The sequence below is a fragment of the Balaenoptera physalus genome, assembly GCF_965194825.1.
Source record: "Balaenoptera physalus genome assembly, chromosome: 10".
Lineage (NCBI taxonomy): Eukaryota > Metazoa > Chordata > Mammalia > Artiodactyla > Balaenopteridae > Balaenoptera > Balaenoptera physalus.
This window is the reverse complement of record NC_138889.1, coordinates 59,828,571-60,033,703: the sequence shown is the minus strand read 5'-3', so window position 1 is coordinate 60,033,703 and position 205,133 is coordinate 59,828,571. Positions and strand designations below refer to the sequence as shown.

Sequence of the window (205,133 nt, the reverse complement as noted above, 5' to 3'; positions counted from 1 at the left end):
ACCTGGGGTGGGGGAGTCATGGGGTAGGAACAGGGGTCGGGGTGGGAAAAGGATTAGGAGGTAGGCTAGGTGAGTTATCCGGGGGTAGTGGAGTCCCCAGGGATAGTGGAGCCCTCGGGACTGGTGGGACACACCCTCACAGTACCCTTCTCCTTCCCAGCTAATAGGGCTCAGCGCGAGGAGGCGAGCTTGGATGCAGTGAAATATTCGGGTTTCAGGAAGCAGTGAAAAACAAGTTTCTGAAGATAAAGAGCGGATCTTCCTTCAACATTTCGCCTTTCCCAGCGCCCATCCGCGGGGAGGTGCGTCGTTGTCAGTTTTAAAAATAAGAAGTTAAGAGCAGAGGTGTGTGAGGACCACACACACACACACACACACACACACACACACACACACACCATCAAGAGTACTGAGTTCTGCTCCGAGCTCCTGCCCCTCCCCTCTCCCCCCCCCCCCCCCCACCCCAGAGCCTTGGGGTTGGAGCTGTGTCTGATTTATCTCTGAGTCCCAAGCACCCAGCACAGGGCGGGGCACAGAGCTGGTCTTGGAGGGTTTTGATGTATGAATGAATGAGTGTTGAATGTCCTGCAGGGGCCATGTGAAAGCCACTAATTGGTCTGGGGAGCGAAAGAATGGAGGCCGCAGAGGACAGGTTATCTGTAAGCCTCACCACGAACCTTATGCAGTAGGTACTCCATTTCACTGATGAGGCCACCAAAGCAGAGAGAGGCCAAATGATGTTCCCAAGACCATATAGCTGGCACAGGATTCCATCTACTCATCACTATCACTATCTATAGGTCAGGGGACTTCCCTGGCGGTCCAGTGGTTAAGACTCCATGCTTCCGGGGGCTTCCCTGGTGGCACAGTGGTTAAGAATCCGCCTGCCAATGCAGGGGACACAGGTTCGAGCCCTAGTCCGGGAAGACCTCACATGCCGCAGAGCAACTAAGCCCGTGTGCCACAACTGAGCCTGCACTCTAGAGCCCGCGAGCCACAACTACTGAGCCCGTGTGCCACAACTACTGAAGCCCACGCGCCTAGAGCCCGTGCTCCACAACAAGAGAAGCCACTGCCATGAGAAACCCGTGCACCGCAACGAGGAGTAGCCCCCGCTCGCCGCAGCTAGAGAAAGCCCGCACGCAGCAACGAAGACCCAACACAGCCAAAAACAAATTCATTAATTAATTAAAAAAGACTCCGTGCTTCCAGTGCAGGGGGTGCAGGTTCCATCCCTGGTCGGGGAACTAAGATCCCACGTGCCATGCAGTGTGGCCAAGAAAACAACCACTAACATTCTAGGGCAAAGCTATGTGGCTTTGAACAGGTTACTCAACCCCTCTGAGCCTCTGTTTCCTCGTCTGTAAAAGGGAAATAAAGATGTTGCTACTTGGCAGGAACTGGGCAGGCACCAGGCTTCAGAGGGTGGAGGGAAGGGTCTTCCTGGCAGAGGAAATAGCATGTGCAAAAGCATGGAGTCTGAAAGAACACCTCTGGGGACCCCTGGCCTATTCTGGGGGGGATTAGGAGAGTCTTCCCTCAGGGCAGACTCAGGCCAGAAGTAGAGGTTAGTTAGCTTAGGAGGGAACCTCAGGGAATGGACAGTGCTCTGTCTGGGCAAAGGCCAGCCTGGGCAAAACCCTGGAGGTGGGGGAGAGCACTGCCCTGTTGAAGAATCCCCAACAAGTTCAGGGTAGCTGGAGCTCCCAGAGAAGGGACAGCAGAACAGATGGGAAGAGGCAGGCGGAGCCAAACAGGAGAGAGTTCAGACTTTTTTCTAAAGGCCAAGAACTCTGTTGGGGTCTTGCTCATGACCCTGAACCCAGTAGGGTTTTGCTGAGGCCACAGCCTGGAAGCCCCTGAGTCTTGACTCACTGGTTATCAGAGAGGCGCCCTGGGAAGTTTTTAAGCTAGGCGTTGTTATGGGAAAGATAGCACTTTGTAGGGAAACCAGGTAGCATGAAAACATTCAAAGCCCACAAGAGGCAAATAGTGTGGGGCAAATGGTGTGAAGGGTTGGAGTCCTCCATGAGGCCTGGACCCAGAGCTCTGCCCATCCCCTCTTTATTTTTTATTTTTATTTTTTAAATAAATTTATTTATTTATTTTTGGCTGCATTGGGTCTTCGTTGCTGCGCGCGGACTTTCTCTAGTTGTGGCGAGCAGGGGCTACTCTTCGTTGTGGTGTGCAGGCTTCTCATTGCGGTGGCTTCTCTTGCTGTGGAGCAGGGCTCTAGGCGCATGGGCTTCAGTAGTTGTGGCACGAGGGCTCAGCAGTTGTGGCGCACGGGCTTAGTTGCTCTGCGGCATGTGGGATCTTCCCGGACCAGGGCTCGAACCCGTGTCCCCTGCATTGGCAGGCGGATTCTTAACCACTGCGCCACCAGGGAATTCCCCCCATCCCCTCTTTAGAGTGCACCAGCCTTAGAGTCTGGTTGGGAGAAAAAGGAAGAGGGTGAGCTGGAGGCTGAAGTCCAAGCTGGGTGGGGGGAGGGGAGGGATGCCCTCTCCTGGCCAAGCCCAGGGGTGGGGGTGGGGAGATTGGCCCAGGAAGCTTGCACTGGTGGCTGTGCAAGCTGGAGGGCTTGCAAGCTATTTTGCTAAGAAGCCTTGTGACTTCTTCCTCTGCTCAGAACCTTCTGTGGCTCCCAGTTGCCAGCGTGATCAAGTCCTAGGTTCCTAGCCTGGTATTCCAGCCCCTCCATTGCTGCTCTCTGCCAACCCCATGCGCTTCGTCTCCCAATTGCTTCCCTTTCCCCTCACATCAAACTTCTCTCAACTCCACCCATAAGCAGGATACAGTCTCTCCCCTCCATGTGGTTGCTCTAGCTTGTCTGGGGGACCATGTTCCCCTTTTCTCCTGAGTTAATTCCTATTTCCCTGCTGGCCTGAAGGGAAGAAACTTTGGGGCAAATGCCCGTCTGTCCTCCTCTTTGCTGTATCCTCAGAGCCTAGCACAGTCTGGCACGTAGTAGGTGCTCAGTAAATAATTGTTGAATGAATGCTCCATCTCTCAAATCAAGTGTCTCCTTCTCTGAGAAGCCTTCCCGGACTCCCCCAGAAAGTCTGTCTTTGGTCTGGCATCTCTCGTCTTGAAGGCTCTGTAATCAGGCATTTCGTGTTTTGTTGGACTCACTGGGCCAGGAGCACCTCCGTGGCTATGCGTCCTGCACCCATCACCAGCAGAGAGCCTGGTGCCCTTGTGAGACCTCAGCACTGGGAGATGAATGAGGCTCTCACAGAGCCCCCAAAGCGGGTCAGATGAGCAGAATGCCTGCATGAAAAGGAGGCTTTCAGAACAGACCCTCCATGACCCATGAGGCCCTGGAGAGAGGTGCCCAAGGTTACCAGGAGGTGACCAGCACACAGTTCTCAGACGCCCACATTTGCCCTCTGACTACCCTTCCGGGGGAGAAAGTCTCCTGACGCTGGAGAATCAGGCCTTTTTGTGGCCAGAGAGGCTCACAAAGTGTGACAGAGGCATGGTCACGGTAGCTTGTCTGAGGGTGATTGAGGGCTCAGAGGCCGGCTCTGAACCTGGGCCTCGGGGCTGACAGGAAATGCTAGCCTTGTCAGCCTGGTGCTGGGCTCCAAGAACCTTCGCCCTCCTGACATTCTTCTGACCTTACTTTCTTCTGCAGCTTCAGCTCTGTTGCAAGCTCCTTCCCAATCTCAGTACAAATGAACATTCACTTTCATGCCTACATTTACATTAAAAATTTCACATTTTTTTTTCTTAAATAGGGCCACCAAATTGCGTAAGGCTTCACACCCTGTGAGATCTGCTTCCAACAGATCCTTACAATGCACCCACCACGTGTAGGCACTGTGCTTGGTGCAGGCAGATGTGGCCCTCCTGCAGCTCACTGTCTGGTGTGGGGTTGATAGGCTCAGCTGAACTTGTTGGCCCTCACAATACATCCTGCTTTCCTGCCTCTGCCTCTGCCAGCCCAGATTCCTTTCCCCAGCTCTCCTGCCTGCATGCGCCCCACTCGGCCACTGGACTTCTCTCCATCCTAAAGGCCCAGTACACAAATTGACCTCTCTGAGAAGCCTGCCTGACTCCCCCAGTGGGGGGCACGGCATCGTCCCACGGAGCTGGTGACGCGGCTCTTTGTGCCTCTCTTAGGGCTCTGATCTGCTTAGATGTTGGGCTCTTTCTGGGTTGGTGTTCCCACTGGAGTGTGAGCTTCTAGACAGCAAGGAATGCAGTCTTGTTTCTCTCTGTCCCCACCCCACCACCCTGCCCTGCTCATCCCACATTTACCAAGAATTCTTAGGCTGGATGCAGTCCCAGACCAAATATTGGGCATCCAGGGATGGGACAATCAGGGAGGAGCCGCCCTTGACATCAAGGAGCCCAGTGTTCCACAGCAAGAGAAGCCACCACAAGAAGCCCAGGGCTCTCTGCAGTGGCGGTGTACACAGAATGCGCAGCGAACACAGAGGAGGCTGCCTGATTCAGCAGGGGGAGGGTGGGGCAGGGTCGAGCCGGCTTCACTGGGAAGGTGGCACTTGAGGCAGAGGGAACGCTGAGCACAAAGGCATGAAAGTGGGAACTGGCAGGTGATGGGTGAGAAGTTCGGTGTGTTTGGGGGAATGGGAATGACACAGGAAGGAAGAAATGGAGGTCGCACTGGGAGTAGTTAGAGCACAGACTCTGGACCCACATGGCCTGGGCTTGAATCCCGGCTCTGCCATCACTAACTCTGTCATTGCTCTGTGCCTCGGTCTCCCCATCTGTAAAGTGAGAATAATACTAGTACCTACTTTGTAGTCTATTTATAAGGATAAAATGAGTTAATTTCTATAAAAGCTTAGGGCAGTGTTGGTACATGATAAGCCCCACTGTGAGTGTCTGATAAACAGGATGGAGCTGGAGGGGACTGCACAGGCCACGTTAGGTGGGGCTTTGAGTTTGGCCTTTATATCCAGAGGGTACCAGAGCGTTAACAAAGGGGGCGGGGTGAAGGGGAGGAGGCAGCTTGGCTTAGATCCAGCCTTGCTCCTCCCAGCCCATGAACACCCAGAGGGCCTCCTGCTGGCCCCCAGCCCTGCCCACCTCTCCCCTTCCCTGGCCTTCCGGTGCCCCCAGTAGCCCTGTGGCATCAATTGATGTATAGTGGGACTGTAGGGGCTGGGGCCACCCCTACCCCGGAACACCCGGGGAAACTTTATGGCCCGATTAATTGCCAAAGGAGGTCAAGGAGGGGCCCCAAGGAGGACCAAGGCACATGGGCAGGGCCTAGCATCCAGGCCCTGGCTGGGCTGAAAGGATGGTGGGATTGGATCCAAGTGTGTGTTCAGTGGGGAATGGATGGGGGGTGGGGGGAGAAAGTCAACTGCCAGCACTGAGGGTGAAGTTGGATATCGGACACTTGGGGCCTGATGCAGAGGGCTCGGGAGCCAGACGAGCATCCTGGCCCAGGCACCTCCCCTCTCTGCCTCGGCTTCTCCGTGAGTAAAATGGAGACGAGAAGCGTGGCCCCTTGAAGGTGGTGGGGACGGAAGGAGAGGCAGTGCTCCGTCACCAGGCCTGAGGTAGCATGGTGCGTGTGCCGACACCAAACTCAATTCCGCGGCACCGAGGCAGAAGGGCCAGGAGCATCTGTGGCTGGAGAGGTGGCAGGGGGACGTGTCACATGTCTTTGTCATTGAGTTTGGCTTCTTTGCTGAGGGCAGAGGGGACCCCTGGGAAGGTCTAAGCGGTGGTAACAAGGTCAGGTAACAGAGCTCAGCCTGATCACCGTCTGGAGAAGAGACAGGCACGGAGGCCGGCTGGCACCTGTTTTAAGAGTCCAGGTGACAAGGAGAGATGAGGGTCTGAACTGGGCCCTGGCCGTGGGGCAGGGGTGGGAGGTCAGGAACCTTTCGGAGTTGGGGGAGAGGCAGGCCGCTGATGGTGTCTCTGTGGGGTAAGGGGGAGAGAGAGTGAGTTGGGTGCGGAGCTCAGGAGAGGGACCAGGCCCGAGGCCACGGCCTGAGACAGGCTTTGGGATGAGAGGGTCAGCGGCCCCAGGGAGGGAGTGGGAAATCCACAGGGACGGGTGGGCAGGCGATGGGGCCCAGAAAGAGCCAGAGAAGGACTGGTCAGAGAAGGCGGAGAGAGGGGGGAATCAGACACTGAGCGAAGAGTGAGCAGCAAGGAGAGGTGAGCACGGCCAGGACGGAAGCATCCTGGGGTCAGTGGCTGGGACTGAGGGTGGCCCGGGGGAGGTGGAGGCAGGAGGAGGGGTGCACTTGGAGCTGGTGTGGGTGCCCTCCCCAGGGTAGCTGCAAAGGGTGCATGCTTGGGTGGCAGCTGGAGGAGGAGGCGGAGGTAGAGGCTTTTAAAGAGGACTTAAAACCGTGAGCACGGACGAGATAACGGGTAAGGTTAGAGAGGCAGCACCTCCACTTCAGGGGCTGGGGGGACCCTAGTGGGGGTGGGGCAGGTGAGGAAGATCAGGCCTGGGGTCTCAGCGAAGCAGGAGGCCAGAGGAGGGCCAGGTGGGGCAGCCGAGGCAGAGGCCTGAAGCTGGGAGCCTTGCTGTGGAAAGTGAAAGGGGAGGGAAAAAGTCCGACTGAGATGGAAATCTGTGGCAGCTCCTTTCCCCTGGTGGAGGGGCTGGGGGCGGCTTCGGGGAATGCTTGTGTCAATGATACCGGGCCCCCCTTCCCATTCTCCTGGATCCCTGCTCAGGCTCCAGTCTTGAAAGGGCAGGGAACTTCAGGGCTTCTCGGACCCCAAAGTCTGTGGGCTTCCTCCCTCCCACCAGGCCTTGCCACCAGCAGATGGGAATTTTCGTGATCCCAGTAACGCCAAGCTTACCTTTACCAGCACCTCCTGATGCTCACGAGAGGGGGTGTCTGGGCTGGCTCCACCACCGTCAATTGCCAGGGTCTGCTACCTGCTGGACCATGAACTCCTTGTCAGATTTACTTTTGTGTCTCCAGTACAGGGTATGAGGGATACCCAACAGGCAGGCGCCCAGTACCTTTCACTAAAGAAAGGCAAAGGGGATGCCTTCATCTGGCTGCCTCTGCTGCCCCCTGCTGTATGATCCTGATTGGTGCAGAATAATAATCCTAATTGCTAACACTAGAGCACTGGTTCTCAAACTTTTTGGTCTCAGGACTGTTTTTCACACCCTAAAAATTATTGAGGACCCCAAAGAACTCCTATTTATATGGCTTGTATCGGTATTTACAGTATTATAAATTTAAACTGAGACATTTAAAATATTTAAGTAATTAATTTAAAATAGTTATAACAATCTTAGTAAATGTTAACGTACCTTAATGAAAAACACCTACATTTTCCAAAACAACAAATTACAGGTGGGCTTCCCTGGTGGCGCAGTGATTAAGAATCCGCCTACCAATGCAAGGAACATGGGTTTGAGCCCTGGTCCGGGAAGATCCCACATGCTGAGGAGCAACTAAGCCGGTGCACCGCAACTACTGAGCCCGCGCTCTAGAGCCTGCGCGCCACAACTACTGAGCCTATGTGCCATAACTTCTGAAGCCTGTGAGCCTAGAGCCTGTGCTCTGCAACAAGAGAAGCCACTGCAATGAGAAGCCCGCGCACCACAACGAAGAGTAGCCCCCACTAACTGCAAGTAGAGAAAGCCCGTGCACAGCAAAGAAGTCCCAAGCAGCCAAAATTAATTAATTAATTAATTAAGAAAAAAATAAAGCATTCTTTAAAAAAAAAATTAGAGGCATTTTTTTTATATGTTTACAAAAAATGTTAATGGCTGGCCTAATAAATGACAGTTGGATTCTCATACCTGCTTCTGAATTCAGTCAGATGCAATATATTGTTTTGGTTAAAGTTTACAAAGAAAATACAGGCTTATACTGATATGAGTTAGAAAAGGGAGGAGTATTTTATGGGCCTTTTCAAATAATTGTGGCTATTATTTTATACTAACTTAATCTTGAAATATTTCTTGAAGTTTAGTTACTATTAAAATCTGAAACCATGGGACTTCCCTGGTGGCACAGTGGATAAGACACTGCGCTCCCAATGCAGGGGGCCTGGGTTCGGTCCCTGGTCAGGAAACTAGATCCCACAGGCATGCTGCAACTAAGAGTTTGCATGCCACAACTAAGGAGCCCTGGAGCCACAATTAAGGAGCCTGCCTGCCACAACTAAGGAGCCCACGTGCTGCAACTAAGGAGTGCACCTGCCGCAAATAAGACCCAGTGCAACCAAATAAAAAAAAAAAACTGAAACCATATCAATGAGATTTTCTTACTTAGTTACATTAAAATCCATTGGTCTCCTTTGCACTTTGTATCTTTTACCATGGATGATTTTGTAAAAGCATGCATTGGCCATTTGGGAGAAAAAGTGGTTCACCGAGTCATGCAGATCTTTCAAATATTGATAAATTTCAGTATATAATATTAAAAATCAAATTTGTTAATATAACCACCAATCTCATCAGAAAAGTCTTTTAAGTTTTTGGAAGCTATAAAGCTCACAGTGGTGAACACAAGTTTTCCAAAATTCTAATTTTCATTTGAAAGCTTGAGTTTTTTTTTAATTACTTAATTAATTAATTTTTTGGCTGCATTGGGTCTTCACTGCTGCACGCGGGCTTTCTCTATTTGCATCGAGCAGGGCCTATTCTTCGTTGCGGTGCGTGGGCTTCTTATTGTGGTGGCTTCTCTTGCTGTGGAACACGGGATCTAGGCATGCAGACTTCAGTAGTTGTGGCACGCAGGCTCAGTAGTTGTGGCTCACGAGCTCTAGAGCACAGGCTCAGTAGTTGTGGTGCACGGGATTAGTTGCTCCGCAGCATGTGGGATCTTCCCGGACCAGGGCTCAAATGCGTGTCCCCTGCATTGGCAGGCATATTCTTAACCACTGCACCACCAGGGAAGTCCCAGAAAGCTTGAGTTTTATCATTAGCAACAAATACTGTCAGTTTACTTTGAAATGGCAGACTGATTTTATTCATTTTTGAGAAAAATGTCTGCCAGATACTCAAGTCTGCATAACCATAATATCTGTCAATATTTCTTTCAAGTAAAAGTGGTGTTCCATTAAAAAAGTGGCTAGTTTAGCTCACAATTCAAATAATTGCACAAATGCTTTTCCTGGAGACAACCACTGTGCTTGAGTCTGCAGCAGAAGTGCTTTATGGTACTTACCATTTTGTTACACAGAATGTTAAAAAGATGTGCATTTAAATATCAATATAGAGTGAATTAAATGTTTTATCTCTTCATCAATGACTTTCCTTTTTTCTTTTCTTTTTTTTTGGCCGCACTGCACGCGGCATGCAGGATCTTAGTTCCCTGACCAGGGATCGAACCCAGGCCCTTGGCTGTGAAAGCACAGAGTCTTAACCACTGGATGGCCAGGGAATTCCCATCAATGACTTTCTCGAGTGATACTGGCAGTGATTTACTGTGAGGGCATGGTGGCAGAGGATACGATGACTTCTAGTACAGTTTGGAGCCGCTGCTCAGATTTGTCCTGAGGTGCCAGCAGTTTTACCACCATTGTATTTGCATCATCTGTGAAATGTCACCCCAGTGAAAAAGACAAAGGACACCTTAGTATCATTATGAAGAGAGTTTGGACCTCGAAGACCGCCACCTCCCCCAAAAGGTTCTGCTCTGGAGTGTGTATTGTGTACTAGGTATTGGTCCAAGCATTTACTCTTTAAAAAAACTATTGTTTTTTTCTCTTCCTGACTTACTTCACTCTGTATGAAAGAAAAAAAAAAAATGGTACTGATGAACCTAGTTGCAGGGCAGGAATAAAGAGGTAGACATAGAAAATGGACTTGAGGACATGGGGTGGGAGGGCGAAGTGAGAGTAGCATCGACATATATACACTACCTAATGTAATATAGTTGGCTGGAGGGAAGCAGCTGCATAGCACAGGGAGATCAGCTTGGTGCTTTGTGACCACCTAGAGGGGTGGGATAGGGAGGGTGGGAGGGAGACGCAAGAGGGAGGAGGTATGGGGATATATGTATATGTATAGCTAATTCACTTTGTTATACAGCAGAAACTAACACACCCTTGTAAAGCAATTATACTCCAATAAAGACGTTAAAAAAAATGACACACACACAAAAATGAAGATTAAAAAAAAAAACAACAAAACTCTTCCATGGCTCCCCATTCCTGGCCCCTGCTAGACCCTCTACATGGAATGCCTTTTTCCTTGGCCAAACTGGAAGACCCAGCTCCAGTGTCTCCTCCTCTAGGGAGCCTCCCTCAGACTGTGAGGTAGGTCTGCCGTCTGTGAATGGAGAGAGGGAAGGAAGAATTAAGTAGGAAAAGCCTCAGCGAATACAGGGCAGCTCTGAGAGAGTCCCATAAGCCCGGTGGGGAGCCCAGAGTACAAACTGCCTATTAGAGGAAACGCCCATTGGGCAGAAATGGCCAGGCCCTCGTTCTCCCGCTGCTCTGAGTCATTGGCTGGAGCAGCCCAGGAAGGACGTGACCTCATCCCGACCACTGCTGTAGATCCCAAACGGGCTGCAGCGGGAGGCTGTTGCTAAGAACACCCCGCCCTGCAAGCTCTCTCTTGAAGGGAGGGCTGAGCGATACACCTCCAAGGCTTGACTGATGCCTAAAGTTGGAAGGAGTTTAGAACAAGCTCTAGGCCAGCAGCTGCCACGTTTTACATATGAGGAAACTGAGACGTGGAGAGAGGATGTGATTTGCTCAAAGTCATCCAGCTGGTAAACCAATATGCAGACCCAGGTAGTTCTCCCTCCACATCTGTGCTCTTCAATCTCACTGCTGCCTCAAAGTCAAGTTGGACTTAGCCTATAGAGGGGCGGAGATTGGCAAGGTGTGGCTTCAGACAGGGCTCAGGTGTCACCACCTCATGGAAGCGCCTCTGGGCTCCCACAGGCCCCAAGGCTTCCCTCCATCCTCTCATTTACCAGCCGCTTCTGTGAATGTCAGCTTAGGTGTCTGCTTCCACCAGGCCACACCTGGCAGCTGGCACAGGGCCGGGTACATCGTGACACAATGGTGGTCATCACTGCCCCTGTTTTACTGCCCTCTCTGGGCAGCCCAACCCTCCTGGGCAGGGAGAGCAATTCCTTCACTTATTCATTGCTCCATCCCTTTCTTCACTCTTTAAATACATTTGTATTGAGTGTTTACTTTGTGCTCAGCATGGTTATAACATTCTAACACAGCAGCAAAAATCTCTGCCTTCATGAAATTTACTTTCCGGTAGAGGAAGGTAGACAATAAGGAAAAAAAAGAGAGAGAGAATGGTATATATTAGATAGGACACGCACTTTGGACAAAAGAAAGAACAGCATAGACAGAGGAAAGTAGGGAGTATCGGTGAGGGGGTTACCATTTTAAACAGAGTAGTCAGGGAAGGTGACATTTAAGTAAAAACCTGAAGCAGATGACAGGTGCAAAGGCCCTGAGGTGGGATGTGCCTGGTCTGTTCATGCCAGGAGGCCAACATGGCTGGAGTGGAGGCAGTGACAGGGCGGAAGGACGTAAAGGATGGTGTACAAGGTCACTGAGATCAGATCATGAAGGGCCTAGAGCCCATGGTGAGGAATTTGACTTTTACTCCAATTGAAATGGAAAGTCACTGCAGACTTCTAAGTCATTTGCCTTATGAGTCAGACCAAGGGGGAGAGGGTAGAAGCAGGGAGAGCAGAATGAGGCATCAGATGAGAGGTGATGGTGTCTCAGACCAGGGCAACAGCAGGCATGGTGAAGTAATCAGATGCTGGGGTGTCCTTGGGAGGTAGAACCACAGGATTTTCTGATGAACTGAACATAGGTTGTGAGAGAAAGAAAGGAGTCAAGTATGGCCCCAAGTTTTTGGCCTGAACACCTAGAAGGATGGTGCTGCCATGATCTGCCATTGAGGAAGGTGACAGCAGGAGCAGATTTGGGAAACGGAACAGAATTTGAGTTTGGACATGCTAATTCTCAGGTGTCTCTTAGACATCCAAGTGGAGATGTCAGGCATACAGTTGGGTTTAGAAGTCTGGAGGCTGGGAGAAGTCCAGAAACTCAGGAGCTGTTGCTTGTTCCTTCTCTTCTCCTGTTGTGAGAGCCCTGGAGCTCAGTCTTTGGGCTTCTCTTCTCCAGCAGAACCATTTGCTTGTCAGGCTCATCCAATTGCAAGGCTTTAAATGCCTTCTCTGTGCCTACAGCTCCCATAGATGTGATGGTTGGGGCTCTAGCCACCATCTTGGTCTTTGAAGACATAGGTCACGCCCTAGGGTTGGAGGAGCCATGAGCTGGAAGGAGCCTGAACACCCGAGGACTTGACAAAGCAGAGCCTCCATACCACCCTTGAACCATCTATTTCCAGACTTTTATGTGAGAGAGAAACAAACTCTCTTGTTGAAGCCAGAATGATTCTGTTATTTGCAGCTGAGCTTAATCCTGCAATGATACCTCCTGTTGGCTGCGTTATCTCGTGTTCATTCTGACAATGGCCCTGTCGAGTGGACGTTACCCGCCTCATTTTAGAGAAGAGGAAGGGGGGCTCAGGGATTTTCGGCAAGTGGCCAGTGCAAGGCTGAAGTGGGCTCAAGCCCTGGGCACTCCGACTCCTGGCCCTGCTCTCTCCACCAGCCCCTGGGGCCACACCCAGGCTGACCTCCCTGTGTGCACTAACGCCTTCTGGGTTTCCCAGCGTCCTTTATCCAGGGCCCAGAATCATCTAATGAGCAGGAGGAGCTGTCTTGGGGTCAGAGATGTTGCAGGGGGACACCTGCCCCGGTTTGCCCTGGACTGTCCCTCTTTTAGCACTAGGAGTCCTACATCCCTCGGTCATGGGCAAACCCGGACAGGTGGTGACCCTAGAGCTCTGGTCCAGCCAGGACCCATTGCTGGCCCTGTGGATACCCAGACCCTGAGCCATTACAACCTACCCACTTCCAGGCATTTGTTCCCTCCCCATCCCTGAGCCCTGGGAGCTTCCTGAGCTGGGGCCTTAGGTGGGAGGCCCTGAGGTCTGGTGAGGGGCTGGGGCAGGGGTTAAGGCAGCAGTCCTCAACCTTTTTGGTACCAGGGACCGGTTTCACGGAAGACAATTTTTTCCAAGGAAGAGGGGAAGGTTTCAGGATGATCAGGCATTAGATTCTCATAAGGAGCGTGCAACCTAGATCCCTCGCATGCGCAGTTCACAGTCGGGTTTGTGCTGCTATGAGAATCTAATGCTGCGGCTGATCTGACAGGAGGCGGGGCTCAGGCGGTAATGCGAGTGATGGGGAGTGGCTGTAAATACAGATGAAGCTTCGCTCCCTTGCCTGCCACTCACCTTCTGCTCACGAACCGGTACCGGTCCACGGCCCGGGGATTGGGGACCCCTTGGTTAAGGGATTAAGGAGATGGGGCTCGTCCATACTGGCAGGAAGTAACAGTCCAAATTCCATCTTGACTTGACCTTGCACTGGCCTCAGAAGTCAGCAGCCTCCATACCTGTCTTGACCTTTTATTTAATCCCCTGACTCTCCGCATATCCTGTAAACGACCCCCCTCCCACCCACCTCCCACCAAGAAAGCACAGAGTCCCAGCCTGCTGTGGTCTGAGGCAATCAGGCTGACCTGAGGGTGCCCACCCACTCCTGTTGCCCCCCAGGCACCCATCAAGCGTGGCTGGGCCCTGACTCAGAATAGCACAAGGGGCTCTGCACTCAGAAGGACTGAGTGAAATTCAGTAAAATTCTGGCTCTCCTACATTCTCCCCAAGTGAACTTGGCCAGTGATTTCACCTGTTGAGCCTCGGTTTTCTCATCTGTAAAACAGGGATAATAGTACCTACCACATTAGGCTGGGGCAGGGGTTAATGAGATGATGCCCCGTGAAGCTTGACACATGGGTAACACCCATAAAGCTGTTGTTGCGTTACCACTCCTCTGTGCCAGGGAGCCTTTGTGCTGGATGCCAGGGCCCCAGTGATAAACCAGAAGACATCCAGGGACTCCCCAGGGAAATCACAATCTGATAGGGACACAGGACACAAGACAGTTATCAAAAATAAAATAACTGTTCTAATGGAGGCGTGAACAAGGCGTGGTGGGAGCACCAGGGAGGAGGAGAGTCTCAACGGGGCCCATGGGGCACGGAGGAAGTCCGTCCTGGAGGGGGCAGAGCATGAGTGGAGCCTTGCAGAGGAGCAGATTTTTGCCAGGCAGATCCAGGCGATGAAGGAGCCTCTTGCGACTCACTGTGTCTGGGGTTCTCCTGTCCTGTAATAAGGGTGGGGTGGGAACCAGGCTCGTGCTGCTGGCTGGCGTCTCTGCAGAGGCTCCAGAAGCTTCAGACAAGAGGGCCCCAGCACCCCTCCCCCACCCCGTCCTAAATGGAGGGTCAGGCCATCCTGTAGGACCAGACCATCCTGTAGGACCAGCAGGAGGTGTGTTCCCAGACCTGTCCTGCCGGCCTCCGCCCATCACCCATCCGTGTTAAATCAGTTTTTTTTAAGGGAGAATTGTCAGTCTGCTCTGCTTCCCCTCCCTCCTGTAAGTGAGGAGGACTGCCAGAGAACTGGTGGGAGAGCATGATATGGGCACCTAGAATCTGGGGGACACGGGGACCGGAACTCCTCTCACACACTGCAGAGTCTAACAGCACGGTTTGTGTGGGGAGGCGGAATGGGGTTCGGGAGGCCAGGGCTACCCTGGGAAGGGCTCGCTGCCGGCTAGACCACACAAAGGATGCCTGACTTGCCTGTTGGCCAGATGAGGGCCTGCCTGCCTAATGCCGTGGCCAGCTGCTTGAGGACCCCTTTGGGGGAGGTGAGGAGATCTCATGAGTTAAAGATCAACTTTAGACATCAACCATGTCCAGAGGGTCCCCAGCCAGATTACAACTGTGTCAGGCAAGGAGGGCTTTTTCTGCCCTCTCTCCCATTCTGCACTCCACCCTGAAGCGGCCGCAAGTAGAAGCCAGAGATGGTCATAGAGGGAGAGAAGGGACTTGTTGGCACGCTCTCCAGGTTTCTGGTTTCTGAGGTAAGCCCAGCCTGAAAGAAGGGTCTCATTCTAGACTAGAAAGATTTTGGAAGTTTGATATTACTTTGAACTGTATTTTTAAAAAAGAAATGTGTGGATGATTTCAAACATATATGAAATTAGAGAGATTAGTATAATGAATCTCCTATGTACCCATCCTTCAGCTTCAACATTAGTCAGGTCAGGTCAATCTTGTTCAATCTGTGTCCTCGGCCCACTCCCTCTAATGTAATTTTGAATCAAATCTGCAAGAAAGAATAAAACAACCTCCTGCTTGCCTTTGAAAAATTAAAAATAAAAAAAAGTCAGCATCCTCCCCTGTTTGATTAGGGCACTAGTCTAGGGCATAAACCTGAGATCAACGTGGGCAGGACCCACTAAGTCATTCCACTGAAGGCAGGGTTTATACCTGCTTCTTGCATCATGTGTTCCCACCACTCAGAACAGCGCCGGGCACATAGTAGGTGCTTAATAAATCATTCTGGAGCCTCTCCTCCTCCTGCTCCTCTGTTGCATCCCAGACAGCAGCTCTTCTTTGGGCATCAGCTGGAGCTGATACTCAGCCCTCCATCCAAGGCTGCGGTCAGGTCCTGCTCATAGCACCCCACCCTGGGGCATATGCCAGAGGCAGGATTACTGCGCAGAACACAGGAGCTGATGAAATCAAGAGCCTAACTCAGTGCTCCATATGGCAGATGGCTGTTATCGTAAAAGCAGTGGTAAGGAGACACCCAGAGGAAAGCTTTGAGTGGAGGGTGACAAGGGCAGACATTTTGGGGACTTCATTTCACTCTGCGGAAGCGGGTACAGAAGGGGTGAGAACGAAGCAGCAAGACAGTGAGGAGACAGGTAATGGAATCTGGGGAGAAGGGATGAAGGTTTGACTCCTTCTGGGAAGGAAGCAATGGGGGGTGTGAAAGATGGGGGAGCTGGAAAACTTAGAGGCACAGCTCAGCTGCTGTGCCCTGACCCCTCCCACCTTTAAGCTCTGAGTCCTTCCTAGGACTAACTACCTGTGCAAAGTGAAAACTACCGTGTTCCATGTCCAAAAATTATTAAGAATTTCAAGATAAAAATTGCAAATATTGCACCAAATATATTTATACTAAAAAATTATTCGTTGTTCATCCGAAATTCAGCTTTAACTGGGAGTCCTGTACGTTAGCTGGCAACTCTACTAGGTGCATCCTGGTGTCTCCTCCATTACCTGGGGCTTCTAGGAGAAGGACACTCAAACTTCAGCCTGCATCAGAATCACCTGGAGGGCTTGTTAAAACAGATTGCTGGGCTCCATCCCCAGAGTTTCTGACTCATAGGTCTGGGTGGAGCCCAAGAATTTCATTTCTAACAAGTTCCAAGGTGATGCTGATGCTTTTGGTCCTGGGGCCACATTCTGAGAACCAAGGTTCAAGGGTCCATTACCATAGTGAAGCCCATGACTAGGACCCAGAAAAGTGCAGTGACCCAAAACGACCACCAGAGGGCAGAGGCGCCCACTAGTCAGGCCTCACAGGGAGCGCACTGTCTTGGGGCGGGGCTTACACCTCTGCTGAGCAATTGCTCAGTGCCTGACCAAGTCCAGGGCCCCGGCTGTGATGAAAACATGGGTCAGACTCATGCCTTCTCTTGAGGAGTTCAGGGTCTGGTTAGGGAGACACAGGTGTTAACTGGCAATTATAATTGGTGCTGAGGTGCTTGGAAGCACAGAGTAGAGTGGGTGGGGATTCCGTGGGAACCCAGAGAAGGCTGGGGGTAGTCAGGCAGGCTTCCTGGAGGAGCTTGTGGCCTGAACCATGAGTAGGAGTCACCCAGGTGGGGAGAAGAGGAGGAAGGGCATTCTGCACAAGCACAAGGGCATGCAGGCTGGGAAATGTCAGGTGTTACCAAGGACTAGCACAGAGGCAGGGGAGAGAATTGGTGGGTGAATACCTGGCAAGGCTGGTGGGGGCTTGATTGGATCCTAAAGGTCTCAGGGAGCCCCAGGAGGGTTTTAACTGATGGTGTGTTAGAATGATCCCCAGGCAACAGTGTGGAGGAGGAAAGACCAGAGGCAGGGAAGCTAGTGAGGAGGCTGGCACAGTGGTCCAGGGAAGGGGTGACCAGACAAAGCAAGAATGGCAACAGTCTCATTCATTCATCCATCCACTCATTACACACATTTATGGAACAACTTCTCTGATCTAAGCCCTGGGCTGGATGCTGGGATTTGGTGGCGTTCTCAGAGAGCTTACAATCTAACAGGAAAGGCCACCAACCAACAGCCCATGGCACAGTTAGCCAGCCAGTGATATCTGTGGTCCCTGAGGGATCAATACAAGGGATGCTAAGGAAGCCAAATGGCAGGGTCTGGGCAGAGGTGGGGGTGGGAGGCATCTCCCAGGAGAACCCCTGACCTGGGCATCCTGACCTAGCAAGCACAGATGCCTCATTCAGCCAGACCTTGGCGCCCTCCCCACTGCAGCCCAGAGCTAACAATATGGCCATTGAAGTTTGCTGCCACTGCTCGAGGTCCAGCCTTTCCTGCTCCCATCCTCCCTCAGCCACACAATCCTGGCCTTCAGCAGGGAAGAAAGAGCAGAATTATATGCAGGTACCAGGGGCTGGGGCCACTCCTCGACCACAGTCAATCTGGCCCCCAGATCCAGGTGGGCACCTGGGCTGGCACCTTCCTCAAACACGCAGGGCTCTCGTTCTAAGCATGTGAAGGGTTGGCCAGCTAGAAGCAGGGGGAGAGAGGAGATGACCTTACGTGCCAAGAGAATGCTCTCTAAAGGCTGTCCTGGCTGCTCAGGGTTCCTGGAACACACTACATTCATCTACAGGGGTGAGATTGGCCCCATGGATGAAGTGAATTAAAATCAAATTAACTAGAGCACTATTCTCTAGAAGGGTGGCCTTTTGCTATTCTGAGAACATGCTTAGTTTTTTCCAGCCTTGGGACCCTTGCATATATAGTTCCCTCTGTTTGGGTTGCTCTCCTCCACTCTAAAGTTTTCAGAAGAGTGGCTCCCAAAGACATCCAGGTCCTAATCCCTGCATATGTTAGCTTACATGGTAAAGGGGACTTTGCAGATGTGATTAAATATTTATTTATTTATTTGGCTGTGCCGGGTCTTAGTCACAGCACATGGGATTTTCATTGCCGTGTGCAGGATCTTTAGCTGTGGTGTGTGGGATTTTTTTTTTTTTTTTTTTTAGTTGCGGCATGAGGGTAAGGGATCTTTAGTTGCGGCATGTGAACTCTTAGTCATGGCACGTGGGATCTAGTTCCCTGACCAGGGATCGAACCTGGGCCCCCTGCATTGGGAGTGAGGAGTCTTAGCCACTGGACCACCAGGGAAGTCTCCTACAGATGTGCTTAAATTATGGATCTTGAGATAGAGAGATTACCTGGTGGCCCTATGTAACAACAAGGTTCCTTATATGAGGGAGGAGGGGAGGGGGGTCAGAGAAAGAGATGTGATGACAGAAGCAGAGGTCAGAGAGAGGGGCAGCTATGAAGATGCTACACTGCTGGCATTGAGGATGGAGGAAGGGGTCATGAGTCAAAGAGTGCAGGCAGCCCCCTAGAACCTGGAAAGGGCAAGGAAACAGACTTGCCCCAGAGCTTCCAGAAGGAACGCAGCCCTGCTGACCCACTCTAGTCTTCTGACATCCAGAACTATAGGAGGATAAACTTGTATTGTTTTAAGCAACTAAGTTTATGGTAATTTGTTGCAGCAGCAATAGGAAAACAGTACAGCTTCTCATCATTCAGTTCTCAGGTTATACCCCCTGTAAGGTACTCATCCCCCCACCTCCAACCACCGGCTTTTGTTTCTTCGTAGCGCTTACCATTACCTGGAATTATCAGATCTGTTTCTTAGTGTATAGCCTGTCTCCTCCAGACGCATGTGAGGCTCCTTGAGAGCGAAGGCCCTGTTTGTTCCCTCCTGTGTTCTTTGCACCCAGAATAGCGCCTGGTACATAGTGAGTCCTTGATGAATGTTGGTTGCATAAAAGAAGGAATAAATAGAATAAATAAAGGGCTTAGTATGATCTCTCCCTCCTGTGCGCACTGAAGGCAAGGGAAGGGAGAAGCTGTGGCTGGCTGTGGGAGCCTCCCAGGCTATGAGAGGGCAGAAGGGGTCTTCGGAGCTTGGAGGTCGGAAGGAGAGAGACATGGAGGCTGGAGGAGCCGACCTCTGCATGCCTGTGGGAGCTACAGCGGCACCTAACACAGAACTGGTGCACAGACTTCCTAGCATACAGGCCTCTCCGGTTTCAAACTCAGCACCTTTTATTTTTCTTTTGTCTCTCAACCTGGAAGACAGGCTGTTGAAAGGAACCATTGTTCTCACTTTGCAGATGGAGCACTGAGGCACTCAGTGAGAGTGGGAAGATATCCAGGTGCATCTCCGGCAAGGGCTCATGGGATCTGGGAAGTGCCTGAGGCTGCCCTGTCCCCCGAGACTTCCCCAGGCCCCGCAGGCTTCCAGCTGCTGGACAGCCCTTCTGTCCGTCTGCCTGGGATGCCCTTCCACACCTCGCCTTCTCTCAGGGCTGGGACTAGGGTGAGGAGAGTGAGACATTCACCCTGGGTGCAAATTACAAGGGGCACCCCAAACCTCAGTAATCAAAAGAAATAACCTTTCCATGCAATATTTTTTAAAAATCAAAGTTAATGCCAAAAAAATCCATGATGAACAAAATATCAGTTTTAAATAAACACTTTTTTTTCTCATTTGGCTCAGGCTCCAACATGGCTTGACACAGTACTATTTTATTGTTCTTGTCCAGGACTGGCTACGTGATGTGTGAGGCCCCTCCTTCAAAAATTACTCCAAATTTCAAGATGGCAACAGCAGAACATGCAACCAAGTGTGGCACCCTGTCAGACTGCACAGGTTGCATTCCCAGGAAGTTGGCCCTGATCCTGTCTTTACTTAAAACGTTGATATTTTGTTCATCATCTATTTTTTTAGCATTGATTTTCATTTTTTAAAATATTGCATGAAAATATTACTTATCTTCATTACTGTGGGTTTTGGTGTTCCCATCGATTGTGCACCCGTGGAGCCACCTCCCTTTTCTCATGCTCCCCAAGCCTTCTCTGCTTGAGGTGAGCTCCTTCTCCACCCCAGGCAGCCTCCTCCAGGAAGTCTTCCCTGCTCCCATCCCTGCATGGGCTCTGGCAGCCCTCTGCCTTCTCCCCTCTGTCACAGCCTTGAGCACCCTGTGTGAGCTCCGTTGCTTAAGGACAGGGAGCGGATCTGGTTTGTTTCTGTGTTCCCAGGACGGGGCCTGGCTCAAAACAGTTGCTCAGGAAAAGTTGGTTTCGAGTGAAAATGAGTGGCCTGCCAGCATCTGGAATTCTGTGTCAACATGATGCCTTTGTCAAGTCCTTCTGTCTCGAGAAGGACCTTGGTAAAACCCCCTGGAAATGCCCAGTGGTGGCAGAGCCAGCTCTGTGGGCACTGGGCCTGCTTGTCCCCCACACCCCTCCCCCAGGACACTGTGGGAGACCCAGTCCCACTCCAGGTGGCAGGACAGACCTCCAGCAGGACGCGGGGACGGGCCAGTGCTGTGGGTGTGGATGAAGGCAGAGAGGGCCCCCTGTCAGGACTTTGGTATCAAGGCAGCCTCATCTCTGCGCTGTGCTGCCCCCGCCTGTGGCCTGTCACTGACCCATCGCTCACTGTACACGCTGCACTGAGCTGCTGGGTGGCTCCTAGCCTCAGGGACTCAGTCTTGCTCCCATGACGGGGCTACCTGTCTTGTTCCCGGGACCAGGCTTGTCTAGATCTGCAGCTGAGACCCTTTCTCACACTCAGCCCCACTCCTGCCGGTCTTCCAGGGCTGGGTCCCTCTGTCAGGAGCTTGAGGGAGTGCCCGCAGGTCTCTGAGCTTCAGCCTACACTGATCCCTTGAGATCGCCCCCTTTAGATCCTGGGACTCTGTCAGACCTGGCCACCACTTGTCCAGATCCCTCTTCTTTGTAGCCCTGACACTGGGGCCTGGGCAGGGTTAACGAAGAAGAGACTTGTAGGCAGTGCCCAAGATTTGGACAACTCTGGGTCCTGGGCATCAGTGATGCTAGTGTGAGACTCCCCAGTTGGCTGCAGCGGACAGAACCCCGGACCCCAAGCAGGGAAACCTGGCTTCAAATCCAGGCTCTATCATTCCTGGGCTTTTTGAGGCTCAGTTTCTTGATCTGCAAATTGGGAATTAAAATGCCTGCCTCACAGCAGGGATATGGGAGTTAACAGAGAATGAAAGCGCTCCCTGTACAAAGCGGGCATCAATAAATGCTCGTTCCCTTTCCCCTGTGTCTACTTTGGGTGCCCAGACTGGTCAGCTGTGCCCCTGGTAATCCCCTTCCCCCTCCAGCTCCCAAGCCTTGAGTTCTTTTTCACAACTCTCTGTCTTAGCGAAAGAGATGGGGAAACTGAGGCTCAGAGGGATCAGGGACTTGCCCGAAGTCACATACAGAGTCAGAGGCTGAGCACAGGCTGGTACCCAGGACCCGACGCTCGCCCTGGGCTCTGCAGGCACCAGGCTGCTCCGCTGCCGTCTCCCCATCTGGCCTTGAGAATGCTGAGCCTGAGGAGGACGGCTGGGCCTCAGCATCCACTGCGGCCCCTCCCCCGCCTCACACACATGCACAGAGCAGAGGGCTCCGGGTGCTTCCATGAAAGGCGTGTTTCCCTCCTGAGTCAGAGCACACCCACAGCAGACAGCTCCAGCCTGCCCTAAGAGCCGGTCCCCCCTCCCCACTGGAACCTCTGGGCAGCGGCCAGCACAGCTGCATCCCCTCAGCAGGGCCTGCAACGATAGGCCCACGTTGCATCAGCTCGGCCTGTCCCTGCGCTGGCTCCTGCCCGCCAGCCAATGGGGCCCGGCCGAGTGTACAGATCCTGGCTCTGACCCACCCCACCAGCCACGGAATCACCACGCGGCAGCCTGGTCCTCCCTCGGCATTCTCAGCGAGGGAGGAGGGGACAGAGGGCATCGTGGCTCCATCGCATCCAGCATGGCCTTCCTCCCTCTGCCCGCCCACCCCACTAGCGGCCCAGCCAGCTCCTCCTTGATTCTTCCTCCTGGAGGTGGCAGACGATATTCCCCCCTCCGCCTGGCATGGGCCTGTTTCTCCCCAGCCTCTGTTCTTCTCAGCCTCTGTGCCTGCTCGCACCCACACCGACCATCCCATGGCATCCATTACTCTCCTGTGCCACAGTCCCAAATCCCAGCCTGGCCTCTCCTGAGTGCCAGACTCACGGATGCTACAGCCTCTTGGATGCCTCCTATCTACAGACAACGGAGCTCACTACCTTCCCCCTATAGTCTCCATCTCAGAGAGGGGACCGTTTGCCACCTGTTTACCCAGGCCAGACCCCCGAGAGTCCTCCTTCCTCCTTCTCCCTGGCCCTCCAAGCCCCAGTCCACTGCTGGACCCTCTTAGCCCCATGGCCCCTGCCCAGGTCCGGGCACCAGCATCCTGCTCTGGGTTCTTGTGACATTCTCCTCTCTGGCCTCCCTCTGTCACTCTCCACTCAGCAGACACAGAACTCCTTTAAAAACTCCAACAAGACCTTGTCATTTCCCTGCTAAACTGCCTTCAGGAGGGGCTCCCAAGTTCCTGCTAGACCAAGACTGGCCTGGCCATCTTCCGCAGCTCTGCCACACATGCTCCTGTCCCCTCACATGGTGACCTTTGGCAGGACTCTTCTGTCCCCGCTGGCTGCTGCCCATGAAATCCTGCCACAATCAAGCTCATTTTAGCCTGAGGCCATGGGGGTGGAAAATGCTGGGCCTGGCCAGACGGTCTCCAGCTCCAGCCTCCCAGGCTCCCCAGAGCTGCAGTGAGGGGCCCCGAGCCCCAGGCCCCATCACGGCCCGTGCTTCCCCAGCACCTACTCAGACATGGCCTTCAGGCCTGGTCTGATCTCTCACTGGATGTTGCTTTTCTATTTACTTTATTGATTGTCAAAAACTGATTATAAAAGTAATATATGCTATTGAAAAAATTCAGAGAAGCAGAGAGTTGAAAATAGAGATAATGTGTATGTCCATCTCCAAAGACAGTATTAAACCATTTAAGAGTATTTCCTTCTGGCCTTTTTCTATGAATATTATGCATATCTCTCTATATTTTTGAATACACATTCATTGAGAAAAAAAGCTTGAAATAGTTTAAAAATTAGGTGGAGGGACTTCCCTGGTGGTGCAGTGGTTGAGAATCTGCGTGTCAATGCAGGGGACACGGGTTTGATCCCTGGTCCGGGAAGATCCCACATGCCGCGGAGCAACTAAGCCCGTGCGCCACAACTACTGAAACCCGCGCGCCTAGAGCCCATGTTCCGCAACAAGAGAAGCCACCACAATGAGAAGCCCGCGCACCGCAACGAAGAGTAAATCCCGCTCGCTGCAACTAAAGAAAGCCTGCATGCAGCAATGAAGACCCAATGCAGCCATAAATAAATAAATTTATTAAAAAAAAAAAAATTAGGTGGAAATCACCTAGTAACAAGAATTGACTTTTTGGTGAAATGTAAACATCCTTCCACACATCTGTGCCTCTGCATATGGAATTTTCGTAAACATGCTGTTTTATAAGCTGCTGCATTTTTTATCCACCAATCCATTAAGCTCTCCGAGGATTAAAATGGCTTCCACCTTTATGGTGGCTGCCAATAGCCCTTGCCTTACTGACACTGTCTTTAATTTTTGGCTCTTACAAATGAGTCTATAATGAACATCCTTGTACGTGTATCTATGCTCATATTTTTATTTTTAAATTTTTTTAACATCCTTATTGGAGTATAATTGCTTTAGAATGTTGTGTTAGTTTCTGCTGTATAACAAAGTGAATCAGCTATATGCATACATATATCCCCATATCCCTTCCCTCTTGCGTCTTCCTCCCACCCTCCCTCTCCCACCCCTCTAGGTGGTCACAAAGCACCGAGCTGATCTCCCTGTGCTATGCGGCTGCTTCCCACTAGCTATCTATTTTACATTTGGTAGTGTATATATGTCCATGCCACTCTCTCACTTTATCCCTGCTTACCCTTCCCCCTCCCCGTGTCCTCAAGTCCATTCTCTACGTCTGCGTCTTTATTCCTGTCCTGTCCCTAGTTTCTTCAGAACCATTAAAAAAATTTTTTCTTAAAAGAACAAATAATTTAAAAATTTAAAAATGTGTGAATAGGTAATGCATTCATATAGCCTCCAAATTCATACGGGATGAAAGATAAGTCTCACTCCTCCCCCTCTCCCTCTCACATCCAGTCCTTCCCCTGCCAGCAAGGAATGTTACCAGTTTCTACCCACCTGCTGGGACAATCTGTGCAGATCTAAGCAACACCCTCCTTCACTTCAGCTCTGAGATGGAATCAATATCAAGACATAAAGAACTTCCTTGCTTTTTGTTTTTCCCAACTTCCTGGTATCCCCACCCCGCTACTGATGGACAGTTAGGTTGTTTCCAAGTTTTGCAATTACAAACAATGTTGCCGGGAAATATTCAGTACAATCTTTAAAGCTCCCAGTGCAAACTGCCTTCTAGAAAGGGTGTGTCCATTTCTTCTCTTGCCAACAGTGGGGACGAAACTAAACTTTCCCGTTTAAAATGAAATCCCTCAGATCCTTCCAGATCCTCCTCATTTCTCCACGTCACAGATGAGGAAACGGAGGCCCAGAGAGGTGCAGTGACTTTCCAAGGTCACTCGCTGAATGGTGGCACCCAGCCTTCCTGACTCCTGGGCTGGATTCTCTTTGCTTTGCCAGGATGCCACCCTTGGCCTGTGCCTCTTCTGAAAGGCCCCACTCCAGCCCTTTGCTACCCTCCTGTGTATGTGCAAGGCGAGGTGTGAGTGGAACTGACAGGATGGTGATCAGAGCAGGAATGGTCAGAAGTGGCTTCTTAAGGTTAGGAAGGATGTGACCAGGTGATGAAGAGGCGGGCAGTGTGCAGCAGAGATCTTAATGCCATGCAGAGTTCGCAACGTGCTCTCCAATCCATTGTTTCATCTGTGCTTCTCATCATCCTCCAGATCATCACTCCTATTTGACAGAGGTGGGGAGCTAGACCAGCTAAAACACAGCAGAGCTGGGCCAGGATCCCAGGTCTCCTGACCCCCATGCCAGGGCTTCTTGAATCCCATAACACTGGGGTGGCTGCACTGGGCTGAAGCGGATTAGGGCTGGGAGTGGGGTGGTCAGAGCTCAGGGGCCCTTTTCTGAGTGTCAGAGACCCTAAGATAGGGAGGGCAGCCCTGCGGCTGATCTGGGCATCACTATTATTACAGCTGTCAGCGTCACCTGGGGGAGAAAAGAAGAGCTGGGTGCTGGGTAAGGGGGTGGGTAGAGAGGCAACAGGGGAAGGGAAAAGGCAAGGTGGTACTTAAAAGCCATCTGACCACCCCAAGGGCTCTCCAGGCAGCTGGAGCTATTTCCATGAGTTGCCGAAGGAGGCCTGGGACAGGGAGACTGGCAGAAGGAAGGGAGCTCCAGTCCCAGAGCTGAGCTTTCTTAAGAGCATCCTCCCTTGCTGTGGCCCTAAGAAGGCGGAGAGTCTCTGCCCAGGAGCACCGAGGACCTGCACTTGCAAACTGGCTTTCTGCAAAGGGCCACCAAGGGGCTTGGACTTTCTCGAGGGGCTGTTGGGAGCCACAGAAGGGTTTTGAGCTGGTGCAATGGACTGAGCCCTGGGCTGGGGTCAGGAGCCCTGTCCCTGTGTTCTGCACCTGGCTCACTCCCCGCACATGGTAGATGCTCAAGAAATGTCTGCAGGTTTTGGGGATGAAGGCAGGGGAGAATGTCAACCGGCAGGGAGCGGGGTGGCGAGGAGAAGTCACACCCTCTCATTTTACAACTGGACACTGAAGGCCAGAGAGGGGAAGTGACTTCCCCAAGGCTTCACAGCTAATAAGGGGTGAAGAGAGTGGAATCCCGACTGTGGGCTGTCCTCCCCGCCTCCCCTTGAGCCTGAGCCTGTGTACAGGTACCTGTTAGGCATGTGTGCCACATGTGGTGCATTTGTATTGCTAGAGAGTTATGCAGACATGTGTATATGTGGATTGCATGAAGGGGCCGCAGTGGGTGGGTGGACACGTGTGTCTGCAGTGTCATGTGTCAGTGGACGTGTGTCTCTGGGGTGTCCTGTCAGGGTGTCAGGCGTGTGGGTGAAGGCCCTGGAGTTGCCTCAGCACCAGGAGGATGGTAGGAGGGTGGGGCTTGCTCTGGGAGGAGGAGGGAGGAGTCATGCGTCCGCCCACCCCTCACCAGCCTCCCACCCTCCAACGTGGCAGCTCACAGGACAGCCCTTTGGGTCAGAAGGCCCCAAACTCCACGAGAGAGAATCAGAGATTGCAGAAGCTGCGTTTCCCTGACTCATGCCTGGGGCTGCGAGCACATTCTTGGCTCCTGGACAGCATCTCAAAGAAGAACTGCCAGTGGCAGCCCTGGTTTCCCAGGGAGAGGGCCCACCATGGGCTGGCTATCCAAGCCTTTCTTGGCCACAGTTTTATCCTCTGTTAAAAGAAGAAAGGAATGACACCTCCTCCCAATTAACGTCCAATAATTAAAAGTGAGATATTGTTTAGGGTGCCTGGCCACAGCAAAGGGCCCCATGAATGTCACTTCCTTGTCCTCTCCCTGTCCCAACTCCCCATCTTCCACAGACAAACAGTTCAAATCTCAGTTCTGACTGCAATTTACTGTAAGGTCTTGAACTTAGCCTCCCTGAACCTCAGTTTCCTTGTGTTTAAAATGGAGACATTCTTACTTAACCTGAGAGTATTAAATATAATAATATGAACGTGCTGGGCACTTAACATGTTAGTTTTTGTCCTAGGATTCTGTAGGGTGAGGACTGCCTGAATCTAGCCACTGGGGCTAGAGAGCCGTTTCTGCAATATCTGCCAGAACTGGGCCTGCCTACCTGGAAGGCCCAGTTAGAAGATGGTGTGGGAGAAAGAGGGCTGGGGCCCAGGGCATGGGCTCTGGCCCAGTTCCACCTCTGACTTGCTGTGTGACTTTGGGCAAGTTCCTGCCCCTCTCTGGGCCTCAGTTTTCCTCTCTGTATGGTGTGATGCAGTTGGATTCCACGGTTTTCTATTTCCTGCTGCCCACACCTCTTGGGACCTGGGATTTCCAGCTGAGCCCCTGTCGGGGGTGGGGGTGGGCAGGAACCGCTCCTGCTGGGAGCAGAGGCACTGGACGAAGCCAGACCTGAAATGCTGGAGAGTTTCTCTGTATTTCAGACTCTTTCCTCCCTCCAAAAAGAGTGCTTTTTCCAGAAAGTGCAGCTTGGGAGTGTGGGGGAAGGGCTGCAGTCAGCAGGGCCTGGGCTGGGCTCAGAGCTAAGAATAATGTGGCAAAGGCTCTCGAAACTTTTTTTGCTGATCTTGGAAATTTAAAGGAGCCGTTGCCTTTCTTTCTTCAGGGAGGTTGCAGGGAGGCTGTGCTTGGAGTCCAGTCGACTCAGGCAGACACTTCCCATCACTCACTCACTGGCCACGCTCATCATGTGCCTTTTCTGGGCATGCCGTGTGCTGGGAACTGGAGACTCAGAGTGAGAAGAAATCTCTGCCCATCCAAAATCTCCAGTGACATTCAGTGACCATACAGGGTGATGACACAGAGATAACACAGCACAGTGCCATAGAGGAGGCTTCTGACTCAGTCTGAGCTACAGTATCGGTCTAGTGAGGCTGGTAGAGGGTCTCCAGACCCAGCCCCCTCCCTAGGCCTCAGCTTCCCTATCGGTATATGGTGGGCATTGGTCCTTTCTACTCTGACCTAGGATTCTGGGTTTATCTAACAGCGTGAGCCTCAGTTTACCCTTCCCCCTCAGGGCCGTCACTGAGAGTCGTAGCACTCAGCTTTCCCCTAAACTTCTGGTGAGGCTTCGGAGAGCTAAGAGATGAAAGGGTGTGGAGGAAAGGAAATCTCTGCAGGATTTTGACATCTGGACCTGCTGGAAATCAAGGCAAACCTCTCCTTCATTACACCAGCTTTGATGGACCCTTAGCTGACTGGCCAATTACCACCTGAGGGCCAAGCTGGGGGTGGGGTAGAGGGTGGAGTTGGGCCTGGGACCCAGGCGATTTTCTCAGTTTCCTTGAATAGCAAGGACTTATTCTTAAAAGCAATACACAGATGAGGCAGAGGGAAGTACATGAAAACCTGGACAGCTGCACCAAAGAGATGGACACCGCCCTGAGGCTAAGAGATTTTGTCAACGATCAGACCTGTCCTAAGAAAAGGATACTGGGCTGCCTCCGAGGGAGGTGAGCTCCCTGTTCCTGGAGGAACCTGGGCGCTTGCCTTTTTGGGGTACTTCAGAGAGGACTTCCGCCAGGGGCTACAGACAGGATTCCATGACCTCTGAGATGCCTTGCAGCCCAGAGTCCTCAGTACTTTTATTCTAAGATTCTTTGACTCTGAGAGTTAACATTCTAAGATTCCTTGGATGAGTTCAAAGATTTCATGGGGATATCATATTCTGTGATGACTACCTTAAGGTTCAAGTGGTCTCTGATTCTTTGACCCTGATTCGAAGAGTCTGAAGCTCTTGGGATCTAAGATTGCCCACAATCCTTGTAATCAGACTTTGAACATCAGCAGCCTAAGCCAGACTGAGAAGTTAGTCACTACCACCAGGCTGGGGTGGCCAGAAAGTGCCCTCCCCTCACCTCTGCTGCCAGGGACCTGGATGATTCATCTTTTGAGTGCTGGGCTTCATTTGCTCCCCAAGATGCAGAGATGCACCTGGAAGCAAGAAGATGTTCAGCACAGTTTGTTGATTGAATGAATGAATGAGTGAGTGAAGTGTCTGTCCCTTCTTCTCCATACTGGGGCCCATGGGTTATCTATGATTTACCCATTAAAGATTTGGGGGAGGGAGGGGGATGTCCTAAATAATCTTCTACCTTCTCAAGTTCCCTACTAAGGTGTGCATACTCCCCTCAGAATGTTCATCCTAAGGGCAGGGACTTTGTCCTGTTCTTGGCTGTGTCTTCCGCACCTGGAACGGAAATGAATACCCCAGCTTAGCTCAGAGCTCAAGAGGCTATCAACTGGGAAAGGGTGGGGCAAGAGGAGTTGATAGTGAGACCTGTGGGAGAGGACCCAGACAGGGAGGGTGCAGGGACGACCAAGGACAGAGAGACAGAGACAGACAGAGACAGACAAGGAAAGGAAGCAAGGAATGACATTTCACAAAGGAACTGAGGCCCAGAAAGGAGAGTAACTTCTTTAGGGTCACACAGCATATTACTTGGTGGACAGCCAGGGTTTTCTTCCTGTGCACCCCCCCAGGCCCAGGCAGACCACGTGGTGTTTCCCAGTTGTTTCCAATACTTTCCTGGGTGAGGGTCAGGTACTGGGACTGGCCCGACCACTCTTCCTGTCGGGGTGGCCACTGAGGTTGAGCTCCAAGGTGCTCAGGATAAACTGCACATGGAGAAGGGTGCTGCCTCCCAACCTCTGACCACCTCCTCTGAGAGGAAGGAGAGGGGCCCTGACTGAGGAACCCAATTAAGTTTTAGCTCAAAAATGGGGGACTGGCATGTACCAAAATGTTCATTGCAGCTCTATTTACAATAGCCAGGACATGGAAGCAACCTAAATGTCCATCGACAGATGAATGGATAAAGAAGATGTGGCACATATATACAATGGAATATTACTCAGCCATAAAAAGAAATGAAATGGAGGTATTTGTAATGAGGTGGATGGAGTTAGAGTCTGTCATACAGAGTGAAGTAAGTCAGAAAGAGAAAAACAAATACAGTATGCTAACACATATATACGGAATCTAAGGGAAAAAAAAAAAAAAAAAAAAAGGCCATGAAGAACCTAGTGGCAAGACGGGAATAAAGACACAGACCTACTAGAGAATGGACTTGAGGATATGGGGAGGGGGTGGGGTGAGATGTGACAGGGTGAGTGAGTGGCATGGACACATATACACTACCAAATGTAAAATAGATAGCTAGTGGGAAGCAGCCGCATAGCACAGGGAGATCAGCTCGGTGCTTTGTGACCACCTAGAGGGGTGGGATGGGGAGGGTGGGAGGGAGGGAGACGCAAGAGGGAAGAGAAATGGGAACATATGTATGTGTATAACTGATTCACTTTGTTGTAAAGCAGAAGCTAACACACCATTGTAAGGCAATTATACTCCAATAAAGAAGTTAACAAAAAAAGGGGGACTGGATCCACTTGGAGGCGCAGGGAAGGGGTGCTGGAAGGAACGCGCAATCGGGGGAGCTGGCTCGTGCGAAGAGCCTTGGGGTGTTAGGGGACTCCTCTCCGGGGAGCTGGACCCTGGAGACCCATGTGCCCTCCAGCTAAGCGTTCCGAGCTCCCACTAAGGTGCAGAGTCTCAGCTGAATCGAAGGATGCCCGCTCGCTCTGCAGTCGTGCGAACCCCGGGCACCCAGCCTCAAGGCAGGGGCTCCCCGGGTGCCGCGACCCCGTCCGATGAGGGGGGCAGTAGGACCCAGGGGCCGGGTGACTGCCCGCAGGGGGAGGGGTGGGAGCCGGGGCGGTTTGGGGGAGGGCTTTGGCTTTTTTTGGCGGAGCCGGGGCGCCCTCCGGAAGCTTTTCTAACTTTCCAGAAGTTTCTCGGGACGGGCGGGAGGTGGGGTGGGGGAACGCCATATATAGATCTGGAGAGCGGGGGCGCGGCGGAGAGTGGAATCCGTTCGCGGCTCTAGTGCGGCACTGTGACTGCGGTCCCCGCGCCAGCCCAGCCCGGCCAGGTGAGGGGCAGGGGCGGGGGCGGCCGGGGGGAGCGGCGGGAGCTTTGGGGGTGCTCAAGAAAACGAGAGGGGAGAGCGACCCGCGGGAGGGTTTAGGGGCCACCCCAGAGCCCGCAAACTGGAGTCCCTGGCACTTTGGGGACAGCTGGAGGGTTCGGCATGGAGAACCCGGGGCTGGGTGGTGATGGCAGAGCGAGCCCGAGGGCCAGAGCAGATATCAGAGCCGGGATGGAGAGTCGGGGCACTCAGAGGGCCCTGAAAAAGTGCAGGGTTCCGCATAACTGTGGGGCAGGGGTGCTGGTGGCAGAGAGGAAACAGTGGCGCTGGGAGCCGGTATGCTGAGGCTCGTCCCTCTGCAGGACCAAGGAGGGAGGAGATGGGGTCTGGAACGCCTTCCAGCAGGGACAGGGAGGCCAGGCTGGCTTTGCATGTCGGGGTGCCTCCAGTTGTGGGGTTGAGGCCCAAGGGCCAGTGGACCAACCTCCTCACAGGCTTGCTGGGGGGCATCTGCGCCTCCTGAGGTAGGGTGGTAGGAAAAGGAGGTGAAATAGTCTTGACTTCTACTTGGCTCTTGGGGTCCCCATGGTTTGGGAGGACCGCGGCTCCATTTCTGATCAGCAGCCTGCACGTGTAGGTCATGGCAGCCAGCACCAGTCTCCCCCACCTCCCTCCAAAAAGCGGTGAGGAGGTGACCAGGTCTGCATGTCCCCGCGGAAGGGAGAACGGGGAGCTCCCTCGAAGGCTTTGAGTCACCCGCTGTAATTCTGTCCACCGCCACCTGGTTCCTGGAGTAACTGCAGGGTTAAGGCTACTTAAGAGGCCGGGGTTCCCTGCCCCCAGCTTAGGGACATTCCTGAGGCGGCTGGAGTGGTGGAAGAAGAATGAAACCGCTTCCAGCATGGCCAGAACGCCCGGCCCCTCCTCTTCCCGGGCTTCCGGCTGGTCCCTCTGGTCTGCAGGGCCCGGATGGAGGCCGGATGGAGGCCGGAGGAAAATCAGGGGGCTTTGGTTCCCTGGAAGTCTCTGGCTGGGACCACACCCTTCTGTCCTCAGGCAGTTCATCTGCCCATCCCCCCTTCCTGAGGCCTCCGGCTCCCCTCCTTTTGTCTCTGGTCACCAGGATTCCCAGCAGAAATGTTTTTTCACGGGCTGTGTAACAGGACACCACATCCAGCCCTCCGGAGGGGCTCTGTGGGTGCTTCTGGGAGGAAGGAGCCCTGTGCTAGGAAGCCGGACCCCCACTGATCCCTGGTGGACTGGAGGTGGCTCCCTGCCCCCTCTCTGGCCTCAGTTTCTCCCGCTGTTTGGTGAAGTGAATGACCTCCAAGGTCCCTGTAGGTCTGGGACTGGTTACGTCTTCCTTCTGCCAGGGGCAGTGTAGACAGGGTTCCGTACGGGGGCTGGGCCTACCAGGCCCCCTCCTCACCACCATGCCAGCTCTGCCCTATCCCATCCTCCTCACTCTTCTGTTTTCTTTCAGAATGAAAAAGGCAGGCATTGACCTCCCCCTGAGGCAGTTTCAAGGTACTTTAGCCCTCCTCAAGTGTTTGAGAGCCCTTCTGGTGGTCCCCCCCTAGCATCTGCTTCCCTTCCCTCTACTTACAAAAATCTGGAACCCAGTCTCAACTTGGCCTGGCTAGCTGTGGGCACAGCCCTTGGTTCTGGGATCGTGTATTTTTCTCTGTGGGAGTATAAATCTTCTAACCTTGGCCTAAGGGCTAGGATTTCTCTGTGGCAACAGGGGCTGGGCTGTGGGAGGCTGGCTTGCTTGCAGTGACTTGCCTTCCTCCGTTCCTGCTGCTGGGTTAACAGGGCAGCCCTTCTCCATAGCTGCACATCTCCCTACGGAGAGTGACGTTGTGGGCTCGAAGCTAGGGCCAGGGAGGCTCCGTGGCACCCCCTGGGACCTGAACCCAGGCCTCCTGCTTCCCGGGTTGGAAGCCCCCCTCTGCAGGCGGGTGGAGATAATTCAATTTCCAGCATGCCACGTCACCCGGAGCAGGAGCAGGAACAGGAGCGCAGCTGTGTGGCTGCCTGAGGAATCCCAAACTAGTCATTTGGAGCTTTCTTAAAAAACCCCTCCCAGCCCTTTAAGGTTCTGGTTGGCTGGGGGTGGGGCTGTCAAGATAGTGCCTGACACGTGGCAAGGCTGTGAACTAGACTCCGAGACTGCCTCTCAAGGGGATGCTGGTGGCCTCTGCAGAGGTCCAAGCTCTGGCATCAGCTGTCTGGACTAAAGGCAGCCTTTGAATAGGATGACCATATGCCTGTTGTCCTGGCCTAATAATTAGTAGTGTCCCATTTTACTCTCTTTAAGTGTCCTTGTTTGTACAATAATTATATGGCCGCTCTGCCTTTGAGGTTCCAGGCCTGGTGGGGCAGTAGCTAGGGCTGGGAGGAAGGCAGCCTGGGCCCTGAGATATTCCCTTCCCAATCCGTTCTTTAGGGTGAAACTCTGTCTTACCTCCGCAATCCATACTCTAGGCTACAGATCTCTTTGATACCTTCTCCCAGGCAGCTGTGGGGCTCAGTGGCCTTCCCTCCTCCCACCACCTCTCCCCATGTACCCTTTGCTTCTCCTCTGCACTGCACCTCCGAGGAGGTGGCAGCCCAAGGAGTGGGGACTTGGCTTGGTTCACAGGATGGCTGCAGCAGTAGAGTCTTCGCAGAAAGCCAGTGCTCCCGAGGCAGGCTCAAGGCCTGAGGGTCGTCCACCAGGATTCTGAGTTTTCCATCTTCTTGAGGACCACGAGATGGGATCTGCCAGAGCCGTGGGATCACCGCGGTTCCTTCCAAACCTTCCCTTTGCCATGTCATCTCCTCTTCTGTTGTGCTGCCTGGAGAAGCGGAAATGACCTCAAAGTGGAGGAGTGTGGAAATAAGTCCATGTGGAGAGACTGTCCTGATGGGAGGACCCAGAGAGGGGAGAGGGGCTTGTCCTAGGGGCCACTGCTACTGCTGTGGTTTGAGGAGGGGACCTGAGGGCAATCTTGAAGCCACAGAGTAGATGGGCATGTGTGGTGATGACTGTCAGATGGGAGGGCAGAATGGAATCTGAGGTGGCCCAGCTTCCTGGGAGAATGAACACACATATGGCCACCAGCCTCTGGTGAAGGGGTGTCGGTGTCATTGTTCCTTTGAGCTGTGACTTACCCTCTCCCTTAGTATCCTTCCTCTCAGGAAACCTCCCCTGCCTCCCCCCCAGCTTTTGTCCTGGGGATTTCGCACATCCGCTCCAGGGGCTGTGGGCAGACAGGCAGGCAAGTCCCTGCGGAGACAGAAGCCTGGGCGTGGAGACCTAGACCCGTACAACTTGGAAAATGGACCTGAGGCTCAGAGAGGGGTGGGCACACACACATGCACACATGCGAACTCAAGGTCACCCTTGGGGCAGCAGAGTAGGGCATCTGGACTCTCTCATTTAATGAGTGAACCAACTGGTGACTCATTAACATCCCAGGGCAGAAGGAAAGGCATTCGGGGAGGAGCAGGCCTACACCTCCGCCCCACATGACATCCTTTGTCCAGGCCCCTGAGTTTCATGCAGACCCTGAGCCCATCTACCACTTTTTCTTTTTTTCCCACTGGAAAAGGGCCCCAGGGTTGTATGAGATCAGAGCTAATAACTGAAGACCCCAGGTTTGGGCAAGTGGCCCTGGTTTCTGTTCATTCAGGAACAGCTGAGGCCTGTTGTGTGCCAGGCACTGGGGGTATAGAGGGAAACCAGACTGGCTAGGTTTCCAACCCTCCTGGAGGTCAGACTAATTAGGGATGGAAACAGTACATAACAAACATAAGTCTAAATGTTAAGTTCAGTGCAAGAAATCAATAGGGCTGAGGTGGGGACTTGCCTGCTTTGGCTAGGGAGTCAAAGAAGGCCTCTGAGAGAGTGGGCAGACGGAGACCCCCAATCTGGGCAACCCGGAGTTAGGTCCGGGCTCCCTAGAGCTCTGGACCCTCTTGCTCCCATCTCCAAGGGACTTGGTGACAGCCAGAAGGCTAGGGATGGTTGTTGGGGAGGAACGACTAGGGCTTCAGGGCCGCCCTCTCTCTGCCACCCTCACAGGTCCTCCGTGGTGCTCACAACCCACCTCCCAGCCATGCGTGCCCTCATGCTCATCAGCACCTTCTGCCTACTGGCCAGAGCCCTGGCCGCCGAGGTGAAGAAACCCGCGGCCACAGCAGCTCCCGGCCCGGCGGAGAAGCTGAGCCCCAAGGCGGCCACGTTGGCTGAGCGCAGCGCCGGCCTGGCCTTCAGCCTGTACCAGGCCATGGCCAAGGACCAGGCGGTGGAGAACATCCTGCTGTCGCCCGTGGTGGTGGCCTCGTCCCTGGGGCTAGTGTCGCTGGGCGGCAAGGCGGCCACGGCGTCGCAGGCCAAGGCGGTGCTGAGCGCCGAGCAGCTGCGCGACGAGGAGGTGCACGCGGGCCTGGGCGAGCTGCTGCGCTCGCTCAGCAACAGCACGGCGCGCAACGTGACCTGGAAGCTGGGCAGCCGCCTGTATGGGCCCAGCTCGGTGAGCTTCGCAGACGACTTCGTGCGCAGCAGCAAGCAGCACTACAACTGCGAGCACTCCAAGATCAACTTCCGCGACAAGCGCAGCGCCCTGCAGTCCATCAACGAGTGGGCGGCGCAGACCACCGACGGCAAGCTGCCCGAGGTCACCAAGGACGTGGAGCGCACAGATGGCGCGCTGCTGGTCAATGCTATGTTCTTCAAGCGTGAGTCCGGACGGGCGGGGCAGGGCGCGGTGGGGCGGGGCCTCCTCTCCTCGGAGCCCCGCCCCTGGCAAATCAGATCAGTGTTCCCGTGCTGAGCACCAAGGCTGGGGCTCCTTCAGTCCTCATTAACAACCCGTGGACCCAGAGGGAGGCACTGTTATTGAACTCTTGTTACATACGAGAAACTAGATTCAGAGAGGTGTAGTGTTGTGTCTAAAAGAATGGGACAGAGATGCAAGCCCCACCGAAGGACTCCATATGTGCTCCTACCGTGTTTCATCACATCAGACTGTTGTTGCTTGTCTTGGAATCAAATTTAGTAATCAATTCTATCTCAGTAATGAGCTGGAGAAAGGCTCCACATCTGTGATCATTACTAACCCTCAAAGCAACTTTGGGGGCAGGTGGTGTTACCTCCATTTCATAGGTGAGGAAACTGAGGCTCAGCTAGGAGGAGAGAGCCCGGACTCAGGTCCAGGTGCATCTTGAATTGAAGATTCGATTTGGGCTTAATGTGTATTTTTGAGTACCTGTATGGATAGCACTGTTCCTCTCACGGCATGCTGTGAGGATGAGGTGACCCCTCTTTTACAAATGAAGAGATCAAGATAGGGGTGAAAGGTCTTGCAGCCAGTTGGTGACTGAGACTGAATTTGAATACAGGTCTGTATGTGACATAGGGCAGGTCTCATGCCTCTGTCACATATTCATGGTTTTTTGGGTCATTTTTGGGGGCCCAGAGACAGGGCTGGCAGACAAGAATTAAGGGTGGTCTTGGGGCATCCCCTGCCCAGGGCACAGACCTCAGTTAGCAGGTGGGGTGGGAAGTCTAGCTCAGTGCATGTTGCGCAAATGCCTGACAGTTGTCAGGGCGGAGGTGAACATGGTGGTAGCTGCGCAAGGGTCCTCCTTCTGAAGGCACCCCCTGTCATGCGGAAACAGGTAGGCCCTAAATATAGAGAGCCATATCTTCAGGCAGCATGTCCTGGGGCCAAGACCCACAACCCCAAAGCAGGGAACATGTACTCTGTGGGCTGGATGCTCGGGGGGAGGTGGGCTGCAGTTGAGCCCTGAAGACTTGAACAAAGGCCTTGAGCAGGGAAAAATCCAGGGTGTGCAGTTGAGGGGAGTGTCTTGACAAGATGGGGGCATCTATTTCTGACCTTGTGTTCTACTTCCCACTACAGCACACTGGGATGAGAGATTCCACCACAAGATGGTAGACAACCGAGGCTTCATGGTGACCCGTTCCTATACCGTGGGTGTCACCATGATGCACCGGACAGGTAGGTGCCTTGCAGGGCAGGGTTGGGGGGGCAAAGTGGGGGCTTGAGGGTGCTTGGGGCCTGGCCCGCCCCCGCCCCACAGTGTGCCTAGCGCCCTTTCTGCTCTTCTCCCAGGTCTCTACAACTACTATGATGACGAGAAGGAGAAGCTGCAAATTGTGGAGATGCCCCTGGCGCACAAGCTCTCCAGCCTCATCATCATCATGCCCCACCACGTGGAGCCCCTGGAGCGCCTTGAGAAGCTGCTGACCAAAGAGCAGCTGAAGATCTGGATGGGGAAGATGCAGAAGAAGGCTGTTGCCATCTCCCTGCCCAAGGGTGTGGTGGAGGTGACCCACGACCTGCAGGTGAGGGATGGCCCAACTCAAGGGCCTGCAGGGCTTGGAGAGGGGCATGGCGCATGGGGCACCCATTCACCAGCTCAGCAGGTCTGTCCTGAGCCCCTCTGGGTGTCCAGGCAGTACTGGGCTGTGCTGGGGGAGGAGGCATGGTCCCTGCCCTTGGGAAGATGGTGATAACATCAATAGCTAAATATTGGGTTGGCCAAAAAGTTCGTTCAGGTTTTTCTGTAACATCGTACGAAAAACCCAAACGAACTTTTTGGCCAACCCTATATAATTGAGCACGTGCTGTATGCTAGGCACTCTTCCTAAGCACTTTGTATGTATTAAACTCTTAATTCTCAAAACAACTTTATTAGGTAGGACTATCAACCTTATCTTACAGATGAGGAAAGGGAGGCTCAGAAAAGTTAAATAACATATCCAAATTCACATTGTCAATAACTCAGACATCTAACACCAAGCCATGCCCTTAATCTTAGGCTGTGCTGCCTCTCAGAGTCTGAAGTGCCCCAAAGTGCAGGCATGCCTCGTTTTATTGTGCTTCGCTTTACTGCGTTTTTTTACAAACTGAAGACTTATGGCAATCCTGCATCAAACAAGTCTATTGGCTCCACTTTTCCAACAGCATTTGCTCGCTTCGTGTCACGTTTCAGTAATTCTCGCAGTATTTCAAACCCTCCACCAGCAAAAAGATTGACTCCCTGAAGGCTCAGATGATGGTTAGCATTTTTTAGCAATAAAGTATTTTTAATTAAGGTATGTACATTGATTTTTTAAGACATAATACTATTGCAGAGTTAATAGACTACAGTATAGTATAAACATAACTTTTATATGCACCGGGAAACCAAAAAATTCATGTGACTCACTTTATTGCAATATTCACTTTACTGTGGTGGTCTAGAACCGAACCCGTGATATCTCTGGGGTATGCGTGTATAGATTGTTCAAGCTGGAGGATTGTCCCCCATGCAGTAATAAGACTAATAATGGCTTTCAGCTCTGAGTCACTTGGCTGGAAACTTAACCAAACCCGCTCAACATCATTTCTCCCTCATGACCACTCTGGGTGGTGGGGCAGCAGCTCGGCGAGAAGCAGTGACTCGCTAAGGTCACCCTAGCTAGTGAGCAGTGGAGCTGCAGTTAGTTCTCAAGATGAAAACTCAGGGTGGCCTTTTTGTCAATCAGGAGAGAAAGATTTTTTCCTCTACTCAAAAGGGAAAACTTTCATCTCATTCCTCCCTTGGATTCCAGAAATGATTCCTTGGCAGGTCTCTCACCTACAGAATTGTTTCAGACTTGCTGCTGAGAGAGCGTGGAGAGAGAAAGCTTGAGATGAGATGGGGCTTAGGCTTCAAACCAGAGACTAGTGGAGCTTGTGTGGTCTGTACTGTAGACGGCACTGAGGGTTTCCGGAGAGGAGCCACCCGTCTCCTTCTTGTGCTTATCCCGACTCTACCCCAGCCCCTTCTCCTGCAGTTGCTGTCATCTGACTTCCCTTCTTTCTCCCGTGTTTTTCTGGCACCCTGGGTGGACACACTACCCGCTACCCTGCAATAGATTGAGTTGGGAAATTCCAAGAGGGTGATGCAAAGTCATGGGGACTGGAATAGCTGGGCCTAGAATGCCTGTCTCAGGACACCCCGACTCTCAGATCCCTAGGTCTCGTGCCCGTTTGGCCATGCTGGGGAAGTGCACTGTCCCGCAGAAGCCTGGGCCCTGAAGGCTGCTGTTCACTCAGCCGACAGTCCTTTACTGCCACCTCTTCTGCACTGAGAGCCAGGGAGAGCCCTGAATATGGGCCCTGCCTTGAGGGAGCTCTGAGCCAGGTGCGAGAGACAGACAGGACCACACACACTGATAGACAGAGGGAGGCCAGGGGTGCTGCGGCCCAGAGAGGCGCGGCTCCAGTCTTGTGGGATAGGAAAGCCTTCCCAGAAGACATGGAGTCTAAAGGGCCCTACAGAGACAGGGTAGACACTGAGATGCCATCGAGGATGCAGTTTCAGGGAGGCTGTTGAGTGGAGAGCAGAGTGGGACATGCTGAGGGTTAAGGCTGCAATGCAAGCACAGTTCACCGGAAAGAGCTTGTCCTTGGCTTCCAGGGGTTGTGCAGAGCCTTGGAAGAGGGCGCGTGTGTGTGTGTGTGTGTGTGTGTGTGTGTGTGTGTGTGTGTGTGTGCGTTTTAACTTTTTACTATGGAAATGTATAAAAATATATTAAAAATAGAGAGATTAGTATCAGGAACCCTCATGTATCCATCAACCATCGTCAACTCATGACCAATAAGGATTCATTTATACACACCCATTCCTCCCCCATCAGATTATTATTATTTTTTTAATTAATTAATTTATTTATTTTTGGCTGTGTTGGGTCGTCATTTCTGTGCGAGGGCTTTCTCTAGTTGCGGCGAGCGGGGGCCACTCTTCATCGCGGTGCGCGGGCCTCTCACTATCGCGGCCTCTCTTGTTGCGGAGCGCAGGCTCAGTAGTTGTGGCTCACGGGCCCAGTTGCTCCGCGGCATGTGGGATCTTTCCAGACCAGGGCTCGAACCCGTGTCCCCTGCATTGGCAGGCGGATTCTCAACCACTGCGCCACCAGGGAAGCCCCCCCATCAGATTATTTTGAAGCAAATCCCAGACATCATATCACTCTGGAAAGGTTTTAAGCCCCAGAGTGATGTGGTCATAGCTGTCCTTAGGACAGTCTTTCTCAAACTTGAGCGTGTCAAGAATTACCTGGAGAGTTGGTTCAGAAAGGTTCCCAGCCCCACCCCCAGAGATTGTGATTCAGTGGCTCTGGGCTGGAGTCAGGGAACGTGCGCTTCATGTAAGCCCCTGGGGCATGCTGATGCTGGCGGTCCACCACCCACAGTTTGAGAAGCACAGGTCAAGGTGGCTCGGCGGGGCCAGGCATAAATTCTGCCTTTTCCCCCTGAGCCTTAGTTTCCTCATCTGTGAAGTGGTGATTGGCAGCTCTTGCAGGGTTTTCATGAGAATTAGGAAAGCAGTGCTTGGCAGTGCCCACGCCATGTCTGGCACACAGAAGGTGGCAGGGAGTGGTAATCTCTGCTCTGAGGAAGAGACGGGAGGAGACAGCAGACGGTGTGGGTGGAGGGTGAGGGTCTAGGAGCCTTACCCACCGTGGCCTCACCGGCACTCCTCTGGTCCTGCAGAAACACCTGGCTGGGCTGGGTCTGACTGAGGCCATCGACAAGAACAAGGCAGACCTGTCTCGCATGTCCGGCAAGAAGGACCTGTACCTGGCCAGTGTGTTCCACGCCACCGCCTTCGAGTGGGACACAGACGGCAACCCCTTCGACCAGGACATCTATGGGCGTGAGGAGCTGCGCAGCCCCAAGCTCTTCTACGCCGACCACCCCTTCATCTTCCTGGTTCGAGACACCCAGAGCGGCTCCCTGCTGTTCATTGGGCGCCTGGTCCGGCCCAAGGGCGACAAGATGCGAGACGAGTTATAGGGCCCCAGGGTGGGTGTGGGATGGCAGGGGGCAGCGGGAGGCTCCTGAGACACATGGGTGCTATGGGGGTGGGGAGCTGAGGTACTGACCTTGGATAGTCCACGGGGTGGGGGGGTGGGAAAACAGGATGACTGGCTGTGTCTGAGCAGACCTTCCCAGCCAGGATTCAATCTGCCTGGACACGGGCCCCCAGATGTCAGGATGCTGAGCCCAGAGACCCCACATCCTGTGGGAGCTGGGCAGTAGTCGTGGAGCCCTGCCCTCAGCCCTGGGATCCAGCCTGCCTCCGTCAGTGTTCATATTTATAGCCGTGTGCTTTCTCATCTGTGAGACGGAATCGAGCTGGGGGTTCAGCCAAGCCCTCATGGAATGGGGGCCCTCTTCCTGATACTACCACCACCTCAGCCCCTCCCCAGCTCCCTCCCAATCTTCTAACTTCCCTCAACTATAAAACTAGGTGCTGCAGCCCCTGGGACACGTACCCACCCCCCTCCATGGGTCTCACCCCAGTGAGGGGGTCGGGTATAGCTTATGGGGGGGCAGGGGGAGCTCTTGGGCAGACTCCAGTCAGGCATCATGGGGATGAACTTTTTTTTTTCCTTTTACAGATTTTCAAAGATGGGGAGGAAAGGGGGGAAATGAGCCTTTGTTGCTGTCAAACAAAGAACTTATTTGTACAATTGATTTTTTCAATAAAATTTTCCAGTGAAATTTTGTCAGAGCATGGAAGAGGATTGGATCAGAGATTCCCATCTCATTCTTCCCCGGGGATAAGGGCTCCTTCTGTTAAGCCACGTTTGCTACTAATAGCCCTTGTCAGGCCCTGAAATCCTGGCAGATAACTGCAGATAATACCGTGTGGCAGGCCCACTATGTGCTGAATCGGAAATTGTTTTGGCGGTGGCTGCAGAGCCGGAATGACAGCGCTGGACCTGGAGCCCAGAGCTTTGCTGTCCTGCTGTGCAGGGCCCCAGGGTCCCAGTCTTCAGCCCCCTAGGCTTTCACTTAAAGCTGACCTCATCCACATCCAGGGCCAGAGGGCACAAGCTCAGGCTGCCCAGCTGGGCAGGACTTTGTGAAGAAGGAGCTCGTGGGAACCTTGCTCTGTGTTTGGGTTTGCAGCAGGAGACGAGGGACCTGATACAGCCCTCACATTGGTTACCTTTCATGGTCCTTGGGGCTCCTGACATCACAGCTCAGGGAGGGAGAGGGCAAGTGGGATGCACGGGACAGAAGACCAGTGGCCAGGGAGGCAGAGGAACAGAGGAAACTGGATTCATGACCCATCTCTGCTGTTTGCTGGCTGTGTGACTTTGGGCAGGTCACTACCTCTCTCTGGGCACCTCTCCAGCTTCCGTTTGCCAACAACTCTGCCCTGGGGGTTGTTGGTCCAAGGAGGGAGTCCCTGCTTGGCTGGGCAACCTAGTTGGAGTCCTCCAAGATGTGAATGGGGCTGCAGAAGGGCCAGCTGATTCACTCCCATTATTACCATAATGCAACACAGCTGTTCAGAACTCCAGGTCTGTTCTGTGCTGTGAACCCAATAAATTAGATCTCTGCGCTCAAGAGGCTTCACCTAGAAGTGGAGACGTAGGGACAGTGACAAGTATGCTCGGTACTCACTGTGTTCCAGTCCCCTGGATCATTCTGTTCCCAGACCGGCCACACTTACTCTCCTGCCTCAGGGCCTTTGCACTAGCTGTTCTTTCTGGCAAGTGGTTCTTCTAGATCTTTGCAAGACTGCTTTTTTGTCGTCCAGAACTCAGCCTAAATGTCATCTACTCCACAAGGCCTTCCCTAACCACCCAGTATAAGCAGCTCCTCCACAACATCAGTTTCTTTACTATGTTTTCTTGTTTTACTGACTCAGTGCTCCTAAATTATCCACCTATTGGCACATTTGGTTTGTCCCCACTACTAGAATGGAAGCTCCACGAGAATAGGGACGATGACTTTTTAAAAAAAAAATTATTTATTTTTGGCCGCGTGCGGGCTTTCTCTAGTTGCGACGAGCGGGGGCTACTCTTAGTTGCGGTGCGCGGGCTTCTCATTGCGGTGGCTTCTCGTTGCGGAGCACGGGCTCTAGGTGTGCCGGCTTCAGTAGTTGTGGCATGTGGGCTCAGTAGTTGTAGGTCACGGGCTCTAGAGCGCAGGCTCAGTAATTGTGGCACATGGGCTTAGTTGCCCCGCGGCATGTGGGATCTTCCCGGACCAGGGATCGAACCCATGTCCCCTGAATTGGCAGGCAGATTCTTAACCACTGCGCCACCAAGGAAGTCCCCATGTCTTGTTCATCACTGTATGTCCTGCACTCAAATTCAGTGTCATACACACATAAGGCACTCAAAACATATTTTATTAAGTGAAAGAGCTGTGTTAGAAGGGCACCAGGGCTTCGGGAATCCAGAAGGGTGCCATGGGTGGGTGCCATGACTGCCATGGGGAGATCAAGGAAGACTCCCAGGAGGAAGTGACATGTGGGCTGCCTTGAAGAGTAAGTAGGCATTTCTTGATCAGAATAATGATTTTAATAATACCAGCTGGTCCTTCCTTTGTATTTTGCTTCTACTATGTGCCGAACACCATGTCGGTCACTTGATATATATAAATTTTATCCCAGCCTCCTAACAGCTTGGCTAGGTAGGGATTATTCCCATTTTACAGGTGAGATAACCAAGGCTGAGAGAGGTTAAATGACCTGCCTGAGGCTCCACAGCCAGTGGGGCTGAGCTGGGAAATGCTCCTAGCCAGCTGGAGCGTTGTTCTAACTCCATGACACACAGAAAGGGCAGGAGAGGAACTGGCCAGATTTTAATAGGAAAGGTGCATAACCTCACAGTCTATATACGTTGTTCCACTTAATCCCCACAATAGCCCAGTTAGGTGGGAAGTCTTCCTACTCACAGGTATAGTTCAGAGATGGGGAGACTGGACTAGAAGTTGGGACTCCCGGACCCAAAGCTCAGCCTGCAACAGCTTCCCCACCAGGTGGGCGTGGGCAGTGAAGGAAGGCAGGGCTGAGTGTGGGGCTGCCCAGATGACACAAAGGGGGCGCTGAGGCCACCTGACTCCATCCGGGCACAGGCGGGAGGGTGGTGGGAGGTCTGTGCTCCCACCTCACAGTGAGGGGTGGGGTTGCTGGTGTGAAGGGCAGGTGGTGGAGGTGGATAGGTCAAGGTTGGGCTGGGGCTGGACCAGCCATGTCAGTGCCCTTGATGGCCCATCACAGCTCTGTGTGGAGCTTTCTTGCCACCTGGAGGCCACTGAAGGGACCTCCTTGTTATTTCCACCACTGCTTGCTAAAAGTCTCAGAGCGATGATGACCTGCTGCACTGTGTGCGTCCTGGATGTGAGTGCCAGTGTGGGGAGATGGGGATTAACTTTTACTGAGCACTGACTATGTGCCCTGCACTGCCGGGTACCCCTGAGGGAAGCTCTTAATTCTTAGAGCTTCCCTCAGGGGTAGCTATTACCATCCCAAGTTATAGATGAGAAAACTGGGGTTTAGAGAATAACGTGACCAGCCCAAGGCTACCTAGCAGGTCAGTGACAGAGCCTGGCACGTATGGGAGCGCAGGTCAGCTGGCTGTGGAGGAGAGAGGTGGTCGATACGCGTGAGCTCCGTGCTCCACGGTTTATAGGAGGCGGTCAGTAACCAATGGGATTCTATATAATCTTTACTCCAGTCCCCGCAGCTAAAACCTCCTTGAGAGTAGCCCTTGTCTGCCCACGCCCTGGCCACATCCCCAAACCCAGCACAATGCCTGGCACATAGGAGGTGCCTAATAAATGCTCATTCAAAGGAAGTGGTCCAGTGCGTGCTTTGGTGCTTCGCAGCAGAGGCATTGGAGCCTGGCAGACCAGACTGGAATCCCCGTTCTGCCACTCCTAGCTGTGTGGCCTTGGGCCAGATACTTAACCTCCCTGAGCTTCAGTTTCCTCACTAGTAAGATGGGAATGATAATAGTAAGTACCTCATAGAGCTGTGGTGAGAATGAAATGAGGTAACCCATGGTACCTGGCAAATAATATGTGGCCGAGAAATATTAACTATTAATAAGAGAAGGTAAATAAATCAAGATCATACTGCAGAGCTGGGATTTGAACCCAGATCTCCACAACTTTAAAGCCTGATTCTTTCCATCATGCCATACAACCTGGGGGTCAGGCAGAGCTGAAGTGGTCAGGGAAGACTTCCTGGAAGAAGAAGTGCTAGAGGTTGGTAGGAAAGAGGGGAAGAGGCATGCTGGAAGAGAGGCCCAGCGTGAACAGAGGTGCGGCCGCTGGAAGGGCCACGGGAGCTTGGGACACAGCGAGGGGCCTGGGGGAGGGTGGGGGTGAGATAGAGGGAGGCCTGGCTGCCAGGTGCTGGGCTGAACTGCTCTGAGAGAGGCTGGGAGGAGGCGGCTGACGGGGAGGCCCCGAGGTCAGTGAACGTTTCTGCAGGAGCAGAGCAGTTGGTTTTGCCACTCCCACCGCTCCAATTTCCCTCCTTTTCCCACAGCCCCGGCTTGACTTATCCCCTCCCCTGGACTTTCCTCCCTCTCCTTTTGCTCATGTGGCCTCTTCTGCTGGTATCATGTCTCCCCCCACCTCTGCCAGTGGAGCCCTCCTCATCCTTCAAAGCCTATCTCAAAGGTTACCGACTCTCCAGAGACCCTTCCTGGGCCCCTGTCAGAGGCGCAGCTGCCTCTGTGCTCCCAGAGCTCTGGGGAAGCATCTCTGGGCAGCACACACCGCACTTCCCCTCCAGGTGCTCTTGGGGGGACTTGGTCCTTCCATACCTCTTGCTGTCACCTTTCTTCCTCTCTCTCTGTGACATGGACATGTCTGCTCAGCTCCCCTACACGCCTACCACGAGTGTTTCATTTGTGGGGGGAGCACGGAGTCCACATGTCCGGGCACGAGCTGATCCACCTGGCTGTTCCAGCAAGAATTAGAAAGTGTTCTGACACTTCAAATACACCTACTGAGAAGCGGTCAGCTCTCAGACTTCCTTTTTTTTTCATGTCATTCTTCTGTCTTGGTGTAAACCAGAGATGACAAACTCAAGAGGGGAGGCGAGAGGAGGCCCAACGGGAGGGGAGAGCTAAGCTATGTTATATAACTTATCAAGACAGGAGTTTGATGCTGCAGTCAACAAATTACATTGTCAGTTTGTCAGCTGAATTCACAGTGCTGCTAGATCTCAGGTGAAATTTAGGGCACTGATCTCAGGGAGGGAATTAGAGGCCATATGGCAGGATTTGCATGATTTAGAGCACCCCTAGCTCCAGTAAACCCCCGTGCAGCACAAGCTGCCTTGCCTGAAGACCTTGAAGTGACCTTGTCTTGGAAGTTACCCTGCAAAGTGTTTTAGTTGCTTATTGCAGAGAAACAAGCCACTCCACACTTAGTGGCTTAAAATGACAATTCATTCTTTTTCACAGTTCTGCGGGTTGGCTGGGCAGTCCTTCTACTCGTCTTGTGTGGGTTCGCTCGGGTGACTGCATCCACTGGATGCTGGGCTCAGCTGGGATGGCTGGGCGCTGAGCCACTCTCTTATGTGGGCCTGCATCCCCGTCTTCTTCCTGGCACAGTGGTGGCCTCAGGATTCTGAGAGGATAAAGGCAGGAGCTAAGCCTCTGAGGCCTGGGCTCTGCAGCTTATATCATGTCGCTTCCATCACATCCTGTTGGTCAAAGCAAGTCACGAGGCCAGCCCAGATTCAAGGGGTGAAAAAGAGACTTCACGTCTGGATGGAAAGAGCAGCAATATATCATGGGCACGATTTCAATCTACCCCACAGGGGGAGGCCAAGCCTCTTCGCGCAGCAATCCCATTGTCTCCAGTCCCAAACTGGAATTAGACACTTTCCTGTCTCAGAAGACTAGTTCCAGAGTCAGATGGGGGAGGAAGAAGCAGCCCCATCAAAAGAATTGCAAGATTTTGCTAATTTATATCACCAAAAAGTCTGGATAATACATGTGGAAATGTTTTCTGTGGGTGCTAGTACATGGAGGGAGGAGCACAATTTTCACTGGGCTGGATTTATTAATATGGGTTCATTTACCTAAGATTCTAGAGTCAGTGTGCCAGTTTGAGCAGCTAGGAGTGGTTTGCATTGTTTGCTTAGCTGGTTGACTGAAACCTGGATTCAACTGAGGCCTATGCTTAATTGATATTGAAATGCCAGAATTCCTTGCTTTAACATAGAGGAAGGAATCCAGTGCTAAGGCAGGGAGCAATGCTGATGTGGATTTACCCTGTGTGACCCACTCACATACTCCCAAGCCAAGTTCCACACTCCCGACTTCCTCTTATGGAGCCTGGAGGAAGTTCCCTTCACCAAGGCATGGAGAAACATGTGAGCGAGGGGAGCATCTCTGAAAGATGATGTAGTACTTGTTCTCTGCAGGCTAGGGATACTAGCGAAAGACACTGCCGCAGAAATGGGCTCCATGATTTTAGTGGAAATGATGGGATCCCAGGGGAGCAGAGCACAGGCAGCAGCACTTGGCCATCTGGGACGTCAGATGCCAAGTGGTACTCAGAATGGTCTAACCCACAGATATCTTTAGCAAAGACTAATTGTTTAAGGGTCAAATAGGACCAAAGGGACCAAATAGATAGGCAGCCTCTAAGTCCTCCTTAATGTATAACAGAAACAACAAAGCAAAACAACAAACAAAACCCTCCAGGCCTGGTAGCAGAAGCCTGATTTGACCCACTATGAAAGAGAACTTTGGTCCCTCACCCAAAGCCCCTTGAATGGAAGAGAGGTCAGTACCCTTCAGAGCGGCCCCTTCAATAGCACACCAGATACATACTGTAAATCTTCCTTTTAGCAGCCTACCTTTCACAAAGGGCCCTAGGCCATTTGCCAGAGAACTGTGCTCTGTGAAAGGAAAATACACAGGCTTTTCAGGGATTAGCAGACCTTGAGTTTATCTAATGCTAATTCCTGAGGACACAGAAAGCCACTGTGTAGAGGCTCAGGTGGGTCAGGTGACAATTGGAGTTTTGACTCAAGTCCAGGCATGGTGCGTGGACTCATCCTACAATTGTATTTTCTGTTTCAGGGTGTACAATTGAAATTTACAGCACACATGAGCCTCTAGACCTGCGGAATAAGGGCCATTATGGTAGAAAGGGCCAAGTGGAAGCTTCTGGAACTTTTTCTTCTTACCAATCAATAAACTGGTACAGATCTGGGAGAATCACAGAAATTTGTGTCCTCATCAAAACTTGAGAGATGTAGGTTGGTTTCTATTACATCCCACTTAATTTACTTCTTTGGTCTGTGAAGAAGGCACAGGTCTTGAAGAATGACAGCGAATTATCATAAGCTTGCTCAGATGATTCCAGCAGCTGCTATTCTAGGTATAGTCTTTTTATGGGAGCAAATATACATATATTTTGTTACTTAATATGAAACTATTTATCTGAAAAAGAATTTTTTTTTAAACTTCCTCTAGGGAAAATACCAGAAGCAGCTTTCTTTTTCTTGGCAGGGACAGCAAAACAGCTTTCTCATCTTGTCTTGAAACTCCCAAGTCTCTGATTCTCTGTTACAATGTAACCTGTGGGGATTTTGATCATCCTCCCATAACACACAACATCATACTTGTCTACTACACTGATTACATCATGTTCCTAGGATACAGAGAGTGGAAAGTAGCAGGTACTTTAGATGCGTTGATAAGATACAAATGTGCTGAGAATGGGAGATGAATCCCATAAGAACATAGGGCCCTGCGCCCTGAGTGAAGTTTCTGGGTGTTCAGTGGTCTGGACCATGCCAGGAAAGATGTATTAGTCAGGGTTCTCCAGAGAAACAGAATCAATAGAAGATACAGCTATAGATACATGTATATAGAGATAGACACAAAGAGATGTATTATAAGGAATAGACTCACAGGATTATGGAGGCTGAGAAGTCCCGTGATCTTCTGTTTGTAAGCTGGAGACCCAGGAGAGCCAGTGGTATAGTTCAGTCCAAGTTTGAAGGCCTGAAAAGCAGGAGAGCGGACGGTGTTTAGTTCCAGTCTGAAGGCAGGGGAAGACCAGTGTCCTGGCTTGAAGACAGCCAGGCAGAGAGCAAATTCTCCCTTACTCAGTCTTTTGTTCTATTTCAACAAATTAGATGAGGCCCACCCCCACTGGGGAGGGCAATCTGCTTTACTCAGTCTACAGATCCAATGTTAATCTCATTCCTTACAAACGCACCTGGAATAATGTTTGACCAAATATCTTGGCACCCAATGGCCCAGTCAAGTTGACACATAAAATTGTCACATCCTGAAAAGTGAAAGGAATTTGCTGTTTTCTGCCCCTAGTAGTAGTAAGAAAGAAGCACGCTTGTTGGGCTTCTGTGTATTTTGGTGGCAATGTATGTCACATTTTGGTGTTCCGCTCTGATTTATGGAGTAACTAGTAAGGCTGCCAGCTTTGAGTGGAGCCCAGAGCAAGAGAAGGCTTCCAGGTGTCCAGGCGGAAGGGCAGGCAGCGCTTGCTCATCGCCCTGATGACCCAGCAGATCCAAAGGTGATTCAGGTATCTGCAGCAGATGGGGATGATGTTTGAGCCTGTGGCAAACCCCGAGAAAAGAACCGCAATGGAGTACCTAGGAGTTAGCAGCAAAGCCAGGCACCCTTTGGCAAGCAATTTTCCTCCTTTTGAGGAAGAGCTCTTGGCTGGCTGCTGGGCCTGCTGAGAATGGTCCTTGTGTGGGAGGCATCAGCAACTATGAAAAATTAATGCCTGTCACACACAATCTTCTCTTTTCTCAGGAATACTTGGGGTATATGTGCCCAGTGATTGCTTCCTGGAATATTAGTGAATCATGCGTCAGGTATGATAATACATGATTTCTCCCCTTTTAAAGTCCCCCATTTACTGGAATTGGGTTTCTGTTCCCTCCACTCCAGAGACTCTGCAAATGCCAAGTTCACCAGTGATCTCCTCATTGTTAGTGCAATGGATACTTTAAAAAATTATTTTGGAAATGTGGAAAATTTCAAATGTGCATGAAAGTTGAGAGAATAGTGTAATGAACTTCCACGTACCCATCACAAAACTTCAATATGTATTGACATTTTACCCATTTTGTTCAGTGGACATTTTTAATAATCCATCTCATAGGGAAGCACTCATATCTCTGATCCTGTTGACCCGTTCCTCCTTGATGCTTTCTCCAAGGTGGCAATCTTTTCCAGTTCTCTTCTGACCTCTCTGCTGCGCTGTGGCAGGCTCCACTCAGGGCCTCCTTCCTCTCCTGTCCCTTAAATGTTGGTGTTTCCCAAAGCTCTGTCTTGGATCCTTCTCTCACTTTCCACACTCTCCTTGGGTAAATGAACCCTTTCTTATGGCCTCAAATAACTTCCCAGGGCTAGTGAGGCCCACATTTTAATGAGGTCCCCATCTCTACCTTCATCCTAGACCCTGTCCCAGGTTGAGGCCACTATATCCAGAAGTCTCCTAGATACAAAGCATCTCCCACTCAACATGTACCAAACTGAGTTCATCCTCCTGCCCAAACCTTCCATTTCCTGTTTTCCTATTCATCCACTCAACACATAGTTATTACATATCTATTGGGTGTGTAGGCAAGAATGGAAGATTCTGTAATAGGCAAAGAAATCACTGCTATAATAAAAATGATGGACAAGAACAAGTGTTGACAAGAATGTGGAGAAACTAGAATGTTCATATGTTGCTGGTGAGAATATAAGATGGTGCAGCCCTTGCCCCCCAAGAATCAGGTCTAAGCTCACAGAGGATGTTAAACTGGATGGGTTGAGATGGAGAGGGGGCAAAAGTGTAGGTGCTTTGATGGATGAGGGGGTAGAGTGGCCTGACTTGGGAATGGGGGTGTGTAGAAAGGGCAGGGAGCTGGGGGTCTGGATTATGGGGCCTCTGAGGGATGGGCTCAGATGTGGATGGCTACAGGAGTATCTGGGGAATGGCATTAACACCACACAACCTGGGCAGGCTTTGGGAGCTCCGCAGCCAAACGTGGTGCAGGGGGTGTGGGGTAGCCATAGTGACAACCTATGTGTCTTCTCAGGATGGCCTAAGCCTCCTGGACCTAGTGACAGGGTGAGGCTCCAGGAAAATGACTAATATTAGAGTTCCTGCACACCCTGGCAGTGAGAGGAGGGGCTCCAACTTGATTTAATTTGATTTATCAGAATAAAGAAATGCCTCATTTCTTACACCCTGAGTGCCACCATGTAATTCACATACAGAATTACAAACTGTGATATGTGTGACGTAAGAGGGGGTGGCCACAGAGATAGAGAAAAGAAGGCAGATTCACCATGTATTTAGCCGGTAGAGGGCGCAGGTCTTAGTGACGGATTGGAAGTGGAGGGCTGGAAATTGTTGCAAAAAATTATTTCCAGGTTTCGGACTGAGAATGGCGTGCATTCCCCATCCCCTTCCTCTAGATGATCCATCCTCGCCGCGACAAAGACAAAGACTACGGAAGGTGCCGCTGCAGTACGACTTGGCCCCATGGTCTATCCTGAAACCGCACGCACCGCCTCCTCACTACACAAAAATGCCAAAAAGTGCCCAGGCAGTGCGGGGGTGCCCCCAGCAGGTGTTCAGGGCGGGGATCACAGCGCGAGAGGAGTAAAATCGCAGTCTTTCCCTGGATCCGCCACCAGGGGCTCCAGCGAGGCCTCAGCCCAGCTCCAAGAGGGCCCCCCAGACCCGCCTTCGGGTGGCGCGCGCCCGCGGGTCCCCAGGCTTCTCTAGCCAGCCCGCTCCGGGCCCTGGTCCGACCCCGCGCCGAGAAGCTCCGGCAACTGGGCCCGGAGCCCAGACGGGGAAACTGACCTGGCCGCACGGGCAAGACGGTGTGCGCGTGCGCGGACGGCCGCGGCTGGGGACTGGGGCTCAGCGCCGCCCGCCCGGGGGCCATGTCGGATCCCCAGCTGTCAGATTCAGAGCCGGGAGCCTGGTTAAGGGCTCTTGGGTGGAGCCTGGGCATCTTCGGGATCCGAGTTTCGGATGCCGGCGCGCTTCCGAGGCCGCTCCGCTGGGAAGGGGCGCCGCCCTCCCCTCCTTCCCTCAGGCAGCCGCGTCTGGGCGGGTGGGGTTACTAGCCGCGGCCCGCCGGAGTCCTTTATCTGGATTCGCCAGGCCGCCGAGGGGAGGGATTGAGAGGGGTGGAGACGATGCGTGCTGGGGAGGGGCTGGGAAATGGCTGCAGCTGGGAAGAACCAGGCCAAGGATGAAGTCTTCATCTGAGAAGGGCCAAGAGCATCTAGTTCATTTCCCGCCTTTCGCCGCCCCATCCCCGGGCGGGGGCCTGAGCCGACCACCTCCGTCACTGGGCCTTCTTCCAATGCAGTAGAGAGCTGGGCGTGATGCAGTGGCCTGCAGCTCAATCCTGAGCTGGAGGTTTTCTGCCTCAGGATCACCTCTTATCATCAGAGCCACTTTATCATCTGGAGGAAATTGAGGTGGCTGGCGCTGGGCTGGAGGCCGATCTGCTTCCACCACCGCCGCCTCTCGGTCATCTGCACTCTCTCCCTCAGCTTTGGACGCTGGGCATCGCTCTCCTTATTGAATCGCTCGTGGCACCGCAGGCCCTGGTCTCTCCTTACAGCTTTGGGCGAGCCCTTCCTCAGCTTCCTTTGTGCCCTTCTCTTCCTACCTTTAAAAAGTCACCAGAGCCTTGGGCTGGGCCCACTTCTCTTTCCATTCTGACACTGTCCTTGAGGGAGCTCAGCCTCCCTATGTGGGGCTGACCCCCGCACCTTGTTTCCAGGCAGCTCTCTCTTCAGAGGGGATGCCCTGGTAGCCAATGGCTTTCTGGACATTTGCCCCTGGATGTTGCCCATCTCAGAGAGAGCACCATCTGCCTGGCCCGTGGGAATGTGTGTGCCATAGGACCAGGTGTGTGGGTCAGAGGGAGAACTGAAAGTAGGGGCGCGGTGTCCATACACAATACTTCTTTAGCCTCAGCGTGGTCTTTTCTTATCTGCAGGGCCCCATTAGAATTCATATGGCAGCAAACTCTGTGTTGGGTGGGCCAGGAAGAAGCCTCATAGTGTGTGTGTGTGTGTCTGTGTGTGTGTTTATAGAGGTGGCTTGTGGGGCAGAAAACACTGGTGCTATTGGGAGTGGGGTGAGGAAGCAGAACTGGGGCCTGTTGCTCAGAAAACTGCACCATTTGGAAGCCATCAGTACTTCCTGTGATTTCTCTGTTAGAACCAAGCTGAGCTTCTTTAAAAAGAGACGTTTAAAAAAGAGACCTTTAAAAAGGGTTAGTGTTCATAATGGGTCTCAAAGGTCTTAAAGGGGTAGGAGTGTTCCTTGGGAGCCAGCTTTGGTGGGGTCAACAGGTGGAGCTCTCCCCACACCCCCAGGCCCCTGAGGGCTCTGGGTTTTAAAGGGGAGGCTACTGTGACCCACACCAGTGGGATCCTAGCAGACCCATCTCTGAGCAAGGCTGAGCCTTAGCCCCCAGCCTTCTTCCCAGTAACACGCTCACAGCCTACAGGACTGACCCCCTGACTCCCTCCCTGAGGTCCTGGGGTTCAGAACACTGGTCACCCCTCCCTGGTCTCTGTTGTCTGCCCCAGAGGCCTGCTACACCCCTTGGTCAGGCCCTCATGAAAATCAGGTTTCTTTCATTCAAGGACATCCAGAGGGGGCTTACCCTGGCCCTCCCAGCCACATCCATGATACCCCTTCCTACCCCCGCTGCCTGGGCTGTCTGTACTTCATAGCCACTTTCTCTGAGAAGCCTTCCTGGATGCCCCTACTAGATTTTCTTTCTTCACTGTCCTCTCAAAGCCAGGCCTTTAGTTGTCCTAGGGCCTCATCCCACACCACTTTTATTGTCATAAGACTGGGACTTCTGTACCACAGTGACCTCATGCCCAGCACTGAGCGAGGCACAAAGTGAGTGCTAAGGACAAGTCAACTGCAGGCATGAATGAGTGGGGGACTTCAGGCATTGTTTTAAAAGCCCCGGCTGAGCTGTCCTGGATACTGAATGAGGACCAGCAAATGTTAGGTTCTGCCCTCATGAGTGTCCTGGGACTCTTCTGATCAGAGGCCTGGTTTACTCAAGAAGCATGACCTCTGGATGATCTTTAGGACTGAGCCCTTGGCAAACAACTGTCATCCAGGATTATCCTGGGCCAGCTGGGTCCCTGCTCCTGCTTCCTCTGCAGGTTTCAACTCTGAACAGTCCAGGGCTCAGCTTGCTGCAGTTTGGTACCTGTTTGGTACCTAGGCTTTCATGGAAACTGACCTGTGAAATAATAGAGCTCTTAAAACCCTTGAAATTTCCTGGGTTCTAGCAGTGTCTTTTGTTTTAATGAGGGGACTCTTGGTGGTTTCTGGATCACTTCAGGATGGGGGCTGGTCACCAGAAAGACCAAGTCACGATTAGAAGCTTGGAATTTTCAGCCCCACCTTCCATCCTCTGGGAAGGGGAGAGGGGCTGGAGATTGAGTTAATGATTGATTATGCCAGCATGATGAAACCTTCATAAAAATCCCCAAAGTTTGAGGTTCGGAGAGCTTCTGGGTTGCTGGAGGCACTGACAGGGTGGTGTGCTTGGCATGGGCAGGGAAGCTCCGTGCCCCTTCCCCTATTCCTTACCCTACGCATCTCTTCCATCTGGATGTATTCTTTATCCTTTGAGGATAAATAAGTAAACATAAGTATGTGTTTCCCAGAGTTCTGTGAGCCATTCTAGCAAATTACTGAACCCAAGCAGCGGGTTGTGGGAATGCTGGTTTATAGCAAGTCAGTCAGAAGTACAAGTGATAGCCTGGGACTTGCAATTGGCATCTGAAGTTGGGGGGGGCGGGGAGACAGTCCTGTGGGACTGAGCCCTTCACCTGTGGGAGCTGACGCTGTCTCTAGGTAGATAGCATCAGAATTTGTTTCAATGTAGGGCCCCCCAGTTGGTGTTAGATAATTGCTTGATGTGCGGGACCTCCTCCACCCCCGCCCCCCCACCACCACCTCTGGTGTCAGAAGTGAAGTGTGGTAACAGTGTGAGAGTAAAAGGGAAACACACGGTGTCCCGACCACACCCTCACGATGGGGTCCTGTCGTCAATCTCCAAGCAACTGCCACCCACTCCCATCTCATGCTGACAACTCACAGGAGCTGGGAATTTCTCAGATGGCCCGGAAGGATGAATGCAGAGCCCTGCATGCCCATCCTCAAATGTGCATGGCGCGCACACACACACACACACACACACACACTCTGTCTCAAATGAAGCCAGACAGGGAGAGAGACACTGCTGAGCAAGAGGGACAAGTTTTATTAGATTCCAGCAAGACTACACAATACGTGTTTCATGCAGATTAAATAAGTGTCTTCGCTGCCCCGAGAGGGAGCACTTTCATTGCCAGCTCCTTCTTTGGCATGTCAAGGGGTGAGTGTCAAGGAGAACTCTCAACATATTCTGCATAGGGGACAGTTGGGATCATGACTGGGGGTGGAGGTGATACAGTGGGCAGCTGAGGGCTCCTGAGACCTTGAATCTTCAGAGGCTCAGGGACCACAGGACCTTGGTCCTTTGCTGGTGGTGGCACCAGAGGACCTTCATCTTTCAGAGGCACTGGGGGTATAGGAACTTGATTCTTCACAGGCTCATGGACCACAGGACCTTGATTCTTAGGAGGCTCTGGGACCACGGGGCCTTGATCCTTGACTAGTTCTGGACCTTGATTCTTTACAGGTGCTGCAATTACAGAATCGTGATCCTTTAGAAGCTCTGGGGCCCCTCCACCTTGATCTTTGACTGGCTCTGGGACCACTAAACCTTGATTCTTTACAGACTCAGAGAGCACAGAACTTTCACTCTTCACAGGTGCTATGACCATGGCACTTTGATCCTGTGGTTGCTCTGGGACCATAGGACCTTGATCCTTGACAAGTGCTGGGACCATGGGGCCTTTATCCACAGATTCAGGGACCATGGGGTCTTGATCCTTGACAGGTGCTGGGGCCACGGGGCCTTGATCCTTCAGAAGCTCTGGTACCACAGGACCTTGATCTTTAACTCTTGCTGGAACCATAGGACTTTGATTCTCTAGAGGCACTGGGGCCAAGGAATCTTGGTCCTTGACTGGTGCTGAGATCACAGAACCTTCATTCTTTAAAGGCTCAGGGACCACGTGATCTTGATCCTTAACTGATGCAGGGACTATGGGACCTAGATCCTTCAGAGACCCCGGGACCACAGAAGCTTGATCCTTCAGAGGCTCTGGGACTGTGGGGTCTTCACCCTTTGAAGGCTTTTGGATCACAGGACCTTGATCTTTCAGAGGCCCAGGGCCCACGGGACCTTGATCTTTGTCTGGCTCTGTGGTTACAGGACCTTGACTCTTACGTGAATCACTGGTGGGTTCGACCTGGTTCCTGCAGAGGAGAGAGAGGTGGTCACTGTGAGGGCCAGCGCTCAGGCCAGGGACAGGGCAGAGCACAGATTGCCCGATAAGTCTTGGCCTAGTGGGGCCTGGGCAGGGCAGCTCTTGCTGGAGAGTCAGGAGGAGAACCTGATCTCCACGTCCTTAGTACAGAATGTGGGGTGGGGTGAGGAGCGGGCTTGGGAACTGGTCATTCAATGTGCTTGCCAATTGATTATAACCTGCGCGTGGCACGGAGGGCAGCCCCCAGGTGACAGTGGCAGGACCGTAGCGGGACTCAGGGTCCTCCAGTGAGCGTCCTAGCAGCCTGTCCACCCCACACTCCACCCAGGCCACGCTGCCTTCCTCCAGAATATCTGGGCCCATCCTGGGGGCCCATCTTAGCTATCCTCTCAGCGGACCCTACAGGCTACGGTGCTCCTGTTCTCAGGGCCTTCCCAGGCTCCTTCCCTCCACAACCCCCTAGTTAGGTGCTGAGTGGGGAGGGGCAAAGGGTCCAAGGCATGCATGAAAGAAAGAGGGAATGTTCCTCTTCCCCACCTCCCTTAAAAGGGAAAACGTAAAAACGTATTTTATCACTGACATTGTTTACAACAGCCAGCTGGCCGGGGTGACAATAAAAAGCAGACCAGCCTTTAATTGGTTTTATTATTGCTTTTCAATTCTCTATAAACAATGCTCCCCATTGTTGCCTGTATCACATTTGGTAGGTGACTGGCTGGGACTCCCCATTCAGGCAGTGAAGAGGCCCTGCTCCCCTCGCTCCGTCCCCACTCTGGCTCCCTCTACTCTCCCTGGGCCCTTGCCCTCACTCAACTCCGAGGCTCTGGGGCTGATTTCCCAGCAACCAAGAGTCCAGGCCTCTCATCAGAACCCTCACAGGCTTCTCCACCTGCCTCACCGTGGACACCCGCCCCACCTCTCGGCCCACGCACATCGTGGAGAGCAAGTGACATCACTGACACCAAGGGCAAACGTTGCCACACTCAGACCACCCCAGTCAAGATGAGAGTGCACCCTCCTGCCCTGCAGGCTGGGCTCAGCCAGTGTCACAAGCCTATGCACACTTACAGCACATTCTACTTTCCAAATCACTTCTTTCCAAAGCTCATTTCAGCAACCCAGCAACCCTGTGAAGCTCGAAGGGAGGATTTATTACCCTTACTTGTATGATATACAGATGAAGAAACTGAGGTCGAGTGGGCAAGTGACATGGGAAGTGAGGGGACCTGCATGGACTGTAAAGTCTGGGTCTTTCCACTCCTGGGGCCTGTGCTCCTTCCCTTATAGCACCTGCCACATAGTAGGTGCTCAATATTGGTTGCTATTATTACCCTTTTACACATTGCAATCAAGTCTTTATGCTTAAAATCACTTCAGTATTTTAACAGTTCTTATAGTTTAAAGCTGGTCCAGTAAGACTTCTACTTGGTAACACTTTCTTAGCTCATTATGGTTTCGTCTCTCTGGGCCCCAAGTGTGTCATCTATTCCATTGGGTAAAATGATATTTACTCAGAAATTTATGATGATTAGAAATTATGTACATAGAGCACCTTGTACCATATTACTTTGTAATATTATAATGATTTTTCTATTTAATTAGAATTAAGTTACACACATCTGGACTATTTTTATTCTGACATGTCATCCTGATCCAGAAGCTTTTTACTATATTTAGCATCTTGAGCCCCGAGGAACTGGCATCTCTCAGCAGAGCACACGGTGCCACAGGCAGCCTGTCCGTCCAGTCCCTCTTGATGTCTCTGAGCATCACAGTGGACAGAGAGGGGCCGGGGTGGCCCGCTGGTTCAGCACAACACAGAGCACAGCTGCCCTGGCCACAGGAACCCAGCTGGCTGCCATCAGTAGGACCTTAGTGTTTGTGGAGGGAGCCAGGCAAGGCCACGAAAAACATGCAGAATCCAAGGATGGCATTAAAATACCTCGAATACCTGGTGGTTGGCCAGAAAGGAAAAATAAAAACCTAATTCAGAATAGAATCCAGCAGGACACTGATTAGATGAATCCTATCTGGGTGTGAACAACTTGGGCAGAGTCATCCTGAAAGGGGTGAGGAAGCTGAGACAGGAGACAAAAGAGGTGACCAGGGCTTAACTTGACCTCAGGAGCTTGGGTTGCAAAACCTATTCCATTGGCAGGACATGGACTCAGTGTCCCATTGGCAGGACATGGATTTAGTGTCCCCTGCTGGCATGGAGATTTAAAAGAGGGCCAGACCCACAGCATGGGGTGCAAAGTATATTTTCCCGGGTGTTTGTGGCACTGGCTCCCACGCCCTGCCTCATTTTTCTGCTTAATGAGCATTCTCAGCCAGCTGTGAACTAACCTTAAATTTGCTCAGATATACACCCCTATGTTGCTCTGGTTAGTAAACTTGTTTCCTTAGTAAGTAAGTGCCTTTAATCATGGAAAGTTTTAGAAGAAAGATTAGAAATGATAAATTAAATCAAATCTATATATTACCTTTTTTGGGTATTAAATTTAGGAAAAATCTGTGTAGATTTAGTTTGAAAGTATTTGTAATGTTTAAAATAATTTGGCATATTATATCTAACAGATTAGCTTTGTGATTCCAATATAAAAGGTGTAATTTAATAATTAATTTAGACTTGATTTTAAGTTGAAAGATATAAGTTAACTGTCCTGAAGCTCTCATACTGTAAAGAAGCCAAGTCTGGACTTTTGGAAAAGCCACTTGGAAAGGCCATGTGGAGAGAGCAAGAGGTACCCAGCCAGCTCCCAGCTGCTCTAACCCCCAGCCGTTCAACTCACCCCAGTTGATACACTGGAAATTTAGGCAAGGCCGTGTGGCTGACAGGGTCTTGGTGCTCCGGCCGGGTGTCAGGCCTGTGCCTCTGAGGTGGGGGAGCCGAGTTCAGGACATTGGTTCACCAGAGACCTCCCAGCTCCATGTAACATCAAACGGCAAAAGCTCTCCCAGAGATTTCCATCTCAACGCTGAGACCCAGCTCCACTCAATGACCAGCAAGCTACAGTGCTGGACACCCCATGCCAAACAACTAGCAAGACAGGAACACAACCCCACCCATTAGCAGAGAGGCTGCCTAAAATCAGAATAAGGTCACAGACATCACAAAACACACCACCGGACATAGTCCTGCTCACCAGAAAGATCCAGCCTCATCCACCAGAACACAGGCACCAGTCCCCTCCACCAGGAAGCCTACACAACCCACTGAACCAACCTTAGCTGCTGGGGGCAGACACCAAAAATAAACAGGAACTACGAACCTGCAGCCTGCGAAAAGGAGACCCCAAACACAGTAAGTTAAGCAAAATGAGAAGACAAAGAAACACACAGCAGATGAAGGAGCAAGGTAAAAACTCATCAGACCAAACAAATGAAGAGGAAATAGGCAGTCTACCTAAAAAAGAATTCAGAGTAATGATAGTAAAGATGATCCAAAATCTTGGAAATAGAATGGAGAAATATAAGAAACATTTAACAAGGACCTAGAAGAACTAAAGAGCAAACAAACAATGATGAACAACACAATAAATGAAATTAAAAATTCTCTAGAAGGAATCAATAGCAGAATAACTGAGGCAGAAGAATGGATAAGTGACCTGGAAGATAAAATAGTGGAAATAACTACTGCAGAGCAGAATAAAGAAAAAAGAATGAAAAGAATTGAGGAGAGTCTCAAAGATTTCTGGGACAACATTAAACTCACTGACATTCAAATTATAGGGGTCCCAGAAGAAGAAGAGAATAGAAAAGGACTGAGAAAATATTTGAAGAGATTATAGTTGAAAACTTCCCTAATATGGAAAAGGAAATAGTCAATGAAGTCCAAGAAGCACAGAGAGTCCTACACAGGATAAATCCAAAGAGAAACACGCCAAGACACATATTAATCAAACTATCAACAATTAAACACAAAGACAAAATATTAAAAGCAGCAAGGGAAAAACAACAAATAACATACAAGGGAATCCCCATAAGGTTAACAGCTGATCTTTTAGCAGAAACTCTGCAAGCCAGAAGGGATTGGCAGGACATATTTAAACTGATGAAAGGGAAAAACCTACAGCAAATATTACTCTACCCAGCAAAGATCTCATTCAGATTCAACGGAGAAATTAAAACTTTACAGACAAGCAAAAGCTAAGAGAATTCAGCACCACCAAACCAGCTTTACAACAAATGCTAAAGGAACTTCTCTAGGCAGGAAATACAAGAAAAGGAAAAGACCTACAATAACAAACCCAAAACAATTAAGAAAATGGTAACAGGAACATACATATAGATAATTACCTTAAATGTAAATGGATTAAATGCTCCCACCAAAAGACATAGACTGGCTGAATGGATACAAAAACAAGACCTACATATACACTGTCTACAAGAGACCCACATCAGACCTAGGGACACATACAGACTGAAAGTGGGGGGAAAAAGATATTCCATGTAAATGGAAATCCAAAGAAAGCTGGCATAGCAAGTCTCATATCAGACAAAGTAGACTTTAAAATAAAGACTATTACAAGAGACAAAGAAGGACACTACATAATGATCAAGGGATCAATCGAAGAAGAAGATATAACAATTGTAAATATTTATTCACCCAACATAGGAGCACCTCAATACATCAGGCAAATGCTAACAGCTGTCGACATTAACACAATCATAGTAGGGGACTTTAACACCCCACTTTCACCAATGGACAGATCATCTAAAATGAAAATAAATAAGGAAACACAAGCTTTAAATGATACATTAAACAAGATGGACTTAATTGATATTTATAGGACATTCCATCCAAAAACAGCAGAATACACTTTCTTAAATGCTCATGGAACATTCTCCAGGATAGATCATATCTTGGGTCACATATCAAGCCTTGGTAAATTTAAGAAAATTGAAATTGTATCAAGTATCTTTTCTGACCACAACGCTATGAGACTAGATATCAATTACAGGAAAAAAACTGTAAAAAAGACAAACACATGGAGGCTATACAATACGCTACTAAATAACCAAGAGATCACTGAAGAAATCAAAGTGGAAATCAAAAAATACCTAGAAACAAATGACAATGAAAACACGACCACCCAATCCTATGGGATGCAGCAAAAGCAGTTCTAAGAGGGAAGTTTATAGCAATACAATCCTACCTCAAGAAATAAGAAACATCTCAAATAAACAACCTAACCTTACACCTAAAGCAATTAGAGAAAGAAGAACAAAAAAACTCCAAAGTTAGCAGAAGGAAAGAAATCATAAAGATCAGATCAGAAATGAATGAAAAAGAAATGAAGGAAACAATAGCAAAGATCAATAAAACTAAAAGCTGGTTCTTTGAGAAGATAAACAAAATTGATACACCATTAGCCAGACTCATCAAGAAAAAAAGGGAAAAGACTCAAATCAATAGAATTAGAAATGAAAAAGGAGAAGTAACAACTGACACTGCAGAAATACAAAGGATTATGAGAGATTATTACAAGCAACTATATGCCAATAAAATGGACAACCTGGAAGAAATGGACAAATTCTTAGAAAAGCACAACCTTCTGAGACTGAACCAGGGAGAAATAGAAAATATAAACAAACCAATCACAAGCATTGAAATTGAGACTGTGATTAAAAATCTTCCAACAAACAAAAGCCCAGGACCAGATGGCTTCACAGGCGAATTCTATCAAACATTTAGAGAAGAGCTAACACTTATCCTTCTCAAACTCTTCCAAAATATAGCAGAGGGAGGAACACTCCCAAACTCATTCTACGAGGTCACCATCACCCTGATACCAAAACCAGACAAAGATGTCACAAAGAAAGAAAACTACAGGCCAATATCATTGATGAACATAGATGCAAAAAACCTCAACAAAATGCGAGCAAACAGAATCCAACAGCACATTAAAAGGATCATACACCATGATCAAGTGGGGTTTATCCCAGGAATGCAATGATTCTTCAGTATACACAAATCAATCAATGTGATAAACCATATTAACAAATTGAAGAATAAAAACCATATGATCATCTCAATAGTTGCAGAAAAAGCTTTTGACAAAATTCAACACCCATTTATGAGAAAAAAAAAAACTCTCCAGAAAATAAGCATAGAGGGAACTTACCTGAACCTAATAAAGGCCATATATGACAAACCCACAGCCAACATCGTCCTCAATGGTGAAAAACTGAAACCATTTCTACTAAGATCAGGAACAAGACAAGGTTTTCCACTCTCACCACTATTTTTTTAAAAAATTTATTTATTTACGGCTGTGTTGGGTCTTCGTTTCTGTGCAAGGGCTTTCTCTAGTTGTGGCAAGCGGGGGCCACTCTTCATCACGGTGGGTGGGCCTCTCACTATCGTGGCCTCTCTTGTTGCGGAGCACAGGCTCCAGACGCGCAGGCTCAGTAATTGTGGCTCACGGGCCCAGTTGCTCCGCGGCATGTGGGATCTTCCCAGACCAGGGCTCAAACCCATGTCCCCTGCATTGGCAGGCAGATTCTCAAACACTGCGCCACCAGGGAAGCCCTCACCACTATTATTCAACATAGTTTTGGAAGCTTTAGCTTTAGCAATCAGAGAAGAAAAAGAAATAAAAGGAATCCAAATCGGAAAAGAAGAAGTAAAGCTGTCACTGTTTGCAGATGACATGATACTATACATAGAGAATCCTAAAGATGCTACCAGAAAACTACTAGAGCTAATCAATGAATTTGGAAAAGTAGCAGGATACAAAATCAATGCACAGAAATCTCTTGCATTCCTATACACTAATGATGAAAAATCTGAAAGAGAAATTAAGGAAACACTCCCATTTACCACTGCAACAAAAAGAATAAAATACCTAGGAATAAACCTACTTAAGGAGACAAAAGACCTGTATGCAGAAAAATATAAGACACTGATGAAAGAAATTAAAGATGATACAAACAGATGGAGAGATATACCATGTTCTTGGATTGGAAGAATCAACATTGTGAAAATGACTCTACTACCAAAAGCAATCTACAGATTCAATGCAATCCCTATCAAACTACCACTGGCATTTTTCACAGAACTAGAACAAAAAATTTCACAGTTTGTATGGAAACACAAAAGACCCCGAATTGCCAAAGCAATCTTGAGAAAGAAAAACGGAGCTGGAGGAATCAGGCTCCCTGACTTCAGACTATACTACAAAGCTACAGTAATCAAGACAGTATGGTACTGGCACAAAAACAGAAATATAGATCAATGGAACAGGATAGAAAGCCCAGAGATAAACCCACGCACATATGGTCACCTTATTTTTGATAAAGGACGCAAGACTATACAATGGAGAAATGACAGCCTCTTCAATAAGTGGTGCTTGGGAAAAGTGGACAGCTACATGTAAAAGAATGAAATTAGAACACTCCCTAACACCATACAGAAAAATAAACTCAAAATGGATCAAAGACCTAAATGTAAGGCCAGACACTATAAAATTCTAAGAGGAAAACATAGGCATTAACACTCTATGACATAAATCACAGCAAGATCCTTTTTGACCCACCTCCTAGAGAAATGGAAATAAAAACAAAAATAAACAAATGGGACCTAATGAAACTTAAAAGCTTTTGCACAGCAAAGGAAACCATAAACAAGGCGAAAAGACTACCCTCAGAATGGGAGAAAATATTTGCAAATGAAGCAACTGACAAAGGATTAATCTCCAAAATTTACAAGCAGCTCATGCAGCTCAATATCAAAAAAAACAAACAACCCAATCCAAACATGGGCAGAAGACCTAAATAGACATTTCCCCAAAGAAGATATACAGATTGCCAACAAACACATGAAAGGATGCTCAACATCACTAATCATTAGAGAAATGCAAATCAAAACTACAATGAGGTATGAGCTCCCACCAGTCAGGATGCCCATGTCAAAAAATCTACAAACAATAAATGCTGGAGAGGGTGTGGAGAAAAGGGAACCCTCTTGCACTGTTGGTGGGAATGTAAATTGATACAGCCGCTATGGAGAACAGTATGGAGGTTCCTTTAAAAACTAAAAATAGAACTACCATACGACCCAGCAATCCCACTACTGGGCAAATACCCTGAGAAAACCATAATTCAAAAAGAGTCATGTACCACAATGTTCATTGCAGCTCTATTTACAATAGCCAGGACATGAAAGCAACCTAAGTGTCCATCGACAGATGAATGGATAAAGAAGATGTGGCACATATATAGTCTGTAAAATGTCCCACCACTCACAGTGCCATCTGTGTGAATAAGACAGAGCCACTCCCCCAGGGTGGAAGCCGATGCGTGGTGGGTGAGTGGGGATGGGCTGGGTTCAGCCCCACTCAGCTCACAGGCCAGCTGCCCAGGGGCCCAGCCCAACCTGCACAACTGAGTCTGAGTCTGGTGCCTTGAGCCAGCTGCAGATCTTCTCAAGACAGCATATGAGACAGGCTCCTTTCACCTCTCAGCCTGTGTACCCTCTCAGAAACTAAAACGACCGCTGGCTTTATCTTGGTTTCTGTGCTAATTGCCTGCCAGGCCTTGGGCAATTACTCAACCACAATAGACCTCAGTTTCCTCATCTGTAAAATGGGGATAGCAATACAAATGTCAGGGACAATTATGACAGAGGATCAGATGATCCTGTTGGGCAGGGATCTGAAATGATAATTTGTGACATTTGTAGAGTGCTTTTGTGCCTTACATGAATAAGTCCATAACCATAATAACTGTGTAAGAGTTTATCAGATGATCACGCGCTCATTACTTTAGCTCACTGGAGCCTCCTGGCAGCCCTGGAAGAAGGCAGGGAAGGTGGTAGACAGCCCTGCAGCCTCACCCTACTGCACTGTCCTCTGGCCACCCCATGCTGCTGTTTTGTTTCTTTTTGTTTCTGCTGCCTGGATTGCCCTCTTTAACCCACTTTTCCTGTCTGTCCCTGATGGCTTGGCTCGGATCCCACCTTCTTACAAGGTCTTCCTGGAGGCACCTCTCCAAATTAGTTTTGTCTGTACCTCCCTTGCAGCACCATTTTACAGTCTCTCCCCACATTCATAGATACCCTAATCGCATGTCAGTTTTCCCCCATTCGATTGTGAACTCCCTGAAAGCAGGGGCCATCCACCTGGCCTGCAGCCCCAATGCTCAGCACAGTATCTGGAACAAAGAAGGTCAAACAGAAAAATTTACAAATTGTTGTTGCTGAAACCTGGTTCATCATCTATCCTATGGCCCCAGCCAGAAACTCAGAGTCATTCTAGATACTTTCGACTCCCTCAAAACCTTCACCCAGTCCATCAGGAACCATCTGTTCCGGACCCCTAACATTTATTTCCTGAATATTCACATTTCTTTCCCTCCCTCCCTTCCCCCACCAGCTGTGCCATCATCTCTGTGGACCACTGTCACAGTCCCCTAACTGGTATCCCTGGCCCCTCCTCCAATCCATTCTTCACACAGAAATCAGGATGACCTTTCAAAAAAGCAAATCCTTCCCCTGCTGAGGACGCTTCAAGGTTTCTCCTTGCGCTGAGAATGAAGAGGTTTTACCCTGTTCCATGGCCTCACCTCGCTGACCAGCCTGCTCCCACCGTCTTCCAGCTCTCTATCCTCAGCCTCCCATGCCCTGCTCCTTTCCATTTACAGCTTTTGCACATGCTGTTGTCTCCTCCTGGGACCTTCTCTTGCTCCCTCTTCTCCTGTTAATACTACTCATCCTCCATCTCTCAGCTCACCTTCTCAGGGAAGCAGATGTGACCAGGCCCCTGCTACAGGCTCTCCCAGTCCCTGACACTTTCTTTCATATCCCTTATCACAGCTAAATACTTGCATTCTTTTCCATTAATGTTTCTCCTACTAGACTGAAGCTTCAAAGGGCAGGACCATGTCAATTTTGTAAATCATTGTACCTAAAACAGTACCTGACCCAGGGAAAGCCCTGACTAAATACTTGTCGAATGAATGAATAAATGAGAGACTTTTCTGTGCCAGGCTCTGTCCTATTTGCAAAATGTAGCGTTCCAAGGTTACATGAGACAACCAAAGTCTTAGAAACTTAATTTTCTTCCCTCCTTCCTGTTTCCATGGTGACAGGCAATGCCTCCTGGGTACACACATGCTGACCTTGGATCCAAGCTTTATTAGAGCCTGTAAGCAGGATTACCAAGCACTGCCCGAGACTATCTGGAGAAAGGCCGATTCTTGCCATTGCACACAATTCTAATCCTATAATCCACCTGGTTTTTTTTCTTCTCAGACTCTCCTGATGCACCATCACAGCAGCCCGGAGCTGGGGCAGTGCTCCTGGTGTAGGGCCCTGTTCAGAAATCAGGGACCTATAGACCCTGTCCTTGAACCCCCTGCTTCCACAGCTTAGAAAAGCCCTGAGAAAGAAAGAAACATATTTCCTGAGCAATAACCATGTGCCAGGCTCGGTGCTGGGTATTTTAACCTAGGTCATTTCTTGGACGGTATAGAGCAGGCTGCTGGAGGAGCAGTGCTGGAGGAGAAAGTGCACTGACGGAGCTCGAGGCCAGAAGAGCTGGGTTCGAAGGCTGACTCAACTCCATCCTAGCCATGGGTGCCATCATGGGCATCCAGGCTGCAACGTTTCAGTTTCCTTAATCTATAAAATGGGGATTACAGTGCCTACCTTCCAGGGAGGGTTCATTTATGGAGACACTCATGGCATGACCCCTGGAATACAGGTGGTATTTAGTATTAACTAAATGTTAGTCCCAGAAAGGGACTCGGTGATCTGGTCCAATGTCTCACTCTACAGATGGGAAACTAGGTCCAGAGTGGGCAAGCAGCTCTCCCAAAGCCACACAGCTAGAAATAGCAGGTCCAGGACTAAATAGAGGCCTCTCAAAATCTCACTGGGTGGGTAGAAGGGATGGAGCAAACTCACTTGAAACAAAGATGGGCAGGAGGGGCTGAGAGGGGCCAGGCCGCTTGCGCCTCAGGGGCCCTGCAGGAGGAGGGGGGACAGTGGGCTGGGCGATTTCACGGCTTTGTCTCCTCCTGTCTGCCTCCAAGGGTCCTGGACAGGCGCCCACGTTTCCTAGACACAGACAAAGCTCCCAACACATCATAAGAGATGCAGTTACCCGAGGGGGGGTGTCAAGGAAACCGTCTTTGAAAAGCTTGTTATTCTTATGAAGAATTGCAGGAGACAAGGCCTTCTCAAAACAAGAACTCTCGCCCCGCCCCTCTCTCCCACGGGACTCTGTGGCCTCTATTTTAGCAATTATCGTGGTGTTTGGTAATTACCTGCCTCTCCCCCTAGCTCGTGGGCTGTGTTTTGTTCATCTCTGCATCGTGAGTACCTAGTGTCTGGCTCATGGTACCTGGCAGCTATTTGTGGGAGTACTGGGTGGCTGGCATACAGCTTTTTCTCTTTATTCTATTTGATGTTTTTTCTCCTTTATCCATTCATTGGACAAAGTCTGCTGAGCCTGCGCTCTGGGTTAGGCCCTCTGCTGGGGGAACAGGCGGGAATGAGCCCGGGGCCCTGACTTGCGGAGTCCCCCGTGTGGGGTGCACACCACGAACACTGTAAAGTTAACAGTGCACCAGGACCACCAGCCCTGGCCCCAAGCCCTCACCTGCCTGAGTTTCTCCAACCGGAGAGGCCTGAAAGTCCCTTCAGTGTTGAGACGTCACTTTGCTCGAGAAGTCCTTTCTCTCTGGTCCCTGAAAGCACAACTCCGCAGAGTCACTTCAAAGGCGCCCAGGCTGAAAGGACAGACCTGGGGGTCATCGGGTCTCCTGAACTTGTGCTGCTGTCTCCCGCTGGCTGGCCCCAGCCTCTGCCCGCGCTGCCCCGGCGGGGGGGTCAGGGCCACACAGCCAGGTGAGGCAGCCCACCCTCTGTAGCCCGGACCCTGAGCAGAGCCTGTATTTCTGTCAGCTCCACTCCCTGTATCCCTGCCCTGATCCGGGTTCTGTGCTCTGGCGCCACCCTTCCAGAGAATGCCATGTTGCCTGACCCAGGACTGATATCTGAAGATATTCCTGGCTTCTCTGGGCAACGCATGTCCCCCGACAGCTCAGAGCCCTCACCGTCCCGACTGCTCTCCTCACTGCACATCTCCGTTGGCTTCCCTCCCTTGGAAAGTGTGCCCCCGGCACTGAAAGTGATGTCGCAGTTACAGTCTCCAAGAAGCAGCACCTGCCGCCTCTGCCCTGGCACCTCTACTGATACGGCCCTCGGCTGCTCTCTCTAAGGCACGTCAGTGCTGTTGCCCAGCACCGCCGCCCGTCTGCCTAGTAACGCCCTCAGCAACTAAAGGTTCAGGTCCGGGGTTACTCCCTCAGGGAGATCACCCTGACCCTCCACCTCCAGGGGTCGAGTACTCCTTCTCCTGTGTCCCCGCAGGCCCCCTCTGTCCCCATCCCCTCGCCCCATCACAGCAGCCTCCATCAGATGAGCTGCCAACCGTTCTGTAGCTGCCTCTCCAGACTGGGGCTCTTTAGGGCAGAGACCATGTCTGCTTCATTTTCTTTCCTCTCTCTTTCCCTCCCTCCCTCTCTCCTTCCCCACCCTTCGCTCTCCCCTCCTCTTTACTCCCTCCATGTTTCCACAAACATTTAATAAATGCCTACTCAGTGCCAGGCTACTGACGAGAGTGGAGAGCCAGAGCACCCTGGCATAGGGCTGGCACATACAGGCGGCCTCCACCCCAAATGGGAAGCTTAAAAAAAAAAACTCACACAAGATCAAATTCTAACAACTGCATTTACAAGACACACAAATGCTTTCCTATTCTTAACTGCCTTAGCACCTTTTTTGTCCTCCCAAACTGTAACCTCTCTTTATGGTTTTCTAAGAGGACTTTACATTCAATGTGGCACATTGTATTCTCACAGCAGCCCATCACCCAGGCAGACAGGGGTCACTCGTGTCCCCATTTTCCAGAGGTAGAAGCGGGGCTCCGAAGGGTCACATAGTGAGTCGGTGGCAATGTCAAGACCTTAACTGAGGATGACAGACTTTCGGTCAAGCTCTTTCCTTTCTACAACAGTATCCCTCAGGGGTGTGACTTCAACCATAGAGATTCCAAATTTGTCTGCAGAGGTCTGAACTGGGTCTGGCTTGACATGACTCTGACTGGTTCTGCCTGGTCCAGGAGGCTGGAGCCATTGACCTCTGCAGGTCCCCAGCTCCGAGCTCCCAACTGTTTCTCCTGAGAGTTGCCCCTCTGGGACTCCAACAACCAGTGCCCCTTTGCCTCAGCCCTTCCCGCATCTACTACACAAGGACCTCCCTGGTTTACCTCCTGGTGTTCAGCAGACCCTGGCAAAGAAGACTGTCTCAGAAAACAGGGGCATCCTGGTCTAAGAGTGCCCATCTGCACCCACACCTGTAAACCCTACCTGTATGGCTGCCAGTGTACCAGCCCGGGGCTACACAGGGAGTCCACCCAGATGTGGCTCATCAGCACAGGAAGAGCAGCTAGGACCATGGCTAGAAACATGGCTGCCACCACAAGCCTTAATTCTGGGTGGGGTGGGTAGGAGGTAGTAACTGTGCTGATCAAACTCAGCATCTGTGACCTTCATCTGACTCACTTTCCAAAGATGATGAGAATACTTAGGGTCACTGAAGGTTTTGGAGCAAGGAAGAGAGAGGATGAAGAGACTGCCCTTTCAGGAATTCTTTACAGTAGGAATCCTAGAGATGGTCCCAAGTACTGGACAAGGAATGGGTTTCAGTCACCCAAACCAGGCTCCAAATCCTGGCTCACCACTTACAAGTTGTGTGACTTTGTTATTTAATCACCTAGACTTGACTTCTTTATCTGTGAATGGGGATGATGCCTACAACAGACTCTCTAGCCCTATTGTGAGGATTAAATGGGAACAAGTGTGTAAAGGTCAAATAAATGCTCCTTCCCTTCCCCTAGGTTGTGCCACCTCTGCATTTTACAAAAGTGGCACCAGACAGCTGGGGCAGATTCCTAGTTTGGATTTTTCTCCACCACTCCAGGTTCCCTGTGGGAAGATGTGTTCTCCTAAGCACAGGGAGATGGTTGCAGTACGTAGCTAGATAGTTTTGTTTTCTGCCATGTGTTGTTGTTGCTTTTTCTTTCTTTCTTTAAAAATTTTTAACTTTATTTATTTATTTTTTGGCCACACCATGCGTGGCATGTGGGATCTTAGTTCCCTGACCAGGGATCGAACCCATGCCCCCTGCAGTGGAAGCACGGAGTCTTAACCACTGGACCACCAGGGAAGTCCCTGCTTTTTCCTTTTTCATTTTTGCTGGTAAATACCTTTTCTAGATATAATCTGCTAAGAACTAAATAAATTCCCATTTGTATAATAAATATTTTAAAAGCTTCCTTGGTTGTTTTAATACCAAGAAGGCAAAGTCAGGGGCATAGTTGACTGTCTCGATGAGCTGCCATGAATCTGATAATCCTGCTAATGACGCTTTTAAAAATGTGAAGTGCTGCATTAAAAGGATCATACACCATGATCAAGTGGGGTTTATCCCAGGAATGCAAGGATTCTTCAATATACACAAATCAATCAATGTAATACACCATATTAACAAACTGAAGGAGAAAAACCATATGATCATCTCAATAGATGCAGAAAAAGCTTTCGACAAAATTCAACACCCATTTATGATGAAAAACCCTCCAGAAAGTAGGCACAGAGGGAACTTACCTCAACATAATAAAGGCCATATATGACAAATCCACAGCCAACAGCATTCGCAATGGTGAAAAACTGAAATCATTTCCTCTAAGATCAGGAACAAGACAAGGTTGTCCACTCTCACCACTATTATTCAACATAGTTTTGGAAGCTTTAGCCACAGCAATCGGAGAAGGAAAAGAAATAAACGGAATCCAAATCGGAAAAGAAGAAGTAAAGCTGTCACTGTTTGCAGATGACATGATACTATACATAGAGAATCCTAAAGATGCTACCAGAAAACTACTAGAACTAATCAATGGATTTGGTAAAGTAGCAGGATACAAAATTAATGCACAGAAATCTCTTGCATTCCTATACACTAATGATGAAAAATCTGAAAGAGAAATTAAGGAAACACTCCCATTTACCACTGCAACAAAAAGAATAAAATATCTAGGAATAAACCTACTTAAGGAGACAAAAGACCTGTATGCACAAAACTATAAGACACTGATGAAAGAAATTAAAGATGATACAAACAGATGGAGAGATATACCATGCCCTTGAATTGGAAGAATCAACATTGTGAAAATGACTATACTACCCAAAGCAATCTACAGATTCAATGCAATCCCTATCAAACTACCACTGGCATTTTTCACAGAACTAGAACAAAAAATTTCACAGTTTGTATGGAAACACAAAAGACCCCAAATAGCCAAAGCAATCTTCAGAAAGAAAAACAGAGCTGGAGGAATCAGACTCCTGGACTTCAGACTATACTACAAAGCTACAGTAATCAAGACAGTATGGTACTGGCACAAAAACAGAACTATAGATCAATGGAACAGGATAGAAAGCCCAGAGATAAACCCACCCACATATGGTCACCTTATTTTTGTAAAGGAGGCAGGAATATACAATGGAGAAATGACAGCCTCTTCAATAAGTGGTGCTTGGGAAAAGTGGACAGCTACATGTAAAAGAATGAAATTAGAACACTCCCTAACACCATATACAAAAAAAAAACTTAAAATGGATCAAAGACCTAAATGTAAGGCCAGACACTATAAAACTCTAAGAGGAAAATATAGGCATAACACTCTATGACATAAATCACAGCAAGATGTTTTTTGACCCACTTCCTAGAGAAATGGAAATAAAAACAAAAATAAACAAATGGGACCTAATGAAACTTAAAAGCTTTTGCACAGCAAAGGAAACCATAAACAAGATGAAAAGACAACCCTCAGAATGGGAGAAAATATTTGCAAATGAAGCAACTGACAAAGGATTAATCTCCAAAATTTACAAGCAGCTCATGCAGCTCAATATCAAAAAAACAAACAACCCAATCCAAAAATGGGCAGAAGACCTAAATAGACATTTCTCCAAAGAAGATATACGGATTGCTAACAAACACATGAAAGATTGCTCAACATCACTAATCATTAGAGAAATGCAAATCAAAACTACAATGAGGTATCACCTCACACCAGTCAGAATGGCCATGATCAAAAAATCTACAAACAATAAATGCTGGAGAGGGTGTGGAGAAAAGGGAACCCTCTTGCACTGTTGGTGGGAATGTAAATTGATACAGCCACTATGGAGAACAGTATGGAGGTTCCTTAAAAACTAAAAATAGAACTACCATACGACCCAGCAATCCCACTACTGGGCATATACCCTGAGAAAACCATAATTCAAAAAGAGTCATGTACCACAATGTTCACTGCAGCTCTATTTACAATAGCCAGGACATGGAATCAACCTAAGTGTCCATCGACAGATGAATGGATAAAGATGTGGCACACATATACAATGGAATATTACTCAGCCATAAAAAGAAACGAAACTGAGTTATTTGTAGTGAGGTGGATGGTCCTAGAGTTTGTCATACAGAGTGAAGTAAGTCAGAAAGAGAAAAGCAAATACCGTATGCTAACACATATATATATGGAATCTAAAAAAAAAAAAAAAGGTCATGAAGAACCTAGGGACAGGATGGGAATAAAGACGCAGACCTACTAGAGAATGGACTTGAAGACATGGGGAGGGGGAAGGGTAAGCTGGCATGAAGTGAGAGAGTGGCATGTACATATATACACTACCAAATGTAAAACCGATAGTTAGTGGGAAGCAGCCGCATAGCACAGGGAGATCAGCTCAGTGCTTTGTGACCATCTAGAGGGGTGGGATAGGGAGGGTGGGAGGGAGGGAGACGCAAGAGGGGGAAGATATGGGGATATATATATATATATATGTATAGCTAATTCACTTTGTTATAAAGCAGATACTAACACACCATTGTAAAGCAATTATACTCCCATAAAGATGTTAAAAAAAAATAAAGTGAAGTGCTGGATTAAGGCCGCCAGACAGTAATGGCTCAGTTCTTGTCTACCTGGGAACTTGCAAATCAATCTTTGTCCTTCCCCCCACCCCATCTAAAGCAAAGGATGGGATCTTGAGCCATTAATCAGAAATTGGTTTGGTGTGTCCAGAGGGGATCAATGAAAATGACCGTGTAATTGCAGAAATGGAATCTGCACCAGGAGGTTGATTGATAAGGTGCTCAGGGAGGAGGGGCTGGGGAAGGGCTGGGAAGGCGAGGGGGCAGCGAGAGCCAGTACTAGAGGGGCATCATCTCAAGCTGTTGCGTGGCTGAGAGAGTGGCTTTGCCATGTGTAGCTCCAGCCACCACCACTCCGTTGGGACTAAGGGTAGTAAGTAACTGGGAAGTGGTGGCCAGCAAACTACCCATAAAGTGAACTGTGACAAGGGCGTTCCACTCACAGTTCACAGAGGCCTTCGTATGCATCCTCACGGGGCCCTCATAATAGTCCTCTGAATCACAAACAGGATTTTCTGTGATCAGACCTCTTACCACCTGCTACCCACACGCTGGAACCAAACAGATTCGGGTCACACTATATTCCTTGCTGACCAAACTCCTACCTTCTGAATTTGGGAGTCATATAGATCTGGGTACTGGTTGATACTTGTATTTTTGTTATTTCTTTGAGGCTCAAAGAAAGTAAGAAACTCAGCCAAGGTTACACAGCTAGTAACTAGTAGAGCTTGGATTTAGAACCAGGCCTGCTGGCTCTAATTCCCAGCCCTTGTTGCTAAGACATGCCCCTGGAGGTGCCTCTGCCATCATGGAGTTAGCAGCTCTGCACTGGGCAGGGGCTGGGCTCAGCCAGCCTCTTAAGATTACCCTCTAACCACGAGTCTATGATTTTATGAAGTCAGGACTGTTGAGAAAAAGTGGCCACATGACGTAAAAAGGAGGCTGGCCCAGAGGCTGGCCATTATAAAAGCAGCAGTTGACTCCTCTGTGCTCAGCCGTTGCCATGACCTTTCTTGAAACCACCCCTGTCTCGTGAGCAGAGCCAGTTACTAGGCAGAATAAAGCCTTGCGGAGGCTCGGTGGTCTCTATGGAGACAGATGGTGAATATCATCATTCATTCATTCGCTCACTGTTCATTCAGCAAACACTTTAGAAGACATTATCTGTGGAAGACAATGGGCTGGAAGCTAGGGCTACAAAGATGAGCAGAAGGACAGGGTCCTCACCCTGGGGGAGCATAGTCTAGTGGGGGACACACACACACACACATATGAGCAGATGACACAGTACGTGTGCTAAGTTCCACGATGAAGAACACACAGGGAGCATCTTACCCAGCCTGGGAGGTGCGGGAAAGGCTTCCTGGAGCTGTCCCCTGAGCGGAGTCTTGAAGGATGAGTTAGCCAGGTGGAGAAGCAGGAGAAGGGCAATCTGAGCAGGTGGGGCAGCGTGGGTAAAGCATGGAGGTGAGAAGCAGCATGGTGCGCTGAGCAGACATAAGCTTCTGCAGGCCGAGAGAGGAACCCACGGATGGTTTAAAGCAGGGCGTGACATGGTCAGAGCTGCGTGTTCTAAAGATCCCTCTGGCAGCTTAAACCAGTACCAGTGGCAGTAATTTGTGTATCTCAGCATCTGAAGCTCCCTTGGCCCCAGGTAAGATGTCCGGGTTGAAATAGATATATACAATACCAAATTAACAAGAGACTGAGGGCCACTTATATGAGGACAAGGGACAGAGAGTTAAGCTCGGTTCCACTGTTTGAAATAAAATGCACAAGATGGCGGTCTCTGATCCAACACCTCCAGTGTCAGGTTTGGGCACCTGTTTTATCTTGGTATCTCTAGGACCAAGTATATTTCTTATGAATGAAAACAGTTGGATCATTCTATATTCAATAACCCAGTCAGTTAATTTAGCACCCAAAGGAGAAAACCTATATATTTGGCTGAGACAATCGGTCAATTCATTCAGGATGTTTGAGCTAGTTGTGTGTGAAAACCTGACCCAACTCTTACTTCCCCTCATTTGTATCTGATTCCCAAGATTTAAAGGGGATCCTAGGTTAGCCTGCAGTTTGCCCAAGCAGACAGGGCACCTCGAGGTGAGGATATAGCTTAGGAGTCCAACTCGTCTGAAACCTGACTCCCTTCAGGCCGGCCCCCTCCCTTGGGTGAAGGGGAGAAGCAGCCCAGGTGGAGCTGGCAGACACCCTCCTCTCTGAGCTTCCCTCTCCTGTCTGTCACCTGGTGCAAACACCTGTTCCACTACATCAGAAGGGCTCAGTGGGACTGCACAGAAAGAAAGGCTTTGTAAGCAATCAGTAGTTATAAATTCTTAGAATATTATTGCTTAGGTTTGTGGACTCAGGGTAATTCAGTAGCTGGGATTCTTTAAAAGTGTTCTTCTTGATCAGTGTTTGCCTCAATCAGCTTCATATATTGTCAGAGTAACTATCAGAAAGACAGAGAACACAGACCTTTCAAGTACTGTACAGGGAAGGCAGAGGGGCGTGCAATGAGCTCTATTTAGTGTCCACTATGGGTTCCCTATAGCCATCAAGTCACTTCATCCTCACTCCTCTCATATGAGGTGGGTATTAGTGTCCCCATTTTCAGAGGAGGACAGTCTGTGTTTAGTGAAAGACACAGACTGGCATAGCTGCCACCGACTTCCATCCACGAACCTGGTAAAGGCCTAAGGGCACCGCCACTGTTAACCCGTATTCACATGCTAAGGAAGAAAATATGTAAGGATGGCAGCTCTGTTATTACAGCTATTCTAGGGTGGTCTAGGTGTCATGAGGGTCGATGCATCAGTGGCAGTGGGATGGAGAGCTTTGGATCACGTGCCGGGTTCTGCACGAGGGGAAGCCAAGGAGGGTTGGTTCCATTGGCTTGAAACAGCTGCCTCTCCTGTCTCGGCTCAGCTGTCCCCGCCCTGTTGGCCTCAGGTGGGGCTGCTGTAGGGTCTCCCCTTAACTGTAGATGGTCCACGGTCTACATCCTGAAAGAAACTTTTTGTACCTGAGGTCCTGAAAATGTAAACTGCTCTAAGCATTTTAGCAGGGAGAGGGCCTTGAAACCACGACGACACCTAGAGGGAGTCCGCACGCAGAGGGCGTGCACTTGACACTCCCTGAATCTTTGGGAAGCAGGCTGTGCATTTTTAAACCCTAGTGGGAAAAAAAATATGAGGGAAGAACTTCACTAAGAACACAAACTTTAAGGAAGGATTAAACTACGCTTATAACGAATGTAGCAGTGGGGACCTATCTTAAAACTAGAGGCTGGTTTTAACTTCGTTTGCTGTTTCAGGGACGTGATGATAGTAATGGGTGGAGATTTGCCTCCTGGGCTTGGGCAGCATCAGGGAACACAGCGGACGCGAGGCTGAGGCTCCGGGTGAGCCTGACCACTGGGTGGTTCCCACCTTCCTGCTTCTCCGCTGCCCATTCTTGCCCTTCGATTCTGAGTGCGTCTCACCTTCTCCTCGGTTATTCTCAGTGCCTTCATACATGTGTGTTTTCTGTGTGTCTTCTCTCTTTGCCTCTCTTTCTACCTCTCCTGTCTTTTCATCTCTCTCAATCCCTAGTTTTGATCAAACAATTCTTAACTGATCAAAAGAGAGCTAAATAATATACTTTTATGTATGTTTTATTATTGGACAGTATTTTGCATTTTCTGCCTCATACAAAAGCAGGCAGGTGGGTGGAATGCTTTCTGTTCATCTGGAAAACAAATATATAGTGTTTTTTTCCACATACATGATCCTTGATTATTCCTACCACAGCTCCTACTCAAAGCCCAGATTTTGAGAACCAGCAACAGAATGAGTCCCAGCCTAGAGCTCCTAGCCTAGAGCGAGAGAGGACCTGTGGCTGGTGCCCGGCTTGAGGGTGAGGGTGAGAAGCACGATGGCAGGAGCATGCGCAGGTGGGGTACAGCTGGGGGTGTGAATGGAGACCCTGGTTAGTGACCCCCCCCCACCACCGACGGCACCAGGACGTCCACGGCACCCTGACCCTCCCAAGGACTGAGCTCACCTGGCATTGGGCTCCCACATCTCTGCTCCTGCAGCCCCTCTGCCTGGCATGACTGGCCGCCGCCCCCCGGCTCTGTTCACTTGGTCGCCACCTGCCCATCCACTGAGGTCCTCCCTGACCCACAGAATCTGCTAGAACAGACTCCTTCTTCATGTTTCACTGTGATTGGAGGTGGGGTCTCAGCCATCCTGGTTCTCTGCTCCAGGCACAATGCCTGGCACGTGAGAGGTATTCAATCAACACGCACTGGCAAAAGGAAGCGGGATCCCAAAGTATAGAATCTTTTGTCTCCCATTCCAGCAGAAGGATATCAAAGTGGGCACCCTTGGCCCTGGCTCTGAGGTGCCCACCCTTCTGCTCTCCTGCCTGTAGGCCTGCCCCTGCGTGCCCCACATACCCACATGCCACCCACTCTCCAAGGTTCCCCCCCGTGAAGACTACAGATTCCCCACTCCCGGTGGGAAGAATCCTGTCCTCCATCTGAGCTCCCAGCTCCCTGGCCTGTCGTTACCTTGTTTGGGCTCTCTTACGGCGGCTTCCACACCCCCGTGTTAGGCGCACACCCGACTGTCACGCCATCACCCACACAGTGAGCCAGCCCCTGAGCGTGGAGCCTCCACAGTGACCAGATTAAATAAGTGAAGGCATCTCTGCCATCTCTTGGGAGGAGAAAAACCAGAACAGACAGTCCTGCGGGTTGACGGGAAGAGGGTGGAGGTCGGGGGCTGGCCTCCCGCTGAGGCGAGGTGGTGCTGGCCACTCACCCCCAGCAACATGGGATCAGATCGTTACACTACCTTGTTGGCCACTGGGTCTCCTGGTCCATCGTCGCCTTTCCCAACACTTAGCTCTGACTGCTTGCAATTAGTATCTGAGAGGCAAGTATCTAAAAGAGTCAAGCTGCGTTATGGAGAACCCCAGAGAAACTGCAGGGCGCAGCTCAGCTCGTGGAGAGCGGCTCAGATGGCAAAAGTTGGTTCCTTCACCTACTCAGCTGGGCCTTACCAAGGAAATAAGATCAAGAAAGTGGTGTTCGTCTTTAGCATTTATTTATAATTGGAAAAACTGTTTGTTTGTTTTTCTGAGCAAGCACAGACCACAAGCACGTCACAATCAATTGGCTATACATGAATATTTTTGTCATTTTCTTACTAACAGCAGGAATGAAATAGCACCAAGAGAGGTGTGCGCTACACATACATAGACAATCTGTGGTACGCAACAAAACCCAGGCCACAAAATCGTAATTAGACGCTTCCGGTCTGCCTTGAGAGAGGCAAAGGCATAATGGGAGCACCAGCGGATAACAAAAAGCTTTAAGGACCCAACGCACAGCTTTAGGGATCATCTTTGCAGGTGAGTGAAGCAGAAGGTGAGAAAGCTTCAGTTCTAGCTCTTTTGTCAGGGGAGTTCAGGGAACCACAGGGAAGTGTACAAAAATGGGGCGAACAGGCATTTGAAGCTTGGCCACCTTCAGAAAGGCAACACTAAAACACTGCTTGTGAAACTGAAATCAGTTCCAGTCAGCGCGTTTGGGATGCAGAACGAGACCGGCTGAGTTTTATTTGTAAACAGTAGAAATCAAAGGAGGTTTCTTGCCAGTGAAGTGACACATTCAAGAGTCAAAGCGAACTACCAACAGGGTTTTCTCAGTTGGAGGCACTAAAAAGATGGGGAGACTAAAGGCCTGAAAAGACATCCTATAGGTCATATAAAGCGTCAGGTGGGGCAGGGAAGAAACTCAGTGCTTGGGGCCACAAGGTGGGTGGGAAACTCTACAATTTGGGCAACACAAACTTGAATCAGACACAGGGGTGAAGTCCTACGTATCCTGGTTGTGCTGTGGTGGAGACATTTATACACACTACCCACCACGGCTGGCCCCGTGTCGGGCACACAGGCATCCAATAAGCGAATGTTGAGTGAATGGTCCCCTGTGCGTCGTAAAGTTTGATTTACTTGATCTGCAAAAAATAGATGACTATTCCACGGAGAAATCCAAATCGTGGCTAACATCAACATGTCTGACGAATGCCAGATCTCAAGAGAACGAACATACGTTGGCAGAGTCTCTGGACAAAGTTAAGGTCATGCTGACCGAGCTCTCAGCATGAGATTATTGTTAAGATCAGCTAGCAAATACCTGAATCAGTACCGAGATCTACTCTAGCCCTTTCCAGCTAGGCATCAAAATCTGTGATTCATAAACACTGAAACTCACTAACGTTTTCTACCTTCCTCGGTACTTCTTCCTCACAGTTCCTTCCCTGGGACAGAAAGGAAGATGGCAGAAAGGCCTGGCCAAGCGCCTCATTTCTGCAGGTTCTGTCCTCTGAGGAAATAGGGCCTGCATAGCACAGGCTCAATTAATTTGCAAGAGACTTCTCAATCAGCCCAAAGGTGACAAATAAAATGGTGTAAATGGGGATTTTGCTGCCTGAACGGTCAGAAGATGAGAGAGCTTGTGGAGGCTCTATTTCCTCCAACTTGAAGGACCTAATGGGACTTTTGAGGTAGGGAACTGTGAGGACTTCACTCATCACCACTTTTATTACAAAAGAAAAGTACGCCTGAGCAGAGGCTGGTGTCACACAACAGCCCAGCGATTTCAGAATGCCGGCGACAGGAAGCACCCTGGGGACATGAGAAATAAAGAGTACTGAGCAACCTACACGCCGCCACGGGGTTTGCAAATGTAATTTTTCTGGTAGGTATGTGGGGTCTTTCCACAACTCCCTGACTAATGCCTACAACACAACTCTAGCACAACTAAGGTGGCACTGCCACTGGCAGCTTTGGCCACACAGACACGAGACACACAATACAGGGAGAGCTGCTTTTATTCAGAAATGAGGTCAAAAATGCTTGCTAATCACATAGCAGGGAACTTTCCTCGTCTTAGCCTAAGTCATAGAAATTTCCCATAACCTGAAATTCAGCATCTCCTGTCCTCTCCAAGGAACAGAGCAAGAAGAGTCCAGGCAGGAATAGTAAACATTGTCACAGTAGCCACTACATCTGCTTCCTGCTGTGTGTTTCTCAGAAGCCAGAAAGCCACATTCTAAATACACTATCCTTACACCTTGAACCTTCTTCCTGGTTCCTCTGTAACCAGTCACTTTGCAAAATCCGCAGCACTGGATAGGCGGAGAGTTAACAGGAAAACAATCTTCTCATTTTTGTCATCTTCCTATGATGTCTGGACTGTACCTACAGCACCTAACCTTTTTGCCCTGGCCTAGTTTTGGTCATCAGTGGCGCATCATTTACTTGGTATACAATTTAAAGCCCACTGATAGGAAACGAAATGCAGTCACGTGTTTCTAACAGAAGAGTCTATGAAAAAATTACTTAAACTTAACAGACACAACTCATTTTATTGACACGAAGGCCAGAATTTTTTTGTTTGCTTGTTAAGTATTTCCACAAATTTTGTCAATTGCCGAAGCCCAGGTCAAGCTTCTAGAGCGCATGAATTTTGGAAAAGAACACTTTTACCTAAAGTTCAAAATTGATAACTGGCACAGACCCTGGGGCGGAACAGGAGGAGGACGCCCTACGTTCATGTCTAAGCACCGCCAGGACGGTTCCCCTGTGGTCCCCGGGCCTCCCTCGGCGGGTATATTCTCCCCCGCCAGGAGGCACCGCCCTGCACACAGGCTCTGGCTGGTCCAGGGGCCCGTGGTGCAGACCTGGTCTAGAACTGCACGGGAGGCAGGCCGCCCAGTCTCTGAAACAGGATCCGTCTGTTCAAAGAAACCAAAGAGCTCCTAGGACACTCAGGACCCAGGCAGATGGGAAGCCTCTAATCAATTTTGTGGCCTTTTTTGTTGGTTAGTGAAAAAGAAAAAAGAAAAAGGAGAGAAGAAACAAGGGAAGTGCAGTGCATTACTCTTTAGCCTCAGCCAGCTTATTGTTCATCTCTGCGCTCTGCTCCTTGTCAGCAGGCGGGGCAGCGCTGGCGCCCTCCGCGCTCTTTTTCTTGGTGGCCCGGCCCAACACCACCTGCTTGTCTTTGGCCTTCCTCAGGGGCTTATGGCTCGCGGAGGTCTTTTTTGGTTTGGAACTCTGGAGACTAGGTTTCTCCACCTGCACGGAGAGACAGACAGACAGACGGCGAACAGAAACACAGAAGGGGAGGGAGTAGGAGGGCGAATTTAGAGAGAAGACGTGATTAGTGAAAGGATAACAGTTAACAGCACAGGACTCTGAGGAGCATGGCATGTAAAGCCTCTTCAGTGACGCTAGGCCATCCGGCGTCTCCCCTCTGAAGCCCCTGCTCAGCCGTTCCGGCCGCCCTCTCGCTGGCCACACTGGCCCCCGCTGCCAGCCCTCGCCCCGGGCCACGCCAGGTGGGCTGTGTTTTTTGAGGCGCTCCCTGCTGCCCCTCCCCGCGGGAGGGCTGTACCTCACCATCCTGCTCAACTCAGGCAGGCACGTGAGTGGCTTTAGGCAATGAAATGTGAGCAGAGGTGACGGGTCACCTCCAGACAGACGATCAAGAGTCACAGCCTGTGCTTCCCAATGTGCCCCTTTCCTCTGCCACAGAGAGGCTGCTCCTCACCCTGAATTCCAGACGGAAGAGGTGCCGACGAAGAGAGCTGCAGCCCACCCACGGTGGACCCATACTGGTAAGAAATAAACCTCTGCTGATGGAAGACACTGAGATTCTGGGCGGTTTACTACCACAGCAGGAGCCGGCCTTTCCTGCTTCTGAGCTCCTGTGGACAAACGTCCTCACTGAGAGGCTTGGGCGGGCAGTCTCGACCAGTGAGGCCTTCAGCACTGTCCAGCCATCCCCTCCTCCCCTCTGGTGGCTCCCCACACGGACTTCCCCAGAGCTGCTGTTCAAGCCCACTTCACTCTCCCCAAGCTACCTCCTGCTAGTTCTGCCCCCTCATTCCTGGAAGATGGTCTTTCCTTCTCTTTCTCAAGAACTCTGGGCCACTGGGTATGATCCCTCAATATGCCACCCTCCTCCCACCCACCTCTGGATTTACTTTCCCCAATCTTCCCTCCCTCCTCTACTTGAATCTTCTTTTGTCCAAAGTCAACCCCATGTCCTGGGTCCTACTTCATCTGTGGAAGGTGGGCAGAGATGATGTTGGGCCTCACAGGCTGGGTCATCCACTCAATGAAGTCTGGGGGTTTTCAGTCACCCCTGACCTGTAAATAAGGTAACCGATCGTCCTGGTTTGCCCAGGACTGCGGGCTTTCATGGAATATGGAATTTTCAATGCTTCATCTGGAGTAGTCCAGGCAAACTGGGTTGGGTAGTTGCCTTACCTGTAAACCAGTCCTGGGCCAAAGAGGAGACTCCACTTGACTGCAAGACTTTAAGGCAAAGCAGAGCAAAGGCTCTTAGGTTTTCAGACTTTTACTGCTATTATAGAGAGGAGAGCTGATATTTGCACAATTCCGTATGGCTTGACATCATAGAATAAGCTATGGCATGTATGATTCCTGCCGCAGCAGCAGAGTCTCCAACATGATTCTCCCTCTCATGGATGCATATTGCGATGCAAATAAGGCAAAGCTCTGTTGTCATTGGAAAATCCCTGAATCCATTGTAACTTACTTAGAAATGAAAATCATTCACAAACTGTTTATTATAGTACCAAATTACTTGGAACACATCTTGAAGCTGATGTGACAGGTGTATTGTGACAGACTGAGAATTGTTGCTGGCTGGAGGGAAAGGATAACAAAAGGCAGGTGATTTTTAGGGATTTGGGAGGTCAAGAAGTGTCCAGTGATTGGAGCTGAGGATGAGGCAGGGGCTGGGTGGGAAAGGAGTCAGGCAAGGAAACCTCCAAGGCTGGGTCAGCACTTCAGGGGCAAAAGCACAGTTATTTTATGACAAGGGGATTTAGGGCTCATGTGAGATTTTCTGCCATTTTTGGGGGGGTGGTTCTCAAAATCAGAAGCTAGCTCTCTGGAAACCTACCAGTCTTTAAGCTGTTTTCATTTTAGGTAATGTTCCTTTAAAAATTCACTTTGAATTTAGCAAAGGTCCCGGGTAAGAAGCCCCTCTGTCTCTGTGTGCTGTGAAGGAAAGGAGGGGCTTTAAAGAAGCCCTTGGGGGCGGGGCCAGAGTTGGCAGTACCCCCTTCCCCGCCCCCCAATCTCTGCTGCAGTTAACCCCTCCATGCCGGACAGTGCTGATGGGTCCCCAGAAGTTCAGTCTCACCTTTGGCGGTTCCTTGAAGGGCTCACTGTAGAGGCTGCGTATTCTTCTGCGATCAATGAACTTATTGTCAGCTGGGGTTGGCTTATTGGCCTCCCCTTTGAACTGGGAGCTGTAGCTGGTCTCATGAGCCATCTTATCATCTGGCGGCTTGTACTGGGGCTTGGCTTTTATGGGTTTCACAGGCTTGATGTCAGTCCATGCTCTGAATTCATTCCTGCAAATCAAAGAAAGCCTAAGTGATACAATACATCCTATATCCAGAAGCAGTGCTCTCGCACAGGGCGGCCAGCACAGCAGGTTCTCAGTTAGTGTTTGTCGTGCTGACTGATGTGTGGCTGAAGCGTGCACTCACTCTCTCCTCCTGCGTAAGGGTAAGTGTTCCTTCCTGCCTGGTCAAGGCAGGTTGTGACAACAGCAGGAGCACTTCAGAGAAAGAGCACGGGCTCCCAGCTCCCACTGTGTGACCATGGACAGGCAGTTCTCATCTTTAGGCCTCATTTTCACAATACCTAAAATGAGGCTGAAAAAACTCAACCCATTCAGTCATTTATGAGTTCAACACGTATGACCGAATGCTGCTGTGTGTGAGGTTAGAGAGCTGTGACTGTTAAATGAGACAATGTGTTGGACGTTGTGCCTGGTACGTTGTGGCCAGACGAAAAAGTGCCAGTTCTGATTGAGTTATTTGTAGTGAGGTGGATGGACCTAGAGACTGTCATACAGGGTGAAGTAAGTCAGAAAGAGAAAAACCAATACCGTATGCTAACACATATATATGGAATCTAAAAAAAAAAAAAAAAAAGGTTCTGAAGAACCTAGGGGCAGGACAGGAATAAAGACACAGACGTAGAGAATGGACTTGAGGACACGGGGAGGGGGAAGGGTAAGCTGGGACGAAGTGAGAGAGTAGCATGGACATATATACACTACCAAATGTAAAATAGATAGCTAGTGGGAAGCAGCTGCATAGCACAGGGAGATCAGCTCGGTGCTTTGTGACCACCTAGAGGGGTGGGATAGGGAGGGTGGGATAGGGAGGGTGGGAGGGAGACGCAAGAGGGAGGAGATATGGGGATATACGTATATGTATAACTGATTCACTTTGTTATACAGCAGAAACTAACACACCACTATAAAGCAAATATACTCCGATAAAGATGTTAAAAAAAAAAAAGAACTCTACAAAAATACACAACAACTAACCATCAAAAAAAAAAAAAAATGCCAGTTCTGTTCCTTCCCTTGTCATGATGAAGATGCTTTATAACCCTGAATCTTTAAAGTTAATACTTCTCTTCAATAGCAGAGGGCTTGCTTCTTGTGCTACCTGAACCTTAACAATCTCAATCACTTTAGATGAAAATCCTTATGAAATGTCTAAATGCCTGCAGATCATAAATAAGCAAAATGTACTGAACACAACCGGATGTCACCATGGGGACTTGTGTTGGGATACATGATGTGTAAGAGAGTCTTGGTGGGTTTGGTGTGAATGGCTATTGGTCCTTACCCTAAATGATCCCTATTTGGTGTTTTTTGAGTCAGTGTGTCAGTTTGCTTGTTCATAGCAATCTCTCTCCCGGTTTCTAATCAGCCATGTCTGATCTGTTACAGGACTGGAGAGTAGATGGTGACAGTGTTCAAAACAGGGTAAAATAAATGTCGCTGCTGATGTAGGCCACAGGGTCCATCCTGTTTGTTGAGTGCAAGACATTCAATACATAAGCTTTGTGGCTCTGAGGTTTTTATCAGGTCTTCCCTCATTTGGGGCCATGAGAAGCTGTGCTGTGGGAAAGGAAGAGCCAGTGTACAAATATCTGTGGAGTTAGGCTCTCCAGCACCCTCTCTCATCCTCATGGTAACTCCCAACTTCACGGCTCAGACATGAGTACCACAAACAACAGGCCATAGGGGACGGTAGAGAGAGCTCAGGCTGCCAAGGAGACACACGAATTCTAGCCCTAGCTCTGCCTCTAGGTAGATGCTAAGCAGGCCTCTCCCCTCTCTGAGCCTTAGTTTCCTCATCTGTCAAAAAAAGAATTGACCAGACAATGTCCTTATAATGTCCTTCAGGCTCTGAGGGTCTCTGAGTTGATAAAGCTGGTTTGGTAACACTAAACCATATCCTGGTCATTTGAGCTCCTGAGGGGCACTGGCTCATGTGTGAGCAGACTGACCACAGTTTCTTAAGAGATCCTCCCGAAGCTTTAGACTTGCCTTTCCAGTGCAGTTGGACCTCCTTCTAAATACCCCACCAACTCAAACTCAGCATCCCTAGAACCAAATCATCTTGTCTCCCCTGCCAAGTTGTCTTCTCTTCTTGGATACCCTCACTGCTCCATTGCACTCATTCATTCATTCATTTATTCATTCGTTTATAAAACATTTACTGAGTGCTTAAGGTCTGCCTGGCAGGATGAACTCAAGGCGTGGGAGAGGGAGGGACTGGAGTTTACTCCAGGACAGTAAGATAGGTTCCATGAAGGAGGAGGGAGTGGGGAGCACAGGGGAGGAGCTCCTGCACCAGCCCGGGAGTTGGGGGGTGGGTTCTGGAAGGAGTCACGGAGGTTGACAGGGAGCTGGCCGAACGTGGCGGGGCGGGTTTCCAGGCAGAATGGGGGGCATACAAAGAGGCTCACGAGAGGCCCGGCCCCCCAGGAGGACCTGCGGGCAGCTCGGGCGGCTGGGTTGAAGCTTGGTGGGGAAGGACAGGAGAGGCTGGGCAGGTCATGAAGGTGCTGCCAGCCACGCCAAGGGGATGGTCTGGAGCGTAACAAGGAGTTGCCATGGATGCATGGGGCCAGATTCTTCCTGGGGAAGAGAACTTTGGTAGCAGTGTGAATGGGGACAGAGGGGGAGGGGTGGAGTGGGAGGCCAGAGGGGATGTGCAGTGAGCCGGGAGGAAAGCGAAGGCCTGAACCAGGATCGTGGCAGTGGGGACGGAACACGGCACTGAGTCGAGGGAAATGGGCGGGACTCGAACATGGCTGAGCTGAGGGAGGCCAGGCTTGGAGAGATATTTGGGTTTGTGGGTGGGGACACTACCCCCTGAGCCGGGGAACCTGGGAAGAGAGGGGGTTTGGGAGGAGGGTTGAGACCCTCCTGATTCTGTTAATGGCAGCCACCCACTCGGCTTCAAGGTTGCTTTTTGATCCTCTCCTCCCCTCCTCCCCCCCCCACCCCGCCCCTGGCTTCGCCTCTGTAGCCTCAACCAGTTACCATGACCCGACTTCTGAGCCATTTTTGCTCTACACACAGACCCAGTGCTGGCCTGGGTTGCCTCTGGGGCTCGGGCCACATTACCTGCCTGAGGCGCCAGGACTCCCTTCCTTCCTCCCACCCTCAGGCCCTGATACTTGGCCTGTATCTCCCAGTAGCCAAAGCAATAACAACCTGCCTCCCAAAATACGATGGCAGAAACCTGGATTCTCTGCTCCCACCCCTGCCTGCCTGCCTGCTTGCAGAATGAGGGCTGAGATAGGTATACACTGGCCCTAAGCACTGATTCTGGGTCATTTCTCCCAGGCCAGCTTCTGCAGCTTTCTCTCTCTCTCTGCAGCGGCCCCTGTGGGCTGGCAAGTGTCTCTCTGTAAGCATTATCCATGGGACGTGTCCTTGTGGGGACAGCTTGGTCACCCTGGTCTTGAACAACTTTGGTACATCATCTTCACGTGGGATGTGTTAATGAGTCCCATAATAATTTCACTGTACTTAAAACAGGCTGTTAGGTTTAAACCCAAATTCTATTACCTAGAACTTTCTTTGAACTCTCCACAAAACCTTCCCCAGCCACATGGAACAATTAATCATATGTCATAAAAAAATTATGTACCATTCATTAGTCACCTCTTATAAGCTGGAAGGTTGTTTTTCTTTTGTATATTCTCTATAATCCTTACAACAACTTTGAAAGGAAGCAGTATTATTTCCCTTTTATGAAAGAGGGTCACCAAGGCTCAGAGAGGTTAAGCGGCTTGCATAAGGCCACGCAGCTGGCAAAGAGCAGAGCTGATTCTCAGCCCAGGTCAGTCAGGCTCCACAGCCCACATCCTTCCCACTGCACTCGGACAACATGCTGGAGCTGCAGCGTGCTGGCGGCCCTCACCGGAGGTGCTTGTGCAGGCTCTGGCCTGCTGTCTGCAATGCTGTGGAGGGTTTATACGACACAGACTGGACAGAGAATACCTGAACTCCCCCAGCCCTGAGATGCTCCTCCCAGAGCAGTATGGGCCACACTCTCAGGTCAGTCACGTCCAGTTCCTTTTGCCACGAGTTCATGGTCCCCTGTAACCATCAACTCCCCTTTCTGTGCAACCAGATTTCAGCTTGATCATTCATTCATTCATTTGTTTGGCATTTGCCAAAATCCAGCCATGGCCATGGCATGTGGCCCACAGAGGGGAGGAAGCCAAGGTTGAGGTCTCTACAGTTTAGTGAGTCAGGGTCTGTCCATGTGTGACCCTAAGAAAAGGCAGAATGAAGCAAATGGGACAGAGCTTAGAAGGATAGAGGGGAAAGGATGCTTTATTCTGTGGGGTGAAGTGGGGAAGGGGGCACTGAAGGATGCAGATAGAGAAGTGGGTGGCGGGAATCAGGCAGCAGTGAGGTATTTGGGGCAGGTTCACAGAGCAGCTAAACCGCAGCTCAGGGAGCTGGAGGGTGGGGCTCTTGGAGGGATGGCAAGGTGACCGGGTGGGCAGGAGCTAGGAGCAGGCTGTACAGAGCCTGGAATGCCATGCCTGGATGTTAGTGGGAGGGCTGGGGAGCCGCTGAACACTTCTGAGCGAGGCGGCTCTATTCCTATTCCTCCACTGACGGTGTCCTCCTCCTCTCAGACTGTCCCAATTTTAGTTATTCTTCAAGGCCCAGCTCAGGGCTCTCCTCTTCCAGGAAGCCCTCCTAGATTACTCAGCCCAAAGTCTCCCAGTTCTTGGCTCCTAGACCCTCTACTGTACTGTCCAACTTTGTGGTTACCTAGCAGTTTCACATTCTTTAATTCTTTCATGAGTCCATTTGTCTCTCTCAAGGGATAAGATATGTAACAGAAAATTCATGACAGGGGGCTTCCCTGGTGGCGCAGTGGTTGAGAATCTGCCTGCCAATGCAGGGGACACAGGTTTGAGCCCTGGTCTGGGAAGATCCCACATGCCACGGAGCAACTAGGCCCGTGAGCCACAACTACTGAGCCTGCGCGTCTGGAGCCTGTGCTCCTCAACAAGAGAGGCCGCGATAGTGAGAGGCCCGTGCACCGCGATGAAGAGTGGCCCCCGCTTGCCGCAACTAGAGAAAGCCCTCGCACAGAAACGAAGACCCGAGACAGCCAAAAATAAATAAATAAATAAATAAATAAATAAATATTTAAAAAAAAAAAAAAGGGAAGCATTTATTTACAGGGCCCATAAATATTCTTAAAAAAAAAAATTCATGACAGAACTCTCCTTCAAGTCCAATCTCATTTGCGTGGCTGCAGAGGGATATCCTTTAACTTACCCTGTGTCAGACTACAGGTTAGGGGCCTGGCTGGGCGAGGACCTCAGTCCCCACCTGCCCGCCAGGGCCCTTCCCTCCCCCTGGGCCATCATTCAGAGCCACACTCCATATTTTTCCTACATTCCTCTCAGGATTGAAGGGTTTGGCATTCAGTAGGCATTTACTAGAAACAGCTGTTATTTGATTTCCTTTCTGGTCAGCAACTGGCCCTCCTCCTCAGCCCTTCCTGCCTGCCCAGATGGTGCAGCGCTTGCTCCTTGGAGGCAAGAGAACATCTTATGCTTCTATCCGGTGCCCATCATGCTGAAATGATGATGGTCTCACAAACTTGTCTCCTGCCTTAGCCAGAGGCCCTTTTCACCAGGAACTGAGCTCCGTTTATCTGTGTTTCCCTGCTGCCCTGAATAGCATAGAGCAAAACATCCAAGAAACATTTGGAGAATCAAAGAAAATCAAGGGTCCTGTTCTACTACGGAGACTTGTGAAGGCTGCTCACACGTGGGGCTTCTATTATTGCTTAAACCACCCCCCTAAAACCCACAAGCCGCAAGTCAAGTCCCTGTCGGGAAGAGTTTCCCTTATGAAAGTAAACATGCCAAGTCACCCAAGCTTCCACAGAATCCATGCTCCCTAGATTGCCAGGAGGCACCTAGCGCCCCTTCTGAGTGAAGCTGCCTCAGGTGGGAAAGGGGCTGGCTGCGGGCAGCGGGAGCACGGAGAATCAGGACAGGGAAGGACAGGAAAACTTAACAAACACTTGCCCAGCACCTACTTGTTAAAAGGCTGAGCCCTTTAAGAATCTAACCCTACTTTAGCCTTTGAACACCCTGTGTGGTCACTGTTATTCACCCCATGCTGTGTGTGAGGAACTGAGCACGGAGAGGTGAAGGGACACCAAGCCAAGCCAGTACAAGCCAGTACGTGGTGAGGCAGTTACTGGACCGCAGTCTGCCTGACTCAAAGGCCTTGTTCTGTCCGCTTCTCCACACTTGGGGGTGGGTGTGGGTGTGTAACCCACCTCAAGCTCATAGCGACTCTGGATCCCGGCAGCGAACACAAAAAAGCACTGCCCTTCAGCCTGTCTGGTACACACCACAGTGAGGCTCCGGGCAAACTGGGAGGATCCGCAGGCTGCTGCGCTGGCCTCCCAGAGATGTTCCTCATGCCAGGCGTCTCCTGTATCGGGATGTAAGGAAGTCACGGGGATGGGACGATCCAACCACACTGCCAGGGCCCCCCTGTCCCCTAGATGGACCCCATCACTTGAGGCTTAGGGCATCACTGATGTCCTAATAATCCCTGCAGGGGCAGAGAACGGGTTTGGGACTATGATGTCCCTCTGTGGGTGAGTCAACTGCACAGAGAAGTGGCTCCACTGCTATGTTCAGGTCTGGGCATAAGGACTCCTTACAGGACTCCGCTGATGGCCCCTGTGTGCTGGGGAAACCTATGGAGGGGAGCCTGGGCCGGCCCCCGCGCCCCAGCCAGGGATGGCGGAGCCAGGCCCGGTGTGAGCCGTCTCGGTGTGTGGGGACTTGGTGGACAAGATGTTCCTGGGCTGCTCCCTCGGGACCTTCAAGTCACAGCATAGTCACGCTTAGAGCAGCTGCTGAAGTAGAGCTTTTGGATTGTGCTGACCAGGCAGAGTTTTTAAAGGAGTCAACAAATGCTCTACCTTCACCTCCTCCTGTCCAGCCCCTGTGCCCACCTCACCTGGGCCCTCAACACCTCCTCTCCCTGGACCACGGCATCAGGATCCTGGTCCCCATCTCCTCACTTGGACCCACCCAAGACATGCTGCAGGATAAATCTGCTCGGCTGTGAGCACACTCTCCCCTATGGGAACACCTTAGCAGTTCCCAGTGTCCTAAAGGACCAAGTCCCAGCGAAGGTCCCTCCTAGTTGTCACGTGTCACGATTCCTTAGGATGATAGGCAGAGCCCTGTGACTTGGCCCCAAGTGACCATTCCAGCCTCATTTCTCTGTCTTTATCAGTCGTCCACATCATCACTGAGTGAGCGTTTTCTGCGTGCCAGGCTCTCTGACTGCGTTGTCTTATGCTGTCCTCACAACGACACTGTGCCACGGGTACCGTCACCGACTCTGCCCAGGAGGACTCCACGCTGCCCTTCCCCAGACACAGGCTGCACTTTCCTGCTGTGCTGTTCCCCTTCCTGGCACGCTATTCCCTCCACGCCTCCAGTTGCTGAAGCATTACATGACCTTCCGTGCCAGGATCCAGTGCTCTCCCCTCCAGCGAGTCCCCAGGCCCACTGCTGAATCAGGCCTTCCTCCTCTGACCTTCATCTCTTGGTAGCACTCACTGTCCTCCAGCTTGTCCTAGGCCACCTGTGTAAATATCTTCCTTCCCTCCCAGGCTGTGCCCTTGTTGAAGGTCAGGACTGGCTTTCTGCATCTGTGTACTCCTCACTGTGCCCTGGAGAGGGATTCAGAATGCAGCCTCCGCCTCACTCCTGTGAACAGCTAAACAGGAAGTCCCGGGGCTGCCCAGCCAGGGAGGGGGCATCAAGTTGCTACACGAGCATCTCATGGCATATATACCACTTCTCACAGTATGTCCACAAATTCCTTGACATTCTTCCCTTAGGTGGAGTTTAATTCCCCGCCCCTTGAATGTGATTGGACTCAGTGACTTGCTTCCAACAAACAGAATATGGTGGAAGTGATGGTATGTAGCTCCCGAGACTGCACCACAAAGCCACTGTAGCCTCCTCCTTGCTCTCCCTCTCTTAGATCACTCAGCCTGGGGACAGCATGCTGTCACGTCACGAGGACACTCAAATAGCCCCTATGGAGAGGACCATGTGGCAAGGAACCGAGCCTCCTGCTAAAAGCCATATGAGTGAGCCGTCCTGGAAGTGGACCCTCAGCCCCAAGCAAGTGTTCAGGGGACCTCACGAGAGACCCTGAGCTAGAACTCCCCAGCTAAGCTGTTCCTGGATTTCTGACCCTCAGAAGCTGTCTGAGATCATTAACGTTTGTTGGCTTAAGCTGCTAAATTTTGGAGTAATCTGTTACATAGCAATAAATTCTAATACAGACCCCAATCAGAAATTATTCTTCCCATCGAAAGGAGTTTTAAAAACCCAGGGTTCAGGTCAGCAAGGCAGAGAGCACTGGTGTGAGCAGAGCCCAGGAAGTTCAAGTTCCCAGCAGAGCTGTGGCATCAAGTGAATAGAGACGGTCATCCCCGGGTTGTAAGGACCTGAGCGGGAACATTTTGCAGCCTTCACTAGAGGTAGCAAAGCCTCCTATGCAGCAAAGCTGGTTAAGAAATACGTGCCTGGGGGCCTGGTCACAAGCAGAAACAAAGAAACTCAGGCCCTCACAGGAGAAAATGATGCCTCAGCGCACACAGCACATGCCAGGGCTCAGGGAAGCACAGGCCGAGGGCAGGGAGGTGGGAACAAGCATAGAACCTGGGCCAGAAGAGAGACGGTGGTTCCCTGGCAAGAACACAGGCTCTGGAATAAAATAAACCTGGGTGCCATCTTGGCTCTAACCCTCCAGTCAGTCCCTCACTTGCTCTGAACTTCAGTGAGCTCATTTGGAAAGGATTTGCTCAAGGCCTGTTTCACAGGATTGACGTGGGGCTAAATGAGAATGTATTAGTTGCAGAAGACCTGAACATCAGAATTACCAAGTCTATGGTGGATAACTGTATCATAATGTGTTTGGTTTTCATTACAGAGTCACGTGCTCAAGAAGAATGACTGAACGTCTTCTTCATTGCAGTCACGAAGCTGGAAATGCAGTGTGAAAGCCAGATGCTGCTCCAGCCTCACTGACCTTGCAGTTAGTGGGAAGGTCTAAACAATTACACAGACATCAAATATCTGTCCAGCTATTGTTTTTTCTGACCACTGCAGTCAACAGTTTGGTGCCCAATGTGGACAAAATTTGGACAGAAGCTTCCAGTGGCAGGTTCATTTCTGAATGCATTTCACGTTAGACTTGAACAAAGTAGTGTTCAATGAATGCCTGATTAATTGAATCTCCAATACTGAGGGCCCACTATAAGCAGATGTTCACTCCTTAAGGCCTTGTCCTACTTAAGCACATTTTCTTGCAGTGACTCAAGGGGAGATATTGAAAGAGCAGTTACAGAGGGAGAGACTGAAGACAGGCGAGAGCTGGGTGATTGATGAAGCCAGGTCCCAGAAGAGGAAGGGGGGAGGCATCAGGAGAATGCAGAGAGGGTTTGGCCTTGGAGAGACGGTGTTGTAAAAGAAGAGAATAGAGGCTGGTCCTTCATTTCTCATTTGGAAAAGCCTGACATTTACAAGAAACAATGAAACAGAAGTATAGAAGGACAATTTTACTGCTGTGAAGAATATCTACATGTGTTAATTAGTACAAATCACCTCTTGACAGAAGTGGAGTCTTAGAATAATAGATTATTGCCAACTACAATCATATATAAATTCTACTTCTCTGCCCATAAGCCCCAGATATATTTATTATGTGTCTAAGTCCTTGGGAAAGATACTTCTTTCCCAATTCTCTTGACAACGAAATTTTCAACAACATTCCTCAACTGCTTTATGAAGGAAGAAAACCACACTTTTAAATCTTAATGGTTTAAAACCTTCCTGTAGATTTTCATCAGTAATTTATGTTGCCATGGAAACATTGTCTTTGTTCAAAAATCGTGTCCACACTTGTTATATTAAAGTGTTCTAGAAGACGGGAAGCAGGCTCCTTCTTGAACTCAGGTGGAAGCAGTCAGTGAATGCTGTCGGTTGCCAAGCTATTGTCAGGAGTTGGTTAAAGGAAGTAGGATTTGTAGATTGAAAAGAAAAGAACATCCCTGAGCCTGGTGGGGTGCAGGGGGCTTAGAGAGGCTTCTCCCTCCTTCTAGGGGGAGTGGATGATTGCTTCTTCCCGCCAGAGATGACTGGGTCAAGAAAGGAGCTTTATGATCTATGCATGTGTATGTACTGCACGCATCTTTCAGCTTCTTTTGTGTGAAAGGGAATCTTATAGAGAATGCCAACATTCTAATCATTTAGGATTGCTCTTCTTATCCATTAAAACCCAATAAACACATGCACACCATGTGTGAGATTTTTCTGAAATGAGGAAAGCACACAGTGGGCAAAAAAATTGTCAGTATATAAAGTTCGAAGCTTATCTAATGTGAACGGAGAATGAGAGGAAAAGAATCCTCCTTTCCCTTCCATGGAAAGATCTAGCATGGGCACCAGTTGGCAATGACAAGTGTCGGGACGTGGGTTCCCCTCATTAGGTAAATGGCTCATTCTGCAGGTAACTGCTGTCTCAGTCTGTCACGGGCTGCATGGGGCTCACAGGCCCCCGTGCACCTGGGAAACAGTGCCTCACACAGAGAAAGCCATGTGCACGATATATATGAGTATGATATATATGAATTATGAGTACAGATAGTTAAAAATGAAAACTGCTCAAAGTAGGAGTCAGTTTGATTCTACACAAATTAATTTAGGTTTCAGTATCTAGCAGACACTACGCTAGGAACTGTCGGGAAGAAAAAGGGTCCAAAATAAGAAACGTACAGTTGGCAGAGGTGGAGGATAAGAGTGGGGGAACGTGGTAGTTAAAGTAAGTACACATACAAATACACCTCACGTAGAAACGAGTAAGAGCTAGATGAGAGGTTATAAGAAAGTTACAGTTCCCCTTCCTTGCTTGCCAACCCCCACTTTCGCATTATTGTCTGCGTTTGTTATTCGCAGGAATGCAGGGGTTGTTGCGCTACAAGGCCATAGTTATCTGGTTGAGGCTGCTCTCTTCTGGATGGTTGGGTCCCCAAGGACCTGTGTCCATTACTTGCAGAAGGATGGTTCCTAAGACAGGAAATGGGAACCTTGAGAGTTGCCCTGAAAGGGGGGAAAGAGTGCTGCCTCCTGGGTAAACCTAGAATTCTGGGAGGACACTCCTATGAGATGATCTATAAAAAGTGCCAAGGACATTGTATGATACATCCAGTGAAGTGCTCAATACATCCAGGTTTCCTCATTCTTTGCTCTGTGTATAGGAGGGACTTGATAAATATTTTTTTAACAAATAAAGCTGGTGCTGAAGATAATATCATTTTATGACTTCTTGAGACCTATGCTAATTTACTCTTTAAAGTGTAGCTCCATTACAAGGAAATACTAGGAACAACTTCATGTCATTAAACTTGACAATATAGATGAAATGGACAAATTCTTAGAAAGATGCAAATCACAAAAGCTGACTCAAAAAAGAAATAGGAAATCTGAATAAATGTATATCAAGTAAAGAAACTGAATTAGTCATTTGAAATCTTTCCACAAAGAAAATCCAGCCCCTGGTGATCTTCTATCAAGCATTAGAATTAAAATTCACATTGTTGAATTCTATCAAACATTAAGGAAAAAATAAACACCCAGCCTAACAATCTCTTTTCAAAATAGAGGACGAGAGAACACTTCCTAACTCATTTTAAGATGGGTAAAATCACGTATTACCCTGATACCAAGCCAGTCAAACACATTTTAAGAAAACTACAGGCCAATATTATTCATGAATATAGATATTAAAACCTTTAACAAAAGATTAGCAAATCAAATCCAGCAACATATAAGAAGGTTTAACAAGTGATGTTTATCCTAGGAATGCAAGCTTGGTTTAAGATACAAAAAAAAAAAAAAAATTAATGTAATATGCCATTTTCATAGAATAAAGAACAGAAACCATATGATCATCTTAACAGATACAGAAAAAATGTTGGACAAAATCTAACACCTTTTCATGATTAAAAAAACTCAGTAAACTACGAATAGAAGGGAACTTCCTCAACCTAATAGAGGACATCTACAAAAACCCTACAACTACCATCATACTCTATGGTGAAAGACTTAATGCTTTCCCCTTAAGATCAGGAATAAGGCAAGGATGTCCACTGTTATCACTTTTATTCAACATTGTAGTGGAGGCCATAGCCAGTATAATAAAGCAAGATAAATAAATTAAAGGCATACAGATTAGAAAAGGAGAGTAAAACTGTCATTATTTGCATATAACATGATCTTGCATTTAGAAAATCGTCAGGAATCTACAAAAAGTTCTAGAACAAATGAGTGAGTTTAGCAAGGTTACTGGATACACAATGAATATACAAAAATTAATTATATTTCTATAGACTAGTCTCAGACAACAAGAAAATAAAAAATTTAAAAATCCATTCACAACAGCATCAGAAAGAATAAAATGCTGTGGAATAAGTTTAACAAAAGAAGTGCAATGCCTGAACACTGAAAACTACATAATATTGCTGACAGAAATTGAAGATCTAAACAAATGAAGTCATATACAATGTTCATAAATTGGAGGATTTAATATTGCTAAGATGGCAAATCTAGAAATTGATCTATAAATTTCAAAGCAAATATTATCAAGATCTCAGCAGGACTTTTTGTAGAAAATGACAAGCTGATTTTAAAATTTATATAGAAATACAGGAGATCTAGAATTGATACAAATTTTTTGAGAAAGAGAAACAAAGTCTGAGTATTTATATTTCCTTATTTCAAAACTTGTTATGAAGCTATAGTAATCAAGTATGTTACTGGCATAAAAGTAGACACATAGATCTATGAACAAAATAGAGAGTTCAGAAATTGATCTTTGTATACAGTAGTGTGTTGAAGCTGGCCTATCCTGGCTTACAGAGCTGACTGTCAAATTTTCAGGAATTTGGTGAGCTGATTGTTAAACTATTGGTAGCTTGAAATGAGCCATGTAAGAGTATTCATACCAGGAAATTGGCCAACACTACAAATTAAGCCCCTTCTTTTTCCCAGAGAGTTAGTTGTTAAACATTTACCATCATACCATTGCTCACATATATGGTCAATTTATTTTTGACCAAGGTGCTAAGGTAATGGAGGAAAGGATAGTCTTTTCAACAAATGGTGCTGGGAAAACTGGATATCCATATGGAAAGAAAAGTAATCTCAACCATTACTCAACCATTACTTTACACTACACACAAAAATTAATTAGAAATGAACTATAGACCTAAACTAAATGTAAACCTGAAAATGATACAACTTCATAAAGAAGACATGGAAGAAAATCTTTGTGACCTTGGAGTAGGCCAAGATTTCTCAGATATGACACAGAAGGCAAAAACAATAAAATTTAAAAAATGATAAATTCAATCATCAAAAATAACATTTTTAGTCTTCAAAAGACACCATTAAGGCAAGGAAAAGACAAATCATAGTCTAAAAGAAAATATTTGCAAAACATATATCTGATTAAAAATTTGTATCCAGAATATATAAAGATCTCTTAAAACTCAATAATAAAAGACAATCAACCCAATTTTAAAATGGGAAAACTACTGATAGACACTTTACTAAAGAAGATATACAAATGGCAAATAAGTACATGAAAAGATGGTCAACACCACATTTTGAAGGGAAATACAAATTAAAACCACAGTGAAATACCACCACACTCACTAAAATGGCTAAAATAAAGATCACTGACTACACTAAATGTTGGCAAGAACGTGGAGCAACTGGATCTCTCATACATTGCTGATGGGAATGTAAAATGGTACAGCTACTTTGGAAAAAAAATTGTTTTTAAATTAACTGTACACTTACAACATGCCCCAGCAATTCTATTCCTAAGTACCAAGGAGAAATGAAAATATACATCTACAAACAATTGATACACAAATGTTAACAACAGTATTATTCATGGTAGCCAAAAAGCTAGAAACAACCCAAATATTCATCAACCAATAAATGAATAAAGAAAATGGTAAATCCACACAACAGAATAACACTCAGCAATAATAAGGAATGAACTAACATGGGTGAATCTCAAAAGTATCATGCTAAATGAAATAGCCAGACAGAAGATATGACATATATGATTTTGTTTATATGAAATTGATAGAAAAGGCAAATTATAGAAACAGAAAGATCAGCGGTTGCCTAGGCCCGGGAGTGGGAGGGAGGATTGATTGTAAATGAGCGAGACAGATGACAATATTCTAATACCATCTTTCAGGGATGGTTGCCCCGATGAATAAATGTACTAAATCTCGTCAAACTGTACTTAAAAGGGGTTAATTTTATGTTATGTAAACTATACCTCAATAAAGCTGTTAAAACATCCAGCTGTCTTGTCTTCTTTTCTGACATCCCTCTCCTTGCAGGGAGCTGATCCCTGCCTCCTTTAGTGCCCTGGAACTTCCCTGTACCAGCTTCTTTGTCTGGTTGCTCACACTGCATTCTTGGTTGTTTCCAAGCCCACCTGGGAGGCCCGGGACGACAGCCAGGGCTTCCAAGCCCTCTCTGTGTCCCAGGTGCCTGGTTTGGAGGCTGGAACGTTTGATCATTCGCCCAGTCAGTGTTGCTGAACACGTAGATAAACACCCTTGTCTTTACTTTTTTAATTGTAAAAGTAACACGTAGCAGTTACAATTAGTTGTCTACTATTCTTTTTCCTATTAATTGGTATGAATCTCTATAAGTATTAGAGATACAAATAAGACATAATATTTCTTTGCCACTGTGTTTCCCAGATTGTCTTTTGCCTACCTCTCTATGGCTCTATCTATGTCTATGCAAATCCTAGTTTACATAACAGTGACCTACCATGGCCCCCTGTTTGGACTAGAGCCCTGCTGCTCGGGGCCTCAGGGTGTTTGGACAAGTGCATGATGAGAGACCCCAGTGTTCCACAGCAGTCTCCTGAGAATCACTGGAAAGCTGTGTACATAAGGCCTGAGGAGGGACAAGAGTCAGCGTGACTTCCTCACTTGTGGCTACATCCACATATAAGCTTTAAATTTGCACATGGCCTATTCTAGCAATCTTTTCCTTTATCCTTTTACTCTTGAGGTTAAAAACCTTTAAAAACCCTTCTCTATGCCATAATCATATAAATGTTTACCTATAGTTTCTTCTTTATGTATTTATTTTTTACCTTTAAATCTTAAGCCATTGGGAATATATTACTATTTTCATGTAGACTGTCAAAACAGAGAAAGAATCAGAGTACCCACTATTGTCAAGGACATGGGGAAAGTGTAGCCTGGCCCAGTGCAGCGGGGCACTACAGTAACTGCAGGGCCCAGCAGAGGGTCTGGAACATCATAAGTATTTGTTGAATTTGTGAATTAGTGAATGAGGCCTTTAAAATTGCTATCCTTTGATCTAGCAATTCCATTTCTAGAACTTGCCATAAAGAGACAACTGGACAAGAAAATATTTTTTTCAAGTATCACAAACTCTGGATTATCATATGTGAAGGCTGCAAATCACTCCTCTGTTTGGAAATACAAATGCATTCCAAGTCTGACAGTGCTGGAGCACAGCTAAATCTCAGAAATTATTAAATAATATTTAGCCTAACAAAATTAAATAAGTGATCTCCATGATGCCATTTTTCGTGCATTTAATGTCAGTGTGTTTCTCGTTGCTAATGATTCGTTGGAAGCGGTACCCCTTAAATTCTGCCTTTGACTGCCTACGCTCCATCTTGTCTGAGGTCAGGGGAACTCTGGGATGTATCAGGGAAAGAGCAGCCTGGCAGGAAAGGGGTGGGCAGTCGGGTGAGTGAATTAAGGACTTCATTTACCCAGGCAGACTAAACTTTATGGCTTCAATATCATTCTTTCTTTTTACACGGTAAATTTACTTGCAGGAGTCTTTCAGCAGCCTGCTAGGTTCGAGGAAGCAAGAGACATCTCAGAGGCATCAGAGTCTGAGAAAACGTGAGCCTGTTTCAGGCCACACAATCTGGAGGGGCTTCCTCAACACTGGGGTCGAGAATTGCTTCATGAAGCTGCAGTGTAGAACTCAAGTCTTGTTTGTCGCTTGCCTGGGTCAGGGACCAGCGTGACAGTGATTTGGTGTGGCAGGCGCCTTCAGAGGCTGGTTGCTAAGGGGCCAGAGAAGGGCTAGGGCTGCATTACATCCTTCTTCCTCTCTGTTCCAGGGGCAGGAGGAATTTACACGTTCGCTCTTCAACCATCAGTGCAGCCCTTAAGGCTGGAGGTTCCCTGAGTCTCAGATTGGGGCAACAATTTACTTGGGGTGTGCCTGTCAGTCAGGGCCAGATTTGAGCCCAGGTCTGTTCAGCTCCACATTTCAACTCCATAAGCTGCCCCGTGAAACCTGAAACACTCCCATTACTCTGTGTGTTACGCAGGCCTGTCCTTACCTGGAATTTTTTTCTTCCCCGTTTTGACTGGGGAAACCGCTGTGTCAAGATGCAACTCAAATACAGGCCCCAAAAGAGGTCAGGAAAAGGTCTGCATTCCTGAGACGGGCACGTGTTGGGCTGGGACTAGATCCTGCCTGACCTCTGGCCACATCCTGGTCAGCAAACGTGATTGAACCCAGCACCTCGCACACAGCAGGCCCCCAAACAATATTTCAAGTCCTGTTTCATGCCTCTGAGCCTCTGCTAGCTCTCTGTTCAATAGGCACGCATGAAGCATCCCTGAGTAAGGTGAAGTATGAACTTGCCTTTCAGGAACTTTCTGCCCCATGGGGCAGAAGCCCCACCAACACAAGAAAGCAAAGGTGAATGGCAGGGCCTGAGGAGGGCAAGTGCTCTGGAGCTGAAGGTCCCACAGAAGAATCTGAGGGGGTTCAGAAGGTGAGTAGGGGTTTTCAGAGAAGGGGAGGCACTGACATTTCTGGAAGAAGCAATGAAATTCCTGCAATCCTTTCCCCCTCTGAGCTTTCCAGGGCTGTTGATAGGAAGGAGATCCTGTCCATAAACTCATGAACATTGTCTATGCACAGAGCCGTCTTAGCAGCACCCTCCCCCAGCAGCCTGGAAGGGTAGGTTCTAGCTGGTAAGGTCACGAGCTTCCAGCTGGGCAAGCAAAGCCCTTCAGAACACCTAGTCTTTGGGGGAAGCAATTAATATTTCATAGGCAGCCTCCTTCAGATCAGTGCCCTGCCTTCTCTATCTGACACACTGAGCAGGTTATCAGGCCGGCGACTGAGGGGGAGAGAAGAGAAGGGATGTGTCAGGCCCACAGTGAGCCACGTGCTTCACAAAAACACGCTCTCACCTAAATCCCCAGGCAAGCAGAGGACTCCCACCCCAGCCCCACAGCACATCCTCTCTGCTGCCTTCGTCTCTCGACAAGCCTGCATCCTCCTCTAACTGGAGGTTCTTGAGGGAAGGAGCTGTGTCCCCAGAGCTGAGCCCAGGACCAGGCACAGAGCAGACACTCAGAAAAGGCTTGTTGGGTGAACACAACTGCATGAGAATCACAGAGCAGCAGAGCCAGACAGGCACCTGGAGACTCTCACCTTATTTTACAGCAGAGGATTACATGAGGGGCAGTGGAGGCAAAGAAGGTGGAGAGGTGAGGTGGGAACACGTACTGGACTTGGACTTGACTCTGGAGGCAGCAGGAGTCACTAGAGACTTGGGAGCCGGGGAGTGATGTGATGATGTGGCCTGGGAGGTACTTTGGTGGGGTGACTCAAGCCACCTGAGGACAATGAGGGGTTGGGGATATGGAGGGACTGAAGCTGTAGATTCAGGTACGTTTTAGTTAATGATGACAGCATTACAAACTTAGTGTCAACTCTGCTAACAAATTATTGAATTTCCCACTTAGTGCCTACAGCAGTTATAAGATGGTTTTCCTCTGTTGACGGCCTGCGGTGTGCCAGATGCTTTGTACTCATTTAATCCTCAGAACTACCTTTTCAGATGGACGTGATTACCTTCCATTTTAAGGGTGAGGACAGGACGCTCAGAGAGGTAAAGAGTGTCTAAGGCCTCAGAGAGCCTGGGGGCCAGGCACCGTGTCAGCCCCTGGGGAGAGAGAATAAGGCGCTCCCCGTCGAGTGAGGGTGGAGGAGAAAGATAAGCAGCCTTGAGACCTGTGGTATGAGAGGTGCTGTAACCAAGAAACACAGGGGCTGGGAGGCCACAGCAGGGCTCTAATCACTCTTAGGGGGTGACGGATGAAGTCTTATTGTGATGGGTGACAGGAGAAATGCATCACAAGTTGGAAACAGGCCATCATCCTATTAGTACTTTTCTTTTTTTTGGAGCAAAACCAGGCTATGCAAAACCTAAAAAGAAACAACTAAAAGCAGAAGGAAAAGTATGCAGAGCATCACTGCATGAGATTCAAAAATCATCTTCACGCTCATAATCATTTAACACAGAGGCTCCTGCGTGTGATTTCCCAGCAATGGGATGAGCCCTGTCTTTCTGCTGCAGGAAACTCCGGGGCCATTAGCGGAGTCCCAGGGATCGTGGGAGAGAGATGGTTGACAATCCAGCAGCGGATGGCCTCGCACAGGCCCACCACTTAATTAGTGAGGGACAGTGTAAGAGAGACACAAGTCAGGGGTGGTGGGGGACAGGGCACCTAGGGTGCTTCTGCAGGAGAGCCAGCATCAAAGGGGGTCAGGAACTGAGACACCGCAAACAGCCACTACTCTGCACATGTGGCCATGCCTGCATGTCCCATTTGTGTTCCTATGTGTGTGTGTGTGTGTGTGTGTGTGTGTGTGTGTGTGTGTGTGTGTGTGTACGGTCCAGCCAAACAGTAAGAGGAGGGAGGGTTGGCCACAAAAGGACATGAAAATGGGGAATTTTCCCACTTAGAGATTGATTTGCTTTGAGATTGATCATGATAATGGTGATGGCAGTGCAGGCAGCTCACATCACAGAGAAGCTTCTCAGTGCCAGGGACTGTAGGAAGCTCATTTTGTGCGTTCTCTCATAGGTCACAGAGGACCTATGGGGCTAGCGCTCTTCTTATCGTTCTCGTTTCACAGATGAGGAAACAGGAGTTGAGGGTGTTAAGTGTCACGACCTTGGCTAGCAATAAGTGGAGCTGCTGGAGGTCCTTTATCAAGGGACCTGCAGGCTGGCATCCGCGCGATGAGTGGGGGCCTCCAGAGAACCCCGCACGGCGCCCCCAGGAGAGAGTCCACCCCACAACACCTGCCGGTCCAGACAGCACCGGTCACCATGACTGCGTCAGTCCAGGCTAGAACCCTCCTGCTCCCCTCCCTGGGCTCTTGCTCCCTGAACACCAACCTGGGCAGGTGGAATGCTGAAGGAGGGGAGCCAGACAGGTGGGACATAAGCCCCACCACAGACTTCCGCTCTGGAGCAGGCAGAGCTGCAGGAGGGGAAAAGCCTCAACTTGAAATAGACTGACCCTTTTCCTACAACATGGGACTGGACTTCTTAATGACTGAAGGACTTTCATTCACTGAAATCTGATGTACAAGTGATGGGACTTGCCCAAAATTTCATGCCAGGGTACGGGAAGAACTTGTCCCAGAATAAATTTGAAGGGATAGTGGAGGCAAAAATAAAGTCGCCTTACTATTCTGTCCTACCCTATGAGTTACAATTAGTGAAAGCCTACTGTGTGCCAGAAGCTTTCATAGTTGATTCACACCCTTGATCTAATTTAATCTCAAACCAATCCTTCAAAATAGAAGTTACTATTCCTATTTTACACATTAGAACATGGAGGCTCAGAGAAGAAAAGTGCCCCATCTAAAGTCACAGAGCTGGCAGGTGGCAGTGCCGGGGCCCAGACTCACAGGGACTCCACCCCAGGATCTTTCTCCCGTGTCTTTGCTCCGGACGCCGGCAGCTCAACCTGAGCCAAAGAAAGTCGGGATGGGAGCTTCTTTGACATTCTGAATCACAAGTACATTTATTCTGCATTAGTTCTGCTCTCACTCAATAAAGACTTCACTACAAAGGATAAAAGGCTTTGGTCTAAATACTAAGTGACTCAAGTGTATTTTAAAATTCTGAGACCAAAGGGATTGGAAAGGAAACAGTTTATTCTGAAGACGCCATCACCTGACTGGCTGTCAAAGGATTACCATAAACGGCAGGAGTCATAAAAAAGTAAAACAATGAGAGAGGCTGGATCTGCATCTGCATTCAAGTTGTGAAACAAGGCTGGAGCTATACTGGCAGGGGTGTGCTTGGGTTCTATGGAGCGAGCTCTTATTATAGGACAGGAGAGAATAGGAGGGAAACGACGGCTGAGGGGAGAGAAGAGGAGTCAGGGAGAGTAAATCTCGCTGACACAGGAGCAAGAGTCCCGATTCTTGCTCATAAGATAAATATTTAATTTTAATATCTTCTGTTAATACATTATAATTATCCACAGAAAGGAGCTATCTAGAGAAAGGCAAAGACCAGGATCTACCTTAGAGAAGATGCCTCACAAAAACACATGGCTGAATTTCGGTCTGTGTGTGTGAGTGTGCCCGCCCTGTTGTAATTATAATCACTACCACCATCTTGTCATTGTTTTCATCACAGCTGATCTTTCTGTCTCACCCGCTCCCTGAAATCTGCCTGCCAGAGTCAGAGAACGAGCAGGTGACTCGGGCTCACACCTCCCACCTTTGCAGGTGCATTTATGCCTTTGTCTGGTTTTGGTAACAGGTAACACTGGCTTTATAGAATGAGTTGTGAAGCGCTCTTTCCTCTACTATTTTTTGGACGAGTTTGTGAAGGATTGGTATTAATTCTTTTTGAACATTTGGTAGAATTCACCAGCTTATGTATTTAGTTATTTTTGGTAACCCATTGCACCTGGCACAGAATTGATGTTCATTAAAGGATATTGAAAAACAAAGAAAAAACTAGTGGAGAGACAGAAGAGGGAGGGGCAAAATAGGGACAAGGGATTAAGAGGTACAAGCTACTATGTATAAAATAAACAAGCTACAAGGGTATATTGTACAGCACAAGGAATACAGCCAATATTTCATAATAACTATGAATGGAGTACAGTCTTTAAAAATTGAGAATAACTATGTTGTACACCTGAAACATATAATATTGTACATCAACTATACCTCTATAAAAACTTTTTAACTTAAAAAAGGGATATTGAAGAAATGAATCTGTTTCTATAATTTTGCATCTTATAAAATTTATAAGATTTTACTTAAATATGTAAGAGGTTACTTGATACATCATAGAATATTACACAAGTCCAGAATGGAGGCCATTTTCCAAACTATTTATACCAGGACTTGAATTTTATAGTTGTGACCTACAATCAGTCCTAAAAATAAACTCCCTCAAATTCCTCTGACTGCCCAGAAATATTCACTTGCCTCAGCCTGTAATGAGTTCCAGCTTCCTCCTTTCTCTTTCCTACACTCACTCACTGTTCACTAGAAGAACCTATAACTGCACTTCAAATACAAAATGCTTAGCTCAGAAAGCCTTCAAAAAAAGCAGTGATTTTCAGTGTTGCATTAATCACAAGAATTTATTACCTTTTAAAAACAACTGTCCTCCAACTTTGAGTGGCAAACATTACCAGAGAATTTGTTAATAGTGAAAATTCCACTGTTCTCACCCCTGGGATAAAGTCCTGGAATCTGTATTTTAACAGGCTCCTTGGGTGATTCTAATACAGCTGGTCAGAGGAACTCATTTTGGGAAACATCACTTTAAAGTTACCATGACCGTGTGGATGGAAGGTGATGAATAAAGAAACCGTGTCTGGAAAGGGCCAGGCATAGCCCCAGGCTCAAGGCACATGCTGAGGGGCCAGTGTGACTAGTTTAAGTGCCAGCTGAATTACCTCCAAGAGGGTTGCACCTGGGTAAAAAGTTAATTGTTGGCAGGCTTGTAGGCCATATCCAAGTATTTGGGGTCACTCTTTCACAATCTCCATTCATTCCCAACAAAGCCTGGCCTATCAGAAAGAGCTTGGGTTTGAATCCCAAACATGCCATTGACCAGCTGTGTAACCGAGAAAGTCACCTGCCCTTTCTAAGCCTCAGTTTCCTCATCTGTAAAATGGTGGTAATGTCATCTACCTTGCTCTGATAGTGTGATGATTTAATGAAATACAGTAAAAGTATTTTCTTACCTGACCTTTGCCCTTTGCTAACCCCCTCCCCTGTCCCTCCTCCAGATGAGACCATTTAACACAGAGCCAGCAGGACACGGCACAGATGCACCTTCACAACTCTGACTATGGATGACTGTCAGGTGGCTGGCTCCCTGAGCTAACAAAACTCAAACATGAAAAGGGGGAAAAAGAGGCAGACTCAAAGGCTGGTGACCAGAAGATCACAGGCTTGCTTCTGAACACAAACCTCAGCATGAGAGCAGTGAAACTCAGCTGAAGGAGAAAACGCTTATATCCTTGGTGCTTTGATATATTTAGGGGGAGACAGGAAGGAATACCAAGGTCAGATCTGAAAGCAGATCAATGTAAAGTGATCATTTCTGCTGTCCCAGGAGATAGGCACTGAGTATCCGATTATGTTACTTAGATGGGATCATACAATTCCATCCAGCAAATACCACCTGCCAAGGCATTTCTGGCATATTTTGCTGCAATGGACACCAAGTGTGTGAGTGAGTAAATCTCTAGCGATGGTGAAATTACCTCGGCGGGCACCATATAGATATTTCTTACTTTAAATCTGTTAATCAACAGATTGTCTAAAACTATGAGTCTCTTTTGATTCCTTTTATATCCACTTCCTACGAGAGCTCTGGGGTCCAAATGATTAGTTCTGTGACCTTGGAGGCATGTTACTTTACTTCACTGAGCCTTTTTATTGAATTCTCACTTCAACCCTATTAACTCTATTCTATTTCCAAGAAAATGAGGTGTAGGGGGTGCCTTACCCAAGGTCACCTAGAAAGTGAGTGGCGGACTGAAACTGGGCAGGCTCCTCTGTGTTCTCATCCACTCCAACTCTGGGCATTTGCCCAAGGACACCAAGTTAGGTGGGCAAGATCTCCTTCACATGTTCTTCTGGGTCTTTCCATATCCAGCTATCTGAGATTATAATTTGCCAGAGGGAAGAGTCAATGTGTAATTCTCTGTAATTCTTGTGCAAAAGTGTATAAAGAAATGACTCTCAAAAACAGACAGTAACAAGTAAAGCAGGCCCCATGAACTTTATCTTCTCCCCCAATTCTTGGAAGTAAGTCAGTATATTTATCCCTCTTCTTCCTTCCTTTCTCACAGAATAAATATGCTTCAGTAACCATCACTTCTGCTTTTTACTATTCTATAATCTACTGTTTTCTAACTGTCTACTAGTCAAAAAAGACATAAGGACCTCAGGGGTATACATAAAAAATTTTCAGGTAAAGAATAGGGATCTTCTGGACTAGGAAAGAGTAGAAAGAAGAAACTAGAACCAACCAGGAGAGTTAATACTGGGGAAATGTGGTGGAATTTTAGAGCTGGTAGATTCTGGAGATGATTTAATCCAGTATATTAATCTTACAAATTGGGAAAATGAAGTAGAGAGAGGGAAAGTAACTCCATGGAGTCACATAAAAACTAGTGGCAGAGAGGGAACCAGCGCTCAAGTCTCTCAAGTCCTAGTCCGTTTTTTTTTTTTTCCCCCACCAGAATAGACTGATTGTTTTAAAGTTGCTAATATATGTTGTCATTAAAAACAACAAGAGATACCATCTGCGCAAAACCTAACAGTTTGCAACGTACCTTTATGTAAGTATTTCACTTGAGTTACCATTTAGAGGGCATTAGAAATCATCCCATTGTGTTCTTCAAGTTCCTTGGTGTTTGCTCATAAATCCCTATCCCGCAGGACTTGTGAAGGCAAATGATCTTTCCAACAGGTCCACCTGCCTATTGTTCTTTAGGTTAATCCTCATATGACTTGAAATTAAATCTCCCTCCTTGGGCAGATAACCTGAGCACACAGGATTTTTCCATCAGTAACTACTGAGGGATCGCTGAGTGATGCTCAGTAATTCACTCATTCATTTATTCAACATATATTAACCTAGATTCTGTGGACAGGAGATTGGGATACAACAGAGGCCACAAGAGACCAAGTCCCTGCTGCCTTGGAGAGAGTGACATACATTCCGGTGAGGGGAGATGGGCAATAAACCAATAAGCAGTTATATAATAAGTCAGGTGGTGGTACATTCTAACAAGACTAATAAAGGTGAACAGAGAGTCACATGTGCCTGTGTCAGTTTGTGCTGTGTTACCTAGGGTCACGGACAACCTCTCTGATGAAGGGACATTTGGCAGAGACCTGATGAGGTGAGCCTTGTGAATGTGTGGGGAAGAGTGCTCCAGCACGATGCTAAGATGCTGAGGCAAGAGGTGTGTGAGGGACCAAGGTCAAGGGAGACGGGAGCAGAAAAGGACAGGCAGATGGGTAGGCCTTGCACATCCGAGCGAGGGGTATGATTTTATCCTGTGTGAGTCAGGAGTCACCGCAGGATGTGAGGAGACCCCATCCAGTGCTGAGCACCACGATTCACTGGTCATTTTAGGAGGTTAAGAACAGCCACTACTTATGCAAGGAGGAAGCAGGGAGGCCAGGGAGAGGCTACTTCAACAGTCCCCGTGAGAGATTACAGGTGAGTGGGCTGCAGTAGCTGTGTCCCCATCCCCAGGCCAGGCAGATGACACTCTGAGTAGAGATAGGTGCTGAGTGAATGCGTAATCTCATACAGGAAGTATGTAAAAAGTGCAAGGGCAAATAAATGAGAAGATTTATTCCACTTTATGGGAGAGGGGGCAGAAATGTCAAAGAAGTCACAGTGGAAGCTTGATGATTAAGAATTCACCAAAGATGCAGAACATAGGGCTTTTCAAGGTCAAAATGGTGAAAGCAAATTCACAAAGACCCCCGTGGTCAGAGTCCTGAGGGCAGGGAGCACGGGGGCGCGTGGCAATCAATGACCACACGGTGGGGAGCCACTGTGCCGAGAGCCCACTCACATCCCTCCACTCCTCAGGCCAAAAGCCACGCCGGGTAGGCCCAGGCAGGACAAAGGCTTGGCCTCCAGGGGCTTCCGACCTGGTTTCAGCAGAATGGACTTTGAGGGGCTGGCGCTGGAGACCAATGGCCAGGATACTAGTTCCCTTGTCGGGTGTGTCTCTCTCAGCTTTACGAGGGGCAGTGGGGCACGGGAGGCTGATCATCATTGTTGCTGCTGCTCTTCTTTTCTAGAACTTTCAGAGGGCCTTCACTCACTCAGGAATGGGCTCTTCGGAGCACAACGGAAACTTAGAGAAACATGTATTGAGTTAGAGTCTGTCATACAGAGTGAAGTAAGTCAGAAGGAGAAAACAAATACAGTATGCTAACACATATATACGGACTCTAAGGAAAACAAACAAAAAAAAAGGTCATGAAGAACCTAGTGGCAAGACGGGAATAAAGACACAGACCTACTAGAGAATGGACTTGAGGATATGGGGAGGGGGAAGGGTAAGCTGGGACAAAGTGAGACAGTGGCATGGACATATATACACCACCAAATGTAAAATAGCTAGTGGGAAGCAGCCGCATAGCACAGGGAGATCAGCCCGGTGCTTTGTGACCACCTAGAGGGTGAGAGGGAGATGCAAGAGGGAGGGGATATGGGGATATATGTATACGTATAACTGATTCACTTTGTTATAAAGCAGAAACTAACACACCATTGTACAGCAATTATACTCCAATAAAGATGTTAAAAAAGAAAAAAGAAAAAGAGATATGCTGACACTTTTCAAAACACTGTGCAGGAAAAATTCTCCCTTTTCTTTTAGTAAGGGTTTAAGGGCTATGAAAACTGCAATTGTCATTTGTAATCTTTTCGCTATAAAGAGACGCCCCTTTTATTATTCTTTCCCAGAGCTTTCTCACACCAAATTACTGATGAGGTAATTACCAACACGATAATTACTGCATGATTACTCGGGGAGTGGAAGGAAAACGCAGAACAAAAGCAGCAGCCAGGGTTTGGGTTGTTCTGTCAGAGACCCGATAAGCATGGTTTCTGTGAAAGGCAGTAACTGAAAGTTTTTCAGTTCATAAAGTGAGAGCTACATCACCAGGGTTTTATAAAGTAATTAGTTAGAAGCATGCCTTTTAACCCCAGCCCCCGGGGTTCCAGTATCTTCTTGAGGCAGCCTGGCTGGGAAAGCAAGGGGCGTCTGTAATCGAACAGCTGCCTGGAATCCCCTCCACCCCTTCTTTCCATGAATCCTGCACAAGCACCTGAATCCGCCCGAGCCTCGCTGTACTAGAGACACAGGGGGAAATGCACCTTGGAGGTCTTCCGGGAGGATTAACACAGCGACCCCAAGGCCAAACTAGCGCGGCTTACTACGCCTTCCTCTCAACCTTCCCAGTCACCACCGGTTGCCACAGCACCATCTGCCGAGACCCCAGTTAGGCAAGGCCAGAGGACTCAGCATTATTCATAATTCTTGCCCACGTATTTTCCCTTGAAAGTGCCCACATCACTTTCAGTTAGTCTGTCAGTTCATATTTTTTTAAAAAATCTGAGCTAAAAATAGAAATACCAGGGATAAACATGGAATTTGAAAGATCACACAGCTGCACTGGAGGCCAAGCTGGGCGTGGAGCCTGCTGGCCTTCTGAGGGGACTTGGTTCCCTGGCTGTGTTCCCTCCTGAGGCCATCAGAACATCTGTAGCATCAGCCTTCCCCAGCAGCCAGCCTCAGACAGCCAGCGCAGAGGAGGCAGGGCCGGGGCTCTATCTCTGTCGTCCTGTGTTTTTTAACACCTAGCTCAGCAGATGCTACATGAGGCAGGCAACCCAAACATAATTCTTGTTTAAGAGCTGACATGTAGAAGATACTGAAGCACAGTGAAGGTCATGGTTGGAATAAGTACCTAAGATTTCCTTACATATGTATAGTATTTTACTCTTTAGATTCTAGAATGCACCTAGCTTGTTTTCCCTAGGCTGGTCTCCAACTTCAGTGTTCCTGAGGATCAGCTAGGGTGGGAATGAGGGGCTTTTTAACATGCAGACTCCTGGGCGCCATCCTCATAGTCTGATTCTGAGTCCCAGGAAGCTGCATTTTAAACAGACCTTCCATGCAGTTCTTTCTTTTTTTAATTTTTTTTTTTTTTTGGCTGTGTTGGGTCTTCGCTGCTGCGCGTGGGCTTTCTCTAGTTGCAGTGAGCGGGGGGCTACTCTTTGTTGCCGTGCGTGGGCTTCTCATTGCGGTGGCTTCTCTTGTTGCAGAGCACGGGCTCTAGGTGCACGGGCTTCAGCAGTTGTGGCTCGTGGGCTCTAGAGCGCAGGCTCAGTAGTTGTGGCACACGGGCTTAGTTGCTCCGCGGCATGTGGGATCTTCTTGGACCAGGGCTCGAACCCGTGTCCCCTGCATTGGCAGGCGGATTCTTAACCACTGCGCCACCAGGGAAGCCCACCATGCAGTTCTGATGCAGGTCACAGGGAGAGAAACAACTGAGGTATTCACTTGTTCTGCACAACTTTGATATAAACAGAATATACACAGATACACACAAGATATAAACAGAATAAACTTCGGTCAGAGGGTTTAAGTGATTTGCCCAGGGTGGGCAACTGGCCAATGAATGCAGAGCTGGGATTCCCTCCCCTCACCCTGCCCTGCTGAAAACCAATTTCTTCCATTAGCCTTTGTCAGAACAAGTATTCTTGAAATAATCTTTTCCTCTTAACACCGCAAGTGTGCTTCTTTTTTTTTACTACTTATAGCTTTCCTCCTTGTACAATACAATGCTAGAATAGGCACCTGCCCTGTCTCTGTGTTAAGCATGTCTTTTTATTCTGGTGTTTTGGTATCTGGGGACTTGCTGACCCTGGGGAGACTGCTCCCACCTCCACCCCAGGGCTAGCTGTTCCTAGAGAGCAGACAGGCCTTTCACATGCAAACCACCCACATCCAGTGCTCACCTCCACCACCTCCTTTACTGGGCTCTCATTCCTGGGCCACTACCCTCCTGCCCTAACTACCCCAGGGCCAAGGCACCAGATAACCATGGACCACCTCTATGCCCCAGAGCCACTGGAATTATTGAAACTATCCAATCCTGACCCTGCTCAGCCTGCTTACTCTGCCTCACCCATTCCTTCTTGTGAAACCCACAACAAAGGCTCCTGCCCAAGCTTTCCCTCACGCCTTCTGCCTCCTGACCAACCCCTGTGCCTCCCCACATGGCCCTGCAGTGCATGTGTGGTCTGCCCCTCCTCTTGAGAACAAACTGTCCTTTCAATGGCAGTCCTCTCCTGATGTGTTGGCTTATCACACCTGAATAACAATAAAGCCTACATTTTCTAGCAGTGTCCCATAGTAAACTAGAAGCAACTGGAGGACAAATTCTGTCTCTCTCCGAACAGCTATTAGACTAACTCAGTGTCTTGTTCACTATAGGTGTGCAAAATATATTTGTTGAATTGATTCTAAAATTTAATTGAGAAGCTTAAATGAAGCTTCAGTGACTGTTCATTTCGGGGGTTAGAATTTGAAGTAAAATTTGACGCTGCTCCCAAACTTACATTGTTTCTCTCAAGCAGGAGTGTACAAGTGAACAACATATGGTCATATGATGGTTGGGTTATTGAAACTGTGGGTCAAATCCATTTCATCTGCCTTCACTAATCAAGGTCATTTTATTTATTATTTATTTATTTATTTATTTATGGCTGCATTGGGTCTTGTTGCTGTGCACGGGCTTTCTCTAGTTGTGGCGAGCAGGGGCTACTCTTTGTTGCGGTGCGTGGGCTTCTCATTGCCGTGGCTTCTCTGTTGCAGAGCACAGGCTCTAGGCACACGGGCTTCAGTAGTTGTGGCGCATAGGCTTAGGTGTTCCACAGCATGTGGGATCTTCCTGGACCAGGGCTCGAACCCGTGTCCCCTGCATTGGCAGGTGGATTGTTAACCACTGCACCACCAGGGAAGTCCTCCAAGCAGCACTTAGCCTAAACAATAAGATGTCTGCCTGAGTTGTTTTCCAGGAGCTTGGAGTCAGCTGTGTCTTTTTCGAGCTGAGTTGATCAAGGCTGGATAGGACCACTGACCATTCAACTGAGCATGCGTGAATGTCCACACTCCCCTCGGTAACATTTTGAATGTGCAGAGGGCTGAAGCTTAGTTTCGCCTGCGCAGAAGACAGTTGTCGCACCTTTTCCCAATCACCTTTCCTCTGCTCCCCAAGCCTCAGACCGCCCTGCTTCATTATTCTTTACCCCATAAATACCCTAAGCCCCTTGCCTTTGGGGAGGCAGATCTGAGACTTTTTCTCCCGTCTCTTCGTTTCTCTGCCTTGTGAATAAACCCTCTTTGCAGCAAACCTTGATGCCGCAGTGTTTTGGCTTGCTGAGCATAGGGGAAAAATGAACCTAGTTTGGTAACATTATCACAGGCTCCCTTCAGTCATGCAAGGACAGTATTTACTGACAGTGAGTTGAAAAAGACACATTTCCTGCTTTCTAGTTTGCCATGAAAACAGACAGTTTTGACTCATTAATAAACATGTAAAAGGACAGAAATATTTAAAAGGGCAGAAACATATCCAATAAAATAAACTCAGCTATTTTATAGAGTCTCCAGTGGGCTAAGTTGGGAGTACTTCTGTGCAATGGGATGAGAAATATGTGAGCGAGCAAAATAAAAAGATGGAGCTGCAGGTTGCTTGGTGAGAGAAAAGAGAGCACTGGACCAGGAGTCCAAAAAGACTTAGATTTGATTCCCTACTCTGAACCCATCTGTGTGTGTCACTGGGCGAATCACAAACCCAGATGTCAGCCTCAGCTGCCACATCTGTAAAATGGGAGTTCAGACAAATTACTTTTAAAACTACTTCCAGTCACCAAGCTGCCAGTGGATAAAAATTAAGGCCTTGAAATGTAGTTCTTCTGAAAGAAAGAAGAAAGGAAGGAAGGAAAGTAGGAAGGAAGGGAGGGAGGGAGGGATAGAAGAGGTGCAGCAGGAAAAATGACGTCCATCATGATGTTATGAATTAACAGCGGTAAAAAAGTGAAAGCAGGTGAAATGTGCAGTAATAGAAGAATGGCTAAATAAAAGGTACTATGCCCATGTGATGGAATAGTGTGCAATCATTTAAATGATGTAAATAAGGAGTTTAATGCTTCAGGAAAATTTGAGGATACTAAGGTAGCCCTTATTAGCCCTTATTTGATCACACTCTCCTCACTCATCCCCGATAGCCCTTATTACAGCTCTCGCGGTGGCTGCTATCACCCCTGTGGAGTGTCTTGCTCACGGTCACACAGAACTGAGTGAACCCATGAGAAAAGAGCTGGTGTCAACAACGAACCAATCTGAGAAACACTCTGTTTCAAATGGCATCTTGGTCTCACCAGCAGTTTGCAAATTTCAGTTGGTGATGCCACTTTCCCTCAAATATGACTGGTCACTTGAGGACGCAGCACCCGCCATGCAGTGCAAGTGCTCTTGGGGTAACAGGAATGATTGGGCTTGGTTGTATCAGGAAATTCAGGAGAAATGATCCAGATACACAGTTCTTACCCACTATGCCACATTCTATGTGCCATACAGCATTTAAATCTCAATGCTCTTTTCAAAAATATTTCAGCAAAACAGTCTCCATTCTCTTCTCCCTTTGGAAGTTGCTTTTCTTTATGCACAGGCTTTATCAAAGTTGCTTAAACACACAAGAAATACCCAATTCAAAAACTGGTGAAACGACTAAAATCGGCACCACTGGCTCAGATGGCACAAGAGCCATCACTTAGGAATATCCATTTTGCATCAATTTGTCCTTTTGGCCTCAGCCATTCATTTTCAACCAGGCAGATCTGCGATGCGAATGCAGAGGGACGTCTCACTACACATCCCATGTTTTTTTTTTTTTTTTCTTGAAGCTAAATGCCTGACTCAAAAGAACCTTTAAGAAAGCAGAATACAGAACTGAAAATGCATGATTTCAACCTTACAAAAATATGCATAGAGAAAAAGGCAAACTAACACCAAAATTAAGGCACCCGATTATGAGTGGTGGGATTTGAGGCAATTAAAAATTTCATGTTTTACTTTTCTACTAAGTTGTACTTTTTTTAAAAAAAAACTAAATTTCCTATTAAAGGAGGGAGGGAGAGAAGGAAGGAGAGAGGGAGGAAGAGAGAGGGAGAGAAATGCTAACATTCAAATTGCCTCAAGAGATCCTCCTGGGCGCAGCTGTGCAAGTCACAGTGCTGTCTGGAGGTTTCCTTCCTGGGCCAGATGCTGGGCTGGCTGTGCTCATGCCTCACCCTTGCTCTCACAGCTGACGGCCTCCCACTCCATTGAACACACATGAGTCTGTCGCTTTCAGTTCCACTTGATTTCCACTCTCCCCTCTGGCTGGTGGCCCTGAAGCCCTCCTGGCAACCTCCATACTGGTTCCCATGGATACCCTCAGCTCCCAGACAGGCGGCTGCTCAGAGCAGATGGTCGCCAGCTCTGGGTGGGGCACAGACTGGGGGACATGGGAGTTATCCAGCACCCTGCATCCTTCTGTTCCCCCCGCCAACGCACTGCACACGGACACACACACACACACACACACACACACACACACGTCTTTCCCTAGATCCTGCTTGGTTCTGGCCTTGGCAAGGAACTCATGATGTTTCAAGTATCACAAACACTACAACAACAATGCTAACATTTACTGAGCACCAACCACCTGCCAGTCATTGACCTACGAAGTGCTTTGCATACGAAGCAAAAGAAATAATTTACCAAAAACAGTTTAAGCAGTTCAGTTTTTCTGACCCAATTCAAACATGACTGTTTGGACCAAGTCTTTTGGGGATTAATGTGACTGTTGACGTGCCTAGGAATAATCTCAGAAGCATACTGAAATTTCAGGTTCCTGGGCCCAAACTTAGAAATTCAGATTCAGAAGGTCAGGCGTAGGACCCAGGAGTCTGGGAGGGGGCCCAAGTGATTCCAGTGCAGGTGGTCTGGACCACTTGAGAGAAAGCCTGCCCTAGCTCAGGGATGCTCAGACTTTAGAGTACCCGTGGGGTCTGTTAAAATGCAGTCTGACTCAGGATGTCCAAGGTGGTCCCTGAGTTTCTGCATTTCTGATTAGCTTCCAGGTGAGGCTGATGCTGCAAGTCATTGGAACACACTTTGAGTAACAAGAAACTAAACGGTCAGTCTTCCAGAGGCTGGTGCATGCAGCACTTACCTGCCAACAGCCCAATTAGGTAAACCATTGGACTTAGCAATTACTCAGTAGTATGGTTCAGAGAGAGTGCAGAACACTGACCCCACTTCCTGCCAGTGCAGACCAAGAGCAGGACTATATCCAACACATCCACTGGCACGAGAGTCCTCGGCACTGTGCCAACAGTGCCCAGGTTTCCAGTCACATCCCTGCTATTCCCCAGCAGGAAGTCTATGCCCAGCCTCCCATACTATCCCATTTCCTGTGCTTGGTTTCTCACGCCTCAAGCCTTTGCACATGCTGTTTGGGGTGCAATTCCCTTACTACGTGACCTCCATTACCTGGCACCTTGCTGACTGCGCCACAGCATCATGGCACACCCTGCATCCAGCCTTGGTCCTCTCCCAAACCTCTCACCACACAGCTCCCAGACAGGTCTCCTGAGAATGCAAATCCAGTCACTCACTCTCTTGTTTAATATTCTTCAATGGTTCCCTAGAATTCTGGGGATAAGGGGTCCACAAGACCCTTCATGAATTACCTCTGCCCTTCTTCTCTGGTCTTCTCCTACTTCCCACCCTGATCCTCAGAAGACTGGGAATGAGCTTCCCTCATTCTATTCCCTCTGCCTGAGATGCCTCCCTCTACCCAGCAGACTTCTATTCAACCCTCAGAACCCTGCTCAAACATCAGTCCTTCAGAAGCTTTCTCTGATTTCCATGTCTATTTCAGATGTCAGTGATGTGCTGCAGCCAGCTCATACTATCTGGAGAGAGCCAACTGCTAGATTTTCTGAGCTAGTTGTTAAGCACAGTCATTATAGAAATGTAATTATATAAACATATGATTAAATAAATTATATTAAAAATAAAGGTAAATGCTCAAAACGCACAACTTTCTAATTATTTTACCACATTTTACTGTTATCTATGCTCTGGGGATGATTTAGATCTACTGTATGCATTGGATGGAAAAGCTACATACCGGTGTGCTCCTGCCCACCCTGTAGCAGGTGATGTCAGGTGGGCAGCCTGAAATTAGCCGTGGTGGGATGTGGGGGGATGTTGACACCGTGGAAGTCAGCAAATGCTACAAATCAGCACTAGCTTTCTTGTTTTGCTGATTGTCCAGACTTAAGGAAGTGATAGGGTAAATGTTAACAAAGCAGATTAAACTTAAAAGTGTGCTATATCTGTGGCTGTTCCATTGTGAACAGCACAAAAAATTGAGGAAATATTTTTCCAGTATTCAAAACTATTATCTGAGCAAAGACGCTCACAGCACTGACTAATGAGTGAAGTTCTGACATGTCTTTGCATCTTCATTGCTTCCCTTTCACCTCCTCCTTAATATAAACAAGAGTAGCAACCAACGTTTGTCAGACCTACACTCGTGTGTCAGTAACACCAGTGCCTTCTTTGTAAAGTCAGATAGTGATGAAGCACATAGTCAGTCTGGTCTGTGACCTATTTGTTGGTGGTGGAATTGTAAAAACTGACGGTGGATTTTTGCTAAGAAATATAAAATCATACTGAAGTTATAGGTGTTTGGAGTTTTCAATAAGAATATTGTGTATTTTATTATTATTTGTCAAGTGTGTTCACATCCTTTATGTCAATAGTATAGAAAGTATTTTTTTCCTTGGGGACCTGGTTGTTAACCATTTTCTAGCACAACACTGCAGATGCCCCTGCTCTGTTTTCTTACAGCAGCCCAATCTTGCCTTTTTTAAAATACTTATGAGCCCACAGTCTATAAAATCCCTGATTTACATATTTGTTTCTTCACCCAGTATGAAGACTCCTTGACAGCAGGGACCTCGAACTTTCTATCTTCACAAACCCGCTGATTAATAAGGTTCTTGGCACAAAGGAGGACATTGGTAGGTGCTGAAGGCAAATCTGACTTCATCTATCAAGTCTTTCTTGAAACCCACACTTGACAGAACCAGCCAATTCTGTGCACCTACAGCAATTTCCACACGTCTCACACGTCCCTCCTGGCGGTCCTAGAGATGGAGCTCAGAGTAGGCCTTTGACTGTATGCAGAACCAAGTAATAATAATAAAACCTGACATTTCCTGCAGATGTTATGTGCCAAGTGCTTCTGTAAGTGCTTTACATGCATTAACTCATTTAATCCCCACCCCATGAGGTAGGTGCTGTTATGATTATTCTCATTTTATAGATGAAGAATGTGAGGTCTAGTGAAGTCAAAAAGCATGTCCAAGGTTAAGGAGCAGAGCCAGGATTAGAACCCAGGTCATCTGGCTTTAGGCATCCAGAAATGAGTGGATGGATGGATGGATGGATGGACGGACGGATGATTTGCAAAGCAGCTCCTCTCCTAGGTAGCTTCTGATTCTATATATTATAGTTTACGTTTTCAACACACTGGAAAACAGGAATTCTTATTCTTAGAGGCGCGTGGCTATAAGCTCATTTCTTTCTTTGAGGTTCCTCTCAAGAAGCCTGCCTGGCCCTGAGCTTTTCTCCCTGTTTGCTCTGGAAGTGCTGAGCAAGGTACCAGGACCCTTGTCAGCCAGTTTCCCACAGATGGCCTGGCGAGTACTCTGCCCAGGGCCTGATTCTGCAACTGTACAAACCACTACTCCAATGGGGGCAGGATGATCTAGGGAGGGGAAGATACAGCTTCAGAAGACCTGTTCTGGGGTGTAAATTATGCTTCCCATTATTAGCTATGAGACACTGGGGAAGGTATTCAACCTCTCTGAGTCTCAGATAACAAACCTCTACAACAGATTTGGGAAGACTAGCTATAATGTATACTAAACTTTTACTATTATTTCTACTACTACAACTACTACTGCTGATAGTTAATATTTATGATACTTGTATTATGTCAGGTACTAATCCAAGTGGTTTACGTATAGTAACTAGTTTAATTCTAAAAATAATTCTTCAAGGTAAATACCATTATTATCCCATTTTATAAATGAGAAAACTAGATTTAAATAAGTTAGCAACCCGCACAAAACCAGAGGTATTAAGTCACAGAGCTTGAATTCAATCTAGACTTGCTAGATACAAAAATTAACCACTATATTATACTTCCTCCGCCTCTATACTAGTCTATGGAGAAGCTTTGCAATGGTGTACTGGTGTTCCTAGACAGTGATATAAGATAAAACTGAATATATAAGAGGGAGAAAGATTGTGAAGACAGAGAAAATACTGTCATTAATTGCAGATAATATGATCATCCAAGAATGGAAATTTGGTTGAGTAAGCTAAGTTCTCCTCCCCCCCTTAAAACACATAGAAATGCTGGATAAATTATAATAAAATATAACAAAAATCTTTTTTACATTCAGAGGTGAGCTCAAAAGAAATAAATGGGAAAGCTCAGATGCCAAAAACAAAGGCATCCCCACATCAGAGCAGTAAGCCTGAGAAGTGACACCGCTATGGCCGAGGGGAACCCTTGGACCCCAGTATCAGCTCTAATGGTAAGGCAGTGGGAGGAGACCAGGTCTCTGGAGTCTGGGGAGTGGAAACTGAAACTCCAGAATGAAGCAGGGCCACAGAGGCACTCCTGCTGTGTAAGGGAGTTGCTGGCCTAGAGAAGTAGCAAGGAAGCCCCTTTCTGCTAAGGGTCTAGGTGGGGGTGATGGCAGGGGTGGGGAAGTCTGTCACAACCAATCAATCTGCTCAGCATGGGTGTGGAGTCCCTAATTGTGCATAATTGCTCTAGGAAGCCACTTTTACAACCCACAATAAAAACTTTAAAAGCATATGAGGAAATGGTTTGCCATGATGATTAGTGTCCTAAGAACTTGAAATAACATCATGACCTGAAAGAGACTATTTAATAAATGTTTAATGACACAAAGAAAAAGAAATGATAATGAGACAATAGGGCACTATGAAAAAAAGAATAGCATATTTGAAAAAATCAAATAGAACTTCTAGAATGAAATACCATAGAAATGAAAAACTCAGTGGATGAGGTAAAATCATATATGTGAAAATTAGTGACAAATTGAGAAAATTATCCAGAATTAAGCACAAAGAGATAAGACATATGAAAAGAAGAAGGACTTTCAAAGACAAGGAGGATATATGAGAAGAAACAGCATATGTAAGTTCTAGGCGAGAGAACAGAGAAAAAGGAGAGAGGCATTATTCAGAGATACAGCCTGAGAAATTCATGGAACTGAAGAAGTAATGCATCTTCAAACTCAGGAAAACAGTGAGTCTCAAGCATAAAAATAAATCCATGCCTAGATGCATTATAGTAAAGGGTAGAACAGCAAAGACAAAGAGAACAACGTTTAAATAAAAACAAGGAAGAAAGATCACACAGAAACGAATGACTGTTAGAGTTATGGCAGACTCCTCACAGGTAATGACAGAACCCAGCAGACAGTGGAATGAAGTCTTCAAAGAGCTAGAGAAAACTCTTGTCTACCTAGATTCTTCACTCTGCTAACTATCACTAAAGCATGAAGTGCGATAAAGATATTTCAGACAAAGGACATACTCCAGAAGGCAAGAGTGATAGTCAAAAAGCAATGGTGAGCAAGATATTGCTGAATATTAAGGCAAATCTAAATAAGAATTGAATATAAAAATGTATGATTAGGGCTTCCCTGGTGGTGCAGTGGTTAAGAATCCGCCTGCCAACGCAGGGGACACGGGTTCGAACCCTGGTCCGGGAAGATCCCACATGCCGCGGAGCAACTAAGCCCGTGCGCCACAACTATCGAACCTGCGCTCTAGAGCCCACGAGCCACAACTACTGAAGTCCATGCACTTAGAGCCTGTGCTCCGCAACAAGAGAAGCCACTGCAATGAGAAGCCCGCACGCCACAACGAAGAGTAGCCCCCACTCGCTGCAACTAGAGAACGCCCGCGCGCAGCAACAAAGACCCAACGCAGCCAAAAATAAATAAATAAAATAAATAAAATTTTAAAAATGTATTATTGATTATTTCTATATGAAATGTCTTATAAAGCAAAGATGAGCTAAAATATAAGACAACAAGAACATGCAGGTTGGGAGGGGTGATCAGAGGTAAAGTTTGACTAATTGGAAACTGAGATATACAGATTGAAAAAATAAGGATAGCCACCAAAAAACTACCCAACAACAATAAAAAACAGAAATAGAATGTATAACTTCTACACAGAAGGAAATACAGAAAAGTTTAATCAATTCAATAAAAGGCAGGAATGGATCAAAGCAGGAACAAAGGAAATCATGGCAAATAGAAAACCTAAGACAATCAGAAGAGAAAATATTAGAATTAATGGGAGAATACAGCAAGTTTATAGGCACAAGGTAAGTATACAGCAATCAAATTGTTCCTATGCATCACCAACAACCAATTAGAAAAGATAACGGGAAAAAAAATCTCATTCACTACAGCAACAAAATCTAGAAAACATCTAGGAAAAACAAAGAGAAAAGGAGCTTTTTGAAGTATATAAAAGAAAACCTGTGTAGATGTAATGACATACAGTCATCCCTCGGTATCCGCAGGGGATTGGTTCCAGGACCTCCACAAATACCAAAATCTGAGGACGCTCAAGTCCTTTAGATAAAATGGTGCAGTCCAGTCTGTCCTCCGTATGCCTAGGCTCTGCATCTGCAGAATCTTGTTTACACATAGAAGTATTCAGTATTATTCAAGATCAATTTTCAGATTAATCTATAACTTTAACTCAAGTCCAATCAAAATCTCAACAGTAACGTTTGTGGTGGCTGAAAACTGAGTCCAAAATAATTATGAAAGGGTAAATGCCTAAGAAAGATGAAGACAATTCTGAAAAAAACAAAAAACAACCAGAGGGAGACTTCCCTGTTAAAAATCAAAACACATTGCAAGGCTATAATAGTAAGTGTGGTGTTTGTGAGGAACAGAGAAGTAGGTCATTGAACAAAATAAAGAGCCCATAGCAGATCCACACCAATGAGGGAACTTGCTATGAGACAGAGGGAACTTTTTAAATCGGGAGGAAAATGACCCTTTAAACAAGTGGATTTGGATCACTGGCCTTCTACACAGAAGAATGTGAAACATATCCCTATCTCACACTATACAGAAAAACTAATTCCAGATGTATTACAACCCTCAATGTGTGAAAATAAACCTTGAAATTATCAGGAGAAAATATAAAAGAATGCATCTCTCTCTTTGGGATAGTGAAGTATTTCTTCACTTAGGAATAAAAACATAAACCATAAAGGCAAGGACTAAATACACTGAATACATTAAAATGAAAAATTTCTGTGTGACAAGAGACTCTGTAAATAAAGGTAAAAGACAAGACACAGGAAAAAAGGATAATAATCAGAACCAATGTAGATCAATTAAAAAAAAAGATAACCTCCTAATAGGACAACAGCCATAGGGTATGAATATTCAGTCCACAGAAGAGGAATGCACATGGCCAATAAACACATGAAAAGCTTCTTAATTTCACTGAAAATTAGGGAAATATGAAATAAACAATATACCATTTCCACACTATGAAATTGGCAAAAATTTTAAATTCTGACATTAGAAGAAAAAGGGGTATCTTTATACACTATTCATTGAAGTATAAATGAACCCAGTAATTTTCCAATATCTAGTAAAATGTGTACAACCCAAGATCCAACAGTTTCATGTTTAACTCATAAATATATTCACAGAGAGACATAAGAAAATTCATATTCATTCAATATTATTTGTGATAGTTAAAAATTAGGAAAAAAAATTAGGAAAACCTAAATATAAATAAAGATAAGTAATAATATGTAAATATATTCATATGCTGGTAGATTATACAGCCATTAAAAAGAAGGAACTATATGAGTGGATGTTTACATATGCATGTTTGTATTTTTTCAAGATATATAATGTTGAGTGAAAAAAACAAAGTCACAAAATGATACATAGCGTTGGAGGTCATTTAAGTAAACACACACACACATACAGCAATGCCTTACATAGTTTATGGATAAAGAGGTGTGTACACCAAAAGTGGTGACCTCCTGGGGAGCAGGGGGAGGAACAGAATGGGTCTTTTGGCCAGGTGGGCAAAAAGACCTTTACTATGAAAGACAAAATGTTTTAACACAAAAAAGACTGGAAGTAAATATAATAATTTTTAAAATTCTGGGTAGTAGCAATATGGGTGTTATACTATTCTTTGTAGAGTATTTTTTAAAGTTCTAAAAAAGAAAGAAAAGAGAAAGTGCTTTGAAGATTTCTCGGACAAGATAGCATCAGCTATTTAGCAGGGAATAAGAGCAGTATCAAATGCATGAAACCAAATCCTTAGCCACAAGCTCCCTCTTCAATGTCATTGGATTTTCCAGTCACGGTCGTGCTCCCTCCTCTACCCTGTGTTGTCTACTGCAAGCCAATGACAAGGGCTCTCTGGTACCATGCATTGGGGTCTTTGAGTCTGGTCCTTTAGCACTGGGAAGGACTTGAGAGGGGACTGGGCCAGACTTCTAGTGACAGGCGAGGAAAATGAAGCCAGAGGAGAGGCTTGTTCAGGGTCACACGGGAAGGCAGACGTCAAGGCTCATCTTCATCCTTCAGGGCTCGGCTCAAATGTTACTTCCTCAGATGACAGCTCCAACTCCTGGTCTAGGTTAGGCCTGTCAGCTCTCATTAAGTGCTCTGTTAGCACCTTGTACTTTCCTTGCCTAAAATTCCTCACAGCTGTGTTTAATATTAGTTATCAGAATGCATGCTTAACACCGTATCTATTGTTGTACTGCTCACCCACGATGAACCGCATCTGTCTTGCTCATAGCGGTAATCCAGGAACTTAAATGCAGAGTCTGATCCCTGAAGTGACTGCTCTCCTGGCCTCTAAAGTGCTGTGCATTTAGATTCCATGCTCATTTCTGAGTATAAATATTTAAAACTGCAGGACCTAATGGTTTACAAAACATGTTCACATCCACACAGCCTATGACATATAATACTGCCCATTTTCTGGAGGAGGAAATTGAAGCTCAGAGACTTGAAATAACTTCACCAAGTTTACATAAATAGTAAATGGAAAGGCTGGGATTTGAACTGAGGTTTATCTGATGCCAAGACATTTGGTTGATCCACTGCACCATGGCTACCAGATCAGTATCAGTGATTATTATTTTTTTAACATCTTTATTGGAGTATAATTGCTTTACAATGTTGTGTTAGTTTCTGCTGTATAACAAAGTGAATCAGCTATATGTATGCATAAATCCCCATATCCCCTCCCTCTTGCGTCTCCCTCTCCCCCTCCCTATCCCACCCCTCTAGGTGGTCACAAAGCACAGAGCTGATATCCCTGTGCTATGCAGCTGCTTCCCACTAGCTATCTATTTTACATTTGGTAGTGTATCTATGTCCATGCCACTCTCTCACTTTGTCCCAGCTTACCCTCCCCACTCCCTGTGTCCTCAAGTCCATTCTCTATGTCTGTGTCTTTATTCCTGTCCTGCCCCTAGGTTCTTCAGAACCATTTTTTTTCTTTTAGATTCCATATATATGTGTTAGCATACGGTGTTTGTTTTTCTCTTTCTGACTTACTTCACCCTGTATGACAGACTCTAGGTCCATCCACCTCACTACAAATAACTCAATTTCGTTTCTTTTTATGGCTGAGTAATATTCCATTGTACATATGTGCCACATCTTCTTTATCCATTCATCTATCAGTGATTATTAATCTCCCTTACGTTCCTCACAATTTTTTCAGAACTCTTCCCTCTTCTATTGCCCCCAGCCCTAAACACCCTTTTGGTTAAAAGCACTCATGCTTCTGCCAGTGCAAGATCTTCTGCCTTTTCCTCCTTTTCCATCATCATCATCACCATCTTCCTCCTCCTCATGTATCTCCCTGCTACTGAAGTAGGAACAGACACAGAGTAAATCAGGATGTCTCAAACTGTGGACCTCACAGTCATATCCCCAGAGCTGAGCTCAGTGTCTTATACATAGGAAGTACTCAACAAATAGGAATTGAATTAAACTGAACGAATGAATTGAATATGAATTGAATTGAATCCATTCATTCACAAAGTAATACTCTCTACCAAAATTCCTCCGTCTAGGTAGAGATTAAGGTAGCACTTATAAAGTGTCACCTTCTCACAAATGTTGTTTGAATTAGGACTATCAGGATGTGCTAAAAAGGCTCCCCAGAGAATGGTGTTAGATTAGATTCTTAGCAGCTAGAATCACCAAACCTCTCTCCAATTCATAGCCAGCCTTTGGCTGACTCTGGAGGCATGCTGGATCAGGGGCTTCTTTGAGAAGTCAGAACAAAACTCTCATGGTAGAGCTCTCTTCCATACTTTTCTTGGATGCTGAGTCCTAGGCAAGTGAATTATGTCCCTCTACAACTTTTAATACCACTATTTCCTTGTCTATTTCTTTTAAAGTCTGTTCCAGCACCTGGGGAAACCCTAAGTGGATGGTCATAGCAGCCAGAGACTAATAATATTTCACAATGGAGACTCCTGTACCTTGTATCCTTGGTTGCTATGAGAGATGGGTTGGTTACCCATTATATATAAAGACAAAGAGACTCTCACTCGTACATCAGTGCCCTGTTGCTTTTCAGTCGTAAGGAAACAAGAGAGTGACTATGTCACTTGGGAAGAATAAATGATGTGCTTAATAAGGCATGGTCAAACCAAGTATTCTCAGGCACTCTGTTCAGGAGGTGATTTGCTACTTAAATACAGAGTCTGAACCTTGGTAGCACAGTATTCCGTCCTCAGTGATATAGATCAGAGATTGGCAAACTATGGTCCACGGACCAAATTTGGCCCTCAACCTGCTTTTGTTCAGCCAGGAGCTAAGAATGTTTTTTGTAGATAAATATTTGCAATCAATATGATGAAAAAGATCACTAATTTTGAACCCGATTTCAGCAAATGTTATTCCCCTAAAAAATCCATTCTTCTCATTAGTAGACCCATATTGCCAAAGATTATATTCTATTATTATTATAATATTTTGAATTTCATCAATAAAACTTTTTTGGAAATTTGTTCTTTCTGGTTATATAAGGGCCAGCAAAGCCTAAGATATTTACTATCTATCCCTTTACAGAAAATTTTCCGATCACTGGTCTAGACCTTTTCAGACTTGCCTCCTGCTGTATCATTCCTCACACTGGGAACATTTGCCATATCTGAATAGCTGTGGTCTCCAAATGCACACCTAGCTCCATATGCTTCAGCTATCCCTTCTGCCTGCAGTGTGTCACCTCCCTGTCCACTGATCGTTTTGTCTACTGTAATCGGCTGATCCTTCAAAGTTCAGCTCAGATGATACCCTCCTCTCTGAGGTCTTCCCTGATCCTTCAAGTCAGACTAAAAACACTCACAGAAAATCTTTTATCTGAGCAGTTCATGGTTCTGTTCCCAGAAATACAGAATGTGTGCACACAGAAGGGCAAAATTACCTCTTCATATTAGCCAAGTGGTACTTGAACCCACTGGGGAGATGGATGATGAGGATAGTTGTTGTTTACTGAGCACTCACTATGGGCTAAGCATTATGCTAAGTACTGCACATACATCATTCATTCATTTGTTCAATTAAAATCTATTAAGCATCTCCTAAAGACCATGCACTAAGCTTGGTGCTCGGGGTGCAGTGGTAAATATGACAGGTAAGAGAGTCACAGACTTAATGAAATGTTAAGTCTTTCAACAACCTTGCAATGTAGGTGTCATTGTCAACCAGGAAACAAAATCAGAGAAGAGAGGTTAAGCAACTTGACCAAAGACATACAGTTAATAAATGGTAAGCAGGATTTGAACGCAAAGCTCCAAATAAAGCTAGATATCTGGGAGGGGCTGGAATTACTATTAAGTATTGTATTCTTAAAAGGCCTTCTTCATTCTTATCTCATTGGTAAAGACCTCTAGGAAGGAATGTACAGTTCCTAATCTTTGCCTTCCCAGTGGAACTAACTCCACGCTTTTGACACACTGCACAGGTCAACACCTCCTCAGGAAGTGGTCCCTGATTCAGAATGAATCAGAACCCCCTTTCCTCTATATTCCCTCAATACCTTGTGCATATTTCTATTATTGTACTTGCTACCATTACTATAATTTTCTTAATGTGTTTCTCTCACTAGACCAAGAACTCTTTTAGGACAGGTACTATGTAATTCATTTCTAAATCCCCAGGTTCTAGCATAGTGCCTGATACAAGATGTGGCAGATGTTAAGTGAATGAATCACTGAAAGACTTTTATTGGTAACCCACTGTGTTCTCTTCTCTCAGTGATAACAAAAGTGGGCAGCACTTACTGATGGGCATGCACTCATAAAAGCTTTATCTCCCTCCACCTCCATCATGACTCTGTGAATTCACTACTGTAATTATCTCCTTTTATTGATGAGAAATATAAAGGCTTTCTCAGGTCACACAGATTTTTAGTTAGAGAGAGATGATTCAAACCCAGTTTTAGTGGTTACCAAATCCTTTACTGGACACCAGGACACCGCCCAGGGCTCATACAACCATCTCTTCCATGAATCTTGCAACAGAATTAACCAGCCCTTGCTGTGGCCCTTGAGAACTCTGGCCCTGATTAAACCTCACCAGGCCCTGCCTGGTACTTATGATACTTGCATCCATGTTACCTCCCCCACCAGACGGCAAGCTACTGTATGGGGGAGCGTGTGCTCTGCACCTTGAATCCTCACAGCCCATAGCCCCAGCCGTTGCATGCTCTTAAGATGATGCATTGAACTTGAAATAAAAATGATATTAAGCCCACTACATTATTATTATGATATTATGATCAAATAAATCCAACCTAATTCCCTGCTTTTATAGTATAAGCCTCTTTCACAATGGACTAAAAGCCCTGAAGGATAGGAAGGATTTAGAAAGAAGATGGAAGGCGGGCAGGAGGGGAAATTGGGAGCAAAATCCAGCAATGGTTACGTGTGGAGCTTGTCAAGGCTCAGCTCAGCCTGTGATTTGGCTAGATCACCCGCTGGGGACCCTGAGATTTTAAGGTACAACCAGAACTGAGAATCTGCAGGAAAAAGCATCAGGTGTTGTGAAGGGAGCAGTGGGCAAAAATGCTGGATGCACCAGATAGGTCAGATCCTGGAAAGCCTTGACCGCAGGCTGAGCTGCCAAGGCCTTGCCCTGGAAGGGAAGGGGATCCACGGAGAGTTCAGGACAAGGAATAGTGAAACCAGCCATCCCTCTCCCCCTGCAGAACCAGGTGGTGAAGGAGGACGGCGTGGGCTTAGGAGAGTGGGAGTTGGGGGGCAGGTAGCAGCCCTCCCAGGAATGGCATGTTGAACTGCGGGGACATGGCAGGGGTCTGCCTGAGCCCACGAGTAAGACACAGCTGGAGGCCGGAATGAGGAGAACCAGGCTCCTGAGCCAGACCAGTCACTGACTGGTTGTGTGACCTCAGTCCCCAGACCTCCCTGACTCTATTCTTCATCTTTAAAGAGAGAGACGTTTACCTTAAAAGGTCATGATAAAGTCTAAATAAAAAAATACTTTAAAGCAATTGGCATTGTGCACTCAGCAAATGAGGTTGAAACTCAATTACGTCTCTGTTCTAACATTCTGCTCTTTTGCTTTCTGCCATTGTCTATCTTTCACCCATTATTACGGTTTAATAGAGAACGATTCTTAGGGGCCAAGAAGATTGCAAAAAGGCACTCTAGGATATGCCACAATGTGGGCCAGCTTTTTGAAGTCATTGCACAAAGTAGACAGTGACCACAAGCAACAGCACAGTGGAGGCACTTACGGTGGCTTTTGTGGTTTGGGGCTTGGGTCCTATTTTCCTACCGAAAGAGGTTCCATCAGGCTTGTTCCTGCAAAGCCTCTTCATTCAATTTGAAAAGGAACACACACTGACAATAGACTATGCCGGGATAGGGAGGACGGAGAAGACTACTATTAGGTTATACATGTGTGGGTAGCTTTTGTGGGATGATGGTGGGCCTATGCTCTCGCTCTCGGATGGGAACAGCACAGACACACGTGCTCCTTCCTTGCCTGACTCTTCTTCTGCTCATCCCTGATATGTTGGGGAGGCTGGGCTCTGGCCGCAGCATGTTCTTCTCACTCTCTTTCTTCCCACCCTCCCTGACCACTACGGGTTAGATCCTCACTGACAGCTCGATATCCAGATATTTCTTTTCCGTTCTGCCTTTTCTCCTGAGCATCAAACTTATATCTCCGTTTACTTAGTTTGTAATTTGTTTCTTACTTTTTGTTGAGTTATAACAAACAGAATAAAGCCCATAAATCTTAATGGTTCATATGTATAGACCCACATGACCACCATCCAGATCAAGATATAGAACATTTCCAACATCTTGGTCAATTACCCACCCCACCCCCAGAGATTATCACTATTCTGACAACCATCACCATCACTTAACCTTTGCCTGTTTTTGAAATTTCATATAAATGGAATCATTCAGTAAGTACACTTATATCTGGTTTCATTCACTCATCATTATGTCTGTAAGATCTATCCATATTAGTGAGTATTGTAGTAACTTTCTTTTTCTGCTATGTAACCGTGGATCTCAACCAGTGGCAATTTTGGCACACCCAGAGGGCTTTTGGCAATGTCTGGAAAGATTTTTGATTGTCACAACTTGGAGGGGGATAATGTGGGGAACGCTACTGGCAAGGCGTGGAAAGAGGCCAGGGATGATGCCAAACATCCTACAGTACACAAGACAGCTCCGCACAGCAAAGAATTATCTGGTCCAAAATGTCAGTAGTGCCGAGACTGAGAAACCCTGTGCATTCATTTGCTATAGCTGCTCTAACAAATTACCACAAACTGGCTGGCTTAAAACCACATGAATGTATTCCCTTATAGTTCTGTAGTTAAGAGTCAGAAATGGGTCTCACTGGCTAGAACCATGGTGTCAGCAGAAGCAAAGTGTTCCTTCTGAAGGCTCTAGGAAGAATCCATTTCCTTGCCTTTTCCAGCTTCTGAGAAGCTGGTGCATTCCTTGGTGCATGTCCCACTTCCATCTTCAAAGCCAACAATGGCTGGCCAAGTCTTTATCACACTGCATAACTGTGACACTGCCTCTTTCACTTATAAGGGTCCCTGTGATTACAATGGGCCCATCTGGATAACCCAGGATACTCATCCCACCTCAAGAGCCTTAACTTAATGACACCTGCAAAGTCCCTTTTGCTTTGTAACATAACATATTCACAGGTTCCAGGAATTAGGATGTGGACATTCTGGGGTGGGGGAAGGGGCCCATGATTCTTTCCACCACACCCTACCAGGTGCTGGTCCACTGTATGAATATACCACAGTGTATTTTTCCTATTGTGGATGGACATTTGGGTTGATTTTACTTTTTAGCTATTATTAATAAAGCTGCTAAACATTCTTGTACAAGGCTTCTGCACTCATTTTTGCTAGGTATATACTCAAGAGTGCAATTGCTGGGTCATAGAGTAAACATAGGTTTAACTTGAATAGATAATGCTGTAGAGTTTTATAAGGTGATTGTAGCAATTTACACCCTTTACCAGCAGTGTGGGTTTCTATTTTCATTTTCTATTGAACACCTCCATGTAGTCTTTCTAAAGACACCTCAAATTCAACTTATCCAAAACTATGCTGTCTAGCTCAGTGAATGACTGTTTCCCCAGACATCGAAAGCACCCAAAGGAAACATCCTAGCCTCTTCCCTCTCCCTTTCTGCAGACTTTCAATTAGCCTTATGTTATTCTGTACCATCAGTGCTTGTTTACATCCTTTCCTGGCTGGAGGTCTTCATCATCTCTCACCTAGACCACAGCTTCCTTTCTGGATTCCATGCCCCCAGTCTAATCCCCTCCAATCCATCCTTCCCACTGCTGCCAAAGTCACCTTTGCTAAAATCCAAAGCCTAATCCTCCTTCTTCATTTGCTCATAGGATAAAGGAGCTGGCCCAGCCTACCTACCTGGTACACCTCTCACCATTCTATCCTCATCCAATGAGGCCTCTAAGTTCTACCTGCTCAGAACTGCTGACAATTTCTCTTCTGTACTTTTACTCAGACTGATCCCTTCCCCATTTAATGCCCATTCATCTTTGAAGATTCAGCCTAGCAGTCCCTTCTCTACTGAACCCTTTCCCTGATAACCCTCAAATCAAGTAGACTTAACCTCTCTCTCCTCTGTGCCCCACCAAACCCTGCATAGACTTTTTGTTAGGGCACCTATAACTTTTCAGTTCACCTGTCTCTGCCTAATAAACGTAAGTCTTCCAAGAGCAAGGACTACTTTGTCTTCCTAGGAATTAGCCAGATATAGAGCAGACACTAATCAATATTCAGTGGATTGAAAATGGTTTGAGACAATACATGTTAATATGACGTGGAGGAAGTGCCCTGTGGAGAGAAAGATTAGTGTTTGTCGACAGAGTCTGTGCCTTCAATGGTTTTAAAACCTAAAGACAGACAAGAGGCCTTGTGGGTCCTCAGCTCTAACAGGGAAGTAACAGTACCACTTCTGCAGAGCTACTATAAAGATTAGAGGCAAAAATGCGTCTAAAGTTTCTAGCAGCCTGCCAGGCACATAGAAGCACTTGATTAACTACTACTATTGTTTCTAATGGTGAAAACTAGCATCCTTAGTGAACATCGAGAGAATTTTTAGTTTGCTGGTCGCAATCCATTTGCAGTTTTCATCATTTGGCGGAGAATTAGAAGCTCACCTGTTTAGATGTCTACAACTGACCTAATTTGAAAAGCCAAAGCTGCATTGATTACAGAGATGGCTCTTTAATCCTAGTGGACATTGCTGGATTATTTTAGTTTTATATCCTGGACACAGTGATTCTTTGTGATTATAGATTTAGAACTATCACTGGCTTGACTTTGTTTGAAAGTTCATAGATGCATTAGATGCCATTTTTTTCTAGGACAGCAACCAAGGATTAATTGTGCGTATCTTATCTCCTCTCCTCTTTGTGGGTTAGTTTCAGTAACATTATATCTAACTGCGCAAGGTCAACCAATGATCTAGAAAAATGCTTTGCACACAGTAATTCCTCAGTAAAAATTTCCAGGGCAGCATAAGGCTTTGCTGAGTTAGGTGCCCAATGTGGTTTCCATGATTAGTCTCTCTCCTGCTTTTCTTCCCTCCCTTCTGATCACTCTTTTGTCTTTTTCACGGTTATCCCTTCTGCTGTCAGTACCCCAAATACATGTATCCCTCAGGGCTCCATTCTCTGATGGCTAATTTTCTCTACTTCCTCTCGAGGGATGATTTCACCTCCTCCCATGGCTTTAATAATATCCACAGGATGTTTCAAATCACAGCCCGATCTCTCTCTACACTTCAGATCCATTTATTCAGCTGCCCCTTGAAACTTCTTGTCAGATATCTCATAGACAACTCAAATTCTAGATACTAAAAATAAGCTCAACTTCCACTCCTGACTTTTTTCTCCTCTACATTCATCATAGAATTCTAAATAAAAGTCTGTTCCTTTTTTTAAAAAATATCTTTATTGGAGTATAATTGCTTTACAACGTTGTGTTAGTTTCTGCTGTACAACAAAGTGAATCGGCTATATGTATACATATATCCCCATATCCCCTCCCTCTTGAGCCTCCCTCCCACCCTCCCTATCCCACCCCTCTGTTCCAATGACTAGGACCACTACCAGTTACCCAAGCCAGAAAAAAGTTATCCTGGATTTACCCTCTTCCTTGCATCTCAATTGGTCATTAAGATCTGTTTTTCAGTAACTGTATGTACTATGTTATAAATCTCCAGTCCCACAGCCTCAGTTCAGGCTTTATCATTGTCCCTGGATTATTCCAATAGGCTCGTTATTGAAAGGTCACCCTTTCTCTAACCTCCCCTGGTCACCAGTCAGTGGGACATTAATAAAATTTAAATCATATTAAACTATCATGTAGTTCCTCTACCTAGATTCCTTCAGTGACTCATTTCTTTAAAAAAAAAAAAAATCCAAACTCCTCAGCCAGGGATATAAAACTGTTCCTAACATGACCTATGCCTACCTCTCAGAGCATAAAAGGTAAAGGAATAGTAAAAATAAGAGCAGAACTTACTGAAAAGGGAGATGATCAACAAAACCAAAATTTGATTCTTTGAAAAGACTAAGCAAACCTCAATAAGAAAATTATGAAAAAAAAGAGAGAAGGCACCAATTAATATTAAGTATGAAAAAAGGGGATGTAACTGCAGATAAGTAGAGATGATTTTAAAATCCACAAGATAGTGCTATGGTGACTCTTATGTCAATAAATTTAAAAATTAAAAAATATTATAACATTTCCTAGAAAAATATAAATTACTAAAATTGGCTCAAGAAGAAATACAAAAGCTGAATAAATGAATAACTATTAAAGACATCAAACTGGTAGTAAAAAAATAGTCTATTCATGAAAAAGACACCAGGTACAGAGAGCTTTACAGGAGACTCTTATCAGATATTTGAGGAGGAGTACTTGTTATAAGAATTGTTCCAAATAACTGAAAAGGAGAAAAATCTAACTATCTAACTTTATAGACATAATCATGATTCCAATACTGTACCAGACTGATATAAAAAAGGAAAAGATTTTAGACTAATTTCACTTATGAATATATATGCAAACATTTCAAATAAAAAGTAGCAAAAGAATTCAGCATCACAAACTATATTTTTATTTAAGTAAGATTTATCCCAGGAATGGAAAGATGGTTCAGTATCAGAAAAATTTATTAGCAGATTAAAAATAAAAACCATAAGACTTTCTCAGTTGATGCCAAAAAAATCATTTAATAAAATTCAATACCAACTAATAAGAACCTGCTGTATAAAAAAAAAAATAAAATGGAATTCAAAAATTCAAAAAAAAATTCAATACCAATCCACATTTTTAGAAACCCCTAGTAAACTAGTATAAAGACAAGTTTCTTAACCTGATATGACGCTATATTATAATGACACAGAGCAATCCTCATACTTAATGATGAAACTTAAGAAGCATTCCCATGTCTCAAGACAAAAGCCTATTACCAAAACTATATGGAGGGACTTCCCTGGTGGTGCAGTGGTTAAGAATCTGCCTGCCAATGCAGGGAACACGGGTTCGAGCCCTGGTCCGGGAAGATCCCACATGCCGCGGAGCAACAAAGGCCGTGCAGGAAATGCAAATCAACACTACAAAGAGGTAGTGAGCCTGTGCTCTAGAGCCCGCGAGCCACAACTGCTGAGCCCGCATGCCACAACTACTGAACTAGAGCCCGTGCTCTGTAACAAGAGAAGCCACCACAATGAGAAGCCCACGCACCCCAATGAAGAGTAGCCCCCGCTCTCAGCAACTAGAGAAAGCCCGTGCAGCAACGAAGACCCAACGCAGCCAAAAAGAAAGAAAGAAAGAAAGAAAGAAAAAGCATTAAAAAAAAAGACTATATGGATATCCTCACCAGTGTAGCAATATACATACACACAAAAATATATGAATATCAGGATGAAGACAATAAACTGGTATTTGCTAAAAGTATACATTATCTCCACAGACAGTCCAAGAGAATCTACAAACAAAATTAGAGAGTGTGGTAAAGTTGTTGAATACAATAAAAACATATAAAAATTAATACATATGAGCAATAACAAATTAGAAAATGTAATAAGATATATGCTTGAAAATAGGAAAACTAATTTTAAATAGCTCAGAAAAAAAAGATGATAGTATGGCATTAGCTCAGATTAATGGAATACAACAGAGATCTCAGAAATATATTCAAGCATACGCAACCCTTATGTGATAGAAGAGATATCAGTGGGGATATTAATGGGGAAAAGTTGAACTGTTAAAAAGGTTATTGGGATAAATGGCTTTCCATATGGGAAAAAGGAAAATCAGATCCCTGTCTCATTCCATACATAAAGCTAAATCCAATTATATTATTAGAGGCTTAAATATAGAAAAATAAAACTTAAAAACTATTGTGTGTGTGTGTGTGTGTGTGTGTGTGTGTGTGTGTGTGTGTGTGTGTGTCTTTTGTGGAGAAAATTACAAAATGTAAGTGAAGGACAAAAAGACAAATAAATGGCAAGCAATACCACGTTTGTATATGGGAAAACTCAATACCTTAAACATAGCAAACCTTCCCAAGCGGTGTTTTCGCCAGTAAGTCTGAAGTTCACCTGCATAAAAATTACCTAGAGTGCTTCTTAAAATATAGATTCTTAGGCTCCATTTTAAAAGTACTGAATCAGCATGTCTGAGGATGAGGCCCGGGAATCTGCATTTTAGAAAGCTCTCCAGATGATTTTTTTGTGTACTAAATTTTGAGAACCTCTGTCTTAAGGGAAGAGGTCATAACCTGAATTGCACATGAGAATTATCTGGGGCAGTTTGAAAAGATTCACATGCGCAGGCTATACCCCAGACCAATTAAATCAGAATCTCTGGGCAAGGCAGCTATGTAACAGCATTTTTAAAGTTCTCCAGTGATTCTATTATACAGCCAAGGTTGGGGACCACTGCCCTGGGTGAAGGTGCACCTAGAGTCAGGTCTGTAAGGTTTGCTGCCCTTCCCCATTTGAACATTTACTTCTAGTGCTAACCAAGTAGGAATCCCCCTTTATTTTGATTAAGGAAAACACAATTTCTTTACATAGGGTTATCACTTTTTGGTATCTCCAGTATCCTGTCTGATACATTGCAGGGGCTTGGTGGTCATTTTCCAAAATTAATTCAGCTAAATGAAACTGAATGAAATGAATCAATATGTAGGCGAATAAATTTTTCATCTAACTTTAAAAATTTCACTGGATTCAACAAACCTATATGATAGTTAGGCACAATGTTACACTGTGAGAGATAGAGATGAACAAAATACAGCCTTTCCCTTCAAGTGTTCCTATCTGGTAGCGGAGGCAGATAGAGACAAAAGTATCTTACAATCAAGCAGACAATGAGAAGTGTACAGAATACGAAAAGGGAATAAGAGAAAAATTAGTCCTGCGTGGCAGGACCTGGAAGGCATTGTTGAAGACTAGTATCTGAGATTGGCCTTGAAGTATTGCTGGGATTTAGTCAGGAAGATCCTAGGGAAACGGGCAGTTGCCCTGTAGGCACAGGGCAGTTCTGTATAGCATAAGCCAAGTCAGATGGGCCTTTCTCTAACCTTTATGGAAGACTGCAGGGTAGATAGGAAAGGCTCTTTTTCTTTCTGATTTCCTTGTTACCGCTCTCATTTTTCAAGTACTATTTTGCCTCTGGTTTATTAATTCTACCTCCTGGTGCCCCAGCTGATTTCTTCCAGGAAAAGTTGCTCATTAGCATTTCTACGGGGAGCACCTGCTACCCCATCTATCACTCTTAACCGATGGCTGGGGCAATGGGGTTGGCTGAGAGAGGAATTTTAATCCCCTCCTATGACTCATCTATTTCCTAACTGAGAATGCTAGGTCTAAAGTCACAAATAGTTGTGCAAAAAAATCCATCCTGAACATTAAAAATAACGAAGACATGTTTCTCAATTTTATAATATCATTTATGTAATATGAATGTATTGAAAATCAACTTCATGATTGAGAATAATTCTAAAGATACCTCAGATACCACTTGAATGCAAAAAGTCTCAGGCTAGTGTGGATAGATTATGAATTAAATGAACTGTTGAACAGGGAAGGTTTCTCAAAACCATAGTGTCAAAGGACATTTGATGTTATCTACTGATCGTACATTGCAGGAGAAAACCAAATAGCATGTATATGACTCTGGATGCTGAATATATATTTTACATTATGTACCAATATATCAAGCTGATGGATTGTATATCCTTTCTCTATTTAAGCAAACTGCACACACTGATGTTACGTGACAGATGTCATTTGTAAAGCCCATGGGATGAACCAGTCACCATGGTGTAAACCACCATGATTTATGTAGAGTGGCAGAAGAAAAGGATTTGCCAATCAAATTATCAGTGAAATGTAGCCCAGCTTGGCTTCTAAGGTGATGTAAGGCTCATCTACAGAAGACATGGAACATACTTAAATTCAGGAGATATTTAGAATCCTAGCAAGGAAAAGGATGTGAGAGAACAGGGGGGGAAAAATCAATGTTCCAGATAAGCCTATAATTTCCAGGCATTTTTTTCTTTATAGTATACTTAATTAATTGATTATCTTATTTCTTCATATCTACTTTCACCCAAAGTGCATTTCCCTATTATTAGTTAATTTTTCTTCTGGAAGAAAAAATAATGTTAAATTTCACATCAAATTTGTCAAGTACTTAAATTGTCCATTAAAGAAATTGATGGGGCTTCCATGGTGGCGCAGTGGTTAAGAATCCGCCTGCCAATGCAGGGGACACGGGTTCGAGCCCTGGTCCGGGAAGATCCCACATGCTGCGGAGCAACTAACCCCGTGCGCCACAACTACTGAAGCCCACGTGCCTAGAGCCCGTGCTCCGTAACAAGAGAAGCCACAGCAATAAGCCCGTGCACCGCAACGAAGAGTAGCCCCTGCTCACCGCAACTAGAGAAAGCCCGTGTGCGGTGACAAAGACCCAGTGCAGCCAAAAATAAATACAAATAAATAAATAAATTTAAAAAAATGAAGTTTATTTAAAAAAAAAAAAAAAAAAGAAATTGATGTTTCTTAGCAATACTTATTCTCTTAATGCTTCAAAACCCTTCTGATGATACAGCAAAATGGAACTGCTGATCCCAAAGTCATATGCATAATTAAATTTTACAGAAGACTCAAATTAGAAAAAAATGCTTTTTGAGGTACACAGAGATTTTTCTTGACAGGTTGGTGAAATTCTGATAGCTATGAAAAATAATCATTCTTACCAGCTGCAAGAGCATAGCCTGCCCCTATTCAATCAAATCACTTGCAGAATGTGTGTAATTCTAACTGTAAAGCATGACATGCTTACTGCACAGTTAAGGTGTTGTTTGGGAGGGAAGAGGCTACACAGAACAAAGGTACAACCCAAAATATTTGGAGTGAGTTGTGTCTGAAGGGTGGTTTACTCCCTGACTGTCTGAACCATCATTTATGAACAAAGCAAGTCCTACCAGCCTGGAAACATAAACTGAGTAGGATCATCAAATGAGATTTGAGAATCTGGATCTCTCTTGATTGGCATTGACTATATTGAGGTGAGGAGAGGTAGATTCTGTCTGGTAGGTGGTAAGGTTCCACCTGCCGTAGGGTGGTAGACTGGGAGTAGGATGATGAAGAGGCCAGTCCAGAAATCTATGACGTTAGGCCAAACTTAGGGTTCTTAGGGAACAAAGGTAGGGCCTTGTAAACAACAAAGCCATGACAGAGTCATAAAATTGTATCTTGGCTTTGTTTTTTTATTCCCCTTGCTTATTTGTTTCCTTTCTTTTCTTTTTGATCCTCCTTGGGAACAGCATAAAGATTTTGTGAAAATTCCACCTTCTCATAGCTAGAACCAAGGAAAGGATCCATATCCTTGCCTGACCCAGAGCTTTAAAAGGAAGTGGTGTATTCCTGGGGGACCAGTGTGGTCATGATAACAAGACACCAAGAGACAAATGCCAGGTGGGAGGTGGAATTCGGGAAGAAGGAATAGGGGCCAATTGATTAACTGCCCCTTTTCATTGGGAAATGCTTTCTAGAGGTAATACCTGAGTGGGGGGCAGATTTTGTCTTAACAAGAGAGGATGTCTATCAATGCTATTCTTCCTCAGCATAAGAGGGAGTGTTTGTCATATTTAATGGAGAAGGACATCAGTCTGATGAGGCTACATATAAGGTCATGGCAAAAGACACTAACTCTGCAGTCCTCCTGTCCACACCCTCCTGCAGGAAGGAGGCAACTGGCTGTGGCATTGATGAAGGACCCCATAAGCCACAGTTTGAACACCTCTAGCTCAGTTACTCATCGTGTACATCCGCTTCCCCAGAGACCCCAAACCCAATGCCACATATTCAGAGTCAACAGTGATCTGTTAGCTAATTGTTTCCATTTGAAACATAAGGGCAGGACTGAAAGCTAAGCATTCAGAAATACATATTAAATGAATGAAGGGTGAGAAAGCAGACTGTAAGGACTGAGGCTGCAGCAGAGGGAGAATTCTAGAAAAAGAGAGAGAGAAAGAGAGAGAGAATGAATGAATAAATATGCTCTTGTTTGAAGGCATTCACTTAAAGGGAATTTAAATGTGCTGAAGAGGGGGTTCTTGGTGGTAACAGAATGAGAACCACATTTGGCAAACATGAAAGGAAAGGAGATGCATCAATAGGGGAGAAGGCTGGAAGTGTCTGGGAAGTGGAAATCAAAATAATGAGGCATCATGCAGAAGGCTGGAATGGAACCAAGATGTACTAATTACCTACCATGTGCCAGGCATAATTCTCCTCCTGAATCATCTCATTTAATCTTCAAAATGTCTAGCACAGTGCTTAGCATATAGTAGGTGCTCAAAAATATGCTGAGTATTTAACATTAAATCAATACATGAGCAAACAATCTAAGAGAAGAATCTATTATCCATCACGTCTTACAGATAAGAACCCTAGGCCAAGCAATGTTAAGAAACTTGCCCAGCGAGTCACAGCTAGAGGTGTAAGGAATCTGCCTTCAGCGTAAGTGGCTGAAAGAGGAAGGTGCTCTATAAGGGACCGGCAGGGAATCTAGAAAAGGGTGTGGTGCTTGGTCGTCTCCCAGGGATTGAGATAGAGGGGGTAAGAATGAAGGGCCCAGTGAACCGGGCTAGGGAGGAGAGGAAGGGGGAGAGATCACTCTTCTTTGGGGAGGATTGGCCCTGCAGGAAGGCACCGAGGCCCTTGGGCGGCAGCTGAGCCAGCAAGGGGCAGCAACCAGGCTAATGCAGCCGGTGAGTTGGGTGGGGCAGAATGGAAGCACAGCCAGTGAAGAAACTGCAAAGGTCTCTGTTGGGCAGGCAGGGACTCGGGGTGGGGCAGAGATGGGGAAAAGATGGCTGAAGTGGTTAAGTGAAAGACTTTGGCAAGATGGGATGGATAATACTAACAGCTTTCACCAAAGAAAGAGCCAAAGGGCAGTCGGCCAGGGCTGGGGAGGGGGAGGGGGGTGTGTTCTGGGCTGGAGGGGGAGGCTGACAGGGAGGTCTGCGATGCAGAGAATCTGTGGGAGAGGGTAAGGATGACCAGCCCCGTGGCCTGAGCTGCGGGCCGCGTCTCACCTGTAAGAGCTGCTCACCGCGCTCGCCACCTCCTCGCGGATTTGCCTGTTGAGGGCGTCGGCCGCCGCACGCCCCTTGCCCCCTTCGGGAGCCGTGGCCTGGGCTGCGGGCAGCAGCGTCTGCTCGTGCCCCTGGCCCTCGGCGCGACGCAACATCCAGGCGGGCCCAGGCTTCTTCCGTGTGTCGCGGTCTTCCTCACTGGTCGCCCTTCCAGCCGCAAGGCCACCTGCTCCTCCAGGGGCCGCCTCCTGCTCCTGGGCCTCGGCGGCGGCCTGCACCGGCCAGCGCTCCTGGCTCTGCGGCCGGCGCTGGGGCGCCCCGAGCACAGGCGCCGCCGCCTGGGAGGACGTGGGGATATGCATTGGCTTGGGAATCCACGGGTGGTCCCCGCGTCGCGGCAGCGGCCAGGCGCGGAAGTCCTTCTGGTACTGGGTCTCGCGCTCAAAGGGCGCGTCCGAAGGCTGGTACTCGCTGCGCGGCCGGCAGCTCGGCTCCGGCCGCTGCACCTTCCAGGCGCGGTAGTCCTGCCGCATCACCGAGTCCGCGGGGCCCGCGCTGGAGGTGGAGCCGGAGCCAGAGCCCGAGCCCGGGCCCGGGCCGCTCCGGCCAGAGGTGGCCCCAGCCTCGCGTTCGCCGCTAGGCCCCGGCGCCGGCCCTGTTGCCCGGGCAACCGCATCCCCTTCGCCTTGGGCCGGCTGCGTTTCTATGGCGACCGCGCGCGCCGAGGGGGGCGCGGGCGCCGGCTGCGCAGGCTGCGCCGGCTGCTGGGGCGGCGGCTGGGCGCCCGGGTGCTCGGTGGCCTCCGAGTACTTGGTGAAAACCAGCGGCACGGCGATGTCTGCCTTGTCCAGCTGGTTCCAGAAGCGGGCGATGCAGCAGGCGCGCGTGATGCACGGCCACGCCATGGTGCTCGCCGCAGAGCTAGTCCTCCCTCTTCTTGCTCGATTCTAAAGCAAGTCCCTAATCTTCCTCAGTCCCCTGGCCCTCGTCCGGCCAATCTGGTTCTCACCGTGTTTTCCTTGGTGGCCTGAGCTACCGCGCCCTCCTACCTCAGAGAGCACCCGGGAAGGTTGGGTGGGCAGAGCTATCACTGAGAAAGTCCGTAAAGTCCCTCGATGCCCGGCTGTAAACGCCTCCGGGAGCCGCCGCCCAGGTCTCCAGAGCGCGGTCTGCTGTGGGCACCGCAGCGTGAGACACCGCGTCCCGGGTCCCCGGGCGAGGGCGTCTGGGACGCGCCCCTCCCTGCGGCTGCTGCGGCGCTCAGACCCCTGCCAAGCAAGGCAACGCGAGGCAAGGTGGTTGCAGGCTTAAGCCATGGCGCAGAGGGACGGCCGGGCAGTGTGGCCGCAGGGGCCGCGGACAAAGCTCTATCTTCTCCTTCCCGCCGGCGTCCAGTCGCAGCCGGCCACCTAGCAGGGCTCAGAGGATATCACGTCTCGAGGAGACCGAGCATTGCTGCCGCCACCGCTGCTCCCAATGATGCTGCAGCCGCCGCCGCCGCTGCCGCCGCTGCTGTCTCTGCTGCGGGGAAGCGACCCCACCCTTTTCTGCCGGTCAGCAGAGGGGTGGGGGTGGGGGGGGATCCAGGAAAGATGCTGAGAGAAAGCGCGATGCAGAAAAAAAATCACCTGCTGTCGTCAGCGCGCGCTGCTGGGAACTCGCCCTCTCTCTTTTCCCTCCTCCCTCTGATCTGGCAGCTCCTCCCTCTTCAGTTCCTAGGCAACAACAGGATCTGGGGCCTAGGTAGGTTCAAGTACCAGGCTCCTTATGACTTGCTGTCCTTACACTGGTTGCTTCCCAACTGGGAGCCTCAGGCTCCTCTTCTGTGAAATAGGGTCAAACATGTGGGAAGGGTGGGGGGGATTCAATTTAAAAATACGGAGGAAACCCCTAGTGAAATGTCTGTCCCAGAATATAGGTTTTTTAAAAAGGAAGCTCCTGTTATTGGCCAAAGTCTCTGGCCTGGATTTGAACCCCTTTGGCTGGCTTCTGATCCAAGCACTTGTCAGTCTTATCCACAGACCTTGCTCAGATGTGGAAACAGGAACCTGCAGACTGATGGTACCTTAGCTGTTCCCTTCCTAGGGGACCCTTGGGGGAAGGAATGTCTTAGAGCTTCCCAAGAACCATCCAATCCCTGTTCAGCCCAGGGGCCACAGTGGAGGGGAGACAGTGAGAAGTAAATTCTTGAAAGGGGCCTAAGTGGGGAGGTCGGGAGGGCGGGAAACAGCGAGATCGTGTCCTGGGAAAGGGTAGGCCTGACATGCAGTGGCTTTCTGCCATATTCCTGACCCCTAGCCTTTGCTTTTCTTCTACCTGGGAGGCAGAAAAATTTTGGAGTCAGATGTTCCTGCTTTGGCTCTGATACTTCCTACCTGTGTCACTTGGACAAGTTGGGTCATCCCTGAACTTCAGTCTCCTCACCTATAGAATGGAGGAAATAATAGCTACCTCAAAGTGGTTTTGTGAAGATAGCTAAGGACTCAGAGCAGAAGCTGTGAGTCAAATCAGATCCCAGAGGATTCAAATCCTGGCTTTTACATGACTTAGCTCATGGCCATGGGCACATCACTGCAATTTTCTGACATTTAGTTTCATCTTTGAATGGGGGTGCCAGCTCTCAACTCACAAGGTTGTTCCGAGAATTAAAATGAGATAATCACTAAAAGTGCTTACCACAATATCTGGAATATACCAATGGCTCAATAAATGGTAGCTATTAGTATTCACAGGACCCACCCTGGGAAACCCATAGGTGGAGCTTCCCAAGCAGGCCAGGCACTTGGACACCTTCTCCAGGAAGACCTCTTGTTCTTCTGAGTATCTCCTTTTGGTATCTCCTTGCACTGTTTCCCACTCCCTACCCCTAGCTACATTCACTGGCCTACAGCTCTGTTTCTCTCCAATACAGACACAGTTTTCAGCCTCAGTTAAGCTGGGGGCATTGGTATCTATGAGGGAAAAAGTCATTTATGTGTTTAGATTGGGAATTGATTGCAAAATACAGCTTTTTTTTTAAACCTTAGAATCAAACAGGATGAGAAGACAGCTCTAATTAGTCAACTGTCTGCTGAACTTCCTCCTACTTGGGTCTTGGCCTCTTGGTGATTTGATTTGAGTTCCACAAATAAAATGATGCCTGGCACTGTTTTCAGTCATAAGGAGATATATTTCTATAAACAAAATAATCTGGTCTCACTCTTCCTCTCCCCAGTTCTGCAGAACTCCCTGGGATTTGGCTTCTGTCTTTCCAATAATTATTTCCAAAGGTAAAAAGATGGACTAGCAATTGGAGTTGGAGGTCATTAAGAGTCATTGAGACTTTACCCTTCCTTAATTTAGATGCCCACTCTGTGCCTTGGGCACTGTGGAACACAGATGAATTCTAGCTCTGGGGGAGCCCTCAATTACAGGGGTGCATTATGAAAGGACTGGGAGATAGATACATAAATAAATAATTAGCAAACAGTATGGTCAGTATAAGAGAGGTTCATTCACAAGGTGCTGAATGAATGACTAACGACAGATGAGTAGGAACTCTCCTAGCAGAAGTGTAAGAGTGCTCCAGGCAACTTCATCATCAATATCACCTCCCACATTCATTCATTTGGATTTTCTAAACATGTTCAATCATACAACTTTCCTGAACCATACAATGGCTCAGTGGGATAGTCAAGTCTAATGGTTGTCCGTTACGTGGCTTGCTTAGCATCAATTCTGAAGATAATAACACCTCCTTATTTGATTTTGGAGACTGCTCCTTTTCTAATTTCAGTCCATATGATTTGGGTGGGGTTAACCCTACTCAGTCCACTTCCAGATGTGACTATGTGACCCACACCTGTTTGCCAGTCACTGCATCATGCTGGCCAAAGTGAAAGTTTACTGATTGACATGTGATCCACATTGGACCAATTGGAGGAAATCCTAGACTTTAGCTGAAACTATCTGTAAAGAGCCACTCTCTTTTTTACTGAATTGCTACATGGGAGACCATGAGGCTACTGTTGTTAGTGACCATCTTTGACATCACTGGGGGAGGCTGCCTGCCTAAGGCTGGTGATGTCAATGTTCTGGATTATGGCCTTTCTAATAGGTGTGCAGTGGTATTTCATTGTCTTAATTTGCATTTCCCTAATGAGATATGATGTGGAACATCTTTCTATATGCTTATTTGCCATCTATACATCTGCTCTGGGGAGGTGTTTGCTCAGATCTTCTGCCTATTTTTTAATCAGGTCGTTCGTTTTCTTATTGTTGAGTGTTAAGAGTTCTTTGTACATTTTGGATAACAGTCCTTTTTCAGATATGCCTTTTGTAAATATTTTCTCCAGGTCTATGCCTTATCTTCTCATTCTCTTGACAGTGTCATTTGAAAAGCAGAAGTATTTAATTTAATGAAGTCCAGCGTATCAATTCTTTATTTCATGTCCTCCTATGCTATTTTCAAGGAGTTTTATGGTTTTGCATTTTACATGTAGGTCTATGATCCATTTTGAGTTAATTTTTGCGAAGGATGTAAAGTTTGTGTCTATATTCATTTTTGTGTGTGTAGATGTCCAGTTGTTCCAGCACCATTTGTTGAAAAGATGATCTTTTCTCCATTGTATTGCCTTTGTTCCTTTGTCAAAGATCAGTTAACTATACCTACATGGGCTATATTGGGGATCTCTATTGTGTTCCATTGATCTATTTGTCTCTTATTTTGCCAATACTACGCTGTCTTGATTACTGTAGCTTTACAATAAGTCTTGTAGTCAGGTAGTGTCAATCCTCCATCTTTGTTCTTCCTTTTTCAATATTGTGGCAGCTGTTCTGGGTCTTTGTCTTGCCATACAAACTTTAGAATCAGTTTATTGATATCCACAAAATAGTTTGCTGGGATTCTGACTGGGACTGTGTTGAAGTTTTAGGGTAATTTTTTATGCAGCAATACAACTAACCCACCCAGGAGAAGTAGAAAGTTTTCTTAGGAAAAAAATATATCTTACTAAAACTGATTTTAGAAGGAATAGAAAACTTGAATAGTTCAATAAGTTGAATCAGTAGTTAAAAATCTACCCACAAAGGAAAACAAAACAAGACAAAATAAAATACCTGATACACTGACCTTACAGGTGATTCTCACAAAACTTTCATAAAACAATCCTTATGCTATGTAAATTATTCCATAAAACAGAAAAACAAGGGAGAACTTCCCATCCCAGTTTAGAAAGCCAATATAATCGTTGTACCAAACTAGACAAGGATAATACGAGGAAGAAAAAATTATAGGCCAATCATAGCTGTAAAAATCCTAACTGAAATGACAGCAAACAATTCAAAATTCTACATAAAATTACTAAAATTTCAATATTAGTGTTTAATCCCAAGAATGAACACTGTTTTAATAACAGAAAATATGTAGATATAATGCTAAACGCTTCTAGATTAAAGAGAAACATCACACAACCATCTCAAATAGATGTAGTATTTTGAAAAACATGATAAAAGTTGACACCCACTAATTAATTTTTTAAAACCCTTAGCAAGCTAGAACGTTCTAATATGTCAAAGGATATCTACCAATAACCTACCAGAAATAGTACACGTTACAGTGAAATATTGGAAGCCTTCCCTCCGTCTTCAGGAACACAACCAGGGAGAGTTGATTCCAGTCGTTAGGGTTGGCTGAGAGAGTCTGGTGGTTTTGGATTTCCAGTTCTGAAGATAGGTAAGGACTGGAGTCAAATACCTCAGTGCTTTTGCTATGGCTGGTATGACCACAGAAACAGGAATTACACCAAAATCTTTGAATCCTGGAATCAGAATAAAAGAAGGATAGAATCTTAGAATCATAAAATATTTATTTAGAGTCCTAAATCTCATAATAATAGAATGATACAGTCCTAGAATCCTAGAAAAATGAATGTTAATTCCTAGAATCTGGGAATAATTGAATATTCTTCTAAACTATTTATTTATTATTTACTTGTTGCAGGCTAAGAAATTCTTCCTTTATTGAGCCAAAATAGGAATTCTTGCAATTTCTTTCTTTCCTTGAGACCACCCATGGCAGCATTTTAAAGTCATATTCAAAAACAACTGTTATATCCCCTCATCTTCTCTTCTCAGGGTACATATTCCTAATTCTTTCACTTATTATCATATCCAAATATTATATTAAAAGCCGGATACTTTGATACTCTATAGATCTCCTGTTACTCATCAAACTTTCATCCACTGTTTTAACAACTATTGATGGCTCTTGCCTGAAACAACTATTATTATGTTGTTTGCCAAATAGCGATTTTCTAACTCCATTATTCCTTATACGTTTATTAGTTGACATCATTGTTTATACCCGTATGGATTCGTGAACTCTTTTTTTTTTTTTCCAGTGGGTTTAGTTTATTACTATCACTTTTTATTTTGATGCTCAAACTACTCCAGATTTTCACAGCAGGAGCCCCTTGGTATGACTCTGCAGCTCCATTTGAATAAATGATACAGACACATCTTAAGTTCCATGGTGAACACACTCCCTGCCTTCCTTTCTCCAAAGTTACCTCCAAAAGAAGATGGTATAGATGCATGTTTTTGTACATGGATTACATACACATGTACCTACAATAAATGTGGTATTTTTTCCTGAGTGGTATCATACTTAATGAAGCCTTTTCAATGTGCCTTTTCCCTAATCAATAGGAATTTGAGAGTCATCCATGCTGATACAGCTAGATTTAGTTAGGCCGTTTCAACTGCTCTCTAGTAGTCTGTTGCATGATAAACAACTTAAAAAAATCTACATCTCCATTGATGAACAGTTAGGATGTTTCCATTTTTTAGTTGTTACAATTGGTACAGGGTATTTTTCCTTATGTCTGTCTCCATTGACGGTATGAGAGCATTTCTCCAGGGCTGACAATCCAGAAGTAAAATTTCTTGGTCATACTATATGCTTCTTTTAATACAGAAGGAACAACTTGCTCTCCAAAGTGGTTTTACCAATTTACACTCCCACCTGTGACATGTGAGAGTTCCTGTTTCTCAGTATCCTCACCAATATTTGGTATTACAAGACTTTTAAACTTTTGCCAGTGTGAAGGCTGTGAAATGTTATATTAGGGGGGTTTAAATTTGAATACTAGGGAGGTTAAGCATATTTTCATGTGCTTATTTCCTGTTGGAGTTTCTGTGCATTACCTGTTTGTCTACTAGGTTAACTTTAAAGAATTATTTTATGAGTTCTTTATACATCCTGCATATTAATTACTATGGCTTGTATGTATTGCAAATATCTTCTCCCAGTGTGTAGCTTATCTTTTAACCTTGTTTATAGTGTATTTTGGCATACAGAGGTTTAAATTTTTAACATAGTCAAATGTATCAGTGAAATCAAAGTTTATCCAACTTTGTGGGTTATAATTTTTGCATCTTTAAGAACTCTTAGCTACTCTGATGTTAAAGATAATCTCTTATATTGTCTTTAAAAGGTTTTGTCTTTATATTTTTAATCTATCCTCTGTGTGTGATGTGAGGGTGTGTGGCAGACACCCATTCTTCCTTGTTTACCATACTCCAACTTATTTCAGTTCCCAATAACAGTGTACTTCCTTCCCTTTCTGACTTCCTTACAGCCAGAAGTGGTCATGCGACCTGATTCTGCCCAATGAGGTATAAGCAGAAGACTGCTTACAAGAAGTTGCAAAAATACTGCACAGAGGACCCTGTACCCATCACCTATCATGACCTAACATCTCAAATAACTATAGTACATTACCAGAAGGAAATTGACATTAACACCATACAATTATTTTTTTTTTAACATCTTTATTGGAGAATAATTGCTTTAAAATGGTGTGTTAGTTTCTGCTTTATAACAAAGTGAATCAGCTATACCTATACATATATCCCCATATCTCTTCCCTCTTGCGTCTCTCTCCCTCCCACCCTCCCTATCCCACCCCTCTAGGTGGTCACAAAGCACCGGGCTGATCTCCCTGTGCTATGCGGCTGCTTCCCACTAGCTATCGATTTTACATTTGGTAGTGTATATATGTCCATGCCACTCTCTCACCTTGTCCCAGCTTACCCTTCCCCCTCTCTGTGTCCTCAAGTCCATTCTCTAGTAGGTCTGCGTCTTTATTCCCGTCCTGCCCCTAGGTTCTTCATAACCACTTTTTTTATGTTCCATATATATGTGTTGGCATATGGTATTTGTTTTCTCTTTCTGATACTTCACTTTGTATGACAGACTCTAGGTCCATCCACCTCACTACAAATAACTCAATTTCGTTTCTTTTTATGGCTGAGTAATATTCCATTGTATATGTGTGCCACTTCTTCTTTATCCATTCATCTGTCGATGGACACTTAGGTTGCTTCCATGTCCTGGCTATTGTAAATAGAGCTGCAATGAACAGTGTGGTACATGACTCTTTTTGAATTATGGTTTTCTCGGGGTATATGCCCAGTAGTGGGATTGCTGGGTTGTATGGTAGCTCTATTTTTAGTTTTTTAAGGAACCTCCATACTGTTCTCCATAGTGGCTGTATCAATTTACATTCCCACCAACAGTGCAAGAGGGTTCCCTTTTCTCCACACCCTCTCCAGCATTTATTGTTGGTAGATTTTTTGATGATGGCCATTCTGACTGGTGTGAGGTGATACCTCATTGTAGTTTTGATTTGCATTTCTCTAATGATTAGTGATGTTGAGCAATCTTTCATGTGTTTGTTAGCAATCTGTATATCTTCTTTGGAGAAATGTCTATTTAGGTCTTCTGCCCATTTTTGGATTGGGTTGTTTGTTTTTTGATATTGAGCTGCATGAGCTGCTCAATTTTGGAGATTAATCCTTTGTCAGTTGCTTCATTTGCAAATATTTTCTCCCATTCTGAGGGTAGTCTTTTCGCCTTGTTTATGGTTTCCTTTGCTGTGCAAAAGCTTTTAAGTTTCATTAGGTCCCATTTGTTTATTTTTGTTTTTATTTCTGTTTCTCTAGGAGGTGGGTCAAAAAGCATCTTGCTGTGGTTCATGTCATATAGTGTTATGCCTATGTTTTCCTCCTAGAGTTTTATAGTGTCTGGCCTTACATTTAGGTCTTTATCCATTTTGAGTTTATTTTTGTGTATGGAGTTAGGGAGTGTTCTAATTTCATTCTTTTACATGTAGCTGTCCACTTTTCCCAAGCACCACTTATTGAAGAGGCTGTCATTTCTCCATTGTATATTCCTGCCTCCTTTATCAAAAATAAGGTGACCATATGTGCATGGGTTTATCTCTGGGCTTTCTATCCTGTTCCATTGATCATATATGTGTTTTTGTGCCAGTACCATACTGTCTTGATTACTGTAGCTTTGTAGTACAGTCTGCAGTCAGGGAGCCTGATTCCTCCAGCTCCGTTTTTCTTTCTCAAGATTGCTTTGGCTATTTGGGGTCTTTTGTGTTTTCACACAAATTGTGAAATTTTTTGTTCTAGTTCTGTGAAAAATGTCAGTAGTAGTTTGATAGGGATTGCACTGAATCTGTAGATTGCTTTGGGTAGTAGAGTCATTTTCACAATGTTGATTCTTCCAATCCAAGAACATGGTATATCTCTCCATCTGTTTGTATCATCTTTAATTTCTTTCATCAGTGTCTTATAGTTTTCTGCATAGAGGTCTTTTGTCTCCCTAGGTAGGTTTATTCCTAGGTATTTTATTCTTTTTGTTGCAATGGTAAATGGAAGTGTTTCCTTAATTTTTCTTTCAGATTTTTCATCATTAGCGTATAGGAAGGCAAAAGATTTCTGTGCATTAATTTTGTATCCTGCTACTTTACCAGATTCATTGATTAGCTCTAGTAGTTTTCTGGTAGCATCTTTAGGATTCTCTATGTATAGTATTGTGTCATCAACAAACAGTGACAGCTTTACTTCTTCTTTTCCGATTTGGATTCCTTTTATTTCTTTTTTTTCTCTGATTGCTATGGCTAAAACTTCCAAAACAATGTTGAATAATAGTGGTGAGAGTGGGCAACCTTGTCTTGCTCCTGATCTTAGTGGAAATGGTTTCAGTTTTTCACCATTGAGGACAATGTTGGCTGTGGGTTTGTCATATATGGCCTTTATTATGTTGAGGTAAGTTCCCTCTATGCTTACTTTCTGGAGGGTTTTATCATAAATGGGTGTTGAATTTTGTTGAAAGCTTTTTCTGCATCTATTGAGATGATCATATGGTTTTTATTCTTCAATTTGTTAATATGGTGTATCACATTGATTGATTTGTGTATACTGAAGAATCCTTGCATTCCTGGGATAAACCCCATCTGATCGTGGTGTATGATCCTTTTCATGTGCTCTTGGATTCTGTTTGCTAGTATTTTGTTGAGGATTTTTGCAGCTATGTTTATCAGTGATATTGGCCTGTAGTTTTCTTTCTTTGTGACATCTTTGTCTGGTTTTGGTATCAGGGTGAGGGTGGCCTCGTAGAATGAGTTTGGGAGTGTTCCTCCCTCTCCTATATTTTGGAAGAGTTTGAGAAGGATAGCTGTTAGCTCTTCTCTAAATGTTTGATAGAATTCACCTGTGAAGCCATCTGGTCCTGGGCTTTTGTTTGTTGGAAGGTTTTTAATCACAGTTTCAATTTCAGTGCTTGTGATTGGTCTGTTTATATTTCCTATTTCTTCATGGTTCAGTCTTGGAAGGTTGTGCTTTTCTAAGAATTTGTCCATTTCTTCCAGGTTGTCCATTTTATTGGCATATAGTTGCTTGTAGTAATCTCTCATTGTCCTTTGTATTTCTGCAGTGTCAGTGGTTACTTCTCCTTTTTCATTTCTAATTCTATTGATTTGAGTCTTCTCTCTTTTTTACTTGATGAGTCTGGCTAATGGTGTATCAATTTTGTTTATCTTCTCAAAGAACCAGCTTTTAGTTTTATTGACCTTTGCTATTGTTTCCTTCATTTCTTTTTCACTCATTTCTGATCTGATCTTTATAATTTCTTTCCTTCTGCTAACTTTGGGGTTTTTTAATTCTTCTCTAATTGCTTTAGGTGTAAGGTTAGGTTGTTTATTTGAGATGTTTCTTGTTTCTTAAGGTAGGATTGCATTGCTATAAACTTCCCTCTTAGAACTGCTTTTGCTGCATCCCATAGGTTTTGGGTTGTCGTGTTTTCATTGTCATTTGTTTCTAGGTATTTTTTGATTTCCACTTTGATTTCTTCAGTGATCTCTTGGTTATTAAGTAGTGTATTGTTTAGCCTCCATGTATTTGTATTTTTTACAGTTTTTTTCCTGTAATTGATATCTAGTCTCATAGCGTTGTGGTTGGAAAAGATACTTGATACAATTTTAATTTTCTTAAATTTACCAAGGTTTGATTTGTGACCCAAGATACGATCTATCCTGGAGAATGTTCCATGAGCATTTGAGAAGAAAGTGTATTCTGTTGTTTTTGGATGGAATGTCCTATAAATATGAATTTAGTCCATCTTGTTTAATGTGTCATTTAAAGCTTGTGTTTCCCTATTTATTTCATTTTGGATGATCTGTCCGTTGGTGAAAGTGGGGTGTTAAAGTCCCCTACTATGATTGTGTTAATGTCGACAGCTGTTAGCATTTGCCTGATGTATTGAGGTGCTCCTATGTTGGGTGCATAGATATTTACAATTGTTATATCTTTTTCTTGGATTGATCCCTTGATCATTATGTAGTGTCCTTCTTTGTCTCTTGTAACAGTCTTTATTTTAAAGTCTATTTTGTCTGATATGAGAATTGCTACTCCAGCTTTCTTTTGATTTCCATTTGCATGGAATATCTTTTTCCATCCCCCCACTTTCAGTCTGTATGTGTCCCTAGGTCTGAAGTGGGTCTCTTGTAGACAGCATATATATGGGTCTTGTTTTTGTATCCATTCAGCCAGTCTATGTCTTTTGGTGGGAGCATTTAATCCATTTACATTTAAGGTAATTATCTATATGTATGTTCCTATTACCATTTTCTTAATTGTTTTGCGTTTGTTATTGTAGGTCTCTTCCTTCTCTTGTGTTTCCTGCCTAGAGAAGTTCCTTTAGCATTTGTTGTAAAGCTGGTTTGGTGGTGCTGAATTCTCTTAGCTTTTGCTTATCTGTAAAGGTTTTAATTTCTCCGTTGAATCTGAATGAGATCCTTGCTGGGTAGAGTAATATTTGTTGTAGGTTTTTCCCTTTCATCACTTTAAATATGTCCTGCCAGTCCCTTCTGGCTTGCAGAGTTTCTGCTGAAAGATCAGCTGTTAACCTTATGGGGATTCCTTTGTATGTTATTTGTTGTTTTTCCCTTGCTGCTTTTAATATTTTTTCTTTGTATTTAGTTGTTGTGATTAATATGTGTCTTGGTGTGTTTCTCCTTGGATTTATCCTGTATGGGACTCTCTGCACTTCCTGGACTTGATTAACTATTTCCTTTCCCATATTATGGAAGTTTTCAACTATAATTTCTTCAAATATTTTCTCAGTCCTTTTCTTTTTCTCTTCTTCTTCTGGAACCCCTATAATTCGAATGTTGGTGCGTTTAATGTTGTCCCAGAGGTCTCTGAGACTCTCCTCAATTCATTCTTTTTTCTTTATTCTGCTCTGCAGTAGTTATTTCCACTATTTTATCTTCCAGGTCACTTATCCGTTCTTCTGCCTCAGTTATTTTATTGATTCCTTCTAGAGAATTTTTAATTTCATTTATTGTGTGTTCATCATTGTTTGTTTGCTCTTTAGTTCTTCTAGGTGCTTGTTAAACGTTTCTTGTATTTTCTCCATTCTATTTCCAAGATTTTGGATCATCTTTACTATTATTACCCTGAGTTCTTTTTCAGGTAGACTGTCTATTTCCTCTTCATTTGTTTGGTGTGGTGGGTTTTTACCTTGCTCCTTCATCTGCTGTGTGTTTCTCTGCCTTCTCATTTTGCTTAACTTACTGTGTTTGGAGTCTCCTTTTCGCAGGCTGCAGGTTCGTAGTTCCCATTGTTTTTGGTGTCCTCCCCCAGTGGCTAAGGTTGGTTCAGTGGGTTGTGTAGGCTTCCTGGTGGAGCAGACTGGTGCCTGTGTTCTGGTGGATGAGGCTGGATCTTGTCTTTCTGGTGGGCAGGACCATGTCTGGTGTAACACCATACAATTAAATAGGCTACATATAGACCTCACTTGGATTTTAGCAGTTTTTGCATGTACTCATTTTTATTTATTTATTTATTTATTTATTTATTTATTTATTTATTTTTGGCGCATTGGGTCTTCACTGCTGAGCGCGGGCTTTCTCTAGTTGTGGCAAGTGGGGGTTTCTCTTCATTGTGGTGCACGGGCTTCTCATTGCATTGGCTTCTCTTGTTGCGGAGCACAGGCTCTCGGCACGCGAGCTTCAGTAGTTGTGGCACATGTAGTTGTGGCTCGCAGGCTGTAGAGCGTAGGCTCAGTAGTTGTGGCGCATGAGCTTAGTTGCTCCGCGGCATGTGGGATATTCCTGGACCAGGGCTCAAACCCATGTCTCCTGCAGTGGCATGTGGGTTCTTAACCACTGTGCCACCAGGGAAACCCCTGCATGCACTCATTTTTAAAAAATCTCTCTTGTGTATAGTCTATGACATTTTATCACATGTATAGATTTGTATAAACACAACCACAGTCAAGATACAGGACTGTTCTATCACCACAAAGCATCTCTCTCTCCTGCTACCTCTTCATAGTCACACCTTTCCCTGATTTTCCTGGTGGAAAATGCCCAGAGAGGAGGGGTGGCAACCACTGGTCTGTTCTCCATCTCTAAATTTTTGGTGCTTGAGAATGTTATCTAGATGTAATATGTAGCATATAATATTTTGAGACTGCTTTTTTCACTCAGCAGAGTTCCATGAAGATCCACCCAAGTTGTATATGTCATTAGTTTGTTCCTTTTTATTGCTGAGTATTATTCCTTTTGTTTAACCATTCACTCATGGAAGGACACTTGGGTTGTTTCCAGTTTGAGGAGATTACAAACAAAGCTGCTATGAACATGCTTGTACAAGTTTTTCTGTGAACATGTTTTCATTTCTTTAGGATAATTACTCAAGAGTGCATTTACAGGTTGTATGGTAAGTGTATGTTTAATTTTGTAAGAAACTACCATCTGTTTCCAGAGTGGCTGCACCATTTTTCATTCGCATCAGTGGTGGATGAGAGATTCAGTTTTGTCACTGTTTGGTGCTATCAGTGTTTTTCATTTTAGCCGTGGGTGTGTAGTGGTATCTCATCATTTTAATTTGCATTTCCCTAGAGGCTAGTGATGTTGAACATATTTTCATGGGCTTCTTTGAAATGACATATTTAAAATTACATCTTTCACTGTACTTATAAAAAAGATTATTGAATTTTGGCATATACTGATCTCTACTCAGCAGCCATACTAAATTCTTTAATCAGTTTTAATAGTTTCTAGATGATATTGAACTTATTGTTCACAAAAATGACTATTTTGCCTCCTTCCTTCTTACTTATACTTCTCTTCTTTCTCTTATCCAGTTGTCCCTAATGTACCCCTAGAATTATTATTCTCATCTTTAATGCAAATGTTTCCACTACCTCACCATTAAGCATGATGTTGATTTTTGGCACAAGATATTTAGAATCCATTCATCTACTCCAATTTTACTAAGAATTTTTTTAAAACATCAAGAATATATGGTGAATTTATCAAATGTCTTCACAGTCTCTTCAGAGAGGATCACATCTTTTCCACCTTTATCTTTCAACATATTTAATTATAATTTAGATTACTAATATTGCTGTATGGTGAGGCAAAAAAAAAAAAGAGAGAGAGAGAGAGAGAAAAGAAAAAGGAAGCAGTCCAAGCTTGTTTATAAGTTCTTTTTTTTTTTTGTCTGCACCACGTGGCACGCAGGATCTTCGTTCCCTGACCAGGGATCGAACCCAGGCCCCCTGCTATGGAAGTGCAGAGTTCTAACCACTGGACCACCAGGGAAGTCCCTGGACTGTTTTCTTTTTGCTGCACTTTTTTTGTCACAGTGGCCAACAGTGTTATGATAACTTTACAAAAAGCATTTGGATACTTTCCTTTTCTGTGCTAACAGTTTAAATGGAACTGGAGTTATCCCTTTCCTAAGGACTTGAGATAACTTACCTGTGAAGCATCTGCATCTGGGGCTTTTGGGGGGCAGCTCCTTGCCACCTGGCAGAGGGATCATGTCATTCCCTTATTTGAGACTCTTCAATGGCTTCCCAGTGCCCTTAGAATAAAATCTGACTCCTAGCCACGGCCTTCCAGCCTTGTAGGACTGGCCCAGATCTGTTAACAACCTCCTTTCATACAGTCTCCTGCTTGCTGTTCACTGCACTCCAGCTCCACTGGTCCCTTTTCTGATCCTGAAACACACCAGGCTCTTTCCAGCCCCGGAGGCTTTGCATTTGCTGGTTCCTCTGCCTGGAATGTTCTCCTTTTAGCACTTATATTGCATGGCTTATTCTCATCCTTCAGGTCTCGCTTAATATCACATCTCAGACAAGCCCTCCCTCACCATCTTATCTGCTGTGAGGTCCTTTACTTCTCTCTCATCATTCTGTTTATTTCCTTAATGTATCACTCATCATGCTCTGTTATTATCTTGCTAACTTTTTACTTGCTTATTGTTTGCTACAACACTGTCTATCCCACTGTCGACTATGAACCCCTTTGAGTTCCCTGGAAACTTGCCTGTCTTAGGTACTCTGTTTCCATTCTCTAGAACTCTGTTTGGCACATAGCAGACAGCCAAACAAATGAATAAAAAATATTGTTGACTGAATGAATTAATCAGAGGACCAGTGAAGGGACCACCGTTGTCAGAAAACAGGTAAGAAGGAATCACCTAGGGTGGAGCTCAGGTTTGTACAGGTTTAGGTGACAGTAAAAGAGCCAGGTGGAAAGTTCTGATAGGCATTTGGAGATGTAAGAATGTAGTGAATTGAAATGTCGATTTGAGAGTTATCCTTAACCATCTGTTAATGCACTTAATTACCTGCCTACTCATCCATTAATCCATCTGTCTCTTCATTCATCTGTCCATGCATTGATATATTCATTCATGGATTCAGGCCACAAACTTTTGAATAAACCGTGAGTAAACCATGAGCCAAGCCCTGGGCACCAGGGTTACATTGACCAATAGATAGTCTCTGCCCTCAAGGAGTATAAGTCTGAAAGGGATGGGAGAATAGGGGACATAAGTAATAACAGACTCTAGTAAGCACTGCTATGAGGTAGCTACAAGTGCATAATACAGAGAATAGTTGAAAATATACAGATAAAATAAAGAATTTAATCTTGAGGGCATGCCAGAAATTAGCGAGCAGTGGAGAGGAGGAGCTTATGAGAGCTGACAATCAAAGGAAGAGGTGGTTCATGGTGATAAAAGGAGACATGGGAGAGAAATTATATCACAGTAGAAAAAACTTGGGCTTTAGAGTCAGAACGACCACACTTTGAATCCTAGACCTGCTTCTTACCAGCTGGGTAAATTTGGAGAAGTGATTTATTCTCTCTGAGCCTCAGTTTTCTCCCTGGAAAATAGAGGTAATAGTGCTACCCTCATAGCAATGTTGTAGGGTATATCCTGCCTGATACATAGTAGATGCTCATGATGGTGGTTGGATGATGATGATAATAGTGGTGATGGTGACGATAGCAGTAATGGTGGTGATGATGACAGTGATGGTGGTGGTGATGGTAGTGATGGTGGTGGTGGTGATAGTGTTGAAGATGGTGATGATGGTAACTGGAAGACAATTTAGATCAGGGGTCCCCAACCCCGGAGCCTCAGACTGATAGCGCTCCACCGCCTGTTTGGAACTGGGCCGCATAGCAGGAGGTGAGCGGTGGGCAGGCGAGCGGAGCTTCCTCTGCCACTTCCCATCACTTGCATTACCGCCTGAACCATCCTCCCCCCTTCCCCCAACCCCGTCCGTGGAAAAAATTGTCTTCCACAAAACCGGTCCCTGGTGCCATAAAGGTTGGGGACCGCTGATTTAGAGACCTTACTTCTTGCTTGTTGAGCAGTATTTGACTTGGATTTCTTGAGGCGTTGCCCCTTGTTAGGAGAAAGCTGCATGAAGTTTTGGTGGACAGTAGAAGGGTGGGCCAAGTTTGTGCTGCCATCTTTTGCAGGATGACTGTACTTTTGGTGGAAGCTGGACACAGGCCATCCGCTTTCTGCAAGGAAAATGCATTAGCTACAATCCATTAAGCTGCTTTGCTGACTCAAAATTTTTTATGATGAGCGCTGAAATTAAGTGATTATATTTTTTTCTATTTTAAAAGATATGCCTTCCTGCTGGGCTTAGATAGTAGGGTCAAGTACGATGGTCAGGGGAACTGGTTTTTAGTTAGAATCAATTTTCTCTTGATGAATATGGGGGACTGTGGCTTGTAACTTTGCCAAGAGGATCCGCATTTTGCCTTCTGCAGCTCTGCAGAGTGGAGAAGCACCGGGGATACTGAGGGCGGGAAGGGGGAGCAGAGCCTGTTGGAAAAAGATAACTATTTCTGTCAGGCAGGCCTTAAAGGGTGATTGATAGTGTCACCTGCTTAAAGCACCCACCACTGTGCCCAGCACCCATCAGCTATGTGGCAAATAGACGTCTCAGGGACTTCCCTGGCGGTCCAGCGGTTAAGACTCCACGCTTCCACTGCAGGAGGAGTGGGTTCGATCCCTGGTCAGGGAACTAAGATCCCACATGCCACGCAGTGTGGTCAAAAATAACACAAAAACCAAATAGACCTCTCATCCCCTCCCTCACGTAGGCTTGGCATCCTGGTGCCCTATTGGCAAGGACCACCTAAAAAGGGCAGGAAGCCAGGACATGAGAGCCAAACTCAATGACTGGTGAGATTGTGGGTTCCGAAATGGCGGGAGGGAAGGAGACTGCTCTTTAGCAAGTGCCTTCAGACTGCCCAGCATTGTGCTAGGGGCTTCATGTTTGATCCTTACCATAGCCAGGAGTTAGTATTATCAACTCATTTTGCAAATGAGGAAATCAGGTCTCAGAGAAGGGAAGTGACTTGCTCCAAATCATCAAACTAATTCAAGGTTGAGCCAGCATGTGAGTCCAGGCCTTTCTGACCCCAAAGTCTCCACTCTTTCCATTATATACCCCTGTGAGGTTGGAATGCTGGGGACATGGGGTATTAAAAATGGGGCATCGGAAAGGAGTCTGAGGTGTGGGACAGCCAACAGCTCTGATCTCTCCCCACTTATCTCAGGGCGTTAAGTTCTTGGAGAAGCCAAACTTCAAGAGAGCTAGGTCTGAGCTGGCAGCACATGGGGGGAGGGAGCATGGGAAGCAGGAAGGTACGAGGGGAAGGTGGGAGGGGGTGCTCAGAATTTCCAGGATCTCCTCCTACCCAAAGCCTCTCTCCACCATTTCTCATCCCCAGATCCTCCAGGGCACAGTGCAGGCCGGGAGCCACCCTGCTCTGGTGTGAGTTCAGCCTTTGGGGAGCCAGGCCTCTGCAGAGACCCAGGGACAGTCTCGTGGCCTCATGGCTTGGGGCCCATGAGCTTTCCAGGATCTTACACAAATATTTAAGCCCTGAGAAGAAAACTATACTGGCTCTAAAACATGAGCAGATAAACAGCAACATCAAAATTAATAAATGTTTAACTAAATGACTACAAATGCAGTATTATGCCGACTAGTCACAGGCATCCCAAACTAATTCTTAGTTAGAATAAAGTTAAGTACAAGTTACAAAGCAAAATGAATAATTCACTCTTCACAAAACTCAAAATTATAAAAATCCTTTGCAAAACTTTTACTGAAGTAAATGGTATTTGATGCAGGATCCGTTTATAATGCTTGTCACAGCAAGTTTATTATGCTTGCCAGCCTATGAAGGCCTTAGAAGGCCTCTGCTGGTCTTGCAGGGTGGGGTCCCTTTGGTTCACAGCAGTGGCCACAGAGGAAGGAAGCTGCAGCTGGTTTCCTTGTAGAACTGGGTATCACAATTCAGTAGACAGGGACATAGCTGGAGGCCATCTGCCATCAGCAGTTGTGGTCTCCTAGGAAACACTGGAGGAGGACAAGGAGCGAGGCAGCTGATTGGCTACACATAGGAGACCAAAACACCCATCTGTCATCTGCTCTGTCTGGGCCAGGAGAGCAACATGCTCAGATGTGGGTTTTAGCAGCTCCCTCTGGCTGCTGCTGTGTGGAGAAGGGGCTGGTCGGAGCAGAAAAACCAGGGAGGAGACTGTAGCAGGGTCCAGTGAAGAGGTGATGGTGGTGTGGCCTGCAGGAGGGGCAGTGGAGACGGAGGAAAGAAGATGGGTTTGAGAGATGTGCATAAGATAGAAACAGCAGGACTTTCTAAATAACTGAATGTGGAGAGTGAGAGGAGGAAGAGGCCTGGATTGGAGGAGGGGATGCATGGTGGTGCTGACAGCAGCAGGGGATGCAGGAGAGCAGTGTTTGGTACATGCCGATGTCAGTTGGCATCATGCAAACCTAGTAGGCTTGAGGGGCTTATGGGATGTCCAAAGAAAACTGTCCAGGATGCAAACTGACGTACTGGCTTCACAAGGTGGGCCCAAGGTGCGGACACAGACGAGGGCACACACATGGGTCAGGCAGAGCATGTTGATTTCACTGAACGACCACAGGGCAGAGCCCTCTTCCACCCTGGGCTTTCACCTTATACACCATTCATTCGCTCCATCCACGAAACCTCTTCCGATGTTCACAGTCTGGTGGGGGACGAGACGTGAATGAGGGCAGCTGTGCTGCGAGGTGGACAGGGCCCCCCACTGTGAATGCTGTGGTCTCCGCTTTATCTGTTGGGTGTGGCGGGGTCATAGCAGGCCTCGTGGAGGAGGAGGTATTGAACTGGTTCTGGGAGGTTGGGTTGGGTACATACGAGAGAAAGTTACTCTGGGCAGAGAGAAGAGCAGGCTAGCTCATGGAGCACAGATTACTGGCTAAGGGTTTTGCCATGGCTGTTTGGGATTGGAAGAGAAAAGAAAAAGTTCTGAATTAAGACTTACTGAACCTCTACAAGGTGCTGTATTAGTTTCCTATCGCTACTGTAACAAATTACCACAAATTTAAAACAACACAAAGCTATTCTCTTACACTTCTAGAAGTCGGAAGTCTGAAATCAGTCTCACTGGGCTAAAGTCAGGGTATCAGCAAGGCCGATTCTTCCTGGAGGCTCTGAGGGGAGCATCTGTTCCTTTGTCTTTTTCAGCTTCTGTATTCCTTGGCTTGTGGCCCCTTCCTCCGTGTTCCAAGTTCGTCACTCCAGCCTCTGCTTCCATCATCACCTCGCCTTCTCCTGTGACTCTCACCCACCTGCATCTCTTTTATAAGGACTGTTGTGATTATATCAGGCCCACCTGGATAATACAGATTAATCCAGGATAATGGCACACTCCTTACTTTAATCACGTTGGCAACGTCCCTTTTGCTATGTAAGGTAGCATTCACAGTTTCTGGGGGTTAGGATGTGGTCATCTTTGGGGGCCATTACTCAGCCTACCATAGGTGCCCAGCACATTCATCATCCCCAGGGTATGGAGAGCACACTCAGGCCCTGAGGAGCCTGTCTGGTCCAAGGCCCAGCCTTTCAGTTTCTACTCCAGGCTGACTGCAGAAATTCTGTGTGGAATCTGGCCACTGCCCCTGAGCTCAGAGAGTGCCTACTTTCTAATTAAGTTGTACTGCAATATTTAGGTAAACGAGGTAGGTGGGGAACAGAGAAATGGAACAGGGCTAAACAGGCTCTTTACAACAGGACTTCAGCATACTGTGTACTTTGACTCTCAAAACTTAACTCATCATGAAACCTTTTTGAGATAGCAGCGCTCCACTGAACACAGTCTAGGCAGTGCTGCATAGACCAGGCTACTGCATTGACTCTTTAGCCTGAAGGGGAAAAAACCTCAGGGGAGGAGGTGTTTCCTTCAGCTCTGAGAAAGAGGAGAGTGGGAAGGGGAAAGCCTTAGTCCCACATTTCTTTACTCAATAAATGCACCTTCTAGGTGCTGGGTATATATTGGTGAGTTGTATAATCGTGTTTCTTGCCCTAAAGGAGCTTACAAACTATGTAATGGATAAAAGTAAAAATGATTGATTTCAACACTACCCCTTGAGATAAGGGCTGTGGAGGAAATGTCCAGGATGGAAGGAGAGGGAATAACATGGTGTTCAAAGGTGTCATTTAAACCAGAACCTGAAGGAGAAGGAGACAGCAATCCAAAGGCTGGAGCAAGAACACTCCAGGCAGAGAGGACAGCATGAGTAAAGGCCCTGAGGTGGGAGGGTGTGTACATATTTACGGAACTGAAAGGATGAAAGGAGGGCAGTGTGGCTACAGCACATGAACATGGGTGGAGAAGAGGAGAAGGTTGGCAGGAGAAACTACCAGAGAGGTCAGATCACATGGGCACTTGTGGGCCAAGGTGAAGAGTTTGGAAATTGTCGTGTAATTGTTAAGCAGGGAAGTTGCATAATTAAAAAAAAAACAAAACAATAACAACACAATGGCAACATTGTTTGGAGAATAGACTGTAAGAAGCCAGAGGGTAAGTCTTGCTCCTACTGTGTTCCCAGTGTCCAGAGCGGTGCCTGGCAAATAGGACGTGCTCATTTAACAACTATTGGTTGAGTGAATAAGTCAGTAAGAGAAGTAGGACCCTTAAAACAGAGGCTGTTGTGGTAGTCCCTGCAGGTGAAGGACAATGGATATGGGAAGATGTGGGGACATTCAAGATGTATTTTGGAACTAGAAGTGACAGGTGTTGCTGATGGGTTGAGGGTAAAGGAAGTGGTAAGGGAGGAATGTAGACTGTCTCCTGGGTTTCTGTCTCAAACTCCTGGGTAGATGATGGTGCCATTTTCTGTGAAGGGGAAGATTGGGAGAGGTTAAGGAATATTGGGAGTGGGAGTGAAAAAGAAAACCAAGAGTCCACTCTTGCACATGTTAGCCCTGAGATGCCTCTGAGATATCCAAGTGCAGATATCAAGATGGCAGTCTGGAGGAGAGGTAAAGTGTGGATTTATAAACGTGGAAGTCATCATACACAGATGGGTATTAAAACCATGTCATTTTTTTTCTTTTAGATTCCATATATATGTGTTAGCATATGGTATTTGTTTTTCTCTTTCTGACTTACTTCACTCTGTATGACAGTCTCTAGGTCCATCTACCTCAATACAAATAACTCAACTTCGTTTCTTTTTATGGCTGAGTAATATTCCATTGTATATAGGTGCCACATCTTCTTTATCCATTCATCTGTCAATGGACACTTAGGTTGCTTCCATGTCCTGGCTATTGTAAATAGAGCTGCAATGAACATTTTGGTACATGACTCTTTTTGAATTATGGTTTTCTCAGGGTATATGCCCAGTAGTGGGATTGCTGGGGCAGGACAGGAATAAAGACGCAGACGTAGAGAATGGACTTGAGGACACGGGGAGGGGGAAGGGGAAGCTGGGACAAAGTGAGAGAGTGGCATGGACATATATACACTACCAAACGTAAAATAGATAGCTAGTGGGAAGCAGCCGCATAGCACAGGGAGATCAGCTCGATGCTTTGTGACCACCTAGAGTGGTGGGATAGGGAGGGTGGGAGGGAGGGAGATGCAAGAGTGAAGAGATATGGGGACATATGTATATGTATAACTGATTCACTTTGTTATAAAGCAGAAACTGACACACCATTGTAAAGCAATTATACTCTAATAAAGATGTTAAAAAAAAAAAAAAAACCATGTCATGATCAAGATTGCCCAGGTTGAGAGTGGGACTGAAGGGAGAAGATGGCCAGGACTTAGGTGGATTCAAAATGGTGGTCTTAAGTTCAGACAACACTATAAAGCTACAGTAATCAAAACAGTGTGGTATTGGCACAAAAACAGATATATGGATCAATGGAACAGATTCGAGATCCCAGAAATGAACCCACACACCTACGGTCAATCAATCTTCAACAAAGGAGCCAAGAATATACAATGGAGAGAAGACAGTCTTTTCAGCAAGTGGTGCTGGGAAAGACAGACAGCTGCATGTAAATCAATGAAGTTAGAACACTCCCTTACACCATACACAGAAAGAAACTCAAAATGGCTTAAAGACTTAAATATAAGATATGACACCATAAAACTCCTAAAGGAGAACATAGGCAAAACATTCTCCAACATAAATCGTAGCAATGTTTCCTTAGGTTGGTCTCCCAAGGCAATAGAAACAAAAGCAAAAATAAACAAATGGGACCTAATCAAACTTATAAGCTTTTGCACAGCAAAGGAAACCATAATCAAAATGAAAAGACAACCTACTGAATGGGGGAAAATATTTGCAAATGATGTGACCAACAACGGCTTAATTTCCAAAACATACAAACAGCTCATGCAGTTCTATCTCAAAAAAAAAAAACCCAACAACAAAAACCCAATCAAAAAATGGGCAGAAGACCTAAACAGACATTTCTCCAAGGAAGACATACAGATGGCCAACAGGCACATGAAAAGATGCTCAACATCTCTAATTATTAGAGAAATGCAAATCAAAACAACAATGAGGTATCACCTCACACTAGTCAGAATGGCCATCATCAAAAAGTTGGCAAATAGTAAATGCTGGAGAGGGTGTGGAGAAAAGGGAACCCTCTTGCACTGTTGGTGGGAATGTAAATTGATGCAGCCACTATGGAGAACAGTATGGAGGTTCCTTAAAAAACTAAAAATAGAGTTACCATATGATCCAGCAATCCCACTCCTGGGCATATATACAAAAAAGATGAAAGCTCTAATTCAAAAAGATACATGCACCCCAATGTTCATAGCAGCATTTTTTACAATAGCCAAGACACGGAGGAAACCTAAGTGTCCATCAACAAATGAATGGATAAAGAAGATGTGGTACATATATACAATGGAATATTACTCAGCCATAAAAAGAATGAAATAATGCCATTTGCAGCAACATGAATGGACCTAGAGATTATCATACTAAGTGTAGTAAGTCAGACAGAGAAAGACAAATACCATATGATATCACTTACATGTGGGATCTAAATAAAAGATACAGATGAACTTATTTGTAAAACAGAAACAGACTCACAGACATAGAAAACAAACTTATGGTTACCAAAGGGGAAGGGGGGGAGGGATAAATTAGGAGTTTGGGATTAACAGATACACACTACTATATATAAAATAAACAACAAGGTCTTACTGTATAGCACAGGGAACTATATTCAATGTCTTGTAATAACTTATAATGGAAAGGAATCTGAAAAACAATATATATATGTACAACTGAATCACTTTGCTGTACACCTGAAATTAACACATTGTAAATCAACTCTATTTCAATAAAAACAAACAAAAAGGTAGTCTTAAAAACAAACAAAACAAAAAACAAGTAAACAAAAAGGTCATATTAGTGTGATGATCTGGAGAAATCTGTTTAACCCCTGTGAGTTTGCTTCTTCCTCTGTAAAATGAGAAGAATTCCTCCTCCTAGGACCATACTTCGAAGCACCAGACACACAAGTAGGGGCTCAAGAGGGGAGACAGCCCTAAGAGGGCTTAGAATTCCCCATCCTGACAAAGCTGGAAAAGGGACAGACTTAGCTCTTCTGCAGCCAAACGCAGCAGAAATAGACCACTTAGCCATCTCTGTGAGCAAGTTCCCCTCACAGCTTTGCCTGTTATCCAGGCTCCTCCCCGCTTGCCAGCCCTGCCCTTCAAAGGCAGTCCATCCTGCTTGCAGATTCTCAGAATGGCCACCAGAGGGAGCGCCTCCTCACAGCTGGCACAGGCTGGCTCTCTCCTCTTTCCCTCCACCCTAAAACTCTCCCAACCTCCTTGCCCTCCCTTTCCCTTTACTCGCTTTCCCCCTTTCGGCTTTGTTGTTGTTGTTGTTTTGTTTTAATTTCAGAAGTATCTGCGAGTTTTAATAAACACAAGAGTCCAAATAGAATTTGGACAGCTCCCAAATCTTCTGTATTGTTACTGCCTTTTATAGTCTAGTTGTAATTACTAATAATCCTGTTTGAAGACTTGTTAGAGCCTTGAGAAATTTTGACCATTTAGTCTGGGTCTTAGGAGCATCATTTCTTTGTCTTTAAGAAGATGGCTCCACTGAAGACTCCGTTCTAATCCAGAAATTTTAGGAATACAGGCTAAGTGGACAGACAGAGGGGCTGAGGCTGGAGCCCGCAGGGCTGCTTTCACAAACCGCTCTGAGCGAAGGTGGGATGTGAGAGGCGGGTGAGCCACAGGTTCTAGAAAGGGGTGGACGCGCCACGAGACTCGGCGTGGCGTATGCAACCTGTGGGCGGGCCCTGCAGCACCGAAGGCTGGACAGGAGCACAGTGCCCAGACCCTGGCCGGCAACCAGGCTGCTGGCCTAGGGACAGGGGCGGGGGCAGGGGTTGGGGGCAAAGGTTGAGGGGCGGCAGAAATGGGCATCGGGTCAAGGGCCAGGGGCTCGAGGTCAGGGTCAGGGTGGAGGGCAGGGGGGTCGGAGGCAGGGGTCCGGCGGGGTGGGCGCGGGCCCCACACTCACCAATTTGCCCGAGGAACTCGACCCTGATGCCCTGGTGTTCCAGCCGCTTCTTGGGGTTCTTGAGCGCCAGGCTCACCTTCGGGACACCGTCTTCCAGTCGCAGAAGAGGAAGTACTTGTCCTTCTTCCCATCTTCCGTCTTGTGCTCGGCCCGCTTCCTGCTGTTCGCATCTTTCAGGAGGAAGTCCACCTCCACGCTCTGCGTGAAGCCGCAGAAGCTCACGTCTCCGCCGAGCGCCCACCAGTGGAAGGGCGGGAGGGCTGCACGCGGCGCCGACGCCCGCGCTAACCCGGCAGCGTAGAGCCGGCGCGAGGCCCCACCCGCGGGTTCGTGCGGCGGGGACCCGCCAGCCAGCCGCCCGGCCAGGAGCAGCGCCCGCTGCTTTGACCGCTCCACCGGAAGCGCCGGCCTCTCTCTTTTCTGTATTTTTTTAATCAAAACTTTTCTCTCATCTTCTCTGTGCTAGACTCTGTCTCTCATACTGGGGACATAGGATTCCTGAGCTTGAAGATTTCATGGACTGTTCAAGAAAGGAAACCAGTCATAATCATGGAATGGAGAGTGTGATGTAGCGGAAAGAAGGCTCTGGAGCCAGAAAGACCCAAACGGAACCTCACTTCTGCCTCCTGTGAACTGAGAGCTCTCAGGTAGGTCACTGTGCCTCTCAGAGCTGTGATGGGACCAACAGCTACGTTGGAGAGTTGTTGTGAGGATTATGTGAGATGACAGTTTTCATGTGTGTAAATTAGTGACCTCAAGGTCATCTAGAGAATGAGAAGCAGAGCAGGGACCAGTCAATACCTTTCTTTTGTGCCCAGCATAAAGCCAGCAGCAAAGACAGAAATCCTGGGCTCTTAGGGTCAAACTGTCAAAGAGGGTTCCCTCCTTCTTTTGCTAAAGGCAGGAGGCCACCTGGATGGCAGAGCAGACAGGACCTTGCCCACATGCCTGGGGGCTCAGCACCCAGCAGCTGATGGAGTCCTCTGCACAGCACCCACCTGCTGCACTTGGCTTTGGACTCAGGTCCATTTGGTTATTTCTAGTTGGACAGTTCAGCCTGCTTGCTGGGAGCTCAAAGAAGTCAAGGCCTTTTACCAATTAGTTATAATTGAGTTCTTAATTCCATGCTTGTCTCCCTCCATTCTCCCAACACTTTATGCTCCAGATACTTTCATTCATTCATCCAATAAATATTTGAGTGTCTATTATGTGCCAGATCAGGGAGGTCTTGCCCGTTATAGGCTTGAAAGGACAAGGGGAGAAGCTATCACTGGAGCCTGGGAGGAATGGCGAGACGGAGAAGGTCACCTGACAGGATCTATGCAGCCAACCCTTGAGACCCAGAAGGGAGGTAGTGGTTGATGAGGAGCATAGGAGAACACAGGACCAAGGAAGTGCATGTCTCAAAGATAGGCAGCCTGCTGTGCTGAGAACCTAGTGTTAAAATTAGCAGAGAGCTGGAAATAATAAGAAAGAGTCCAATGGAAATACTAAAATTTTAAAAAACCAATGAAGAACTTCTCAGGGCTCACCAGTAGGCTCAACACATCCAAAGAAAGCATCACTGAACTTGAAGATAGGTCAATAAAAATTACCTACATTGAAACACAAAGAGAAAAAGGAAGGAAAACAAATAAACAGAATAGAGCCCTAAAGTGTTGTGGTGCAATATTGAACAGTCTAACATCCATGTAACTGAAATCCTAGAAGGAGAAGAGTTAACAGAGCAGAAGAAATATTTAAAGAGATAGGCTGAACATGTTCCAAAAATAATGAAAGCGATGAAACCATAGATCCAAGAACACAGAGACTCTCAACAGGATAGTTGATTTTTTTGTTTTGTTTTTTAAATCTAGACACATTACATTAAAACTGCTGAAAACCAGATGTAAAGTGAAAATCTTGAAGGCAGCCAGAGAAAAAGATACAATATATTCAGAGGAACAAAAAATTGCATCTTTAAAGAGCTGAAAGAAAAAATATTGTCAACTCAAAAGTCTTTACTCAGTGAAAATATCTTTCAAACATTAAGGCAAAAATACAGATGTTTTTAGACAAACAAAAGCCAACAGAATTAATTCCCAGTAGGCTTGTGCTATAAGAAACATTAAGGGAAGTTTTTCAGGCAGAAGGTATACGACACAAGATACAAACCTGGGTTTACACCAAGAAATGAACAACTCCAGAAATGGTAATAATGGAGACAAATCCAAAATACTTTTAGGGCTTTCCAGGTACACAATCATATCACCTGCAAGGGATAGATTTACTCCTTTTCTCCCCAATGCTTATGCCTCTTATTGATTTCTCTTCTCTCACTGCTTTGCCTAATGTGTCCAGTACAATGTTGAATAGTAGAGGGCCTCTTTGGTTTATTGCTGATCTTATGGAAATGCCCTTAGTATTTCCCCATTAATTTGGATTCTAGCTTTAGGAACAAAGTATATATATTTTACAATATAAGGAAACCACTCATCAATTTCACTCTGTGGTGAGTTTGGTCAAGAGCTTTTTCAGCATCTATTGAAATAACCATGTGATTCTCTTCTTAAATCTATTAATCTGATGTACTATAGTAACGGTTTCCCTAATCCTACCTGTTCATGGTATATGATGTGATGTTGGACTGTTTCCTGAAATTTTCTACTATAATATTTCTAATATTTTATTTAGATGTTTTGCTTTAATATTCATAAGTAATAATCAGTCTATAGTTCTCTTTTTTGTGCTGCTTTCTGAAAAATTGAGTTTAAATATCAATGTAATACTTGCTACCTAAGAAAGAAATTGCAAGTTTTTCTTCGTTTTAAAAGATTTGAAACAATTTATGGAGCATTGGGGCTCTTTAGTCTTTACAGATTCGGCAAAATTCTCCTGTGGAACTGTCTGGGACTGGTGCTTTTTTGTGGGGAAATTCCTTGGTAATATTCTCTGTTTCTTCTATGGAAATTCATCTGCTTAGGTTTTCTATCATTAATTGGCTCAGTTTGGTAAATCGTATTTCCCTTGGAAACAGTCAGTTGTGTCTAAACATGCAAATGTTTTTGCATTAAAGTTTACAGAGTAGTTTATTTTGATTTTTATTTATTTATTTTATTTTATTATTTTATTTTGTCCACTCCACACAGCTTCTGGGATCTCAATTCCAGGGGTCGAACCCCGGCCATGGCAGTGACAGCGCCGAATCCTAATCCCTAGGCCCCAGGGAACTCCCTCGTTTGATTTTTTAAATTTCTTCTATATCAATTATATCTCCACTATCCTTTCTTCCTTTGTGTATGTGTGGTTTGTCCCTTTTATTCTTGATCACATTAGCTAGTAGTATGTTTTTTTCATTAGTTATTTTTAGAAAACTAAAAATTTATTCATTAGAGCTATTTTTTTTCTAACCTCTCATTAATTTCTGCTTTTATCATTATTATTTTCTTCTTGTGGTTTCTTTGTTGCTCTTTTGATAGATATTATGATGTAGGAATTTAATTCATTTATTCTTTCTTTCATTTTTATTCACATGTGTGTTTCCTCAAGATGAACTGTGATTCAACATTTTATGAATTCCAACATTCCAAGAGAGAATTTTGGTGGGCTTCCCTGGTGGCGCAGTGGTTGAGAATCTGCCTGCCAATGCAGGAGACACGGGTTCGAGCCCTGGTCTGGGAGGATTCCACATGCCGCGGAGCAGATGAGCCCGTGAGCCACAATTACTGAGCCTGCGCGTCTGGAGCCTGTGCTCCGCAACAAGAGAGGCCGCGATAGTGAGAGGCCCGCGCACCGCGATGAAGAGTGGCCCCCGCTTGCCACAACTAGAGAAAGCCCTCGCACAGAAACGAAGATCCAACACAGCCATAAATAAATAAATAAATAAATAAATAAATAAATAATTTAAAAAAAAAAAGGAGTGCTGCTTCATTAAAAAAAAAAAAAAGAGAGAGAATTTTGGGAATTGTTGAGATGATTCTAAAATGTATATGGAAGAGTAAGGGTGAATTATAGCCTGGACAATTGTAAGACAGAAGAGCAAGGAGGCTTGCCCTCCTAGATATTAGAGCTAAGTAAATAATTAAAATGGTGTGGCACTGGCAGAGATAGATAAACAGAGAATAAAAGCCTGACACAGGCCACAAATGTGTAGAAATCTATTGTATGACAGAGGTGGCACATTACCTCATTGGGGAAGGGAGTGGGGGGTGAACAAATGGGACTGCACAGAATGGTTCTCATATGTTAAAGATACAGTTGGAACCTAACTCATACTGTATAAACATCCAGATGCAGTAAGGACTTACATATGAAAAACAAACAACAAACTTAAAAATTTTTTTTGATTAATTAATTTATTTTTTGGCTGCTTTGGGTCTTCATTGCTGTGCATGGGCTTTCTCTGGTTGCGGCGAGTGGGAGCTACTCTTCATTGCGGTGCACGGGCTTCTCATTGCGGTGGCTTTTCTTGTTGCGGAGCATGGGCTCTAGAGTGCACGGGCTTCAGTAGTTGCATCACGCAGGCTCAGTAGTTGTGGCTTGCGGGCTGTAGAGCACAGGTTCAGTAGTTGTGGTGCACGGGCTTAGTTACTCCGAGGCATGTGGGATCTTCCCGGACCAGGGCCTGAACCCGTGTCCCCTGCATTGGCAGGCGGATTCTTAAGAACTGTGCCACCAGGGAAGTCCCAAATTTTAAATTCTTAATGGTAAATATAAGTAGGAAAAGATTTCCTGAATCAGACCAGGCAATGACTATTTAACAAAAGACTGATGAATATGAATATATTAAAATGTAAAATGTTTGTTCATCCAGTGACACCTTAAAACACAAGCTAAAAATTGGGAGAAGAGATTCGCAATATGTGCAACCTCAAAGGTTAGTAACATGAGTGCATAAAAAACTTCAAATTTAGACAAAAACCACAAAAAACACTGTAGAGGAATGGAAGAAAATTAAGAATGAGCTTTTCACAGAAGAGGAAACTCCTATGAATAAAGCCACGTGCAACATTCGTGTTCAGGAAGTGCAAGATCCCAACCAGATATCACTCTACACACTAGCAAATAATAATAAGTCTGACCACACCAAGGGCCAGAGAGGTTACACATCTATGGGATCTCGCATATATTTCTGGTAAAGGTATAAACTGGTGCTGCTGTTTTGGGAAAAGTCTGGCACTGCTACTGCCAAGCTCCTGCAGTCACATACTCTGACCCAGCAGTCCCTCCGGCTGTTGAGATTCTGGGAGGGAGAAAGGGCACAGTGACAGAGACCAGTGAGAACGCTGATGTCAGAGTCGATCAAAGAGGCTGGCTGTGGGTGTGGAAAGCATCTTTCCAACGCGAGAGATATTTAAATCGACAATAGACTAGAACATGAACTTGACATAAAATCATATCCAAATGGCCAATAAACATACTAAAATGTGCTCAACCTCTTAGGCATTAAGAAATCACTATAAGCACAATGAAGTATCCCTGCATACTCGCTACAATGGCTAAAATGTTGAGAAGGATGTGGAGCAACTGGAATTCTCATGCGGGCCTTGTGGGTGTAAATTTGTACAACCACGTTGGAAAATATGTGGCTTTATACCAGGAGACCCAGCCAGTCTATTCCCGGGCACACACACAACAGAAACGTATAGAAATGTGTGCACCACAAGCCATGTACAGAATGCCTGTACTGCTCTGTGATACATAGGAGAGTTGGGAAGAGAGTAGATCAGAGTTCTCATGAAAAGGAGATTTTTTTTCCTTTCTTTTTATTGTACTGTGTGAGACAATGGATGTTAACTAAATCTATTGTAATCATTCACAAAATATGTGAATCAAACCATCACGCTGTATACCTGAAACTTATACAATGATATTTGTCAATTTTTTCTCCAAAAAATTGGAAAAAAAAAAGAAAAGAGAAAAGAATGCCCATAGCAGCACAATTCACAATAGCCAGAAACAGACAACAGCCCAAATACCTCTCAACAGTGAAATGGATGAATTCTGGCATATTCACAAAGTGAAGTCGTATATGGCAACGAGAACAAACGTACTACAAATACACACAATTTGGATGACTCTCAAAGTATAATCTTGAGCCAAAAGAGACCATCCCAGAAGGTATATTGTGTAAGGCTCACTCATTATAAAGTTCGAAGCAGAGACGAGGTTGGTGTGAGGGTCGGAGAGGAGAGGAGTGATGGGCAAGGACACGGGTGCTGGTCAGGTTCTATTTGTCCATCAGAGCAGAGATCACACCAGTATGTCCACTCTGTGACAAAATATCACTCCTACACTTAGGATTTGTGCCTTTTACTGTATGCTTGATATATTTCAGTTCAAAGTGTACATTTAAATGGAGAGATTTAGGAGAACCGACAGACAGTTGGATGGAGAGGGACGGAAAGAGTCTAGTGTGACTCTGAGGTTTTGGCCTGAGGAACCAGGTCACTGGAGTCCCCTTTCCTGAGATGGCAAACAGCAGAGGAAAGGCCAGACTGGGAAAGTGAGGGGAGGTCAAGTTCAGTTTGAGACAGGCTGTGATGGAGGAGCTGAACGGGCTGTCAGGGAAGATGTCAAGTAGCCACCTAGCTAGTCAAGTCTGGAGCCTGGGGGGAAGTCAGGGCTGCAGATGCAGTTTGGAAGTGTTTGTCCTGCAGATAGACTCCAAGGCCATGAGCCTGGAGGAAGTCTCTGCAGGAGAGAGGGTGGAGAGAAGAGGGAGGTTCCAAGTGAAACCATGTAACTCAGACTGGGGCTTGAACCTATGGGCTGGGACTCGAACCCAGCCAAAACCCAGACTGGGGCTTGAACCCACAGTCTTTTAACTGAGATCACACACCTGGTCTCAGGACTTAATGAAGCTCAGATTCTTGGTGTCTCATCACAGAAAGAATTCAGTGAGAGACAAAGAGATAGGTAAGAAGTGGATTTATTTAGAGAGAAACACACTGCACAGACAGAGTGTGGGCCATCTCAGAAGGTGAGAAAGGCACCAGGGTATGGGGTTGTCAGTTTTTATAGGGATGGGTAATTTCATAGGCTAATGAGTGGGAGGGGTATTCCAGCTATTTTGGGGAAGGGGTGGGGATTTCCAGAAATTGGGCCACTGGCTACTTTTTGACCTTTATGGTTGGCCTTGAACTGTCATGGCACCGGTGGGTGTGATATTTAGCTTGCTGATATGTTACAATGAGTGTATACTGAGGCTCAAGGTCCACTAGAGGGACTTCCCTGGTGGTCCAGTGGTTAGGACTCTGCGCTTCCACTGCAGGGAGCACGGGTTCGATCCCTGGTTGGGGAACTAAGATTCCATATGCTGCATGGTGTGGCCAAAATTAGACACACACACACAAGTCTAGTGAAGGTCGACTCGTCCGCCATCTTGGACTTATTTGGTTCTAATCAGTTTATGTCCTGTCCTCGGGCTATGTCATTCTTTTAAAGGTTGTGCCCTGCCCTCTTCCCTCTTGTTTCACAAGGACTGAGTAGGCAAAAGGGCACTCCAACACTTAGCCTGGTGAAGGCTAAGAGCCACAATTAGACCCAGGGGCAGCCAGAGGGGCAGGAAAGAAACCAGGAGAGTGTGGAGTCCACAGGCCAAGTGGTTTCAAGGAGCAGGGAGTGACCAACTCTGTCTAAGGCTGCTGAGAGGTCAAGATGAGAGCTGAGAATGGACCACTGGATTCGGCAGCATGGAAGCATTGGTGAACTTGTCAAGGGCAGTTCCATGGAACAATGGCATCTGAAGTCTGGAGGAGGGAGGACAGAATGGGAGGGAAGGATGTGGAATGCAGACGGGGCTCTTCCATGAATAGGGCAGGAGGTGGAGGAGATGGTGGGGCCAAAGGATTTGTAGACAGGAGTTGCTACTGCATGTTTGTGGAGGGGAACAGTGGCAGAAGAGAGGAGACAGTTATTGCAGCCATGTCATTGGGTAGGTGAAGAGGGACAGGATTGCCCTATACTCAGTGCTTTACCTGCCAAGTGGAGGGCAAGATTCAAGCAAACAGAGAAAGGCATCTGGCAGATAAGGTTTTGCTTGAGGAGGCAAATGTCCTTGCCTTCCTCCTTCCTTTACCTGGCTCCAGGGCAAGTGGGTTCAAAGGTTTCTACCAGGAAACAGATCCTTGCCAGGGCGGGGGCAGGGAGGCGTTGGGCTGGGCAGTGTGGGGTGGGGCACCCTCCTCCCCAACCGCTAACGCTTACTCAACCTCTGGCAGCAGCGAAAACCAGTAAGTAGGTGCCTCAGACCACAGCAGAGCTCAGAGAAGACACCGGAATCAACCAAAGAGACAGCATGGTGAAGTTTGCACCCTTGTCCGTGCCATGGGAGCGCAGGATGCAAACCTTTGTGGTCCTGCAGTGGGTTTTCTCCTTTCTGGCTCTGGGTAAGGCGGGCTGGGCTGGGGGGACGGGAAGCCATGGGATTCTTCATCTCACCTGCTGGCGCCAGACTGGGTAGGGACTGCTCCCCCCAGGGCTAGTGTTCAGCCTGTACACTGATGCCACTACATTGGCGTTAAACTGTGGGCGTACTCTTTACAGACTGGTCAATAGCCATTTCACACACCCACACACAAACATGCACGTGCACGCGCACACACACACACACACACACACACACACACACACAAATACCATACACATACCCCATGTCCTCTCTCAGAAGCTCCCCGAAATTTTACAGCTAAAGCAAGCCTCCAGTTCCCTGCCCTTAGCATCCCTGATGATTGACCTGTGTCTCTGCCCTAAGGGTTGTTAAAACATTTAAAATATCCCCGGTTACCCCATTCCACAGATGAGCAGAGAAGCTAATTGCCTTAAATGTCCAAGGCTGTAGGTCTGGGCTTCTCCTACTGCCAGAGGAGGAGAGGGAAGGCAACAGAGGGAGGAGAGAGGGCTGAGGGCATGGGAGGAGGTGTGGAGCAGGGGCAGGAGGCGACAAGTCGACAAGTAGGCTGCCTCCTGGGCATGGGGCACTGGGGGCCCAGAGCCAGGTGGGCTGAGACCTGGGGATTACAGGGGATGAGGGACATCTTGCCCAGCTGGCCTTGGGAGAGCTTTCCCAGCAGGAGTGTGTCTGACTGTCCGTGCCCACCCCCAGCCCAGCCCGGGATCCTGGGAATGTCAGGAGCAGCACGGGGAGGTCAAGCAGCGCTGGGGCTGGAGCTAGAGGGAGGGTCGCTGAGCAAAGGGATCTGAGCCCACTCGTGCCAGGAGCAGGAGCTTGTACCTTGTCCCTTATCCTGGGGACAAAGGGGAGCCCAGAAGGCTTTTTGGTACAGGAGTGACAAGGTCCAATCTGTGTGGGACAGGTCTCAGTGCCTGAAGTCTATGGATCTGCTGTGTTTGGGGTGTGGGGCGTAGACCAATAGCAGGTAGTAGCTGCCAGCTAGATCGGGGTCCCCAAGTTATGTGGCATGGGCCAAATCCAGCCCACTGGTTGCTTTTGCATTTGTACAGCCCATGAGCCAAGAATAGTTTTTACATTTTAAATGTTGGCGTAATTCAAATGATTATGTGCCTGTGTAATACCCTCCAAGTTGCCCCATATAGCCTCAGAGTCTAAAATATTTACAATCTGGCCCTTTAAGAAAAAGATTGCCTCCCCTGGTCTGGCAGTGGGTGGAAAGAAAGGGCCCCTTTTCAAAGATACTTAGGAGATGAGTGCACAGGGTGGGATTTACAGGCTGGCAGGAGAGTAAGGGCTTCCAGTGGGGGAGTAAACACCACACATGTTGTGAACAGCTGGCTCACGCTGGACATAGAGCAGGCATTTTGGGGAGGGGCAAAGAAGTGGCCGGAGAGGTCAACCAGGACCTGTCACTGAGGACTCAGGGCCCAGAAACAAATACTTTACAGTGGGTTACATGTTTACTCTGTTTCCTTTCCACTCCTCTATAATTCACACACCCACACAGGAAGAAGGTAAGCTCCATTCAAATAGTTGGTCTTGTTCTCAGCTGCATCTCCAGCTCCTAGCAGAGTTGGTGTTGATAAATGTTGAATGAATGAATGTTGGGAGCATGATGTAGACAAAAGAGTAGAATTGAATGCCAGGTCCCAGCCTACTAGCTTGCTGTGGGACCTTAGCCAATTTGCATACCCTCTCTGGGTCTCAGTAAAGTGGGTTCTTACATTTTTTCCCCCTTGGTGTTACAAGGTGAAAGAAGGTGTCTCCCTTCCTAAGGGACTGAAAAGATCCCCAAGTTTGGGTTTTGCCTGCTGACAGGAGTTAAAAGGTGACCTCAGGGTGAGGGGGATGGTGGAGAGTTCTTTCTGTCAAGTGCAAGTTCCTCTTGTATGGGTTTTTTCCTAACCTTAACATGCTATGTTAGTTATAAAAATGAATATGTGCTGTTGTAACACATCCAAACAAAATAGGTATCCTAAAAGTGAAAGACTTCCCCAAATCCTACCCTCCAGGGAGCCACTATTTTTATTTATTTATTTATTTATTTATTTATTTTGGGCCGTACGCATCGTGGCTTGTGTGAAAGCAGCCGTGAACGGAGTCCTAACCACTGGACGGCCAGGGAATTCCCTCCAGGGAGCCACTATTAACAACTCGGTTGTATTCTCTAGAGGCGGTTTTCTGAAAGGGGGAGCGACCCACATAGAATTTTGATTTTGCCCAAGGGCAGAGAGTCCTAGCTGAGGTTCTTTATCATTTTCTCACATTAAATATTTGTTATGTAAATAAAAATGATAAAATCTAAGTCAACTGCCAAGCCATCCTTATCCCTTATCTCCTGGCACCTGCCTCCTCCCTCCAGATCTGCAGGTGTCCTTCCATCCTCTATGCGTGGGCATCACAAGGGTGGACATGTTATTCTTCATGCAAATGGTGGCATTTCATTCCCACTCTTCTGCAACTTTCCCTTTCAAATTTTTTATTAAAAAAACTTAAAGGCAAACAAAAAAGTGATCAACTCACCAGGAGTGTGGTTCGTCCTTTTTCTGAATCCTCCAGGAATCACGAGGCTGATGTGAGAGAATGGGTTCCAGCAGCCATTGGCCAGCAGGCCTGGGAAGGAGGGGAAATGCCTGGAGGGGAGCTGCCTGCGATGGCAGTGACTCAGGGCTACCGCTCCTTCCGGCTGTTTAAGAGACGCCAGATGAATGGGTTTGAGTGTGAAGCCTCCCCATTTTTCATTATTAGTAACTAATTCAATGCTATTTTAAAATAAAGTACAGAGGTGGAAGAAACCCAAGTGTCCATCGGTCCATTGATGGATGAATGTATAGCAAATGCTGCAAATAACACAATGGAATGTTATTCAGCCATAAAAAGGAAGGAGTTTCTGAAACATACAACAACATGGATGAATCTTGAGGACGTTGTGCTAAGTGAGATAAGCCAGTCTGTCTCACATACACACACACACACACACACACACACACACACACACACACACATATTTTATGATTCCTCTTATGTGGGGTTTGTAGACTAATCAAATTCATGGAGACCTAAAAGAGAATGGTGGTTGGCAGGGGCTGGGGTAGGGGGACATGGGAGTTTTTGTTTAATGGGTACAGAGGTTCAGTTTGGGAAAATGAAAAGAGTTCTGGGAATGGATGGTCACGATGGTCAATGTGAATGAATTTAATGCCACTGAACTGTACACTTAAAAATGGTTCAGATGATAAAGTTTATGTTACATATATTTTACCACCATAGAAATTTAAAAAAACAAAACAAGTGCCCCCAAACACAGCACTGGAAAGTCAGCTCCATGAGGGTAGGAATTTTTCTCTGTTGTTCACGGCTGAACCACCAACACCTGGCACATAGGTGTTCTGTGTAAAGTGAACATCTGTGAGCCCCAACCTATTTTCTCTGGCTTATGAATTTTACTACTGTTCAGACTGGGTCAAAAGTCCCCTTCTCCTGGAAGCCTGCCAGGAATGACAGACCCAGTCTACCCCACTTTCAGATGCAATACAACCGGAGGCTGACATTTCTAAGAGTGTGGGTGCATGGTGTTGAGTGGAAGGAATGGGATGGGGAGGGAGAAATATTCTCTGGGAATGATGTTCCATTAGCATCAGGTTAGGGTCAGCCCCACAGACCCCCTGACCCTGAGATGAAGCCAGGATTAGCTTGCAGCAAGGGACTTGGAATCGTAGGTAAGAAGGTATTTCCTCACTTGGCCTGGTCCTAGCCATGCTGCACCCCAACCCATGGGCCAGCCACAAGTTGGCCTCTTCTGTCCTCCCTCCTTCACCAGGAAAGGGCATGGCAGGAAGAGGAAGCAGCATAAGCAAAAGCTAAGAGATTGAAGGAACTCAGTCTCTCAGTGTAGGTACACTGAGCAGTTTCATGTGGCCGGAGCATGGGGTGCATGTGGGTGAGTGAGGCCGGAGTGGGAGGGGGATCAGACCAGCCGTGGGGAGCCTGAATGCCAGGCTGAGCTACATGGGCTGTTTTTAAAGTTATGAGAAAACCATGGAAGGACTTTAATTAGAGGCGGGATCTGGCAGGATTTATCTATGGAAAGATGGGCGAGAGTGGACAGAGAGAGGGCTGGGCAGAGAGAATGTCTCCTTTTTCTCTGAGGGCCCAAAGGGTGGAAATGAGAAACAGTTAAACTAGTCACTTCTCCCCCAGGCATTTATTGAGCACCTGGTGAACACAGATGCTTAACTGGACAGAGAGGAGGTGGAGGGGGAAGACTGGAGTGAATGAGGCAGCCTGGTGCAGTGGGAAAAAATGAGTTTGGAGCTAGGCCTACCTGGCTTCAAATCCAGGCTCCCAGTGTGACACTGCATGGGCTGCATTCCTTCCTCTTTGAAGGCAGGGGAGGCCGACCCCTTCTCCCTGGGGTGAGGGCTGGACAGGACAGTGCTGCTAGTGATGGGCATAGGGGGAGAAATCCTTCCTTCACCCCTCTGACCACTGATGGTTCCTGCTTCCTTCCCCAGCCCAGATCTGCATTGTGGTCTTCATTGGTCTCCTGTTCACAAGATTCTGGATCTTCAGTATCCTGTATGCAACCTGGTGGTACCTGGACCGAGACAAGCCACGGCAGGGGGGCAGGCGCATTGAGGCCTCAAGGCGCTGGGTCATATGGAAGTACATGAAGGACTATTTCCCCGTCTCAGTGAGTAATGGGGCTGGCTGGGGTGTGGCCAGGACCATAGTGCCCCATGTGTCCGTGGGGAAGTGTGGCCCTGTGTGCAGTGAGCAGAATACTGGGCTGGGAGGTAGGAGCCAGGCTTCCACCACTATGTGGCCTGGGGAAGAGTCCAGCTTCTGTCTGGCCACGGTTTCCCACCTGCAGGGATGTGGGGCCAGTATGAGGACTGATGAATGAACAGGATTTGAAGGAGCTCTGTGGGCCATGTAGTGTGGCACACATGTGTATCTTATAGGTATAAACCCCTCAGTAGCCATGCTTGGGGGTGAAGGTAATAAACTTAAGGTCCTAAGAGACCCTCTAGCCCCACACTTCATAAGAGGAGGAGACTAACCCCTAGAGAGGGACAAGGATGTGATCAAGTTCACATACAAAGTTCTTTTACTGGTTTAAAGTTTGTACATTGTCAGTTTAAAGGGACAGGGTAGAGGACCCTGTACTTGTTCTCAGATTCTGCCCCTCACTCTGGTATGTTAGGCATCCTTGGACAAGGCCTTGCCCCATTCTAAATCTTAGTTTACAAATGTATCCCATGAGCACACTGATCCCTCCCACTTGAGTGCTTTTGAATCTCTGACTTTCTGACTCAGGGCACCTCATGGCCTTTTGGACCCTTGACTCTGGACCCAATTCAGTCCTGAGTGGAGCAGAGTCCTTGATTTGAGTGAACTGACCTTGGCTCCTTTCCTGAATCCCAGACAGACTAAACTCTTGGGCATAAGCAGCTGGGCAGGGATGATTTATTGTCCAGATAGGATGGGGACGGCAATGGGGACTCAGAGAGGTGCCAGACAGGGGCAGGTGGCCCTCCTCTGGAAACAGGAGAGAAGAAACATATAGAGTGTGGCCTCTGGAGCTGAACAGACTAGGTTCTATTATCAGTTCTGCAACATACAAGTGGTGTGACCTTGGGTGAGTTATACAGTCTCTCTGAGCCTCAGTTTCCTCATATGTAAAGTGGAGATGATGCCACATACGTCATTGGGTTGTGTGGATTCCATGAGACAGCAAGTAAAGCACTTTGTACGTTCTCAGTAAACTAGTAGTTTTTATTATTTTACTGAATCGCTGGGGATTCTGGGGAGATGTGGGCATGGCTATGGGTCTAGGGAGGACTCTGATAGCCCAGAGACCGGCTGTTCTGCCCTTCACACCTGCATGGCTTCTCCCACCCCAGTCTGGGAGCCCCACCTCTTCCTGGCCCTCCAGAAATTAGGCCCCCAGCTGGTAAAGCGATAGGGAATGGAGGAAACAGGCTCAAAGAGGGTAAACAGCTTGGCCACGTCATGGGCACTCAGCAGCAGAGTCAGAGTTCCTGCCTTGCTCCCTTCTGAGAGTTCTGGGGCCCAGCAAGGACTAGCAAGGGCTGGGCAACAGCTCGGGTACAGGAGCCCTTAGCATCCAGTGAGCAGGGCCTCCTGGGCAAAGGTAAAGGGTGCGATGGGGCAGGGCAAGGCAGGGCAACAGGGCAGGGGCTGGGCAGAGGGCAGGAAGTTGGCTGGCAGAGGCTTCCATGCTCATTAGGGGTGACAGATGTTGAAGGGCAGAGCGAGTGGGCAGTGTTGAGCCAACCTGAGGGGCCCGGGTGGGGGCAGTCTTCCTCGACCCCGTATCTGCTTCCTCTGCAGGGTGCCCTCCCAGGACCTTGTCAGCAGAAACGAGCAGGGTTTGCTGGGTCCCGAGGGAAGCCATGGGAATGTCATGGGCAGAGTCCCTCATCCCCACCCCAGGACCTCTGAACTTTGAGATTCTGAATTCCCATCCCTCCCTCTCCTCTTCCCAGGCTCGCTCTTCTGTGCCAGGAAGGCCAGAGTCTCCATGGGAAAGTATGGCCTGTAGCCTGAGAGTGTTTGTGACATCAGCTACCAAGCCAAAGAAAACTATAAGTGGTTTCTGGCCTCAAGCAGAGCTTTGTAGATTCTGGCTCTGTGGTCTCACTCCACACTGTGAGCTAAATCCTGAGTCCACCAGGGAAGGAAAGGCGGCCTGTGAAGGGAAGAGTGCAAGCTCAGGCCCAGAAGCCTGCCACCGCGTGGTTTCTGAGCAATAGTGTGACTAAAGCAGAAGGTGCACCTGGGAATGAGGCTGGAGAGGTTTTTAGGGATAAGGTAATGGAGGCCAGTGCAGGCCATTCCGCAGAACTGGAGCTCTTCAACTGAAAGCTCTCCAGGGGGCTGTCTTCCTGCCATCCCGCGACCTCCACAGGACAGCATCTGGCTCTCTTTACAGCTGGAGCTGCTGACAGCTGCAGAAAATGAGGCTGAGCAGCTCTGTGCCTGTCCTATCCACCATCCCCCTGCTCCTCCCCCAGCCAGTTAGCTCCCCAGGAGGGTTTCTCAACCCTGGCACTACTGACACTGGTGGGACACTGGACCTGTTTTGCAGAAATTCCATGTGCACAGTGTTCAGGATTGTTGCCCACTGCAGGCCTGTGGCATCACCACCTGCAGAGGGCGGGCTGTACCACCAAGAGGGCTGCAGGGAGTGAGAAGATGAGCACTTTGACTTGCCTGTCCTGGGCTGGGAGCCTGCGGATTCTGGACCCCACCACCTCCCTGGAGACCCTCCTACTCTTCCACATACTTTCAAAGCGCAGGCCCTGCAGGGATCTTAGGGTGGCCAGGAGGTAGGGGGTCCCGGATAAGGAGTCCCCACTCTGCTGGAGCTTCCCCACATTCACAAGCCTCTGCCTTCCCTGTCAAATGCATGTGGATCCCTGGGCTTCTATAAGCTCTTACTGTGATTTTATGAACTAGCATCTAGTGGTGAATTTCAAGCAAAATTAAGGCACAGTCTCTGTGTCTTGGAGCTTTCCAACCTCACCCTTAGCCTTCCTAAAGAGCTAATGGTGGAGAATCAGGCACTGTTTCCCCCAGGAGGAGCTGGCTCCACCTCCTGTTACCCTTCTCGGCACAGCTGGTGACGTTCTGCACGCATTGTCTTGCTTTTTCACACGACAAGTGATTGTGGCATCTCCCCATATCAGGACAGGAAGAGCTATGTCGTACATCCCTATGGCTACACAGTGGCCCATGAGGGAATGTTCCATAAGTTGTCTAAATGGGCCCTGCTGATGGACATTTGAGTGGATGCTAAGTTTTGGTATTACTAAAAATAATGCTTTAGTTAATAATCTTGTTCAGATGTCATTTTGCACAAGTATGAGAAATTCTGTAGCTAAATTCCTCAGCAGTGGAGTTGCTGGCCTAAAAGGTCAGTTACGTTTTTCAATTGTAATATCGATAAATACTGCCTCATTGCATTTAGACAGGTTGTACAAAATTATTTTCCCACTAGCTGAGAAAGAGAATTCATAAGCAAGTGCTTCAGTGCAGGGAGCCAGGTATGTTTTTCAAGAAACACACCGAGATGTGTTCCTAAGGAAACACCTTTCCCAATGATAATAACCAGAATTATCTCTGCTTGTCCTTATTTTCACGTCCAATAAATCCCCACCGAATGAGTGGAAGAGGTTTGTCCTCATCTGGGAAGCAATGGCGCCTCCACCTGTGGTCCCCTCAGCCTTTCTGCAAAGGGTCAAGGGTAACCAGAGGGCATACTGGGGGGTGGGGGTTTGCAGAGATCAAGTCCAGGTCAAGGACAGGACAATTTGGGGCTGTTCAGCTTGGGTAGGGCAGACAGGATCAGACCCCCATTGCTGTCCCTTGGGTCCCACCAGGCTGCTCTGAGAGCGGGCAGCCAGGCCTCTGGGGCCCGAAGGCAACAAGAATCCTCAGGGTCATTCTGAAAATTTCAACTTGGTGACAGGATGAACATTCACGGTGCCAGAGCTGAGCCAGAGTGGAATGGACTGCTCATGCCTGGAAGTGAAAATTGCAGGGCCTGAGCAGAATTGTCAGGGAGCCTCCTGCCAGGGGCTTAGGACTTGGGCCGGGGGCCTCAGGGCCTCCAACTCTGATGGCTGTGCCTCCCAGATAACAGGGCTCTTAAAGGGCAGGCCCGGCAGTTACTGGCAGAGTGGGAAAGGGGTTGGTCACACACACAATCACTGCCCCGGCAGTAATCTTTGCACACTGAAGCCTGTCCAGTAAATGGCGGGAGCAGCATTTGTTAACTCAGCTCCTCTCCTTCCACCCTCACCCCACTTTGCCTGGAAGCTGCTAATGACAAACAGCTCTCCTCTCCCACTCCCTCTACAATATCTAGTGGTCTCCCCGGCACCCTCCATGCTGCAGGACTGACCAGACCAGGGCAGAGCTGCCAATGGCCAGGGGAAGAGGTGGATGGATGGCAATGAAGGTCTGACATGGGGGGAGCAGAGAACCACCAGGGAGACATTTGCATTGTACAGCGGGGTAAACAGGACTAGGGCCAGTCTCCAGGTCTGCACGCTCTTTCAACCACCCCTGATACATCTTGCAAATGCTCACTCCCAGGTCCTAAGCACCAAATTTTCTCATAGGGAGTTTTGTTAAAATAGGGCTCTTCAAGCATAGTGGCACCCCTGTGTGGCCCTTGATGGTGTATGAACTATACTAATTATAATTCAATGTATCAGTTATGATTATCCTGTCCTGCAGACTTGGTAATTCCATGGCACTCACGGACCTAAGCTTCTCAGCAGTCCTGGGAGGTAGGTGGGACAGGGTCAAATGCCCGCATTTGATAAATTAAAAGCCAGAGAGGGAAGCAATTTGTCCGAAGCCAGCAGCAAGTCTGAGACACAGATGGCACCACGGTCTCCCTAGATGCATTCAAACGCATATCTCCATCTTCATAAGAACCTGAGGCTCAGAGACGGGGAGCAAGTTGCTCAAGGTCACACTGGTGATGGCAGAATCAGGGAGGGCCTGAGATCCAGCCCCGACTCACGAGGTTGCTGTCCCTGCAGCTGGTCAAGACCGTGGAGCTGGACCCCTCCCGGAACTACCTCGCTGGCTTCCACCCCCATGGGGTCCTGGCGGCCGGAGCTTTTACCAACCTGTGCACCGAGAGCACCGGCTTTTCTTCACTGTTCCCCGGCATCCGCCCACATCTAATGATGCTGAACTTGTGGTTCTGGGCCCCTTTCTTCAGGGATTACATCATGTCAGGGGGTGAGTCTTCCCACCCCTGGGTAGCCCAGGAAGATGAGGGCTGGAGGCATGGAGGAGGGATTTTAAGGAGGACTTCTAACAATTCTGTACTTAATCCAAGAACATGTGTAGTGGAGAAGGAGGCTAGACCCAAGGAAGCACTTCCCACAGCTCCGTGCCCAGCAAAGAGCTCGGCAAGGGGTCGGGAAGAGGAGGAGGACTCAGCCCCAGTCCTCAGGGAACTCCCAGTTTGGGGGTGGAGCCCAGAGCACACCTCCTCCACCATCCCTGCCCCCTTCACACCATACTTGACCTTCTTCCTCTCCCCAGGGCTGGTCTCAGCAGACAAGGAGAGCGCCGCTCACATTCTGAACAGGAAGGGAGGTGGCAGCCTGCTGGCCATCATTGTCGGGGGCGCCCAGGAGGCACTGGACGCCAGGCCTGGAGCCTACAGGCTGTTGCTGCGGAACCGCAAGGGCTTCGTCAGGCTCGCCCTGATGCACGGGTATCGGGGCAGAGGGCTCTCGGTTCAGTTGGAGATCGGCAAGGATTGTATTTTAGTGGGAAGACAGCAGAGATTAATGCAGATCCTATTTTGGCAGAGAGACTTTTTTTTTTAATTTATTTATTTTATTTATTTATTTTTGGCTGCGTTGGGTCTTCGTCGCTGCACACAGGCTTTCTCTAGTTGCGGCGAGCGGGGGCTACTCTTCATTGCGGCACGCAGGCTTCTCATTGCGGAGCACAGGCTCTAGGTGCCCGGGCTTCAGTAGTTGTGGCGCATGGGCTTAGGTGCTCCGAGGCATGTGGGATCTTCCCGGACCAGGACTTGAACCCGTGTCCCTTGCACTGGCAGGTGGATTCTTAACCACTGTGCCACCAGTGAAGCCCTGGCAGGGAGATTCTCAATCCATTCACAATGAAGAGTCTGTGTTGGTGATGAAGTACTGTCTCATTCCCAAATGCCCAGAAAAGAGTCTAGAAGGGAGATTTGGTGATTAAAGGGACTAAGTGTCAAGGGTCATACTGCTGAAAGCTTGCATTAGGTCTGAGACGGAGGGGATCTGGGAGAATGGAGTTTGGGGCATTGCTTAGAACTATTCTCCTACCTTGGATCATCTTTGAAGAATACAAACTAACTGGGGCAGGTGAGATTTTTCCAAAGTTTGCAAATGTTTTTTATCCGGGAGGACTCTCTGCAGCATTCTAGTCTCCCTGTCGTGTTACAACTGCCAGGCAGTGGCCCTGAGAGGAGCTGGGACCTGCCCACAATCACAAAGCAAGGCCGTAGAAGGACTGGGAGACACCAGAGGCCTCCTACTTCTGGCCCAGGGCTCTGTTCTCTACCCCAATTCCTGGTCACTGGGTCCCTGCAGGAAGCTAGGTGACAAGCTTGCACCTTCTTGCACCTCCTAACCCTCTCTCCTGTCTCCCTCCAGGGCAGCTCTGGTGCCGATCTTCTCCTTTGGGGAGAATGACCTATTTGACCAGGTTGACAACTCTCCTGGCTCCTGGTTGCGCCGGACCCAGAACCGACTGCAGAAGATCATGCGAGTCTCCCTCCCACTCTTCCATGGCCGTGGTGTCTTCCAGTACAGCTTTGGTCTTATGCCCTACCGCCAGCCCATCACCACCGTGGGTGAGCCAAGACCCAGGCTGGGATGGGGAAGCCTACAGGGCAAGGGGCCCAGGCTGTGTGCTGCAAGGGGACATGCACATGGGCCAGACACATCTTTGACCTTGTGGAACTCACATTCTAGACTGGGAAACAGTCACACAGGCAGATATAAGGCAGTCTGGGAGGAGAACTCTAACAGAGACACAAAGAACCATAGCCACTACTGAGTACCGAGCACCTGCTGTGTGCCAGGCGCTGTACTGACTCCTTACATGCAGCAGCTCAGTTATTCCAACAACCTTGGAGGCAGGGACTATCATCCCCATTTCACTGATGGCAAACTGAGACTCAGAGAAGTTAAATCATTTCCAAAAGAACACCCTGCCCTTGAGTAACTAAGTTGAGGTTTGGTCAGGATCTATTTGACTTTTTTATTACGCCAAAGAAGGAAGGTTTAATTCGGACCAGATGATCTCATAAGGCTTATTGGAGAAGATGGATACAAGGGAAGGGCATTCCAGGTGTTAGAATTGTGTGTAAAGTAGCAATCAGCAGGCTATGAAAGAAAGCCTGAGGGATTTTCCTGTAAATAATGGGCATGGGCTTCAGTGCATGGACTTAGCACCATCTTTCCAGCTATTTGGACAGCTCATTTGCTTTCTTCTTGGATTCCACCTAGGTTCCAATGGCAAAGCTTGTAGAGAGAGGTCTGTTCATCTCCAACCACCCACTCATTTCTTAGTTGAGTACAGACTTGGTCAGCTCCCTACACCATGACTTTCCCTGGGTTGTGTGGTAATATTTTCATGAATATAATTCACAAGTGCTGCCTCCAGAGCCATTCCCAAGAGAAGAACACATAGCAGCTCCTTTCTGAGCCAGGCAGAACCAGAGGAAGGAGGTAGATAGGGCCTCCCGATTCCTCCCTAGAAAGGGGGCACTGCAGGCCAGCATGGAGAGAGAGGGGGAAAGAAGGGCGCTTGGGCTGTGGGCCGCCTCCCCCAAAGACATACAGGCGCTTCCCATCACAGTATCTGAGACTCTCAGAACCGCCTGGCCTGGAGGTTAAGAGCACATCCCCAGGGCTTACCATCTGGCACTGATTCTTCCTGGCTATGTGACCTTGAACAAGTTACTTAACCTCCTTGAGCCTCATTGCCTGGCCCGTCAAACAGGAATAATAGCAGGTTCTATCCATATAGGATTGTTAGGACGATTATAAGAGATATTGCTTGTAAATGCCAGCTGGTGGTATTGTTAATATATCAGAATCTTGGAGTTGCCCTAACATCTTAGAACTTATCACCCAAAATAGAATTGAAAGTGAGACAGTAAGAGCACTTTCCTGCACCGATGACCATTGTGGTGTGAACCCCAAGTGCCCTGCAACTCCGGTGGTTCCTGCTCTGGGCCACCTCACTCCTTTGTGTCTTGCAGTGGGGGCACCCATCGAGGTGCAGAAGACACCGCGTCCCTCCCAGGAAGAGGTGGACAACCTGCACCAGCGCTACATGAAGGAGCTAAGCAACCTCTTCGAAGCCCACAAGCTCAAGTACAACGTCCCCAGTGACCAACACTTGGAATTCTGCTAGTGCCTCCCCAGAGGAGGGGCTGCCCCAAAGGACAGGGCTGGCATTAGGGAGAATAGAGGGAGGGGCTGTGATCCCAGAAGGCTTCCCGGAGGTGTCCGTTGAACACATCTCCAAAGCCTTCGATGGCTCCTGCGTTTCTAACCCATGCCAGGCCCCGAGTCACAACTGGCAACGTGGCAGAGGAGACCAGACTCTGGCATCGGTGATTTGCACTCCTGCTGTGACCCCTCTGCAAGTAGCCCTCTCCTTGGTCTGCCCACCTGAGAAATGGGAGAGATGCTGGGAGAGAATAATGTCTGTGTTCTCCGTCCCCTGTGGTCCTGTCACTCAGTGGGCAGGAAAAATTACCAGGTTTTTCTTCCTCTGCCTTGAGTGACAGCTGCAAGAAGCCACCAGCTGCAGCCCTTTCTCCTACAATTTCCCTCGTCCTGCATCCGGCCTGTCCCAGCTCCTCCCTCCCTGAGCTGGAGAGGAGGGCGAGGCCACAAAGCCCCTGCACTCGCCCTGGGCACCTTTGAGTTTCTGAGTCCTCTGAGCCCTGAAATGGCAGCCAGAGGGGCCCAGAAGGTAGGGAAGGAGAATTGCACTCTGTCACCAGCTGAATGACCGGGGGCGGATTTCTTTGCCCTCTTTCTGAGTCTCAGTTTCCCCAAGTGACTAGGATGACCTCTGACTCTCAGCTCTGACGTCACATGGGCTGAGGGCTCCATGAGGCAACTCCTACTCCATCCTTTGTAAGTTCAGCCCTGACCTTGGTACAAAAAATGGGCTCCATAAATGTCAATTCATCAAATGAAAGATTCTATTTTACTTTTTTTTCTCATCCTCCCCACTTCCACCTGGGAGCGCTGGTCAAAGCCTCACCTTTGCCCCCCAGCCTGGCCCCCCAGCCCTGCTGCCCTGTCTCCCCTTCCCAGATGGTGGATCAGATGGGCCAGAGAATGGCATGTCGCCTCTTCCTCACTGAACAGTCAACTCCAGCTTACCTCCTGTGACCTGTTCTGTAGGAAACAAGGGGGATGTTATGTAAAGACACTGGGCAGACCAGCCAGAGAACAAACGCCCTCAGGGATGGGCAGAGCTGCAGTCTCCTCTTGAAATCAGGCTGCCCTTTGACCTGGGAGAAGTTCTCAGGCATCAATATCCACCGGGGACAAAGAGCCTGCTGGGGCCCAGCCTGATGACACAGCTTGCGGGTGACGGGTGGGACAGGGGTCAGCCAGCACAGCTCTGCCAGCAGCCACGTGGCCCGGCCCAGCCTCACCCTCTCAGGCGGACTGGGCTTTGCTAGGGATCAGGAGGAGGCGAGGCGGGAACACGGGAGCTGCTGAGCGAGCAAAGCAGAGAGGAGGAAGGGGGCAGGGCACACGTGGGTGAGAAGTACTGGGCAGGGTCAGGGTCAAGGTGAGGTTTAGGGAACAGGAGGCTGAGGTTTAGGCCTTTGTGCAGCAAACTTCTATTGAGATAGAGGCGGGGCAGGCAGATAGGGTCCCTGACGATGCCTGGCCTGCTGTCTGGGGGAACTAATGTCCAGTCAAGGAGTGAAGAATTGATCCCCCAGGTAGGAAGGAGCCCTGGGAGGTGCTTGAGGTGGAGCGGGTCATGGGCCAGGTCAGAGGGGCAGTGGATGCCTCAGGCTGAATTGGGCATCTGTCTTAGTGACCCCAGAGAAGGGCAGAGTCAGCTCCCTGAGCCCCGTCCTGAGAACCTGCTACACGCTGGGCTCTGGGTGGACGCTTCACATGCATTATGTCGATGACACTTACAGTGACCTCTTCATAACAAATGAGGTTCTTGTTAGAGAGGTTAAAGAATTTTAGTCATCCTGGTCCCGATATGAAAGCTGCCTTCCCAGGCAGCTATCACGTGCTGCGCTCATCCTGTCTGGTTCTGGACTGAAGCTGCACAGAATGGCACACTGGAAATGGCAGGCGCCTGAGAGCCAGCCAGGCACACAGTACCCACCCCCCGCCCAGCGCCCGCTGCCACTGGCTGTGGGACCCCATACAGGACACATTCCCTCGTTGAGTCTCAGTTTCTTCACCTTTAAATGGTTCATCCATAAATGATCGTTGAGTAAATGCCAGCTCTTCCTCACCCCTTCCATTTATACATGCCTGGAAAAGTTTTCGAAAGAGCTGTGAAAATTCATGTCTATCACAGACCACATTTGGGCTTTTCTTGGATTCTATTTCTTCCCCTCACTCTTTGCCAGAAAGATGACCCAAGTGTTTCCCTTTTCAGTCTGTTGACCTGGTGCCACGTACGTCCAGTTACACCCTTAGTGAGAGAATGGATAGAAATAGATGGGCAGGAAGACTCCTTCTAGCAGCTCCTTTCAAAGGGGCCCTGAAAAATGCAATAAACAGCAACATATTTTGGCCCTATCAACAAAATGTCAATGCTTAAGGATCAAAGGTGCCCCCTGCCCCCCGCTTAAAAAATGTAAGAATTGTCAGAAGCCTGCATTGGGGATGCCCTAGATCAGCGCTTCTCAAAATGTCTGTGGTAAAGGACCAGATTTTGTATTTTTTGTTCCAATCCACCATTGATCTATCCATTTGTAAAATACAATATAAATTACCCCAGAAATGAAATAAGGAAACAAAGCAAACATAGTGCAAATCAAATTTTTTATTATTAGTTTCAAAACACATAAAATTACTCTGCCACATTGCTCTAACATTTCTGAACAGTTACTCCCAAATTCTGTACTTCCTTTGTCTGGCACCAGTAAGAAGCAGCTGGTGGATGCGGGCAGGTCCTCAGACCACACAAGAGCAGCACCGCCCCAGGACCTGTGGTGCTGACTCGCTGTTGACATGTAAGGTTGTTGTGAGGTGAGGTGCACAGAACCACTGGTGAACTGCCAAGTGCTGAACACGGATCAGTTGGGGCCGTGGTCTTAGCCCCTTATATCCTGGTAGGATGAGGGGCTCTGGGAAGGGAAGGACATGTCTGAAGTCACACAGCTGGAAAGTGGCCAACACAGGGCTGGTCTTAGCTCTCATCTAGGGCTCTTCCAGTCTGCCTTGAGGATGGACACTGGAAAATGCCACCTAGCTGCACCTTTAAGGAAGGACGCGTGGCTGCAGCTGCAGAGCTACCTGCGCAGGGGCAACTGATCCTAGACTGATCCAGGCAGGATGTAAGCCTCGGCCACTTTAGCGCAAATCAGGGCAACTTGGATGGGCCATTTCAGTTCACCTTCTCCCTGTTCCCAATTCCACTGCCTTCCCTTCCTCTTACAGGTGTTGTCCCCAAGGCTCTCCTTAACAAACATCCTGCAGACTAAACGCCATCTCAGAATCCGCTTCCTGGAGAACCTACCCTGAGACATCAGGCATATATGAAAAATGAATTCCCAATGTGAGGCTCAGAGAGGTTAACTGACTTGTCCAAAGTCACTCAGATTTTAAGTGCTTTTTACGCTTGCAGAGCCAGGACTTGAACACAAGTCTGACTGCAAAGCTTGAACCATTTGCCTTGTGAGTGTGACCTCCTGACTACCAGCTTGGAAACAAAGGGCAGAGGGAGAAAAGTTAGATTTAATTTGTTAAATTCAAAGTAACTCTAATTTATACAAAATGACACACCATTTTGGAAGACTTTTTGGCAGTTTCTGACAAAGTGAAATATAGGCTTATTGTATAACACAACAATCATGCTCCTAGGTATACACCCAAGGGTTTTGAAAATAAGTCCACACAACAATCTGCACATCAATATCTATAGCAGCCTTATTCATAATCTCCAGTAATTGGAAGCAACCAAGATGTCCTTCACTGGGTGAATTGAGAAACATACTGTGCTACATTCATACAATGGAACACTGCTCAGAAATAATGAGAAATGAGCTATTCACACAGCAACATGGATGAATCATAAATACATTTTGTTAAGTGAAGGAAGCCATAGAAATGGCTACACTGTATTTTATTCCATTCATACGATTTTCTGGGAAAGGATAATTATAGGAAGGGAAAATAGGTTAGCAGAAGTCAGGGATTTAAGGCATAAGAGCCTCTGATGGGGGAACCAGGGGAGTTCTTTAGGGTGGTACAACAAATCTATGTGGTACTGTAGGGTGTATACATGACACTATGCATTTGTCAAAACCCACAAATAGTGAACCTTAAAATACAGAAATTAAAATTTAAAAATCGGGACTTCCCTGGGGGTCCAGCGGTTAAGACTCTGTGCTTCCACTTCAGGGGGCACGGGTTCAATACCTGACCAGGGAACTAAGATCCCACATGCTGCAGCAGCGTGGCCAAAAACAAACAAATAAAAAACTTAAAAGTCAACCAAGAAGTTGATGGATCCCAGGATAGAATGCAGACTGTGACAGAAGAATCTTAACTGAATTACAAATGTATGAGAAAATTTCACTGAACTGAATGGAGAAAAAGGACTGACGAAAGTAACGTTGGAAAATAGTGTATTGACTGGAAACTGCCAAATTATAAATATGGGTTAGTATACAGACCTGTATTTCCAAGCTCTGTCTTCTGAGAGAGCCTAAAAGAAATGTCACCCCAGTAGCAAGTAGCATAGAGCCCAAATCACCGTTTCTAATACATTTTCTAATTCCTGAGATACTTGGAGAAATGACTGATGCTAAGGTAGGGCCAGACTATAAGATGAGGCTGAAGCATCTTATAGTGCCAGAGTAAGGGAATGCTCAAAACACAAAATGATGAGAGCATCTCAAAGAAACACAGGAGCCAAACTGGGAAAGCTCCCAAGGGCCATGACTGGAACAATTTGATCAACAAAACGAATAACATACTCTTTGGATTATAATCCAAAGTATAAAATAAATGTCCACAGTACTTACTGATATGAATATGACTGATTAATGAATACATAGGGTAGAAGAGACAGCCTCCCTTATGGAAGAATCCCAAGTAATTCATGTAGACATTGTCCTCTCAAGGAAGTAGAGCACAACCCTCACCCACTTGAGTTGGGGTAAGACTAGTAGCTTGTTTCCATGAGTCGACTATGGAAAGAGCTGGGGACAGGGGAGGAACAGGGAGTAACTGCACAATAGAAAACCTGGCAAACACTACCTCACGGTCACCAGGTGATCAAGGTCAACATTATCAGTGATGTCATGTTGACAGTATGTACCCTTGATACGATGTGATGAGAATGGCACTTCTCTTCCATGGTCTGCATCTCTAAACACCATAACCCCAGTCTAACAAAGAGAAGAACATCATATAGATCCAAATTGAGTGACCTTCTCCAAAATACCTGAGCTGTACTCCTCAAAACTAAAGGTCATCAAAAAACTAGGACTGAGAAACCATCACAGAGCAGAGGACACAAAGAACACGTGATGAATAAATGTAATGTGGTATCTTGATTGGAATCCAAGAACAGATAAAGGTCATTAGGAAAACCTGGTGAACTTTGAATAAGTTGTGGAGTTTAGTTAGTAATAATGTACCAATCTTGTCTCTTAGCTGTAACAAATGTACCAGAGTAAAGTGAGGAAACTGGGTGAGGGGTATAGAACTCTGTATACTGTCATTGCAACTTTTCTTTAAATCTACAACTATTCTAAAATTAAAATTTGATTTAAATTAAGAAGAATTCTGGGGCTTCCCTGGTGGCGCAGTGGTTAACAATCCGCCTGCCAATGCAGGGGACACGGGTTCGATCCCTGGTCAGGGAAGACCCCATGTGTCGCAGAGCAACTAGGCCCGTGCACCACAACTACTGAAGCCCGCGTGCCTAGAGCCTGTGCTCTGCAACAAGAGATGCCACTGCAATGAGAATCCCGCGCACCCCAATGAAGAGTAGCTCCCGCTCACCGCAACTAGAGAAAAACCCACACGCAGCAACAAAGACCCAACACAACCAAAATTAAATTAAATTAAATTAAAATTAAAAAAAGAAAAGAAAAATTCTGTCAGATGCTGTATTAGCTTTCCGAGGCTGCCGTAAAAAATGACCAAAAGCTTGGCCACTTGAAACAAGAGATATTTATTTTCTCTCATTTCTGGAGGCCAGAAGTCTGAAATCAGTTGCACTATGTCAGTTTACAAATGGTTGGCAGGGCCATGCTCCCTCCTGAGAGTCTAGGGGAGAACGTGTTTCCTTACCTTTTCCAGCTTCTAGAGCTACACGTATCCCTGGGCTAGCAGGCTCCTTCTCCGTCTTCAAAGCCAGAAAATAAGTATCTTCAAATCTCTTTCTCTGTTTCCGTTGTCACATCACCTTCTGCTTTCTGGATTTAGTCAAATCTCTCTCTGCCTGTTTTATAAGGATACATGTGATTCCATTTAGAGCCCATCCAGATAGTCCAGGATAATCTTCTCATCTCAGGATCCTTAGTTTAATCACATATGCAAAGACCCATTTTCTCCACATATAAGGTAATATGCACAGGCCTAGAGATTAGGAAACAGATATCTTTGGGGGGACCACATTTTAAGCCCACCACAGATGCCAATCAAGTTATTCATTCCCTTGGAGCCTCAGATTCCTCATCAGGGAAATTTATGTATGCAAATATATGTAAATTAGGAAAGCTGATCTCCCCCTGGACCACTAACTGGGGACGGGAGGAGTCTGAAGAGCATCTTGTCCTGGGCAGATGAGTCCTGACACTACTACACGTTAGCCAGGGTCCACGGTGATAAGAACATGGTAGCATAGGGAAAGCCCCAACTGGGAAGCCTGAGACTTGTGTTCAAATCCCAGCTCTGTTGGTAACTTGCAAGTCACTTTCCATATGTGGAATATTTTGCATTTCCTGGAAACTCATGTATATTAGTCCTGCCCTGGGGGAGGGCCGGGGAGGGACCTCTCAGATCCCTGTAACTGTGAGATGTTATAATTATAGACCTTCACTTTCCTGGGGTCTTCCTATTGCTAAAGCATTTTGGTCCCTCCTAGTAACAAGGGTGATTTTCACTGAGCCCCCTAGAAGTAGTGTGGTGTCCCAAGGGAGTGGCAGGCTGTTGGAGGTCTATTGTGGAGGGGGAGGGGAGATCCTCTTTGTTTCCCAGTTGCTTCCACCCAGGCCCACTGGTCTAGACCAGGGTCAGCAAACTACACTCTGTGTCTGAACGACCTGTGAGGTACGAATGACTTGTCCAGATGAACATTTGCCATCATTTGATTGTAGGGAACTCTGACTGAGCCCCAGTTAGGTGAAATGTCATCCTCCAAAAATTCTGCCCTTCTCATTAGTAGACCCGTAATACAAAAAACTATACTCAATTATTTACTTTGAATTTTGTCTATTATAATTTTGTGACCATTTCTTTCCTCTCTTGTTAGATGACTACTGCATAGAGTCCTTCCTTTGCCTCTTGGCCTGCAAAACCCCCATCAGTCCCCACTAATCGGCTGCCCTACATTCCACTCAAATCAGTCTCAAGCCATCCCCAGATCCACCCTGCACTTTGGAGCCAGAAGGACCTCCCCAGTGTAGGTCTGACAACATCAGTCCCCTGATGAAACTGCCCAGTGGATTCTCTGTGCCCTCAGGATGCCTCTAGCCCCTTGGCCGGCTTACTGCCCTTGCAGTGTGGGCTCTGCCTTCCTTGCCAGCTGCTCCCTGCCCTCCTCCAGCCTTGCTGAGCTTCTGCCAGTTCCCTAAGACATAGAGCTTCCCCTAGCGTCAGCATTTTGCAACAAGGTGTTGCCTCTGCGGGAAAGACCTTTTACCCAAATGTCATTTGTCTTGGTCTTTCAGGAGTCCTTTCAGACACCACCTCCTCCAGAAAACCTTCCCTGATCCCACCCCCTCCAGGCTGTCAGGTGCCTCCTCTGGGCTACCATAGTCCCCTGATTCCTTTCAGCAGAGCAGTGACCAAGCTTTTTAAATATCTATGGCCTCCATCAGCCTGGGAGCCCCTCTGAGCCAGGGTCATTCTGATTCTGCACTGATGGCCCTTGCTTCCCACTGGCTGTGCTCCTGCTGGCTCTTGCCATTTGGGGAGGATGCAGGCTACATGTCAGGGGCTGGGGCTGCACGTTAGGAGCCCCATTTCATTCCTTCCATGACTGCAGGTCCTCATCTGTACAATGAGGCCGAGAGGCCCCTGGTTCTCGAAGGACTAAGACCTGGGTCCAAGGTGTGATTTGAACAGTGGGAAGATGGACTGGGCAGGGGGCAGCAGCTGAGCTTCCAGATGCTTTTATCAGTGCTCCACAAGCAACACCAGACAGCCAAGCGTGGGTTCTGGGACTGTGTGATCTGAGCAATTCCAGCCAAAGTTCGCCCTTCAGCGGCCAGCTGCAATCAGCCAGGCCCTGGACTCTGCCCAACCCCCTACCTCCCCCTCCCCGGAGAGCCAGGAATAAAAAGGACCTGGCTGGCCATGTGTCTGGCGTGAGCTCAGGGATATGCAAGCAAGCGTGAAAATCTATGGATATGTGTCTGCAGGAGTATCAATGTGTGTATATGTGCCTGTGTATAAGTATATAGCCTGCACACACCTGTCTGTTACTGGCTCGTGTGTCTGAGTGTGCCTGGGTGTGTGTGTGACTCCGTGCACGTGCAAAGCAAGAGTCAAAAAGCAGGAGGAGAGTCAAGCCCCTCAGTCCTGCCAAACTGTGACATCCTGCTCCCTGGGACTCCCCTGACGCTGTACCCTCCAGTCTCACTCCAAAGCTCCGACTCACCTGCAGCTTCAGGCTCCCAGGCCATCAGTGTCCTCACCCCTTCTCCTGTCCATCCAGCGCTGCTGGGAAAGACCCGGGATCCTGAAATGTGAGGATGAATCCTGAGGGTGGTGTGCGGACACAGTTGGTGCTCCACCAGATTCCCTTCGCCACGACTCTGCACCCCGTTCTGGGTTCTGTCAACCTTTCCTTCTAACACCTGCCCCTGCACCTCTCCTGGGCTTCCTGGCTCTACTGGGGACACAGTCCCACGTGCAGAGTAGGGGAACACCGTGAGTTCACATTCCCCCTCCTGCCCCGTGCACCCAGGCAGCCCACAGCCCAGACTGACTGGGGAAAGCCAAGCTCCTTGCTCTAAGCGGTAACACGCTTGGGGCATCAATTTTGCTGCCCTGCCAGATGGGGCTGAGGCCGCTCCTGATGTGGATCATGCCCTGCTTAGCTGCTTCCCCTTCCTCGCTCTGCTGCCCCAACTTCTTCTCCAGCTCCTCCCGTGGGCATGTCCTCAGCAAACCAGGCTCACTGCGCTCCTATCCTATGTCAGGGTATGCTTCTGGGGAACATGGCCTAAATCAGGGAGCTGGGCTTAGAAAACACTGACCCCAACTACCTCCATGCAACCCGGCTGAACAAGGAGCATGGTGAGCCCACAAGGGGACGTGTGTCTCCAGCGGCTCCTCTTGGCCTGCTGCACCCTACCCTCCTCACTGTAGCCGCCCCCCCAACTCCCCATCTTTACTGTAGACCCCAGCCCCTGTCTGCAGCACCCTGCACAGCCTTGGGTTAGGAAGGTTTCTGAGCCTGCTGGGTCCCCCGTTCCTCAGGGTGTCCCTTTAAACCATCACCTCCCCTTGGAGAATGAAGCAGTCATGGTCAGAAAGCAGGAAAAGAGACATCTTACCAGGTGGGGTCAGTGAGGCAAGAGCTGCTCTGCCAACACCCCTCCCCACGCTGCCTTCAAGGGGCCCAGCTGGGAGGCACATGGGGGTCCAGTTGACAAAATCTAGACCTTCCCTTCCTCAGAGGAGGCCTCGTATGGTAGAAAAGGCTCCAGTCTGGGAAGTGGGATTCTTGATCCCAATGATGCCTCTGCCATTGCCTGGCTGAGTAACTTTAGGGAGTCAGCGGACAATCTGAGGGGCTCAGTGTCCCCGTCTGTGAAGCCAGCAATGGAGAACAGAGAACATGACACTCAGAGCACAAGATTCAAGCTGCAAACCCACCTATGAGTGTGGCACACTCTCTCTGAATGAACGAAGCAGCTGCTCATTTCCACAGCACCTTCATTTTCTCCTGTGTCACTGGAGATGCCCGAGGACAGACCTCAGGGCTTGTGAGGATGACAGAGGGTAACTCACTCGGAGCCCTTGGCAGTCCTGCACAGGGTCAGCTTTGGGGGCTGGTAGCTATTTTTGCTCGTGTTATGGACCATAACAGGGCTGTGTGACTGGCTTGGCCATGTGTTCTTGCTGACTTGACACAACTCCCTTGCTTTGTAAAACCAGAGGACTTCTGGGACTTCCCTGGTGGTCCAGTGGGTACGACTCCGCGCTCCCAGTGCAGGGGCCTTGGGTTCGATCCCTGGTCGGGTAACTAGATCCCACATGCATGCTGCAACAAGAGTCCACATGCAGCAACTAAGAGTCTTCATGCTGCAACGATGATCCCGCGTGCTGTAACTAAGACCCAACGTAGCCAAAATAAATAAATATTTTTAAAAAACCAAACAAACAAAAACAGAAAACAAGAGAACTTCCCACAAAGGGCACACCGTCTGTTGGGGGGAGATTTTAAAGTGTTCCCCTCCTTTCTGTCCCATCGGCCCCGCCTCTAATGCCTCCCTGGCTTCACAAAGAAGAAACAGATTCCCCAGGAGCTCCAGGCCAGGGCTGGGGCCCAGTAGGTCCTCAGGATAGGTGGGCTAATTGGCTGGGGATGATGTGTGTGTGAGTATCTGACTCCGTCTGCTGTAGGGCACAGCCAAACTGTTTCCTTTCCATTTGCTAAATGAATAGAAGTGATGCAGGCTTAGCTTACTTTGTTTCTTCACGTGAAAGAATGTATTTATCTTGTCAGATTTCTTTTCAGTTTTAAAAATATGGTAAAACATAAGTAACATAAAATTCACCATCTAAACCATTTTAACATGTACAGATCAGTGGTATTAAGTATGTTCACATTGTTCCAACCATCACCGCCATCCAGCTACAGAACCCTTTGCATCTTGCAAAACTGAAACTCTGTACCCTTTAGATAAAAAAATCCTCATTACCCCCACCCCCCCCATGTCTTTTTTTTTTTTTTAATCTGTGCAAGCATTGGGTTTTGTGGTGTGATCTCTTTAATAAATATATAGCCATGGTTTCCCATGTGCCTGGCACTGCGCTAGGGCTGAAACAGGAGCAAGTCTAGGGTCATCGCTGGATTCAATGGTGTAGGATGCAATAAGCCTGAACAAAATCGAAGAGATTTTTTTTTTCATTTCTTCATTCAGTAAAACTCTCCTGACCGTGTCTGGCCAGGGGGGCCAGGAAGAAGTGATGGAGGACACGCTCTCCCACACCAGTGGTGCTCACATCTGGTCCAGGGAAAGAGGGCTCGAACCTCCACCCATGCAGGCTTCCCTTCCCCAGGCCTCTGCTTTCACAGATCCCACACACCTTACTGTGGAGGGAGCCACAAGCTGCTGCAGAGATGCAGGGGTGCTGGCACCGCACTGCCTGGGCTGAGGAAGAGCACGGCACAGGGAGTCTGGATGCTGGGATTCAGCCCAGCTCTACTACAGTCTCACTGGGTGACCTTAGCCTCATCCCCGGCCCTCTTTGGATCTCACTCTGCTAACTGTCAGTTTGGGACCAACAATCCCCGACACACACACCCCAAGTGGCCCTTGTCATAATTAAATAAGATAATGAATATGAGTGAACTTTGCTGATTAAAGTGCTCTGGGAATATGAGGGCTCTGATTACTGTCTTCTGTGATTTGTAATTTAGAGGAATGGGCATGACCATCTCTGTGGGCTGACAGCTCCACATCTGCCTCTTGATTCCCTCCCACCCTGCACCTGACACAGATTCAAACAGCCCCATCCTGTCGGTTCAGCCTGCCCTCTACAGAAGGACATTACAGTCCAGAGTTGGCCACGGACTAAGCAAAGGTCGCACGGCAAATGGAAGCCTGCCCTCCCCTTCTCAGGTGAGTATTTTATTACCTGGCCTACCAGAGTATCTTACTAAAATAAATGAGTAGGGACTTCCCTGGTGGCGCAGTGGTTAAGAATCCGCTTGCCAATGCAGGAGACACAGGTTCCAGCCCTGGTCCGGGAAGATCCCACATGCCGCAGAGCAACTAAGCCCGTGCACCACAACTACTGAGCCTGCGCTCTAGAGCCCGCAAGTCACAACTACTGAAGCCCGTGCACCTAGAGCCCATGCTCTGCAACAAGAGAAGCCACCGCAAGGAGAAGCCCACGCACTGCAATGAAGAGTAGCCTCCCACTTGCTGCAACTAGAGAAAGCCCGCGCGCAGCAGCAAAAACCCAACGCAGCCAATAAATAAATAAATAAATAAAATTTTAAAAATAAAATAAATGAGTAAATATTTCATATTGTCCCAAATAGTTCCATATTGTTCAAATAGTACTGGAAGGAACCCTAGAGACCATCAAGAATAATAGAACTAGAAATAGGAATAGAAATACTACTATTAGTACAGTAACTCCACTACTACTGCTATTACTACATTGCTACTACTGATGATGATAGTAGCTAATGTCCTGTTCCAGGCATCATGATGAAAGCTTTGTATGGGCTCATTTAGTCTTCACATCATTCCTATGAGGTAGGTTTATTATTATTCACATTGGACAGATGAGGTAACTGAGGCACGGAAATGCTGAGTAACTTGCCTAGGGTCACACTGCCATGTGGGGCAATCTGATCTGGACATCCCACCTTCACCCTTCTATGGGCTGCCCTGCACATCAGGAAGACTGAAGGAGTTTGTTCAAGGTCATATAAGAGGGGTACCTGACCCTCAGGCTCTGACATGTATCCCCACAGTCAGGAGTGAATCTCAGTGGAACACCAGTCACTTCTGCTCCAGACGTCATGCTTGAGGTCTTCTGCTGCAAGTTTATGGGCAAACCCTCTGAGAGAGAACACAGGAACAAGTTCACCTTGTCAGTACTCAGAAGAAAGGTGCCATTGTGCAAGTGGAATAGAGGAAATCAGATAGCACCTAATGAATTCTTAAAGGTCTAATGGGCCCAGCATGCCAGGTGGAAAGAACTGAGAACCTCAGATACAGGGGAGTCAGACTGACATCAAGCTCTTAGCCACAGGCCTCCACCATCACTCCCTCACAGGAAGATCGCATGGGGCACCACAGAGACCTGCCCTCCACCATTCTGCACAGTCAAAACACCCCAATCTCTTGTTCTGACCCTCTTCTCTGCAAAGCAAAACCTTAAGCCTCTGGGAAGGGACAGAAAATCAATTTGTTCCAAGGACCCAGGCAAAATTACATTACCTCTGAGGGAGGAATAAAAGCAAAATCATCTATTTCTTGGGAGAGAAGTAGGAAACTTTCTCACTGCCCCTAGGACACAGTCCAAGATCCACTGTTGTCATAGAGAGGATAGAAAACCCCTCTCTCCCCTTGGGGGTAGGGGGCACAGGAAACTGTTTCCAGCCCAAGATCCTGCACTGGTACCAAGCAGAGGTGAGTACCACTGGGGGAGGGGCAGGAAACTCTCTCCCACCCAAGACGAACCACAGATATAAGGTAGCAAATAGTTGCCATGGGGAAGAGGTTCAGGAATGCTGAGAAAGCCCTATGTCCATGACCAAGGTATATAGAGCCTGCTCAAGACTCAGCTGAACCTTCAAATTGAGAATCCACTGTGCCCTCCATGACCCTATAACAGTGTAACAAGCCAGCAACAGTCGACCACCCAGGGGAGAGACAAGCATGGAGAGAGATGTCCCTGTGGCATAGGAGTACAGGGACTATGGAAAACTGAGAGTGGGGCAAAAGCCCTGGGAAAGACTTCATCAAAATTTTAAAATTTGTGCTTGAAAGGACATTAACAAGAAATTGAAAAGACAACCCATAGAATAGGAGAAAATATTTATAAAGCATATATCTGATAACAGACTCATGTCTACAATATGTACTATCTGTAAAGAATCTTATAACTCAATAGCAAAAAGACTGCACAATTAAAAATGGGCCAGGGACAGAAACAGACATTTCTCCAAATAAGATACAAAAATGGCCAATAAGCATATTAAAAAATTCTCAACATCATTAGTCATCAGGGAAATACAAATCAAAACCACAATGATATAACACTTCACACCCACCAGGATGGGCACCCACTAGAATAAAAAGTCAAAATATAACAAGTGTTGACAAGGATGTGAAGAAATTAGAACCTTCAATGACTGCTGGCAGGAATCTAAAATGGTGCAGGCACTTTGAAAAACAATCTGACAATACTTCAAAAAGTTAAACATAGAGTTACCATATGACTCAGCAATTCCACCCCTAGGTATAAACCAAGAGAAATGAAAACATATGTTTATGCAAAAAATTATACATAAATGTTGATAACAGAATTATTCATAATAGCCAAGAGGTGGAAATAACCCATATGTCCATCGGCTGATGAATGGGTAAACAAAATATAGTACCCATACAACGAAATGTTATTTGATCATAAAAAGGTACTGATACATGGTCCAAAAAGGATTGTCTTAGTCCATTCAGGTTGCTATAAAAAAAAATCACAGACTGGGTAGTTTCTACACAACAGAAATTTATTTCTCACAGCTCTGGAGGCTGAAAATCCAAGATCATGGGCCCAGAATGGTCAGGTTCTGGTGAGGGTCACCTTCCAGGTTGCAGACTGCTGACTTCTTGCTGTGTCTTCACATGGCGGAAGGGATGAGCTAGTTCTCTGGGGTCTCTTTTATAAGGACACTAATTCAAATCACGAGGGCTACCCTTTTGACCTAAGCATTTCTCAAAGGGCTCACCTCCTAACACTATCATCTTGGGCAATAGGTTTTCAACATATGAATTTTGAGAGTATAAAAACATTCAATTTATAGCAAGGATGATCCTTACAAACAAGCTAAGTGAAAGAAGCCAAACACAAAATGTCATGTATTATATGGTTCCATTTATATGAAATGTCCAGAATAGGCAAATATATAGGTGTGGAAAGTAGAGAAGTTGTTGCTTAGGGTTTGGAGGGATGGGGGATTGGGGAGGTACAGGATTCCTTAAAAAAAAACTTTAATTGTGGTAAAATACACATAAAACTTACCACTGTAACCATTTTAAGGTGCACAGTTCAGTGGCATTAATTATACTCACAGTGTTGTACAACCAACACAAGTTCCTAGTTCCAGAAGTTCATCATCCCCCAAACAGAAACAGAAACTCTCTACCTATTCTCCCTTCCCTCTAGTTACCCTGGCACAGGGTTTTTGTTTTTGTTTTTGTTTTTGTTTTTGAAGTGATGAAATGTTCTAAAATTGACTGTGGTGATGGTTGTGAAATTCTGTGAATATACTAAAATCCATTGAATTGTACACTTTAAATGATGAATTGTATGGTATGTGAATTATATATCAATAAAGCTATAGAAAGACTGAAAGAAAGAAAGAAAGAAAGAAAGAAAGAAAGAAAGAAAGAAAGAAAGAAAGAAAGAAAGGACTTCCCTGGTTGTCCAGTGGTTAAGAATCTGCCTTCCAATGCAGGGGACATGGGTTCGATCCTTGGTCGGGGAACTATTATCACATATGCCACGGGGCAACTAAGCCCACATGCCACAACTACTGAGCATGCGGGCTACAACTAGAGAGAAGCCCATGCACTGCAATGAAGAGCCTGCATGCCACAGTGGAGGATCCCACATGCCGCAACGAAGATCCTGCATGCCTCAACTAAGACCTGACACAGCCAAAAATAAATAAATATTAAAGAAATTGGCCCTAAATCTCCCCAAGATTAAAAAAAGAAGAAGAAAGAAAGAAAAAGGGAGGGAGGGAGAGAGGGAGGAAGGAAGGGAGGAAAGGAGGAAGGAAGAGAGGGAGGGAGGGTGGGAGGGGACTGAGAAGAACCCTCTGACACCCTAGACCCCACTCGAGGCACAAGCTAACATCAGTCAACCACTGGAAACATTTGAAATCTATGATGCCTTCAAGACAATGAAAGAAGCAACAAGACCCAAATCCAGCTCAGCTCCTGACTAGACTGACTCCAATAGACTAACTGTCTGAGAGAAAAGGAGGCATGCCTACTTTCAGGCATAAATTCTATTTACCCCAGTTTCTTCTCTTTTTCTGCACACAATGATTAGCATTCCGGCAAAAACTAGGAGATGCTTATAAAAACCCTAGATCAACCCTAAAAATATTTCAAAGAGGTATAATCAATAACCAAGTATTAGAATAAAATGGAATCATAGTAAAATACTAAATTAATTCCAAATCAGGCATAAAAAGAGGAAAAAAGGATACAAGACCAGATGGCAAAAAACAGAAAGCATCTAGCAAGACAGTGGGTTCAGATCCAGCCACATCTATAATTATATTAGTTGTGAAAGATCTAAACACCCACTTAAAAGACAGAGATTGTCAAACCAAAAAAAAAAAAAAAAAAAAAGACCCAATGATATGCTGTCTATGAGAACCTCACCTTAAATATAAAAACATATATATGTTAAAAAGGGATGGAAAAAATTACCCCATGCAAACACTAATCAAAAGGAAGTTAGGGTAGCTATATTAATATCAGACAAAACAGATTTAAGAACAAGGAATATTACCAATAATAGGGAGAGATATTATATAATGATAAGGGAGCCAATTTATCAAAAAGACATTATAATCTTAAATACATACACTAAGCCTATAACAGTTCATCAAAATATGTGAAGCAAAACCTGATAGAATTGAAAGGAAAAATAGATAAATCCACAACTACAGTTGGAGATTTCAGATTTCCTCTCTCCATTCAATAATTGATAAAAACAAGTAGCCAGAAAATCACAAGAATATAGAAGACCCAAATAACAATATCAAAAGACCTGATCTAGCTAACATTATTAGAACACTGTACACAATATCAGCAGAATAAGCACTCTTTTCAAGTGCATATTAAAGATTTGTATTTGTATATATGTATTTGCCAAGACAGACCATATTACCACATTCTACCCATGAAATAAACCTCAACAAATTTAAAAGAATTGAAATCACATAAAGTATGTTTTCTAAACAAAATGGAGTCAAACTAGAAATTCAAAACAAAAAGATATCTGAAAAATCCCCAAATACTTGGAAACAACACACTTCTAAAAAAACAGTGGGTCAAAAAAGAAATTACAAAGGAAATTTTTAAATATTTTGAACTCAGTGAGATTAAAAACACAACATATCAAACTTTATGGGATGCAGGTAGAACAGTTTGTAGAGGAAAATTTATAGCATTAAAATGCTTGTATTAGAAAATAAGAAAGGCTTGGAATCAATGGTCTAAGCTTAAGAAAAAGAAGGGCAAATTATAACTGAAGCAAGTCAATGAATGGAAATAATAAAGATAAGAGCAGAAATAAATAAAATTGTAAACAGATGGAGAAAATCATTGATACCAAAGATTGTTATTAGGCAAACAAATAAAATTAATAAACCTCTAGTCACACCGGTCAAGAGGAAAAGAATGAACACACAAATTACCAATACCCAGAGTGAAAAAGAGACATCACTACAGCTCCTACAGATATTAAAAGGATAATGAGGGACAATTATGAACAACTTTGTGCCAATATATTCGATATCTTAGTTGAAATGTCCTAATGGAAGGCTCTCAGAATGGCTAAGCTATTTCTTCCTCATTGGTGCCTGGTATAATACGGAGACTTGGCAGACAAGAGGGAAAGTGTGGGTCACAGAGTGCTCAAACTGCTATAAAGAACAAGCCTCCAGACCCAAGAGGATTGGCCTGATAGAGGTCACACTGAGCTAGCTGCCTGGATTCAAATTCCTCTAAGTTTATTTCAGGTCTGAGCCTCTTTCCCAATACCAGGTAGACAAGAGGTAACAATCTTGACTGAATTCTGGGGATAGCCCAGTGGCAGTGTTGGAAAATCCCCAGATTTAGGCTTTCCTTCCACCGAAGGTACTTCGACAGCACCATCCCAATACAGAACTGAAAGGGTGGTTAAAAACCTGTGTTCAGGTTCTCTCTCTCTCCCTCCCTCCCTCCCTTTCTCCCTCCCTTCCATCCAAGTGCAGGTGAATTAAAACAAGCAAGGGTTTTGGCATCAGACTGACTAGGATTCCAGTCCCATCTTTTCCTCTAACTAGATATCATCTCTCTAAGCCTCAGTTTCTTCATCCATATTTTAAGGTTCTTGTGAACTCATACCTCCAGGGTTGTGAAGGTTAAATAACAGGATGCTTGTACAGTGTTAAGCACAAGGTCAATGCTAAATTCATATCAGTCTCTGGTCTCTTCCCTAAAGGACTGTATTTCCTCTTCTCATTTTGACCTTGAACTACAAAAGCTACAGAATGGCAGCAGCTGGGTCTCCTCACCATTGTATCCCCAGTACTTACACAAGTCTTGGCAAAGAGCATGTATGTGATAAATGTATTGAATGTATGAATGAATGAATGAATGGTGACAATTATACTGGGTAACATGAGATGTAATACTGGATCCCACAATATATTTTTCAAGTG

General features: G+C 47.1%; 3 protein-coding genes and 1 long non-coding RNA gene across 7 annotated transcripts; 2 read left to right on the top strand and 2 right to left on the bottom strand.

The window, feature by feature from the left end:
- The first annotated feature begins 30,555 nt into the window (after positions 1-30,555).
- Positions 30,556-41,259, top strand: SERPINH1 (serpin family H member 1). Of its 2 annotated transcripts, XM_082477843.1 has the most exons (6): positions 30,603-30,715; positions 32,196-32,239; positions 34,782-35,437; positions 36,625-36,723; positions 36,838-37,070; positions 40,246-41,259. In XM_082477843.1, exons 3-6 carry the CDS (start codon positions 34,816-34,818, stop codon positions 40,546-40,548), a joined length of 1,257 nt encoding a protein of 418 aa, XP_082333969.1. In that variant the 5' UTR covers positions 30,603-30,715; positions 32,196-32,239; positions 34,782-34,815; the 3' UTR covers positions 40,549-41,259. The 2 variants fall into 2 exon arrangements, with proteins under 2 accessions (XP_082333968.1, XP_082333969.1); XM_082477842.1 differs by lacking the exon at positions 32,196-32,239 and having other exon boundaries at positions 30,556-30,715.
- A 1,529-nt stretch (positions 41,260-42,788) lies between these two features.
- On the bottom strand, positions 42,789-54,454 carry LOC309668267. Of its 2 annotated transcripts, none has more exons than XR_014268172.1 (3): positions 51,373-54,454; positions 48,447-48,539; positions 42,789-46,282 (listed from the first exon to the last, which is right to left on the bottom strand). It is a non-coding gene; the product is annotated as an uncharacterized lncRNA (long non-coding RNA). The 2 variants fall into 2 exon arrangements; XR_014268173.1 differs by having other exon boundaries at positions 42,789-46,143; positions 51,373-52,430.
- Positions 54,455-54,809: 355 nt separating this feature from the next.
- MAP6 (microtubule associated protein 6) lies at positions 54,810-141,650 on the bottom strand. The gene is made up of 4 exons (XM_082477824.1): positions 139,822-141,650; positions 83,186-83,399; positions 80,888-81,084; positions 54,810-55,935 (listed from the first exon to the last, which is right to left on the bottom strand). Exons 1-4 carry the CDS (start codon positions 140,724-140,726, stop codon positions 54,954-54,956), a joined length of 2,298 nt encoding a protein of 765 aa, XP_082333950.1. The 5' UTR covers positions 140,727-141,650; the 3' UTR covers positions 54,810-54,953.
- Positions 141,651-169,298: 27,648 nt separating this feature from the next.
- On the top strand, positions 169,299-188,081 carry MOGAT2 (monoacylglycerol O-acyltransferase 2). 2 transcript variants are annotated; one of them, XM_082477847.1, is made up of 6 exons: positions 169,299-173,724; positions 178,265-178,443; positions 183,332-183,536; positions 183,846-184,020; positions 184,955-185,154; positions 186,571-188,081. In XM_082477847.1, the coding sequence occupies exons 1-6, from the start codon at positions 173,634-173,636 to the stop codon at positions 186,723-186,725; spliced, it is 1,005 nt and encodes a 334-aa protein (XP_082333973.1). In that variant the 5' UTR covers positions 169,299-173,633; the 3' UTR covers positions 186,726-188,081. The 2 variants fall into 2 exon arrangements, with proteins under 2 accessions (XP_082333973.1, XP_082333972.1); XM_082477846.1 differs by lacking the exon at positions 186,571-188,081 and having other exon boundaries at positions 183,332-185,026.
- The last annotated feature ends 17,052 nt before the right edge of the window (positions 188,082-205,133 follow it).

What these genes read in the sequence shown, in the direction of transcription:
- SERPINH1 (XM_082477842.1), top strand. Translation starts at nt 34,816, where the DNA reads ATGCGTGCCCTCATGCTCATCAGCACCTTCTGCCTACTGGCCAGAGCC. An exon ending in CAATGCTATGTTCTTCAAGC is followed by an intron (nt 35,438 to 36,624) that starts GTGAGTCCGGAC and finishes TTCCCACTACAG; the next exon opens with CACACTGGGATGAGAGATTC. An exon ending in AGGTGACCCACGACCTGCAG is followed by an intron (nt 37,071 to 40,245) that starts GTGAGGGATGGC and finishes CTGGTCCTGCAG; the next exon opens with AAACACCTGGCTGGGCTGGG.
- MAP6 (XM_082477824.1), bottom strand. Translation starts at nt 140,726, where the DNA reads ATGGCGTGGCCGTGCATCACGCGCGCCTGCTGCATCGCCCGCTTCTGG. An exon ending in GCGGTGAGCAGCTCTTACAG is followed by an intron (nt 83,400 to 139,821) that starts GTGAGACGCGGC and finishes TTTGATTTGCAG; the next exon opens with GAATGAATTCAGAGCATGGA. An exon ending in AAGCTGGCTGAGGCTAAAGA is followed by an intron (nt 55,936 to 80,887) that starts GTAATGCACTGC and finishes TCTCCTCTGCAG; the next exon opens with GAACCAGGTCGAACCCACCA.
- MOGAT2 (XM_082477846.1), top strand. Translation starts at nt 173,634, where the DNA reads ATGGTGAAGTTTGCACCCTTGTCCGTGCCATGGGAGCGCAGGATGCAA. An exon ending in TTTCTCCTTTCTGGCTCTGG is followed by an intron (nt 173,725 to 178,264) that starts GTAAGGCGGGCT and finishes TTCCTTCCCCAG; the next exon opens with CCCAGATCTGCATTGTGGTC. An exon ending in AGGACTATTTCCCCGTCTCA is followed by an intron (nt 178,444 to 183,331) that starts GTGAGTAATGGG and finishes CTGTCCCTGCAG; the next exon opens with CTGGTCAAGACCGTGGAGCT.